Raw genomic sequence first — 288,358 nt, 5'->3', positions numbered from 1 at the left:
CCCTTCCCGTCCCCTCCCGTACTTTTCTTAATTTTGTAGGATATACATTAAGTCCTTGACTGCGTCCTCCTCCCTTCCCCACTTCATTCGTCTACATTTTGGTCATGGTCGCTGCACAGAATTCAAGGATAAAAGCAGAGGAATCACTGAAGTGCAATTTGTGAATCAGCTCTTAAGAGCCAATAAGAATGCCCGGGGACAGAGGAGGTTCTCCACGAGGCCCTCCTCCATCCCTGCCTCTCCATCTCCCAGAGGTGTGTCCTTTTAGGTCACAGATGTTTGTCCTCAGAGCCTGCGAATCCTCACTTGTAAAATGGGGAGCTGCCTGCCACAATGCAGAAAGAATCAATAATACAGTTAGAAACTTTCTGGCTTGGGAAAAGTAATCAATAGACATCCACCCTACTTAATTTCAACCTGTTTGTTTTCATTCAAGCTAGTCTTCCAACAAGGAATTTTCTTCACCACATCCAAGCAGTGGCCACTGTGTCTAGTAAGCGTGACCGTGGTGCTGTCATTTCTGGTCTGTAGTAAAGAACCAGACTTCCTTCGATAACTGGTAACGTGAAGGGGCGTGTGATCCTCTTACGACGGCATGGCTGAAAGTCACTCCGATCCTCGTGGCAAATGAGAGAAGGGGGTCTGAGAAACCCAAACTACATTCCTTTCAGAATAAGCAGGACCAGAGAGGCTATGTAGTTTCCAGTTATCATTCAGTCAGTTACAAGGACAACCCAGAACTGAAAGCTAATCCCTAGCCCCGGGACCTGTCTTCTTCCTACCTGTTTCTTTCCTAACCTCCCCTTGCCCATAGCACCCTTACAATGAAAAGTGGTTATCACACCATCTTCCTATAATTAAGTCATCAGTACAACTCATGAAAACAAGACTGGGCCTTTTTAATTAGTGTCATGAATGTGAATTAATAGTTCATTATTCTCTCCCATCTCCAGCTGAGATCATTATTAAAGTCTGAGGGAATAATAGCCAGACGTGGAAATTCAGAATGCCTCAGTGAGAGTCCTCCAGTTTGGATGCCCACTGCCCAGTAGTGACCTGAGAGGCCTCCTCTCTTCACCAAGCAGTCTGTGGACAGTGAGATACCCACCCCCCCCCAAAAAAAGCATCCACCATTTGGGTTGAATTACATCAAAGCAAAGAAGTGTCTCACTTATAAAATAGGAAACTTTCTGAAAAGAAAAAAAAACTTGCCTGGGTATCTTATTAAAATATAGATTTATGAACCAGGGTTTGCGGTTTTATTAGAGTTAGGTAAGTAGCTACCGCTACACAAATCCTCCTTGATTCTGAATTAGCTGAAGGCCTACTGTGTGCCAGTTCTGAACCCATTATTGGAGATCCAGGATCAGTCTTACAGAGGCAGTCCAACTTCAGATACAAGATGCAGACATTCACAAACTGACCAAGTTCCTTCTCCAAGGCTGATTTACTATTTGCCAATGTTTAGGGAGAGAAACGCTCAGCGGTAACAACTAGATCTCCAAAGTTGAGTGAGTCGCTGGGATTTTCCCTCTACTCGGTGTTAGAAAGCACATTGTTTCTAAGACCTAGCTAAATATCTCAGGACACGTACTTGAAAGAGCCTGCTATGTACCCAAATAAAAGCAGTAATTTTTTTTGTTTCATCAGTATTTACTGAGCAACTTCGTGGTGAGACTCAGTGGGAGTAATTAGGGATATAGCCCATGTCAGCCCATCATTGGTAGCCATTATTCTCCCTAGAAAGAGGTAGAATTGTAATGGCCCCAATAAGGAATTAAGCAAGAGCTGTTCTCTAACCAGCTGTAATACTAATTTGGGCAGATGACATTCCCTTCTACAGCCTTGTCTATAAAATAAAGAAGCTGGACACAGGCACTAAGCTTCTCACAGGATGAGTCTATGCTTATGTAATTTCTGTGAAGTAGATTTCTGCCTTTGAAACCTACCCACTGAATGATTCCACCCACCAGGACAGCACTGAGACCCAGCTAAATGCCAGGGTACCTGATGATAGAGTAGGAAAAAAGTTCATTCTCCCAGAACATTCGAGGAGAATTGAAAAATGTCACTAGGAAGTAGCCAGCAGTCTGGCTTGTAATCATAAGGAGAGATGGAGACAAGACCATGAGAGGGTGGGCCCAGGAAGGAGGGTTGTAAACGAGGGCCCATTTGCTGCATGGAATGCTTACCAGGAGCAGGGACCCATACATATTCCATAACACCCCACTGATTTCGCAAAATGAGTTCCATTTCTCCTTTGTAAATCCAGCCTATGAGCTTTTTAACTGTTCTTTAGCCTCTGCCATCCAGAATGCTCAGACAATGGCTGAATTTCTTCTGCTTCCATCAAGCAATCAAGCTCAATGTACTTTCCTTTAACGTTACTAAGCTTGCTGGAGCTTGCGAATATTTGGCTTATGTAATAGTCACACATAATATTTGGCTTCTAAAATAGTCACAAGACACTTGAGAAAACAAAAGCAGGAGGAAGAGGAAGAGGGGGAGAAAGAGGCAGAGGAGGAGGAGGAAGAAGAAGAAGAAGAGGAGGAGGAAGAAGAAGAGATCAGGAAGAGGAGGAGAAGGAGGAAATTACTGACATAATGAAAAAATGCGACAGGGCTCAGAATGGAGCTCAAACTCACTTCTCGTTGTGTTTATTTCTCAATGTTTTCAATCCACGGCTCATAGAAAAAGAGGTTCATATTTCTCCAACGCAATGGAATGAATCATTGAGACTACTTGAACCTGGATGTGATAGGCCCCCAAATTCTGCCTCCTGGGCAGCCAGCCGCTAGGAGGAAGGGAAGTGGCTAACACATCTGTTGCATTAGTCAGGGAATTGATGACGATAATGATGAAGAACTAATTCTCAGCAGATTAATTTGAGCACCCTCTGTTTCCTATTCAGCTGTTGTCTGACTAAGCATTCTAAGAAGTGAGTGGTGTTTCAGGATGACAGATCCATCTCTGTGGTTTTCCTGTCCTCAGGGTTCTCCTGGGATTCCGCCACCATGTTTGTGTACCGCTGCTGACAACAAAGAGAGAGCACTGGGAGAGAATCAAGTATCCATCCTCAGCTGAGGAGGGCTTGGCTCTCAGATCAGTGCTCTTGGCTATCAACAGAGAATGGGGTGGTAAGCTCTGCTACATTAGAGCTGGCGTTCTCAGTGTGGTCCATGATTCACAGCCCTGGCAAAACCTAGGGTCATTTTAGAAATAAGGTTGCTCAGGCCCTGGCATACGACTCTCCACTTTAATCAGATGCCCAAGTTGATCTGGTTTCGAGAAACAAAGCCAGACCATTCGTAACCCCCAACCCCCAACCAAAGTGCTGAAAGCTTCCCAACAGAAAATAATCTTCATCCGTGCATGTGTTCTATGACTAATAGCCCACTGCCAAATGATGTAATTTGAATGCATAAAGAAAAACACCTGTCATGCAGGAAAATTAGCATTTATTAAACACCTAGTTCATGTCAAGTACAAAACCAGACTCATCCCACTCATTATCTTGTGTAAAAAATTACCACAAATTTGAGAGAAGAGTCAAGAACTGATAAGGAAATGGGAGGAAAAAACTGGTGTGCAAAGAAAGACACCCCCCACCCCAAAAAAGAAAGACCAGCCCAGCTGGTTAGAAAAAGACTAAGATCAGGTAAACTAATACTTCTGATGTTGCAGCATGCAGTGCCTTAGCTATCTTTTAAGATTGTTCTTAAAAAGACCAGTAGATAATACCTTGAAAGGGACTATAGAATTATGTCATTGGAAGGAGAAGATAGAATATTCAATAGAGGCTTTACACATACAAATTTACATTTTTAAACTACTTGGTAAAAAGATATCCGCCCCCCCCCCAAGTTAGATTACAAAGAGACCTTACAGGCTGTTCCCATCTATTAGTGAAAAAAAATATAAATTTCCCAGGCATACATAATTAGGCATCCAAGAGAGTTAGGACACCCTGCCCCATGGCTGATTTCCATGAGAATTGTATAGTTTATGAAGACAATTATAAAGCTAAACTTCATCTCAATGTGAACAAGAGGAAGAAAATGAGTCAGTGATATTCCGGTGACTCAAGGATATGGCAGGGTCAAGATGCCAGCTGAGGTCTGAAATGCCCTTTCTTGTTTGAGCATTTCCCATTTAATAATGGCGCTGTAATCCTGACGTTATATTTTGCACACTGTTGGCTGTTAGAGTTTCTTCCCCGTGATGTGCACAAGCAGTTCTCAGTAAAAAAAGAGAATGCCAAGAATGACTTGAAAGTTCATGTCCTCAAGTCTCCCCTCCAGAACTTGTTATTTAGCACAGTGGGACAGGCACCAGACCACCTATATGCATAAAATGTGCCCTGGGTGATGTCTATGGGGGTCGCCCTGCATATCATGAGCAGTACTTTGAGAAATGGTAGTTAATACTTTCTTCCGCATAGAAATTATTCCAACACTTCAATTATTTCTTTAATGTCATTATCTTTCTTCTTAGGGCCTAACTCCTTATAGCCCTTGGACTATGATTGTTTTTAATTGGTTATTCTCAGAGAACATTTTTTTTTTTTTGGAAAATGCCAAAAAGAAGGAGTAGATAAAATAAAGCCAGATGAATGCATTGATGAACGGGTGAATTTCAGGTTCATTGGGCTTCACTCAAATATATCATAAAGTGCTGTCCGTTTGAACCTACTGAAGACTGAATCAATCCGTATACTTTCCTGTCCCTGTGCTGGACAATTCTGGAACAGAAAATATTTTCCTGTGTTAATGCTGAGCAATAACATCACACAAAAATTACACACTTGTTTCAAGAACTATCGGTACACACCAGTCAAAAGCGTTCATTATAAATCCTTCCCAAAACCGGGTGCTGGTGGCTCATGCCTGTAATCCTAGCTATGCAGGCAGGAGCCTGAGATCTGATGATAGCAGTTTGAAGACAGCCTGGGCAAGAAAGTTGTGAGACTCTCATTTCCAATAGACTACTCAGAAAGGGCAGAGTGGCGCTGTGACTCAAGTGGGAGGGCACTAGCCTTGAGACCAGAGAAGCTTAGGGACAGTGCTCAGGCCCTGAGCTCAAGCATTAGACCAGCGATAGATAGATAGATAGATAGATAGATAGATAGATAGATAGATAGATAGATAGATAGATAGATTCTTCCGAACTCCAACAAACTTCCTACATTACAACCATTTCTTTCCAATGAAAAGATTGTAACAGTTAGAACCACAATTTTAAAAAACGCATCTTAAAGCGCTACTGGTAACCTCTCATTTCTTGTTTTTGAGGTGGTATAAAATGTGTCAAAATATTGTTATATCATTAAAATAAACTTCAGAAGCTTAATTTTGCCTGATCAGAATGTTTTGAGGGGAGGCCACAGGCAGTACTACCAAGCCTCTAGCATAGAATCTTAGAAAATCCAGCACATCAGGAGCTTTGGTCATGTTCTAGTCAAGATCAAGAGCCCTCAAATGTGCCAGGTGTATATCATAGGATTTCCAATAATAAATTTTTAGTAACCACTTTCAATACATGAATTAGATATTATATGTATATTATTTATATCTTATATATATTCAAGTATTGTTGAATAACTATATTGGTCCATGAACATAAAAACTAGAGAGTCAAGGTTGTATGGGAAAGAAAAAGGTGGTCAAGTGTACAGTCCGTGTTATAATGTGTAGCAAGGGCTATGCTGAATTTCTACTGGAAATAATAATGACACCGAAAGTAGAATGTTCTGTCTGAGTAGAGACTGAGGGACTGTTGCATAATGGCCCTACGGGTTGATCTAAGACAAGTAAGATGATTAGATTATATTCACAACTCAAGCAACAAAAACAGGAGAAGCAAAGGCCAAGAGATATAAAGAGGTAGTTATAAATAACCAAATAATCAAATGATTTCTCATTACAGGTGTTTGAACTGAAAACAGCACTGAAAGGTGTTCAGAGAATAAAGAAAGGGCACTACTGGAGACAAGGACAGTCTGTTAGACACTGCATTGGCCCAGCAAGAGACAGTGAAGGCTACAGCTGGAATGTTTTGAGTTGAACTGCATCCCCCTCCACCCCCCTCCCCAAAAAACAACATAAGCTCAAGTCCAAGTGGAGTATGTGTTGTCACTTTGAAGTAAGGTATTTACAGATGTAATCAGGTTAAATTTCAGTCATAATCTATCATGCCAGCATTCAATTGAATGATTGGATGATCTTAGAAGAAGAGGAAAATCCTGACAGAGAACCACAAGTAGGAAAGGTCATGAGTCCATGGTAGCAGAGATGGGAATGATGCATCTTATAAGCTAAAGAATATCAGCCAAAAACCAGTGGCTCACACCTGCAATCCTAGTTATTGAGGAGGCTGAGATCTGTTGATCAGGGTTCAAAGCCAGCCTAGGCAGGAAGACTGTGAGACTCTTATCTATAATTAACAACCTAAAAGCAAGTAGAGCTCTGGCTCAAGTGGTAGAGCACTAAGCTTAAGAAATTTTAAAAAAAGAAAAAGAAAAAGCTCAAGGACAGCAGCCCCTGAGTTGAAGCCCCCAGACTGGCACATTTAAAAACAAAAAAACAACAAAACCCACAAGAATTTCTAGCCGCCACCAGAGATTATAAGAGAAAAGAGAGAAGCTGTGTACTGGTGGCTCATGCCTGTTAGACTAGCAGCTCAGGAGGCTGAGATCTGAGGATCCCAGTTCGAAGCCAGCCTGGGCAGCAAAGTCCGTGAGACTCTCATCTCCAACTAACCACCTAAAAAATGGAAGTGGAGCTGCAGCTCAAAGTGGTAGAGCCACTAGCCTTGAGCAAAAAAAAAGCTCAGGGACACCACCCAAGCCCTGAGTTCAAGCCCTATGACTGAATAAAAAAGGGAGGAGGGGGCTGGGGATATAGCCTAGCGGCAAGAGTGCCTGCCTCGGATACACGAGGCCCTAGGTTCGATTCCCCAGCACCACATATACAGAAAACGGCCAGAAGCGGCGCTGTGGCTCAAGTGGCAGAGTGCTAGCCTTGAGCGGGAAGAAGCCAGGGACAGTGCTCAGGCCCTGAGTCCAAGGCCCAGGACTGGCCAAAAAAAAAAAAAGGGAGGAGGATCTTTGGAGAGATCCAAATCTTGGATCCATCTTAATTTCAGACTTTTGATCTCACAGACCCAGAGGATAAACCACCCAGTGAATGAGGCTTTTGTTGTGGAAACCCAAGAAAACTAATAGGAGGAGAAGAACACCCTGAGGTTAGTAAATGAGAATTGTAAGATTCAGGAGCGACTACAAATGGGATTTAGGGAAAGGGCAGAGGTCAAGGCACACTGAAAGATCTGTATCCTCTCCCATGTTGGAAACAACAAGCACACATATCTAAGAGGCTCGGGAACCTGACCGAGGCCAGCACGGTGGCGAGCCGGCAGGAGGGAGCGGCAGATTGGAGGGCCTCCCGTCACCTCAGGAGAGGGGCCCGTCCAAGTACCACCTGTGATGCCTGCTGCGTGAATTTGAGCGGAGAGCTAGGTGTGCTCTCCGGCACCGTTTGCTGTGTAACCCAGGAAACAGATGTTTCTCCTATCTCTCCTTCAGATTGAGGGCTAATGGATTTCAATTAAACCTTGACAAATGCCATTTGATTCAATTCACTGTCTTGTCAGCTGGTGGCACGTGATCTGGGCCAATTCTATTTGCCTATTGTGCACCTCCTCGTCCTCCCTCAACGTCTCATGCACCAGTCTCTCCCACTTTGCTTCAATAGCCATCGCCCTAGTTTTCCTTCTCAGCACATGACTGGCCTTCTAATTGAGACTGTCTGCCTCGAATCCTCGGGTTTTTCCTTTGCTTTCTTTTCTCGCCGCCTGCAATCCATCTTCATTTGAACGACAGATATGTTCCTTTCCTAAATCCAAACCGGGTCACAGGGTAGTTCTCCAAGACCCCTCGGAGGGTCTGACTTCCTCCGCCTGTCCTTCCCAGCCAGGCTCTGGACGCTCTTCTCTGAGTGTGTCGCGGCTCCCGCGTGCTGCTCTTCTCCGAGTTCTCCAAACTGGTGATTCTCTTGCTCTGGCCGCTCCCTCGCCCCAGATTGGCTCACCACCTTTGCTGAAGTCCTAACCGTTGGCATGTTCCTGAAGAAGCCCGCACAATTCCTAGCCAGATGCCAGGACTTGCGCATTCTCCTCACTGTTCCCACTGTGGACATCTCTAGCTGCAATCCAGCACTCTGTCTCTCAAGATGCACTACAGTCGCTCCAGAGTGACTGCATCTCCTTTTGCATTGATAACGTCAGGGCCTACCACATAGTAGGCCCTCAGAGCCATGAGGAACAAAAAGAAAATCTATTTAAATGCTACTAGAAGGCTGTGGGCCGAGGGAGCTGCAATCAGCGTAGGCACCCCTGGGTTTTCCTCTCAGAGCCAGGTGATTTATGAGTTGTATGATTCATCAGGCTTTGTGTACCAGGTGTCACCTCTGCATTCAGCTTCACTGATCAAGAAAATGAATTCGATCCTGGCTCTCTGTCCTCCTGATAGCCGCTTGCCAGGAGAAGTCATTAATGCAGTAAATTATCTTCCCAGCTGTTAATATCATGTACCGTCTTGTTTCGCATCTTTTAGTTCAGCTGAGCGTCAATTTGTGCTGTGATATTTACATGAATATCTTCATTTCATCAGCACCATTGTCCATCTGTTTGGCTGAGGGTTGAATTACCGAGCTGTGGCCGGCGATGGAGGCGGGAGCCAGACGGCATGGCGAACTTCTTCCCCAGGGAGAATGGCAGCCACATTTCCAATTCTCCTGCTCCTGATCATACTAAATGCGGCCTGGCAGGCACCAGACAGGGATCAGAAATGCCATCCTTGGGCAGAAAGTTAGAAACAAGGGGAGGTTGGTCTTCTCTGAGAGTCTATGCCACAAAAGCCCACTGGAGAACCCAGAAGAACAACATTGTGGCTTCTGTAGCAGCGTCCCTCATCTATAACCCTACATCAAAGAAACACATTATTCATTCATTTGGAAAACAGCTCACATGAGCTTAATTGAGCCAAATACTGTCGACTCTGGATGCAAGATGGAGTGGTATCTGAATTCACATTCTTCTCTTCTACAAGAAATATCTCTTTCGTCCACAAATATCTCTAGGTACCTAGAATATACCAAACACAATTCGAAATCCTTGGGATTTAGAACTATCCGTGGATAAGACAGATAGAAAATTGAGCAAAGCACCCACACTGAAGTGCCAGGAAAGACGCCCAGGGTATAGAGGCTCCCAGGTGCACAGAGACAGAGCCACTCTGACAAGGCATGTAGAGAAGGCGCCAGATGTGGCCGAGCGGGGGAAGGGTAGAGGAAGGGGTGGCCAGCATCTGTGGGAACCAGGAAGGAATCAGGCAAGGGTGCAATTTGTGAACGCTATGTGTGCTGTGCAAAACACAAACACATCACCCCACGAAGCCCCCATGCCAGCACTTCGAGGTGGCCATTATTTGAATGGAATTCAACAAATAGGGACAATGACACTTGAAGAGCCGAGTCACAAGCTCAACACAATCGATGCCCAGCCACACCACAGGTACGTGTGGGCCCAGTGGACACTGCCTGACCTTGGAAAGGTACTAAGCAACCCCAACCCTGAAACTCGGTCTCCCCAGAAAGCCAGACCTACAGCAGGTATGTCACCTCTCCCCGAACGCCAGCCTGGTGGCCTCCGGTGTGGTTCCCTAGTGCTAATGAAGTGGAAGGCACTCCAGACTAAGTTTACTGCTTCCAGAACTTTCCCTAGCACTACCTGACAATGGGAGAGAAAAAAAAATAAAGTCAGTCTTTGTGCAATATCTTCAGATGGATCAGAACCAGACAAGACCAATTGAGGGTCAGGAGGTGAAATACTCTGAGAGTTGGTGAGAAACATTAAAAAAGAAATGACAGAAAAATTGAGGGATAAGTGCTCCTTGCGCAGAGGAACCCACGGAGGGAAGCGCCTTCCCAGGAACACAGCAATTTCATCTCAATTTGATACTCGACAGCTCGGGTCTGTTTAACAAATCCACCTTTCTGCCTCAGGAGATCACGGATTTCACTTGGAAATGGAGTCCAACATGGGCGCTGCAGACCCAGCCTCGCTCTTGCTGAAGAAGCGGAAGGCTGGCTGAGCTGGGGGGCGGGCAAGAATGACGGGGGGGGGGGGAACAGGACCAGCAGGCTCCCCAGAAATGAAGGGAAACTTGGATATGGTAGGTCACCGGGCAATACTCTCCTGAACAGAGGAATCATCATCTACATTGGGCAATGGCTTATTATATCCCTGGCGTGTTCTTGTTTTGCATTTTTGTTTCCTTATTGTTACTGTAAAGGTAATACACAGAGGAGTTACAGTTACACAAGTCAGGTAATGTGTACATCTCTCTGGACAGTGTCGCCCCTTCCCTCGCTCTCTCCCAGTTCTTCCCTCCCATTCCCCCCCTCCCCACAAGTTGTACAGTTCATTTTCAACATAGTGTCTAGTGAGTACCAGTACTGCATTTATTCACCATTTGTCCCTCCATTTTCTAGGCCCCCCCACTTACCCTCCCAAAGACAGATAAATGAACACATAAGACCAAAGGAAATGAAAATAGAAACAACAACAACAACGAAAAAGAACCTCTTGTTTATTCCTGGCCTTTCCTAAGCATGTTTGCACACCAGTAAAGGTGATGCTATTTTTCATTTTTATTTCTGTTCTCTTCATGAGGAAACTAAGACTGACACACCTGAGCCCCAGTCTCCTTCCTCACTGTCTCTTCATAACTGTCCTGAGCGAGTTCCGGAAGTCTCGCCCACCAGCAGGAACAAAGTAGAGGGGGAGGGGACGTCGGTTGTCAGAGGATGCCATGTCAGGCATTCCCTCTTAGAACATAAAACCATACTTCTCCCCAAATACAAATCCCACCGGGTGCTGGGGGCTCACACTTGTAATCCTAGCTACACCGGAGGCTGAGCTGAGGTCTGAGGATCAAGGTTCAAAGCCAATCCAGACAGAAGAGTCCATGAGACTCTTATCTGCAATTAACTGCCAGAAAACTGGAAGTGACACCGTAATTCAAAGTGATAGAATGGTTAGCCTTGACGGAAAAAGCTCAGGGACAGCACCCAGACCCTGAGTCCAAGTCCCAGGACCATATATATATATACACCACACAGACACACACACACACAGACACAGACACAGACACAGACACAGACAGACAGACAGACAGACACACACACACACACACACACACACACACACACACACACACACCTCAAGACATGTTGAGGACCGGGAGAGAAAAGAGTGAGCAGGTAGTCTAGTAATTCTACAGAGGCTTCTGGAAGCTATTCCTGTCCAAATATAAAGAGGTAGAACGGGCATCCTGCTGCATGAAATAAAGAGTAACCTAACCTTTTATCTTCAATTCCGTCTCCCAAAAATTGAGGTTAAAAATAGTGAGTGCTGTTGGAGGGATTAAATCAAGCAGTATATATTAAACACTTTTGACAGTACTAAGTACATCAGAATGCTCAGTACATATTTTAAAGACTTTTAGCTCATGAATTTTTCACTGTTACCGCTTTTGAAGTTCTTCCTAATAAACCCAATGTCTGTGCGCGCACGTGTGTGTGTGTGTGTGTGTGTGACATGCCACAGAAAATGGCTAATGGCAAGGCAAGGTGACAAGGTACTGCTTGCTAACCTTCTCCAGGAAGCCTTCCTGGAGGGGGTGGTGTTTGATTTACGCTTTCAAAACAGAGTGGGCATTGACAAGAGAAAGAAGGGGGAAGAACCGGCCGGACACTGGTGGCCCATGCCTAGAATCCTAGCTACTCAGGAGATCTGAGCATCATGGTTTGAAGCCAGCCCAAGCAGGAAAGTCTCCGAGACGCTTACCTCCACTGAAACTACCGAAAAAGCCAGAAGTGAAGCTGTCTGTGGCTCAAGTGGTGGAGTGCTAGCCTTGAGCAAAACAAAGATCAGAGACAGTGCCCAAGCCCTGAGTTCTAGCGCAAGGAACCCTAACAACAACAGGTGGTGGGGGTTACCGTCTACATAGAGACACCTGCCCTGACCAAAGGCACAGGTATTTGGGTCAATAGAGGAGCCTGACATCACTGTCGGGGAATTGCCCTGTCCCCTGGTGGCTTCCCGGGACCCTGTTTGACTTCCAAGCAAAGGTCTCCACAGAGGCTCACTGTCTTTATGTAAAACTCTGGTTCTCTCTGCTGAGCACAGTCGTTCAGACTGGATAACCACCCAGTACTCTCAGGTCTCAGCTGTCTTTCTGGAACCCAGATAGGTCACCAATGACAAGCCGAGACTTCTCAGAATTCTGCCCTTGAGGTCGAAGTCACCTCCAGAGGAACAAGCAATCTGAAGAGAAGACCCTGGACCGTGATCGGTAAACAACGCCTGGCTCCCCCGCAAATCAGTGAGGCAGGCACCTCGGCGTACTGCCCAATCTGGACATTGCTGACTATACCTTCAAGATTTAACTTCGGTGAGTTGGAGAGAGACAGAGAGAGACAGAGAGACAGAGAGAGAGACAGAGAAAGAGAGACAGAGAGAGAGACAGAGAAAGCAACAGAGAGAGGAGAGAGAATTGGGAGAATGCTGTTTGTAATCCCTGCACAGACTCACTAAAAGGCGGGAGGCATCTCCTCAGCTTCAGCACAGATCAAAGTGTGGCTTCCCGCAGAACCATCTACAGCTTGTTGAGTAAGACATCAGATTCTATCCTGCTAAAATAAAGAAATGCAAAAGCCCCCCCCCCAGCCCCTGCAGGGCCCGAGACAGCAAGCTAGGCAGGTTCCTGCTGCAGGGTGGAGGGAGAATGGCAACAACGGCGGCAGGCTCCAGAGATGCCCGTGAGAACCCCAGGGCCTCGTGCGGCACTGAGCTTGGCAGTCCCTACCCCCACCCACCACCCACCACCCCCAAAACCCCTACCCCCTGGAGAGACTAGCAAATTCCAAGTGCACAGAAGACTCCTCCAGGGTGTTCCTAATGGTCCTTGAAACAGGGGCACACAGGTAGGGGAGGGATGTGTGAGACTGAAAGCGGTGACATTGATCAAGATAGATCATATCCACAAACTGATTTATTCAGTGGCAACTCCCTTGTATAACTAACATAAAGATAATTTAAGAAAGAAAAAGAGAGCACAAAGAAAGAGAAATTTCAAAAACGATTTCTGATGTGAGCTGTAGCCAGGACATAAAGGATTATTGTTGTTTATGAATAACACTCTTTAATCAGGAGGAAAGCATCTTTCATTCACAGCCGCTCATTGAGCCTAGGTCATCGGCAGACCCCGCTGCATGCTGGGAACACACTGGTGAGTAGAACAGACATAGCCAAGCCCCGCCCACCCCATGTCTAGATCAGTGAGGGAGACAGACCCAACCCGCAAAGAAATAAGTAACTAACACAGTAAATGATGTCAAGTTAAGGAAAATGGCTATGTAGCAGAAATAAGAAGGGACATCTTTTTCTATCGAATAGAGATGATGTTCTGAAAGGTGAAATCTTAAACCATGAGGCCTTGCAAAGGCATCTGTCATGCAGACCCCAGAGGGTAGGGGATGCTAAATAGCATGAAAATGGGACATACCTGAGCATCTGAAGGTGGTCAAAAGACAGGAGGAGGGAAGTGACCATTTTATCTGCAGGCTGGTAGGGCCTGGAGAGAAAAAGGATTCAATGGAATATTAAGATTAATATCCCCCAAATAATAACATGAATAATGGTGATAACCCCAGCGAATACAACCCTTCCTCTTTCACACTGTATATCCTGTCCATTTCCATCTGCTTTCACAATGCAGATCTTCACCCCTTCCTCGTTTATTTCCCAGACTCCAGTCCCGAGGATGAGTGACCTGGAAAGTGAGTCCTTCCATGCAGTTTTCAGTTATGATTCCAGCCCTGGCCAACTTGACTAAATAATCTGAGAGAGAGGAGGCCGCAGCGAAGCTGTGTGCATGTTCCCACACAGGCTGTTAAATAATCAGCATTAATCCGTGTGCTAAATAAGCAGTGCATAGTGGAGAATCCTAGCAATGGACTTGGTCCCTGAAATCTCAGCCCCGTCTCTTCCGCACGGGTGAGCTGCTTTGACTCACTGGAACCATGCGTTCCCAGCCCAGGTCCCAGAGTGAAGCCTTCTTTCCCCCTGGTCATCGGGGCTCTGGCCCCTGGAAAAGAAGATGGATGCAAAACTCCTGCCTTCCACATTGCAACTTCCTACAAACAGGACTCCTTTTCATTATGACTCTAATAATCAAGAAAATAAATTAGATCCCAGCATCTCTTTTCCTCTAGATAATAGCTCGTTCCAGGAAGTCATTAATGCAGTTAATCAAACTCACAACTGTTGACACCATGAAAGCGTGTTGTTTACCTTCTTTTGATTCAGCTGAGTATCAATTAGCTCAGTGATATTTACATAAATATCTCGATTTGAAGGGTGGAATTGTCCATCTGCTTCTGGAAAGATTTAATTAGGTTTGTGTTGCTAGGGAAGAAGAAATTAATCTTTTTCAACATTAACCTTTTCAATTTATATATGTTGTGCAATGTATTGTATAACATGCCTTGTTAGGTAAATTGGACAAACTGGCACATTCCAGGCTAGGGAAATGATGTCTTTGGAACTGAAAATACATCTGTCTTTCTGAATCCTGAAAGCCAGTGTCACGCATTCCTCTGTGTATTTCTTCTTGGTGAGGGTGTGCCTTGGTCCTTCACAGGTTTGTCTTAAGTGGCGTGTTTCCTTCACCATGTAGGGGAGAGTTGCTTCAGCAACAACCCCGACCAGCTGGGACCATCAGCTTCCCTTAACTTCTTCATACTCGTACCCCCAAGTTAAATCAGGACTTGGCTTTTAAGCTCCTTATCTGAAATGTCTCTTTCATGTGTGTCTTACCCACTTTGTGGGTCTAAAGCTCATGGATTCCTATGTTCTGTGGTGCTTGCATATTTACGTGTGTGTATGGACATATGTTAATATACCTCTATAGGTGTATTGCTTTGGTAGGGAAGTGGAAAGGGTAGAGTGATAGAAGGGTATATTTGATTGGGGTACATTGTATGCATGTGTAGAAATGTCACAATAAAATTCCCTTTGTTTTTTTGAACTCTAAGTAAGTATATTTTGGATACTAGACCTTTGTCTGATATATAGCTGGTTAAAAGAAAATCTTTTCGTTCTTAGGCTTTCCTCTTGGCTTGTTAGCTAAGTCCTTTGCCGTGCAGAATCCTTTGTGCGTGATGCAATTCCGCTTATCAAGTCTGTCTTTGATATGTTGTGTTTCTGGATCTTTTTTTTAGAATGTTTCCACCTGTGCCTAGGAGCCCTGGGGTTTCCCCTACCTTTTTCTGTAATCGTTTTTTGGTTTCCAGCCTTCCATTGAGGTCTCTGACCCATTTTGAATTGATGTTGGTGCAAGGTGATATATGACGATCTACTGTCAGTTTTCTGCCCATAGGTTTCCAGTTTTGCCAGCGCCATTTGTTCAGAGACTCTCTTCCAGCCTATGTTTTTGGCTCCTTTGCCAAATATTAGATGGTTATGGCGCTGTGGGTTCATTTCTGAGTCTTCTATTCTGTTCTATGGGTCCTCAGATCTATTCTTGCTCCAGTAGCAAGTTGCCTTCATTACTATTGCTCTGTAGTAGAGTTGTAAGTTTGGTATTGTTATTTCTCCAACACTGACCTTCCTGCTAAGGATTTCTTTTGCTATTTGTGGTCTTTTGTTATTCCATATGAATTTTTGGATTGTTTTTGTCCATTTCCTTGAAGAATATTGTTGGGATTTTGATGGGTATTTTATTGAATTTGTAAATTGATTTAGGTAGTAATGTCATCCAAATGATGTTAATGTTTCCCACCCAGGAGTCTGGAAGGTCTTTTCCATTTCCTTAAATCTTTAATTTCCTTTTTCTGTTTTTCAAGTTTCCACCATAGAAGTCCTTTATATCTTTGGTTAAGTTAATCCCTAAGTATTTTATTTTTCATGAGACTATTGCAAATGGTGTTGCTTTTCTGGCTTCAGTCTCAGTCTTCTCTTCATTGCCATACAGAAAAGCTACTGATTTTTGTGGATTGATTTTTATACTCTACTACTCTACCAAATTTTGGATCCGTTCTCACAGCTTGGGGAATGAGTCTGTAGTGTCCTTTAAATACAGGAGCAGGTCACCTTGATGACAAAAGCAAATAGAGGGGAGAATTGGCCCACCATCATGTCTCAAGTAGTTCTGAGCCTGGATTTTTAAACTCAGATCTACCTGTCTCAAAAGCTCTTTTGTGTTTCCCCTAGATCATAGTACCACCAAGGTCTCTGCTGGAGCAAACACCAATGCTGAGTAAGTGTTCTTCAATCACAACACTGTTAAACCAACTGATCACAGTGAAAATAGCTCAGAATAATGTTTCAAAAGATGTGACTCTGTCAGCGTTGTTGCCTCTGTCAGAATGCAACCCTCTATAAACTGATCGACAAGGAAAGCAGAGATTGAACATAGAGAGCAGAGACTGGACAAGACTTTTTTGTGATGAGTCAGGCAGTAAGTATTTTTGGCTTTTCGGGGCATTCCATCTCTGCCACAACTTCTCAATTATAGAAACAAAGCAACTATAGACAGGAGGTAATAGTGTGTGGCTAGACTACAATAAGACTTTATTTACAATGGGGAAGGATGTGTTTGGCTCAGCAATGTGCTAACTTTGGAGATAGAAATGGAATGGATGTTTTATCACCCTTCATTAGACATATAATTGAATCCTCACATTATTCCTTTTAAATAGGTCTGAGGAGCACAATGTCTTCAGGTTCGCAAGCTGGGCTCTTGTTATTTGTTTTGCTTCCTTATTTCCTTTAAACCGAGAATATCTTTAAACTGAACTTGTGTCAAATTCCCTAGCCATTCAAGGTCTCTCAGCTCACCAATACACAGTCTCCATGTCTCCTTTCCCAAAAGGGCTTGGCAACCTGTTATCCAACAGTGCCACCAGCCAGTTCCCCTAAGTGAGCAGCAGGAAGTGACAGCTTGAGACAGAGGTATCATTCTGCCCTGAGGACAGCATGGCGTATAGCACGTTGCAAACATGTTGCCGTACTGCATGTTGCAAGCAGTAGAAAGGCTTGACATACGAATACCAGCTTGTTAATTGGGATTGAGAGGAAACTAGTAGTCAAGAATTGAGGCTTTGGGTCAGATTCATCTCCTCCAACTGCTTGGAAAAATTATTTAACATTGATGAATTTCAGTTTCATCTGTATCACTGCCAGTGATCCCAGCAGCACTTTAATTGGTCGTGGGATAATTAAATGAAATTATGCAAGTAAAGAACATAGCTTCCCGGTAACTCCACAAATAGGAGCAACTATGGTGACTGTTTACCACTATCATTGGCTCCTGTATTTCCCATCCCATCCTAGAGAGAACAGCTGGGCATACTGGCTAAAGGTGCAAAGTACTACCATATGATATATTGAATTGCTGGGTGTGTTCATATGATATAGATATATCTTTTGTCAAGCTTATCTGCAAAGGTCTGAAATATAAAAGGCTTTTAGTATAAAATTTTGTCCATTTTGGAATTACAAGAGTGCAAAAAATGACAGATATGTACCAATGTGTCTAAAAGGGCAACTGTAACAAACAAGACAGCTGAAATACAAGAGGATTTATGAAAAATGTTTTCATTTATGTTTTTGGGGTTTTTAGTATTCTATTAAGGTAGCCACAATGCTACTTATAAAAAATGAGAAAAAAGAAAACTTTCAATTAATGATATTTACTAGAGTAAAAAGATCTTCACCATGCTCTAAAAAGCACAAAATGACTTTTATTATCTTAAGCATTTGTGAGAGTACTACATTCCTATGTTGACTGAAAAGTTTTATTTGTTATGCTTTTAGAAATTTCTCACAAATTCCTGCTTTTCTGCCCATGGATTATACAACAGGATGATATCTTCTTCCTTTCTCATTTTCTCATATTTATTACTGACTTTCAGTTAACCGAGGAGCAGTGAAATAATTGGTCTATTCATAGAAAATCTGATGACTATTTTCATGAGTTATGTCTGTCCTATTAAACAGACTCTGCTGAAACTTCCCAGAGCAGTACAAGGTCATGCACTTTTTATTCCAAATAACCAGGCAACTCATTGACCAATTAAGCAGCAGACCTTGAGCTTTCCAAGAGTCCTCTTGCCTTACAAAATTTCTTATTCTCATAAAAATGATTTAGAGAAGTGCTGATATCAGCCCTAGTATTGATTCCCAAAGGACACTATAAATGGAGTCTGCAGTGTAGTAGTTAGGTCTGCATTCGGCTCCAACATTTATGTACCATGTCATCTTGGGGAAAGGCGCCTCATTCCTGTGAGTTTCAATTTTGTTAACTGCCCATAACCTGTACATAAAATAATCTTGACCTTAATTCTCTTCTTTTCACTGAACTACAAACTGAGCGCCTACTGGGTATGGGGCTCTCCAGTGATATGATTGAGATTCTAAAAAGAAAGACACAGAATCAGTTGTGGTAGGGAAGGACTTATATATGGACAGTCAGAATAGAGGGTAGTATAGTACCACAGTTGGTATGTCGTTGGAGCATTGACAACAAAAGGCATGAAAGATTTTCATAATATACAATGTTACCATTGATTCCTGGAAAAGAGAGAAGGAAGTAGGGAGGACTGTCATGGATAAAAATGTGCCCAAAGGTATTAGCACATCAATGAGCCCAGCACATTGGGGAAAAAATGTCTGGTAACTCATCAGGGCCCGAGTTTGAGTGAGCATATGGAAAGGAGTAGCATATGATTGGTGTGAGGCCAAGGTGAGAATTTGTAACATCGACTTTTGAGAGTCTGATGTGTGAAACTAATAAGAAGAATTGTTAACATCATTAGGCTCCTATTTTTTATGAGGTATTCCATAAATTTCCTCTTATCTTACTCTGTCCATGCTGTTGTGGCAAAATGCCTTAGACTGTGTATATTACTAAGAACAGACATTTACTTATCACAATCCTGGACACTGGGAAGTGAAAGCTCACTGCACCACCAGGTTAATGGTCTGGTGAAAAATGTCCCATTTGCCAGTTGAAATCTCTTACTGTGTCCTCGCACGCTAGAAAAAACAAGGGGAGACACTGCAGTGAACACTATGCTCGAATGACAGAAAAGACAGAAGGACCAAAATTGCCCCCATCATGCCCCCAACCTTTTGCCAGTACCAGGGATTGAACTCGGGACCTTGTCCTCTCACTTTGCTTGTTCACAGCTGGCACTCCATCACTCCAGCCACACCTCTTACCCGGCTTTTTGCTGGTTCATTGTCAGTGGAGTCTTGATGACTTTCCCACCTGGGCTGGCTTCAACACAGGATCCTCTCATCTCCATCTCCTGATTAGCTAGGATCACAAGGTGTGAGCCATTGGTATCTGGTTCCATCAAACCCTTTTGTAAGAGCCCTGATCCCGTCCGTGAGAACTCGGTCCTTGTGAGTACACTACCTCCTAACATCCCCATACTCTTCATACTGCCACATGGTCAACATGAAGCTTGAAGGATGAATTTAGGCCATAGTGCTCCTGGATGTGAGTCATTAACACAGCCTGACAAGGTTAGAGCCATCTCATCCCTATTTTACCGATGACAACACAGAGGCCTAGGCAGTTGAAGACCCGCCTAAAGTCACACAGGAAATCATCAAGCTAGCACACTGACTTGTTCTGTGTGATGATGCCACAGTCTTGGCTACACCTCTGAGCTCATCTGTCCTAGCCAGGAATTTCCAGCTTTATTGCCTGGAAAATGGACGGCCCTGTTGGACAGGTAGACTCCGGGGTCGCCATCACTTGGTATTATGTGGGTTATTGCTTTTCTTGAGTGCGGGCTGGCCTAATGCCCTTCTAACCAATAGACTGCAGCAGCAGTGGTTTTAAATGGTGACATCTCCTTTGCCAGTAGGCTGACTTTGATGAAGTAAGTGACCATGCTGGAAAGGCTTGCACAGAAAAGAACGGAAGGCAGTTTCCAGTAACAGCAAGAAACAAATCCTTCCGTCAAAGAGCTCCTCAAGGGCTGACTGCTGCCAACGATTTTCCATTGAGCCCCCAATCCTGACAAGGTCTTGAAGCAGAGGGTCTTCTCTGAGTTGCGCTCAGCCAAGAGGCTCGTATGCTTGGGCCACATAAATTGCAAGAAAGAAAGTAAGTGTGGACTTGAAGTTACTGAGTTTGTAGTAGCTAGTTACAAAGCCATAACTGAGTCTTTAAAGGGTTTGATGTATTGGAATGCTCAAAAACAACCTGTGTTTTATAAAGCCAGTTCTGGTAACCAAGCAGGGAATAGATTATAGGAAACTAAGACACAATTGACTAAGGAGCTATGTAAGGTGAGACATCATAATGATTTAGATTTGGGGAGCGGCAGAGGGGATGGAGGAAAAACAGAAGAAATTACATAAGCGATATTGGAGCTAGGTTCTGGCGAGCTGGTTCTGGCTAGATGTGGGAAGAAGGAGAACAAAGCACTGAATTTGAACACAGCAGAAGTCAACACTGGTCCCACCTATAGCTTTAGACCTTGGGCTCTCAGAGTTACCCAAGGCCTCCGTCTGACTTGATGCAATAGGGCCCGTGATAGCTCCCTCTCAGCCAGCAACGGAAGGTGCATTGATCATTGACTGGCACAGGGCATGGGGATTTCTTAGGCTCTTGGGGCCCCAACTTATAAACGCCTTCTCCAAGAGCTGTATGACAGTGGCAAGTTCCTAGGGCATGGGGATGCTGTCCAGCTCCTCCTGAACGCCCTGGTACCCACAGAAGTGCCCACACACAGAGTAGAAATCACTGCCCGTGTGTGGTTGGCTTATGAGACAGACTTTCAAAGCATTCAAAGGCCTTGGGAGTGCCTCGTGTCTCTCAAGTCTCATTTTCCTTAAAATGTCTTAGAGTTTCCACTGGACATATTGAAAATTCATGCTTCCGTTCACTTTTAATGAGCACTTTCTTTTTTCAAGGATAATATGCAGGCTTCCTTACAAGTCATTCCACAACCATCTGGAAGATGTGAGTTGCTACTTAGAAGTGCTAACCGTGATATATATGGAGATATTGAAGGAAAGCATGTTTTCACAACCCTCAAACCCCCTCCCTCCATCATGAGCACCAGAACTGGGCATAGATTGCATCATGCCTCCAACTCACACAAATGTTTTGGAGGTGAAAGCTTCTGATCATCCCACAAATATATTTTTGTTTTTATCAAGGACATTAGAACAAGGAATACATATTTTGAATGAATTCCTCAATAATGGAAGCATTTCAGGCATTGTGATTGCAGGCACTAAAGGTAGTGAAGAATAAAATAATCTGTGCAGAGCTCTAGAAGCTACCGAATAGTGGAGGACAACGTTGAATACATTGAAAAAAGAATACGCTATCAGCAGCTCTGGTAACCACTCATCTTTACAGCATGTTTGGTAGATGTCAGCTATGGTCCTTGGCACTAAAAACACAGAGCCGAGAAACCCACGGCCCGAAATGCAAAGAGCACGTGCCTGCAGACACAAGGAACAGATATCTGCTCTGCGGGCCAAAGAAGGCCTGTGAAATCATTCCAAACACGGCATAGATTGCTGTCCTCTCACTCGCCCGCTGCCATCGCCTGTAGTGAGGAGTTTGTGTGTCCTGTGATGATGTGATAGTTATCCAAATGGCCCTTCCTTGACAGAAAAACAAAGTGTTCCCACCCCTGTATCTTTGTCCAGATAAATCAGAGCGATGAGTACCGGGCAGCTTGCCCGGGACCACCAGCTACCAGTTAGTAGAACTGAGACTTGAACCTCTGACATGAAATCCAAAGCTGAACTTGCAGGTAGAATAACCACAAAGCTCTCGCCTGGTGAGTGAGCACTTTAGAAATAGCAGGATCCTTTTATGAATCTGCATACTTACGGTAGGCATGAAATAGACACAGATTTCAAAGCCTCGGTATAAAAACAAGGCCATAAAATATCTCAGCAATTTTTATATGGATATGAGTTGAATTGGTAATATTTTTGACTTACTGGGTTAAATAAATGCATTAGCGAAATTAATTTTATTGCTGCATCTTACTGTTTTTAATGTGACTATCAGGATGTGGAAAATTATACATGTGGTTTGCATTGTGTTCCCCTCGGGCAGCTGCTGATTGAGAAAACGACATCCGTTTGCTCTGACAACAGAAGCATTGGCTTTATTCTTTCTTCCCTCACCATGACATTGCATTGCGGGCCTGGCTCGGAAGGGAGGGTCACAGTGGAGATAAGGAGAAATGGAGATCAACATTGGAACAGGGCAATGATGTCCCAAAGAAGGGGTGCCCTGGTCTTCTTCTTACATATTTTTATTAGCATCTTCCCTCTCCCTTTCCCAAGACAATCTCAACCAGCTTTGTTGTTCCATTTTTCACACAGGCACATGAAGCGTTTGGGTCACCTCCACACACCCAGTGGTCTCACACTCCTGCCATTCATTGTTATTTAGTGTATGTTAATTGTTCAAAGAGGAGTCATAATATTACACACACACACACACACACACACACACACACACACACAGTGTTTTAATCAGACTGCTCCCCCCTCCCTAACTCTTACTTCCCCAGGTCCCTTCCTTCTGTTATTCAGCAGCTTCCAGTGGGTTTTATTATACGGATGCTCTCCTCTTCAGGCAGCTAATTCCTCAGAAGCCTGCTCTTTCTTGGAAAGTCCTGAGTGGATAGCTGCTGCTACTTAGAAAAAAAAAAAAACATAAGCGACCAAAAGATAGCCACTCCAAATCACTTCATTCTTACCACAGAAACCCCACAAGCACTCCTGTAACGCAGCCAAAAATAGACGGGATTACCCCTCCCGCTCTGCTCCTCCTCGGGAAGGAGAACTTATGTTCCTGATAGCAATAGCAAACTGCCTGAATGGGAAGGGAATGAGAGAGGAGGAAGACTACAATGAAGCCCTGGGGTCCAGGCCGTGCTGTGGTTATTTGCACACTTGAACTCCTGACTCCTTCAGCCCTTGAGGACAACATGGTTATCGCCCTTTGCACAGACCAGTAACCCCAGTACCACTAGGGGGAGCCACATTGTCAAGGGCTCCACCAATAGCTTGGAGGGGAAGTAGGACTTGAACTCAGGCACTCAGCTCTGGGAGGGCGGTGCCTAATCACCGAGGGGAAAGCAAGGGAAGACGGACTGAGGAGCAAACTTTTATGGGGTACCTACTGTCTACCTGGCAATCAGGTGCCAAAGCACCTGTCAGGTGTCGGTCAATCAACACGCTGTCATGAGCCCACTTCTCTGTGGGAGGACCTGGTGGACACGTCATGTATCCGAGGCCACCCAGCCTGGGAATTTGAATCCTTAAGCTCTGGGGTTGGACAGCAGAGCGGGGAGGAGAAAGTGGGGAAATGGCAACATCGCAGTGTAAGTCTTCTCTCCCCCAGTACACGGAAATTCCTTGAGTCCAAGGGAAACATTGTGTATTCCTAACGGGGCCCCTCCGCGCCTCCTACCATGAGCACATAGCAGGTCTTTAGATTTGTTTTTCTTTATTGGGGGGTAGGGGAAAAGAGGGGCACAGAGATGAAAGGAAGAAGGGTGAACAAATGTAGTCGTCGTATTCAACATACACTATGGGAGGGGAGGGGGAAATCGAGGAAAGAGAAGGAAGGGGTCACATTGCCCAAGAGGCATTGTACTCATCCCCTGACTTTGTCCAACTCCTTAAAAATAACCATTGAAAAAATTCTCCTCTCTACAGAAACCTGGCTTGTGCGCGTAAGCAGCCCTAAACACGCAGCTGATATTGGTTTGCTCCAAATAATATTCCAGCTCGCCTGTCAATGAACACTTCTCTCCTCCTCTGGATACTTTAGTGATTCTATCCCACCGGCTATTTTAAGACCTAGATTTATTATTTTTGTGCACACTCCTAAAAGGTTTGGAGAGCCCTCTCCTCCTCTTCTATTACCTGCACACCTCCTCCTGCCTCATTGACGGAAACAGCATAATTTGGGGTCACTTTCGGGTGCTGGCTTGGTCTAAAGATAGCCAGGCACACATTATAAAAAATGACAGACCATCAGACCGAGGTGGGCAGCTTCATGGTGACCGTGAGCCTGGGTGGGCAGATGTCCTGGGGGGGCTGGAGGGGCCGGGGAGGAAAAGGCTGTTCTGGTCTCTGTTTAAGGGAGTTGCACTTTGAAAGTGCCAGTTTTGAGCAACATCCTCCAATTGAGAAGTTGACATAAATTAGATGTGACAAAGTAAGCATGGCCTGATCGGGGGCCGGGTGGGGTGAACTTCTCGGATCTTTAATGCTTCCTGATGCGAATCCGCAATTAATGCTCTGCAAAAGAAAGGGCAAAAAAAAAATGTCATTTCATTATAAGGAACTGACATTGTAGCCACAGACTATTTGTTAGAAGTTAATAAGAAATCCTCTCTCTCTCTTCTCTCTCTCATTTAACTGCAGCTTAGAGAGCATCTTTTATCTAAATAGTATGATAAGCAGAAGCAATTGTAAAGAGATTCAGGGACACTGGAACTCAAGTTTTATTATGACACCCTTGTAATAAAAGGAGATGGTTAGTAGTCAAGATTTTCTTTCAGCAGCCACCAACATAATAACTGACTCACACCGAAGTCACAATGGATGTTGTTCAGCGATGATTGCTTTGTGGTAATTATCCCAGGCCTCTGGAGCATCTTATCCGGAGCATGATTCTGTGGATCAGGAATTCAAGACTTGCCTCTCTAGGCTCGCTCACGTGCTCGCTGCCGGGTGAGAGCAGAGCAGAGCTAGCACGCCGACGGTGAAGGCTATTGCCTGTGGGTCTCAGAGGCCACCTTGCATTGCTTCTCCCGTGGTCTAGTCACAGCCTCACTGGAGCACAAGGAAGAGAATACAGTCCCCTCCTTTCCGTGGGAGGAATCCTCAAGACTTGCTAGGCCAAAACGAGATCAAGTGTCCCACATGTTCATATCACTGGTAGCTTTCTGGGTACAAGGACATCCACATAGTCTCCAAGTATTTCTTTCATTTAAATTTTTTTTAGGAAAAAAAAAAAAGCACCATTGTCGGGGTCTTTAGCCCCCCCCCTCCCCCCGCCCCCATGCTTCCCCGACCCGTGGGAGAGACGGGGAAGGCACGCCCCGACCAGACGAGCCAAGAAAGGAGAAGGGTCGGCAGGCCGCCCGCACCCAGCCCTCCCTCACTGGAGGACAACCAGACGGCCTGGGAGTCAAGTCAGACCTCGTTTGTTGGGGAAGTACGTGCCACTAATATAAGGCACAGGAGCCAATCAGGTCTAAGATCGGCAGGAAGGGGAGGGGTGAGGAGCCGGGGCGTCACAGCCCACAGAACCACCTCTGGGTTATCGCCAAAGACACTTGCAGCAGCTGCGCGTTGTTGTGAGGCGCCGCCATCTTAGCCACACGTGGCCCCGAGACTGAGAAACAGGCGGGGCCAGCTAGGTGACTTCCAGGTGTGCCCCACACACCATCACAGTGGAAAAGTCAGACAGACAACCCCTTAACCAAAGAGCCACAGTTATAGCATACATAAGGTATCCGTGTGCCTTCTGGGAAGATACACTCAGAGGACTTTTGAATCTAAATAGGAGTAAACCATAGGGACAACCCTATTGTGGGGATGTTTAATAAAAATGCATGGCCTGGGTGCTTCCGAATTCTCACCCTCACTTGCTGCCTTTCACCCACCAGCTTTGGCACCCAGAACTCTCTGGGGAGCAAGTTGGGAGATTTGGGTGTGGAGGCTAAGGCCCCTGGGCCAGTCTCCATCCAACAGTAAAGGCATTAGTATAAGCACCTTGGTTTCATGTCCAAGGGGGTCAGGAGTGGACAACTGGAACATCCATTATTCTACCTTGCCTCCTGAAGCTCCATGTGGGAATCTGAGCCTTGGTTGCTCTTACTGGCTACTTGTTTGATCATGTGGTTCTATTGGAGTTTGCTCTTTCTCCATCCCATTTGCCCTGAGCCTGTTTCCTAGAATGGGTTTTCTACTGTCTACATGCATTCAATTCCTGTCTCAGTGACTGCTTCTAGGAAATGCCAACCTAACCCTATCGTGGACCACAGCCAAGGAGCAGAGAAAGCGTCCTCACTAAAGGGGAGCCGGGAGGCTCAGCCCGAGGTGCAAGTGCAGTGTGGATTTGACAAGAGGCTGGAAACAATGCTATAAATTGCAGTAGGGATAGTTAACAAAATTTGTATATGGGCTACCTAAAAGTTGATAGTATGCCTTATGATTACACACGTGGACATAGAAGATGTCCTGAGTCTTAGGAGATAAATGCTGAAGTATTCATTATAAAAGATCATGAGGTTTGTGTGCTTTATTCCAAAAGTGCTTTAATCATAACATGAAGATTTAGACTTTTTTTTTAAATCAGTCATGGGCTTGAACTCAGAGCCTGGGTGCTGTCCCTGAGCTTACGCTACCACTTTGAGCCATAGTACCACTTCCAGTTTTCTAGTAGTTAAATGGAGATGAGGGTATCACAGACACTCCTGCCTGGACTAGCTTTGAACTGCAATTCTCGTATCTCAGCCTCCTGAGCAGCTACGATGACAGGCATGAACCTCAGGAGCCTGGCAGCTTTAGACATTTTCAAAAACACAATAAACTCTTAATAATTAGTGGATACAGGTGAAATCATGTGGCCGATAATTGTTTTATTCTTGCAATTCTTCCAGTATTTTGAAGTTCTTCCTGAAAGTCTCAAAAAAGAGTAAGAATAAAAAGCATAGACACGGTCAATGTAACATAAATTAGAAGTCCATTTACATGTACCACAAAGAAGAGCATCAACAAGGAATAGATTTTTGTAAGTGAACTATGAACTTCCTGGTATGTAACAAACCCTATTAGAGGAGCTGTAACATGCCAAAGAGATGTCTAATTTTTTCCATTTGTAGATGAATGGGACACTATTAGACTTGCAGCGAGTGGCTAAGGCAAATCAGAAAGGAAATGAACGTTTCTTCATGATGTCAGCTGATGTACACACTCCCCCTTGGGGTCGTGTTCTGTCTAAAGCAGGCAGCTTTTGCACTAATGTGAGCTGCGATGAATTTCTCAGCATTCCCACTTTGAAGGTAATTTCTCTCTGGCCTCGAAAAGCCAAGTGGGCTTGCCCAAGATATCACAGCTGGACAGCGGCAGAGCCACAGTTCAAACCCTGGTCTCTCTCCCTCCAAACCTTTGCTCTTCCCCCTTCCCTCCCCCAAGGGCGGCATCCCAGTTCTCAATAAAGAGATGCAGATGTCGCAAGCGGGTGTCTAGTCCTCCAGAAGCCTCCCCTTTGGACATGGAGAGTAATCACAGCATCCTCAACAATGAACTGTGTATGAGTCAACTACGCAGACACCCTAGGCAAACTCTGTGCCTGCTGTGCGGGGAGAAGAGGCTGGGAGGCAATGTACGGGCCTGGCCTAACTCCACACTTCCCTCTTCTTAAGGGAAAGGAGCCCTCCGGTGAGTGAGTGCCTGCCCCTCTGCCTGGGTCACCCACGCGTCTCGGTGAGCTTCAGCATCGCCGTGTGTCAAACCACTACCAAGGAAAGCTCATCCGAGCAGAAACAAGCTCAAGGTGGAGGGAGGTGAGGGTCGGGAGGGGGGAAGTAACGGGGGAGAACGATGGAAGGAGGGGATGACACTGATCCACACGTAGTTTACCCATAACCTGACTTGTGGGATTGCAACTGCTTGGTACAGCTACATAGTAATATTTTCTTAAAGAACAAAAGGAAACAAGAATTTTTTTAAAAAAGCTAATCCAACTTCAAATTTGAAGGTGTGATCTATTTCATTGTTTTACAAAATCCAAAGAAACCTTAGCAGTCTAAGCTACTCATTTCAACAGACGAGGAAACTGAACCCCAGAAGGAAGGAGCCGCAAGCTAATTAGAAGAACAGGCAAGCACAGAGACTGCGGCAGCCCAGCCCTGGGCCCCTAGAGAAGGTGGTTGGCACGCCTAGACTCGATTTCTCTTTTGTCTTTAAAATCATGTTCTTCCCTTTTTATTGAAGTAGCAATGCTCTGACAAGCTTGGAAATGTTACTGGACCATCTGATGGAGCTGGCACCAAACGCGGCTGAAAATATAAAAGAGGATATTCAATGTTCTTTGCTTTTTCCCCTCTAGTGTGCTGGTGCGCTTCCAAGGTGCAGTCTTAGCAATAGGTTCATGCGAGTTACTAACGGAGGTGCGGCTCCTGGTGAATCCAGCCGGGCTGAAGGGCCAACGGACTGAGGGTGAGGATCAGGAGACCAAACAGGGCCCGGGACATAAATAAATCCCGCTGGGGCAGCCAGGAACATAGGAACCAGAAGTGTCGAGAATAGAGGGTATCTTCATGCACGGCCAATATCTCAGGGGGGGAGAAAGCAGGTCTCTGAGGGCTTAGAGAATAAAAATATAAAACATGGCAGAGGGTGGCAGGATATAAAATCTTACAAATGAAAAACATTCCCCAATTTTCCTATGAGTGGAGGAATGTGATGTGCTGCTGTGTGTTTGTGTGCATATGTATGTGTGCATATGTGCATTATATATATATGTGTCTGAATGTGTTTTGGGTTTATGTATGTGCTATACATATGATTACCCATGTATGCACACCTGTGTATTATATAAATGTTACTGTGCATATATGATGAGTTATATATGTGTATGTACTATGTGTGTTTACAATTTACGCATTTTATGTATGCTGGGCATATGCTGTATATATTGTGCTTATATATGGATATGTGTGTATACTATGTGTGAATGCATATATTAATGTACATGAATGTATGGTACATATGTATAGTTGAGTACATGTGTATATGCCAGGTCATGTGTTTGTGCCTGTGTGTGAACGTTCATGTGTATTACATTTATCTATGCATGTATGTATGAGTACAAACATGTATATGTATCTCTATACAGTATGCACTTGCACAAAAGGTTCTGGATATACTATATCCACAATGAAGTCATGAACCCACAGGCTGTCATGATGCTTTCAATAACACACACACACACACGCAACACAGACACAGACGTACATGTGTGCACACATGTGCAGTGGTGCACTACAGACTTAAATGTACTTGTGTGCACATATGTGGGCATGTGTATACATATATACATAATACTCTATTTCTCTTTCCCAGAAATTAGCTCGGGATTAGACACTGGATCTAAAGCCCTTGCAATTTGCAATTAAAATCCAGTCTTCTTTCTCTTTCCACCGTACTGAGAGTGAAATAAAAATATACATGTATATTTGAAAGGAGTCCAACCATCAACATAATCCCGTAATTGCCAACTATTTGGCCCAGAGTCATGCACACCTGGACACCCAAGCAATTCTGCGACTGATTTCTCAGTCATCACTCTCCAGCACCTTCTGGAGCAAGTGACCATTGTTCAGCGAGCTCAGAGTGTGGGCGATGGCACAAGAGATGGGCAGGTCCGAGAGCTAAGCCCATGGCGACCCTTCATATTGGCCCTCAGGCTGGTAGTGTGAGAATGTGTAACTGTGCTTAGAGGCATGATCAATTTTACGGAGCAACCATCAAATCAGTGTGCAATTTGGCTCCATCAGATATTCCAGCATGATTGATGTTCCCGCATCAGTGGAGTCAAGATTTGATCTGCCGGCCCAGCAGTAATCAGCACATTACCCAGGGTGAGTCCCAGGACCTGATGAGAAACTTAGTAGGGGGCTGTTTTTATTCTTGTAATTGTTATTATTCTCTCAAGGGGCCTCCGTGTCTATTGAATTATAACTGATTTCTCTCACAGTTTATTGCAATTTGCCACGTTGCTCCTCATGTCAAAAACCCAATATAATTTTCAGCCAAAAATATGTAGCACTACATTATAGTAATGGCACCTGCATTTCATCCATCAGCGGGGACGGGATGCATTACTTAGCACATTCCTAAGGACTTCGTGATGAATTGGAAAACTTGCCCTTCTAGAAAGGATGTGCTTCAATCTTCGGATTATCATCTAGGTTTAGCAGCCCCCTGGCAGCCTGGCAGCCTGAGCCGAGGAAGCTTCTGGTTTAAAAAAAAAAAAAAGTGGCCAGAACAGCCTCACACTCCATGATAGGCCAGGATAGAAATAATTAGAATCAGCTGGAAGGCAGTTTACTATCTGGGCAATGGCCGCTCCAAATCCCACCGTCACTGGCTTTGAAGAGCCATCTGTCTCAAATTGATTGGCTCATGGGGCTGGCACGTAGGGATGATGAATCTGGAGTCACGAGGTCAAGTTCATGTACATCTGGGCCAACAAGCTTGGGGAGGGTGGTAGGAAACGATGAGTCCATTGCTGCTGGATCTCCTCCAGCCCCACTGGCTTTGTGTGCATACATTCTGGTTGCCAAGAAAAAAACTGGCAGGAATGGGTGGGTAGCAGCTTCATTCAATTTCCAAGCTGTGATTGAGCTGCTGTCTGAAAACAGTATGCCTGTCCAACGATGAGGAGTGAGAAGGGATAGGGAGGCCTGATCCTGCCCTCAAGACACTGAGAGTCTGCTGGTTGAATTCCAAAAGCAAACAAACAGATCTTAGGTCTGTGTGGGCTGAAATGAAGGAAGAAATAGAATGACACAATAGCTGTGGCAGGGAAGAGCCTACGTTGTGGGGTAGAAAAGGCCTACGGGAGGCTGCAAAGATTGGATGGTATTTTCAAAGCACTCCTGAGAGTGATCATTTCACCAGAGATAAACAGGAAATGAGGTTAAGGTAAATATATTCTCAGGGTTCTCCTTGAACAGTGACCTCAAATACCTCCACTGCAGTTCACTGCTCCTCAAAAGGCAGTCTTCTCTAGAAAGCTCTACTCTTCTAAGTTCACTCAACTCCCTTCACCCATCGTGACCTACAAATGATGCTTTCATTTGAGTCCCCCGGATACACACTTGAAGCCAGAGTTGGAAAAAGCCAAATTGTACAGTGTCTATCGCATAGTCACATGATCATCCTTGTTCTGTGAATGCAGTCATCAACAACCATATACACACACATAAAATCATGTGGCTGTATTCCAACGCCTTATCACAAACACCAAAGCAGCAGGCTAAATTCACTCAAGGACTATAAGTTGGATGAGCTTCAGGCTACATTATGGATTGAAGAGCAATCGGTTTATTGTTGTAGGTAAAACACAGGTTGAATAGAAGGAGTGACCCAGGGAAGGAAAAGTAGTAGGGAAGGGTCATCTTTTTAATGCAGTTACTAAAGTGATCGTTTAATCAGTGTGGGGGGGGGAAGGGAAGGTGTTAATGTAAGACCTCTGAAATAATGGTTAAAAATATGTCAGAATCATATCAGCATATAGGCAAGCCAAGTATTTATGTTGCCACATATCATAAATAAATGCTGGGAAATACTTTCCAGCTCACCAGATTCTCGGGGAGCTGGGAGGCTCTTACCTGTGACCTGTGCAGTGATACTGACCTCTAAAGCCAGGCTGAGAGCACAGGGGATGACGTAAGGCTCCAAGGGTCCTGGGGGATGAGGGACCCCACCATGACTCTCTCACGTTACCATGCCTCTGTTAAGCAGACTCAAAACCAGCCCTAAAGAAGAAAACTGAGGGTCTGGAAATGCGGCTTAGAGTGCTTGCCTAGCATGCATGAGGCCCTGGGTTCGATTCCTCAGTGCCACATAACCAAAAAAATTTTTAAAAGAAAAACAATAATGTCTTAAAAGAAGAGAGTCTATGGGATGTTGGACAAGCCACAGTCTACTCCTACAGCTGAGGGGAAAACATAACTGCTGGTCGTGTTGCTGTGTGTGTTTTCTCTCACCCTTAGCCAGAGAGCCTGCAGATAGATCTAGGTCAGGGTAACCTAATCTTAACATTTCTTAAATCATGCCTGTGTTTTCCTTTGACGACAAAAATCTTTTTTATAAGAATAAGACAATGATGCTATAAATGACTCTCTTCATATGCAAGCGCTCCACGGAACTAACTCCCTACCTTTCATACGTACTCACGCGTGGAATAAACAAGGTGCTCACTTCCCAAGAAAATGCAACTCTTATTTTTTTTTCCTTTTCGTTTACTTTTTTTTTTTCAACTTTGAAGCACTTCTGCCTGATTTCACAAGTTAACTTGTTCTTGCCAAATCCAGCTGTCCGCTCATCAGAGACATTTGGTTAGTGCCAGCTCTTCTGGCACTTTTCTCGTGGGTACCGCGTGTGCCACTTGAATAAAGCAGCGGTACTGCTGGCGCACGGAGCCCAAAGCCACAGTGATGCTCTCGAGTCCAGAAGCAATTTCCTCTCCCTCCCATTAGCTGCGCTTCTCATCGGCTGCCCCGCAGAGCCCAACTCCATGGGAGAGAACAATTCTTGCCCGGGCCCTGCTGATGTTCCAGAACCCTGGGGTTCTTCCAAACAGCATATTTTCAGGCTCATTTCATTCCCTGCCTTTGATTCAACAGTCTGGAAACAAAGTCAGGAAAATGATGCCTCACCCCTTGTCCCAGAGGCTTCAGAGACGCCGTGCCAGCCAAGTGAATGCCAGTCTTGTCACGGATTCGCAAGGGAGGGAGGGACTTGGGGATCCACCCATGGCAAAAAGGCCCAGCTGCAGGTAGAGCCAGCTTTGGCTGGGTCCCCAACCTGGACAAGGAGCGATAATAGAACATCAGGAGGGAATCAGCAGGACCAGAAGGAGAGTCTGCAGAACAGGAGGGGGACGGCTGTCTGCCATCCTTCTTCCCATTCTGATAAGGGAGCTGTGGGGAAGCCCACAACCAGGCATGGCTCAGCAGTGCCCGGGTGAGTCGAACTCGGAAAGGGATTCGACAGTTCAGGGTGGACCTGGCACCGGTGGCTCACGCCCACAATCCTAGCTACTCATGAGGCTGAGATCTAAGGACCAAGGTTCAAAACCAGCCCAGGCAGGAGCATCCATGAGAATCTCGTCTCCAATTAATCACCAAAAAGCTGGAAGTGGAGCTGTGACACAAATGGTAGAGTGCTAGCTGTGAGCAAAAAAGCAAAGGGAGACCACCAGGGGCCCCTGAGTTCAGGCCTGAAGACCGGCATAAAAATCAAATAAAATTCAAGGGGCTGGGGATATGGCCTAGTGGCAAGAGTGCTTGCCTCGTATATATGAAGCCCTGGGTTCGATTCCCCAGCACCACATATATAGAAAACGGCCAGAAGTGGCGCTGTGGCTCAAGTGGCAGAGTGCTAGCCTTGAGCAAAAGGAAGCCAGGGACAGTGCTCAGGCCCTGAGTCCAAGGCCCAGGACTGGCAAAAAAAAAAAAAAAAATCAAATAAAATTCAAGAAGAAAAGAGAGCATTGTACAAAGACAGCAGGGTGGTGCAGAGTCCTGGTCTGTCTCCTGGCTCTACTGTCTACTGAGTTTGCACCTTGGGAAACTATTTCCCTGTGACCTCAGCATTCTCTTCTCTAGTAACTATGACATCATTGCACCAAGATTCTGAACCAAAGCTCAAAATCAAGATCACAATCAAAGCTGGGCACCAGTGGCTCACGCTTGCCTGTGATCCTAGCTACTCAGAAGGTTGAGATCTGAGGACTGGAGTTCAAAGCCAGTCCGGGCAAGAAAGTATGCGAGGCTCTTATCTCCAATTAACCATTGGAAAATAGGAAGTGGCGCTGTGGCCTACGTGGCTAGAGCCGAAGAGCTCAGGCTCAGAGTTCAAGTCCCATGACCCACAAACAGAAGCCTAACAGGCATCTTCAAGGAAAGGACACACACAGTGGAAACTCTCGGGTTTGAACCCTGGGTACAGTCAAAAGTGAACGCGGAAAGAAAGAAATGTTTCTTGTTGAATGGCTCAGCAATGGGACGCAGGGTAGCATACTGAAATATTGCCAGTGGTCACAGCGATGGCGCTAACGATACATTGCACTGTGGTATTCAGAACACATCCCGCGTATCCGCACATCTCACGGCTGTGGCCAGCACGGTGGTGACCCAGATTTCTCAGAGGAGGAACTCTGGTCTTGAAGAGGTTAAGTAATAAGCACAACGTCACCCAAGTAACCCGGCGGGGGCGGGGGGAGCCAAAATTCAAAATTCTCCACTTTGAGGACCATGGGTCGTGGGCAGACACGGCCACACACAGACCCACGCCCCCAGGGCGGCACGCAAAGCTCCCGTGGCCTCTACGGTAGCCGCTAATAATCCTTGTCTATGGATGAGGGTTTGATCTTGGTGCTACTGGTGACTTTATTTTAAAAATAAAGCAGATGGAAAGGGCTGGGAATATGGCCTCGTGGTAAAGTACTCGCCTCATATACATGAAGCCCTGGGTTCGATTCCTCAGCACCACATACACAGAAGAAAAAAGAAAGCCACAAGTGGCACTGTGGCTCCAGTGGCAGAGTGCTAGCCTTGAGCGAAAAGAAGCCAGGGACAGTGCTCAGGCCCTGAGTTCAAGCCCCAGGCCTGGCGGAAAACAAAGAAGAGCCTTGATGTTAAGTAGCATGTTACCATGCTAGAGCTGAGTGAGTGACGAAGTCAGGGCACCAGAGCTTGAGCGGCACACATAAGACTGGAACAAGAGAGGCACGTGCATGTGTGTGAGCATGCGCGTGTGTGCACAAACACACTCACACACACACACACTTCACATCCCTGCTGGCTTCCAGGGACATCGAGAGGCTCGGAGCCGCTGGCCGGGCGGGTTGGGCTCTGGCGTGGGCACCTGCCGGCTGGAAGCAGCCTGCGGCTCGTGCCTGGCGTCTGAGCTCCGGAGCTGCCTCGCGCCCTCCCGGCTCCCGGGACCACACGGGTTCCTGAGCCGTTCCCACGGCCCGGGGACCCTCTGTGTTCCTCACTGCAGGGTCGAGCCTCCCCCCCTCAGGAGCCCTCTCAATCTGAGGCCTTTGATGGCTTCAGTGAGGGAGAAGAAAGGCCTCCATCTCCTCAGAGACAACGGGAATTGTTGGAGGCAGAAAGAGAAGGAGCCCGGCTGGACTGCCCCCCCCCCCCTGCAGTCACCTGCCCCACTGGAACCCCCCCTCCCACAGCCCCCTGGCAGCCTTGCCCCAGCCCCTGGCCACTACAGGCCCATCACTGCACCCCCTAAGGAAAGGACTGGAAGGATCCATCCAGGCCTCAAGCCCTCCAGAGCACACCACCCTGCATATGATGCATACCAAATACCTCACGCCTCTGCACTATCCTAGTCTACTGCGTGCCAGAACAAAAGAGACGACAGATAGAGGACATTCACTAGGAGCAAATGAATGACATAAATAAAATGTGCCGCTTCGTTATGGCTTGACGAGAAAAAGAAGATTTTTTTGTTTTGTTTTGATAGTACTAGGGTTTGAACTCAGGGCCCCATGGTTGGTAGGCTGGTGCTCAACCATTTGACCCATGCTTCCAGTCTTGCTTTTTGCCGATGGTTACAGAGGTGGAGTCCGGTGAACTTGTACGCATAGGCTGGCGTTGAAACACAGTCCTCCGGATCTCAGCCTCCTAAGTGACGAGGATGACAACCATGCAACGCCAGTGCCTAGCTTTGAAAGGCATGGCTAACATACATCACATTAGAAATTTAAAAGGGCTATTTCTTGACTGCATTCTCCCTCTACTCCCCGACTCCTGCTGCCTTTCGTTTGTCTCTCCCATCTCCTTTGGCATACCTCCCTTGTAACTACTCAGAATTCATTGCATACACTACAGAATTATTAAAAATAAGGGAAGAGGTCAGCCAAGGGGGGGGGGAACAAGAATATTGAAAGGGGTGACACTGATCTGATGCATTGTATTCATAAATCGCTTTGTTAAATGGCAACTCCTTTGTACACCTACTTAAACACAAATTTTAAAATGTTAAAAAAAATAAAAATAAAACTTGGGAAAAAATATTGCATGTGACATGCAAATAGAGAAACGAACCCATTTGCATAGAGTCACCCTCTATCCAAATATTGAGAAAAGATTACTGTTTTGAACTCAATAATGTAAATTTTTTAAGGTTTTTGAATCTGCAGAAAAGGGCAACAAAAGGATAAAATATGTATTAAAATAACTTCCATTGCCATTAAGGAAGCTTTTTGGTAAACAACAAAAAAGCTGTTTCTTATCAACCTCCATAAGCAGGGTTTGCATTTTCTTATAAAGGAAATGTTTTTGATTCTTATTTTGTTAGAGTTTTAGGTGTAACTTTTCCTTCTATTTATTTTCCTATCTTACCCCAAAAATATTTTAAGGCAAGTTTTTTAAGGAGTTAACATTTTCTTTGTTTCCCAGCACCTCCAAACTTGCCAAAAAGGGTAAAAATATGCCTGAATTCTGGAATATTCACAAGTAAATCTGTCCAGGAGTTACTGACTGGGGTCCGCAGCATGGAGCAGTAGAAGCATGGGACATGGATGGGAAAATGCAGATTTTTCACTCTGGCCATCTTTCACCACGCTGAGACAATGGTAGACTTGGAGCAGTCAAATCCCTTTGGGAAAGGGGTGCTCGTGTCACCAGATGGAGGGGGGATTTAGTGAAGTTTTCCTTTAAAGGTTCCTAGGAACTCTTCAGTTAGGGTCCTAGACTTCAATCACAGAATAAAAATTTCTGGACAAGTCACAATGGTAAGAAAACTTGGCAGATCCAAAAAATATGGTACCTATACACAATGGAATACTACATAGCGATTAGAAATGGTGAAATATTGGTATTTGCAGGGAAATGGTCAGAACTTGGACACATAATGTTGAGCGAGACAAGCCTAGAACACAGAAAACAAAGGGGCATGATCTCCTTGATATATGACTGTTGAGGGGGGAGGGGGAGGCAGTAGACACCAGGTCTGCGAAACCAAAAACTTCTTGTCAAATGGTATTCCCCACAGGTTTGGGTCAGCGACCCTACATTATGTAACTAAAACCAAACAACTACTCAACATATAAAGGTCAACATATAAAGGACCTCTCAGTGGATCACAATAGCTCAACAGCTATGTAGGTACATTCATATAAGACAAGAATAAGCAAACTCTATTGTTGATGTTACATTTAAAGTCCTAGGTGAATTTTCTTTGGCGTAGGCCACGTGGCTACTATATGTTCTTGGTACATTGTGTAATGTATATATGTCTACCTGATCTAGGGAAGGGAAAGAAAAACAGGGTGTAAGATATCACAAGAAATGTACACACTGCCCTACTATGTAACTGTACGCCTTTTGCACAACACCTTGTCAAAAAAAATTTTAATTAATAAATAAAAGAAGAAAGAAAACTTGGCAGAGCTTTATGTAAGCAAGCAGGCAAGCAGACGAACAGACAAAAAAAGCAGACAAACAGAAGGGGCAGGGGCACATTCTAACAGAGTGTGGGTGCTCTCATAGGACGATAGAGAAAGGTACAGAGAGACAAACGTGCAGAGAGACAGGCACGAAGACACACAGACCCAGAGAGAGGCACCCCACTCCCTGGGCTGTTGGGGTACTTATAGGTTAAAGGCAGGGGGTCTGGCTTCAAAGGTATGCAAAGGTAAGTGTTTTGTCTCTGCTTTAATCACACCTGGTATTACTTTCTGGGTTTCCAGGTAAGAACGCATCCTGCCATAGAACAGACCCTTATCCTTGAGATAAGGAGGCATTTTGGGGGACTGGGAATATGGCCTAGGGGTCGAGTGCTCGCCTCACATACATAAAGCCCTGGGTTCCATTCCTCAGCACCACATATGTAGAAAAAGCTGGAAGTGGCGCTGTGGCTCAAGTGGCAGAGTGCTAGCCTTGAGCAAAAAGAAGCCAAGGACAGTGCTCAGGCCCTGAGTTCCAGGCCCAGGACTGGCAAAAAAAAAAAAAAGGAGGTGTTCTGCTATCTGTATTTTGTGGCTTAAGTTTAGGGAAGTATTTTTCTCAGGAAGACATACTTCCTGCCAGGCAAGTGTTAATTCTTGGGGTGAGGAATGCATCCTGTTGTCTCTCTTTAAGGCAGAGACGGCCCTTCTGTGCTGCCTTCACCAGGCCCCAGTTTCCTTAGGTTATCTGTTTCACTCAGAGCCGCTCAGACACTACAGTTCCTTTTATCAGAACTTGTACCCTGTATTGAACACTTGCCATGCGTCATCTTGTTCAGATCTCACCAGCGCAGAGTCCAATTAGAGCTGCTTTGTATTTGAGGGAACGGCTGCTCCCGGGATGGGTCAGCTTGCAGGCCTCCGGGCGGGGAGGCCGCCCCAACCTTCCGGTGCTCTCCACCCCTGGAGCTGTGCCACCACCGCTACCCACTGCTAAGGTGGAGGGAGGCCTTCTTCATCTGGGACAGCTGATGTGAGAGGTGAGCTGGGAGGAGGGCCTGTGCACACGCCAAGCCAGCCACCTACACCACAGGGAAAAGTGTGAAGACAAGCCGGGTGCCAGGGGCTCCCACCTGTAATCCTAGCTACACAGGAGATCTGACGACTTCGGGTAGAAGCCAGCCCAGGCAGGAAAGTCCATGAGACGTGTGTGTGTGTGTGTGTGTGTGTGTGTGTGTGTGTGTGTGTGTGTGTGTGTGATATGTATATGTGTCTGAGTCCAGGGTCGTGAATTCAGAGCCTAGGTGTTGTCCCCAAGCTTTTTTTGTTCAAGGATAGTAGTGCTCTACTACTTGAGCCACGGCTCCACTTCCAGCTTTCTTGGTGCTTAATTGGAGTCTCAGGGACTTTTCCTGCCCAGGTTATCTTGGACTCTCCATCCTCAGATTCCAGCCTCCTAAGTAGCTAGGATTACAGGCTTGAGCCACCAGTGCCCAGCCCCATGAAACTCCTATGTCCAAAAAAAAACACCAAAAAACCAGAAGTGGAGCTGCGGCTCAAGCAGTAGAACATTTGCCTCAAACACAACAGCTCAGGGACAGCATCTAGGCCTTGAGAAAACAAATGACAATAGAGGCAAGTTGATTATCTACAGCTAGCCAATAGGGACAACAGAATCTCGAGATCTGAGTCAGTCTTCTTCAAAGCCCGGAAATATTAGTACATGCTATTTTATTTCAGAAGAATTCTGTTCTTTGTAAACCTACTCACATTACCAAATGCAGAGAAACTAAGGAGCGTATAGCAATGTCCACCCTGAAAAGAATCACATACGGGTAAGAGAGATCCCAAAGGTGTCACGCAAAACATCACAATTCATGAAAGGACGCAGGTGCTCGACGGGGGGATAAATAATGAATGTTTTGTTTTGTTTTTCTGTCTGTGGTAATTTCCAACCACTAGAATCTTCTCCATAAACTCTTACCGATTATGGACCCGGGCACGTGTTTGTTTATGAAGTGTTTCTGTGGCCACCTGGGCCCCTCAGAGTGGGCGGTGCTGCTGTGATTCAGCGAGGTGAAGAGAGGTGAACCTGGAGGGAGACGTTGTGTAGGCACAGGGCGTCCCTGTGGCTCGCGTCACCGTGGAGGTGGTTCAACAGAAACACAGCAGGGAAATGAGGGGGTGGCAATGTATTAAGAAGAAAGTACCAGACTTGGCTTGTGCTGGGGGCAGGTCTACAGGGATTTCCCAAGAACCCCAGGCCCAAGCCATAGCAGTAGGAGTAGCATGAAAGACCTGCCCTTGCGCTCAGCAAGGTCTTTCCCCCACCATACTGAGCAGACACGCACTTTCCTTAACAGCTGATAGGAGAAGGCCCCTATCCGTCAGCAAAGCCTGCAGCGAGCGGCTGACTTAGGCAGGAGCCCTAAGCTCTCCGGAGAGCAGAGCAGAACCAGGCAAACGTCCTCATCGAACCAACACTTCATAGACAGGTGAACTTGAAAGGAACACAGGCTCCTGCAAGAAGAGAAGCAGAGGCCAGGCCCAGAACTAGGTTGAGGATTGGCCTCAGAGGCCTCAGAGGCCAGGAACTAGTAAAGGTATTGGAATTGCTTCAAGCCAGGCCTACCTAGGGGCAGAGCTAAGAGGGTCCAGCACTTAGAGAAAACTACACTTCCTAAGCTGTGTTTCCCACCATACCTGATCCTCATGGTGTCTGGACCCAGAATGAGCGCTCACCCGCTTGCTATACTAGAGCTGGAACCTCCACCTCAGTGTTGAGGGGGCTCCTTTCCTATTGGCAAGACACACCCATGTGGGTCAAGTTTCAGTTCACAGTGTACGCAGCAGGTGACACCTCCTCACACACATTCAGGAGCTTTGGGTGGGGACTTTGGGGTTTGGAATGCTCCCCGGGACAACGCCATCCACCTAGCGCCTCGGAGCACGACCAGGCTGAGCTGTGTCTTTTCTGTCAGATAAAGCTTCATCCCAACTCATGTTCCAGCACGGCTGGTCCTAGGTTCAATGCCAACAGATCCACAACCTACACTGCCAAAGGTGTCTTATTTAAACAGGAAGCGGTGTCATCAGAACACACAGGACAAGGGTACAAACTGATTGCTGCCCAGCATCATGACCAGAGAGGCCTGGAGAAAGTCAGTTTCGAGGTGCCCTAATGACCAGGGCTCCGCCGGAGCCCGGTGTTCACGGTGACTTCATACAGCATCACTGTCACGGATACATGAGCTACGGCTGCTTGCTCCCTGTGGCCTGGGCTGACCCTGTGAGCTACACAGACACTTATTACAGCATTTTTTTCCATTTTATTTTATTTAATATTTACTTTATTGTTGTTTTCGAGGTGCTGTAAAGCGGGGTTACATTTACATATGTCAGGTAATGAGTACATGTCCTTCGCGCGGTGTCAATCTGCGCCCTCGTCCATTCCCTCTCTCCCATCCCTCCACCCGGGCATCGCCGAGTTCACTGGCACCCATGTCCACTGTGCTCCATTCTTGCACTTTTTCGCCATCTTTCCTCAGATTCTGTGCCCTCTCCGCAAATGTGCATGTGACCACGCTGTATATAACATAAAGACTACGGAATCATCAGAAAAAGAAAGGCTGGGGATGTGGCCTAGTGGCAGGAGTGCTCGCCTCGTATACATGAAGCCCTGGGTTCGATTCCCCAGCACCACATATATGGAAAACAGCCAGAAGTGGCGCTGTGGCTCAAGTGGCAGAGTGCTAGCCTTGAGCAAGAAGAAGCCAGGGACAGTGCTCAGGACCTGAGTTCAAACCTCAGGACTGGCAAAAAAAAAAAAAAAAGGTTAAGAAACAATTCTTCCATTTCCATATCTTTGGAGTTTGTTTCAGTATGTATGCTCTTTTATATACATATGAAGAGGCTTGGGTCTCACTATATGTATCCTGTGTAAATCGTCATATCCCAGTGCATTTTAGACCTAACTTCCACATATCAGCAAGAAACATGCACCGTTGGTCTCTCCGATCGTGGCTTTTCTCACCTAGCATAATTTGTTCTCGTTTCATCCATTTGCCTGCACATGGCATTGCTTCATTCTTTCTAATGACTGTAAAATCCCGTTGTATATAGGTAGCCCATTTTTCGGGCTGTTTTCATCTATTGTGGTCATCTGGGTAGTCTCCATACCTCGGCTATTGGTGCCCCAATGAACATGGAGGTGCAGGCGTCCTTGTGATGTCCTGGCTCGTCATGCCCAGGGTGGATGTCTAGGAGTGGTATGGCTGGGTCTCCAGACTTATTTCCCGAGTGGTTGTTCTGGTTTAAATTCCCAACGGCAGTGCAGGAGGGCTCCTTCCCCCCCCCCCTCCGCCCCCCCACCACATCTTTGCTAGCAATTTTGTTGTTAGAATTCAAAATGTTGGCCAATCTAACTGGGGTAAGATGGTATCTCAGGGTCATTCTGATTTGCATTCCCTTTATGGCCAGGGTTGATGATCATTTCCTCAATGTGTTTGTTTGCCATTCTTAGCTCTTCTTCTCAGAAGGCTCTTCTTCGCTCCCATGCCCATTTACTAGTTGGTGTGTTACGTTTGGGAGGGGTTAGTTTCTTGAGCTCCTCGTACATATTGGATATTAGGCCTTTGATGTATTGCTAGTAAAGATCTTTTCCCAATTGGTTGCCTGTCTTTCTAGTTTAGTAGCTATGTTTTTGGCTGCGCAGAGACTTTTTATTTTAATACAGTCCCACTTGTCAAGTCTCTATCCAATCTGTTGTGCCCCTGGGACTCTATTCAAAAGATGCTGCCTGTACCTGTAAGTTCTAATGTCTCTCCTACTCTCTCTGGCAGAAGTTTCAGAGTTTCAGGTCTGATATTGAGGTCTTTGATCACTTTGCATTGATGTTAGTGCATTGTGACAAACAGGGATCCACTTTAGTTTTCCCAACACCAATTGTTGAAGAGGCGATGTTTTTTTCCACTGCATGTTTTTTGGATCCTTTATCAAATATCAGATGACTGTAAGTCTGTGGCTTTATTTCTGGGTCTTCTGATCTGTTCTATTGATCTTCAGGTCTATTTTTGTGCCAAATCCAAGCTGTTTTCGTTATTATGGCTCCATAGTAGAGTTTGAAATCTGATATTTTGATACCACCACGTTGCTTTTTTGCCTAGAATTGCTTTGGCTATTCTAGGTCTTTGTCATTCCATATGAATTTTTGGATTGTCCTGTCTATCGTCGTAAAGAATATCATTGGGATTTTGATAGGGATTGCATTGAATTTATATATAATTTTTGGCAGTATGGCCAATACATTACAATATTGATTCTATCTATCCATGAACATGGAAGGTCTTTCCATTTCCTGGTGTCTTCTTTGATTTCTTTGGATTTTTATAGTTGTCACTATAAAGATATTTTACATGGTTGGTTAGGTTAATTTATGGGTATTTTGTTTTTTAGGACTATTGCAAATGGAGTTGTTCTCATAATTTCCCTTTTTGCCTGTACATGTTTGGCATACAGAAAGGCTACTGATTTTTGTGGGTTAACTTTGCATCCTGCTACTTTGCTGAAGTGGTTGATCAGCTCTAGGAGTTTGGGGGTGGAATTTTGGTGTCCTTTAGGTATAGAATCACGTCATCTGAAAATAGGACTAGTTAATTTCTTCTTTCCTTTTTATGTTCATTTGCCTTACTGCTCTGGCTAAGAATCCTAAAACTATATGGAAAAGGAATGGAGAGAGTGGGCATCTTTGCCTTGTTCCTGATTTTAGGGGAAATGGTTTCAATTTTTACCAACTTAGTATGACGCTGGCTGTTGGTCTGTCATATATAGACTTTATTCTTTTAAAGAATGTTCCTTCTATTCCTAGTTTCTCCAAAGCTTTTAACATAAATGGATGTTGTATTTTGTGGAAGATTTTTCTTCATCCTGAGATGATCATGTGATTCCTGACCTTGGTTCTGTTGATGTGGTGAATTACATTTATTGATTTGCATATGTTAAACCAGCCTTGCATCTATGAGATGAAACCTACTTATAATGTACTTATAATGTATGGGTTGGTTTTTTTTTTTTGCTGGTTTCTGGATTCTGTTAGCTGATATCTTATTGAGGGGCTTTGCGTCTGTCTTCATCAGAGAAATTGGTCGGCAGTTCTCTTTTTGTTGTTGTTGGCTCCTTACCTGTTTGGGGGGTGAGTGTGACATTGGCTTCCTAGAATGAGTTTTGAATTATTCCCTCTGTTTCTACTTCATGAAAATGCTTGAGTAGGAAAAGTCTTCTAGAGGCTGAGAATATGGCCTAGTGGCAAGAGTGTTTGCCTCGTATACATGAAGCCCTGGGTTCGATTCCCCAGCACCACATATATAGAAAACGGCCAGAAGTGGCGCTGTGGCTCAAGTGGTAGAGTACTAGCCTTGAGCAAAAAGAAGCCAGGGACAGTGCTCAGGCCCTGAGTTCAAGGCCCAGGACTGGCAAAAAAAAAAAAAAGGCTTATAGAATTCAGTGGTTAATCTGGGCCTGGTCTTTTCCTTGTTGGAAGACTTCTGATTAGTTCCTCTATCTGGTTGGGTGTTATTGACTTGTTTAGCTAGTTTGAGTCTTCTTGGTTCCGTTGGGGCAGATTCTGTGCTTCTAAAAAATGCATACGTTTCTGCCAGGTTTGCCTTCTTTAGTGAGTACAGGTTTTGAAATTAATATCTCATATTCATTTGGCTTTCTTGGATGTTTCTTGTGTTTCCTGTGGCATGTCTGATCTTATTGATTTGAGTTTCCTCTCATCTTTTTTTCATTAATCTCACAAGTGGTCTGTCAATTTTATTAATTTTTTCCAAAAAAATCAGCCTTTTGTTTCACTGATTTTATGTACAGTTTTTTAGTTTATCGCGTTGATTTCTACCCTAATCATTGCTATCTCTCTCTGTCTAGTAGTTTTATGTTAGAGCTTTTTTCTTGTTCTTCTAGAAGTTTTAATTGCATCATGAAGTTTTTTCCTTGAGCTGCTTCTGTTTTCTTTATGTGTGTGCTTAGAGGTATAAACTTTCCCCTCGGCACTGCTTTTGCTATATCCCAGAGGTTCCATTGTGATATGTTTTCATTTTCATTGAATTGTAGGAACCTTCTAATTTCTTCCTTAATTTCTTCTGTGACCCAGGTGTTATTCAGTAGTGTGTTATTCAGCCTCTTTGTGTATCATACACTCATACACATGAGTGATTTTTGCAGTATGTTTTGCTGTTTAGAATTAGTTTGACTCCACTGTGGTCAGATAGGATGCAAGGAATTAAGCCAATCCTCTTGTATTCGCTTAGGTTCTTTGTGTGTACTATGATAGGATCTATTTTGGAGAATGTTCCATGGATGTAAAGCATTTCTTCACACAGCATTTCTTCCTGCCCCAGCCTCCCTGCCCCCTGACAGGGCAACTGTGGCCAAACACTGGCCACCAGGACATGGAGATGGAAGCTCAGGCAGTAAAGAACACCTCAAAGCTGACCAGGAAAAAGAGCAGCCAAGTTGGGTGCTGGTGGCTCACACCAACCATTCCAGGCAGGAAAAGTCCCTGACACTCTTATCTCCAAGTAACCACCAGAAAACCAGAAGTGACACTGTAGCTCAAAGTAGTAGAGTGCTGGCTTTGAGCGAAAAAACTCAGGGACAGTGCTCAGGCCCTGAGTTCAAGCCCTGTGACCAACGAAAAGCAACCCAAAAAAAAAAAGAGCAGGCATATATGTTAGAACAGAGGCCACGCCTCTACACACCCCAGTTACCCCCTTTGCCTCTTTGGAATTATTATAGCAATAGGAGGAATCTGTCTGACTGAAATCTGCAGAATCAGCCCGAAAGGAGCAAGGCAGCTTCTGTGACTGTGAAGGAAGCCACATCTTGTGTCAGTATCCAGAGGAGACACGGGATCACCGGGCAGATGGCAGTCACCCAGGCCTCCACAGTTTAGGGTGACTTTGGGCAATTTTACTTATATCCACCCAAACATTTCTATGCCTCTTATGGTTTTTGCTGAAGACAATTTAGTAACATCAGGCGTTGGATCTATCTTCTTTATGTTCTTGTAAATAACAATCATCCAGGGAGGGCCCCGGCTGTTGTTCTCACCAAATATTAAATTAGCTTCTGCAGGAGAAAGTAAATTTAAAAGACATACCCCTTATTGCTTCTATAAAAACGGGGAGCATGGACGGGGAGGTCTTCCCAACCTGGAATTTCAAAGGTGGAGAAGAGGGCAGGCCAGGTGGAGAGGGCACCTCCTCAGAATTCTTAGGCCAGCCAGTGGACCTGTGTTCCAACCCTCAGAGGGTTGCTTTTTATTATTTTCTCATTGGAAATGAGTCACCGTGACCGCTGGGTGTTTGTAAAGATGCCTTGAGAAATGCAGACTTGACATCTCACAGCCTTTGCCCTCAATTCTGCTACCTCTGAGTTATTCAGATGAGTTCAGCTGTTAGCAAGGCCAGCTCTTTTAGATGCAGTCAAAGGCCACCTCCAGCAAGAGCTCTTTCTGTACTTCAGAAAGGCCTAGGAGGAAACCTTGCGAGCCCTTGATGGAAAGCGGAAGGCCTGAAGCTCCCTGCTTCCATGCATGCATGCATTCACTCATTTGTTTGATAATTAAATATTGGAGCTAGGTATGGTAGCACATGCTTATAATCCCAGTTACTTAGGAGATGAAACTGGAAGATTTTGAGTTTGAAGCCAGTTTGAGAAAATAGAGACTCTGTCTCAAACAAACAAAAAAAAATACAGACAAAAGGGCTGGGACTTTGATATTATGTATCACAAGCATGAGGCCTTGAGTTCAAATCCTAGTGGAAAGACAGATGGACAGACAGGAAGGAAGGAAGGGAGAACGGGAGGAAGGAAGGAAGGAAGGAAGGGAGGACGGGAGGAAGGAAGGAAGGAAGGAAGGAAGGAAGGAAGGAAGGAAGGAAGGAAGGAAGGAAGGAAGGAAGGAAGGAGAATTAGAAGAAAAGGGATGGAAGGAGGGAAGGAGAGAGGGATGAAAGGAAAGGTGCAGGGAAGGAGGGAGGCACTAGGCTCTGTCTTTGGCACTGTGCTGGGTGATGAAGGTACATCGAGAAGCAAAGCCCGGCCTCTGCCCTCAGAGCGCTCAGAGCTGAGCCAGGACAAAGGCATTTGGTTTGGGAAGGTCACTGTCATGCAGAGACAAAAACCCCTGACCCCCAGATCCAGCAGTACATGTCTGAATTCCTCTGGTGGCCAGGTTACCTAACCTAACCCCTCTTCCAGGACCTGTTGGGGTGTCCTGTGGTCTACAGGTACACAGGACTGCGACACCCTTGGCAGCTGTTCAGAGCTGCTTCTCCCTTGTTCTTGGTATCCCCTTTTCCTGCTAGAGCTGAATCCTCCTGCCATTTTTGTGACAGGATTTCTGGAGCCACTTGGCTTTGATGTACTTAGACTTTGGTCCTCATCTCTGCCATCCTTCTCATACCCAAGTCCCAGCCCTAGTGGGGGGTCGGGAGGAATGTAGCCTGGGCCTTTGCAGAGCCAGCCCACACAGAGGCAATGGTTCCCCAGTCTCCCACATCTGCCTTCCCGGCAGCCTCTGCTCCTCAAATTGTCCTTACTCACATTCTCCGTGGGCTGTAGGTTGGGGCCCGGGGGATGGAAGGGATCCTCAGCCCTGCTGGGATCAGAGATTCTGGCACAGAACTGGAAGAGGCCATGTGTAGCATCACTAAGGTTTACGTCCCGTGTGGCAGCTACCCATCTTGGTGCCCCCCGATGGGCCAGGGAGAAAAGAATTATGGGACAGTGGAGGAATCCAGGTCCGGGGGGCGGGGCGGGGGGAGGAGGGCTTATGGCATGACCTCCAGAATCACACAGCCAGGCTCACGAAGTAATCCTTCAGTTCCTCACTGGGAGCTCATTCCACAGTCTAGCTTTGGTCATCATTAAATTTTCCTTTTAAAGAACGTTTACACTTGAGCAAAGACCTCTCCTTGTCAAATAGGTTTCATTCGCAGACTGGAAATTTGCAATTTCAGCTATGTCTCCGGGACTACAGAGAAAATAAAAAGCCCATGGTTCGCTTCTTTTTTGATGGTTTGTTTTATTTCTTAACCCAAGCCCTGCCTATGCTCTAGTCTTGGGCAGTGTTAGGAGTGTTGAAAGTGAGTGCTAGGGTATACTCCCCACATGAGACTCCATGTATGACCTCCTCATAACCCAGCGAGGTACTATAGATGCTTTACATCAAGGGACAACTTGTATCAAGGTCTTGAGGAAGGAGAGGGACACAGAGAAGCATGAGCTGCTCACATCAGGGACAGTTGTATTCCTGGCCACCTGCCTCTCCCTTGTGGAAGAGTCAGTGCCTGCACTAGAAGCAAGGGCTTAGGTATGGGACACCAGGAGTTGAAAAGGAGACCTCTCTCTGCTCTTCCCTGACTTGCCCCACAATATTAATCCTACCTGGACTGTCTTCTCCCTGCTTCGGCACTTGACTGACTCAGTCTCCTTGTCTGAGGCTCAGGACGAACTGTCCTCTCTATAGTCCCTGGCTCACACACTCTCTGGCAGGAGTGGGGGCTCCCTGACCTGGGCTCTCCCAGTATCTTGTCCTTACCACTAGCACAGCTCAACCCCAGGCAGGCTCCAGGAACCATCTGGTCTAGTCGGCTGTAGTTCTTAGTATGAACGAGTGCTTAATATGAAATGAATCAGAAAGCATCACTGGTTGAGTTTTTTCTTAATGAGACAAGTGGAATAATTTTCACTGGGAGTTATGAACGCTAATGAGTGGTATGTCTTAGGAATTGAATTTGCCCTCTCTAGATATCAGTTGCTTTGTTCCTATTAATTTATTCAAAGCTTCCGCGACAAAATATGCAGCATATTTAACACCTTCGTGATGAAAATAAAAAAAGAGAGACTTTGAATGAAGAAGAGGGGTGAGGGAAGGGGTTGGATAGGTGAAGGATGGATGAGAATGTTGAAAAGGGTGACATGGACCAGGATGCATTCATTGTATTCATACTGTCTTATTAAATGGCAACTCCTTTGTACAACGAATTAAAGATAATTTAAAAATAAAATGAGAAATGGAAACTTAGAAGTTGTAAGCAACTGAAGAAGACAGAACCAGACACAAACCCAGTTCCATAAAACATGTCCCATTTACTGCACTGACTTTCCTGATCCTAGCCACCCAGAAATCAAGATTTCCTATAGGTTAGCATCTCTATGGTTAAATACTGCCAACATTCTATCTGGAAAAGCCATGAGAAATGCTGGCTAGCTGAAATTTAAAAAGCAAGAGAGAATTTATGTTTGATATCTTGTTGTTGTGCATGGAAATGCCTAAATTGAGTCATTACATGTTGCTTCTTCCCAAGGAATTATAAGATAGCCATACTCCTTCGCCCTTTCCAGATTCCTAGGAGATGCTCTGCCTGCTGACTGAGGAAGAGGAACAAAAGGCCACCAGAGAAACCTGTGAGCTGAGAATGTTTCCTAGTAGTACTGTTTTCTTGCTGGAGGAGATCAGTGGGGAATTTCCTCAAGAACCCCAATTCAGCAAAATACTCAGCTATCTCTCTGAAAGAAGCTTCTGGAACCAATCATTTTCAATATTCAGATAGCATAGTTTTTCTTAAAATTATACCCTGCAAAGTTGGTAAAGTACAATTACTGGTTTTTTTTATATTTCATATTCCTTGGCCAAGTTGATATTTGTGAAAGATTGTACCAAATCTCATTTCAATAGATCAGCTATTGGAATTAGTAAATCTTTAAAGCTTGACATTTATGTTATTGAAAGCCCTAACATGTACATAATCACTTCTACATACACACACACACACACACACACACACACACACACACACACACGCACTCCACCAAGTAATAAACTCAAGTGGATGACAAGGAACAAGTCAGCCTGAATCAGTGGTGAAGCTGAGCACCTGAGGACCGATGACCAGGAGCACAGATGACCTTCCACGGACCCAGCTACATTGGCCTTGAAAGGACACGAGCCTAGCATGCCAGATCTTTGAGCCCCCATCAGTAACAGGGGGCCAGCATTTGGCTCCTGTCCTGTTCCTTCATGCCCCAAAACTCACCACATGATCCACAGGTCCACCAACGTTCTGCACCGAATTCTGTTGAGCTTCACACAACCCTGCACAGTCTGAGGTGACACCCGAAGACATGGAAATCCTGTTCTCTTGCTGCAGCTCTTACTCATTTGCAAACCAAGAGTGCTAAGCAGCTTCCTGATACTGTCACAAATCCCTGACCTACTGTGTCAGGAGTGATTCATCTTGGCTCACAATTTGGGAGGTTCCAGGTCCTGGCTAGTTGTTCTATTGTTTTGGGGCTTGTGCAGGATCACCACATCGTGGAAGGAGTGCGTGGTGAAGGAAGCCCATTCATGCTGTGTCCTAAAGGAGCCCAAGAGGGGCCTGAATGCCCACCATCTATTCAAGAGCATGTCCCCAGTGAGCTAAGCCAGATCTCCCTAGGGCCATCCATTAGCAATCCCACCACTTCCTGATAGTACCAAGATGCGAACCACCCTTCAGCCTGTGGGATTTGGGAAATATTCTAGATCCAAAGTAACCAATACAGAAGCGAAGAGAGAACATGCTGAATAACATGACCCAGCTTGACTTATAAACATCCATCTCCTCATTGAAAACTGGAAATCCACATTTCCTTTTTATAGACTGCGGGTCCCCTATTGTGGGATTCACATAGGAGGGGCGAAAGGATTTGCTAGGAGATTTTCGGGGACACAGGTGCAGCTCAATCATCTGTTTCCTGGCCCCTTGTAAATTCATCACAGGCCTGTACCTCCTTCTCTCAGATTGAACATTTCCCATGCAATTTGTATTATTGTTTTCATGTTCATGCTCAAGTGGCCTCCTCTTGGCTGCTAGCAACATTCTCTTTGTCTTGGGTACTGCCTGTAAAATCATAGTGGGTAATAATTTAGAGTAATTTGCCATAACTTTTCTTTCCTTGAATTTTCCTAGCTCTTGCTTTGCATTTATCCTCACCAATCTTCTAAGCTTCCTCCAGAAGGAATGGTAAGCCCTGAGCTCCAGCACCAGGACTTGGACATGTGATGGGGACTCTAGCCTTCCACTCAAATGTCACCACCCTAGTAAGCCTACCATTGCTTTTGTGACCTGTTTGGGTTTCCTTCTCCCCAAATGCCTTAGCAGACTGAAACACCTCTGATTTTAACTAGATTCATTGTTTCCTCTTCACCTCAACTTCTGCAATGGATTGGGCAGATACTGACAAGCATCCTTGCTCTGCCCCAATTCTCTAATGTTTTCCCCAGTGTTACATCCAAACAATTTACAAGCTCTTTCTTCTAGTTCCCTGCTTACAACACAATAACAAGCAGTGTCTCCCCTCCTTCATCCTCCCCTATTTCACTATCTTCTGAGCCTCCTTGAGCAGGCAGTGTAGATGCTGTCGGCCTGAACAAAGGATAATCCAGAAGTCCTGAGGGGTTGAAGCGTGGGTAGCTAGGATCATAGTGGGTGGAATAGAGCTATAGAAACCCTTGTTTCCTCACTCCTTGAGTCGGACATCTGTATGCCTAGTTCCCAGTCGGGACTGAGCCCTAGCTGCACACAGCAGTGACCTACCCATGAATGCCTTTTATTTTGGCTTTTTCCCCTTCTACTTCTTTCTCCCTCATCCTATGGAAACCTCTTTATACTTCCTACTCCACCAACTGGAGTCCAGATTCTTACAGGGACATGAAAAGGTCACCCTTGTTTACAAACTTGACCTGTAATAAATTGAATCCCAGTCTGGAAACAGCATCTGTCTGAAAAGCTCAATCCTGTGTGAGCAGTCGTAACAGTTTGTGCTGGTTTGTCCTGTTCGGCCTTGTGTCCCTTAGCAAGGGTCAGTTGAGCTCTATTACTAGGGTTTCCACATTAACCCTCTTATACATCTGCTCGCTGAACCAAGACATCGACACACTGTTCTGTTCACCTCCCCGTACCCTACAGAACATGGAAATCACTCCAAGGAGCAGGCAACCACAGTGACACCAGTACTCATCTAATTTTCAGAGGGCTCCAGGCAAGGAAGCTTCCAGACTTGCAAGAGCATGTTGCTTTCAGAAAGTACTGCTGTGGAATAGAATAGAAACAGCAACTTGGATATACAACTTATTATTACTTATTATCATCATTAGGTCAGAAACAAGCATCTAGAGCATCCAAAATTCTCTCTCCAATAGGTAAGTTCGAGTTCATGTCATTCACAATTCCCTTCTTGACTTCGTTCTTTTTTTATTATCTCTAAGGAGTTATACAAAGGAGTTGCCATTCACCACAGCAGTTTATGAATATGATGCATCTTGATCGATGTCACCCGTTTCAACATTCTTGCCCAACCCATCCCTTCCCTCACTTCTTAATTTTGTAGGATATACATTGGATGTGTGACTGCATTCTCTCTCACTTCTTCTCTTCGTTCATCTGACAGTGACATGCTGATAACCCTGCCCAGATGTTCTCTGAAGTGAAGCTAACCAGTCCTGTGCCTGGCTGGTGGTTATGCACAGCAATGTCATACTTGATTTCAGAATAACCAAGAGTGATGGTTAGACAGTGTCACTGTTGACTTAAGCCGGGGCTGTTTCCCTAGCAAACTTCCCTATTCCTAATCTGTACATGAGCCCTCACAATGCAAAGCAATCCAGATTACTCCTTACTTTTCTCTCCCTCCCTCCTTTGCTTCCCTCTGTCTTTTCTCTTCCTTCTTTCTTTTTTCTTCTTTTTTGTGTTGCTACTGGCACTTAAACTCAGAGCCTGGGTACTCATTGCCCCTCATGATTTTTACTCAAGGCCAGCACCCCACCACTTGAGCCACAGCTCTACTTCAAGCTTTCCAGTGGCTAACTGGAGATAACAGTCTCATGGACTTTCCTCCCCAGGTTAGCTTGGAAGCATGAGCTTCAGGTCTCAGCCTCCTGATCGGCTAGGATTACAGGCGCGAGCCACCAGCGCCCTGCTCACTATTTAAGAACTCGCTGCTTTAAGCAACTGTAGAAAATAACTTTTGTACTTTCTCGTCCTGTTACCAAATGAATTAACAACTAGACATTCCCTCTCTGATCACCAATACCATTCTTTCACCAGACCATTCATTTCTTTTAAAGAAATCTTAAAATCATATTTTTATATAAAACCTCCAGGCTTCTATAGGAGGACAGTACATTTAAATAAATAAATAAATAAATTTCTCATAAAGACGAAAAGAACAGAGCCAAATGAGTGAGAATGATGGAAAGGGTGATATTGGTCAAGGTGCACTGATGCACTATTCTTAACCTGACATGTGGAATGGTAACCTCTTTGTAAAACTACTTAATGTTACTTCTTTAAAACTGGAACCTTAAAAATGAAAATAACATCTACAGCTTGAATGAGAGCCGTGTTAGCCAGCTGTCACCTCTGACAACTGCTTATTTCACTCGCAGGTGTTCCTAAAACATCATGATACTTGAGGCTTCATTGCCTTCCTCCAGAGCGCTCCCTTAGCCTAAAAACCCTCCACTCCCTCTTCAAAGTGTCCTATCCCATCATAAACCTTACCTCACTGATGTGTTATCCATAAAAATGTCTCTTCTCTTCTTCTATCTCATCAATCAATCTGGAATTCTCCCTCCATAATCTGTACACACATATCTGTACACATTTTCAGCTGTATTCAACATGTCATATAGCTTTAAGGAAGTGCATTGTGGGTGTTTCTACAAGATAGTTCCTAGACATCAGGACTCTGCCCTATACAACTCCATATATCCACATTTCCAACACCTGGAGAAATGGTACCTCCAGGCACCAAGTACAGTGCCTGGGACATAAATGGTATGAGCTGATATCTACTGGATAAAGGCTAGGTAAAATGAATGAGTGGATATACTGACATCCTAAGTATACCAAAAGCTATAAAGGAACTTTATGAATTCCAGTCATTGAGTTCTCTGCATATCTGTTCTCAGAAATGCGATGTGAAATTTAGGGAATAGCAAAATATCATCTACAATGTCCATCTCAGCTCCTAAGTACTGTTATGAGCATTTATTACATGCTCATTTGCTGCTTCTAGCCCAGTGGTTCTGTTAAGAGGGAGTGTGCAACACACAGTATATGTGGCAGTGTCTGGAGACATTTTGGGATGTCACGATTAGGTGTGTTAGTGGTTTCTCGTGGGTCGAGGCCAGGGATTCTGCTAGACATACTACAATGCCCATGGCAACCCCATGATAAAAGATCACCCAGCTCAACATGACAACAGTACTAACGTTGACCTAAGAGATACTTGCTCTTGTCGCAGCATTAGTAGACATCCAAAGGATGTTTACTGAATGTAGATAATTACCAGTCTAGATGATTCTGTTTGGAGAATGAGGCTGAGTCTGTAGTAGATACCGGCTTAGGCCTCAGTGCCAAGGGAAACCATCACATCTGACCTGAGCGTGCTCCTTTGCAGCTCGTTCCATTTCTCCAAGACTTCACAATTGCTTTATATTATGTGTGACTGGTGGGTGACCTTTTCAGATGAATTCAGCTTGAACAGTGCAATTGATGTTAAAGAAACAAAGGGGCTGTGTTTTTCCCTGTAGTTCTAATGTAGGATTTCAGTGTTTTCCTCTGTAAAAGTTGACACTTTCTGCCTGGCCCATAGAGAAAATACTATCATTATGATAGCAGCAACTACCTTTTAGTGAGCAACAGCGCTGGGGGATAAAGTATGTCCTTCACAAAGATAAGTTGACCTACTAATAACTGGTTCCTATGACTGCGATCTCATTTGGAAGTGAGATCTTTCTTTTTAAGGTGAGTTGGTGGTTGTTTCTATGACCACACATTGGTTATACCAGGAGCGATTCATTTTGACACCTCCACACCTGTGTGGATGTCTTCCAATCTAACTCACCTCCTCCATCACTTTCCCTCACCCCACTTTCCTCTATTCTTAGAACAACTATATTACATAGGAGCCAAGTGAAGCTCAGGACACAGCAGCCAGGACAGCATTCTTACAAGGACAGAGAGCTCTCTGTCCACAGATACCCCGGGAAGGACGACACACAATGGCAGAGGTAAGGAAGCCCCCACAAATGAGGAGTTGCTAAACCCAAATAGTTCTACTTAGTATGAATAAGTGATGTGTATGCTTAATATAATGATAGATCCAGGTTCATCTTTGAGAACAGTAGGGTGCAAGAGGAAGAGCGAATTCTCCACCATACAATGCTTTGCCGGGCCAGATGCTAGCCACATACTTAACTCGTTCTCGCAACAACCCTGTAAACTGGAACCTACCCTTTGGCCCATTCTTCCTATGCCACAGAGTTGCAGTCATCTGACCCAAAATGGAATGGTTAGACCAAGTCAGAGTCAAGATTAGAATCCATCTGTGCTGGCCTGAGTCTCTGCTCCAATCGCCGCCCTGTCTACCACCTCTAAGCGGGAGCTGAATCGAGTGATGAGACCCAGAGCAGAGGAACGCAGAGGCAGAGTGGAGAGCTGGGGCTGGGAGCCAAGTAGGAAGTCTGAGCGTCACTTTCCTGTTCTGATCCGCTTTGAGCCTGAGTTTCTTTATATTCAAAATGGATAGTGTAAAAAAAAAAAAAAAAAGAGGGAGACCCTCGTAATTTGGGCTTTCACAGATGGGTAATAACGGAGCACACACTTTGATGTGAAGAAGCAGTCATTCAAAGTGACCTCAAATTGGCCTGGCCGTCCCAGCCTCATTACTGGGTCATCTCAGCATAGAAATATTACTGCCCTAAAAGTCCACTTCAACACTCGGGATCCATTCTCTCTCCTGCCACCGTGACCCCCACAGAATGTTCTCCGTCAGATTTCCTCCAGGACAGTGATGACAGCATACTCTCCTCCGGCCCAGAGCTATGTGTGAGGGGCTCGAGTGGCCTCAGAGAGAATCTCTACCGCGTCAAAGGATGGCTATGTGGTTCCGATTGCTGGGAGAATGTGAGGATTGAAGGCACCATCGTGTCTCAGCAGAGGGGCCAGGGCCTACCTGCAGCTACCAGTGCCGATTTTGGTTCTCTGTCTTCCTGGATACGGTGCTAGGACTTGAGGAATCTTAATCTCCACTGACACATGTTTTCTGAGAGAAAGGGAGAGGGAGAGAGAGGTAAAGAAAGAGGAGGGAGGGAGAAAGGGAGGGAGGGAGTACAATCAGATAGATGAATATTTTAAAAATATTTTTTATTATTGCTAAACGTTTGGACACTGTGGCATAAGTGTGGCCAAAAAAAATGCTAAAAACACAGATTAGATAAATCATTTGCTCTCAGCTGAAGGAGAAGAGAAGCTTAGCCACCAATTCCCCAAGTGAACTCCCCCCCCCCCAATCTAACTTTTAGGCAACTTACATTTTCTTATGTAGGGAAAGTAAGAGGCGAAGACCAGAGAAGTCTTTCATTAAAGTTGCTCCGTATTGAAAGACTGGGGATAAAGGTACTTGTCCTTTAATCTCTTGGTGTATCCTTTTTCTTGTCTTTAAGTAGGAATAAGAACAGTATCCATAGCACAGGGTTGGTGTGAAGGTAAGTATAGTAAGACACAGAAAGTAATTTAGCAGTTTCTGCCAGATAGTATGCACACAGTGTTAGTCATTTGTTATATTTGTTTTCATCGCTACGTACTATGAAGGACTTAATTATATTAGGTGAAAACAAAACTAGTATTTTTGGGAACATTCTATTTTTCAGATCCATATGTCCTATCCCATTCTCTACTCCAAACAAAACAATTGATGATTCTACATTTCTTGGTGTGCTGGTCAGTCCTTGCCTGGGCACTGTCTCTGAGCTTTCTTCATTCAAGGCCAGTGCGCTACCACTTGAGCAACAGCTCCACCCTTGGCTTTTTCAGTGTTTAATTGGAGATAAGAGTTTTAAAGGCTTTCCTGCCCGGGCTAGCTTCAAACTACTATCCTCAGATCCCAGCCTCTTGAGTAGCTAGCGTTACAGGCGTGAGCCACCCGGACCCAGCATGATTATGCTTGGTTTTTTTCACAGATAAGAAAACTGAAGTTCAAAGGAAACAAATGAGCAATAGATCTGGATGGTATTACACGCACCCTCTTCCCATCGCAGAAGTGAAGGGACCCAGAAGGGCACTGTGGCCCAGGAGAGGATGCGATGGGGTGAGAAGAGACACTCCAGGAGAGAGCAGTGGCTGAGAGGAATGCCGGGGGCTGAGAGCTACCGAAAGGACAAGGCAATGAGAAGAAGCCCAAGGTCCAAGTGCTGACAGCTCCTCCACACGGGCAGCGAAGTTAGCCTAGAATGAGGTACCAAGAAAAAGGCCAAGTAGAAAGATTCTCACACAAATTAGGCAAGAATCTAGATAAGGATGATTAGATTGAGAAGGGGATAGAATTGGTCTGTCCAGCAATTGAAGTCTTCACCTACCCATCCATCCATTCATCCATTCACCCACCCACCTACTCATCTAGCCCTACACCCATTCAACCATCTATCCATCCATACACACATTAAAGAAGCATTGCCTCATTGCTCATAGTCATCAGGTATGACGCTGGACATTAGAACAAGCGAACAAGCGCCCTGCTCACCACAGCAACCTTATCATCTACTGAGAAAGACAGATGTAAGCTAGAAATCACACTGAGTCAGAAGGCATTCTGGAAATAGTTACATCTCAGAATGATCAATGCTTTGTCAGAGCACATGACCGGCCAGCCTTCCCCATGCCATTACCACACAGCAATCTTCAGCATCTTGTAACCCTGTCTATGGGCCGACTTTTATAGACCTATAATGTAGCTCTGGCTTTGGCTGATTGGTTGACTTTGACTGAACCCAGTTAATTTCAGCCTTCAGTAGGGATTGTAGGATTATATTTTCTCCATATGTCCACATGCTGAACCCCAAGTAGATAGGCAGGTGCCTCCTAACGAGGGAGAAAGGTGCTACGCCACATAAACGCCCTGCCAGAGCAAATCACTCTATCACACCACATATTTAAGAGATCTTCGATGTTTTATCCTCCCATGAAGGTCAGTGGGAGGGATAAATATTTATGAAACAATCATCTAAGTCTCCTCCATAGACAATATATATATGATTCCTGACTTAGGAATTATTTATTTTTAAATGTAACAAAAGTGATATATATTCAGTAGAGATCAGACTTCAAAATGTTTGGTTTTGATCTTCTCTCAGGCTAGTGCCAGGCAGCGTGTTGCCTTCTGGAGCCACCGCGAAGTGACAATGAGCAGCTGTTACCAGTCAGCTCCATGGCCATGGATAAATATCCAAGGCTCTACAATGGGTTGTGGTGCTAAGAAAGGCAAACTGGGAGGCGGCAACACATTTTCAACTTGCAGTTGGGAGCTCGTCACAGGTTGAGGTGCGTTTGGGTGTAATGAACCTTGACAGCACCAAGAATGAAGTGCAAGTCCACCCCAGGAATCCCAGAGGCCAAGCAGTGGAAAGGGGCTTTGGGGATGGATCTTGAGAGATAGATAAAGGGGGCCAACTGGAAGATAAGATGAAATTCATTTACAGCAAAGAAAAGCATCATGTATAACACTGGCAATGCTACTGGCAAGAATAAACTTTTGAAAGCTCTCTAAACATCTATGGACAAGAGATTTATTTTCAAAAGAGAAAAACAACAACTATTAAAGCCAGATGCTGGTAGTTCATACCTGTATTCCTGGCCATGCCAGAAGCTGACATCCGAGGACCATGGTTCAAAGTCAGAACAGGCGGATAGACACATAACACTTTTATCGCCAATTAACCACCAAATAGCCAGAAGTGGTGCTATGGCTTGATTGGTAGATCACTTGCCTTGACCAAAAAAGCTCAGGGAGAGCACTCAGACCCTAAGTTCAAGCCTTAGGGCTGTCACAAAAAAGTAAAAAGCTTGGCTGGGAATATGGCCTAATGGCAAGAGTGCTTGCCTCGTACTCATGAAGCCCTGGGTTCGATTCCTCAGCACCACATATACACAAAAAAGGCCAGAAGTGGCGCTGTGTCTCAAGTTGGCAGAGTGCTAGCCTTGAGCAAAAAGAAGCCAGGGACAGTGCTCAGGCCCTGAGTACAAGCCTCAGGACTGGCAAAAAAAAAAAAAAAAAGTAAAAGGTTGTTAAACAATTAAACCACTGAATACCATGCATGAGTTAAAAAGAATTGATTTATATAAAATGATAAAGATATTTAACACATGTTATTACGTAAAGATAACTAGCTGCAAAGCGCACAGGAAGAACAATGCCATTTAAATCATCACTATGCATGCACACAATTAAACCACTCTATAGATGGGTACAAAGGCATAAAGGTAAATACATCAAGAAAAGCAGGGAGAGAAATGGATTTATGTATGCACAATCATACCTTCTCTGAGAATCAACCAAGAACACAGTCAAATGACAGCCCTCACAGGAGGTTTGAGACTGTACAGAACTCTCCAGAGGAGACTCTGTCTTCCTCTGCACAGCCTTCAATTTTATAAGAGCAAAGGCTTGTGTATAAACACTCGAGTGAACACGTCATTGTGGCAGGGCGCAAGCCACTGTCTTGATGCTGTTCTCCACCATCTGTGGCACTTCCGGTCACTTCCCTCCTTCCTCGCGTCCAGGTGTATCTCAGGCGGGTCCCCAGCCGGGACCTGCCACTGTGGTCCCCAGTAACACAGCAAAACAACTTTCACTCCCTCTCGACGCAAAATGTGTCCTGTTTCTCTCCATTTCATCTCATTCCGTGCCATCATCGGAACCTACTCTCTGCGCAGCAAGCCTCAGCCTGCGCTGGGAGAGGGCCAGCTTCAAGGGATATTCTTGTCTGTCCCTCGCTGTCACTCTTGAGATCTCCAGGGTGCAACCTCCCAGAGTTTCACCAAGCCTGCAAGGAACACTCGTGGGCCCAAGTTGAGGGGCAGCTCTCAGCTATCACAGCTATGCTGAGTGGGCAATAGGCTACCTTGTTACTCTATGAGGCTTCTTAGGTAAGATTCACACAGTTTGCACACTCCAGGGCACACTGGGCAGCCTTCTGAATTGTCTCAGCCTGAGGTACGGAGCGGAGGCAGAGGGACAGAGTTAGCATGGTTAGGGCCCACTAGCCCTCCCTGGAAGAATCCACCATGTGGGCCTCTCAAAGCTCTCCGCTTCACAGGGTGCAGTGGGCGGTTTCCAGCGGTGACCGTGCACTCTGCGTAAGTACCCAGACCCGCACTGGAGTGATGGTCTTGGTATCCATTTCATTAGGCTTTGCCGTCTCAGCCAAAAGTGAAACAAAACATCTCTTTTCAACACCCAGTCTTGACCATTAAATAATCAAAGACTAAATAATTTAGGAGAGAACAACCCACGAGAGAAAAAATCTAAATTTGCTTCTATCCCTGCCTGCCACTGTACTTGCGCTCTCTCTCTCTCTCTCTCTCTCTCACACACACACACACACACACACACACACACACACACACACAAGCACATAGATGCACATGCATAGACACACGCATGTCAGGAGATAGGGTAGTTCTTGGCACATTCCGAAATCTATGAAAAGTTGAAGCTTTTGAAAGATAAAGAACCATTAAGACAGATAAATGAGTTTTATGTATGAAATCCAAAGTTACTTCCAAATAGGAATCAAGACTATCCAGTGTCCAGTGAACTGGGAGCGTGAGTTCGGTTAGGTTTTATTTCACATATAAAATCCATGTCTTTGGCATATGCATCCCGATAGCCTCTTTTGCTGCCAGCGTTACCTGGGGCTACCGGAAGTGTAAATGAACGTGGCATCTTCACTGTGCCACTCATGACTGAGCCGAAAGAGACCCGCTTCTCCCTGAGTCCTGGGTTTCAGTTCCATCACAACCTCTTCTGAAGAGAAGCCTTGCTTCCGAAGAGCATGTTTACTCTTCATTTCAACATCTGGTGCCCCCTGAATACACCCGGCATGCCTTCGCTTTCCACCCGGGCTCCTGATTGGGTTCCCTCTGCGTTCTCAAGTCTGCAGCTAGGACAATAACTTAGCCTGTTAGGCCCACGCTGTGTTTTCCCTCCCGATGTCAAATGTGTATCATTTCCCCCCACTGGCAACTGATTGCCCAATTTTCCACCACAATTGGGTACCATCAGTGCAACTCCAATTTAACAATATATTACTAACTACCCAGGCAGTTAACCCCAGAGGTCAAAAGCTCAGCCCCACCTACGATGGACTTCCCACACCACCCACGTGCCTGCCTGCCTGGAGGACTGAGAACAAGGGATTTCTCACACCCTAGCTTCAGGTTTGATAATTCACTTTGAACTCAGGAAAATGCTTTACTTACAACTGATTTACTATAAAGGTTAGAATTCAGGAACAACCTAAGGGAAAGATTCACGGGGCAAGGTGACAAGAGTGTCAGAGTGGCACATCCCATCCAGTCCCGTCACCACCACCACCACCCCCAGCATAAACATGTGTTCGCCAGTGCACAAGCTCCCACAACCCTAGGCTGTAGGAATTTCTCATCACATGAGGACAATTGATTGAACTCAATTTCCACTCGCTCTCTCTTCCCTGTAAGTTGAATGCTCCAACCCCCCTATTCACAGAGTTTGTTTCTCTTCCAACTAGCCCCCATCCTGGAGATAGAAGAGGGCCTGAAACAGTCACTTCATCACCATAAACCCAGGTATGGTCCAAAGGGGATCATTAGGAGCAAAATTTCTTTTTTAAGTGGTTCAGGAAATTTCAAGAGATTTGATTGTTCCGTGCCAGCAATGTGGAACAGACTAACTGTACACTTTTATGGTGGCCTAGACAGCCAGCTCCCTCCAAAGAGTGGATTGTCCTAAAAGACTGTCACTTCTCTGAAGCCGCTATGGTTTTCTCTCCTGATGACTTTCACCATTGCCCACCGGCCATCTCCTCTTAGCAGTTTGCTTTGCCCATCAGACTCAGCCCTCTTGAGTTCTGCTTTCTGCTGAGATCGAGCCTGAGGTCACCGCACGCCTTTGGATTGGCGTCCCCCGGGGTGAGGAGCAGATCCGGGTTGGCCCAGGAGCCTGATCTTGTGGAGGTTTCCTTCCCCAGAATGGACGTGTGCTGAAGGTCCAAGGAGGACTTGCCAGGGAACTCGCCGTGGACAGAACACTCAGATCCTTGACCCTCAGCACCCATGACAAGGTTTGTCAAGATTTGGGCAAAGCGAGTACACACCAGGTCATTTCTGTGTATCCCCAAACCCGTTTCCCAAGGCTGACTTCATTCTCTGTTTTTCTTGGATGTTTAGATTTTTCTTTAGTGGTGAAAGTAATACATGTATAATATTTTTAAAAAGGTGATTAAGACAAACCCAGCCTGCCCTCATCCTCCTGAGAAGGAGCAGCTGGCTTAGGTTCAGTTGGCGTTCCTTTGCCGAGTATGCCATAATCCACCCCGACCAGCTCCTCCTTTGCACTGTCTCCTAGCCATAGTTCTTGATAACGAGGGCCCTTTCTATAATCACCAAAGACGCTTTCACCTAATGCCACTTATATCCGACCTTCCTATAAGAAAGCATTGTTTTATGGGCCATTAAAGGGCCCAACACTCTTGCTTTAAGAAGTAGAACTACTTACCGTTCACATTTTCTAAGTGGGGTCAAAGAAAAAGCAATATGGCATGACCTCTCATTGCTCTCCTGCTAATATTTATTCAACATCTTCCTCAACCTGATGCCCTGAGCATACTGTCCCACGTAGCTCATCCGGAAACCCTCCTTGGGAGGCATCGACGCCCTTTAGAAATAAGGAAATGGGTGAAGGGAGGTTAAGTTGCTTTGCGAGATGTCAAAGTCAGGAAACTGCAGTCATGATTCAACCCCAAGTGGGTCTGACACAAGAGTCCAAGGTCTTCCCACTGTGGCAAGCAGCCTCCAAGAAATCAACAAAGAAACTTAGCAACTGCAGCTGAGAGTACCCAGTGTCGAGCCAGGCTGTTAGGTTCAGTAGCTTCCTCCACCACAACATGAATACCGCCTTACTTTAGCCTAGGTCTCAGTCTCCCTAGCTGTCAAATGGTATGATAGGATTAACAAGGGTAACTCTACTGGCAGCTGTGAGAATAAGATCTTGGCTATAAATCTCTGTGACAGGTGCAGAGAATGCACAGCAAGCACTTAGCCCAGGGGCCCTTGTTAAGGTCACCAGCTCCTTAGCACTGAAGCCTTGACCACAGAACAAACCACACACGTCCCAGGACGTGGACATACCTATCCATATCACGCCTGTGTGCTTATGACAGCACATGATACGCACAGCCAAGTAGGAAAGGCAAGGAACAAAAGGGAAAGAAATCTAGAAGATGCCTGGTTGGAAAGAAAAGAGATGACATTTAGCAGTAGAAGAAAAGGCTGAGCAAATTCATTGAAAGGGGACACAAAAAAATGTCATCAAAGCCACAGCTATTGAGAGCCAGTCAGTGGGAAGAGCCAACATTCCCCCATGCTCCAGTAAGTCCCTGGGAATTGCCATATAAAAGTTAATTTTCTTAATGCCAGTGACTCATCCAGAAGATTAAATTATGTTTATTGTATTCTGCTCAAAAGATCAGCAAAGTGTGTAGCCCATTACAGGAAGACTTTGATCTAAAATGTTTAAAATAAAATACTTGGTGCTTAAAAGGCTAAATCCTCAGATACCTGTAGGAAAAAAATGGCAGCTCGGCAATTCTAGAAAGGTGTACTTTACTGAAACAGCATAAATTCACCTACATTCTGATGTGAAAGACACTTTCACATCCATTACCTCCTCTGATGCACAAAAAAGCCCTAAGAGATAGATAATTATCCTTAACTACATGGGTGTGAAACATTACAAGGCCAGAAATAGGAAGTCATCTGTCTGAAGTCACCCTGCAAAATGCATTAAGAGCCAGCACCAGTAAGAATTCCTAGCACTAGAAGAATTCCTACAGCAAGTTATTCTCATTGGCCATACCCGCCAAGCATGCGTGTGTTTAGAGAAAGTGCCCAGAAAAGTCAGAACCAGAACAGAAATCCAGTACTGCCATTAATACCCAAGTGACCTTTTATTAAGGGATAAGCAAACATGTTCATTTTCTTGTCGCATGTAGCTGCTCTGCAATGGCTTCCAGTCTGTGTTGAAGGATTCTATGAGTCAGACAGACCACATTGGGAACAGAGACGTGAGTTTGATTTGCAATGTCTGCTCAATGTGAGTTTGATTCACAATGTCTGCTCGGTGTGGGTTTGATTCGCAATGTCTGCCGTGAGCACAGATTAGGGAATAGAGAGGACACAATGCCACTGTCTGCCATCACTGGGTTATGTGACCTCCAAACTTTCTTCCAAATCTCATGTCAGATGACTGCATCTAAACAGAAATGTCTACATGCAGAAACAAAGGAGGAATGGAAAATCATGAGCCAAGAAGTCTATGCACAGACATTGCTAGAGACTTTTTGTATCCTACTAACATGCAAATATTTATTCTTCATATCCTCAAGATCTCCTAGCTCTGAGAAGCTCAAGGTCACACTCTTCCCTTACACTTTTGTATATTTTCCAATTTCCAATTATAAAACTTTGATCTTTGATCTTAAACTATCACCAACAGGACTTGGGCTCACATTTTCAGACTGTGTGTGGCCATTATCACTAGAATTGCTTTTTTTACATAACCAGTTATCCTATAAGCCCTACATTGTCGATGGCGTCTTTGCAGAGAAATAGAAAACAGAATCTAAAGGAAAGAAATACAAACTACATGGGGGGGGGTGGGGAAAGAAGGAAGGAAGGAAAGAGAAAGGGAAGGAGGGAAGGAGAGAAAGAAAGAGAGTAGGAGGAAGGGAGGGAGAGAAGAGAGAGAGAGGAAAAAGTTTCTGAAACCCAGATGAACTTTATATTAAGTAAAAGAATTATGACAATAAGTCAGTATATGACTTCAGTTCTATCAATGTCCAGCACTGGGAAGCCAGAACCATAAAACCAACCAGTGGCTCTCAAAAGGGAGGTGAAGGGAACCGGATAGCGCTGGTGATCAGAATGGGTTTGATTTGGGGGAGGATAAAAAATGCTTTAGAATTAGGCAGTCATAATATTCACATGACACCATCCTGTACATTTTTAAAGGACGGCTTTTGTAGTATATGCATTGTATCTCAACAAAGCATTATTTTAAGTCAATTAGCATTCTAGTGACTGAGCTGAAGAGCGAGCCGTAAGAAAGAGCACATAGATCAGTCCCTCGTGTATGTATCAGCACTAATATATTACAATGGAAGAGTGACAAATAGGGAGTGATAGATTATTCAAGACACAGTGTAAAACAGCTTTTGCTTAAAAAGTGAGCTATAGATGCTCATTGCCACAAAGCAAAATAAATTCTGTTTAGATAATGATTTATATAGAGAGAAAACCTAGGTGAAAACTTAGTATTTATTGCTCTGCAAAAGAAGATAGAATTTCCCAGCTTAAAAGCAACAGACACAGCCACAAATTAGGATGCTAAAGGATATCCTATTTTAAAATATAAATACGCATCTATAGAACAGAAATGCCTACAAAATTTAAGGGGTAGTCATAAAGCTGAACAAAGCATACTAATAAATCTTTCACACTAGTGTTCATTATTTTTATTTAAAGTGATCATTAAAATGGATGAATTCTTAATTGGAAAATGAATAAGTAATACTAACAGAGAAGAAAACCAAATAGCTAATAAATGCACAATTTTATAAATAATAGCAAGCCATGAGGCTTTTTTTTAAAAAAAAAACAAAAAAAAACAAAAAAACCTGTTCAACCTGAAAATATTTACAAGTCAGTGCTCATGAAAAGAAAGAAAAAGATGAGTTAGAAACTCTGGTAGATGCAAATTCAGTACAGAGGCACAGGTGCAGAATGGAACACATTTAAAATATCTAATGCCTAACTAAACATGGTTCACTATTTTATTGTCTGTCTAGAATACAGGGTGAAATCCAGGAATTTTTGTCTATTCATTTTCAACGGTTACCATTTGCTTGAACATAGCTTGTCACAGAGTAACTTTTAAGTGAATTTTAAAGAATAAATTCTATAAAGTGGGTGCCCATGGATCAGGCCTGTCATCCTAGCTACTCAGAAGGCGGAGATCTGAGGATCGCAGTTCAAAGCCAGCTCAGGCAGAAAAGTCCCTGTGAGACTGTTATCTCCAATTAACCGCTCAAAAACTGGAAGTCACACTGTGGCTCAAAGTGTGGAGCACTAGCCTTGAGCAAAAAGAGCTCAGGGACAGTGCCCTGCGTTCAAGCCCCATGACCAACTGTGGAGGAGGACGAGGAGGAAGGGGGGAGGAGGAGGAGGGAGGAGGGAGGAGAAAGGAGGAAGAAGGAAGGAAACCAGGAGGAGGAGGAAGAGGTAGAAGAAGAGGAAGAAGTTGTTTTGTGAATGCATTATACACATAAATTTGCATAATGAATTGAAACTCCTTTCAATAACTATTTAAAGATAATGACATTTAAAGTAAGTTTTATATTTCACTCCTTGTCTGGCACCTTATCTAAGACTCAAAAACAAGTTATCCCTATTGTAATTTTTGTTCAGATATTTATTGAGCATCCTTCGGTGAGAATGAAATGCTTAGCAGAGCAGATAAACACATGCCAGTCACACTACGGCTGACTGCTTTGTTTTTTCACTGCTACTATATGCTATACATTTTGGATATATTTCCTCTATCTATATCGTCCAGCCAAGGAATCATATGAGTTCCCCCATTTTCAAGATGAGAAAGTTGAGTCTGGAGAGGTACAAGTCTCTTTCAACTAGTAAACGGCAGAGCCAGCCTTCTCTGATGAACTTTCACCTCAGACCTCAGAGCTGCATCTGGTCTGAACTCTGTGTTTATTGCATGGCTGCCTAGTTGACATCTGTCCAGAAAACTTCCCTGAGTTATTGCAGTGAAGAGACGATGTTGATGGTGGTGATGATGATAATGCCAAAATAACATGTATGAAAGTGGGCTGTTGCTGATTATGCTGAACAAAATGTAAGGGAGTTGCTGGTGTTCTTTTGCAGGGGTTTTGTTGTTTTTGTTTTTCTTGTGACAGTTCTGGGGTTTGAACTCGGGACCTCATGCTCTTACTTTTCACTCAAGGCTGGTGCTCTAGCTCTTGAGCCACTGCTCCACTTCCGGCTTCTCACTGGCTAATTGGAGAGAAGAGTCTCACAGACTTCACTGCCCATCCCCTTCAGCTCCCTACAGCAAGTGGTTGGAATTATAGGAGTGAGCCACCAGCGCCGGCTGATGTTTTCATTTGTGGTACGGGCTGAGTTTCTCTTTTCTGAAATGCTTGGGGCCAGAAATTTTTTGGATATCATATTTTTATGCAAAGTTTGGAACTTTTGAATATACACATGGCGCAATAAATGTTTGTTGTACCTCTAACCCGAAGGTGATTATAGATAATATTTTATTCATGCTGTGTTTTGACCATTGCATCACTTGAGATAGGTGTGGAATTTTCCAACTGAGTCATCACGTCACTGCTCGGAAAGTTTCAGATTCGGGAGAGTTTACACCTTTGGATTGTGGATTAAGGATGCTCAGCCTGTACTTGCATTCTTTTGCCATTTACTTTTGTTTGTCACTATCACCATCACCATCAGTATCATCAGTATCATCATCATCATCATCATCATCATCATCATCATCATCATCATCATCTTAACTTAAAATTATAATAGGCCGAACAATCATTAGCAGGGAAAGCAATGAAACTCCGCCTGGTGCTTTATTTTATTTCCTTATTGGGACTACAAATTAAATGTCTGAGAAAGTAACATACTCCCAAGGGGGAATGATTTCATGTGGAATAACACCAACCCAGGTAGAAAACATTTCTGGAGAACTAGTCGTGAGTGTGCTTTGGTGCACGAGAGGGCCGGGGTAGAAGGAAATGACGGCCCCCGGCGATTCCTGTGGGTAGCGCGGCCTGTGGGCCTGACCCTCACTGAGCCAAGGTGAGAAAGGCACGGAAGATCTCTCGGGAGCCACGTGAGGTCAGTTTGTAATCAAAATGTGCACAGAGGGAGAGATGGGACACACGGCATCTGGCAGAGAAGAATTACCTTTCCAGATATTTATTCTCGTTTGACACTGAGCATCTGGTGAGCGGGTCGGACACATCTGTCCGAGGCTGTTTGTTGGGAGGGACGTGCTTGGGTGTGCGTGTTCACGTGTACGTCTCTGCGAGTGTGTGTTAGCAAGTCAGCATCCAGAAGGGATTGAATTACAGAAACATCTGCAGGAGAGTAGGACAACTGAGGCAGGAGCTGGGAGGTATATTTTAGTATATTCAATCCCAGCTCTTGAAATACTGTGTTTCTCAGAAATGTCCTCAAGCTTTCAAGGTTCCTTACGTGTCAGATGGGAACGACAATGGGTTATGTTGGCCTGAGGACAGTTGCAGCTAATGTGTGACAGGTGCAAAATAACTTATTAATAAACCGTGCCCGTTATTAGAACCATTGCTATTGTCACTAGTCTATTGTGAGAGCTCCACAGAAGGATGATAAAACAAAAACCAGATGGATCCAATTTTCCTCTTTTAAATGTGTACATCTCTAGTGAAAAGGCAGCTGGGATTCCAAACCATCAGCACAGTGAACGTAGCGGGTCACATTCCAACAACAACTTTTGGATGATCACGAAGCAAACCACCCACAACATGATAGGGACCTTGCTGCCGAATGCGTGCTTCGCAGCACCTAGGAACCTGCTGGAAATGCACCAGCCCAGCTCCCATTCCAGAGGCTTTGAAATCAGAGACTGCAATTTAACCAGAGCCCCAGTGTGGTTCCCACGAACAAGCACGCATGGACGAAGAGCACGGAGCCAGAACACTGGGTCTGCAGTTACCATCGAATGATGGCGGGGGTGGGGGGGAGCGGGGGGGCGGTGAATCATCTATTCAGTCCTATCTGATCAATGTGGGCCCAAGTAAGTACACAGCTGAGCTGACCAGCTCCAATGGAGCAATGCCCAATGCAGTCAACCCTAACGGGAAGCAGATGGTGTTTGTGAAGAGCCAGCCAAAAGTATTTTGGTGAGACAGTTCCTTTGGCCCCGGAAAGTTTGCAACCTGTGCAGGGCAACAGAGGAGTGAACAGTGAAGTCGGGTGGCTAGGTGAGCAACAGGCAGAGGTAATGGGTTCCCATGAAGAACTGTCAGAACAGGGTCCCAACCGCAGGGAAGGGAGAAGGGGCACATCAGGGTGACAGGACCCTCGAGGAGGGCTTGCAGCAGAGAGTGGTTGTTCCCAGGTAGGATGGGCGCCATGAGGCATTTGCAAGTCATGAAGGCTTCACCCGAGAGGCTTGGAACAGGAGGTGTTTTGTCTTCCACAGAACACTGGGTTGTCATGAGTGGACACTGTGGGTGAAGTTGAACCACTTCCTTTCCCAGCGACAGGGCACGAGCTCCCTGCGGCCCAGACAAGGTAATCCCATTCATCTGGACCTGACTTGCCGCGTTTGGCATGAGAGTCCTGCTGTTTCTCATTTTTTAAGAAATGAGGAAGTCGTTTGTCTACTTGGGGAACTCCAGCCTTATTCAGTTCTTTTAGAAAATACACTGAAACACGTTCACCCTGATGCAGCAGAGCCCTATAGCTGGAAAGTGGCTTCTCTCTCCTGCTCTGTGCTTTCCAACCTCTCCTACCAGCCCCATGGCTTTGCACCTAGGTGTAACCAGGAAGCTATTTCTCACCAAAGGGCGGAAGCAGAGCGATGTGCTCTTGTTCCCGGGGCAAGACTTTGAGGAAGGGGCTCACGTCAGACCCTGACAATATCATTCCTCAAGCTTGGTTCAGGCAATGGCAAGACCTTTGAAGATGGCAGAGCCAATCCTCCATCCATATCGAGTTAGATCATCACCAATACAAAGCATCTGCAGTACCCAGGCACACAAGGCAGAGATGCACTCCTACCGCCCTTGAGTGTTTGCTCTGAAGTCTCTATGTTACAGCAGCTCGCATTACGCTCATACAGACCCTACAGGAACGAAGTAGAAAGGGACAGAAATGTACTTTAATGGCCTGAAGGAGACGCCTGCTTGATTGGCTGTTCAGCAAGTGCATATGGGACAGCTAACCCTACCACCCCCCTCCAAGAATGCATTTGGTCCTGAGGAGTCAATGGTAATTGCACAGCTTAGAATCCAGCCACTCCCGAACAGCGCTGGACCACCTGGCCCTCGCAGAGGAAGTGCTGCCTCCTCTCTCACTTATAGACACCCACCCCATGGAATAAAACTTATTGGATTGCCTCTGCTGAGTTTCTATGCATATATTCCTAAACGCATAGTTTTCTGTGTTCCAGGCAAGATTTAAAACAGCTTTTTTTTTTTACAAGATGGCTTCATTTAGGAATAAGAATGAAAGAAGTCAATACAGGCTGAGAGTGGGAGATGGACTCAAGAGTAAAGCTAACCAGGCAATCACTAATGACGAACACGCTCGCCACAAATTTAGATCTGAGCTTCCTGGAAGCCAAATAAGCATGTGATGCCCTTTAGCTGACAGGTCTTAGATTCAGGCTGCAAGCTACACCCTCGCTCCCTGTTGGTTTTTAGCTTTTTTTTTTTTTTTAGTTTGGTTTTCAGATAGAATCTCACACTTTCACCCACATTCACCTCACACCACAATCCTCCTATCTCTACTTATTGAATAGCTGGGACTACAGACATGCACCACTACACCCAGCATATCTGTCTATGTTTATGGTTACTCGTTTAGTGTCTGTATTTTTGTGTCCTTTGTATACCAGATGATCCATGGAGGATAGACTATGTCTTTCACGGTACTTACTTCTCTACCCACATCACTTGGCATAATTCTTTGTCCATAGTAATTTCACTAAAAAGCAAATCAATTAGGTAAAAGGAGTTACAGCCTGGGTTCAGTCACACTTGGCACGAGACATGCGTCAGGAATAAGTGTCAGCCAAGTGAAGGGGGGGGGGTGAAGTCATAATGTTCAATGCATATCCTATGAAACTAGGAGAATTGAAGGAGGGGTTGGTGTGGGAGTGATGGAGGAGAAAGAGGTGATGCCAATCAAGATACACTGACATGTTTAGTTTAATCATCACCTGTGTGTACAACGACTTAAAGATAATGAGGATATCATTTAAACTTATAATAATAATGATAGAAGAGTCAGCATCCCCTCATATGCATACAATGGGCAACTACTTGTGACCCGTCCTCATTCTTAAAACCCAGGTGTTGAAAGCAGCCAACCAGACATAACCCAGGAAATGCAAATTCTGCAGGAACGTAGCGTCCCGTGGTCCTAACCCCCCATCTCCGCCAGTCCACTGTGACTGAAAGACAACTATGTACAGAGAACGGACGCACTTGCTCGCGGCCTGGGTGGCATCGTTGTCTCCCTTGTGGTATTTCAGGTCCTATCCCTGAGGTGACTTAGACATCATGCCTTTAGCTTCTCTCGCCCAGATCCAGAAGCACTTCCCTGACATTAGAGTCGGCATTTTCCCTCGAGGGAAACTGAAATGCACCGTCCACTCTGCCCCTCACAGAGCGTGACTGTGGCTGACGCAGCACTAAAGATGGAGGGGGATCCAGAAACCATGCTTTCTGTGGGGACAACACAGGATCTCCAAGTTGATCCCAAGAATACACTGTGATGAATAATCGGGGCCTCATTGCACAACTGTAGGGGAATATTCGCGCATATCCCAGCTTAAGGGAGTTCACCAACAGTGGTAACAACCAGCCTTTCTTTACCAAGCTGTTCTGCATGTGCCAGAGATCGTGTGAAGGGCTTAAATACTGGCTCACTTAATTCTCACAGTGGGCCAAATGGGAAAACTGAGCCCCGGGAAGGTTAAGTAACTCATTCCCAAATTATTCTGTTAGTAAGTGGTGAGGCCATCATTTGAGTACAGGTGGCCTGGTGCCATAGCTCATTCTCTTCAATAACTTTATGTATCAAGATGTTGTATATAACAACTCATCCCTTGCTGATTCATGTCCCACTGGCTAAATTCTCCCATCTGATGCAAGCAGGCTTCCCCCATTCTCCATAACCAGAGCTGTTTGACACATTCAAGGGCAGAGCACCGCCTGGGACTTGATTCTGAAGGCACAAAGCCCAGGAGTCCAGGATGAGACGGCTTATGACAGATTGCTCTGAGATGGAGCTGTCAGTGCAGAACACCCCCTGCCCCTTGGCAGCATCGGCCCTTCTATCCACGAGACACCTGTCTGCAGCATGAAGAGTTAACTGTCTTCACAGAGAGACATGTTTGCAACAACTCAACCAGGCGTCTCCAGCCCCTTGGTGCGCTCAGACCCATCAGTCAGCAAGGATGTGGCTCAATCCGTTTCACCTTGCGTTTCTCCTTCATCGGCTGCATTCCGGGTCACCTTGCTCTCTAAACTGACATTTCAATCTTCAAAATGTCAATTTAACTTTTCAATCTGTGAGGAGTCTGATTTGATTCTGTGGTATCCTCTCCTCTTTCCTCCCCCCCCATTCCTTCCCTTGCTCCCTCCTTCCTGCTCCTCCTGCCCCTCCGCCCCCTCCAGTCATTCTCATTTGCCAAACTCTCGCTTCACCTCCCCTTTTCCCCTCCCCCTCTTCGTTCTTCCTGTCTTTCTGCTGTCCCTTTCCTCCCCCCTCTTCCTCCTCTGTCTCCTCTTCCTCCCCCTTCCCCTCTTTTCCCCCTCCTTCTATCTCCTCCCTTCTCCTCTTCTTCCTTTCATTAATCATGTTTTCTCTTCCCCCCTCCCCCTCAAATATCAAGAGCCAGGCACACAGCATTTGGTTCAGGGGTGATCTGCTTTCACTTTACAAGCTATTCGTTCAAGTAGAAGCAGAGAAGCCAGCGATTGGATGGGGGTCAAACAATCTCCCTGCATCTTTCCACCAGGGCTCCTCCTGTCTCCAGGCCCCCGTGACTCTTCCTGGTCCTGACAGGCATGGGGTCCCAGGCTGGGCCTATCAGGCTGACTCCAGGGCCTGGGAGGAGCCCAGAGGGGCAGCAGGGGGGCCTGTGGCTGGATCTGAGACTCTTGCTCCCCTCCGAGGTTTACCAGCAGGATATGCACCCGGAAATCTCCTCCTTCATGTCTGAGGCCAAATGTGAAATTTTTACCAGAAAGAAAGGACGATGCTTCCTTTACCTAAGCTGGCGAATCAACATAGAATATGATTTCAAAATGTCATAGAGCCTATTGTAAAGTTTCTGTTGATTTATCTTTATTTGCTTACAATTTTGAGTTTTGTCCAGACAACTTCTAGGAGGGAATAAGGCACATTTTCTATGTTTAAGCCTTCTAGAAGATTTTTTTTTTGTAATCATGTATTCAAATCCTCTTTGGGTCTCTGCAATCCTGAGGTTTGAAGCATTTTTCCCATCTCAGAGATGACGAGTTAGGGAAAAACGGAAACAAATTCCAAAGTCAGGAATAGGAAGCATCTAACAAAATCTTGCACTGGGTAGGTTCTGTTTTCTGAGATTTATAAAAATCCCCAAATATGGGCTGGGGATATAGCCTAGTGGCAAGAGTGCCTGCCTCGGATACACAAGGCCCTAGGTTCGATTCCCCAGCACCACATATACAGAAAATGGCCAGAAGTGGCGCTGTGGCTCAAGTGGCAGAGTGCTAGCCTTGAGCAAAAAAGAAGCCAGGGACAGTGCTCAGGCCCTGAGTCCAAGGCCCACGACTGGCAAAAAAAAAAAAAAAAAAAAAAAATCCCCAAATATACTCCTTGTCTCCAGTCTTCCAACACAGCAGGTAAACGGACATAACGTATAGTGTACTTCTGATTTACTCAGAGGAGTCGGGTAGACACGGGGGTGGGAGGAGGGCATCTGGTTAATAAGTTCAGAGGAAAGAGGAGACAGAAAGGGAATGTAAGTGGATATGGTAACAAGCTTATGGGAAAAGAGAGGGAAAGAGAGAGAGGAGGAGGAGAGATTCATTAAAATAGAGAATTCATTTCCAGAAGTTTCTGTACCAAGTAGTTATTTTCAGCTTTTATTATAAAGACCTTAGGAGAGATTATTTGAGATTCAGTATTTCATTTTGAGGCCTTAGAGTATCAAGAAGAAAGCTAGCTAGGTATTTTAATTCACACCTCTAATCCCAGCTCTCAAGGAGCGGAGAAAGGAGCACAGAGAATTTCAGGCTAGCTGGGCTGAGCAGTGAGACTCTGTTGGCGAAGAGGGAATAAAAGAGAAAGAGAAGGGCAAAGAAGAGAGGAAAGAGAAGGGAGAGAAAAAAGGGGAGGTTGGAAGAAGAAAGGGGAGGAGAGAAGCAACTCGTTACATAGATGCAACTTTTCTTTTCTAGTTACCCTTATATGTACTGTACTTTAACATACTGAAAGTCTTCCACAACTTCCATTAAGCTCTAAAACATCCTGGGAAAATGTTGTTGTTGTTGTTTTACCAAGGTAGGATAAAAATTAAGATTGTATTAGAGAACATTTAGGAAGCAGATATCCTGCCAAGAGGCCTTTGATTTTGATAACATGTCAATAACAAACAGAAAGAAGATATTCTATTTGCTCAAAAGCCAGTGCCGGTGCATGGTGATTGTCAACTGAACGGTCCGTGAGACACCTGCACTTGATATGTGTGTGAGATTGCAGTCTGACCACATCAGAAGCATCTTCATGGAAGTTTCAGTGAGAAACTCAAGATAAATGTTGTCCAGTTGTTTCTACTCAAATAAATCACTGGCATGATGAACCTATAGCTGTGGTCTAGTTCTTAGTCGGCGGCGCCATCTTGTAGAGAGCATGAACTTCCACCGCTAACTCGTGGAGAATTCCTCGCCATGGGCAATGTAGGCAAAACACTCGAGCACAACATAAAACGTGAGGGCGAAGCAGATGTATCATAGGGAAAAATGAAAAGTCAATAAAGCAACAGAAGTTTAAGTACACTAGCAGCAAGAGTGTTAAACGGAAGCATTTCTTTCTCTCAAATAAATCCCTAGCCAGGCACTGGCTATGCTAGCCACCAAGGAGGCTGGCCGTAGGCGGCCTTGGATCTGAAGCCAGCCCTGCTCTAAAGTGTCAGATGCCATCTGAGAAGTAATTAAAGCAAAACAGCCTGGGCATAGGACTTAAGGAGAGCAACTCCCTGACTGCAAACCCTTATATTTCCAAAATAATTTTTTTTTAATTATCAAATAAAAGTATCAAAAGTGACTTCACAGGTGACTATCATCAGCCAACACTTCACTGATCCTGGAGAAAATGGAGCCCAGGGCTCTGCATCCCTGTATTCAGTGACTTCACAACTTCTCTGCCGGCTGGGAATGGGACCTAGTGTAGATTGCTTGCCTAGCAGGCATGAAGCCCCGGGTTCGGTTCTGAAACCAGCTGACAAGTTTGTATTGTGAGGTTGCATCTTAAGAAGTCAAAAGGTGGCGATCTGCATGGCGTGCGGAATCCTCCCCTTCCCCCGAGGAGCACGATCAGGGAATTCAAAATCCTTCCTTCTCTCAAATTTCAAAGATATCCAAGAAGAAATCAGATGCTGGTGGCTCACGCCTCTAATCCTAGGTACTCGGGGAGGCTGAGATCTGAGGGTTTCAGTTCTACGCCATCTTGGGCTTAATCACTAAAAAGCCAGAAAAGGGGCTGTGTCTCAAGCAGCAGAGCCCGAGTCGTGAGCAAGTATGCTCTAGTACTGTGTCTAGTCTCTGAGTTCAAGCCCCAGGTCAGTGTGTGTGTGATCTCTCTCTCTCCTCTCTCTCGCTCTCTCTCTCTCCCCTACTTTTTTTTTCAACAGCTACTATCTCAGAAATCGTATGAATGTGCTAACCCATCCTATTTCTACCCTTCCTGCCCAAAATTCTACTAGAAACTCAGAGGCCCAAGTGAATTAAATCAATTAAATCTTCTCATGGCTTTTCATCTCAACCTCAGTCCTTTCTACCTCTTTGCGTACTCCAGGAGGAGACCCCCACTTCTGCGTCCTCCTCTCCCCACTTCTATCCTCTGCCCTCCCCTGTCTCTTCTCCAGGATTTCTCACTATTTGTCAAACACACTGCACACGCTGCAGGTTTCCTCCATCAGTGTTCGGGAGAAGGTCCCATCCCTCCCTTCATACACTCAAATACAACCTAGCGGAAAGGCCACGACTGCTCACACGTCTGTGTCCTCTTGAGGGATCACAAAAGTTTGTTTCTGTCCCACACCCCACGCCTCTCACAAAGTGGCCTCAAAGTGCTCTAAGCAAGAGGGAAGGGACCACGGTTTCTCTAGTCCATGCAAGCCTTACTTGTGCAAAGGTTTCTGTTTTGTTTTTGCTCCACGTTCTTTATACGATAGGAAATACATTAGTAATACAAACATGGAAATGTAGGAAAAAGACTTCCGCAGACAGAGCTTAGACTCAGTCCCAGGTCTTCTGCCTGTGCTGTTCGCTGTCCAGAATACCATAAGGCATTTCAGGTAATTATTAATAGTAATAATAATCAGATTCAATTGCACATGAGTCTGATTTTGCCAACACAATATTTCTAAAGCTCATCCTCATAACATCCCCAGGAGGGAAGCAAGTCACGCAGGATATCAGTGGTACAAAGACAGTCAAGGAACAAAAGGCACAAACAGCCTCTCCCAGCTGGCACATGTGGAGTGACAGTAATAATGCATCACCACTGAAGACATCATGCCTCATTGCAGAACTACTTCAGTCATCTCTCCAGTGTTTCATAAATAGCCCAGGGCTCTTGGGAGCAGCGTTACCAAGTTCCTACCCTGTCAAGAGCTTCTAGAACCTCACCAGGACCAGGCATGATTGCATCCTTAGCTAAACTGGTCAGCTTTAAGAAATCTCGTGTAACACTTTGTGTTACAGCATAAAGCCATTATCGGGTTATTTGTTACCGATGTGTGATGGCTTATAATTGATGCCCTGAGAATATACCACTGTGTTAAATAGTATTTGTATTACTCAAGCCTAAATGTCAGGGATCTTGCAGCATATAAGTCGTAAATTCATAGGACTAAGTTGTTTTAACCAGAGTGAACTGAAGGATATGAAGAATATTATATCCCAAGTTCAAATGAGATTCCAAGACCCTCAGTTAACCGGAACTAGGAACTTTATTCGGCTGGTCCTCCTCTCACTATTGAGATAGTGCCAAACGGCCCCTTGCTTAGCATGGGGTTGGTTTTTGTGAGTGGGGAGTAAGTAGGCAGGCCACGCAAGACCTGTGTATCATAATTTCATTGGTGCTGAGTCAGTGTCCTTTGGATTCATTTGTTCTTTTACATAAACACCAGACGTGTGGCTCACAAAAGGCTGCCCGTAGAGGCACCGTACTGAGACTACTCCTTTTCAGTGGGCAATGGCGTCACTGGTACGTGTTGTTGGGGTAAGCAAGCAGATTTACAGGAGAGAACCTAGCCTTGAGTTACAGACACAAAACATAGGCCGGGTCAGCATGACCATTGCTCACTTTACAAAAACCAAAACATAGCCTAAAAGCAAAATATAGCCTTGAATAGGGGCAGTGTTTTCTTAGAGATGAACCTCACTAGCATTTTCTTTGAAACATAACAACTGTGTTAGCAGGGCTTTCTGGCTAATACAGCAATGCAGTACAGCCAGTGACGAACTTCAAGGTTGTCAGTGACCCTCTGCGAAGCCGTCAGCTCGGTGAACTTGAGTGAGGGAGAGATGCTGCTTTGGCTTTTAGCAAGGATGGGAAATTTTGCCTTTAATATTTGGCCGTATTGAAAAAAAATATTTGGCCGTATTTCTGATGTCTATTTATGATTTGTCATTAGTCAATTTTATAATAAACCAAAGCAAGCAAGCAGGGTACAGAAGCTAAAATGGCAGTTAGCACTTCCTTTAGAATGGGGTGTTCTACATGGAACTGGGTTCCACAAAGAAGAGGGCCAAGAGGTGAACGCTGAGTGATGGGAAACACCAAGGAAGATGGAGATGGAGCCAAAAGAAGAAAAAACACACGAGGAATGGCATGTGCTATCATCTAATGTTTCCCTCCAAATCCTAAGGAGATTGTATTAATTGCTAAGAGATAAATACACCCCAATAGAAGGGTCCTCGTGGACAGAATGAGAGCTCCTACTTAAAGAGATTCCCAGACATTGAATCTGCCGGTGTCGTTGGTCCTGGACAGGCTGCTGAACAGAGTTTCTCACTGTCATACACTGGTGTCTAATCCACCTGGTTTATACCATTTGGATGCCACCCAAACAAAAACACACCATGCTAGACCAACTGGGATATAAAAATTGTAAGTATACAATGTAGAGCAGATTCCGGCAGTGACAAGCTAGTTCATTGAAGATCAATTTTTCCCACCAAGAACAAAACAAATCAAAAGCAGAACCATGATACATTTAAAAGAAGCAATCATTGGAAAATGTCTCCATCAGTGAGAGTATAAGGTTGATGGGGAAATGGCTTCCATCAGGCCCTCTCCTTGGGCCTGCATTTCTGGGGGGGCTGAGGTTCACATTCATATAACCTGAAGTCCTCTGTGCATGTGCTACTTTAAAAGACTAAGCCTTACTAGGCCCTCAAGACTAGGTACACATGTGCGGTTTCAGGCAACCATCGTTGGTCTAAGGATAATTTTGTTTGGTGGGAAAGACATGCCGTACCACTGGACATTGCTGCTGGTTTTACTACCAATAATAAGACCGCCAGTGGAGATGTTTGAATAAATGATAACCAATATCTCTACTGTGCCCCATTATCTTCTTCCTCCTTTTTGGTTTTCATTTCAATCTATCAGGAGCTGAGAACCTGTACAGTAAGGCTCCAGTAAGGAGAAAGAAAGCCCAGAAATGTCGGCCCAATAGGCACCACTCTTTCCTTCATTTCTTTGGCCAACTGGAACACCAGGGCCGAGGCAGAGATGCCTCTTGAGCCTCGGAGAAGCTTTGGAGGTTGACAGAGCTAAAGCCAGACTCCAGAGCTGAGCAGGGAAATTTTCTCGCGGGCACACTCCTAAGGTTTTTAGTTGGAACCCTGAAGGACAGGATACTAAGAGTTAGGCAACACGTGAAATGGACCCGCTCCTACAATGTGGATAAGCTCTGCTTATCCAATTGTTCTTTCTACACCAAAGGGAATGTTCAAGGTGGTAACCACAAAACGTATGTGGCCACGGAATGCCTGAAATGTCCGCAGTACAACTGTAGGACTGAACTGATCATTTCATTTTAGTTAATTATTTGTTTTTAATTTCTGGGGAAGGGCATAGAGGTTTAACCACGGGAGCATCACGCTTGCTAGGCAAATGTGCCGCCACCTGAGCCATTCTTGCTTCAGTTACTTTTTGGAATAAGGTCTTGTGTTTTTTCCTAGGTCATCCTACACTGTGATCCTCAAAATTATGTCTCCCTCACAGAGGCCAGTGCGAGACAGCAAAGGGAACACGAGCTCTCGGTCAAAGATGCTGCATGGGAATCTTCACATGACAACTCCAAAGCTTTCTACCTTGGGAACGTTCCTCTCCCACCTGTTTTTTGTCTCTGTAAATTGAAAAGGTCCTAGTATTTATACAGGGCTTCCCTATTTCCGCATGTCCATGAGTCTCCTAGTATGGAGTTGCGGTTGTTCTGCGGCTGGAGGTTTGTGCCGTTTGCCTCATGGACCATTGTGTACCAATCATCTGAATGGGATGTGCCATCTGAACCATGCCATGACTGAAGTTGTCTTCGTTGCATGAGGCGAGGTAGCCAGTCTATACCACACAGACCGCCATCCAGGGAAGCAGAGTCAGGAGCCAAGGTGGCCTGCCCCCGCAGCATGTCCCTGGCTCCGTCCGGACCCTGCAAGAGCTTCAGGAAGAGAGCTGTCTACCTTCGATTCTTTCTCCAACCTAAGAAGAATGAAGCTTGTCCCGGGGAAACAGAACTTGGCTCTTTACTCTGGACTTTACCATTGTGCTCTCTTAGTCTGCCTATTTTGTGCTGTTGACTACGACAGTCTTCCTGTTGTAGCCCCTGCTGGCTTTGAACTTCATACGTATCCCAGGCTGGCCTTCAACTCACAGTCCTCCTGCTTCAGCCTCCACAGTGCTAGGGTTATGCCCAGCTCCCTTGACCTCTAATAATGCCATTCTTCAAGGTCTGTCCTGATTCAGCAGGGCTCAGATCCAACAAGAGTGGAGATTAAGTGGAGGCAGACTCCCAACACCCGGTGAGACCAGGCAGCCATGATGCCCGAGGGACAGACCTTATGAAACACATCCCAGGTAGTTGTGGACTTGGTGTGCTTATTATTATCCTTCTATCATTATTTAATATAGAAGAGAGCCTAAGGAGCGATATTTGAATTTGATGAACTAGCAGAGAGGAGAAAACCTTTTCCCCATTTATAACTGTCGCTTTATTAGTCATATCTGACAGAGAGCACAAGCTGTCTGCTATAGAATATAAAGTGCTCACTATGTGTCCGGCTCTGGCCCAAGGGCTTTACATGAATCAAATATTTTTACCTTTTAAAACGCTCCAGAGAGTTCTTAGCCCTATGTAACACATGGGGAAACTGAGACAAGGGGAAACCAGCCTCGAAAAGGTTACGCAACGAGGAGGCAAAGCAAGCCAACCAGACCAACCTCCAGATCCATACTCGGCAGCACAGGAGGAGAAAGTCCAGGAAAAGGCTCTGGAATCCTCACGGGCTGACTCTTGCCGCAGCACACGCGGGAGAAGTAGGTTATGGCTCTTCCCAGACTTAGCTCGTGTGCTTTGGGGCTGAAATGAAGCAGAACTGGAGGAAAGCCCCCGCTGAGCTATAGGCACTGCATCCAGGGCCGGGCTATAGAGCTGGGGAGCGCTTCACCCCCTTAAACACCACTGCATGCCTCCCTCAGCCCTGACTGTGTGCGCCATTTGAAGCCCCAGGAGCCAAGAAGAGCAGCTGCAGAATGGTGGGCCTTCGATGATAAGGGGATTTTGTTTTAATTAAAAGTGTGACCACTTGCACTTAAGCTCATTAACCAGCCCCCCCCTTCCCTTCCCCCCCCCCCCCACCCAGGCCAGACACACATTTCTCCTGGGCCCAGAGAGGAGCAAACCTGGAGCCAGTTACTGCAGAGCAGGGACAGAAAATTCACCACCAGACGCACAAGTCATGTGAGCTCCAGGCCTCTGTCTCAAAGCACTGCCTCTGGCGCTGGTACAATCCGCCCCTGGGCCCCTGTGGCTCTGTCCTCTCCCCAACACCCTACTCCACCTCCTCCCTCTCTCCGGCCTTCTCTGCCCACAGTCCACTTGTCCCCTTGCCCGCGGAAGTGCCATCTGCTTCTCTCCCGAGCTCTCTCCTGAAGGGACAGATATCCTTCCTCCCCACATTAACAGAGGAAAGGGGACAGGCCAGAGCAGAGCACCTGCTCGCGTGCCCTCCTTGGATGTCAGGCTCCAAACCCATTACAATGTACGAGGCCCTGAGCGATGTACTTCCTTCCGCCTTCGCTGGCCACGCTCCGGCCTTCTGCCCCTCTTCCCGCTACTCACCACTACACAACTCTTTTTCTCTTCATCTGGACAATGCAGGCCGCTCGTTTGCACCCTTGTCATGTGTCGGGCCTTCGTCTGCCTTTCTGCTGACTCCAAGAACCCTAGCTCACCCTGCTCCTCGTAGCCTGCTCCCCAGCCTTCCCGGAACAGCAAGCTGTGGCCTGGGATAGACAGGTGCGGCCCATCATGGCCCCGGAGCTCTTTCATGTGCTTAATGGCCTAAAGCATTCTTTGTGGGTGTATTTTATTTCTCTTAAAGTTGACTTGCTGTCTCTCCTCCACTACACTGGCTACATGTGTACGAGTTGAACGCTACCTCTTTTTGTCCTCCTGGAAGCTCCTGTGCTTAGCATTGCCTCTGCCAGCCATCTTGCTATCACCCTCTCCCTCCCTCTCTCTCTCTCTCTCTCTCTCTCTCTCTCTCTCTCTCTCTCTCTCACACACACACACACACACACACACACACACACACACAAAATAAAGAGGAAACAAGATAAAACAGTAGCCACTTAAATCCAGATAACCTTGAAAATCTCTTTTACTTTTAGAATTGAGTAAGATCATATTTTTTAAAAACAAGATTGGGGGAACTCAATGTAGATTCACTTACCAAACTTTCTCAGGGGGAAAAAAAAAATCAATGAGCTTTCCTTATCTCTGAGGTGAGGCAAGGAGCCCAGGCCTTGCAGCCTCGCTTGTCCATCTGTGGGCCCGAGAGGCCAGGAGGCAGCTATGAAGACGTTGACGGTGCTGGCTTCACTTGAATGAGAAGCAGACGGGCCGGAGAGGCCAGCGGCGCAGCCTTTGGAACGAGCCAAGAGCAAATGAGCTTCTAAATACCCCACAGCTGCAGAGGCGACCAGATGGGCCCTCTGCAGAGCGGAGCCCCAGCGCAGGAGGCTGCTTTCCCTGCCATTTGCTTAATTTGACCACAGCAGCAGAAAAGATGGCTTCCCAGCGTTGTTTGGATGCACCTGATTGAAAACAAATATTGGGCCCAGCTGTCTCTACTCTCAAACTTAAGAGCTGAAATGAGGAACAACAAAAAAAAAACAAGTATGTTTCTCACCTTAGCAGCCTCTCCTCCTATGTCAATATCCCACAGAGGGACAAATAGATTCCAGTTTATACACTGGCCCTTATGGGGCTGGGAATATGGCCTACCGGTAAAGTGCTCGCCCCGTATACATGAAGCCCTGGGTTCGATTCCTCAGTACCACACATGTAAAAAAAAAAAGCCGGAAGTGGCGCTGTGGCTCAAGAAGTAGGGTGTTAGCCTTGAGCAAAAAGAAGCCAGGGACAGTCCTCAGGCCCTGAGTTCAAGCCCCAGGAATGGGAACAAAAACAAAACAAATAAAACTGGCCCTTAAAAACTGAACTAAAATGAGATACATCCAACACTGTGCTGTGAACTAGCTCTGCTAGTAACTAGTTAAATTATCCTTGAAAGACATCTTGTCACTTTCCTAAATCCCGGCTGCTGAGCACACAAAGAAGATTAAAAGATTTTATATGATAAAATGATATTTATCAAAATGAATGCCACAAAATAGAGACAAGAGGTCTTTTCTTTGTTATTGTTCCTGTTTTCTTTTTTTAAACTTATTCATTTCTTTATTGTCAACGTGATGTACAGAGAGGTTACAGTTTCACATGTAAGGCAATGCATACCTGTTTTCTTTTCTTTTTGTCTTTTTTGTTCCTTGTGTCTTTGGGAGGGGAAGGGGGCACAGAAATGGAGGGACAAGGGGGTGAGCAAATGCAGCAATGGCACTACACTATTGTAATACACCAGGCACTGTGTTGGAAATGAACTATACAAAGCCCAGGTGACAGACTCCACTCATGTGCTGCGAACCTGTGCAATTAGGTTAGGTGTCTGCACCATCCTAGCCAAGGATGATGTGCTTTGCCACTGGGCACTGTCTGTGGAAGACAAGCAGCTCTACCCTGGCTCTGTTCCCCAATCAGCACAGGTTCCCCAGGCTGGGATTCACCATCAGACACAGGGAGAATAGATGGAGGTAGGAGACTCACAACACACACACACACTTCCTCATTGTATATACACATAGGATGAGCATCCCCAATACACATAGACACACACACACACATCTTCCCCATTGCACACACATATACACGTGAGCTTACTGCACATGCACACATTTCCTTGATGTTTACACACATGTGATGAGCGTCCCCACCACACACACGTACATAAGCTTCTCCATTGCATACACATGAACACAAGCTTCCTCACTTTGCACACACACACACACACACGGACTCTCTATTATGCACACACAGGCTTCCATGTCGCATACAGATCCCGGTCACAGTCCAATCAGCTGGCCAGGTCTGAAGCCTTCCTAGCTCAATTACTCAATTACTGAGCTCTAGAAGGCAGACTGTGGGCCAGCACTATTAATGGGCTGGATCTAACGATGGACCCGAAAGTGGGAAGGGCTCCACTGGGGAGAGAAGTGTTTGCCTAGAGGAGGCAAACCATCCATCTCAGCCACTGCTGTGAAGCCATTTGCTGGGCATATGCACATATTACCCCCTAGGGAGTATTTCCTCTTTCAACTCACAGAGAAGAAATCTTCAGGTGCTGAGTGACTTATTCTGTACCTTCTGAAAGGCTGGGTCCAGGGCTCAAAATGGTCCCCTTGGGACCAAAATTGCAGTTATACACACAAACCAGTGTGACAGAATGTTTTAAAAGATCTTGCAGAATTCAGTCAAAGTGCTATTTATCTCCTCTTTCAAGCTTCAGATACAGTTAGGTGAAATTTTTTCACCTTTTACCAGTTAGGAAGAATCTGAATGTGAGATGAGGCAAAAGTTTGTCTCTATCTAAAGGTCACTCCCCATGGAGGACCCTCTTCTCATGTCATGTGATCTGAACAAGATGTAGACACATTACTCATTCATTTTTTTAAAAAAATTGTATTATGCAGGATGCTGCAGTCATTGAATCACCAGTCAAAGACTGAATAAATCACAGTCTCTACACCAAAGGACACTTTCTTGTCTCTGATAGAGGTCAAAGAAATACAAATAATTATTTTTTTAAAAACATTTGGAAAAAATATTGAAATGGGTACATATGGGTTACATGACATGAGACTGTAAAAGGAAACCCTAAGGAGATGGTGAGCTTGGTAGGATGAGGAATTGTAAACAGGGAAAATGTATGCTAGAAACAATGAATTATCTCATTCAAACTCCTTTCCATCCCCTTTTGATGGGAGCCTGGAACCTAAAATCCACACTGCATGGACTCCCTTGCAGCTAATATCTGAAGACAAACTGGATTCCAACAATTAGTGAAACTTGAAGGGAAGAAGTAAACAAAACCAAATTATAGTCTCTCTGTAGGCTGCTTCAGCTGGTAAAGAAATGTCTTGGAACATGAAGATTTTTGGCTGTCACCTTTGAGGGTCTATTTTCTCAGCTTTGTATCTTTCCATTAGGCATTGGGAATGTCAGCAGTTGTCCTCAATTTGAGAACAGCTCGCCTAGTAGTCTCAGGAATAGAAGCTTCCCTGGTGAATCAATTTTATGCTGATCTAGGAGTGATTCAGTCCAATGATTTTGTTAGTAGTGAATTCCTTCCTTACTCTAAATGCCTTTCTGCTTAAAAATACTTAAATTGATTTCTATTTCCTGCACTCAACTTTCACTGGTATTGAATTTAGAATGAAATAAATCCTTGATGATGAGAACTTGAAACTTGTTTTCTGAGCTTACTGGGTCTGAAGGCAGAAACGATCGCATTACCATTTAGAAATGGGCTACATGGCCCACAATGCCAGACAGTTTACTCACATGATCACCTATGAACCTCCAGTTATGAAGATCCAATTGGCAATCAGATTTGCCTTCTAGTCATAAACAATCAAAACTGAGACTCGTACATAAGGCAGTTGTTCTCAGCCATGTGGCAAGAGGCTACAGAAGACTAACATTCCTGACAAAGATATCCACACATGAGCTTCACAGTAGCCCCTGATCTCCAGGAGGGAACAATTTCCTGTCTGTGAGCTGGAGTCCAAGCATAGCCATCACTCCACTGAGTAAACAGGCAGTGTGGCTGAAATCTGTAGGGCAGGGATCTGGAGGGAAGTGCGTCATGGAGATTGTGCAGCAGGAAGGTGTCCCTAGTCACTGACTGAGGGCTGGGCTGCTCAACAAAGGGTGAGACTACCAAGCTTACCATTGGGAGGAAAATGGCGACCAGAGTGGAGTAAGCCATGAGGATAAAATGTTAACCCAACAGGAAGAAGCAGCATTCCCTCACACCTTGACCCACAGCTCAGGAGACAATTGGAATAAGAAAAGAGCCCCAATTCAACTTCAGAGTACCCCCCCCCCCCGCTCCCAGCAGTAATGTCTACACTAGACATAGCCTCTCATATGCATATCTTGGCCTCAAGACCAGTTCTCCAATAGAGACAGAATTCAGGATTGGAACTCTCAAAATTATCCAACCCCTATGCCTTATGGTTTTTGCAGGTTACATTTTACAAAACATAAAACAAACATAAGTTCAAAATGTCACTTCCAAAGGCAAACATCAACTCACTTTACCCATTGGGTTCAGCAACACATTCAACAGTGTTAGACATACAAGGAAACAGAAAACATGATCTTTAGTCAACCACAATACATCTGTTCAGCTCAAACCTGAACTAGCATAGATGAATAATTTAGCAGACAAAAACTTTAAAGTAACTATTACGAATACATTTGTGGAACTGAAAGAAATGTAATCTAAATGAGTGAATACATTGGGAACGGTTGAGTTGGGAGGGATGGGTGAAAATGTTGGAAGAAATGACATGGATCAAGATGCACTATATGCCAAAACCACTTTGTTGAATGGCAACTTCTTTATACAACTACTTAAAGATAAGAAAACTATTCAAGAAAAAAGAAAAGAAAATTATAGAAAAGAATGGAAAGGAAATTTTAGAATCCAAAACCAAGATAAAGTAATTGAATGAGCTTAAAATATTGAAAATGACTTTTCAATGAATTTGAAAACAGACAAATATAAATTTTCTGATCTTATGAGCAGATATAAAGGAATTAGCATGGGGCTATGAGCAGAGACAGTGGAACAATGTACGATGAGAATGTACAGATGAGAATGGAGACAGAAAAAAAGTATAATAATGGGCCACAGAATATGGAAAAAAGGAGAAATTTTCAAAAGCCTCAATTAGCTATGCATGAAGAATTACAAAATATTCAAAAGTGACATAAGCAAATTCTTCCAAACATACTTCACCCTAGAGCCCGTGTATATGGAACATGGAACCACATTGTGTTCTGTTCAATTATCTTCGGGAAATACCCCATACATATTGGAAGTACAGCTTGGGTACTTCCTGGAGATATGGGGGTGACAGAATAGTAGGACAGAGTTACAGAAGTGACCAGCATACTCTCATATCTAACCCGGGTCCTGCTCTCTGACCCTGGGCCAGTCTCTACCTAAGCTATACTTAACATCTCAGTGTACCCAGAAACCCCACTGTGAGCAGCTCCAGCAACCCCAGGGAAATTTGGATGAAGGATTCAGAAAACTCATTTCTCACCAAAGGAAAGAGGAACCTGGGAGAGGCCCCAAGACCAAGTGGAGAGGATTGTTTTGTCTTCATTTCCTTTTCTTGAAAGTAGCAGAATTGTAGTGAAGGCCACCCAGTATAAGAGAAATAGCATGGAACCATAAATCACAGGTTCCTGGTTGCAGCTGAGTCTAACCAACACTCCCAGTGTGAAAAACAGGAGAACTCCAAGATGGTAAACACCACACACCACAAAATACAAAACAAAAACTCAAGTAATAACTGAAAGGCTGTGTCTTGTGATTGCCTGTGTTCAGTTTCCCATAGGGGGAGAGGCAATTGAGCCTGCTAAAACAAACTGGCTATAGATAGCACAACAAAAGAAAAGACAAACACAGTTATTAGTGTACAAAGGTGCCCAGGAGGCATACATACAAAATATTAAAATCAAAGAAAGGGTCATGTCGTTGAAGCTGAAATATCCTTTTTGTAGGGAACTGGGAAGTGGAGGAACTGAAGCAATTAAAAAAGCATAGTAAATGATTTTTTAGGAGAAACAAATAAACAGGAAAATAATGTCCTGGATAGAATAAAGCTCCCCTAGGCTCTGTGTGTTCTGTTTCCCAGTGAACAATATAATTTCGTCCTTCTTTAGGGCTGAGTAAAACTCATGAATATATCCCACATTTCCTTTATCCATTTGTATGTTGATGGGTGGTTAGGCTAGTTCCATGATTTGACTGTAGTGACTAGTGACGCAATAAACATGAAATACTGCACGGAGGTATTGCATATTGAGGTATCTCTGTCTTAAGCTGACTTTGGTTCTTTGGGGTGTGTGCCCAGAAGTGGTATGGCTAGGTCATATGGAGGTTCAAGCTTTAACATTTTGAGGAACCTCAGTAGAGCAATGTACACTTATACCAGTAGAGTTCCTTTCTCCCGCACCCTCGCCACCATTCATTACCATTTGTTTTCTTGATGACAGCCACGCTGGTTGGGGTGAGGTGGAAACTCAGTAAAGTTTTTGTTTCCATTTCCTTGATAACTAAGGAAGCTTAACATTTTTTTTCAAAAGTCTATTGGCTTTTGGTACATCCTCTCTGAAAAATGTATATTCCATTTCATTGCCCACTTGGTTAGCTTATTTCCTTCTACTTTTTCTATTTTTTGAGTTTTTAATAAATTGAATATTAATCTCCTGTTAGATGAGTATCTGGGAAAGATTTTTCTCCCATTAGGTAAATTATCTCTTCACTCTGCTAATCTTCCCTTTTACTTTATAAAAACTCTTTAATATGATGTAATCCCACTTGTCAATTCTTGCTCTTATTCTTGAACAGTTGAAATTCTATTCAGGAACTGGTCATCTATGCCTGTGTCTTAAAGAATTTTCCCTATGTATCCCTGTATTTGTTTCAAAGTTTTAGGTGGTATATTAAAGTCTGATCCATATTGACTTCATTTTTCTACTTTTTTTTTTTTTGGTCAGTCATGGGGCTTGAAGTCTGGGTTTGGGCACTGTCCCTGAGCTCTTCAGCTCAAGGCTAGTGCTCTAGCTCTTGGAGCCACAGTACCACTTCCTTGACTTCATTTTTATACAGTATGAGAGATAAGAATCTACAGTGGTTTTCTACATAAGAATACCCAGTTTTGCCACTTGCTAAAAGGCTCTTTTTCAATCCATGGTTTTAATTCCATTGTCAACAATCAACTGCAGCCCCGCTTGGGTTTATTTCTGGATCTTCTCTTCTGTTGAACTGCATGTTTTCACTGTGGCTCTGTAGCATAGTTTGAGGTCAGGCATGTCATACTTCCAGCATTTGCTCTTTTTGCATAGGATTGCTTTAGCTATGGAGTAGCTGCTCCGAACTCAGTCATAGTTGGACCATCGATTTCTAAATCTTATGGAAGTCACATGACAATCTCTTTCTTTGTACATGGTCTGCTTCCTCTTAGGGATGATAACTTCTAAATGGGAAGTGCTACAACTGTATTCTCCTCTAGCCCCATAACGAGAGGTAGAAGAAATGCTGTTCCTTGCCAAGAATGGGAGGTGGGAAAGAAGAAAGGGAGTCGGATCCTTATTGATTTCTTAATTAACCCAGTGCATGGATATAAATATACAAGGCAACGTGGACCAAGCGTTTGGTGATGGCCCACACATGGCCTCCAGTGACAGGTCAGGCGAGAGAGTTCAATGGTAGAAAGGCAGGTGATGTGGCCTGGATCTAGTCACCTGGACTGTCACATGGTGGTGAGCAGCCCTGCCAAACTGTTTCACAGAATCCCCCATTGTTGCTGAGTGCCACCCACTCCCTAAGGTGAGAGGTGGAAACCTAATCATTACTGTAACGATTTCGGGAGGTGGGGCTGTTGGGAGATGATGAAGTCATGAGACCTGGTGAGTGAGACTTCATGAATAAGATTAGTGCCATTGTAAAAGGGCTTCAGTGGCCCGTCTCTCTCCGCTATGTGAGGAAACAGGAAGAGGAGCCATCTATAAACTCTAAAGAAGCCCTCATATCACGTTGAATCTGCCAATACCTTGATGGCAGACCTCCAGAGTGATATGAAATAAATTTCTGTGGGGTACAAACCATCAGCTGGTGATGTTCCATTATAAGAGCCTGATGACCCATGAAATAGGTCATCTCCCTGCCTTCACATGAACACACAAGCCACAGATACAAACCACCAAATAGCTCAGGTGGGGGATCATGCTTGTTGATCTGCACTAGTGGCCATCATCTCAATTATCAGATGCCTCATGTGGCTCCCAGGATTGAGTTCAAGAACAACCCAGGAAGGCTTTGTAAAAGGTCTTCATGCAGCATCCCGTGGCCTGCACCTCGTCACTGGTGTTCACTGATGTCTGCCCAACAAGGAAGTGGATGGCTCCCCTCACAGTGGGACTGCCAGCTGGCTGTCCTCTTCCAATCCATTAAGCATGGCTAGGAGCCTTGTAACTTCGCACACGCCATGCTGTTCTGTAGAAACAGGGGCCCACCACCAGAAATGTCACAAACAGGAAGCCCATGAAGTTTCTACAACCAATTTATAATCAGGATCTGCTGTGAAATGCAGGGAGAAAATGAAAAACAACAGCAAACAGAACTAGAGCACGAACGCTCCCCGCTCTTTTTCCCTGCCATTCTGCAAAGGCAGCAAGCCGGAGGCATTCTTGCATATGAACATTTTTTTGGTGCTGAATTTATTACTGGTAGGCTTAAAAGTGTAAAATTCACTGATTTCTATTTAGACTAAAACCAAACTTAAGCAAGGGGACAGCAAAGCTGTGCTGCCAACTTGTCTCAACTTGGTCTCTGAAACTCGCCTGGAGTTCAATGGTGTAGCTTCATATGTAGAAGCATGGAGATTACCCTAAAGGCCAAAGAAGAGACATCCTGAGCACCCAAAAGCCAAGAAATGGACTCACACAAGCTAGGTGCTCTACAGAGTTCTATTCCTTTGGTGAACAGTGAGTTTGTCTTTTACTTTCCATTTATGAGGAAGCTGAGGAAAGAAAGCTAAATGTTCACAGGAGCCTCGTCAATATCATCGATGTCATAATCATCACTACCACCACTGTCTTCTCACTTATGTACTGTTTTGTGCCAGTTACAAGAATCATTTCACCCAGATGATTTGCCTCCTTTGTTAATGACAAAACCTAGTCTTCAAATAATGAAGTATCGATGAAGGCGCAGGCGCAGGACGCCAGCTCTATGTTTTGAAGTCCTGACTGTCAAGCAGGGTAGGCAACGGATTTCCTGGCTTGACCAGGGTTTTGCAAGTTCCTTGGATGAGCTTGTCATCCATTATTTTTCCTCTTGAGTCTCTAAGACAAAATCTCCTTTTCTCCGTTCATTCCTAAAATGAAGGATCTTGAGCCAAAACAAATCAAGATTTGTTAATGCAAGATAAATTGAAGGAAGTTCTGCCCAGCACAGAACACAGATAATAACAACCAACTTTGTTGAGTGCTAACTGCCTGCCAGACATGGTGTTAATTGTTTTAGGTGGAACATTTCACTCCTTTGTCCCACTGACCCTGTGAATTAGCTACCATGACAATCAACGTTTTGTAGATTAAAAAAAAGAAAGACAGAAAAACACAAAACTGTACATCTGCCCAAGGTACACATGCTTTGTAAGCTAGTGACTCTCCTCCACTGTGCCCTAAACTCCCACAGCCGTTCACCCCTCCCCTCAGCTGGTAAGGGACAGAGGACCGTCTCATGGCTCAGTCTCATGATTACAGTCCTCGGTCCACCCTTTTGATTTGGTCAGCTGGCCAGTGCTAGATGATCTGGTGTCTACACTGCTTGGTGGTGTGGCCTCTGAACTACAGTGTTGGGATCCAACATCACTTCATTGACACCGGACCTGTATACGTCAGATTATACACTAAGCCCTGCTCAGTCGCCTTTCTGTCCTCTATCTCTGAATGTTGAGTGCTTCAGACTCAGCACTTAGTCCTTTGGTTTCTCTCTGCTTCTGTACCACGCGATCTTTTTGGCATTCCACCCAGGCTCAGAGTTATTTGTTTTCTTATCTTGTACATTTTCAGTTTTTTTTTTACTATTGTTGGTTGTGCATATCAATGTGCGACAGCAACACCCATATGCCTGGCACACTGATATAATTTTACATATCCCCTACACCCTTTCCAATCTCTAGTAATCACTGAAGGCAATTTATTTTGCCTTATACGTACTTCTACATGAGATGGCTGTCTGTGTATCTGGGCTAGTTTGCTTAGCACAATGTTTTGTAGTTGCATCCCTTTGGCTACAAATAGCAGGATGTCATTCTTTGTTACTACTGAATAATACTCCACTGGGTATATGTGTCCCATTTTCGTTATCAAATAGGCATACACTAGGTTATTCATAGTTTTGTGGGACTTTTCCATGAACTGTAGGATATTTAATATCTTTGGCCATTAAATGTTCAACCACTAAATGACTTAACTTCCTTGTTTACTAAGAGTGGCCCACTAGGTTGGCAGAACTGCCCTGACTAGACAACCATGGGGCTAAGTTACTCAATCTGGAAAGCCTTCCTGCTTCACTCTAATACGGGTGGGTGTTTACTCATCCTACATGAGAGCCACTTAATCACAAAGTAACAAAATGGCTTGATGATCTCAACATACCAGCACCGACTGCAAATGCTCAACCAGTACCCATGACACAACGGATCCCTGAATACATTTTGCCCAGTTCATGTGGCTATCTCCTACCCGGCCCTTTTTAGATACTGTATCCTGCCCTCTCCTTTATTCAAACTCAATGGACCACCTGAAACCATTCCTCTATCCATATGGCTTTGCCCAAGCTTGAAGTAAATACACCCCCCAAATCTATTGCTGAGGTGAATGGACCATCCTCTTAAGAAAGTCATAATGTAGACAAACAAAGCAACAATGCCAAAATGTTACAGTGGTGGTGTGTTGGATATTGCAATGGCAGAAATATTTCCCCAGACTTTAAATTATAATTTTTTTATTGTTTTTAATTATAAAGTATTCAGAATAACTTTTAGGATAATTCTTTCCCAGCCCTCTTGGAGGTTAATCATTATTCTCCAGCTCCCTGCAGGTAGGTAATCTGATTCTCAAAGCGTCCCTCAATGGAACTGCATGCCTCCAAACACACAGGAAATGTAAGCTGCAGTGGTTGGTCACCAAAGATGAAAAGTCAATTTCACATCACAGCAAAAAAATCATTTTTCCAAGTTACACAAGTCAACAAACAACAACATTTAAACCTATGACATTGGCCTTGTCCAAGAAAATAACTCCTGAGTTAAAGGAAGGAAACAGCTCAAAGAGTTTGGTATGAAGTCACCTGTATAAGGAACTGACAAGATCAGTGACAAAATGCCAAAGCTATGTTCTCAGGCTTCACAAGATTAACAGAAATGTCTGTAAAAATTGCAGATGGCAGGCTATTGGATGCTGTAACTTCTCTAAAATGCTCAAAAATCCTGTCAATTATAAGCTAGTGAGCTTGACTGCCACCATAAAAAAAAAACCTGTCAGGTAAGAAATGAGAAACTTCTTTACAAGCCCAATATTAAATGTGACTTGTCAAATCATTAATGAACTGAGCTTGCCAATGGCAATGAATTCTCTGTAGTTTGTCATGTATATGTTCGGCGAGGCTGTAAGATTCAAATGCGGAAACCCACTGGAGAGAGCTGAGGTAGAACGTATCTGATGATTTTGCCTTCTTTGCTTCTTCCTGGTGAAAGAAGGCTTCCTGTACCTCAACCTGATTTGCTCAGTTGGGATCTACACCAGGCTCGGTGGACTGGCATGCTGCCTAGCCCAGCCATTCTATAAATGCCATCCCCTCTAGCAACAATGAATGCTTTGATTGGTTCTGATCATATGACAATCCATCCAATGAAAACAAGTCAGAGTTTTCTGAAACTGAGAACCCTCCCCTTTCTCTTTCTGTCTCCCTAGTATAGGTTATAACTTGATTCTCCTGAGCTCAGCAGGGAGAAGTTGCATCAAAGTAATGAGAGTGCCGAGAGAGAGAGCAAGGAGAACTGAGTAGAGCTTCATATTCTTGGATTCCACCCTCACTGAAGTTTGATCTACCTGCTTCCTCTTTGCCATAAACCAGTAAGTTCTCCCTTGTACCATAACTTGTCTTTATTGGCATCTTACCTACTGTCCTTGCCCTGCTCCAGTCCTCTGAATAGCATCTCTCCCCATTGACCCAAATCTTTAGATTCATGGTTAACCTTGGCCTAGGATCAAGCCTGTTTTTGCTCAGTCTAGAAGGAGAGTCGCACAATAATCCAAAACTTCAGATGACTTCATCCTATATATTTCAGAGCCCACTCTGTATCATCATTTTAATAACTGGAATTCTATCTTGTTGTGGGTAGAAGTCTGTTTGCAGGGCTTGGAATCATGTCTCACTCTCTAGTGTTTGAATACTTACATTCAAGAAAATTCTATGCAGACACAACTCACCCATCCATGATTACAGATTGCCTAGAATTATGCTTGGAATGTAATAAGGATACATTAGATATCCCATCAATGTAACAATTACCTCACTGATTACTTAAACAGATGTTGGTATTCTGCCCAGGGTCCCTTTACCCAGTTGGTGCATTCATCCCAGCTGCCTGTATTGGCTACCAATGGCTCAGGCCCTTCTCTAAAGGATTGCCCTTGGATGACCCACAAGAGCACATATCCTGGGAGATGTCTGGACACTGCACTTTCTCCCGCATCCAGGAGGCGATGGCTGATTGGGGGTGCCTTTACATTAGGCAAGATAAGGATACATGCAATTCACTTTCCTGAGTTTCCAGAGAAGTCAGGCCAAGGCCAGGCTTGCCAATCTCTATCCTTTTCTCCTACCTATCTTCCTTGATGCTCCCATCCTTCTTTCTCCCTTTTGAGAAATCTCTCAGCATATGGACTTCTCAGACTGCACTGCAAGACACAGGTCAAGCAATACTTGTTAATATAATCACAAAGAGCAAACACAGTGCAAGTCTCATTTCCCAGGATAAGTGGCCATTCCAGGTAGATGTTGAAGTCTGGGAAGGATTTCACCGGTGGAGATGAGGAGGTGAAACACTGCAAAGGTTCAAGAGGGGCCAGAGAGAGACCAGTGCAGTAAGAAAAGTGGACGAAAAGACAGGGATGCCAACAGAGAAATGCAACCAAACGTAAAGAGAAGAACCATCTTTACCAACTTCATTGTTTTTACCATGTGGCCTTCACAGAAAAATTTCTCCATTGTTGTAAAGCACACACTAGAGAAATCAATCCCAAATAACTCTTTACTGTACTTTTTTTCTTCTCACTGTCCACTACAATAAGGTGAACATTCAATAAATGCTTACTTCACGAAGCCAAATGCATCCCTTCCTAACTATTTAACCTTATAAGGCATCTAGGCTTCTGTTTTCTTTTTCTTTTTTTGTCAGTTGTGAGGCTTGAATTCAGGGCCCAGATGCTGTCCCTGAGGTTGGTTTTTTTGTTTGTTTGCTTGCTTGTTCTTTAATCAAGGCTAGTGTTCTATCACTTTGGAAACAGAAGTTCCACTTCTGGTTTCCTGGTGGCTAATTGGAGACAAAGAGTCTCATAGACTTTCCTGCCCAGGCTGTCTTCAAACCAAGATCCTCAGATCTCAGACTCCTGAATAGCTAAGATTAAAGGCATGAGTCACCGGCCATCTGGATTTTTTTTTTGTCTGTAAAATGGCTTTGATAATCGGCACTATGCCTTACTTCATAGGATTATGCTTGATGAGATAATTCATGTGAGTTGTCTTTGGTGTGGGAGGATGTTGGTTTGGGGGAGTTGGTGGGTTTTCTCTTTTAATAAACTTTCAGTCCTCTTGCAAATATATTCACCTTCCCTAGAAGTGAAAATAACAGGATGTTAATCATTTTTTATTGGTTAAAAATGAAAGGCAAGACAAAGTAATGAGATAATTATATTACTAAGAATACAAGAACTGGGTGGGGCAGGGGTATGTTTACCATAGGAAAAAAAATCATTAACCCATGGCAATCTCTTTTTATTGTGTGCTTTACATGCACTGCTCCAAACCTGGGAGAGTAAGTTTTCTGAGGAAGCAGATGGATATTGCTGAATATGTGACCTGCCCACAACTATTACACAGCTTTGTGGTGCTTTAAATCATCCCAAAGATACAAATCAAAACAAAGTTTTGGAGCTTGTGAAAAGTGAGTCTAATTAAAGCAGCAAATGTGCTAACTAGCTAATGTGCCTTTGTAGTGCGATAACTCAGGCACTGTGGGCTGCAAGGCATTCTGGGATCTTGTTGACATAGGCTGGTGAGAAGCAGAGTAAACCTAATGCTCAAAGATCAGGGATGAAGGGCTTTAGGTTCTCAGGGGAAAAGATTCCCATTTTACAAAACAAAGCATTCAGTGGAATCGCAGGCTAAGACTTAGATGGGCCTGTTTGGTTAGTGGGAGGTAGAAACCAGTGAGAGGGGTAAAGGAGAAGCATGAAAGCATGCATATGTAGGTTTAAAAATAGTGTAATAACCCAGTACAAGTTGGGGAAAAGGGAAGGGAGGGAAATAGAAAGGGTGAATGAACATGCTCAAAGTACATTATTGACTTGCATGGAAATGTCACAATGAAGCCTCTTGTAAAAGTAAGATTAGTAGTGAATAAGGGGGAAAGCAAAGGCTTGTGGGAAAATAGGGCCGGAAGTAACAAGTACTCATGTGAGAAGAAGACCCTCACCAATGATTCGGTTTCCACTGGTCAGAATTCCCCAAAGAGCTGTCCAGGGTGCTGAAGATGCAGCAATCCAAACAAACTCAAACTCAGTAGCCTAGAAATGAACAAGGGAAGACAAAACATGAACAAACAGGAGCTGGGCGCCAGTGGCTCATGCCTGCAATCCTAGCTACTTATAAGACTGGGAGCTGAGGATCACGGTTCAAAGCCAGCCTGGGCAGAAAAGTCCGTCAGACTCTTATCTGCAATAGACTACCCATTAAACTCCTGAAGTGGCTCAAGTGGTAGAGCACTAGCCTTGAGCATGAAGAGGTTCAGGGATAGTGCCCAGTCCCTGAGTTCAAGCCCCGGGATCAGAAAAAAAAAAATTACAAAATATGAAAGGGTTTTTTTTTTTTTTTTACACAATAGCTGAATGCATGGATTCTCTCCAGTGACAGGCACTGCTCTAGGCACTATTTAACACTGTGTCACATTTATCAATGGGCCTTCATTTACCCCTGCCCACATCACTAAGTTTTCTTAAATCAATACCTAGGGAACAATCAACACTTGCCAGGAATATTGTTAAGAATTTTATTAATTAGTTCTTAAGCCGCAGGAGCACAACGGTAGCTCTCAGAGCTTACTCAAGAGCTCTCCTGGTGACACATTATTGGAGTGAATATTGGACTCAAATTGCTCTAATAATAATGCTTTTACTTCAAATTTTGGTCAGAACCTGTTATTCAGACCTCATTCTGTTTCTTGAAGAGAGAAGATATAAATTAGAGAGTCATGTGTGGCTTTCAGGATCAAGTAGCAGGTGAATCTTCTTTCATTGAGAATTATTCAATAGCTATGCACTGAGAAACAGGAGACAAAGAGGGAAAAAAACCTTTCAGTCTTCTTTATACTTTACAAATCCTGATTTTGACTTTTTACCAGGGGCTAATCTATATCAGAACATTGGTTTGAAACCCTTCAATCACTGACCATGACCTCCAGTATGAAATCAAAATATATTCCTATCATATACAAGTTTTTCCTACTCTGCCCGAGTGCACCTTGTTCTTCTCATTTGGCGTCATTCACCTCCACTAGCAACATTCACATTTCCCTTTGAGTCCACCTTGCCAAACCGGATCCTACCTCAGGCCCATTGGACTGTTCTTGCTGTCACATGGAACAGTCAGCTCTCACATTTCCAGATCTGAGTATTATTTCAAATCACACCCGTCACAAAGTCTTCCCTGTCCCTTCAGTATGAGCTCTGCAATTGACTCCCTACCACCTGCTGCACCATTCCCCTCTTCTATCCACACCTGTCACCCTCTTGTCCTCTCACTGAATGTTCTGCAGTGACAGCTGGGGCTCCAAGAGTAGTACGCACACAGCTAATAAATTAATGTACATAAAACTTTTAACGGTATCCATGGCATTTTACTGATTGTTCCACAGATGTTAAGTGATGTTAATTTAAGTGAAGTTAGGGGCACATTGATAAAGGTAATGATCTTAATAATAATAGGTAGGGGTTGATTTGCATGTACTCTCTCAGTGTCTCTGTGTCTCTCTATGTCTCTCTCTGTGTCTCTGTCTCTGTCTGCTCTCTCTCTCTCTCTCTCTCTCTCTCTCTCTCTCTCTCTCTCTCTCTCTCTCTCTCTCCTCTCTAGGTCTCTCCTTTCCAGAAAGGAAACTGATGGCTGAAGTCTGTACAACATAGAATTTCTAACAACTATAATGCACTCTCAACAAATAAATATATGGGAAATCACTGGATAAATTAGTTTCACTGTTGCCTATCCTTTACTATCAGGATGACCTTGGGGAAACTCATTTAATTTGCTCTATCTCAGTTTCCTCACCCATAAAAATTAACAACCCTGCCAAACAATCTCATCTATGGCTTCATGATGGTGGCCCTTGGGTAGATATTAGAATGAGGAAAACTTGCCCTTGAATAGCTTTTAAAATGACAGGTCCTTAATGAAAACACTAAAGTTGCACATGTCTAGGATCAAGGTTGATCCACACAAGGCCAGTTGTGTGGCCAGTTATTCTGAGTAGAAATAAAACCCAGCCTTTTTACTGCATAATCATCTCAGAAACTTTCTAGATTATCCATCCTGTCCACTTTACAGCCTGAAAATTGCATCATAAAATTCATGTATCCGTATGATCTTCCCTTGAATTAATCTCTGCCTGCCAGCCTGTATGGAGAGGAGGCGATGGAGTTTATCAAATATTAATGATGGCCTCAGCTCCAGGTCTCATGGCCCTGGCTCAGTAGCTCTCAGAGGCAAAAGAAATTAAAGTTTGCACACGACTGGACTATCATTTATCCTCCACTCTACTTCCCAAGCGGTCATTTGGACTTTCAGGGCAAAGGCTGTCCACATCACACTTCTCCCCAGCATTCAGAAGAAGCAGTACTATAAAAGGTAGATAGGCACTGCCAAGACTGCAACACCCCTCACAAGCAATATACATTTGTGTGATTGACGTGAACTTTGTAATCCACTTTTACTAATTCTACATTACAAGTAATCTTTTTCTTGTAACATTTTGAAATTATTTCATAGCTGCCTCCCTGACCTCATGGCTACTGGGGGGGAGGGGAGGGGAATATCCAAATACAAGATGATTTGTATTCTTTAGTGGTGATCTCTCTCTCTCTCTCCTTCTCTCTCCTCAACTCTCCTTCTCAACTCTTTAAGAAAGAAACAAAAGAGTCTGATACTTCAGATTTCAGACTTCAGAGGAAGACACCACTACCACCAACGTCCAGTGTCTGCTCTTCCATATCCTGGTCAAAAGATCTTGAGTAAATTACCTAAAGTCCTGTACTGATGTATATAAAGCCATAAAAGACACTACATGTCAGAGATCAGCACCCAATAAATGTCAACATCATTCTTCAATGAGATAGAGAAAGCAATCCAAAAATGTATATGTAACAACAAAAGACCCCAAATAGCAAAAGCAATTATTAGCAGGCATAATAGTGTTGGGAGAATGACAAAAACAAACTGCAAACTCTATTGGAGAGTGAAAACAGCTTGGTACCAGCACACACACACACACACACACACACACACACACACACACACACACAAAACTGGGAAAAGAAGACTCAGAAACAAACCCACAGACCTGGAGCCATTTAATATTTGATAAGAAAGCCAAAAACATAGGCTGGAAGAGAGCCTCTTTAATAAATGGTGCTGGCAAAACTAGATATCCACATGTAGAAAACTGAAACTAGATCCTTATATATCACCTTGCATCAACAGCAGTTCAAAAATGGATGCAAGATATCAAATAAGACCTGAAACCATGCAACTATTATAAGAAAGAATAGGGGAGACATTAGGGCACAGGTAGTAACTTTCTTACTAAAGATCCAGAAGCACAGCCAATCAACGAAAGACTTACTAAATGACACTACATCAAACTAAAATGTTTCTTCATAGCAAAGGACATAGCCAACAAGCTAAAAAAAAGAAAAGACAGGATACAAGAAACAAATCCCAGGAAATGAAAACTGGAGGGTTTTTTTCCTTTGTTGTTGTTTTTGTTTTCTTTTCTTCTTGTCTTTTTGCTCATTGATCTGTCTTTGGGAGGGCAATGGGGCACAGAAATGGGAGGGCAAAGGATGAGAAAATGCAGCACTAGAACTCACTAGATACTATGTTTTAAAGAAGCTCTACAACTTGTGGGTGAGGACAGGAGGGAAAAATTGAGAGAAAGAGAAGAAGTGACATGGTTCAGAAAGAAATGTACTTATTACCTAACTTGTGTAACTGTAAACCCTCTGTAAACTATCTTTATAGGAAGAATTTTAAAAATTTTAAATTAAAACATTATTTTAAAAAACCTAACAAGTAAAAATGGCCAATAGACACATGAAGAAATGTTAAACACCTCTGGCCATAAAGGAAATGCAAACCAGACAACATTGAGATTCTATGATGATCTCTGGATGCATCTTCTCTTTGACAGAATTAAGTTTTGCTGTAACATGTAAAAATGTCTAGTTTCCTTGATCTACCCTACCTTGCCTTCAATGAACCCTTTCAGTCAATATTTTTTTTAATTTTTCTTTAGCTCCAGAAACTTCCAAGTTATTATTTCACCTGTTTTGGTCTACTTATTTTTGTCTTTCTTTTTGAAGCCTTAATATAAAATTGACATTTCATCAACTCTTATTCCTGCCTTATGTCTTCTAGGAGAGTTGCTCAAATTGATCCTCTAGTTAATTTGTTCTTAAACTATAGACATTCTGCCATGTAGCCTATCTATTGTGTCCTTTGTTTTAGCATCCTATTTATCCCACCACACAGTTCAACTTGATTCTGTTTTACTAAGTTCTTGATCCAGCCTCCTATTATCAACACCCTCTCTTTTCTCTGCAGGAAAATGTATTATTATGCTTTTTTCGAATTCATAATGTGTCTGGGCCATTAGTTTCTATTTTATACTATAGCTCAATCTCATATTCTTGTCTTTCTTTCAGAGCAACAGTGTCCCTCTGATGTGTGGTTAGTTTTTTCCTGAATCATTATGTTCCCCTGAAGAATATCAGAGACACATCACATCACACATAACAAGGTGTTTTAGACCAGGTAACACTACCTACTATGTGTGCTAACCACACAGTTTCTTTGGGGTGCACTTTTGAATTCTATTTCACAACACCATCTGTCTTGTTCGACCTTTTTGTGTCCTAGTGACATCATCCCTCTTCTTCAAGACTAAGATTTCCAGACCATGCTAAGTCTAAATTGTTGGAATGTAAAGCAAAATCTCTGCAAGTGCACTCTAAATACAGATGTGCCCTCTCAAGTCCACCCCTTCACTACCGTATCCATGTATACTCACTGTGGAAAAGATATGGGCATGGAATTGTCTCTGGTTTAAAATGTAAACTCCAAAACACACTGCACCCTATAATACACAGCACCAAAAATTTCAAGATGTTGTCTCCTTCCAGTAAATACATCTTCAGTAGGTCACTTCATGCTTAAGTTGTCAGAGACTTCTGGCCGATGGAAGATGTGACAATAGACAATCCACCCGTGAACAGGCTATTGATATCCATCCTCTGCTGTGAAATGTGTGACCTGATCAGACTAATGTAGGGCAGGATGGCATGAGCACAGGATGCCAACATCAACATTACAAAATAAGAAAAGTAAATCTATATACAGAATTTTTCTACTCAAGTGGGGGATAGATCTTTGTCTCCTTCATGATAGACAAAGTCCAACATAGCCAACTATTACCACAGGAATGGTGCTAATCCCCAGAAACAGCCTTGTCGCTGCTTCTAAGTTTGGAGCATTCATCATTGGGCAGAGTCAGTCAGGTCATTCTTGGTAATATCAGATCAGTGTCTATGCCCTCAGGTAGAGGTGAACAAGCCAATACCACAAGAGCTGGTGTGAATGGAGTCGGAGCCATCCAAAGCCTTCCGAAGCTTGACTTTTTTCACATCACTTCCACCAGGAACAAGTCGGTGGAGAGTGCCACTACAGCCCCACAGGCATGGGTGGGTCTTCTGCCCAAGACGGTGCAGTGAGACTGAATTGGATTCTGGTCCCTGCTTGGCTGCCATGTTAGTGTTTTAGCCAAGTAATACAGCTTCTGTATTCACTCCACATCAAAGCATGGTGGGAGTGCGAGAAACCCAGCCCTCACCATCAGCCAGTGGCTGTCCCAGAAAAGGTCCTCGTGGCCCCTCACCTTGAGTTCACAGTAGCCAAAACAAACACCAGACAGACGCGCTCAGTGAGATGACAAGCGGTGTGATTGGCGCAGATGGGTCTGCTTCGTGAGTCTGGGGCTCATGGATGGCTTCTCTTAATCCTGCCTTGCAATCTCTTTTCACATTGATCTCTCAGCCTGAAATCAATTGCTAACTCAAGCTTTCAATAATCACAGCACAATGCTATTTTAGCAGCTATTTTAGGAAGACAAGAGTCAAGGAGAATCTTGCTCCCATGCCGTTTCTTTTGTGCTTCCCATAGAGGGCTCTAGCCAGCAGGCAAAGGATTGGGCTCCCTTTTGCTCTGTGTACAGAAGAAACTCTTGCTTCTGCCACAGATTCTGCAGCAGCAGCGGGTTGGAGCGTGCGGCTCACTGGGTCCTTGCAGTTTGCATCTAGAGGCTGGAGAGACTGGGCAGGAACAGATCAGCGGCGGGGGGGGGGTCACAGGATGAAATGGTCACTGGAAATCTCTTCAGGGATGGAGTGAGGGATTATGGTCTTGGGACATCTTACCTGCTCAAACCTATTCTGTCCAGTGATCACGAACATAAGTTCTACTGTCATCTGGTCCTGCGGGGATTACCCACACCCTGCTCCCCCCCCCACAAACCACACCCCCCCACAAACACGGGAGCCCTTTAATACATGATACCCATTGACATCATCTAGAATGAATGCTTCAGGAAAAGGCTCAGAGGAATATGAGTTTGGGGCATGTCCCCACAATTGCGCACTTAACAAGCAAAAAACTGGTATTGATCGCTGATGACGTCAATCAATTGAGCATATATTAGTGAGAAACCATTTGAAATGAAAAAAAAAATGCATACCTCTCACATGAGCTATGCCTAGCTTATTTCCCTTAGGTTGTGGTCCCTTATCTACAAACTTCCTCCACAACTCTCTCTTCCCATTCCATTATCATCAAACCTATCCTACCCTCGAAGTTCACCCCAGATCTCCCATGAGAACATCTCAACTTCCTCGTCATTACACCCTTGCCTCTGGCTCCCCAAGTACTCTGAGGAAGCCCCAGGGAGCACTGGGCACTTGAGGTGGAAATAGTGACACCGTCGCTCTCTCAGTCCATTCTCCCTAGTGCAGTAATGGTTTAGTAGGATCACAATTAAAGCCTCTCTTTCTCAAATTACCTGCTACGCTAATAGATAAGGCTGCTCCCAATCTGTCCTCTCTCTCTATTCCCCAACAAGAGGGCTTTCTCTAAGCTGGGTACCAGTGGCTCACACCTGTAATCCTAATGACTCAGGAGACTGAGATCTAAAGATTGCAGTTCGAAGCCAGCTCAGGCAGGATCGTCTGTAAGACTCATCTCCAATTAACTACAAGAATCCAAAAGTAGAACTGTGTCTCAAGTGGTAAAGTATTAGACTTGAGCACAAAAAGCTCAGGGACAGTGCCCAGGCCCAGAGTTCAAGCCCCAGGACTGGTAAAAAAAAAAAAAATGGGGGGGGGGGGAGGAATAAGGCTTCATCTGAGTCAGAGCAAGGTACTTGCAATTCATTCCTGAATCTAGTATGTTCTGTCCAATATCCACATCCTCGCGTAGCCAGCCGAATCCACCTTCTCTCCCCTCAGTTCAGCTGACGTCGGCCGGGAAGCCTCCCGAGTCACAATCCACTGTTGTGTTCCTGTAGCCGCGTGCAGACTCCTGGCTCGGCTCCTCGAGCTCAGTCTCCTTCCGCAGGGCAGGGGGGACTCCGAAGGACACAGACCCATCCTGGGCATCTTCCCCATCCACACCCCAGCAATGGCCTGGCCCTTGTCAGTACTGGGCACTCAGTCACTGATGATGACTATGGAGTAAGTCATTAGTCACACTGCTTGTCTTTCTCCAAACTGAAGAATCACCAGAGCCCCTGCCCCTCTGACCCTTCCTTATTTGTAAGATAGAAATGATACCAAGTATCCTTTTCTAAGGGCTGCTGTGCAATGTGACAACTAAATAGACAATGCATTCAAAGCTAGTAACATGTTATCTGCCCTATCACTATCCCGGCAACGAATGCCAGATGCATGAGAGCTTGCCCGCCAAAACCAGGTAGACACAGCGAGCTTCTGAGATTGCCATGCCCCCCCCCAGGTATCTGGGAAGTTCCAGAACCTCACATCCATAGCAGAGAGGTCTCAGTATTTTCAGAGCATGGAAAGCGATAGACCGACACCAGCCTAGCCAGACCTGAGCAAGGTGAAGAAACCGTCCTCAGGAGCTCACAGAGAAACTGAAGTGTTTGTGTACACCAGGCGAGGAGTCACGAGCCCCTCGTACATGTGGGGGACTCGGCCCTTCCAGGAGCTGGGGAAACCCACACCCACTAGGCAAACAGAGCTCAAATGATGGCTGACAAGGTCTCCTGCAGCCGGCGAGAGGACAATGGGACCCTGTAAAGTCCCCGATGCAAGAGGAAGGCGGCTTCTCCACATCTAATCTCTGCTTTAAAAAAAAAAAACAACCCATAGGCCATGTATTGATTTTTGTTTTACGCAATATTAAGCAAACAAATACGGCCAGGATAGATCACAGGGCCCATAAAGGGTCTTTGAGTTGAAATTAAATACCGTATCATTTTACTACCTCCAGTAAGTCATTCACAAGGACTTTGGGAAGTGTGTGTGTGTGTGTGTGTGTGCGTGTGTGCGTGCACGCATGCGTGCGCGCACACACACACTTGCAATTTGCAAACATAACCAGGTATGTTTAGAAACCACAGCGCAGCGCTCCTGAAAATAGGCAGTGTGTTCTCAAATGCGCACTGCAAAAACAATTCCCCAACTCTGGTTTCCTCTGCTTACTGGGTCAGAAAATCAGGAATTACTAAGAAAACTATGCAGGAAGCATAAGCATATACAAGACTCACGTCCGCCGTGCTCAGCTGGAGAGGCACGCCTTCTTTCATGTTATGACAGAGACTCTGCCGTGGGCTCATCTAGGCCAGCTTGGGCGTGCTACCTGTCCTTGTGACCAGCGTATTCTTAACCCCACTTCTCGGAGGACTAAACTGGGCTTCAGAGAGGTAAACCACCCATCAAAGGCAGCAGACCTGGCAGTTAGTGCACATCTGGAACCCAATCCCACTGTCTCCCCTCTGAGGCAGACGCATGGAAGAGGGCATCTCAGGCCGATGCTAGTGGTTTTAGGCTGCACATTTAACCAAATGAACAGCTGGCTGCTTGAGGCCTTCTGCTCTCGGTCATCCTATCCAATCCTAACTCAAGGGAAACCTAGGAACCTGAGTCCCCAGAGGCCCGAGGTGTTGGGTGGGGTGAAGACGTTCGGCCTCCATGCTGGCAAATCACCTTCCCAGCATAAGAGCGAATTTAGTCCTTCTTTTGTTTGCTTGGCACTCAGAAAATTGAAACCTTTGCTGAAAAAAAAAAAAACCACTGCCTGGGGGAATAACTATAATGAATTTCTTGATTGAAATTATTAAATCAAGGGTCATCTGCAGTAAAACCATGATAGAATGGAAAACGCAGTGTAAATGGGAGCAGTCATCTCCTCATGCACCGTGGAGGGAACCATGGTAGGGGCGAAAGGCCAGACAAGGCCCGCGCCAGACAGGGCAGGAACCGGACAACAGCCACACAGCTGGGGCTGAGGGCCCGCTGCTGCTGACAAGAGGGAGCAAGAACTCCGGAGGCTGAGGAGCTAAGTCAAAGCCTCCCCCTCCACCCATTGCTGTGAGGTCAGCAAGCCATGTGTCCGTCCTCCCTCCTTCCCTCCCTCCCTCTCTCTTTCCCTTCCTTCTTTCCTGATTCCTCCTTCCCTTCCTCCCTTCCTCTTTCCCTCCCTCCCTCCCTCCCTCCCTCCCTCCCTCCCTCCCTTCCTTCCTCATTCCTCCTTCCCTCCCTCCCTTCCTCTCCTCCTCTGTCCATTCCTCCCTCCTCCCTCCCTCCCTCCCTCCCTCCCTCCCTCTTTCCTCCTTCCTTTTCACCATTGTTTCTTTTTCTTATGTATTTATTAACATACATGAGCCATACAAAGGGGATTTCATTGCCACGTTTCCACCCATGTATGCAGTGTGTTCTAATCAATCTGCCCCGCCTCTAATACTCTTCCTAACCCCATCTCCTCCTCTGAATGCAATTTCAACAGGTTTCATCCTTCTGTTTGCGTACTCGTCAACAATCTACTTCAACCACCTTCTTTCACCCCCGTTAGCCCAGCCTCCTTTGGCTAGCACCTTTTGAACTACCTCCACATAAACCCACATCTATTTCAACACACGTTCACTGAGCGCTAGGCGTGTGCCAATAGTGGGATAGTGATCAACAGTCTATACCACAGCAACAATCACAGATGAGTGCAACAATTCTATCTCTGGGAGGTTCAATGAAGAAAGAAGACACCATGGAAGTATCTCCGTGAGGAATCTAGTAAGGACAGTGATGTCAGAGGAAGTTTCTGGAAAGAAGCATAGCTAGCCTATGACACGAGGAGCAGCCTGCGTTAACCGACCCAGAGAAGAAGAAAGACCAGCATAAACAAAGGTCACAGCACGTGCAAAGGCCCTGGGCTGGGAGTGCGATGCTTCCTTGGCATATCAGAATGTGCAAAGTGCGGTGCGTAGGACACGTAGAACGCACGCATGGGAAGATGAGGCCCGAGGAAGCTCGAGATGCGGGGATGGATGAAGGCGGCAGGATGCTGCGGTGTGTTCAGAAGCCGCATGTGTGAAATGCTCTTTGTCTTAGAACTGCGATACAGCTAGAACTCTAGGATCCGGAATAATTAGGATTCCAAAGGCAGACCGAGAGACACCACACTTAAAATGTTCAAAAAAAAACAACAATGCTCATCGCAGCACAATTTGTCATAGCTAGAACTTGGAACCAACTGAGATGCCCCTCGTAGACGAATGGATCAGGAAAATGTGGTACATATACACAATGGAATTTTATGCCTCTATCAGAAAGAATGACATTGCCCCATTTGTAAGGAAATGGAAGGACTTGGAAAAAATTATGCTAAGTGAAGTGAGCCAGACCCAAAGAAACATGGACTCTATGGTCTCCCTTATTGGGAACAATTAGCACAGGTTTAGGCAAGTCACAGCAGAGGATCACAAGACCTCAAGTGCTATACCCTTATGAACACATAAGATGATGCTAAGTGAAATGAACTCCATGTTATGGAAACGATTGTTATATCACAGTTGTAATTACTTTCAACGTGCTATGTGTAACTGTAGCTTCAATTATTGATGATCTTCTTGTATCCCCTTCCTGTGGTTGTACCTACACTATCTCTGTATCTTATCTGAGTACATTGAAAACTGTGTATACTGGTATGAGAACTAGGAAAGTGAAAGGGAATACCAAAATCGAGAGACACAGGGTAAAATGACAAATGACTACAAAAGCAATACTTGCAAAATCATATGGTGTAAACCAACTGAACAACTCATGGGGGGGGAGGGAAAGGGGGAGGGGGAAAGGGGAATAAGGGAAGAGGTAACAAACAGTACAAGAAATGTATCCACTGCCTAACGTATGTAACTGTAACCTCTGTGTACATCACTTTGACAATAAATAAGAAAAAAAAATTTTAAATGTTCAAAAAAATCAAGAGCAGGGGCTGGGGATATAGCCTAGTGGCAAGAGTGCCTGCCTCGGATACACGAGGCCCTAGGTTCGATTCCCCAGCACCACATATACAGAAAACGGCCAGAAGAGGCGCTGTGGCTCAAGTGGCAGAGTGCTAGCCTTGAGCGGGAAGAAGCCAGGGACAGTGCTCAGGCCCTGAGTCCAAGGCCCAGGACTGGCCAAAAAAAATCAAGAGCAAAACCAAAAAAGCCAGCAAAACACAACTGCTAAACCTCAGAGCCACTTAGGGTGTAAACCCCAAAGCTCTTCCTGTCTAAACCACAGCCTTCTCCATGGCTTTGCTGTCTGCCGCTTCCCTGTCCAATCAGCCAGGCGGTAGGGGTAGGGGTAGCGGTGGACAGGGCTGGAGAAGGCAGGCGAGCAGGCAGCTACCTCCAGACTCCAGTGTGGCGTTCTACACCCCTCCAGTCACAAGTTGAGGCTGCATGGCCCGGGGGCCAGGCTTCCCAGGGGAGGGAAGAGCACCTGAACACAGCACAGGGACGGTGGGAGGCTCGGCCCCTCCAGGCCCTGGGCGCCCTCGACACCTGCTGCTGCTGGGTGGGGGCCTGGCAATCAGCAGCAGCCTCGACAGGAAGTAGGCACCCCTACCCCACCGCCCACCGCCCACCGCCCCGGGTCCACGGTGTGCACCCCCATCGGGAAACGAGGAGAGGATCAGACACAGGGCTCGGAGAACAACTCCAGCCCGTTCAGAACTCGTCAGTGTGAAAGCGATGCACCACCACCCTCTGCGTAAGGAAAGTGAACCTGGCCCAAGGGACATGCTCTGAAGTCAGAGACGTGGGGCGTGGCAGGAGCAGCCCAACACAGAGGCTGCCGCACGCCAAAGCTCTTGCTCCTGGGGCTGGGAATGTGGCCTAGGGGTAAGGTGCTCGCCTCATACACATGAAGCCCTGGGTTCGATTCCCCAGCACCACATATATAGAAAAAGCCAGAGGTGGCGCTGTGGCTCAAGTGGCAGAGTGCTAGCCTTGAGCAAAAAGAAGCCAGGGACAGTGCTCAGGCCCTGAGTCCAAGCCCCAGAACTGTCTCAAAAGTGGGGGGGCAGAGAGGTAATTATGATATCAATGCCCATCTCACAGGGATAACTTGGGATTTAAAGGTGATTCAAAGTTGGCTCTTAAGAGGTGAAAACCATTGATCCTACTATTATTTTAGCTCAGCCCTAACATTTTGTGCATGTATAGAATGATACTCCTTTGCACAATTAATATGCACTAAAAGAAAAAACTCAGCCTTACTCAACAAAAGTATACCTTTTCCTATTTAATTCCTTTCATTAGCAAGAAATGAAATTCAAATTTAATTTTTCTCTTTAAGGGTCCAATAACAAAATAAAGGTGAACAGGACCACAGTGAGCATTGTCCCTCAGTGTTCCGACCCCATCTCCCATCCCCCCGGGGAACCGCAGTTCTGGACAGCCCATGGTTCCCCGAGTCCTCCTCCCTGGAACCCCTCTCTCCAAGGCTTCTCTCCATGCGTGACCCTGGTGTCACCTTGTTTATCTTTCACATTTCAGCTCCAGTCTGTGAAACCCTTCCGTGTTCCCAGGAGGAAGCAATCTCATTCCAAAGCCCACTAATTAGTGCTTTTATTAGAGCCGTAATTCAATTTGTCTTGATGGAGTGAGTTGTTTACACGGATAAGAAGGAAAGGGGGGAAGATATGAAGCCGCCCCGCCGCCCTCCCTCCAAGGGGCACCCACTTCCTCTTCAGCGAGGGAGGGAGGGAGGCACCTAAGTTACGCAGACTCAGAGTGATGAGAGAAGAGAAGAAAGGGTAGGCAGTGGGCTCACTGGTTGATCATATTAAAAAGAGCCAAGTCCTAACCAGAGAAGCCTATAGAGACACCGATAGACAGAAGGCGGACTTGTGGTTGCCTGAGGCGGGGCGGATGCTCTAGGAAGGTAGGGGAGACCCTGACAAAAGGGGATGGGATGTGTAAGACGGTGAGAATCTCTGAAATGGACCGTGGACGTGTCTAGTTTACATGGGTGACATGTGAACTATCATTGTTCACACCCCCAAAAGAGCTGAGCCCAGAGAGGAAAGAAGAGGGGAAGAGAAGGAGACTCTATGCGTTGAGGAGGATCGAGCGTGTGGACGGAGGACAGAATACGTGGAGAATGGTTACACACGCCCGGGACTTCGAGCAAGAGACCTAGAAAAACTTCGAGGGTTGGTGCTGTCTCATTTCCCAGAATTGAGGGGACACCACTGCCGAGATTTAAGCTTCTCTTCCCATACTGGGGAGCCGGGCTTGCGTCTCCCCTCTTCTGCGATATCAACACGAGGCTGGGACTTTATCCCGAGGGAGCGGGCTCCCGGTGGCTGTCCCCGGCTTTCCCTTGGGAAGTTCAGGCTGGGTCTCACGCTCAGCTTTTCTCAGCCTCCTCCTCTGCAAGCAGCAGGGGTGGGAGATGACTCCCCCAAACTCCGTGAGGTCGGGGGTAGCCCTTCAGACAGAAAGAAGGAACACTCACCAGAGAAGGAGCGCGGAATCGACTGGAACGTTTGCTGCAATGCGTTCCTAGGTAGAACATGTGAAGACGACAATGACAAAATGTCGACATTGGGTCCTGGTGGAGGACAAGCCGATCCCGCCCCCCCCCCCCACGCACACACACTCGCAATCATATCATAAGCAAAGAGATTGCAACAAATAACATGACGGACTTTCAAAAGCCTTCCTTCCCTCCCACCTCTGACGCCATCACCCTATTGGTCTATCATATAGTTATTTTTCTTTAATATTTTGCCTGGGGTTTATAGTTGTTATTGGCAAGAGATCAGCCCAGGTAGAAATGACTTCATAGTTATTAGAAGCAGACATGTGGTATAATGAGTTACTAGAACCATCGTGTTTCCTCTTAGGGTAGCTTAAATTCAAATAAGCACAACCTCCCAACACTGAACATGCCTAATGTTTGCTTAAGTCAGATGCCTACTTGATGCTTGCTATATTGTACAGAATGACAAACGTGAGGCTCTCAGGCCTGATTGGTAGAGCTACAACATGGCTCTGATCGACGGTTTATTGATGGTTGTCTGGTTTGGTGCTGTGGGAATCCATGGAGGTTGATTAGGGTGGCCAGAGATCAAAAAATCTGGAAGAATTCCAAGTCTGTTGCTAAGAACCAGGATGAGGAACCAAGTCCCCACCCGATGCATTTATGAACTCTGGGGAAGTTCACAGAACCTATAGCCAGGGTGGCCAGACGAGGAAGGAAGGGAGGGAGGGAGGAAGGAAGGAAGGGAGGGAGGGAGGGAGGGAGGGAGGGAGGGAGGGAGAGAGGGAGGGAGGGAGGGAGAGAGGGAGGGAGGAAGGAAGGAAGGAAGGAGGGAAGGAAGGAAGGAAGGAAGGAAGGAAGGAAGGAAGGAAGGAAGGAAGGAAGGAAGGAAGGAAGGAAGGGACCCTACTGCACCAGCACAGTGTGTGGCTAATATTCAAACAAGCCACGTGGCTGGGGCTGAGGTCAGATGGAGGGGAAGTTCCTCTGCCATGCTCTCATGCAGGGAGGGGGTGGGAAGGAAGTAGGACCGAGGAGCCGACCTATCACATCCATCGCTATCATCCCAACCCCCCACACCACGAGGGAGGGCCACGCCACCCTCCCCGCAGAGCCAGGACGCTCAGACGCGGGGAAAGATCCAGCGCCCATCTCGTGGTTGGCGTGAGTCACGATGCCAGTAAGGGCTGGCTGGCCCTTTGTGTACTCGTTTCCAAAGACGAGGCCCTAAGGACACCACCACGCGCCCTCAGCGGGCCCCGGGCTCCCGGCGGAAGGGTGGGTGAGGCGGCTGGGCCGTGTCTGCCCCTCCTCTGACCGCATCTGAACCCTGGGACAGCAGGAAGTGGAAGCCAGGCCCCCAGCAGGACGTGGCAGGGTTTCCTCGCGACAAGAGCCTCTGACAACTGCCATGGGCAGAGCGCTGGGCAGCCCCGAGGATGGACTCCATCCTCCGTGGAGCCCGGGAGGGCAGGCCGGGGCGGGCTGGCACATGCAGGCAGCTGAGAGCTTTCCGCTCCCAGCTTCTGGCTTCAGGCCCGCGTGCGAGTTCTGCCTCCAGGCGCCCATGCGGGAAGCGAGAATGGTCATTTCCACCTCCTACAGCCACCAAGGCTTCGGCAGGGAGCAGAGGCTGCTAAGCCAGCCCATTCCCGTTCCCTGAGGAGTGGGTGCCTGTTGGACTCTCTCTACTTCCCTCCGTTTGGGGGGGAAGGGGCTTGTCCGCCCCTTTCTGGGTGGTCCTTTACCGCTCTCACGTGGGAGCGATGGCCACAGGTAGCCCTCGGTAGCGTGTGGTCGCAGGGCGCCCCAAACCCGCCAAGGAAGACACGGATGCGTGGGCCCCTGGAGAAAACCTCTAGGGCTTCTAACTTACTCAAATGAGGAGCCACAGATATACCCCGAAGGGCGGGCAGAAGAGAGGGAATACAGATTGGCCACGAGGGCTGTCCGTCAAGTGATGTCAGGGGACTTCCTTTGTTGGCGGAGGCCCAGCCCCCCAAGGATTGGGTTTCTGGGGTCCCGTCCATCAGACACGTGCTCGCCCCTGGAGGTGGGAGCTTCTCTTCCTGTGGAAGGCGGAAGAAGAGGGGATGGGCCAAAGCCAGCTGTGGCCTCTTAAAGGCACAGCTGTCCCCAACAGGTGCTGACCTCCCACTTCTGGGAACTCTGGGGATGGCCACCCAATAGGAGCCTCAAATCCTACCCTCAGGGGCCCAGTGACTGGCTGAGATAGGCATGCACAAGCCTGGCCCTGGTCTCATGAGGGCACAAGGCGATGGAGTGCCATTTGCCCCTGGGCTCAGGCCCCTGCTGGGTTTGCCCCTGCCTTTTGGTCATGGCAATTGCGTGCATCTTCCCACTGGGGGCTCAGCGTCAGGAATGGTATTTCTCAGACACACCCCAGGGGGCAGCCCAAAGAAGAGGCTAACTCCAAGAGGACAAGCCCAGGAAAGCATCCCGGACAGAGCAAGCGCATCTGAGCTGGGCCTTGATTGATGCGTTCAATACTGACCAGCTGACACAAAGGCTTTTGCTATTCGCCCTCAAAGCCAAAGGGGAAGCTGAGCCATAAAAGGACTCGAGTCGGGAGACGGTCGGAGTCCCTAGAGGCTGGCCACGAGCCCTTCCACCAGGGTCCGACCCAGCTCTTCACCATCCATCCCCAGAGGAAAAGCCAAGGCCCCGATCGAGCCAGTGTGAGTCAAGGCGAAGGCGGAGGGTGGATTTACAGCGACACACATTGATTTTGGCTCCCGCAAGGTGTCAGCTCACCCGTAAATTAGAAGACGTACCAGCAGGTTCTACAGAGATAAGGGGCTTTCCACGTAAATACCTTGCCTTTCTTTTTTCTTTTTGCAAGTGACGAGTGCTAAGGTACTGAGGACACTCAATGGGCGAGGTATTCGGGAACTGCTCCTCCAGACCGCCCCTTCCCCACCTCCCCACCCCCCCAGCATGAGGGGACAGCCCCCTCAACCGGGGCCCAGCCCCAGGGATTCTAGCAGTTGGAGCCGCCTGTCACCTCCTCCCCTCCCTCACAGTCATCTACAGAAGGGGCGAGCCACCCACTCTGTGTCTCTTGCTTGGTTCTAAAGCATTCGGACATTCACCGACTCCCTCCCTCCATCTCTCCCCGATGGGTCTGGACGGCAGGTCTGTGACGCCGGTCCCAGGCGCAGGACTGTGGGTAGAGGCAAAGGGGCCACTTGCAGAGCTCCGGCCTTGGCAGAGAGCGGATCACCCACAAATGGAGGGCGGTGCGTCCGGCATGACCCAAGCTAGGAAGACAGTGGAGCGATTGCCCACAGAGCTGGGAACGCTCCCAGCAAGAGTCCTCATGGTTCCATGTACCAAATGACCACTTTACCTGATTTCGCCCCCTAAGGGCTTCTTCCTTTTGTTTTTGGTCGTTTGGGTTTTTTTTTTTTTTTTGCCTATCTTATTGTTTTATCACCTTTTGTGTGTGGATATCAGATAGATAGATAGATAGATAGATAGATAGATAGATAGATAGATAGATAGATAGATAGATAGATGATAAATGGATGGCTGGATGGATGGATAGAGGGCTTACCAAGTGTTTTCTATAACATATCCTTATTTAGGGCTGGGAATGTGGCCTAGTGGCAAGAGTGTTTGCCTCATATGTGTGAAGCCCTGGGTTCGATTCCCCAGCACCACATATATACAAAACAGCCAGAGGTGTCACTATGGCTCAAGTGGCAGAGTGCTAACCTTGAGCAAAAAAGAAGCCAGGGACAGTGCTCAGACCCTGAGTCCAAGGCCCAGGACTGGAAAAAAAAAAAAAAAGAAGAAGCTGTTATAACATATCCTTATTTAAACGGTCAGTTTTGAGCCAGGCACTGGTGGCTGATGCCTGTATACTTAGGAGGCTGAGATCTGAGGATTGTGATTCCTAACCGGACCGGGCAGGAACGTCCCTGAGACTCTCCTCTCCCATGAACCACCCCAAACCCAGGAGTGGAGTTGTGGCTCAAAGCGGTAAGAGCAGTAGCCTTGAGCACAAGAGCTAAAGGACAGCACCCAGCCCCTGAAGTCAAGCCTACAGAAAACAAACAAACAAAAACCCATTCCTTTGTCTCGTATCCGTGAGGTTTGCCGGCTGATCATTTGGTAAAAAGGACTTCAAGCTCCTATGAGTTGTTTTGGGGGTGAACTGCCCTGATTTATGTCCTACGACAGCTCAGAGAGGAGGCCGGGTGGAGAGGTGGGGCACAGCCCGTCGGTGCCCAACCACGGGCCCCCACCCCCACCCCCCTGCCCACAAAGCCACCAGTCTCGGAAGATGGGATGGAAAGAGGACTGAGCCACAGCTCCACTTCTGGTCTTGGGAGAGAAGAGTGGAGCCCGGCGCCCAAGGCCGCCACCGCCGCCGCCGCCGTGCAGGCCCCGCTGCGAGGGTGAGAGGGGTTGTGTCCTCCGCTCCCGGGCTCAGTGATGGAGACCGGGGCTGCCCGGCCCGCACGCCGTCCTCCCCCCTGAAGACCCGCAAACCAGGAGCCCCGGACGGCAGCCGAGGTCATCTCCGCAGTCTCTCCTCGTTGATGAAAAGAAACGCCAGACGGAGCAGCGCGCGAGGCCCGGAGGTCTCGTTCTGTCAGCGCCGTTATGAGCTCGCGGATCCACGGGACGAGCGGAAATGCCGAGGACAAAGAGCAAGCGGCCTAATGGAGGACCCCGGCCCCCGTGTCGCCGGTGTGAGAAGGTGCTGTCCTTTTCTGTGTGATCGCTGGGGAGCTGAGGCCTTCGCAGCCTTGGAGCTTCCCTCATTAGCGGCCATTCCCCTCACCAGCCCAAGCCGACGGCTCAGTCCAGGGACCCGCCTGCCTGGCCGGCGGGGGGGGGAGCTTTGGAATGACATCCTCAAGGGTGGGGTGACCCCCGGCAGCGGTGGGAAAGGCGTGGTCTCCGCCCGGCCCCGGGACTGCAGTCTGGCGGATCCCCGCGCTTTCGTAAAGGGCTGAGAGGGCCGGAGGAGGAAGACGGTGGCCGAGAACGCACTGCACAGAACGCAGAACGGAAAACACGAAGGGAGGGAAGGGCTGGGTCGGGAGGGCTGGGAAAATGGTGGAAGGGACGACACAGATCAGTGTACTTTGGATACATCACCTTCTTTGGTGAATGGCAAGGAAATTGAATACATGTGGTAAAAATTAAGACAAACGAGGGCAGGGCAGGGCTGGGGGGGGATGGGAGTGTTGAAAGCGGTGACGTCGACCATGATGCCGCCTATTCATAAACCGCTTTGTCAAACGGCAACTCCTTTGCAGAACCACTTAGCGAGAACAAAAAAATAGCCGAAACCCTCGAGAGGGATCATCAGCAAAGGAGAAATGAAAATACGGTGGTAAGCGTGGAACACGTCCGTGGCGTGAGGAAGGCGAGATGGAAAGCCCCTCCCCCCCGCACCCCCCCATCCCGTCCCCCCCGGAGGCCGCACCCTGCTGCAGGAGGAACTCCAGGGCACAAGGTGGAGATGGGCTGAGGTCAGAGAACCAAGTCTCTCTCTTTGCCCTACGTGCGAGCGTGTGTGCGAACGTCCAGACAGGTGGCACGGTTACACTACGACTAATAACACCTCTCGGGTCAGACCCAGGGGCGCCATGGAGCCCAGGAAGCTGGCCGTCACGAAGACCCTGAGCCCCGGGGATGAGCCTGGGGAAGCAGCGGGCGAAGCGGGAAGCGCAGAACTGAGCAGGGTTGCATCCAGGAGGAAGAACGGGGACCTAACAGACTCCTTCCACCCGGAGAAAACAGAGCAAAGAAAGATACACCGTTAGCTGGCAAACGGTGGAGACCCATCTCCTGCCCCCGGCAGGGTAGAAGCTAGGGAGGAGTCTAGAAGGTGTGGACGGCCTATTTCCCTGCTTCCCTGAGGCTAGTCTCGTCTGGGCGCGGGTGCGATGGCATCTCTTGTCCTCTCTTAGCTTCTACTTGATTGACCTCAGGAAAGCCTGGCACCGGGATCCTTTGACCTACAAACTGACCTCGGGAGCTCAGTGAAAACCCATCCCTACAAGAAGACAGGCTCGCCTCCCAGAGAGAAGATTTAACAGAGAGCCTCATGGAAGGTGGGGGTTTAAAAAGAGATTGATTGCGGAGGGCGGGGGGGATGGAATCCCAAGTGGATAAGACCCAGGGGCCAGAAAGACTGGGGCAGCCTGTCCACGTTTCAGCGGGGTAGTAGTGGACTGAAGACAAGAGGAAAGTCCGTCGCTTTAGGAGATTAAGCCCTGGCACGGGAACGTCAGCTTCGGATCTCCCCTTCACAGGAATGGCTCCAATTGCTTGAGTACCTTCTAGAACATTTTCCTACAGAAGAGCCTGCGGGGGGAGGGGGGAGGGGGAGGAAGACGGGGGGGGGGGGCAAGGGATGCTCGAATTAAAAACAAAACAAAAACACTTCTCACTTCTCTCTTTCACCAAGAATGTATCAAAAGAGGCCGGGGCTGGGAATTTGCTCTCTGGTGCCGCTCAGAGATGCCGGGGCGATGTGATAATGAAGGGTGCGACGTGGGCTATGGGTGGAGGATGGGAAGTCCGCTATGGATGTCTTGCAGGATGCAATGTAGGACGCAGGATGAGGGTGTGCTATGTAGGATAGGGGAGGGAGCTGCCGGAGCCAGGCAAGGTAGAACAGGAGGTGGTAAGCCCCGGCACTGAGAACGGCTGGATGAGGACCCAGGCCAACTCTCCTCCCGTCGGAGCTAAGGATAGCCAAGAACCCCAAGCAGATCGTGCCCTGTCATCTCGGGAGGCTGTGAGTGGAAACGACAAGGCGCCTCCGTGCCGATCAAATGGCGCTTTCGTCATCACAGAGCCCGGCACTGCAGGATGACGAGACGGTGCTGGGCTCTGTGTGCGTTTTATAACCATTCATGAATAACGCATGCTGCGGTTCAACGACAAGAGTCCAGCTATGCTCAGCACCCTCCCCCGCCTCGAGCACCTGCTCTTGGCCTGGACCCCTTGGGGGCAGTGCCCGCTCGCTCGTCCCTCCCGCTGCCTGGGACCAAGAGCACCTGCCCTGCTGTGTCATAGGGCACCTGACAGGCTGGGGACAAAGGCCGACGTCCTCCGTCAAGCCTCTCCTTCCACACACCCCAAAACCAAACGGACGACAATGGGGCGATTTATCTTCTCTCCCATTGTCCTCCTCGGCCTCTCCGGCCCTGGGGGGGGGGGGAGGAGGGACAGCCCCAGGGACTAGCTTTGAGCGATGGCCCCATGCTGCCTGAAACCTGGGACAGGGTGCAGGGGAGCGCATTGATTGATGTGTTATTTTTCTCTCTGATTCTGCCACCTTATTTTTTTTTGGGGGGGGGGGCTGTTTGTCCCAGAAATCCTCTGGACAGACTGTCCCACGACGAGGTACATGGCATCCCTTCTCTGTACCCCATGGTTGGCATTGGCACTCCAGCATGGTGACTGCTGCCCACCTGCCCTACCGAGTAGAGGGCGGAGATCTCCACTTCAGGCCCCTCCTTCCTCCTTCCTCCTCCCTCCTTCCTCCTTCCTCCTTCCTCCTTCCTCCTTCCGGCTGGTGACACAGCTCAGCCTGAAGCGCTAACTTCACAGCGAGGCCCCGCAAGCCAGAGCCACTCCCAGTAAATAAAGCCAAGAACTTTATTTGGGAAGTGAATACATCACTGAACATGTCCCCAGGAACCAGAGGCGGTGGTTCATTTATATCACACACCAAGCCAGACCTCATCCAATTACTTATTTAAGCAATGCGACTCTTTCCCCATCCAGCTCGCTGTTCATTTGTTTCTCCCATCCAATCGATACGGATGGGACAAATGTCCTAGAAAGGAGCGGAATAAATCTCGCCGGGCGGCTGTGTTCTAATGAGGAGGCAATTAGGCTGCAGAGAGCCAGAGGTGGACGGAGGTGGACGGAGACAGAGCTATCAGTCACCGGAAGTGAGAGGAGATCGGGGAGCGGCTGGAAGGGCAGGGCCCGGGGCTGTGGGGCGAGGCATGCCCCCCCCCCCCCCGGGGACGGGCCCAGAGAGCTGGAGCTCCCCTGAGATGCAGGTGAACAAGGCGAGGTCAGGGAGACGCTCAGTGCAGGGGCGACCCGTGGCCGGTGGCTGTCTGCGGACTCTGTGTCCCCGAGGAAGCAGAGGAGCGCTGGGAGCGTGCAGAGATGCCATGGTTTCAGTTCACTGAGTCCCTGTTCACGGAGGGACCCCCCGGCCTGAAGGCTCCTCACCGCCTTGGGCTGGGGTGTGGCAGGACGCCGTGCTGCCCACGGGGGGGGGGGGCGTCCCCCATCGGGGCTCCTCCACAGAGAAATGCCTTAAAAACCTGCATGGCTTTCTTTGTCCTCTCCTGCATCTTTCAAGTTCTCGGCAAGCCTGCAGCATGTCCGTGCGGGCCCGGATACTGGGCGATCTAGGTTCACCTTGGGTCCCCCACTTTCTCTGCCCCGGGAGCACGCTTGGTCTCCCAGGGACTCGCGTCCCGCTTGAGTCAAATGGGAGGGGGGGGGGTAGGAATGACCGCCTCGGTGGCTGTCACTCGGGGACTCTCTACAAGGTGCTCGGGGGGGGGGGGGGGGGGACGCTGACCCATGTCGAACGGCAGCTCCCAGACAGCCTCTGTGGTTCTCAGGAGCAGCCCGGAGTAGAGCATTCTGGGAGGAAAAATTAAAACATAATCCGAAAGCCGGGGTGGGGAGGGGAATTAAAACCCATTCTAATCTCCAAAGCGAGCGGAGCCGAGGCTCCTGCATTTGGAACATTTCTAAGCTCCCAGAATCTGTCTTCATTTGGTGCCCAGGCACTGAAGAAAGATGATAAACAGGCTCGCAGCCAGACAGCCAATTAATAAGCCAGGAGCCGCGCCAGCAGCAGGTCTCTCCTCCTCCCGAGGTGTGGCGTGCTGTGGGCGGGCTGGGCACGCACGCGTGCGGCAGGGCTCTGCGCCCGTGGTGCGCGCAGAGTCTATACTGGGTGCGGCGTGTGTTTCGTGTGCGGTACGGGGGAAGTGTCTGGGGGAGTTGTGCAGTGTGTAGTGTGTAGAGGGAAATCTCCTGGGACTCCATGTGCAATGTCTTTCTATAGATCAAGAAGTAGCAGAGAGGGCTGGGAATATGGCCTAGTGGCAAGAGTTCTTGCCTCCTACACATGAAGCTCTCGGTTCGATTCCCCAGCACCACATATATGGAAAATGGCCAGAAGGGGCGCTGTGGCTCAGGTGGCAGAGTGCTAGCCTTGAGCGGGAAGAAGCCAGGGATGGTGCTTAGGCCAGGAGTCCAAGGCCCAGGACTGGCCAAAAAAAAAAAAAAAGAAGTAGCAGAGAGGTGGCCCCAAATACAGTCAGAGAGCCCGAGTCTTAGCTCCTTCCTGTCCTTCATCTCAAACTGTCACCTAATCCCCGCCCGCCCCCCCCACCCCATTTCTTCTTTCTTGATGTGCTCTATCTACCTGGTCTGACTTCTTCCTTATCTCCGTAGGCCTCTGCCCTGAGCCGCGCTCCAGCTGTCCTTCACCTGGATCAATCCTGGGAAACATCAAGGACTTGGTTTTATAGTGTCTAGCACCCCAAGGAAGCCATCCCCGGCCCTCCAGAACAGGCTGGGGACTCCCTCTCCAGCGCCCCCTACAGCCCTGGGTGCGACACTCAGTGGTGGTGGTGTTCTTTCCTGATGATCTGCCTGCCCTGCCAGGAAGGCCGGGGAGACAGGCCAGGGCGTGGATGGAGTCATAGTCACTCTGCAATTCCCGGGGTCAGGGCAGAAGCAAGCTCGGGAAACCCTCGGGCTGGGCGGCATGCGCTAGACTCAGCTGGGAATCCAGCCCCGGGGAACGCTCCACCCGCAAGCGTGGCCGAGAGTGTCACCCGCAGAAGCGCTTACAGCCAGCAAAGCACAAGGTCAAGGTCCTGGGTACAGAGCTGGTGATGGCAGAGATGGGTGAGACGGTCTCCCCCGCCCCCCACCCCCGGGGAGACTGGGTCAGGAAAGGCTTCCAGAAAAATGTCCTCCGAGGGTGGGAAGGTCGCCAGGCGTGGCAGACTCTGCGTTCACAGAATCACAGTTCACGTTCCACTCTGCCAGGCGCTGGGGGTCGGGTGGGACTGTGCGGGGAAACGGGATGGGGCCGAGCTCAGCATCAATACCAAAAAGCCTGCGTTTGGGGATGGTATTCTCCCAGCTTCTCCAGGATGGACGGATGAACCAGACCCCCACCCCACCACCACCCCAACCACTGGCTGGGGTGCAAAGCGCTTCTTTTGCAAGCTCAAGAAAAATCAGCAACTTCATGAAGATCGGCTCCTCCTGGGAGCACCGGTCGGTCGCTGGCACGGCAGGAAGGGGAGGCTACTTGGAGCAGAGGAGAGGAAGGAGGAGGGAGCCGCATGGGGCAGAACCCCCCATAGAGAGGGTTCCCCGAGGACCCGGCCCTGGGTGCAGGGAGCAGAGCGGCATCTTCATGAACGCAGAGCCTTCCACTCACCCTCTTTCCACCGTGCAATCCTAACTCCCCAGCCACTTAACGAAAGGCTCCCCCTTATAATGATGTCTCCTTTCCTCTCAGAGCACCACTAAAAGAATTGGATGCCACCGAGCTCTTCCTCTGGGACTCTAGCCTGGGACCTCAGGACGGGAGGAAGTCGTCAGGTTAACTCTGTGCCCCGCTTTCCTGTTGCCAGGGCGGCGAGTTAAGGCCCAGGGAGAAGCAGGGTCCCCGGGCCCACCCCAGGGACTGGGGACAGAATCCTATCACAGCCAGCTCCAACTCCTGCTTCCTTCCCTCCATACCAGAGAGGGATGCCACCTCCAATCGGCAACCTCCGTTTATGCCTCTCGAAAATGGGACTACTTGGGAAAAGTAAATTAGGAGTGTAAAAGTGCTCTGTTGCTGAAAATCAGGATAAAAACACGAGGCCTTCTGCAGGATCTATGCATTGGGCCCTGCAGACCCAACCCCGAACACAGGGAATCAGCAAACTGTGGTCTGTGAGCGAGCCACATCTGGCCCCTCATTAGTTTGCGAATAAAGCTTTATTGGAGCATCACAAAACGTATTGCTTTTCGAGAGATCTATGTCTGCGGTCAGCGGAAGTGAACGGTCGCAACAAAGACTGCGTGACATCCGCAGCTGAAAGCTCCTCACGGAAAATCACAAGGCCGGGACTCCATCAGGAATCGCCCAGGGCGGGAAGACCCCAGACAGCATCTCTCAGCACACAGCGGAGGAAGAGCTGCCAAGCGGCAAGCGTGCGCAGGGTTTGGGGGTGCACCCGCAGGTGTGGAGACGGCCCGTGGCGGCTGTGCTCTCTCCTCGCCGTCCGTCCGGGGGACCAGGCCCCCTCCACCGCCTCACCTCGGAGACGATGGGAGGAAGGACAGGAACGGGGTGCGGAAGGGGAGCAGACGGCTCTGGGTTTGCAGAGACTCCAACAAAAGCTCTGCTCCCTCCACAGACAAGGCACTGTGGGTGGCTTTTCAAGGTCCCGAGGGAGGCAGATGTTTCAGGTGAAACAGATGTTTCAGGTCCTGGGAGAGGGGGGTGGGGGGCAGGAACATGTGTCCATCCTGAGAACACAACATGGGACACCACGTGGAGCCCCACCACGGTGTGGGCGGGGGACTGTTCTAGATGTGGAGTGCTTCGCAATGCCCCCCCCCTTTCTGGGTTGTCTTCATGTCCCCATTGGGAAAAAAAAAAAACACAAAACGTGGGTCCTGAGGTTATCAGCAGCAAGGGGTGAGGATCGGCATGACGGGGGGGGGGGGGGGGGGGGGAAGAATCGCCCTGAACTGCAGCGGAAGCTCAAGTGCTGGGGAGACACAGCTCACTCACGGAGCCATGCCGGAACGTTCCACCGGCTCCCTTGCTCCTGCCGTGGGGGTATCTCTTTCCCTTCGGTCCCCCATTACACCCCTCTTGCTTCGCACGTGCTCTGTAGTCATGTCGCTCCCGTGCTGCTCATCCTGATGTCTTTGCCCACTGGCCACTGGCAGGCTACCCCCATTAGTAACTACAGGATGCTGCGGCCCACGAGGCCTCAAGGGGAGGGGGGCACTCCCCGACCGCCTGTAGAACCACTCCTGCGAGGCACCTGCGTGTTCTGTGTGTGGCCTGGTCATCACTGACCTCCTCCCAAGTCCTGGTCCCGAGCAGGCTCCCGCGGGCCGGCCTGCAGTCTGTGACCCACAGGTCAGCTTGTGGGACGAGATAACCAAGTTCCAGCAAAGAGGAAGTAACAAGTGCCCCCCCCCCCCCGCCCGCCCGGTCCCCCAGGACATCGGGCCCGGCTCCTCCACACAGACCTTCCTTCACCCCTTTGTCTACTTTGCGATAGTTAATACACCGAGCCGTCATTGCCGCCTTAGCCCGCAGGAAGTGGAACAACTGTTATCTACCACAAACCACCGAAGCCTTAAATTACGGCAGGAACGCTGACAGTGATAGATTAGGATTTTTTGAAATCAAACCCAAGCGTGTCCCTGTCATGGCTAAGAAAAGGGCTGAGTTGACTTGAGGATAATTTACTTAGAAAATTTTGTGGTGCACGGTAAATTAAGTCCCCCCCGCATCTCCCTTAGCTAGACTTTTCTCTCTTCTCTAGCGAAGTATTACTTAATTGATTTCCAAAGACGCCCTGCTTATGACTTAACACTAGCACTACCAGGGAGAGATGGACGGCACCCTGGGGCTGTTCCAGGGGCCTTCGCTGGGAAATGTGTTGAAGAGTGGAGATTCAGAATCAAAGGGTCTCTCTCTCTCTCTCTCTCTCTCTCTCTCTCTCTCTCTCTCTCTCTCTCTCTCCCCAGACTTGAACAAGGGGAAAATCATCAGTGACAACAGTCAACGCATTTTAAATACTTACTACAAGAAAAATGAATTTGTTCAGTGAATCCTGTAGATTCAGGCTGAAAAGAGGAGCCATGAACCGCTGCGGGCCGGGGGCGGGTCAGGTCCTCCCTGGGCGTGGCCGGCGTCGGGACTCGGCAGCCTCCACTCGGGGGTCACTGTATGAGGCTTCACCCGCGCACGCCTGAGACCAGGACACAGACGCGAGGCTGCGAGTCCGTTCCGGGGCAGAGGGGCGGCTCAGCGGAGCGGGGCGAGGGGCGGGGGGACCTTCGGGGCCCGTGGTAGCTGGACACCGCCCTGAGCGCCCTCGAGGCCCCAAGTGTTACAACACTCTCGGCTGTCCTGACTCGTCTCTGGCCTTGGGTCCCGCCCGTGTTCTTCCCCTGGCTCACGCTCGCCCCTGTTCTCCCCTTCGGGACAGGCCCTGCCCGGAGCCCTGGTCCGGTTCCCCGGCAGCTGACCTTGGCCGCCTGCGCTCGGGCCGCTCTGCTGCCCGGTGTCGGGAACGACAGACAGAGGCGGCAGCAATCTCCAGGGAGGGAGAAAGCATCCGTGCGCACTTTACGGATGCATGGTGTTCCAGCCTCAGACACCCCCCCCCTCCCGCAGGCTACGCCCCGCCCCCAGCCACCGTGTCCTCCGCCGGAAACGGGAGAGGGAAGAGCTGGCGGGGGGCACACACTGGCGAGCAAGAGTCCCTTGGGTTCCAGGCCCAGTTCCGCCACTTCCTGTGCGACCTGGAGCTGGTGGCTTGACCTCTCTATACTAACACTCCACGTCACGCATTACTGCCGGCGCCTGCCTAGCCCTCGGTGGGCGGAGGGGCATTGCAGGCCAAAGCCAGGAGGACAAGGCGCCTGGCGCAGGAGCCCGGCGTGGGGCCCGACCCCGGGGAGCGCTTCGCAGGCGCCCGGCAGCTTCTGAGGAGGCAACGGCAGCCGTACGGAGGACAGAGAAGGCGGGCAACGCTTTTATTCCACCCCCTCACCGCCTCGGAACAGGGGGCGGAGCGCAATAGTGCAATTTCCTTTAAAAGCAAGAGGATTCCGACGTGGTGGGCCGAGACCCCGGGATGGAGGGGGGGAGGGGCGGGCATCCCTTGGCCCCCGCACACACCGAGAGCGGGGACTCTGGAGCGCCCCAGGACCATCCCGCCCAGAAGCCGTAAGGTCACTTGCTGTGATGGCTGTCTCCCTTTCACGGGGCCGAGGAGGGGCACCTCGGCGGGTTTCCCTGGCTGGGAAAGATGCTGATTGGCGGGGCGGGGGGAAGGGGGCGGGAGACTTTGGATCTTGAGGCCACAGGGGCAGGAGAGGAGCGGCAGAGGTCGTTCTAGAAGCTGAGGACGCTGGGAAGGAGGCTGTGTCTGTGTTGGGGTTTGGGGCCGTGTATTGCTGGTGATACGATTGCCCGGACCACCCCAAGGAGGTGGGGGGGCTGGGGGTGGACGACGGGGAGTCTCGCCAGGGCCACCGGGCAGGCACGCGGGGCCAGCTGCCCTAGGGCTCCTGGGCCGGCTGCTCCTCCACCTGCTCCTGGGCCGGCTGCACGGCCTCCTGCACGTAGACGATGAACTCCGAGGCCTCCCCGCCCTGCGTGTACACGGTGACCGTCTCGATGCCCTCCACGTCGTCCGAGGACACCACCAGGTGGTGCTGCTCCGCCAGCTCCACCGCGGCCTGCTGCAGCGTCTCCTGGATCATCACCGTGTGGTTGGCGCTGGGCTCCTCGTCCGTGACCTGAGAGGGGGAGAGGAGGAGGGTCAGGGGCTCGTCAACGCCCCGCGCGAGACCGCGGGGGTGGGGTGGGGGGAGGGGAGCGCGCGGGGCCGATCCACGCCGACCCTGCTGTGCTCGCTCTCACGTCCGTGTCACCCCCTCCACGGTGACGAAGGGCGAGTCCGGGTTCAAATCCAGAATCCGGGCGCCTGGCTGCCTCCCGGGGTCGGAGGGCAGCCTGGGGTCACTCTGCGCGTTCAGGCCCAGGAAGAGGGCTCCTAGGCCCCCTGGGTCTCTGAGGATCGTGGTTTGAAGCCAGCCTGGGCAGACAACCCCTCCGACTCCTCTCTCCAAATAACCAGCAAAATGTTGGATAAGAGGCATGGCTCGAGGGGCAGAGTGACTGCTTTGAGTCCAAAAGCCAAGTGAGAACGTGAGGTCCTCAGTGTAAGTCTGGTACTCACCCCCCCACACCCCCACGAGTGAAAGTTAGCAAACAGGCTCAGGAGGAAGGTACGGGCCTGGGAATGACTGGCCGGGGGAAGAGTCCTCAGACCTACCTCCTCCTTTAGGGGGCGGCGTGAAGGGGGCAGTGCCCGTGGGAACGTCAGGCCCCCGCTTCCCAGCTCACCACGAGGCCGGGGCGCAACCCCTCCCTACAATCCTCGATTTGCTCAAACGCTTTCTTCAGAAAAGCACCCCGGAGACGAAAGGAGAGCCTTCCTACGAGGCTCTGGCCTGGTGCTTCATCCGCTCACTCTCATTCATTCAGCCTGACTTTGGCAAACCCGTTTCGCTAGAACGTCCCGGGGCATTGTCCATGCGTCTCGTTCTGCTGCTCTCCCAGCTACCTAGATTCGAAGCTCCACGCGGGCAGGGGCCGCGTCTGCCTGGGGACAGCCGTTTCCCCAGAGCTAAGGTCAATGCCGGGCGCACAGCGAGAGCCTGTTATTTCTGCAGTCTCTTGAGTGGCTGGGATTATTATCATGCGCCACTGGCGTCCAGATCTCCCCACTGCTTTTACTGCTCCTCCCAACCCTGTCTAACTAGGAAAATGTGGCATGAACCAGGGCTTTAGAGGTAAATGCTGACCTTTTTCTCTTTGAAAGAGAGCTCCTGACAGCAGGCTCTTTCCTTTTAACTGACAGTGAAGTCGGCACAGATGGAGAGCCAAAGTCCTCAGAACATCCCGAATGCAAACGAGCCCACCCCACCCCACCCCCAACTCCACTCCAGGAAAGCGTGATGCCACGTAACGAACACAGGATGAGAAACGAGATGAGATCAGATGGCACGCCAGCCCGAAACACACTTTGGGACACGGAGCCATGATCTGAACATAGTAACTGTCATGGATGTTGAAGCCCCGCAACGGGGGCTGACAGAAACTTTCCGCTGCCTTAAGAGCTCCTCTTTTTATTTTTGGTGGTACCGGAGTCTGAACTCAGAGCCTCTCTTTTGCTGAGGGAGTGCTTTACCCCTTGAGCCATACCCCTAGTCCTCTCAGACCCCTCAGATCTTTTGAGTAGCTAGAGTGACAGACAAGCCACTAGCAGTCAGCGACACCCACCTTGTTTATTAAGAAGTCTAACGCTGTGCTGCCCAGGGACGGATAGGCAGACACCCTAAAGCCCTGGCCAGGCCTCTTAGGTGAAGACGCTGTGGTCCTAGTCGCGTGCAGAACACTGGGCACACAGTCAGCTCTCAGGCCCAGTGCCAGGAGGACTGGGAGGTCCAGCGGTGACCAAGGCACGGCCGCTGCCCGCAGATGTGGAGAACGAGACAAGGCGGAAGCCATTTAAACACAGCCCTGTCTCCATTTTCTTTTCGTTTGTTTCTTCGATCTGGAGCTCCAGGACTTGACCACCAAATGACCCTTGAATTTATTTATCTGCTGCTAATTGTCAGAGTACAATGAAGTTTAAACCCTCGTTGGGCTCGAGTCACCAGAAACCACGAGGGAGAGGGGGGCACGTCTCCTGCGAGCACTTCTCGGTGAGCCCGGGTGGAACCCACAGTGTGCCGCGGCTCTCTGGTTTTCCCCGAGCCTTCCTAGCACGCCTGACACCGATCCGGAAGTCCGGGATCTTGCCTGGGCCTGCTTCGGACGCGCAGGAGCCGGGTACACGGCGCTGACCGCAGGCTCGCCTGGTGTAAGCGTGGGGGACTGATGGGCGGTCACGCATCTGCCCACAGAGCACGCCCTTCCTCGTGCCAACTGTCACGTGACCATGCCATTGTCAGGACACTTCTGCAAGCCCCGCGCTTCCTCCCCAGCCCCAGGGAAGCCCACACACTCGAGCCCTCCCAGTCCACGGAGAGCCTGCTCCGGTTCCCTCTTTACAAATGAGGAGACTGAAGTCCTGGGGGTCTGGCAGCTGGCATGGCTCGCTCCGGATGACCGCGAGCCCAGGGGTCATCCTCCCCGGGGGCACGGGACCGACGGCAGCTGAGGTTCTGACGGGTCACACACGGACAGGCCGTGCTATTGTTCTCTCGCGAGCCCGGCAGCCAGGGGCTGCTCTAATCATTCTCTTTGTTCAAAACGATCACTAGTAGCTTAATCTATTAGCACCGGCTTAGAATTGTTCTCCGCAGCAGAAATAACGCAGCTTCCTCGGCGGCATTCATTACCCCCGAGACGGATGTTTCATTCTCTACAGAACACGTCTATTAGCTGCACAGATAGCTTAATCGGAAACCTTAGCCCACGGAACGGCGCAAACCGCTCACTAGTCCTGGGCCTGCGTCCTGCACTCCTGCCCGTCTCGAGGGTTCTTCTGGAATCTGGGCTAGCCTCTGGAAACCCGGCAGCCCCCGCGCCCGATCCCGCCCCGGCCTGACGGAGGCCTGCGGGAGGCGGGCGGGCCGCAGGACGCCACTGTCCGGCTCCACACCTGCCTGCTGCCATCTCCGCCTCCTCCCTCAGCTCCCGCTCCACTCGCCATGTAAAATGTACTCCTAACGAGTTCATCTGCCTCCCTCCCAACATTCAAGAACGTTCCAGACAACCCTTTGCTCAGGAAGATGGGTCCTTGTCAAGCTACGTGGGTGCCCGCAATGGGCTCTGTGATCCCCGGCTGAACTAGCAAAGCCTCGGGAGCAAAGCCAGTGCCGAGGTCCCGGCCCCGGGACCGAGTCGGGGACAGAGGACGGGGCACCATGTACAACAGCCGCACAAGCCAGGGCGGGGGGCTGCCCGTCCCGAGTTGGGGCTCTGGAGACAGGGGCAGCCTGGGCGTGAGTCGTGAGTCCCCCCAAGGGCCCCATCTTACAGGAGAGGCACAGTGCGGGACACAGAGTCCGGACGTCCTGATGTGTGGTCTGTACTCCAGCCAGCCCTCAACCCAGCCACCTGACACTGCCACGGGGCAGAGGCCTGCCCGGGGGAGCCCTGCCCAGAGGGGACACGTGCATTGTTAAACACAGAGAGCGGACCGCAGGTGACAGCGCTGAAGCCACGGCTCTGGGTCCTCTCGGCGAGGAGCCGCGCAGCCGGCGTGTGGGAACGGCAACGAGGGCCGCTGCATGCAGACACTGAGCCAACGCTTCCCGCGGGCCGGGGTGCCCCGCCCCCGCCCCCCCATCCCCCCCCCCCCCCGGGAGCCCACGCTCTCCTCCGGTGCAAAGACCAGCACGCCGGTGCCTCCCCTCCCCCAGGCCTCTGCGCCTCCCCTGGACACGATTCCCAGGTCGCGCCCACAGTTCAGCACGGGTCCACAGACGAGGGACGCACCCCCCCCACCCGGCGGGGGGTGGGGGGGAGCGGGGTGCTGAGGGGCTCCTCTGTCCAAGTGCCCATACCTCAGGAACGTGCTTGCACGTCTGCCCGATGGCCCTCCTCCCACGGCACCCCTGCGCAGGGCTGTCCCCCGCGTGCGGACAAGCCTGCGGGGCCACCTCTCCCTCGGGGAAGCGCCTCGCCTCTCGTCCTCCTGCGGCGCGATCGTGCTGACGAGCCCCCCCCCCCCCCCGAAGTCAGCGCGGCCCCGAGACACAGCCAAGGACACCGAGATACGACAAAGACTAATTAAGGGGAGAACACTGCACACAAACCCTGTCGCCCCGCTGAATCCCGTGGAGGCGGAGACGGGAAAGGGGGCAACCGTGTTCCCTCCCATCGGGGACTGAAAGGAGAATGCTTCCTTAAAACCGCCGGCGGAATACGATCAACAACACTCACTCGCATGGCACCTTTCCCCTAAAGCTCTCAAAACACCGCGCAAACAGCTCACCGGAGCCGGGAGGCCGCGCGCGCCCGCCCGCGCCACGGGGCCCCCGGCCTGGCTCTCGGCGCCGTCGGGTGCACAGGCAAGTTCTGAGTTCTGTGCTGGTGGGGAGCTTGGGACGGACCCGGCTCGCTATGTGAACTTAGCGCGGGGCCCGTGAAGGAAGAACGAAGAGAGGCGAAATCCCGCCGCTGGCCTCACACGTCGAGGAACCAGATGGAGCGTGCGTCGGCTCAACTTGGATTTTATATCCAATCCCTGGCCTACGTACGACCGCCATCCGGGCAGCCGCACCGAGACGCCGCTCACGGCCGCAGCGCCTTCCCACGGGCCGACGGCACCTTCGCCTCGGGACCCCGTGTGGAGGCTCCCGAGGGGACCGGGGTCCCCCCGTGCTCGTCAGGGAGCAGAAACCCCGGCGGCATCCCTGCCGCGGGGATGGCCACGCCACGAGGTGGTTCCGCGTCAGGCGTCCCTCATCGTGCCAATCCATTTCTAATGAAGTTGAACCAGGCTCCTATGTATCAGACCGTGTCTTTGGAACTCTCTAGCATGTTGCTAACGCCACGGAGTGGGAAGCACTGGGGGCTGCAGCCCAGGATGGGACGGGCTCCTCCCTCCGCTGGGCCCAGAAACGGGGGGGGGGGGGGGGATGCGGGGGGGGGGGGAAGGCCTCCGCCGTGGACACGCCAACTCACGTCCGAGAACACAGAGCCTTGAAGTCTTCCCGCACTCTTAGGACACACGCTCCTCCCCCGGACGGCTTGCGAGGGACGGACGTTCGCCTCTCACCGAGCGGAGGGCCGGGAGGCGGGAATGGCTGGGTCCGCCGAGCTTGCTCCCGGCGGTGGACTGCTGACCGCGCCGAGCGCGTCCGCGCGGCGGGAAGCGTGTGCGCGAGCCCGCGGGTCCCCCGGGCTCGAGGCCCAGTCACCATGCCGAGGCTGCACTTCCCAGACCACCACCATGCTCGAGTCCAACAGCAGCTGGAGGTTGGCAGGGGTCGGGTTATTTCGAGCCACGGACGCGTGAATGTATGTAATGTAATCAGGCACGTGCATAATGTCACTGAGTGTGTACCCATTCGGACAACTCTACAAGCCCTTCTAAGAAAGAGGTGGAGTCTCATTAACCAGCAGCCTCTGGCGCTGGCTGCTGGCTGCTCGCTGGACAGAAGACACCGAGGAAGAAGGAGCAGCCATGGCTGAACTCTGTACCCGCAGCCAGGGCGAAGGAGCCATGTTGCGTTACAGTGGGGGGGGGGGGGGTGTCTTCCTGCTTAGGGACAATTAAGGTTTCTGGTTTCTTCTTTGCCAGTCCTGGGCCTTGGACTCAGGGCCTGAGCACTGTCCCTGGCTTCTTTTTGCTCAAGGCTAGCACTCTGCCACTTGAGCCACAGCGCCACTTCTGGCCATTTTCTATATATGTGGTACTGGGGAATCGAACCCAGGGCTTCACGTATGTGAGGCGAGCATTCTACCACTAGGACACATTCCCAGCCTGACAATTAAGTTTTATAACATCATTCACTGTGCCCTACAACATTATCAATACGGGTAGTCTGTTGGGCACCAGGGGTTCACATCTGTAATCTTAGCTACTCAGGAGGCTGAGATCTGAGGACTGAGAGACTACTTGAAGGCAAGAAAGGTCTTAAGACTCTCATGTCTAATTAACTGCCAAAAGTGGAGCTCTGGCTCAAGTGGTATAGCACTAGTCTTGGGCCAAGTTCAAACCCCAGTACTGGTACACACAAAAACAGTACAAGCAGCTGACTGGAAGCATACAAGGACACGTGGCCATCTTGTCATGCACAGCAGATTCCATGGGTCTTACACAGCCCACAGGCTGGACCTTCCCTTCTTCTTTTTTTTTTTTTTTTCTTTGCCAGTCCTGGGGCTTGAACTCAGGGCCTGAGCACCGTCCCTGGCTTCTTTTTGCTCAAGGCTAGCACTCTGCCAACTTGAGCCACAGCGCCACTTCTGGCCATTTTCTATATATGTGGTGCTGGGGAATCGAACCCAGGGCTTCATGTATACGAGGCGAGCACTCTTGCCACTAGGTCACATTCCCAGCCCTCTTCCCCTCGTCTGGAATGACAAAAGCTAAGATTTTTATTGACGGCTCAGCATGTACCACACCGGGCCCAACTGCTTCATTTGCACAATCCATACAACAGCCTCATGGGGGGGAGAGTCTATCCTTTTTACATTATACCAAGGAAGGAAACTGTTCAAGTACAAATGCTTCTTTCAAGGTTATATGCTTTGTGCCAAGGTCACACACTATTAGGTGATAGACTCGGGGTTCAAACAGAGGCAGGGCCGTTTCCTTCTGGCCACTTGGCACACCACCGGCCCTGTCCTGCCCTGGGTGACATCCAGGAGTGGGCCTCCTGGGAGACGGCCCTGGGCATGGGGCTCAAGGCCCTTGGCAGCGCAGGTCACGCTGAAGGCCCCTCGCCCCTCAGCCCGGCCCCCGAGGACGTGCTCTCCCGGTGATGGTTCCGAACTCGGAAAAAGCCTCCAACGTGTTGTAGGCCCAGCGCCAAGTGCTGGAGATCCTAGGATCTCCACTCACTCCCATGGAGCCTCAATGTGAAGAGGAGAAAAGGCACATGGGAAACCACCCCAGGTCCCCGGGAACCGCAATGCGGACGCGTCCAGCCTCCCGACTCTCCCGACCCTGAGTGGGGGCAGAGCCGCGGCCTCCGGCTTAGACCTCCATCTGTGCGGGGGGGGGGGGGGGGGAACCACACCTCGATAGCAAACGCTCCCACCCAGGCGGGGCGCCTTCCTCCAGACCCCGCTTCCGTGTGGAAATGGGGTCACCAGAAACTTCCCCCCGGCATGCGCGGGGGAGGCCTCCTTGTAAGGAGACGCCAGGAGGCATTTCCTAGTCGGGAGGCCCAGCTCTCCCCTGCTCTCTGGCTGTCCGCGGCGGCGGCAGGGGAAGGAGAGCGTGGAGGGATCCCCAGGCCTGCGCCCTGCTCCCCGTGAACCAGGAAGCCCCACAAGGCCCACAGACTTTTTGCCCTGCCGGGTATTTCGGAAACGCAATGAGAGTTTCGTTTCTCACTGGACTGTTTGGTGACAAGCCATCTTCCACTTACTGTTGCCTGATAAAGGAACACAAAGACAGTGGTTTCACCGCGCCCAGCCCTCCTCTCGTTTCTAACTGCTGACACCAGCCCCTGGGCGGGAGCCCATCTCTGCTTCAGGGGATCTGGGATTCGGCGAGGCCTCCCTCGCTAAGTTCCTGACTCCAGGACCCCCTGGGCTCATCGCAGTCCCCGGGTCTGAGAGAACTGGATTCCCACGGTCCCCAAAGGTCGAAACCAGGCTTGCTACGGACAAGAGGCCAGCCAAGCAAGAGCAGCAGTCCGCGTTTGACCAAGGCTGCAGCCAGCGCACAGGCCCAAGTGAGCACGGGCTCAGCACACAGAGGGAGGGAGGGAGGGAGGGAGCGAGGGAGGGAGGGAGGGGACGAGGATGGCATGGCCCGGCTCTTGTCCGAGCTTACTGACCCCTCCCCGGTCGCCGCAGGGCCTCCGAGGTGAGGACCGGTGGGGATAGGATGGCCTTGTTAGAGCCCCTTTGGGCTCTCTGGGGAAGCTGGGTGTCAGAGCAGCAGGTCAGACAGCAGCAGAGGGGAGCAGACACGATAAGCCAGGGTCAGGGCAGCACGTCTCAGGCTCTGGTGTAGACCCGAAGCACCAGGGTGCGGGAAGGGGAGGTGCGCGGGCCGGCTCGGGAGGCCTGAGGCAGGGCCGGGGACTCCGCACGGCTAGCTAGCTCCCTGACAGCCCCGCTGCTGCCGGCCTGGGGAGCACAGAGTGAGAAGGGAGGCCGAGATGAGGGCGGCGGCCATGGAGACGGAGGGACTGCTGGCGAGTGAGTGCCATGGAAGATGGCCGAGGGAGGGGGGAGGAGGGGGTGGGAAGGGGAGAGGTCTAGTTGGGGGACCACTCTGGGGCCAGGAAGGAGGCCACTGCCCCAGTGCTAACACGGGGCAAGGGTCCACAGAAAAGTGGGGGCTTAGGAGAGGAAAGAGAGGAGCAAACTGCAACGGGGCTCCATCCTCCCGCTGGCTAAGAATGGGTTCCGGGGGAGCAAGGACCACGATGGACTAGAGAAAAGCCTTTCTTCTCTATTGTTTCTCAAGCCATCCCTCATACGGTCACAGAGACATCATGGGACTTATTTTTTACTTTTAAGATTTCACAAAGAAGTGAAATTTTCAGGGACTGCCAAGGCATAAGAAGACTCCGCAAGTAATGAAAGAGCTTTGAAAGAGGAAGCAATTTGGAACATCAGCCATCAGAAATCACACCAGAAGCAGACATCTCCGAAAGAAGTTTTACTTAAGAAGAAGAAAAAGGATGATTCAAATGGCCGAGGCAGAAAAAAAAAGAAGGCTACAAAGCTACGAGGTAGCATGAGGTGACAAGGGAAGAGAAGCCGCTGCCGAATGCCTGCGTGCACCTTCTGTCTCTGCGTGTCCAGGCCGAACGCGCAGAACGCGAGGGAGGAAATGCTGCTAGAACTGCCCCATTTGTAAGGAAATGGAAAGACTCGGGGAGAAAAAATTATATTAAGTGAAGTGAGCCAGAGCTAAAGAAACATAGCTTGCATGGTTTCCCTCATTTCTAGTAATTAGAATGTGCCTCTAAATCCACAAGTAAACACAATGGATGGTAAAAGAAAAAAAAAATATACTAGGGATGATAGATTAAACAGGACTCTACATATTCACATAGTGAGACCAAAGGAGGGTATTTCTTAGAGAGGATCATAAAAGCTCAACAGCTACGTGCACATGATCATAAAAAAATGGCATTATCAAAATGAACCCCAAGAAATGGAAATGAGGGCTTTAATTTTACTTTTTGTGGGGTTCCCCCCCACCCTTGTCACTGTTTTTGATTTCTGTACTTTTTGTCTTATATGTAAGTTTAGCCGTTTGGGGCAAGGTAGAGAGAAATGGAAGGACAAAGGCAAAAGTAATTCAGCAGTGATACTCACCAGACACTATGTTAAAAATGAACTAGACAACTTGTGGGCATGGGAGGGCAGGAAGGACAAACTGGGAGAAAGGGAGGGAAGAGGTGACATTGTTCAAAAAGAAATGTACTCATTACCTGACCTATGTAACTGTAAACCCTCTGTATATCATCTTTACAATTAAAAAAAAAATGTCAGACACTCCTTGCGTGAGTAATTAGGTGTGTGGTGTAATTAAAGTTGGCAGAGCTCCAACGTGAAGTAAATTATATCATACAGTTCTTAAGGAAAAAGTCAAATAAAGCTCATCCACTAACCAAAATGTGCAGGTAGAAAGTGTTCATCCGCCAGGCATTAGGGGCTCACGCCTGTAACCCCCACGGAGGCTGAAATCCGGAGGACTGTAGTTCAAAGTCAGTTGGGACAGAAAAGTCTATCAGGCTATTATCTCCAAACCCCAAACCAGCAAATATCTGGAAGTAAAGGTATGGCTCAAGTGGTAGAGTGCCAGCCTTTAGGAAAAGAGCCAAGCCCTGAGGCAGGCCCTGAGTTCTAGCCGCAGTGCTGGAGCGTGTGTGCACACGCAGGCGTGCATGCACACGCACGCGCACGCACACACACACACACACACACACACAGAGGTTAACTGCCACAGTAAGGGCTAGGACGAGAGGAGAACGCAGTCACCAGTGAGACTTGGGTACTTTACAAAGATCAAGGAATTGGGTAAACGGTAAGAATAGTAAACTTAGGTTGAGGGTATCTGATAGGTCCCCTGGTGGCACGCCTGAGTGTGTAGCATTCAGTTACACAAGGCCTAGCAAGCATCACTTCCGGTGTCTGAGGCACACAATGGGTCTGAACGCCTACCAGGATAGATGGGATCCAATACACACACACACACTCTCTCTCTCACACACACACATGCACACATACACAAACACACACAGATCGGATTCCCTTGCTACTCTAATGAGTCAGTCAGTAAGCGTGGAAGGAAAGAGTGTGAGGTCTCACGACACAGGGAGAATAACAAAGTGATTGTAGTAGACAGAAACGGTATTCATATGAACAATTTTTGAATCATCTATCTATCTATTTGTCTATCTTCTCCCCCCACCCCACTCCAAGGGAAGATTTCCTCAGATGAACCACAGTAGAGGAAACTGTAAACGGGAAAGCTGGGTAAATGAGACAGTGAAGTCTCTCAGGCTTCTCCTTGGTGCAAGACGACGAGGCTGTAGCTGTTCTTAGGATAAACACCAGGCAACGTGAAACACGGACAGCAAAGGAGGCTCTGACCTGGAGACCATCTCCCCAATGCCGCCTCTTCGTCTCGATGCTCTTGAAGCCAGGGAGACTGCTTACAGTGTACCCTAAGAACTCCGTGAACTCACCCGCTGCCTGGGCTTAGAGAGGCAGGAGAGGGGCCAGGCGCCTCTCAGGCCTTCTGCGGGCAGAGTAGAGGACAAGGTCTCACGTGGATCACCCCCACGGTGACGCCATCTCTCCCATTCAGGGTCTTTCAAAGGGTTCTTCCGCTAGGCCTCTTCAAATACAGTTACAATCAATTAGAACGTCCCGGTTGTTCTTTAAAAAAAAAATGGAAAATGAAAATACATGTTGAAGCCTCCCAAAAATCCCCTTCCAGAGTCATCTGCCAGTATCCAGCCCTAAGTCTCAGGGGAGGCCGGATCAGCCCCTCTGCAGGCACCGTCCAGGGAGCAGGCTGGAGGCTGCGGCTCTGGCCAATGGCTAGTCTAGATGGGCGGCAAGCAGAGACCTTCAAGGCCTCTGTGATGCCCGGCACTTCCTCCACTGTTGACTCCTGAAGCTTGAATCAAAATACCAACTCTGACAAAAATACGACTCTACCGGCACGTGTGCTCCCGAAGCTATAGGGTGGCCCCCAAATCCACACATCAGCCAGGGCACCGGGGAACTTGGGCCCCGGAGTGAGCGCTAACTGTGCACTGACAGCAAGACGCTCCCACTCTGAAGTACGCTCCGTGCGTTTGACGATTCATTCACATGACTGGGCCGGGGGCACCCAGATTCTGTCTCAAGTTATTCTATATGTGGCCACCCGGGTATTCCTGGATGAGAATTGACGTTTCAATTGGAAGACTAACTTAAAACACTGCCTTCTCTCGCATGAGCCGGCCTCATCCCGTCAGCTGAAGATCCGTATAGAATTAAAAGGCTGACCTCTGCTCTAGTTTAGGCACTGCGGTCAGCAGGGTGGTTCTACTGGGAAATGGTGCACCCCTCGGAAAGGAGGACCCACTGGGGAGATCCCTGAGATAATGGGGGAGGCATGTCCTGGACAGGGCTATCTCTGCTCCAGGTAAAGACAGGACTATCAGCTCCTACACTTGCTCTCTTCTGATATGCCCCTACCTGCCCCCTTCGCCTGACGCGCCCCACCCTCCTCTGAACCCAGAAATGGAGGCATGGCTCAAGTGGCGGAGCGGTGGCCTCTTGGAGTAAAAATACCAAATCAGCTTAGACGGCAAGCCCCTGGGTTCAGGACTCAGTACTGGCACAAAATGGAATAACAAAAAAAAAAAATAACTTATGTACATCTAGAATACATTTTGGCCCTCTGTGAGACTCATCTAAAACATGTCAAAATACAGTATACACTGTCATTTTAAACGCTGGTTCTGCGGCATTCCACCGGGTGTCTTTTGATGAGATTTCCTCGCGCTTTTTCTGGATGTAACCAGGGAATCAAAACGCGAAACCCACAGAGTTGTCGGGTCTAAGTCAGAATTATTTACCGGGAAGCCACTCTGATGTCTCTGTTTTGAGCAAGCAGCGGAAGTCGCTAACACCGAGCCGGCGTGCACCTTGCACAATGGAGAGAGCACTGCTGCTTTCCCGCAGGCCGCCGGGACTTGCACGCCAGTACTTAGCACGCACACTAGCACACAGAACTTCCTACACCAGAGTTTAAGTGGAGCAAAGACAATTAAACAAACATACCCAACACAAACAGCCATGTTCAACATAAATGATGGGGCAACTGAGTCAGGGCATTCCTCTACCTGGCGGAGGTGGAAAGGCTCCCGTCTCTTTGCTACAGGTGTGGACACTGAATGCCCCCCTGCCCATCCGCCCAGCCCTCCGATCTCCTCTCCACCTCGTTCGTACCCCCAGCCAGGCGCTGCGAGCGCTATAGGTGCCGGCCAGGCAGATAGGACGCTGACAAGCACATGCGCCTTCCTGGGAGACCTTTCCAGATGCAATTCCTCACTACCGTGGCCAGCAGCACCATGTGCAACCCCGTGTTTGCCATGAGGAGATCCCCTCAGAGGCTACACTGTTCCCTCCTCTGGGAAGCTTATTTAAATTGTTTCCCCCCCCCCCCCAGGATGCTTATTAGCCTCTCCCTTTGTTGAGCTGTCAGTCCAATGCCTGGAAGCATATCTAAGCTGTATCTTAACATGCCAGAACCTCAGATATCACTGCATCGCCTGTGATGCGCAATAAATCACATCCCGGAGTAGCAGCAGATCTGTCCCTTTACTAGAAAGAAGCCACGCATCACAGCCGGCGGCACCTTCCGCCCTCGCGCAAGCATCTGCACGTATGACACCTCCGAAGTCCTCCCGACGCTGCCCGAACGAACCCTTCCCGGGGAGCCAGGTCTGGCTCAAGGCTCTACACCGCAGGGCACACGGGAAACGTCCCAGGAGAGGTTCAGAGCGTACGGTCAAGACCACAGCCTAGCCAACACCTCGCAGAGCCAAGAAGCCTGGATGTAATAAACAAGTGTGTCCTCAAGCGGTACAGAGCAGCAGGTAACTGCAGACTGAGCCACCCCCCCCCCGCCTGCCGTCTGACTTCTGTCCACACCTCCTAGAGAGAAACCACACTAAAGACAGAAGGCGTGTCTGAAGACGTGTAATCAGAACATTCCTCCACGCATGGCAAGTCTTCTCTGTGAATCTGGAAATCTGAAGTTCATCCAGATGCTCTATAATTTCCTTGCAAGAAACCCTTGGCCTGGCTTTCTTGCTGTGTGCGGTGCCCCTGCGCACACGTGAGGGACGGGTAGAGAGACCGGCGGGACATCCGCTCCTGACTCACCGGAGCCAGGTGGCCAGGAAGCGACCCCTAGGAGTCAGTACACGGCGGGCATGTCAGGAAATACCTTCATTCTAGTGCCAGGAAAAGCTTATGCTTTTCTTAAGTACTGCCTGGTTCACATTTCTTTATTTCACTCACAAAATATAGCATCCAAACTGTACAGTCGAATTTGTATGATTTTTAACTGTGCATCCCTTCTAGGTCTCTCCTCCATTTCAGATAGATTGTGCTCCAACAAAGCATTAGATCACAGCCCCAACCCACACCCGTAGGCCACAAGCCCTCCCGCGCCCCCCCCCCCACCCGCCCCTCCCCGACACCCTCGGTGTCATCCTGACTGTCCCCACCTGAGAGCAACCATTCCACGGCAGACAACGGATCCCCGGGGAACCCCAGCCGCCGCCACCCAATGAACACCCAGCGAGCGACTCCAGAAAAGAACAGATAAGCCACATAAAACGCGATCGCCTACATGTCAACGTTCTCCGCACGTTTGGATTCCAAACGGTACATTTCCCTGGTTTTGGTGGGTGTTGTGCTTGTGTCCTCTATCCTTAAAGTGCCCGTCTAAGCCAGCCTAACTCTTTCGTGAGATAAGGAGGCAGGAGCCGGAAGATGAAGCGCGGGACGCTCCGATTGTCAAACGTGCCCACAGGCGTGCACACCATGCTCATTCTCACTCGCGAATCCTCCGGAAGGAAGTGAGTGAGGCGTCTCTGGGGAACTCTCGAGATGGACGACGTCTCTCCGCAAACAAAGTCCCGCACACGGTCACAACGACGCCACCAATTCCTTTCCAAGTCTGACTCCGTGCAAGTGAGAGCCCTGGAACCGCAGCAGGGAGGCCCTCAGGGAGATGGGTGTCTCCGAGGGCGGGGTTCTTACCTGTTTCACCACAGTCACGGTCCCGGGAGCCATGGCAACCACAGAGGCCACGGCCGTGGCATCGTGGGTCTCCCCACCCAGCCCGATGATCTGCTGCAGGATGTTCACCGCCGTGGGGTCAAGCCGGTCACCTTAGGAGGAAGCACACGGAGACCGTGAGGGCCACTGGGCTGAAGGGCGCCCACTGCCGAGCCAGCGCCCTATCCCGGGGCGAGGCCTCTTCCCGAGGCGCGGACTCTCAGTATTCCTGCACCGTGTCACGAGAAATGAGCTGCACGGTACTTCATAGATAACCAAGCGTTTTCTACAAGAAGGTCTCGAAATCCCCCGGCCCAGTGAGAAGATGGCATAGTGATAGGATCCCCATCTTGCCCATTGGTCACTGGATCACAGAAAAAGCAAAGAGACTTGCTTCAGGCCACCGGTCCAATTTACAGCACTAAATCAAGGCAAAGGCCTAGCAGTTCAAGTTCTGAAGCTCACCCTGGGGGCACAGGCCTGCCCCTCACCGTGTCCCTCCTAGGCACCTGCTGACGCTTCCTCTCGAGCGCCTGGAAGGTGGTCAGGCCCCCAGATGAGCGGCAAACCATCCACGGATACCCCACCTATCCTGCCTGTGGGGTTTCCAGCTCAAGCCCAGGCTTTTGCCAGGACTCAGGGAAACAACAAAGCATACCCGTCTGCTCTCACCTTCTGGGAGCCTCTCTGTAATCCTGATCATATCCTCATCCTGATCAACGCACCAAGAGAAAAACAGCCAGCTGCTTTATTTACATGCTTCACAACAGCAAAACGGCTTTGCCAGGGTTTGCATCCTTACGGGCAGCTTTTCAAGGCCATGTTGCCATGTGACTCAGCAAGCGATCAGAGAAAAGAAGAGGAGCTAGACGTGTCCCGTGAAGGAGGTAGGACACAGCGTATGACTGAGGTGATGACATAAGATAGACAGAGATAGATAGGTGATAGATAGACAGACAGACAGACAAAACAGTCACCACCCAGAGTCCCCCACCCACGCCCTCGGAGGAGACAATGCAGATGTGCCTTCCAGCCAACCATACTGAACGTCCAAAGATGGAAACATGTACCTGAAAACTCACCGAGGCTGGGTGTCAATCCCTCATCCGTGTACCGCTACCCCCACCCCCCCACCCATCTATCCAGCCCTATAATCTGCCAGGAACTGTGGTTCCTGCTGGGAGAACAGGCAAAGACTCACATGGCTTCCCCACGCATTCACGGGCTCTTGGGACCCACTGCTGGGGAACTGGAGTAGCTCCAGCCGGCCCCAGGCAGGACGGGCAGGAAGGAGGCGGGTGGACCCTCACCGGATGCTGTACAGTCTAAGTACTGAAGACCGGAATGAGCTTCCAGAAGGAATGCGCTGAAGGGGAAGTGCCCCGCCCACACGCCGGGCAGCCGTGGAGCACGCGGTGAGCGCCGCGGACCCCGGCAGGGGCGGCACAAATGAGGGGCAGCCACCGGCAGGGCCGTGCGGGCAGCCAGGCTACGACAGACAGGCCTAACTTACACAGCTGCCAAGTCTGGAAATTGTTCTTCCAAGAGTTCAGGAAAGACACTGGAGGGCCTTCAGCACCTCTGTGGGGGGGGGTGTATGTGCACACCCCCACACAGACACACACACATGCACATGTGTTTGAGAGAGACACACCATACATAGAGAGACACAAAGGCTGCATTCTGAGGGCCCTGTGACATCACTAAACAGCAAGGAAGGAAACCACATTGAGAGGGGCCAACTCAGCGGAGAATGGCCTCGAGCAGCCCCGGCTCTGGTTCTTCCGTCTGCAGGAGTGGTGGCGGGGGGGGGGGGGGGGGGGGCCGTCTCCCCCCCCCCCTGTTCCCTCCCACCAACGGCTCTCCTAAGCTGACTCACAGGAGTTCCAGTGCAGCTTCTCACAGCCTGGGGCTGCGGGGCCTAAGGACTGCTCGAAGAGCTTTCTCCTCGTTCTTACTTCTACTGACTTCACTTAAATGCTTTCTTTTTCATTGTGCTTGCTTCATCTCCAGGCCCAAATACAGGGCAGCGCTATACACATTAGACCTGTGTAGATATTCCGCACAAAAGCGGCTTGGGGGTTTTGCGTTTAACATTGACATAAATGTGAGGACGCCGCTCGCGGGCACAGCGCTTGCCGGGGCGGGTGAGGCCCTGGGCTTGATCCCCATCGCTGCCAAAGATAAAATCAACACTGACCTTCGGTCCCGAGTGGACCTTTGGGAAAGAGCAGGAATTGGGGGTGACAGGTTGACAACCCCAGGCATATGGATATGGATTGAAAGCCTTGGGCTCACCGGCGGTCTGCAAGGTAACCCGCTGGCGTGCCAGTCCTGGCTACCCACCCCCCCCCCCCCGCCGCCGCCCGGTCCCCCCGGCCCCTGGGATGAGGCCCAGGACAGCCATGAAGCATGGAATAAGACAATTCCCCCCTGAGGAGCCAAGAGCTGGGGGCTCCAGGAACGGCTCCCCCATCTCTGCCCACCATTCATAATAGAAAGCCTCCTCCGCGCTTGCAAAGTAAGAGCGGTGAGATCTGCTCCCCCCGCTCCCCCCCCCACCCCCACCCCGGCTGGGACGGAGGTCGGTGCTGGAGAAAGCCGGTCATGCCTCACCGTTCTCCGAGGTGAATCTCAGATCCTGCAGCGCAGCGACTGCGGCCTGCGTCCCCTGGACATCTTCTTCCGCCTCTGCGATGTGCAGATACTGGGTGGACAGCTCCTCACCAGTCTCTGTGGCTGGCTACAGATGAAAAGACAAAATATTAGCGTCTTTAGACTGCTACCTAGAAAAGCCGGAATCGTGGATTAAGGCCAAACAAACAAATGCAAAGCAAGGCTTTAGAACATCTTCTTTGCTAACATTCCCGAGCAACCAGTCATTGCAATAAATGTACCTCCCAGGGAGAAACGGGGCGTTTCTGAGCACTAAGACGTTTTAAAATCAGCTTTGGTGAAGGCTCCGTGCTCCACATTCTTGCAGTAGTGAGTGGAACAGGTTGTTCAAACCCAGAGATTGATCACTTTAATCTCCCCTTAGGCTGGAGCCTCAGGCCATGCATTTAACAGAGGCCAAGGAGCAGCCATGGAATGAACAGGACCGAGGAGGATGGGTAACTGCATTACGAGTGCGGCCCAGTCCTGGCATGTCAACATGCACAAAAGCAGGGAGATGAGGACAGTCAACTCCCAGGCATCCATCTCCCGGCTGAACAACGACCAACTCACAGCCAGTCATTATTTGACTGGAGCCCTGGGTCCCACGCTTCTCACTCTCTACCCTCGAAGCAAATACTTCCTCGGTGACTATTTCAGAATCTATCTCAAAAGCTGAAAACACGCTGGGTGCCAGTGGCTCACCCCTGTAATCCTAGCTTCCTAGCTTCTTGGGAAGCTGAGATTGGAAGGACGGTTAATGCCAGCCCGAACAGGAACGTTCATGAGGCTTCTTTCTCAATGGAATGCTGGCATGCACCGGTTATGCAACTAAACAGCAAGCCTCACCTAGGCATACTGTGCCTAGGTGCAAGAAGCAAGACTCTTATCTCCAAAATAATCAGGGCTGAAGGCCTGGGTCAGCAGTAAGAGCGCCTGCCTGGTAAGCGTGTGGACCCAAATTCAAGACGCCAGTACCACCAGACAATGCCAAACCCTTTCAAGACATAACTCCAATACCACTGTCACACTCAAGAACTTAATAAGTCCACAACATCACCAAATATCTAGGCATGCCCAAATTTCCCCAATGAGCTCATTTTTCTAAACAGTTTGATCAAATCAAATGTAAATGAGGTTCACGCATTAGAAATGATTGATATGTCTCATAAGACTTTGAAAATGCATCCAATCTTCCTCCACCTCTGGCTCCCCGCCCCCTGCAGTTTATTACTTGAGGAGAGCAGGCATCTTGCCTGTCAGAGCTCCCAACCATCCGAGTTCTGAGATCAGACGCTGTGGAACACAGCGATATGCTGCCCCGATCCCGGTGTTTCCAATAAACTGGAAGTTAGAGGTGAATCGAAATGCATGGTTAGGTTTGAGTTCCTTTATGGCAAGAATGCCTCCTGGGCTGTCCTGTGTGCTTTCTTCAGGAGACGCCCGTGTGCTTGCTTCTTTTCTGCAGTGTCAGCACTGACGGCGGACGGTTACCAGATCTATGACATCACGAGAGGGTTACACAACTGTGATATCCTACAGGATATCATCGGATGTGTGGTTGCGCTGACACTGGGTCATTGTGAAGGTGGATGAGTGCTTGGTCCTTGGCCTTTATTACTGGTGCTCTAGAGATAGAGGTGAATCCCTTGATTCCTACAAGGTGACTGAGATTTTCCCCACAACGTTTTATGGGATCTCGCGGAATGAAGCGTGTTTTATGAGTCCAGTCATAGTCACATAGTACTAACAGTAGACTCAGCCTCACAGTACAGCCTCCACCAATGACAGCGTAACCGAAAACAGTGACGTGCTGAAGGTCTTCTTGCACTTAGGTTACGCGTAACTACAGCACCATACCAAAGCCATGACAGTGTAGAACTGTCAACGATCAGCTATACTACAGACGCCACCAGGGAGGGCTCTGCCAGGCAACCTCTTTCTGTCCCAGGAAAAGGAAGTGCAGCCTTCAGTACAAGGAGCACGTCTGGAATCGGGAAATGGGGACTTACCAGTTCTCAGTGAGGATAGCAAGGAAGCCCTTGCCTTCCGATCCTTTGTCAAATGCAACACCTGAAGGTGGATTAGTGACTAGGAGAAGAAACACTGTCAATGGGGTCAATGCAAACACTCTGAGAGGGGTCTAAATTCCCTGCATCTCTTGAAAAGGTTGCATTACGTTTCTTCCCAACCACAAATCCAGCACTACACCCGTTTGCTGTCAGGCTCAGTACTTGCGCTCCCTGGGTTTACGTGTGTATGTAGGAATGTCAATCAATATCAAACTCTAGCGTTACCTCCCACTTGGAGTCTCCATCAATTTCCACCACCTTCAAGCCATGTTTGTTCTTCAAGTGCCGGTTGAACTCCCACTTGGTGCCATATACAAAGCTGCAAACAGGACATTTCAAACCACCTGTGGAGACAGGTAAGAGGCATAGACTACTCAGAGAGACGCCACATTCCCCCCTTCTACCCAAATGGCTCAAAGATGAGACAGACGCTGGGTCTCCAACACTCTGTAGCCAAGCTTATCTTAGTACTGCAACACAATAGCAACTGGGTATATGATAGTTAGCAGAGATTTTACAACCTCATAGTTTTCTTACTTATTCAATATGTCTTTGCAGACTCTCATACCTGTTTGATTTTTTTTTTTTTGTCAGTGTCAGGGCTTGAACTCAGGGCCTGGGCACTGTCCTTGAGCCTCTTTGTGCTCTAGGCTAGTACTCTACCACTTGAGCCGCAGCACCACTTCTGGTTTCCGAGTGGTTAACTGGAGATAAGAGTTTCATGGAAACTTTTCTGCCTGGGCTGGCTTTGAACTACCATCCTCGGATCTCAGCCTCCTGAACTGCTAGGATTGCAGGCGTGAGCCACACGCTAGCGTCTGGCCCTGTTTGATACTTGAAATATAAGAAAGAAATAAAGTGACTAACACCACTCCCTCTGCGGAGAGGATAAATAGCTAAATCATTCTTTCATGCTTTCACTTGGAAATCCATAAATAACTTAGAAAAAAAAAATAAGAGCGTCGGTTACTTCTCTAAAACCCCCTTTGTTCTACAACACTCGGGAGCCAGATTCTGAGGGTTTTTTTCACATCAGAAGCTAAGTCACCGGTACGACCTCCCCGGTGAATTTCCCAGTGAAGAACAAATTAAAAACCTGGCCGAACCCTGAAGTGTCACTAGTTATTGAACTGATTAAATTTCGTACATGTTCCTGGAGGTTTTAATTAGGGAGAATACAAAACCAGAGGTAAAAAAAAAAAAATCAAAGAAAAAAGTAAAAGAAAACCACAGAAAAGATCATCTTTCTAAATTTCTGTCAGACACAGTGAGTAAACTGAAGGTGAGACAACAGTACTCCTGCGTGCAAGTTGCACACTCAGGCCCGGGAAGGCCAGCTGCGGGTCGGGTCAGGTCTGCTGTCCACCCGGAAGGCCAGCTGCGGGTCGGGTCGGGTCTGCTGTCCAGCCGGAAGGCCAGCTGCGGGTCGGGTCGGGTCTGCTGTCCAGCCGGAAGGCCAGCTGCAGGTCCGGTTGGGTCTGCTGTCCAGCCGGAAGGCCAGCTGCGGGTCGGGTCGGGTCTGCTGTCCAGCCGGAAGGCCAGCTGTAGGTCCGGTTGGGTCTGCTGTCCACCCGGAAGGCCAGCTGCGGGTCCGGTTGGGTCTGCTGTCCAGCCGGAAGGCCAGCTGCGGGTCAGGTTGGATCGGGTCTGCTGTCCAGGCCGCAGGCCTCCGCTTGGGGCGGGCTCACCCCACTCCCCCCCCACCCGGCCCCCAGAGCCTCTGTGTGTCATCCTGTGCTCAGAGACTGGTTCCAGCAGCGCCTCCCTCCCCTGGCGAGCTGTGGGCTGCGTCCTCCCTGCCCGCACCGACTCCACCTGACAGTTGCCTCTCCCCAGACCCAGGCGCTTCTTTCTGTTCCCATCGGGAGGGCCGTATTCTGGGATCTCTGCAGCGTGGACAGGAAGAACTCCTATCATTCACCTCTCAGGGCGGGCTTGCTCTGGCCCCTCCCTCGTGAACTGTGATCTCTGTACCTGGATTCTGTTTTCTTTGCAATTCTGGCATATCATCTCCGTATCACCTAGCTAGCTACTTGTTTAGATCTTTTCGGATTTTTTTTTTAATGATTTCCTGAGGATTAGTCCATATAATCCAGGCCCCCTTCGGTCGCTGCTGTAATGATTTCCTCTCTGAGTAGCTCCATGTGCATTTCCTCAGAATCACGAGCTTCTTGCACAGAACTGAGTTTGGTTTACAGACGTCGGGTTACTTCACACTTACACACCATCGCCACTGCCTAGTTCACATCCTGCCGGTTGTTCTGCTAATTCTCTTGCTTGCACGCTCGTCTTCTCCGCCTTCCACAGGATCGCCAGCCTCTGCACCTCTTCCATTCCCGGCCACCCCGCCCGCCTCTCTTGGTTCCAGGGAGCCAACACTCTAGAGCCCAAGCTTTCGGTGTGTCTTTCTATAAAACCTGCCTGGCAAATCCACAGCACAGAATCAACCCAACCGCCCACCTTCCCTGCCTGCATGCCAGCGCGCAGAGGCAAACCACACAGCCAAACTGACTTTCCGCATTCTGTTCTCACCTTGGAGGACTTCCCAAGTGCACTCCTTCCAGCCGTCCACAGAGTGACTGCAGCTGCCCCCTCGTCCCCATCCTCACCAACCGAGTTCCTCCTCCGCCGCCACGATGAGACCCTGAGATCAGAACTCCCTCTTCTTTTCCCGCACAACCCCCCTCCCCCACCGTTCCCATGCGTCCATTAGGTGGGCAGACCCCATGGGGACGGGGATCTCCTTCCTTCAGGGACCAACATTCCACCCTCGCAGCGATGACGCATGGCTGGATCCTCCTTTATCATTCGGAAATGAGATCAGCAGGCCGTGGAACCCCTGAGACCCCAGGATCAGAGGCCCCGATGATGGCACCATCCAGAACTCATCGTTGCATTTCCTTACAGACGGACATCACCGCAGCTAACAGCCACGAGCTGTTTCCATTCTCCTTCCTATACATCTTTATTCCTTCTTCTAAGACGTCACCTCCACCAGGGCAGGGGGCTCCCAGGCCTTCAGAAGGGGTATTGACTGCTCAGGTCACAGCTCCCAACATCTGATCGGCCCTCAATCCACAGGTCTCTGCAAATCTTCTTCTTGCTTTGGGTCCGTCTCCCTCCACCCCCTTCCTCAGTGCCCTTTCCCCCTATACTCAACCTTCCCCTCAGCCAGTAAGTTCACGGAATGTTATCCAACAGCAACTGAAGGGCCAGATGAAGCCCCGTCTTTCCTCTTCCTAAGAAGTAGAGCCAAGGTGCTCTGAAGAGCCCTGCTTCCAAGAGTCCATGAAATGTGCATCACCGCTGCTCTGGAGGTGGGCAGCAGGGAACCCAGGCAGGAGGAGAGCTGTGTTCACTAAGCCTCTTCTGACTCCCCCAAGTTTACTCCATGGAACTCTAATTCTTATTTTTAAAAAACGATCGATTCTATGTCTAAACCAAGAAAGTAACACGAGGTCCCCATTTCCTTGCCTCTCTTCATCACTTAGGCCATTTACATTCGAGTGTCCCATCTCTCCAATACCTTCGCGACCTGCAGAAACCACCGAGATGCTTTTAGGTATGCAGCAAAAGGAGCTAAGCTGAGCACTGAGGGTGTCTCAGGCTGTCGTCGTTATTTATTGCTCCCTGGACTCCCAAAGAAGAAGCAGAGGAATTCTGCCCTGATCTAGAGGTTGTCTGAACAAATTATCTTAAAAAGAAAGAAAGACCATCTCCTGGGGATGCACTGTGTAATGAATCATCTCCCAGATGCAGCCATGACTACTGGCCCAGGTCCCCGTCGATGGAATCGACACATCTGTACAAGGCACTGTCCCATCATTGGAATTCTCGTCCATCAGCCGAAGGGCTGGCTGCATCTCCAAACAGTCATTAGCAGAACTGGAAGCCAGTCCAAAGAAAGGCCAACTGTACATCCCTCACCCCACAGGTTCATCACGCTGCATTCCCCTGACCCTAGGGGCATGGAAGAGCGCACAGCAGCCCCAAGACAGAGGACACGCAGAGGCAGAAAGACTGGCGATGGACAACAACTTCTTACATTCCAGAACAGTCTACAGAAATGAGATCTGTGCTTTGTTTAAACAAGATAAAATAGGCTTGTTTTCTCAGCCAGAGGATAGCTGAACTTAGATTTTAATATCCTTTGTTATCGCTCATTGATCACCTAACATATGGCCTCTCGAGCGGCCATCTTTGAGAAGGCTGCTAGGCGTGAGGGCTCCCTTTGCCTCTGCCTACACTGGCCCTGCTTCTCAATGAAATAGTGCACATGGAGCAATGGAGCAGACCAAGAGGTGTAAGGTCAAGCGAGGCTTCAAAATAAAACTGAACATCCCTTCCGATGTACTCTTTAATGAAAACTGGGGAGGAAAAAAAAACACCACCCTTATATCATGTTTAAATTAAACTTAATATGCTAATACTCTCCCACTAATTAAAAACTCCAACCTTTACCATAGTGACTTTAATTAAAGAACAACAAATAGAAATTTGTAATCCAGACTGAATGTCTAACTAAGCTAGTTAATTGACATCAGAGCGGAGAGAAATTAATTTCTCTTTGGATTTATTAAATTCTTAGCAATGCACAGTAAAGGTCAATGGAAGACTTGGTATATTTACTCACAGTGCTGGTATAAAGTACATATCCTAAAAACTCAACCTCCATATCACGATTTCTTCACACAGAATGAATGCTTACACAGACACAAGCAGAGAATGTCAGGAGCCATTGGTAGACAAGTTTCGGGCAGTGAAGTATTCGCACTTCTCCGTGGTGCCTGACGTTGTGGAAAGTTCAAGTTCATGGTTAATGATCAAAGTCTAGGCGCGGCACGCCACGGGCTGAGGCAGTCAGAGGTCAGGATGTACCCTGTGCTCGTGTAACCTAAAGTAACAGCCTTAACATCTTGGTCTAGGTTTCTCCTCTGCTAAGGCAAAAGTGCTAACACTCACTCATATCCTGAAGGAAGGTAGAATACCGGGACCTCTGGAGAGCTGGACCTCCTATTACCTGAAACACGTGAATGTGTGATCCAACATGGGACAGAGACCTCACTGATGTTAGTTCACGTTAGCTCAGGAATGTATAGGGGGAGATCATTCTGGATCAAGTTTGTCGGCTATAATCCTAAGGGTTCTTATAAAAGGAATCAAGGACAAACCGACATAGTGGTATGAAGGAAGACTCCATTGGCCATTACCCCTTTGAAAACAGAGGACAAGGCCATAAGCCAAGGAGTGTAGGGCCCTCTAGAAGCTGGAAAAGTCAAGAAAACAGATGCTCTTCTAGAGTCTCCAGAAAGAAAACACAGATTTGTCAACACTGCGGTTTTAGCTTGGTGAGAGTCACTTTGGATTTCTGACCTTCAGAACTGGTAAGCTAAGGGAATGTATGCTGTTTTAAGCCATGTTATGGAGTCATTGGAAAAGAATCCAAGCACCCCAGGGAAAGCTGGAACAAGAGCAGTTGCATTATCCAAGGAAAGTGGACACCGAACGATTGTGTTTTATAAGATTAACAAGTGAAGCAAAGGTACCAATGACTACCACCTGTAATCCTAGCTATGTGGAGCCTGAGACCCAAAGGTTTGTGGTTCAAGACCAGCCTAAGGAGAAACATTTATGAGACCCTTTCTCAATTGATAGCTGGACATGGTGGTACGTGTCTTTCACCCTACTTTGGTAAGAGGCCAAGATCGGGAGGACTGAGGTTTCAGAATAGCCCGGCCAGCAAAGGCCATGAGATTCTATCTCAACAGGGAAAGCTGGGTGTGGTGGTGTCATCCCAGTACAACAGGAAGCCTAAAATAAGTGAACTGCAGTCTGGGAATGTGCGTGCCCAGACATGTGCAAAATTAACAAGTGCAAAAGAGGCCTGGAGGCATGGGTCAGCCATCGAGTGCCCGCAGTTTCAGCCACGCCATCAGACCAAGCAGCCCTGGCCAAAGCTGCCTACTTCTTGACCTCAGACTAGACAGAAATAGCAATAAATGCCTCCATAAAATTTCCATTTGACACTGAAGTCCAGTGGCTAGCACAGTGCCAGCCATATTGTAGGAGCTGAATAAATGCATGCTTAAAGAAGAAATATGCAAATAAGCAAACTAAATGTGAACTACTTATCAAGTATTTACTACAAGTTAACTCTATTGTTAATTTGTTTTGTTTTTCAGAGCTGAGGATTGAACTCAGGGCCTTGCCCTTGCTAGGCAAATATTCTTCCACTGAGCTAAATCCCCCACCAGGATAACTCTATTGTTGATGTCATATTTAAAGTTCTAGGTGAATTTCCTTTGGCGTATGCCACGTGGCTACTGTATATGATTTTGGTACAATGGGTATTGTATATATGCCTACCTGATCTAGGGAAGGGAAAGAAAAACGAGGGTGTAAGATATCACAAGGAATGTACTCACTGCCCTATTATGTAACTGTATCCCTTTTGCACAACACCTTGTCAACAAAATTTAATTAATAAAAATAAATAATAAATAAAATATTGGATAGGGCTGGGAAGGTGGCTTAGTGGTAGAGTGCTTGCCTAGCAGGCATAAAACCCTGGGTTCGATTCCTCCGTGTCACATACACAGAAAAAGCCAGAAGTGGCCCCGCGTTCAAGCCCCAAGACTGGCAAAACAAAAAAAAATGGAGAATAAGGTCTACTGTTGGCAAACTATTGTTGAGGTGGATACTGGCTTTCTTCTGCAGAGACCCCACGTGAGGCTGGAGTCTTCTTCCTGTGTACACTTCAGCGACACAGAGAGGTGCTTTGTGGCCACTGGGAAGTGGCCAGCGCGCTAAGCACCATTTTTACCCCTCCACACTCCCCAAGAGATCCTAAAAGCGTGGCACCAAAATACCTGACACATCTCACCTCCTGGGATTTCCTGAGCCAGTCCCTGAGGTAGCTAGCTTCCCCGGGCATATTTTTAGGGAAAGGGAGGGAGAGCCCACTGAAACAATCCAACTACGTCTTCCTTAAACAGCACGAATGTGCACTTGTGCGGGACCATACTTCAAATCCATACTAATGAACAAACAGGGCGGAGAGGAATCAGCCCTCCAAATACCAGATGCACGTTAAAATACAAACCAGTGATAAGAACACTGTGTAGCGTTCAGACAAGTCTAATTATCCAAAAGTATGAGAGTTCTTAGTAAACCAGTGTTTCCTGGAAGGACCCAGCTGACGGAGATCTGACTGTGTCACCCTGTGCAGAGCTAGCTCGTGCCAGTGCCCAGGCCAAATGCACACTCGGCTCCGCAGCCATGGAGCAGGTTACAGCGCATATTGACACCACAATGGCTGCCAAAGGCTCCACGTCGGGCTCTCCCACCGGACCTGGGAGAGTGGTCTCTAAATGCTTCCCGGAACACGACTGGGAGATGCTCAAGCCACCACTATTCCCAGAATGAAAACAACCCCATGATAAAGAACATGACCTTGTTCCTCAGAAACCTAAAGAGAACAGAAATGGCTTCTCCGGGGAAATTTCAGGTCCCTTTCAGCCTCCACCCTATCTATCTCCATGCATTTGCATTCCCAGAATCCCTGTGGTGGGAGTTGGTGGGGAGGGGAGGGGAATGAGAGTCTTTCCCAGCAAAGAATGATCTTGTGCAAGTCACAGTGTGACACTTCTAATCATGGCTGACAAGACAAGAAATCCTCTACCTGGTATAAGGGGTCTGCAACGTAATTTTGAAAGAATTGTATTTTGTGTGGCTTTTTAACTGTGTTATTTTAATATATCTTCCTCCACAGCTATATTTTTAAAAGAGATGATAAAGTCTCATGAAGAAATCTTGAGGGAGCAAGCAGAAGAAAATAAAAGCAAGTGGACATGGGAAGAATTACCTGAAATTACTCAAAAGAAGCGGGATTTTTTTCCTCCTCTTTGTCGTTCCAAACATTCAAACTAATCCAAACTAATCTAGCTTCCCACTCTTCCCTCCAGTCTTCTTCCCTCTCCCAGACATGACAAGTAGAGTTTTGTGCTCTGAGATGGCTCATCTGCATTCATACTCAACCAGCTATTTCATTTCAGACTGTTTGCACACCAAAGCACAATGGTGCAGTGTCTATCGTCCTTCTTCAGCTCGTCCCTGGAAGGGGCTGGGGAGGGTGGACACAACAGGAAAGAAGACCCAACTCCTCAAAGATTCAATGTAAAACCCAGATCCTGTCAGGAAGTGTTAAATGATCACAGAGTCTTAGAAAGCTACCAGAAAACTTGGGGCATGAAACATTTCCACCTCAGCACATTTTTTTTTTTTTTTTTGCGAGGCAGTGATGAAAGTCTAGAAGCACCGAGCGATGATAGTATCATCAATCAGCTCCCCAGGCCGGGCCCACTAGCCACAGGAAATGTCTATTTCCTGCCAGTCCCGTCTATGCGGTGAAGGATATGGAAACAAGGCTCAGCCTCCCCCTCTAGTTATTTATGGTGACTCTGATTCAACCCATTCTGCCCACAGTGCTTCCTCGACATAGGGCTGTCAAAAAATAACGCAACAGGGGACTACAGCTCAGGGTAACATGATTGCCTAGCACAGGCGAGTCCCCCTGGGTTAGATGCCCAGCAGAGGGGGAGACAGAGAGGCAATGACCCTAGAAATCCTACGTATTTTCAGAAAAGCTAGGAACGGAACCGTCTCCCGTGCCACATGCACGAGGCTATCCTCTCTTACCACCATGGCAGAAGGCTGCTCGGAGCTCCCTCCTGCAGGTGAAGGGCCTAAGGACAGACAGCTTAGGTTACCAGCCCCAGACGGCACAGCTCAAGAGGAACGCCGCCTCCTCCCTGCTCGTGCTCCCCAGCTCCGTACTGGCCACTGAAGGGAGCAGAGGCCACGGGCTCTCCGTCAGGACTGCTAAGCCGCCATGTCTTCAGCCCTGTCACTGGACGTGCTGAGATGAAGCCTATTCATTTGTGTTCCGTGACGCTGCGTCTCGGGGCTGTGACAGCAAGGGAAGCTTCACGCCTGCTGGGAAAACTGAACTCCCACCCCCCAGCTGCACGGAATGTGCCCCACGTCTGGGCACGGGCTGCTGAAACCGTCTTCAGCCTCACCCAGTCACGGGGCTGGGGGAGGAGCGGCGGCGGATGCACACCGTGACCATTTCAGCTGAATCACCGGCGCGTGGACTTCAGCATGGCAGCCTCGTATGCGAACAGCGCATGCGTGAGCTGCACCCTCTCGAGCAGAAAAATGGGATTATTTACTTTAAAAAGTGAGGAACCAAAGCAGAAAAAAAAACAACAACACTCAAACTTTGCATGACTATTCGGGGTTTTTTTTAGCAACTCTCGTTCCTTTAAATGTTATAAAACGTATTTCCTTCTCGGGATGAATAAGTAATCTGTGCATAACAAATATCTTTAAGTAACCCCAAAAATGCCCGTCTGCAAACATGGCTTTTAATTATTTTCCTTAAGTAGTTGTATAAGGGGGTCTCAATTAAACGTGTCAGTTTTTGAGTATAATGTGCCTTGACCAATGTCATCCCTTTCATCTTTCTTCCCCCATCTCCCAAACTCACGCATCCCCTCAGTTTACCCGCTTCTGTTTTCACATCAGCACACCGGTGGTATCCGCCCTCCCTTCCTCTCTCCATCGTCCGCTCCCCCTCCTCTTGACCTCACCCCCACAGACAACACAGTTCCCAGCTTCCGGGCATTCATGTTGTGAGTCTGTAAGTTAGTTGTTCAAAGGAGCTACTCTGTTGACATACTCCCCTCAAATAAGTTTCCAACAGCATTGCTGTAATTGAAATAAATGTTTGCAATAGCAAAATCTAACTGAAGAAAAATGAAGATAAAAATCTAAAAACTCTAAAATGCTCTAGGTAAAAGTGTTATATAAAGAACTTGTAGTTGATATTGTGTTACGGAAAGCCTATAAGAGTTAGACCGGGCGGTGGTGGCTAGCTTACTCATGAGGCTGAAATCTGAGGATCGTAGTTCAAAACCAGCATGGGTAGGAAAGTCTGTGAGACTCTTATCTCTAATTAACTACCAAAGGGGGAAAAAAAAAAGTAGAGCTGGACAGCATCTAAGCGCTGATTTCAAGTCTCAGGACTGATACAAAAAGAAAACAAAAAGTGAGTTAGAAAGACACTATAGAAAAGGAAAAGGAAAATGTCTCTGTCAATGAGTAAACAACTTCAGTGAAACTCTCGCAAAGGCTGTGTGCGCACGTGCGCACGTAATACCGAAAGGACACGGTGCCGGGCGGCCGGGGACTCTGTGAGTGGCTCTGTACTGCGGCGCGGTTAGACTCCCGTGAAGGCCGTGGTGACGTTAACCCGGCCACCCGCGGTGCTGACACACAGTAGCGAGGGGGAGGCTGGGGACGAGGCTAAGGTACAAGGCTCTGCTCAGCGGGCTGGGAACGCAGCAGCGCCCCGCCGGCCCCCCACCTACCTTGCTGGATGAGCGCCTCGGCTACCAGCTCCCCGCTGCCCACGTTGACGTACTCCTCGTTGGGGTGCTTCCTGTTGTAGTGCCGCTTCAGCGAGCCGGAGATGTTGCACGAGTAATGGCAATGAGCACAGCGGAAAGGCTGGGGGGGGGGGGAAGGAGACAAAAAGGTAGGCCTCAGGGAAATGGGGGGGGGGAGGAGGCAGCACCCCTTCAAGGGGCCCCTCCACAGATCAGCACCATTTCAGAGTCACGTCTCTCTGCCAATTGCTCAGAGACAGAAAGCTGGCCATCACCCTGGGCTTTTTCTTCTCCTGTACCACTGGAGCACTGAACCCTCCTCCCTAGAAGCTGCCCTAAGGACCCCGCTCCGTCTCAGGCATACAGAGGAAGATCCTATAAGGAGGAAGGTCCACAGGAACGCTGTCCTGGGAGGGAAAGAAACAGGGAAGGTGGCCATGTGACCCAACCTTTGCAGCATCCCAGGACAACACCCACATAAAGACCACACTTGAGGCACGAGATGCTCTGGGCTGGCGGCTCTGCCAGATGCGACACTCCTACCTGGATTCCTTCACGCAGAGCCCTGGCGGTCTGCCTCACAAGGGTTCATTTAAAAAAAAAAAAAAAGGACCCAGACCAAAGGCAAATTCGTAACGTTTTTGCATATATATATCAACCAAGCAGAGAACAAAATGTCTAAAATCCCAACACAGGATGACTGTGTAGTTAAAGCAAAAGCGAAACCATTCTGAAGTGCTCTTGTCTCCACATAAGCAAATATCATGACGTTCTTATTTTTGGAATGTTAGCATTTACAGAGAAATCAAAAAGGGAAATCAGGAAATGTTAGACAGCCCACTTGGAGCAAGCAGAGGGCACTGGGGGGCAGGAAGACCAAGGGCAAATGACATAAGAATGGTCCTGCAAACCTAACTTCAGATTCACTCGAGCATTGACTCCATCCTTCTCGTGTGGCCAAGGAGACAAAGTGCCTCGTGAGTTTCAGCACCTTATTATTCCCATGTCTCCTCGTAGGCAGAATCACTAATGAGGAGAAAAATGGCCAGGATGTGTGCATGTAGGCAAGAGCAGGTACAGATGAGGCCATGGGAGAAATCTGTCTCCGAGCTACCCACTTCCACCAAAATCCTATGGATAGCCCTGGAGAACATTCTGTTACGCGAAGTAAGCCGAGGGAGACAAAGGATGCATGCTTTCTCTCAAACGTGGAAGATCTGAAATAAACATGCACATATGATACGTAAAGACATACAGGGCCATATGGACACGTACAAATCCATGTTAACTAAGGCCTAGGAAGATCCAGTTAAATGACAGTTTAACAAAATGACTACTAGGAAGCTGGAATGTGGTGTTGGGGAGGACAAGGTCCAGGAGGAGTGCAGCCCAATGGAGAAAGGAAGGGTGCGCAAGGAAGTCATAACACTCAGTGTGCACATGTGAAACTAGAACCAGGTGGTGGCGGAAGGGGAAGGGGTGGCGTTGATCAAGATGCACCTTGCTCGCACAGGATGCGCTGAAACTCCTTGGTTCAGCCGCTCGAGGATAATTTAAGATGTCTTCAAAGCCCCCAGCTCCAAAAAGCCGAAGGGCTGCTCGGCGTGGCGCTGCCTTCCCACCACGGAGGACTTGTGCAGCACCCCAACTTCCCCGGCACCGGCTCAGGAGGTTGGGGTGAAAATGTTGAAGGGCGACACAGATCAAGACGCATCATATTCACAAACTGGTTTGTTAAACGGCAAAAAAAAAGTGGTCACACGTATCCTAAAAACATACGCAACGTGAGGGAAGGGGTGGGTGGGTGAGAACGTTGGAAGGGGTGACACTGATCGTGGACTGCTTTGATAGACCGCAACTCCTTTGTACGATGTTAAAGATAACAGCTGCTCCCTTTTTGTCCCTAACCCAGCAGGCCCCGTCCCTCTGCGCTCATTGACTGAGCTCTGCAGAAGGAAGTGGCTTGATCAGCAGGATGCAACTAAAATTCAACGAGCGTTTAACAGGATGTGTTCCCTAAAGAACAGCAGGCAAACAGATGCAACTATGAGGTAATCAACGCAACTGACAGAGAGAGAGCAAGCCATCTAGAAAGGTCACCCTGATCACGCCAGGCAGTCTGAGCTCCGCTGGGGCGGCTGGGGTGCGGGGAGGTGGGGACGGGCCTCAGGGTCCCTCTCCCTGCAGAGCAGCGCTGGGATGCGGACGATGACCTTCCCTTCCTTTCCTTCCGGGTCTTGCTCCTGCTCCTCACACGCCTGCCCTCTCCATGAAATCAACCCTCACCTAACTTCTCTGGGGTCCTCTCTCCTGCACTGTCACCGCCGAGCCACGCCGGTATTTATGACCATGGCACCGCCACAGTCCACCAGGAAGACGGCAGGCGCTGGAGACGGCCAGGCATCCCTAAGCCAATGGCAGCTGCAGCCCCGCCTACATGGCCCGCCCCCAGAGTCCTGAGATTTCACCTCCAGAGCATCCGTCCGCTGACCTTCCGCTGCCACTCAGACGCTGTTCTCTGACCCCCAACATCTGATGACAAAAAGCAGGTCTGTGACTTCCTAAATGTATGTGAGTTTGGGGACTTACACGTCAACTCCAAAGATTAAATGCTATCTAGGCAAACTAAATCATAAAACCTGGTTTCTAAATCCGACACTTGCCAACGACAAACGACGTCAGACCTCAAAGGGGGGGTTATTTATTCAGAGATTTCAGGCCAGCATCTAGCCAAGGGTTACGAGAGGGGAGCCTTTCCCAGAAGCGTGTGTGTCCACTATCTTGTTCCAGAAATAAGAAGCCAGGTGAGACCTCGGCTTGGTTCCAAATGAACAGCTCCAGCTTCTAAACAGTTCCTCGGTCCAGCCCTCCTCTCAGCTGCAACCTGGGGGGGGGCGACCATTATTTCCTCATCTGGTTAATAAACAGCAATCAGCTCCGTGCACCGGCCGCTGTCCCCGCCCTCCGTGTTCGGTGCTGCAGCCTCGGGGTCTTCCTAGGACACCCCGTAAAGTCCACACTCCTTGGGCCTCGCTCCCTTCTCCAGCTGCCAGCCTTGCCTTCATCCTGAGCCTTTTCATAATTTCCCCTGCGTGCCCTGCTTGGCAGCTTTGTCACGTACAACTGGCTCACTCAGGTATCATATGCAGACCTCAGTGCTGGGCTTGCTCTGCAAAGCTTTTCTCATTCCTGGGGACTGAGCTCCTCTAGGCTCCGATGTTGCTCCCGTACTGCTGCTATGGGTAGCCTCCCCTCCGCTGTAGCAACACAACCCCTACCGGGTCATGAACTGAGTCCCCGATGAAGCCGCACTTGGAAGCCTTGAGGACGGCAGGACTCACCCCTGCGCAGGTATCAGTACATACAGGATACACAACAGGTGCTTCCTATGCAAGATTTCTCCGCCTGACAACCTCTTCCAAGACCTGAGATACTTTTTTCTCATTCCAGACAGGAGAGCTGAATTTAAAGACATTATATAACCTTCCCGAGGTCAGAAAAGTTGAAATAAGTGCAAAAGCAAATGCTGATGTTTCGACACATGTGGAGGTGACTCTAAAGTGTTTGAGCAGGTTGGAGAATAGCGATGAATTCAGAGCCCATATTATCCCACACAAAGGCAAGAAGATGGACTTCGTGCTGGATGAGAGCAAGAGTTTAAAGATACACCACTTAAGAAAAATGATGTTGGGTTGGGGATATGGCCTAGTGGCAAGAGTGCCTGCCTCATATACATGAGGCCCTGGGTTCAATTCCCCAGCACCACATATACAGAAAATGGCCAGAAGGGGCGCTGTGGCTCAAGTGGCAGAGTGCTAGCCTTGAGCAAAAAAGAAGCCAGGGACAGTGCTCAGGCCCTGAGTCCAAGCCCCAGGACTGGCCAAAAAAAAGAAAAAAGAAAAAAGAAAAAAAGAAAAATGATGTTGTAGTAGAAAAGCCAAGGAGGTTCTGAAGCCAATGCAAGGTTAAGTTCCAGCCGCACCTCTAAATCGTGGTGCCATGCGAAAGCCTCTGAGCACGTCCTACACCTCAGTTTTTTCATCTGTAAAATGAATATAAAACCCTGCAATAAAGATGCCACATGTAAAGCAGCTGGTACACAATATGCAGTTTTAACTGTCATTGCGACCACTGTCATTCTCAGAGAAGACTTGTTAGAGTGAAAAGGCAGGCAGGAAACAGATTAACCACAGAAAGCAAACTGCAGCAATAAGAAGAATAACAATCTCCATAGACGTTACAAAATACAGAAAACCAAGTTTCAGGGCTTGGGATTTTTTTCGGCAGTGGGGGGTGGGGGGGGGGATGTCTAAGACCAGGACTCAAACTTGGTATCTCATGCTTTCATTTATTTGCTGGTGCTCGAGCAGCTGAATCATGCCTCTCACCTCGAAGATTCAGTTTTCTCAGGCAAAAATGAAATGCAGGGGAGATGTCTACCTGTTTAGCCGTTCAATAAGAGAGCACAGGGCACACAGTAACACAGAAGCGGCTAACTTCAACCAGAATAACGAATGGAAATGAAACCACACCGGCCACAGAACGCAGGCCCACCAGACAGACGCTAAGAATGTTCACACCAACATCTGGGCCCACAGAGGCTCCTGCGCCGCCGCCGCAGACAGCTGCAAGCACTCTGGAAAGCAGCAGGCACCGTCTGGGGAAGCTGTCCCGGAGTATACATCCTCTGGGGGTGTGTCTCCCCCAGAGAAGCTGGGGCTCAAGCACCCTAAGACACGTGTGCAGACGACCCATAGCTGCGCAGCTCCAGAGAGCAGCGAAGAGAAAGAGCCCGGCATCCAGCAGCCACAGAATGGAGTGGGACAAATGCATTCTGTCTCGCTAGGTCCACGCAGTGGAACGTAGTAAGGCAAAGACAGAAATGAGCTGCAGCCCCGTGGAAAAGCCGTGTCCGGTCTTACCAGCACAAGACCGAGTAATCAGGCAAAGTTCAATGAATATACAAAGCACAATATAATCCACGTATGTGATTAAGTTGTTCAAAAAACACGCAACGCTGAATGACTTTATACACACAAGCAGGGTTGACAAACCATCAAGAACACACGAAAGCACTTCTCGGTGAAGTCAGGATAGGGGGGAGAAAGGTACCTGCAGAGGGAGTCTGATGACTGGCAGTAGGTGACCATTTTGCTTAATAATCATTATTCCATGCATTCATATTACATAAAATGTTCTGATACCATTCTATTTCACAACAGTAAGAAAGGAAGAGGAAAAAAAGAGGATGGCTACTAAGTGGAGCCGTGGGTGAAACAGACCCCCTCCCCAGAAGGTGTTAATAAGGAGTCCAGACAGCCACCATGAATAAGGCCGGCAACGGTAACATCTCTCTACCTAGCCAGCCTAAGGGAAATTAGGGTTGTTTCCTTTCATCTGGGCAATGAAAACTGCTGATTCCATGCGTGAGGTCTAACATTTCTACCAGAATCCAAAATGTCCAAAAAGGAAGATGCAGCTGTCGCGACAGGCGTGGAGAGATAGTCACTGTAACCCCAGCACTGCCCGCTGTGAATCAAGTGCCCGGCTGGAGGATGGTCTCGGATTAGACAAGAGCTCCCCCGGGGCTTTGATGGTGAGACACCTCCAAGATTTGTGGCAGTGCTTCTGCAGCTGAGCAAGCGCGGCAGGAAGATGGAGTCTCTTTCATTAGCGTCTGAGGTAGGCATCAATCCCCCTAAAGCGTGAGGTACTGCCGAGTCACGCCCCGAGAAGGCTGCGGAGGGGTGGGGGACCCCACATTTCTGAGAACTCTAAATTCAAGATTCGTCTCCCTCCCAGACTTAACTCAGCGGTTACTGACACCCTGGAGGGAATTTCATCTGATCAGAGCTTAGAAAGTGAGCGCTCCATCAAGCTGAGGTCTCACCTGGGCCTTCTTTCTGAGACAAGGCAGTCGACACAGTTGCTTCTGGGATGTGCTGCCCCGGGCATTTTTCACAGCCCATCGCTGGCAGGTGTTTCCGGTGTCAGATAAACTTAGACTCGACCTAGGTTCCGCCATGTGAAAGGCTGTGCGGCTACGGGCAGGTCTCCCCATTTTATTGCGGGGGTCAGGGAGAAGGCAAACAGAAGCCTGTGCAAGAGGCTCATTAAACTATTGTCAGTAAGAGCTCAGACACAGGGCTTCCGTGCAAAAGGAACGGAACGTAGTGCGTGCCTTGTATTTGCAGCGTGAGCACGTCCGTGCGCGTCTGCAGGCATGAGAGTGGCCGCTGAGGTAAGAGGCGTGCTGAAGGGCCTCCGGGGCTCGAGCTGACCTTGAAAGACCCTCACGCGCACATCCCACTCTCCTGCCACTGGTGCACTGATCTCCAAGAAAACAGTCTCTCCTGCGGATGGACTAGCCGGGTGACTTCTGCAACTTTCCCTCTCCTTCTGTGTTTTCTGCTTTTTCAGATGACTTTGGGTCGGAGCATCAACCACATGCTACTATTTGCACAGCAGTACTTCTGGCACCTGTTGTTTGATAATGAGCCATTTCTTCCCCTGCTTCCCTGTTCCCACTCGGGGCATCTGCTCGGTACAGCCCACCTCGACTACCCACAAACCATCTGTTTCCTTCTACCACCTCCAAATCCTACAGGCCAGACAGGGTTATTAACAGGACTGCAAAAGCCAAGATCGATTATGGCTACATTTCCACTGCTTCCAAAAGAAAGCACCAATAACAGACTACATACAAGTCCTTTTACCAGAATCTCCACGGAGATTCCGTAAACGTACCGCAATAATGAAGCAGGGCTCACGGAGCCTGGCATAGCAAAATGATACAATTGCGGAATTAAAGCCTGCTCTTTGCCGACAGTCGGGTCCTGCGGGCCGCATGGGCCTCTTCTGGGATCTTTGGCACCAGCCAGAGCCCATCCCACAGCATCTGATGAATCTAAAGACTCCTAGGAGCCCAGGAAGCTGAGCGGTCACACCGGGACACGGCCTTTCACACCTAAATCTCTACGTGTGTCCCAACTCATGTTAACCACACTACGCTATACTCTCCGTAATTACTGAGGGGGAACCAGGGACTCAAGACCCCCCCCCCCACCGCCATGATCTGAGAATGCACAAAGAACCCAGCAGGACCCCTACCGGAAGATGCGTAGAATCCCTGGGGCTCCAAGGCCTTGAAGCACCTCAGAGCTGCACCCCCATCTAGAAGTCGGCGGTGAGAGCTCTTTGGCCCTGAAGTTGTGTAGACCACACCTTTACTCCTTCCTTCCCTGTGAAGTGCTGACAGCGTACCCTAAACAAAGCACTACAGCTCACAGAGGTCACAGACAACCAGGAGGTGGTGAACAAAGGCCTGAAGGGGATGAGAGAGGATGGACGCGGTGTGTGGGAACAGAGCAGAGAGAGGAGGGTGACCAGGGACAAGGCAAGGCGGATGCTGCCCCCCCCCCCGGGGTGGGGCAATGCAGGGCGCCATCTGTGGGATCTACCCGTCACCTCCGCACGGAACCGGGGCCCCCGCAGCGACGTGAGCGCACCTTCCTTACGCTGCATCCTCTCTGCTTCTGAATTCTCTTCTGACAGTATTTGCCGAAGTCTGTTTCTAAGTGAAGTTCTGGAGCACACGGGGTTGGTTCCCTGCACACCGGGGCTCCTCGCATCCCGTGGAGCTGGCGTTCTGGGGGACACATCCTCCGCCAGGAGCTCCCTGGGGCATACACGGAGTCGCGTCCCAGGCGTCTGCTGGAGACTCGCAGAGCAAAGCACGCGAAAACCAAACCCTTGACGGGTGGACTGCTACATTAACCTTCCATTCGGTGGTAAGGTCACCAGGAGGAACATGACTGGGAGATACTTCATCACACTGAATGAACATCTGAGCTCCAGGTCTCGCATGACCAGTGATCTAGAATGTTCTGGATGATGAGGCTCCATGAGGTTGAAAAGACCCATCAATCCACGATGGGCATCCACAGGCTGCTGTTACCTGAGAGTCACTTCGGGGGAGGCACGTGCAGGCCCCTGCCCGCCCCCCCCCCCCCCGCTCCCGACAGCAAGAGAAACACCAGGCGTCAGGCAAAGACCACACCCGAAACCTCGGACGGAGGAGCGAGCCACCCAGAAGACAAACGCGTGCACGCGTGTGCGGGAAAAGAGCCAAGATGCAAAATCCGAAGACACGCACGGAGCGCGTGCCGCTGGAACACTCCTTTCCCCCCCTCCTCTGCGGGGGTGAGGGGTGAAGTGGGGGGGAGGGCCATAGAGCAACCTCAAGCACAAGGAGCTGCCCTGCAGGGAGCGGTACCCCCTGCCCACCTCAAATCACACACAAGCACAGAGTCAAGGGATGCCCAGCCCGTCGCAGAGATGGGCAAGAACAGAAGCAGAAGCAGGCCCGAGAAGACGGGCCCCGGAGAGACGCCCGGGAGGGGCAGCCGTGTCCCTGTGCTCCCGACGGCTAGCCTTCGAAGACGCCTAGCGATGCTGACAACGGCAGGGTGTCCATGCCAGGGGGGACTAAGCGCTCTTGGCCTTCTCCTTGTACCAAGGGCCAAGAACGAGGAAGGCAGATTTTTTTTCTTTTTGCATGCTTGAGTGTTGCCTGCGGTGCAAGCCCTCCTAAAAGCCAGGCAGCTCAAGGTCAAGGGCAAGGGCACCCAGCCAGGGGAGAAAAGCTATGTGATTATACATCTTGAAGCACAAAGTTGGGAAGGAACACCAGGGCTGACCACAATGAGAACAAAACCAAGCCCGAGGTAAAGACCCAGAGAGGAAGAAAAAGCTGGTCTTCACGCCATTTAACAGGCACAAAGCTATAAGGCCAGAGGCAAATTAAACGATTTGAAAGAATGAATGTTTTAAAACCATGGGGCACCGCAAGTTCAAAACTGGCTTGCGTCGAGGCAATTATCTTAACACAATAAATAACAGTAAATCAATCCCCACTAATTGCTTTCTATGCAAGAGCTTAGAAGACTCTTCAGTGTGCTCTGATTATTGATTTTTTTTTCATCGTTAGTGCTGTCAAAAATGTAATATTTTCAAAGACTATGCCTCATCTTCTCAGATGGACAGAATTTCAGTTTAACATGAAAAGCTATGCTTTCCATTCTTGCCCACAGATACACTGAAAATATAAAGCAAAAAGGAAGATGGCACAGCAAAGGTTTTTACAGGAGACTATTCAGTTGAAAGCAACTTAATCAAAGGCCCCTTGTGGCCACACACACACACACACACACACACACACACCTGTTATCACCCTTCCCCCTGCACCCACATCCACCCACATTTGCACGCTCAGAGGAAACCAGACAGGTGTGCAAACTCAGGTTCTCCACTGCCCCGGCAAATTCAGGACTGAAAAGCAAAAGCAGTAACACCAGCACAAACCCCACACTCCTCTCATCTCCCTCTGCCCCTGGGTTCAGTGATTTCTACTGAACTTGGCAAGCGTCTGCCTGCCATCATTACTCTGAGTCAGCATTAGGGTGCAAGGTTTTGCTTGAGTTTTAATAGCTATACACACAACTGTAGGCTTATATAATCGAGGCAGTAGAAGGGAAGAAAAGGACGAGAAAATCAAACTGTCCCTGGGATAGGGAGTAACCGTTAGCAAAGACATGAAGCAAAGTCCCCGTACTGTCACTTGAAAACTGCATTACTCCTAAACATGCTACCTAACTACATCCTGGGCCTCAGTTTCCTCCTCTGTAAAACGGGGGTGCCGGGGCCAACCTGGTAGGGCTCTGCAGGACAAACTGAAGTCATGCATATACACCGCTCGCAGTGCCATCAAGCACGGGGCTCTTCTCAAAGGGACAGGCTCACCTGGTCATCGTGCCAGTGCCCCAGCCCCACTGGGGGATGTAGAAACAATCCTGCGGTAGACCGTTCCGCACCAGCAGGCAAAACCACCCCGCAGCCAACGGGGAGGCCGTGATGGAACCGCGACCACGATGCCGTCGGCGGGGGCAGATGTCTGCACGTGCTCAAGCTGCTGGCCTGCACCATCTCAGCACTCCGCTTCCGTGAGATCACCTTCTGTCTTCCCCTCCCCGGATCAGGTTTAGATTGGAAACTACGAGTCCATGCTTTCCCCGCCACATCCTTGAGTGGCCTCATCCCAAATACCTCCCAGCTCGGCTCGGGTGAGCATGCAGGTATCTGGAGGCTGGCTATCTCAGATATCCAGATTTTTCTACATATAATGTGTTTCCCCTACACACACACACACACACACACACACACACACACACACACACACACATTATGAAGGCTTTCAGGACCTATTTCATTATCAGGGATCCAATAAGACACCACAATAACTCCCTTCTATTTGTGGGTATCACTCGATACAGAACTCCCAAGCTAGGGGTTTATACAACAGGCTATTACATTAACTCGATTAAAACAAAATTTAAAAGCCTGTGGAAAGGCTGGGAATGTGGCTTAGCGGTAGGGTGTTTGCCTCGCATGCACGAAGCCCTGGGTTCCATTCCTCAGAACCACATAAACAGAAAAGGCTGGAAGCTGCGCTGTGGCTCAAGAGGTAGAGTGCTAGCCTTGAGCAAAAAGAAGCCAGGGACAGTGCTCGGGCCCAACAACCCAGTTCCTATCCTCACATGCCCCATACTTGTGACTTATCATTTTTGCAGGTACTCTTATAGAAGACTTGAAACAAACACAGTAATGTAGACATAGTGTTGGCCTCTTATAACCTTCCTTTTGCACACCATTCCATCTTCAGTGCAAGGAACAGAGACTCTCATAGCTACAGCAGACTTGGTGCTTGGATACTCCATAGTCTATTCAATCCTTGCCCTATGTGCAGACATTTCAGGAGTAACAACAAGATTCTGTTGTTACCTTGCAGAGTTATGGCTTTTCCAGTCTGCAGGTTTATCTGCAGGAGGTCAATTCCTGCCAGTAGCAGTGCTGAGTCTGAGCATCTGCACTTGCAGTTTGGGCAGATTCTGCAAGCTGACCACTGGGGTCGGGCGACTCTCACTCCCGTCCGCAATGCATCAGCGCTGCTGTCTCTTATGACCTCTGGTGGAGCAACAGGGCGCTCAGACTTTGGGCCGTTTAACAGCCTAAGTGAAAAATCAGACTCTGGTGTGATTTTTCTGATTCTTTTGTCAGTGAGGTGGGGCATTTTGTCATCTACCAAAGAGCTATTTTCTTCTTTATAATCTAGTCCTTTTATACTCTTGCCTTTATGAAATAAGCATTCATTTAAAAAAAAACAAGACAAGTATCAAAAGGCCAGTAGAGGAAAATAAGAATTATTCTAGCTGTTTAAATTGTTTTTGAATTTCAAAGGCATCTTAAAATATCCTATCTAGGCTTTGATAGCTAACAAATACACTAAGAGCATAGTTTCCTGGAATGAATGAGATAATCAATCAAGCTTGCAAGTGATCCAAGGAGGAAAAGTAGAATGGTAAGTCGGAAGAACCACTTTTGTATGGCTGTGACTCAAGCCCAGTGTTACTTTCCTCTAACATTCATCCATTGCTTCTCTCTCCCCTTCATCTCTTCTTCCCACCACACCCCTCTTGTACCTTCTCCTTCACTTTCTCTTCTCCGTCTTCTCCCTCTCCCTTTCTCTTGTCCTCTCTTGCTCTCACTCTCTCTCATTCTCTCTCTGTATCACCCTCCCCAACAAGAATACTGCACAACCACTTTGTGCAGAGTAGGTAATTAAAATCCAACTTTGCAGGTGATGACTCCAGAGAACCAAACATCTACCTCTAAGACAGTGTGCAAGGATACATACAATGCCAGTGAAAAGAAGCATCCTCTTCAAATGAAAAGATAAACTTCATTTTAAAATAGTCATTCACGATACAGGTGCAAGGGGACTGCTAACTAAACTGGCCAGTCCCATCACTGAGAATAGTTCTGTAATACGGGTGCAGGGCCGTGGGACACTCAGAGAGAAAGAAAGAGAAATCCACAAGGTGAATCCTGCCTACTGGCCACATTGTCTTACACAACAATGCTTGGGCTTCATTATCAGCAAGGCAGCAAGTAGCTGGGGCACTAATGGGAAGGAACACATCCACTTACTTAGAGATGCTTGGCTTAGCCAGTGGTCCATCGGGCACATCACGTGCACAAGTATATGCATTATTTTTCTTAGGTCAAGAGTGCTACTTGTGCTAGACAGGCTCGCATCTGTAATCCTAGCTACCTACTCAGGAGGCTGAGATTTGAGAATCAAGGTTTGAGGGCAACCGGGCCGGAAACGTCTGTGAGACGCTTCATCTCCAATGAACCAGCAAAAACCCGGAAGTGAAACTGTGGCTCAAGTGGTAGAGCAGCAGCCCTGAGCATAAAAGCTAAGGGACAGCACCCAGACTCTGAGTTCAAGCCTGGGTAGTCACACACACACACACACACACACACACACACACACACACACACACACACACACAATCTCCATTTACTATAAGACTTAAGCGACACTAAAAAATAAAAGAAAAAGAACATGCACTAAAAACTTTCTGCAAGGAAAGGGTTCTGCAAGCATTTCCAGAATATTACTTGATGAACACTAAATAAATATGTAAGTAGAAAACATGCTGTTTTTGCTAAAGTCTAGGAATTGGTCTATTTCCATGTTTCCTGCCATATACTATACGATACAGATCTACCTCTCGAAAAGCAAACTGGCCTCATCTTTCAAGCTTACTGTAATAGCTTAGTAGTACTACCCAAAGTTTCTGAAGCCAAAAATAAGTTTGGTTTAAAAATAAAAGATAAACTTAATTTCTCTACAATGTGTGCCATTGGTATAAAATATATATGCACATTATGAACTGTCTGTTATCAGTGAAAATGTTCTACTATAGGGAAAGGTGAAAGCAAAAACAAAACAAAAAAGCAGTGAGATCTACTAGCAAAATAATTCCTCCCCAGAGATGTGCATCTCCTGAGCCGCAGGAACCTATATCCATACCATTCTAGGCGACAAAAAGGGATTAAGACTGCAGGGGGGATGAATCACAGGTGAGGGCATCCTTGGGTTATCCAAGTGGATGTAGTGTTGTCGCAAGAGTCCCCACAAGTAGAAGAATGGAAGACGTGATGAAACACGGGATGGTGTGACTTTGAAAGAGAGGAAGTAGCCACACACCAAGGACTGCAAACGGCCTTTAGGAACAAGCAAAGGTGAGGACATGAATTTCTCCTGGAACCTCCGAAAGGAAACATAACCCAGACACACCTTGATTTTATCCTGGCAAAACGCACGCTGGGCTTATGAATTAGGGAACTGAAGGTAATAAAGACAATTTATATTAAACGTGGTGACAGTTATTACAACAAGAGGAAGCCAATACAGGGGTGACAAGGAAAGTATAACTGCTACCGTCAAGATGGAAAATTTTCATGTGGCTTCCAGACCCAGTTAGCTGAGAAACGATGCCTAAGTCGCCGGCACAGGAGAGAATGATGAGCGAGGCCAACGCCGGCTTCAGTACTCCTCGCTGTGGCCTCTCATTCCTAGCTGGGGCACCAGGCAGAGACGAAGCCCAAACCCCCTGGGGCCATGATGTGGGGCCAGGTCAGGGCAGTGGCTCGATTCAGCAGAGGATGATGGCCAAGTTCATGATGGCAGGAAAAAGAAGGTAAGTACGCATCGACGATACTTAACTAAATCATCTCCCCATCTGTCTCCTCTGCTCCGAAACCAGAGTCTACGCTCTTAAAAATAATGGAGGATTTCTGGGCCAAAGACCACTTCAACCGTGCCTGACTGGGAACAGGAACGTGCCGCACTGCAAACAACGCATGAATGCAAAGCCCACGTAATCCGGAGTTGCCGGAAAAATAACTCTTCCAGTAGGCCTAAGTGTGTCATCTGTAAAGCAATAGTTGCCTCTGTTTTCTGCTCTCAAGCATGATAACTGCACTAATCCAAGCAAGTGTGATCTCCCAAAGCAACACATCCGTGTCCTGTGAACGTCAAGTAAAGCTCTTCAGTTTAATTGCGCGCAAAGACCTCTGGATTCGGGCTGCAGTCCTTCTGGGGTGGGGCGTGGGGAGACTGGGGTCCAAGGCTGTGTGGCTCAGGGTACAATGCCAGCAACCTCCAGAAGCACCATAGAGCCATTCCCTCCTTTACGCATAAGCAGCGGCAGCAATGTTAGGGTCAGAGTGTCCCCCCAGTGAGCAAAAAGATTGTAGTGACGATCTGCTGGTCCAATGTCCTTGTGCTCCGTAACTGCACCACAGGCAGTGCTAGGCAACACTCATCATCTACCTTAAAGAAATACGATTTAACAGTTATTAAGAAGAGACAGCCTCCGGCTCCTGAGCTCCTGCCACATGCCAGGCGCCGGGCCGGTCACTCCTGGAAACCACTTCCTGCCCTCACGGCAGGTGCCAGGCAGGCTCTGTCGCATCGCCCGCCCGCAGTGATCTGAAGGCACAAGTGCACGTCCCGGAGCCCGCCGTCCTTCCTTCATCCCTCATTACCCTTGTGGGTAACGGCATGCCTTGCCCTCTGTCTGCGTCCGCTTCCCCACTGTTCCTGGACTTGCTTTCCAAAGAACAGAGAAAAGCTGTGCTTCTGAAAAGAGCGAGAGAGCGAGCGAGAGGCAGAGAGACAGAGAGAGACACAGAGACAGAGACAGAGAGAGAGAGACAGAGAGAGAGAGAATGCACTCGGAAACTCCACGCGTACCAGCGGGGAGCCTGAAAGTGAAGGCACCATCCCCAGGCAAGGCATTTCCAGCCAGCCTCGCCCGGCCCGGCCCGGCCTCGGCCTCCGCGGTGCCTACCTTGAAGGAGGCGTGCTGCTCCATGTGCCGCAGCAGCTGTGGCTTCTGGGCCGCTGTGTAGTCGCACACTGTGCACTTGAACTGCTTCCCTGGAAAGAAGCGGAGGACAGGGTTAGCATCCCAGGCTGGCAGCTCCCGAATGGGAAGCCGGAGACGCACGGGTGTCCCCAGCCAGGCGGGCGACGGGATCCCAGGAGGGGCCCCGGCGGGCAGGGCCTGAGCCGGCCGGGGCAGAACGTGAAAGGCTCCGCAAGCGGCTCAGACGCGACCCTGAGCGTAGAGGCCCTGCAGAGCAAGGTCAGCTCCGCAGCAATCCCGATGCCGGTGGGAGCGCGCGCAGCGTTTCGAGGGAAAGCTAAGAAAGAAAACCACAGAGCAAACACCAAACACTGCTCTCCTAGGAAGCCGAACGTGTTGTGTTAGTGATATCCACACGGTCAACAGAAGACGAACAGGCTCCATGCGAATGGACACCAAGCACACTCCTCGGTTCGTTCCTGGTGCGTGTGAATAAAGCCTCTACTTTCAATAACATGAGCACGTGTGACCAAAGAGAGAGGCGCCCCGTGTCTCCGTGCCGCTCCTAACGCAGCCCGGCCCGGTGGCTCTCCTCGGCCACGTCCCCATGCCCCTCCTCTCAGACCAGCTGCAGCCTCCGCACTCCCGGGTCACACTCCTGAATCCCAAACCGGCTGACGGCACCAGGTAGCCACAAGACACACTGGCACCACAGTCACCAGTGGCCGCCTGAGACCCAGCCGGCGGAAGGCACCATTCCTGACTTTGCTGGATGACTCTGCTGCAGGTAACTCTGCTGACTGCCCAAGACCTGGAAAACGTCAGCCCCAGACACAAGACGATTCTGCCTCTGGGCCTGGGACCACTGGCTGTGATTATCCTGACGGAGGCCGTTCTGCCGACCACTTTCGCCTAGTGATGTCCCGCTGTGCTCTAACTCCTACGCCCCGCTCTTCTCGGGTGGCAAGCGTCCTTGCACGTAACTGTCCTCCAGTCCACAAACACCTAACGCTCAATCTGTACCTTCTCCTCGAATCTCTTCCCTGAACCTGAGACTTGATCGCCTGACTGGCCACATGATGGACGGGCCACTGACGTGTGTAACTGTCCCAAGCTGGGCCTGTTATCTCCCTCACCACTGGGATCCACGGCCAGCCCTCCTAAGTCCGTCACCCATCTGATCTCCCCACGTCTCACAGCTTTCTTCCCCATGCTGTCCCACTTACCTTCCACTCACCTCCTGCTCTCAGCACCTGATTCCATCTCCTGTTTAACATGTCGGTATAGTTCTAACTCCTCCACACTGGTCTAAATACTTTTTTTGTTGCCATTCCTGGGGCTTGAACTCAGGGCCTGAGCACTGTCCCTGGCTTCTTTTTGCTCAAGGCTAGCACTCTGCCACTTCAGCGACAGTGTTACTTCCGGCTTTTTCTGTGTATGTGGTGCTGAGGAATGAAACCCAGGGCTTCGTGCATGCTGGGCAAGTACTCTCCCAGTAAGGCACATTCCTAGCCCCTAAATACTTCTTACTTCTTTCTGAGACAACTGCAAAAGCCTCTACACTAATTTGATTGTTTTGCTTTCATGAGATTTCCCATCCATCCCCTTACCTACCCGTCCATCCACTTATCAACCCATCCACCCACCATCCAACCATCCACGCCTACTTCTTTCCAAGAGCTGAGCACGGATGTCCCTCTAGAAACAGAGTTAACCTTCTCTGACTCTTGTGGGCCACTCCGTATGTGGGCTCTATCGCCTCACATTTGCAAGATACCTTCACTGACTCCCTCACTTTCACTACATCTGTATACACTGCCTGTCAGCATCTGATCTTTTTCAATTTAACTCAAAACTCAGATGGAACAACTCCCAGCCCACAGGCCCGGGGCTGTGACGAACTGCCTGCGGTCAGGAGCCATGACTTGCTTGCTCATCGCGGTCCCATCAGCATTGAGTACATGCACGCAATAATGTATTCCATGCATTTTCTTAAGCTAAAATAGCAAGGGGGGGAAAAAACACAGCAAAGGCTCCACATCTTACAGGAATAACACCCTTGATAAGAGCAGGAAAAAAATACCCAGATGGTATAAAAATGTCAGTACTATAGCCATGCCAATCTCTTCAGGTAGAACGAACACGGAATTCTAGATTTTACTAATTCTTCAATTCCAAAAGTGTGGAATTTTTTTTCACTTGTAGGGCACACTGTCATCAGTAGAGAGCAATTAAAATATTTTCCTAAACACCACATCGTGTTTTTCTCGGGCCTAAGGCTACATCTTTCCACCCATCATCAGAGTAATCTGAACTGTGCGTCTCAGCCGGTACCTGGCTCACATGAATACACCATCTCTGTGTCAGGGAGCCTGGGAAAGCGGTGCTTGGGCTCTTTACCCCAAACTGGGGCAAGGGAGGAAAACCAATTACACCATTCTCTGCTGTGATAAGTAATTTGTCACTCATTATCCAACAGTTGGATCAAAGAGTAGTAGATTACATTCCAAAGAGAAGTGTGGAAATGAATAAATGGGATTGCCTCACTTAAGAGCAGGGGTCAGCCTTGCTATTCAGACAAGCTATTCTCAGGGCCGTGCACGGCAAGGGAAGAACGCAGCTCCCATAGAGCGCTGGTGATAAATACCACCCATGTTTTCATGTCGGCACCACTGACAGCCCCAATCAAAAAGGCCCGGACAAACACTTGACAGAATCCTTTGCTGCCTAATTAAAATCGTGGCGTACAGACGCGAGCCACCACAAAGGAGCAGCGGTCACCGGCATCAGGTAGAGAGGACAGGACAGCCCGGCATGCATGCGCGCAGGTTAGCCTGACCTCACGGGGCTGGAAGATGAGCCTCAAAACAGCTGTGTGGGGACGCGCAGCACACACACAGCACCTCACAAAGAGAAAAGTGATTACAAAGGAAAGAAAGGCTGATTTCTAAAAAAAAAAAAAATTCACTTTTTCCACTACATACCAGGCTAGTTCTACCTACTAAACTGTTGGGCACCGTGGCAGTGCCAGGTCCTGAGGTGTCCCATCCCGGCATGCACCCAGACCTGGATACAGGGGCAGGGCTCGGTACCCACGGGGAAATGAGGACCACAGACTCAGGTACCCACTCTTGCCCTCGCCTCCCTCCGCTCCTGCCCCTCGCGGTCTCTTGCCCTCGTCTCCTGCCCCTCGTGGTCTCTTGCCCTCGCCTCCCTCCGCTCCTACCCCTCGCGGTCTCTAGCCCTTGTCTCCAGCCAGGACAAACACAAAGCTGGCAGTGGAGGCAGGCCCTGGAGGGCGAGGAGGCGTCCTGTCCTCTGGGAGCCCAAGAGCACCTTGTCTCGGCCCTCCTCGGCTGTTCCCAGTTCCTGGTGCCTCCTCGTTCCTGGTCCTGAGTCCCAGGACTCTGCCAGCTCAGCTCAAGTCTTCATGAGAATGTCACCTTCTTACTAAATCCTTCGACAATCGTGCTATGTAAATGACAACCCCTCCCCTTTTACTGATTTGCTTCTAGCACTCCGAAGCTTAGGCTATTTTTATATGGAAACATCATTTCAGAATCATATTTCCATGTTCAGATCCCAATTTTTTAATATCTGAGATGCTTCCGTAAGTTCCACTGTAACGTAGCATATTTTATTGATTTACATCAATACACCTGTCTTGCTCACTCCAAAGTTTAGCCTTGTGACACCAACTTTGCTTTCTGCTTGCTGTGATCACTGTTGTCCACCACTGTAGCTACGTTGTCTGAAGGCCAACGCGGTGCCCGGGTGCATCCCTGCTGGTCTGTGTGGTACCTCGTGGGTTGTGGGCACTATGAGGCGGGCACTGTCCGCTTTTCACCCCATAGTCTCCGTGGTGAGAAGTGAGGGAATCTGGGAATTAGGCCAACCAGAACTTAGGCAAGTGCCCCAAGCAACAAGTACGAGTGCAAAACAGCAAGACCCCAGAAAGCAGAGGACAAAGAGGGGCGGGAGTAAACACTGAGCTCAAGAGGGAACCAATCGGGGCTGGGGATATAGCCTAGTGGCAAGAGTGCCTGCCTCGGATACACGAGGCCCTAGGTTCGATTCCCCAGCACCACATATACAGAAAACAGCCAGAAGCGGCGCTGTGGCTCAAGTGGCGGAGTGCTAGCCTTGAGCGGGAAGAAGCCAGGGACAGTACTCAGGCCCTGAGTCCAAGGCCCAGGACTGGCCAAAAAAAAAGAGGGAACCAATCCAGAGTTAATCCACAGAAAGAACTTCCAAGGACAGAAAACACACCGAGGGCACTATGAGCTAGTACCGTGCATGCTTTGTGAACAGGAGCTTGTTTCCTCCGTGCAAAATCTGAGTTACCGAGTAAATGCAAACTGCGATCTGGAGGGTTTGTTTGGGAACATGAAGTATTAACAATGGAAGAGTTCACATGGGTCTCTTCCATGTCTCTGGAATAATGTTTTGTAACATAGCCTGACAGTCAACGCAAAACTATAGCCATCAAAGCCCAAGGGCCATCCTGCTTCTGGAACTGTGTGAGAAGGAAGAACTCAAGAGAAGGGGAGGTTTTCATGGAAGAGAAAAGTCCCCTGCCACCTAAGTGCTAAGGAACAAAGGAACAAATAAAATCATGGATTGTCCAAAATAAGGGAATGAATCACCACCTGAATATAATCACATTACACAACTCCTACACTGGACTGTGCAGCAACAAGGAATAATAATTATGAGTTTCCAGGTAACGACCATGATCTCTATACTGTCATCGCAGCTACATCATCACTCCATGAACCAACAGGAGGGAAGGTTTAGAAGAGTCCTTCACACCTTAGGTGACAGACCTGGGAGCACCCTGGTAAGATGGGGTTGGGTTCTGTGGTGGTGATGTAATGTTGCATTTCAGACCACTGGCAGCACGTTTGACAGGCTGAGACAGCTCACTGTCTACTGCACGGAGGCCACAGATCTGGTCCCACCGAACTACGGCGTGGTACCCAAGGCTTGAAGGTACCTGTCCAGCCTGCACCGGCGGCACCCTGGCCTGCAGGACTGTGTCAGGCCAGACATCTTGGGCCCCCTCTCTTTACAAGGAAGAAAGAGACAGGGGCCTCCAATGTGAATCTTAGGGCTAGCTGGTTCTTGTCTTCTGAAGCAGGATGGAGCCTTTGTAAGTCATTTTGAGTCAAGTTTTGCTCGAGAGAAGAAGATCTTGAGTCACCTGCCTCTTCCCGGGGATGCCCCGCATTGCAAAAAAAAAAAAAAAAAGTTAAGAAATCCACAACCTCGGTTCCTTAGGGAATTCTTATTTGACCTAGAAGCCCAGATGCTAAAAGCCAAAATTACAACCGCCTCGATGAGTCTCACGAATGTCATGTTAGAAATGAAGGCAACCTCGAAGAATACATATGGTCTCGATCGACTTCCATCAAGTTCACAGGCAGACAAACGTCAGACATGATGCTGGAAGTCAGCATCGTGGATGCCACCCAGAGCAGCACCACATTCACCGAGGAGAGGTGAGAGGAGTCACGCCGTTCAAAGAGAAAGCGTGAGTCTCGCGTGGCAGTTTGTAGCGTAGGCGGGCTCTGCTGTGGGAGGAGAAGGCACAGGCCCACTCAGCAGGTGCGCTGTGGGGCTCGGCCGGGGTCCTCTGGGTGCCAGGCCACCCAAGGGACCCACCGCAGATACCGTGGCTCCCGCCGCAGATACAGCATTCCACCACCGGCTCCATTTCCCTCAAAAACGGGTGTCCCCTTCAAAGACGGAGGGCGGAGCGTCCTCATAGATTCTGCTCGACCTTCGAAAGGGTGACGTCTTTATAGAATTAAGTATCCTCTTAGAAGGAGTCTGTTTCTTTGTCTAAAGGGAGCTCCTGGCCTCCTCCCAGGGAGAAGGAACTGATCACCACAGCTGGCCTCCGACCTCTGAGCCCAGCCTGAGCCTGGCAGTGGGCTACTGGCTGAATTCCAGCATCTCCAGATAGTCAAAGCAAGCAGTCTCCCACCTGCCCTGTGCTCCAGCCTTACCTGAGGGCGGGTTACAGAGCCAGGGCTGGGGGTGGGGGTGGATTCAGAGGTAGGGAAGAGGAAGAAGAGAGGCATAGCAAACCTGCAGCTGCCCTGCCCACGGCAGGAAGGAAGGAAAGGGGAGTCAGCAGAGCACCTGCCTTGTAGAGGCCCAGGTGGGCACAGAAGTACAAAAGGGCCTAAGAGCCCTGGACCTCATCCCCGAGTGTCCACTGGAGGCCCCCACTTTGTGAAAGCCCTGGCCATGCAGGGCACCGGTCCTTTCCCCTATTTCTCATCCCTGGAAGGTTTGATGATTCCATCCGGCAGCAGTTACCTCAAGGAGAGCTCTAGACAGAACTAAAGAGGAGCGCAACGCGGGAGAATCTCCGCCATCACCTATGGCTTCGGGCATCTGGGTTCCATCGGATTCGAGGGAGATGACGATGGTGGGAAATTCCTCTAGATTTAAGGCAACTTGTTTTGAACCGTCTGCTGCCTTAAGAACCTCTGCCAAATCAGACTGCGTGCATACCTCAAACGTAAAGGGGCCTGAACGCACTCAGAGAAGAAATTTCCATAAATCTAGACTGTTATTTGGTAAAAGTATCTACAGGCACAACAGTGAGAATGTCGCCTGATGACTGTTTATCCAGGCTTACCGGGAAAGGTGATATTTTACATAAGTAAATTTTCAGCCGTTTTTGGAACACTGACTTTATACTTCTTTTCTATCCTTTTTTCAAAAGTATTGCCCTGGCTATTTTCTGCGGCACTGTGCCATCCTACTGACAGACTATCTAGAAGAGGAGAAATGCTCTTCCCTTGATGGTGCAGATTAACCACTGCAACTATCCATCCTCACCGTGCGTAGCTGAGAGCTGCTGAGAACATAAGAACCCCCGCCCCTAGAGAAGCGCTTCCCGGACCCTCACATGCAGTGTGAGCCCCCCACCTCCACCCCAGGCCGCCCCCACCAGCCACCAAAATACCCCAGTCCCACTCCTCGAATCCTACACGTGCAACTCTATACAGAGAACAGAGGATTCTGTAGGTGCCATCGAGTTAAAAAGCATCTTGCTCTGGGAGACGGTCCTGGACTATCCACGTGGACCCAGTGAAATCACAAGAGAGGATGCCACGGACGAAGCAGGGTCGGAAGAGTTGGAGGATGGGACTGCTGGCTGTCTGGGAGAAAGAAGCGGCTCACAAGCCACGGGAGGCTGGCAGCCCCGGGACGCAGAAGCCCCCAAGTCTCCAGAGAGAATGCAGCCTGACTTGACAGCCGGATGGGAGACTGCTGACCCCCCCACAGCTGGGACGCAAGAAACCTGCGCTGTTCTAAGCCACTAGACTCTGTTACTAAAGTCACAAGGAACCAACACTTCTCTGCGTCAAGTAGGGATGAGGAAGCGCCTGCTCCGGGCCTCCCGGGCAGGACGTGTCCTATCCAGGCTGCACTCTACCCGCCCGGCCTAGCGCGGAGGCGGCCTGCGTGCCGAGAGCAATCCCGCAGGAGGCCCCGCGGGCACGCTGCTGCCAGCACTTTGCTAAGCCGTTTGCCTCGTGGTTCTAGTACTCTGCGCAATGGCAAATCAGAACCAAAATAGCTGCAGCAATTAAAAAAAAAAAAAGTACAGTGCAAGAAGTCTCTGTACTTTACACGCCAAACCTCATGGTTCTCTGTAATTAGTACGTCAGTTTTTATGCCAGGAGAAACGGATCAGGAGGGGACCGAGAGCATCCAGTAAGAGAACAAAGGCACCAAGCTGGTTTATTAAACTGACAGACGCTGCATCTTTGAGACCCCTCCACCAAGGAGAGGCTTTAGGTAAGTGAGATTTACTGCAGAGTTTAATATACTCATCAGTGCAGGCTCCCTATTCAGTCATCTTGCAAGGCTCAGTGTCCAGGGTGGTGGCTTTGGTCTTGTGGTGCAGAAAACATAACAAGAAGAGCTTCGTGTGGAGCCAGAGTGCAGCTCTATTATGGTACTCCTGGGCCTTCAAATCCGATCCGCCCTCCCCAGGCACCAGGAACACACACAACAGGCACAGAGCGGGCCAAGTCCGCCCAGCTGGCCCGTCCCACCCCGCCCCTCCGCCCTCTCCTTCCCGAGCCAAGGAGCCCATCCCAATTCAGGCTGCTGGCTCAGGCTCTGTGATGGTTTCTTCTTAACCACGGCGTAAGTGAGGCTCCTTTACACTAGAATGATTTCGCTTTTAGAGAATAAAAAAGGGAGCTAAATATAACACGGACAAACCAACAAAACCTTCACAGTCCCTTCTTCTAGACTGTCTCAAGATGTGGTCACGGGATCGCTTCACCGAAGAAGGGAGGGCGGCCATTTCCTCTACTCAGACCTGATTCCCATATTCTCCACTTGTCTAATTACTACACATTACAAGAGTGCCAGAAAGCTGGTTACTCCCCTCCAAAGACGTCACCAGAACAGGGCTTCTGCATCTGAGTGGATGGAAGATTGGACTGGGGGAAAAGGGACAGCCAAAAGAATCAGCACGGAACTTCAAGGAGCCCGTTTTGTGATTAGAGAGCCCTCGCTTGATTGCATAACGCACACAAGCACTGCACAATCGACGCGCTCCCTTGCAGCTCTGGACACAGCCTCAACGTGGGAACCACCACACCACACCACATGTCTAGGCCCCTCTTAACGTCCAAGCAGGGGTTGCTACACTGGCTTCCCCACTAATTCTGGCACACTGCTGACATCCATGCAGTATTTGATGAGGTCCTTTACAGGTCAATTCCTCTTGGTGCACACACTATCCGCTAAAGCCGTTTAAGTGGAACCTTCACCTACAACAGCCCATCCTTGCTAGGACACAATAATGAGCTCCTTTGGGAAACGGGAATGCAATAAACATGGGTATATCACTGTGAATAGGCCAATAAATCTGAAAAAATTAGCCTTGCAAGCAGGTAAGGGAAAGGATAATTACTCAATAGCTTTTAATTTCATTAAAAGATCCCCAAGAAGATTCATTTAATAGTGAGCTCCTCAGCCATATTTTAAAAGATATCTAATTCACAGCGTTTGATTTTACACAATTATCTGAGATATAAAATGTGAGGAAATAATTGGTACTTTTAAGTACTACTATACCCCAACCACTTTATGAAAAACAGTTTACATTTTTTCACCTATTTACTCCCAAAAAATTTAATGAGAACCTATTATACACCAGACGGTATTCTAAACACCAAGGATACAAAACAAGCATAGTCAGTCAAAAATGCCTGTTTGATTTCGCTGAGCACTGGTAGTAGCTCACACCTGTAATCCTAGCTACTTGGGAGGCTGAGATCTGAAGATCTCAGTTCAAAGCCAGGCCAGGAAGGAAAGTCTGTGAGATTCTTATGTCCAAGTGAGCCACCAGAAAACTGGAAGTGGAACTGTGTTTTAAAGTGGTAGAGCACTAGGCTTGAGCAACAGAGCTCAGGAACACTGCCTACGCCCTGAGTTCAAGCCCCAAGATCAATACACACACACACACACACACACACACACACACACACACACACACACGCCACACTAGTGGAAGGTGGAAAGATTATACACAAGTAAATGATGCAGTATCCTGGAAAAAGACAGGTGTAAAGAGAGATAGAAAACAACATGACTGAGTAACAAACAGGTGGAGAGTTCTCCCAGCAGTGGAAACCAAAAGCATGATAAGTAAGGAAAGTTGTCAGAACTCCTGAGACAGGTAACACAGGGACAAGGGAACCCAAGTGGGGCTCACTCAGAGGATATTTTTTTCAGTCCTGATCTGAACGCATGGGCAAAAGGATGACCCCGCCAGGGCCCAAATGGCTCAGCCAGAAGCAGAGAAAGTCCCCCAGCCCTCAGGAAGGACACAAGATGTCAACGCAAAGGCATGTGTGGGCAGCCGGATCCCACTCTCCTCAGAGGATCAGAGAGGTCAGCAACAAAGCCAGCAGAGCGGGTACCCCGGCTGGGGGAACCGCCGGAGACAGTGCTGGGAAATCGCCAGGGTCGAAGGGGACCAGCCACGACCTCAGACACTGGCGGCCGGGCCAGCGGCCGTCAGGAACGTTGAGCCCCAAAGGAAACACATTTTCATAAGGATCACCAAATTGCTTCCTTCTTTTTCTTTTATGTACAATTAAGAAAGATATGAAAAAAAAAACCAAGCCTGTGTCAAGTTTTTGAAAAAGGAACAGAGAGGCGGGAGATGACCGCGTTGGACAGGGATAGGATGCCGGGCGGTGCCCAGCAGAGGGTGGACGCTGAGGCTCGCTGGAGGAAGCGCGTGCGGGGCTCGTCAACGGGCCCTTTGTGGCTGACAGCAGACGGGGGAGACTGACCCAGCCCCGTGACCCGAGCGTGGACCGGGGAGTCCCCAGGACTGCACTGGGCGGGGTACAGAAGGGAGTCAGCAGACTCTGGCCGAGTCTGGCTGGGAGCTGAGAGGAAGAGCGACGTTTACATGTTTCCAGTACTTTTTTTTTACAAGCCAAAAACAAAGGGAAGACGGGGGCAGCCACTACGCAGCACGGAAGCCCAAAGGGGTTGTCGTGTCATAATAAGGTCTGGCTCCCCTGGGCCCTGGGAGACCAGGCGGAGGGAAGAAGGCCAGGAGCTTGTGATGAGCACACAAAGCTCGAGCGGTCCTTTGGGCATCCGCAGTGGAGGCTCCAGAGCTGAGGCTCGGGAGAAGGCAGGGCAGGGGATGCCGGTCTGCGGCCCTCCGCGTCAGTGGAACTCAAAATCGAGGAAGAGAACTCAACTGGGGTGCACACATGGAAGGAAGGAAAAGCACCCACAGATTGTGCCCGGTGGCCTTCCAGGTGACCGGGGAGGGGCAGCTAGGAAAGCAGGAGAAAACAGCACCCTGTCTACCTCATGGGGGAGGGGGGGTGTCTCAGAAATCACTCAGAAAGGGGGCGCAGCTATCCTCATTCCACTGATAAGAAAACCGAGGTTCAGAGAGGTAATCTCCCCAGTCACCCCGCGAGGAGGGGCGCACGGGACTCGAGACAGGCCTCCCCCACCCCGCTCAGCTATGGCTTCTCTACAAAAGAACCCCAAGTCTCTGAGGACGTGACACCTACGCTGGAGGCCAAGGCGTCTCGGGCAGGACCCAGGCTCACCGCAAAGTGCCCTCAGGGGCGAGGCTGAGGCCCCCCCATCACCAAGGCAGACAAGCCACCTTACGTGCAAGCAAGCGCACGGCCTGCTGAGTTCAGAGCTCGCGGCCGGCATCGGCAGAGGGCACTCAAGGTCATCCCACGGGCAGAAGTAAAGATGCTTTCCTTCATCTGACTGGACAACTTCAAATTTGCCCCCAAAGGAATAATACTTAAGTGAGGAATCAAAGAAGTATCGTCGAAAAAGAAAACGGAATGAAATAGTATGCGTGTGTGTGTAATAATAAAATTCTAAGTGTTTTAAAACAGTGTCTTCTAAAACAATGCACTAGAGCAAAAATCACGGAGGCAAGGCCAGAGTCTCGGATGAGAGCTGACGTCCTGGGAACTCTAGGCACAGCACAATCAGACCGAAAGGATGGACTTCTACATTAACATGGAGAGGGGTGGACAACTGTGTGGAAACGAAGGTTCCGCTCAGCACACACTGAAGGAAGCTTCAAGAATAGGAAAGCTTGGGGCTGGGGATATAGCCTAGTGGCAAGAGTGCCTGCCTCGGATACACGAGGCCCTAGGTTCGATTCCCCAGCACCACATATACAGAAAACGGCCAGAAGCGGCGCTGTGGCTCAAGTGGCGGAGTGCTGCTAGCCTTGAGCGGGAAGAAGCCAGGGACAGTGCTCAGGCCCTGAGTCCAAGGCCCAGGACTGGCCAAAAAAAAAAAAAAAAAGAATAGGAAAGCTCATAGATCATATTACGAAACCGGAAATAACACTTCCCAAGAAGGAAGGGAACTTCCCCAAGATGAGGAAGGTTTCTTTCATCACAGTGACTTCATGGAGGATAAAAACATAAAGGAAAATACAGAAATATGTAAAGGAGCAAAGTGATCCAACTTCTCTCCATAAAAAAGTACCCTAAGGGCTGGGGAGATGGCCTAGTGGTAGAGTGCTCGCCTCGTATACTTGAAACCCTGGGTTCGATTCCTCAGCACCACATGTATAGAAAAAAGCCAGAAGTGGCATCGTGGCTCAAATGGTAGAGTGCTAGCCTTGAACAAAAGGAAGTCAGGGACAGTGCTCAGACCCCGAGTTCAGGCCCCAGGACTGGCAAAAACAAAAACAAAAGAAAGAAAAAGCAGCCTAAGTCAGATATGAAAGCAAATGATATCTTGGGAGAAATGCTTGCAAAATGCGATTATTAACATATAAAGAATTCTATTAAACCAATAAGATAAAATAGGATCTACACTGTGCATGTTAGTAAGTTCATAAATAAGCTGGTTTCAAAGTGTGTCTGTTAACCATGTTACTGGGGGTAAAAGTGAAAGGGTTTTTACAAGATGAAAAGAGGAAAAAGTAACCTGTAGGGTGCTGAGCGCTGGGTCACTGGCCGTCAGTGGCGCTAGGTCAGACGCCGGGGCCTCGAAACTCAGCACCCCAGCGCCCTTCAAGAAGACAAATGTCCACGGGGACACACCAATAACGAGCCGCGGCCGTGGGGAAAGCAGTCATCTCCCGTCCACACGGGATCCAACCGCAGCAGCCCTCACCCCTCCGGCCCATCGGCCTCCTTACCCGTGTGTCCCCCGCAGCACAAGGGCTGAACTCTTCAAGTCTCACCTCTTCACTGTGGAGCACCACAAAGCTCTCCACGACGTCAGAAAGATGCCACAAGACAAAGAGACCCGACGCACATTCCCGCCGTCCGGTTCGATGCATCCTGACGCGGACCCCCACCCCCCCTCCGCCCGTGACGGCCGTCTCCCAGGGCCCCTCTGGTGCACAGGCTCCCGGGAGCTCAGCTCGGATCGCAGAGGCAGACCCGAGACCCCAGGGAACGCCCTCCTACCGGGGACAGTGCCTCGCAACCCAGGGCGGCTAGGGGAAACCGACAACCGGGGTTCTAGCTGGAAGGCGCGGGGGGCACAGAATCCATCAATAAGCCCACGACTTTCCTGCTGGCGTTCCTCACACGGGAGCGCTTTCCTGTCATTGGAGATTTCATTTCCATTATGGGTTTTCTTACTTAGACAGCACTAAATTTGAGCAGGCATGACTCTGCTTCTTTTTCAACCTCCAGCCGGTCCTTCAGTCCACAATTCTGATGACTCTCGGCCCAGCCCCCAGCCTCTCTAGAGCGCATCAGGCTCAAGCCCATCCTCGCCCGGGACCTTTCCAGCTCACGCACAAGATGATTCCCAGAACGTGCGACAGTCAAGGGAGGGAACAATGGTCACAACTCCCCTAAGATCTGCAACTGAAAATGAATGCATCAATGGTTAAGTATAATAAGAGAAATGTGTCAATAACGTCTCACGGTTTCATTACAGTGTTCACAAGTCCTTCGCAGGAAACCCAACACCGCTTAACATCTCGTATAGTCAGAGTTCACAGCGGGAGGACTTTCTTAGCTCTGAGTCCACCATTCACAAAGACGTAGGCCCTCGTCCCCATGTCTCCTGGGTTTGCTGCCGTCTTGCAACTCATCTTCAGATACCTACCTGCTTATCTGGTCCTCCATTCTAGATCAAAACCTCTCGAATGGAGAAATTGGCGCTTTCTGACCTAGAGTCCCCAGAACGTACCTCATGCCGTCACAAGCAAGGATTCAGTCATCTCTGAGGACTGCTGTTCAAAGCCAGCCCAGGCAGAAAAGTCCCGTGAGACTATTATCTCCAATAAACCACTCAAAAAACTAGAAGTGGCTCTGTGGCTCAAGTGGTAGAGCGCTAGCCTTGAACACAAAGAGGCTCAGGGACAGCAGCCAGGCCCTGAGTTCAAACCCCACAACTGACAAAAAAAAAAAAAAAAAAAAGCAAAAAAACACCGAATCCAATCATCATTTTCTGAAGCAATATGAAATTAGAAACCCATTGAACTATATACCTGATCGAGGTCAAAACTACACAGACCTTGAGTCCCGTTTTGGACTGCACAGAGGAACTCCGAGGGCATCCTCAAGAACTTCAGACCGCAGGTGGGATGCAGGGTGGAAGCAGACAGAAACTTCCAGAACCAAATCTCAAGGCCTCCCGAGGATGCCCCCCTCCCTGCAGCGGTCTCCTCCTCCATGCCCCCCACCACCCCACCTCAATCTCGCACACCCAGAGAGTTTGTGCAGTAGATGCCGGAGTCGGGGCCGGCGGTGACTGGGCACGGAGTGGAGGGAGACGGGCCAGGGCCGGCCACCCTGTCAGAACCCCCGCCCCCCCCCCCCCCCAGAGGGGCTCTCCTCCCGTGGGCCTGGAATGCCAGCTGCCGACGCGCATGCGCGTCCATAGCCGATCCCCGGGGCCAGGGACTCACCATCAGCCGTGTGAAGGAGCTTGTGACTCTTCAGGGTCCCCTTGGATTTGAACTTCTTGCCGCACATGTCACACAGGTGCGTCTTCTCGGTGCTGTGGCGATTCATGTGAGCCTTGAGGTTGCTCTTGCTGCGCGTCGCATACTCACACAAAGAACACTTAAAAGGCTTCACACCTGCCAGGGGAGGACAAAAAGCACAGAGCCCCATGTACAGTCGCGCACGTGTGTGCACGTACGGGGACGCAAGGCCAAAGGGACACGTCGTGCCCGCGTGAAACGCGCACTGAAGAAAGCAGGGCACGCGCGTGTTCCGCACGAGCCCCGTGGTCCCCGTATCAAGACTCCGCGAGCACCGCTCCATCCTCGGGGGCACCAGTGACCTCCAGCCCACAGCTCCCTGACCTTCCCACACAGCCGGCCCTAGCGGCCCATCCATCCTCCCCCGTCCCGGAACTCGCTGCTCCTGGAAGGCTTGTGGTGGGTCACAGTGAGCTGCTCTCCTCTGCCTCTCCCCAGACTCTGGGAATCCCTGGAGGGCAGAGAAGTTTGCAGAGCAGACAGTCACTCAAGTCAACGGAACTAATTAACCTAAATAAAATTAAAGGCTCCAAGGGCCTTGGCAAAAACCAGTGGGATCAAGCATTCAGCACCACATGTGGAAATATATTATTTCATAAAACAGTGTTAGACAGCATGGGTGGTTGTCAGGGGAGCCAGTGGCTCACACTGGGCGCTGGAACTAACGCTTCCTTCAACAAATATCCGAGGGCCTTCCCTGCACAGCAAGGCCCTAAGGCACCGTCTACTCTGAGTTCTCCTTTCTGTCCACCTGCCAAGAGCCAGTGTTTAAAACAGCAGTAGTGAACCAGTCCCTACTCTGATCTGTCCATTATAAAACCCTGAACAAAGTTACAGGTCCTCTGAGCAGCAAACACCAGGTGCATGAATAAACTCCTATATAGTGAATCAACTACAAGACTATACCATTACCCATGATTAGTTTGTTTTCTCCTTTCTCCATGTTTTCTCTTTTGTTCATCTATTATTTTCATTTCTGTTTTTCTTGTCCTTTGTTCTATTTTGTTGTTGGTTTTTTGTCAGTTGTGGGACTTCAACTGTGGGCCTGGGTGTTGTTCCTGAGCTCTTCAGGTTAAGGCTAGCACTCTACCACTAGAGCCACAGTGCCACTTCCAGTTTTCTGGTGGCTAATTGGAGATAACAGTCTCACGGGGTGGGAAGATGGCCTAGTGGCAAGAGTGCTTGACTTGTATACATAAATCCCTGGATTCAATTCCCCAGCACCACATATATAGAAAGTGGCCAGAAGTGGCACTCAAGTGGCAGAGTGCTAGCTTTGAGCAAAAAGAAGCCAGAGACAACAGTGCTCAGGCCCTGAGCCCAAGCCAGGACTGGCAAAACAAAAACAAAAACAAAACAAAAGTCTCACGGACTTTCCTGCCCAGGCTTTGAACCACAAGCCTCAGGCCTTAGCCTCCTGAATAGCTAGCTAGGATTTCAGGTGTGAGCCACTGGCGCTCAGCCTTTGTTCTGTTTTGAGAGCAAATAGGGAAGGGAAATAAATGGTGCAGGGATTAAATCAAAAGAATCCAAATACTGAGAAGTATACAGATGAAGAGTACACGGCTGGAGAGAATATGGGTGGAGAGTGTGCGTATGGAGAGTATACGGTAGAGATTATACAGGTGGAGAGTACATGGGTGGAGAGTATACGCATGGAGGGTGCATGGTAGAGAGTACACAGCTGGTGAGTATATGGGTGGAGAGTATACAATGGAGAATATACAGGTGGAGAGCAAACACTGGAGAGTATACAGTAGGGAGTATTCGGGTGGAGAGTATGTGTATGGAGAGTATGCATATGGAGATATACGGTAGAGAGTATACGGTAGAGCGTATACAAGTGGGGAGTATATGGGTAGAGAGTATATGTATGGAGAGTATAGAGAATAAATGGGTGGAGAGTATACAGATGCAGAGTATAGGGAGAGTACACCCTGGCATTTCTTTTATCACAGAAAAATCCCTCGACTATGAAAGCACAGTACCAGGACATGTCAACAAAATGCAGCATCCTCTGGCTTTCTGAACCTCTATCTCACAATTCTGAACTCTTTAAATACTGAGTTTCTTCTAAATGATAAGTACGCAATACTAATGTACCGCTTACACTCATAAGCGTAATAGTATCAACCATGTATTCGGCCCTACTACGTGTTAAGCCTTCCATTGAGGATTTTCTACAAATTAGCTCCCTGATCCCTGGAATAAATTCCCTTTTACAGGGAAGTATGCTGAAGGTGAGAAGAATGGGATGTTTCTTTCATCCCACAGCTCGTGAATGGCAGATCTGAACCACGCTCGCCGGCTCCAGCCCCGGGCTCTCTCGTGTGAGTTCATCCATCGCTGGATGCCTCAGGACTCCGGGGGCTCCGGCTTTTCTGGGCTCCCCTTGGGGGTCAGCCCCTTGGTCTCTGATCCCAGCAAGTGCTTTCCAAACCACCCTCCAGAGGAGGCCTCTCCCTCCTTCTGTGCTGAGGGAAACGAGACCCATAGCTAGGAAAGCCTTCGACTCTGTGACCAAGAAGCCTCCTGTACATCTCACCCGGCGCCGCCCTCAAGCCCTCCACCCCCGTGTCAGCCCGGGAAGTGTCTCCTTGAGATACAGCAGAGGAGAGGTGAGAAGTAAGGGCTTCAGACGCAGACGGCTCGGGCCAGTCCCACCGCCTGCGAGCTGTGTGACCACAGGCAAATACCTGAAGCTCCACGAGCTCACTACCCACACTGGAAAGTGGAGACGAGCATCGACTCTAAGGTCTAGACAGTACGGGCAGGGCGCTGAGCACGCCGCCTGGTGGCCAGCGCACGCCCAGCCAGTGCTGGTGCTTGAACTCAGGGCCTAGGCACTGTCCCTGAGCCTCTCTTACTTAAGGCTAGAGCTCTTGAGCCACACCTCCATTTTTGGCTTTGTGGTGGTTAAGCGGAGATCGGAGTCTCATGGCTATTCCGGTCCGAGCTGGCTTTGAACTGCAGTCCTCAGAGCTCAGCCTCGGGAATAGCTAAGGTTGCAGGTGTGAGGCATGGGCACCCAGGCTCATCTCCATTCTAACACCAACAGCCCCTCGATGCCTGCTGCACGCAAGGTACCACGTGGTGCACAGAGCCATCGCTGCTCCGAATGCAGCACGGGCGTTCCTCTTCTTCCTCCTTGCTGCCAAGAGCCGTGTAGTGATTTATCTCACCACAACTGCAGCCAGAGCTCGGAGGAAGTGTTCGTTTCCACTCCCTGCAAATGTGGCGGATCAGGTAGCGATTTCACTCCCTGCTCTTTGCTGGCTGATGGATACAGATCTATGTGCTGAAGAAGTGGAACGGCAGAGCACAAGACGACAGGGCTCTCGACGTGAAGCAGCCAAGCGCAAACAGGAAGCCACGCTCCCCGCGGACGGACCGCTACCCACCTTCGTGAGCCCAAATGTGACGCTGAAGGTCCGAGCCGTTCTTCATGAAGTAGAAATCGCAGTACGGGCACTTCATGGCTCTCTTCCCAATCAGCCCCTTCAGCTGCACCCTCCTCCCAAGCACCTCAGAAATGGTGCTCATGGAAACCTCTGGAAGAAAAGGAGCGTAGTAATCAGAGGAACCAATGTCCCAGTTCCGTCACTTATGGGGAAAAGGCACGGTGTGTCTCAAGGTGTCCCGGAGCAGCAATTCTGCCTGCCAGGTAAACTAGAGCCTGACATGCCTCGTAGCTACTCAGCTATTGCAAAGCAGCAGTCGGAGTTAGGATATGAAACTGCCTATAGGAAAAGCACCTCGTTTCTCCCAGAAATCAGTGCCTTAGAAAATAGGTAGAGGGGCTAAGGGGGAACTTACAGAATACAAGAAATGTAAGTGACATAATCACTAAACAAAAATCCTTCCATCTCAACTTAAAAAACAAAAACAAACTGTAACTGGATACTGGTGGCTCACACCTGTTATCCAAGCTACTAAAGGGGCTGAGATCTGAGGATCATGGCTCAAAGCCAGTCTTGGCAGGAAAGTCCATGACAATCTTACCTCCAATTAACTGCCAAAAAAAAAAAAAAAAGCCAGAAGTGAAGCTGTGGCTCAAGTAGTAAAGTATTACCCTTCAGCAATAAAACTCAAGGGCAGAGATAGTGTAGGTACAACCACAGGAAGGTGATACAAGAACATCATTAATAATAGAAGCTACAGATACAGAGGGGACGTTGAAAGTAGTTACAATTGTGATAAAACAATCGTTTCCATAACATGGAGTTCATTTCACTTAGCATCATCTTATGTGTTCATAAGGGTATAGCTATTGGGCTCTTGTGATCCTCTGCTGTGACTTGCCTAAACCTGTACTAATTGTTCCCAGTAAGGGAGACCATAGAGTCCATGTTTCTTTGGGTCTGACTCACTTCACTTAGTATAATTTTTTCCAAGTCCTTCCATTTCCTTACAAATGGGGCAATGTCATTCTTTCTGATAGAGGCATAAAATTCCATTGTGTATATGTACCACATTTTCCTGATCCATTCGTCTACTGAGGGGCATCTGGGTTGGTTCCAGATTCTAGCTATGACAAATTACGCTGCGATGAACATTGTTGTGCTGGTCTTATCTGAGTATATTGGAAACCGTGTATACTGGTATTAGAACTAGGAAATTGAAAGGGAATACCAAAATTGAGAGACACAGGGTAAAAAAAGACAAACAACTACAAAAGCAATACTTGCAAATCTGTTTGGTGTAAGTGAACTAAACACCTCATAGGGGGAAAGGGAAAGGGGGAGGAGAGAGGGGGGAATGAGGGACAAGGTAACAAACAGTACAAGAAATGTATCCAATGCCTAACGTATGAAACTGTAACCTCAGTTTGATGATAAAAATTTGAAGAAAAAAAAAAGAAATTAATTCACATGAGATAAAGTATCAGCCTTCCTGTGAAACCACTGAACCTCACATCAGTGATAGTCTGTGCTCCAATTCAGAATGTTTAAGTGATAACACAGTATAGCTCAATATAGTGGGACTTTAATGTATAAGCATTTCTTGTGTTTAGTGTTACTGAAAAAGTAGGAAGAATCATAAATATCAGAATTCTGGATATTTGCTTCTATTTTCTTCCTAGACCAGCAATAAAAACTATTCAAAAAAAAAACAAAAAAACTCAAGGGCAACACCCAGGCCCTGAGATTAAATTCTAGGACCAGCACAAACAAAAAACTGTAACACAGTCTTGGATCAAACCAGGAAATTTTAAATGGACAAACACTAGGTAGTAATAGGAACCACTATGAATTCTGTATTTGTAACATGATGGCAATGCTGAGAAAATCCATATTTGTGGCAGATGCTTTGCTTTGTTTCTGTGGCTGTTGTTTCGGAAGGGCAAGACTGAAGTCTGAACTCGGGGCCTCAAGTTTGCTAGTTAGGTGCTCTACACTTGATCCAGGCTCCAAGCTCTTTTCACTTTAGTTATTCTCAAGGTAAGAGTTCACGTTTTTGCCTAGAGCTGGCCACAGAACGCAGTCCTCCTATCTCTGGCTTCCTACCATAAACCATCACTAGAATCATAGGATGAACCACCACACACAGTCCCTGCTTGTTTTTGCTTTCCTCTTCCTTTTCATATAGTGAAAATGACATCTGATGCTGTGTTTTAAACTAAACATTAGCAATTTTATTGACATGTATTAAACTACATGCAATTTCATCATGAGCGACCACCATGCATATGCTGTACTTTGATCATATACATGAGCAGATTAAGATTAATATACTAAAATCCAAAAACCTTACCAGGATGGTTGGTCTTGATATGTGACTTTATCAATCGATCTTCTGAAAAAGACTTTTCACACACAGGGCAAGAATAACTCCTTTTGTCCTTAATGGAAAGAGAATATAATCAGTTGACTGTACTGCTTAAGTCTAGGCTCTATAGAAGAGCAACTAGTACTACTATCATCACAACCACCATCATCATCGCAACCATCACCATCATCACCATCATCACCATTGCCACCATGATCACTACCTCATCATCATCACCAACAACGGTAATCACCACCATGACTACCACGACCATCATCGTCATCACGACGAGGACTCTTATCATCACCACCACCACCACATCATCTCATCACCACCATCATTACAGCTACCCCGTCATTAATACCGCCATCATCACCGCGACACATCTTTTCATTACCACCATCATCCCTATCATCACCACCACTGACACCAGCACAACCACCATCAACAGCTCATCAAAACCAAAGGCACACACAATGCACCTGACAGCCGACCTCCTCAGTCCCTGCCCAGTCCCCTGGAGAGCTGAACCGCAGGAGAATAGCTCCAGTTCAGCCGGGGAGGTGACAGTCTTGGGATAAGGGGTAAAAGGTTAGCGGCTCAACCTCAAGGCCACATTTCCCTCACACAGATGGGGGTGGCCGCCAAACCCAACAATACCCGACATCCTCAGCACCGAATGTGTGGTTCGCGTGGGATTTTACTTCATTATAAAGAGACTAACGAGCACTGAAAAAAAATCAAGACGTGCCCGTTCCAGATTAAGAAGCTGAGGCCCGAGGTGACGAGCCCCAGGTCTGAGGGGAGGGGCCCATGTGGGAACTGGAGTTCCCGACGTGCGCTCGGGACGTCTCCTGCCCTCTCCCGCTAACCGCGAGCCCACGGCCGTGGCGAGGGAGGAAGCTCTGCGTCTGCTGGCGGGGTCGCTCCACTCGGGAGCAGCTCCGCAGATCAACCAAGCCCTGGCTTTTGCTCTCCTGCCAGAGCTCAATCTACTGCACACTCGTCCTCCCCTTAGAAATGAAGGGGAAATCTGTGCACGCACGCACGTGCATACATGTACACATACACACACGTGCACACATTCACAGACAGAGCAGGAGTTTCAGGACAACACGAAGACCCAAGTTGGGATGTCATTACCTCTACAAGCTAAGAAACACCGAAGAGTCCCAGAAACGAGGAGAGGCCCAGCTCCCCGCCCTCAGAGGAGAGCCGGCCCGACGACACCTGAGCGCGCACTTCCAGTCTCCAAAACCGAGCGAGGACCAACGTCTCTTATGTGCCCTGTGCGTGGCCCTGGGATGCACTTCTCAAACCCACCTTGCAGAACGCCCAACTCTGTTGGGAAGGATCTGGGCACCCAGGTGAACGGACCCCAGAGGCAAAGCTGCGGGAGCCATGAGGCTGGAAAATGCTAGATGGGAGGTTTGGCGGGGGGGGGGGGGGGGGAAGGGGGGGAGGGGAGGCTGACCCATGGTCACAGACTTGGAGGAGGAAGAGTTAATTCCCACTGGAAACTTTTCACAGCAAGAGTCTTCTATTCCTCGGATAACACCTGCCCCCAAACCTCTAAATAGCAACCAAACAGTGCCAGCCACATGGCCAGAAGCTTCCCGAGGGCAGCAGGTGCCTCGGTTCCGCCTCGCTCAGGAACTCGCTCGGGCCCGGGCCATCGCACAGAGCTGGATGTCCACGCCCGGCCGGGCACGCGGGGAGGCCTCGCGTAGCAGGGCACAGCCGGGCCTCAAAGCCGCAGCGTGGACTCCAGGCTTCACTACTTCACTGCTGTGATGTCACCTCTCGGTCCCCCGCCTTTCTCACCTGTTCAGTGGCAATAAGAAACACCCACGGCTTCTCTGGGTCACAAAGGCGAAGGAAGAAGAGCGAGCACACTGACTGCTGGGAACGGAGCCTGGCCTGCAGCCTGGAGCGAGCGAGGGCTTTCCCCTGGGTCACTGCACAACTCAGCCTGTGCTGCGTACCTTCTCACGGGCTCACGCACCCCAGGGTTCTCTGAGGAGACCCCTAAGAGCCACCCCAAACTCCTCTGTGGAAAACACCTGAGGCTGGTGCTCCCCGCATGCACACACCTAGGAAAGGGTACTCTTATGCTGACAAACCAAAGTCCCCGGGAGCAAGCCAACAGCCTGGGTGGCTCTCCACCCAACTCCCGGAACGCCTAGGAAGTCCGGCCAGCTCTCAATCAAGCACTCTGGCCGGCCAGTGCCGCACACGTCCTCTAGGTGGCATCCCAGGCTTGGGGTTTCTCCTGGGCTCCCGTCCCTGCCCTCCATTTCCCTGACCTCATACTCAGCTCTATTTTGGAAAGACAGGCAGGGCCACCCCCCCCCACCCCCACCCCCCACCCACCCCCAGCCTCCCGGAGGAGGCCGCCTTGTCATCAGAGTTGATGGAGACGTTCGGAAAGGCTTTGAAGGAGTTTACACTGATCTCCCCTGAGCCCTAGCTATTTGATTTTTCTCCTTTTAATCCCTGATAGTCTGAAAGCAATTTATCTTAGAGCTTATCAGGGACCTGATTCTCGATGCCTTTGAAGACAGTCCGAAGGACACAGACCGTGGTAAAGGAGGCTGGGAGAAGAGCAGACTCTTAAGGCTCATTTACTTCTTTTCAAAGCCTCCGTGCCTTGCCAGACATGAAACCCAAACACACTTAAAAAGACCCTTGGTTATGAGAGCTCCCGGGAATGGGGCGGGGCACCAGAGACCTAGCTGTAAGGATAGGAAGAGCTCGGCCCTCTCGGTCTGTTAGTGGATAAAGATGCCCTCAAAGCCACAAAGGGCGCTTGACAGGAGGTGGGGAGGGGTATTGGGAGCAGCCTCTTCCTGAGTGACCTGCCTCAGGTTAGTAGCAGGCACTGGATATTTCTCAACTCTGAGACCAGCCCTGAGTGAAGAAGATCGGGTGAAGCCATCCATTCCCCCACTCTGTGAAGTACATAGAACAGGTTCTCCTCTGAACGGCCGGGCACTGAGTCGCAACCACAAAGCTGGCCATCCCTCTCTGCATGACTTCTCAGGAATGAAGGCTGGCCACGGTGCCTGCTTCCCTCCCTGACTTTCACCCACTCGTTCCTCCAATGTGACACACCGCTCTGTGCGGTGCCGACACTGGGCGGAGGGCGGAGGGTGGAGACCCTTGACCCTCAAGAGCTCATCAAGAGGAGCTGGGCCATGCACCGCCGAGCACGAACACACATGCACACACACACACACACACGCAGGGCAGGGAGGGGGCGATGGGTGTGGCAGGCACAAGGAAGGGGAAGCTAAACCTCACCTCTTCTAGGAAGAGTCTGCTCTGTACCAAGAAAGTTCCGGGAGCCAGAGGGCCGGCCACACAGTGGATAAGATACCCAAATGGCCACACGAAAAACAGACAAGAAATATACCTGCTTAGTTCTTGGAAAGTCAAACGTTAGGCCCATGGAATGGACCGTGTGAAGCTCGATTTTCCTGTACTTACAAAAAATGCACACTAAGCCAGGCACTGGCGGGTCACACCTGCAAGCCTCTCTATTCAAAAAGAGACCTGAGGTTTGTAGTTCAGAGCCGGCCCAGGCAAGAAAGTCCGTGGAACTCTTCATTTCCAATTAACCACCAAAAAAAAAAAAAAAACTGGAAATGAAGCTGTAGCTCAAGTGCTACCCTTGAGCACAAAAGCTAAGAAATAGCATCCAGGCCCTGAGTTTACGAAAAAGAAAGAAAAAGGCATACTGAACAGGTGTAGCACTTATTTTCAGAATGCTACAGAAGGGAGCTTCCTCTACTCTCTCCGTGCTTTGTTGGCAATGTATTACTTTAGCTTATTTCTAGCAAGCATACATAAGTGTTCTTTTTTTTAGCCTGGTACCTATATGGCCAGAAAAAAACTATGTGTTTCTCAAAGATGAAAGGCGAGTTCTGTAAACAGTGAGGAACATGAGACCGTCTGGGAGCACCGGCACGATCATCAGCACTAAGCCTTCTCCTCCAAGGAGCAGAGGTGGAGGGAGGAGGAGGAGTCACAGCAGCTACTGTGGTCAGGCCCCTCCCGGTGTCCCGGGGTCCCGGGGTCCCTCACAGCAACCTGGACGGGTGTCCCCGCTTCCAGGAGAAGGGACCAGGCTGGGAGCCACCTTGCTAAGTCTTCAAGTGGCTTTCAGGCTTACGTACCCAGACATCCAGGAAGTGACCTCCCTGACAATGCCCGCCCCTCCGGTGCACACGGACCTACCCTGACCCACGCTGAAGCAAAGGGGAAAGGCCTCGGAAACCAAGACTTCCCTTCGGTGTGGATGACCGCTGCCAACACGCTCTACTTCACCCTAGCTCGTGGCTCATGACGCCGGCCTCTCAGCCTCTGATGCATCACCGTAGGGAGAAAGCCGACCCGGTGCTCCGTACCCACCTCCTAATTTAACCCTCCCCACCCCTGAGGGGCAGGCTCAAGGAGGCTGAGCACTTTGCTCCAAATCACCAAGGCGGGTCTCCTACCAGAGGTCAAGCACAATCAGAACCCAGGGCTCACTCTAATCCTACTAGAGTCAAGTTTTCCCAAATCTACTCCTCACAAAGCTTGCACAAAGAACTTGCTCTGAAAATGCCGCCAGCCGCCTCCTCAACGAAGCCCCAAGTCTCCGGGGTGCCAATACTGCCAGCCTCTGTATCCACGGTTTCAAGACTGAGGAGTCAACCAAACTGCTCGAAGAAGAAGAAAGCTACCAGTACTCAAAGTACAGACTTTGGGCACCATTATCCCCTCAACGATACAGCACACCAGCTACTCCCATTCTGACCCCATTACTCCTCATCCTTAACTTCCCCGCCGTAAGCAGAGACGATTTAAAATATTCGGGAGGATGCTGATGTTACATGTACAAATACCGCATCATTTTATGCATGGCTCCTTCCAATCACGACAGCACCCTTAGCTAAGAGACAGGCATCAGAGGCACAGACATGGGCAGGGCCAGATTCTCCCAGCATGCTGACACAGCCGGACGGACCTGGATAACAGGACGGGATGCTGGAGCAGGAGCCCCGCCCTTCACTCCATCCCCCAGCTTCACCTACGCCGTGACAGCGACGACGGAGCCGCATGAGGAACAGCGGGCAGCCAAGCGGGTACCGCCACCACGGAGGAAGGGAAGAGAACGGCAGAGAAGAAGAACTCCCGCCGTTTCCTCTCAGCCGCTTCCCAATCGCAAACGCTCTTTTAGGAAAAGGTTAACCTTCTACCTCAAGGGTAACCCTGTGGGTGTTGCTTCAATGACTTCACAAAGCATTAGCTCCAATCCTGTGGGTTGAGGGCCCTCGGTAGTTGGGAGTTCCACCTTAGCGACTCTGCCGCTGAAAACGCACCTTGACACACCGACCAAGGTACTCATGGGCTGGAGAAGTGAAAGTTCTGGATCTGTCCGGTGGAATCGTCCCCACTTCTAAAAAGGAATTAGGTTTTACTACGTGATACGCCACGGATGAACTAAATAACCAAGTCACAAAAGACTGTACTACGTGTGTTGTTTATGCTTCCTTCCATATGAAATGTCCAAAATAGGTAAGTCCAGAGACAGTGGGTTAGTGGTTGTCCTGGAAATGGGGAGGGAGAGGTGAGGGATGATAACAGTGGAAATGGATTCTTTTAGGAAATAAAGGTTCTAAGTTAGTTGCATGATAGTGCATGATACTATTATTACTCAAAATCACACCGTGTTTTTACAGTTCAAATGAACAAATTGTATAGTACATGAGTTGTACCTCAGTAAAGCTTCTACCAAATTTCCCAGTAACTTTCCTTGCACAGAATTCGATGTAAAATACTTGGAGAAAATCCCTGAATCTGACCCGAAGTATCTATACTCAGGGGCAGCAGAAGGCTTTTGTCGCCGCCAACCATTCCCACGGCACCCTGGCCTTCATTACAGAAACAGGCTGTAGGCACAAAAAGCAGACATCATCTAAGCTCTGAGTACCACGACCGTAACAGCAATGCAATTCTTCTGTTTGCTGAGAAATGCTTATTACTGCAACATCCTGACATAAAATCAAAGGCTTCACATCGGGTTTGGCGTGGATTCTGCGGGACGTTTCCTCCGCCCTCCTTCCTAGCCCAGACCTCGCTCATCAGCCTCAGCAGACCGCCTGCCCAGCCCCGCCACAAGGCCATCACCACAACTTATGTATTCCTTACAAGGCGGAAAAGCCCTCGGCAGGCCATGGCCGAGCCAACTGGCGTCTGAAAGCCCTTTAGCTCCAGAAACAACCGCAGCTCCTTCTTTCACCTTTACAAGTATCTCAATTACACGAATTGCAAATAGCGGTGAGGGAAAGATGGGAACTGAACTTTAACAACTTCTGACTAAGCAAGCCCAAGGGCTAAGGAGAAATAAGGACAGCATCTCTCGGTCCAGGGCTAACTGCATCCCGCTCCTGCACTTAGCAAGCTGTGCCTGTCCCGTAGACAGGCACTAAGGAAGTATCCATTCAGGGCCCCCATCCGTGCAGGACATGGGGTAGCATGGGGGACAGTCCTTCAGACAGTGTGCAAGGGCAAAAGAATGCGAATGCACAGTCAAAGATCTGAGTTCATTTCCCTGGCACTGTCCTTGTGACTGAGAGACCTTCAGAGGTCACACATTCTGGATTGAGCCCAAAATCCCAGAAACACACACAAGCAAGCAAGTGCTGGCTGTGAGGCAAAATAGGTGTCTCGGGGAGCAGAGTCTACTGGCAATGACCTTGTTCCTGTCCTTCATCTAGCCTAGATTCGAAACCTCTAAAGCTGGGGATGCAGGTTTCAAGACAGTAAGCATCAGGGCTCACTCCCTACCAGGCTAATTGGACAATGGACAAACTCCTTATTGCCCATCTGAGCATGGGTAAACTGAGGCACAAATAGGCCACATGATTCACCTCAAGGTTAAGAAGAGCAACAGACAAGAATGGAGAGAAATGTGACTAGCGAGTACCAAGGGATGAGCTATAGCTGGGACGCAAGTATGTGATAGGCGCCGTGCCAAGCCCTTTTATCTAGAGCATTCTACTTTCCCTCCCAACAACTACAAGAGATATATAGATGTATACGAGTGTGTATAAATACCACCGGTGTATGTGTGTGTAAACACACATGCACGCACATATCCACGTGTGTATGTGTGGACACGCACGTGTATATGTGTGTGTGTGCTGGGTTTCAAGTATCTATTTGACAAGAAGGCTGTCAGCCCTCCTAAGTGACACGTGTCTTGTCCTGGTCTGCAGAGCCTGTGACAGCGTGGAGACAGCGTTGTGACTGGGACTCCAACCTCAACGCTCACGCTGACCTCCTCCCTCGCCACCACGCCCAGACACCCCGGCTGCGCCTCAGCAGCGAACCGCCAAAGCGTTCAGAGATTTCTGTTCCAGAAGGCGTGGTGGCACATCCAACCGGTAAAGCCCCATTTGGGGGCTGCCCGTGCCTGACACGGCGCGGAGTCACCACAGAGCCACAGCTGAAAGCCAGGTGTGCTCTTCACGACTCTGAGGCGCCTCCAAGCACTCCCGGGGGTCAGCCACTTGAACCGGGGTAGAACGTGCAGAAACAAACACGCACTCATTATATTACAGGACCTCCCGCCAAAGACTGGACAGACACGGCCATGGCGAATATCCTTACCACCCGACGAACATGTCACTTTTTAAAATCAAGGTGCTACACGCGATGCTCCCCGTCAGTGTTTGCAACAGCTGTCCTCCACATCCGCCGTACTCCTACCACATACCAAGTGCTGTCTGACCGCGGTCATCTAAACTCATCTCACATAACCTGCCAACACTTAGTGGGAGCTCTCACGGTCCCTGTTTCTAGCAATTCTTTCGTCTGTGTACCAGGACTAAGGCCTGAACTCAGGGTCTTGGCGCAGTCCCTGAGCTTTGCGCTCCAGTGCTCTTTTCGTGTTTTACCACTTGCGCCCAGTTCGCCGGAGACGAGTCTCGTGGACTGGGTTCAAACCACAATCCTCAGATCTCAGCCTCCCAAGTTGCCAGGACTGCAGATGGGAGCCACCGGTGCCCAGCATGTTAATAACCATTCTTTAAAATGCCATTTACAACATCCGTGCTTCACTTCTATTCTGTAACTCTCTCTTCTATGGACTCTGTGAGATGGTGACAAACTGGCACAGAAGACAGTTTGTCTAATCTCTTCTCTCGGTGTATGGGAGCCTCTTGCCATGAAGTAAAGCCCAGGAAAGCGAAGAGCCCGCCGCGAGAAGCCCCTCTCTGGGTTTTCAGGATGGGAGGCTCACACCCGGGTGGCCTGCAGTGGGGACACATCACAGGCTCCACCGAGAAAGCCACGGGCACGCAGGGAGACAGGGCCCCCACTCGGGCTTGCTACTTACCAGCTCTGTGTGACCTTTAAGGTGTGCCTGCAGCTTATATTTATCTGGAGTCGAGTAGTCACAGCCGTCAGTGGGGCACTTCAGCAAGATGTTACTGTGTTTCTGAATGACATGGCGTTTAAGGCAGTTTTTGGTGATGGAGGAGTAATGGCACTGGGAGCAATAATACAGATGTTCCCGGGTGTGGGTGCGGACATGCATGTCAAAATGCACTTGGTACCAAAAAAGTTTGCCTAAAAAAATATTGTCACATGAGAACAAGGAATTTTCTTTCAGACCGAATTTGAATTTTCCTCTAATTATCAATCACTCTTGAAGTACTCAGTTATATCCTCCTCATGCTGGTCTGGGCGGCCCTCCACTCCCTACCGGCTTTCTGTCTGGACAGGACTCTTCCAGGGCAGCAGGTCACACACGTGGAGCGTGACCCCACGTTTGCTAGGGGAGGAAGGAGCACACGTCGCCTGAGGGCCAGGTACGGGGTCCAAGACGACACCACGCCTGCACAGGGAAAGCGGCTCGGGGCCCTACCCACTCCTGGGACCCGGGTTGGGAGCAGCCTTCCCGCGGCCTGCACCACTGCCCCCCCGTCCCGTCCCGGGAGATGGAGAGGCGGAGGTCTCACTCCCGGGAGATGGAGAGGCGGAGGTCTCACTCCCGGGAGATGGAGAGGCGGAGGTCTCACTCCCGGGAGATGGAGAGGCGGAGGTCTCACTCCGAGCCACAGGAGCCGCTGGAGGGAGGGGTCCTCCCTGCAGAGAGCTGCGGCCGGCTGCCGGCCCTCTCCGCTCCCCTACGCCGCGCTCAGGGCTGAAGTGCAACCGGCCGCTGCTTACATGCCAGGAGAAAGATTCTTCTCGGGTCAGGACGCGGGGGAGGTCGTGGGCAACCCTCTGCCGGCACAGACGGCCGTGCCCCTGTGGACGACCGTGTGGCACCCCGGACGTCCCCACAGACCCCGCCTACCACCTGCAGCGCGGGGCACGGCCCCTATCTGCCAGGGAGGAGGCCGGTGGCTATTCGGGCTCCAGTAGAAACACCCCCCCCCCCCCCGTGAGTCCAGCACAGCAGGAATGGACGGAGCTGGGGGGAGGGACGCCCTCCCCCCCACCCCCCGCGAACACCGCCCCTCCTTACCACAGTATTCACACTCCAGGTCTCCATAGACCTTCCGGATCCGCTCGCACAGGCCAGTGTCCATCTGCTTCTTCTGCAGGCTGTCCAGAACCTTCATGAAGGCCGTGCCGCCGGACCGCTGCTCAGAGGCGGGTTTGCCAGAGTCGGGCTGGCACGCACCATTGTCCTCACCCCCCGCCGCCGCCGTGGCGGCGGGAGCGGGGAGGTCCGAGGCCTGGGCCGGGTCAGGCAGGAGACAGCGGCTCAGGTCGGGCTCGCCGGCCGGCGGAGGGCTGGGGGCGCTCGCGGCCTCGGGGTCCGGAGCAGTGCTCTTGGCCGTGGACAGCAACAGCGTGACGTCTCCACCCTGAGGCTGGGCCGAGTGCTCCCGCTGGGCGTCCGGGACCCTGCCGGCGGCGGTGGCGGCGGCGGCGGCGGCAGCATCGGGAGCCTCGGCGGGGGCGGGGGCGTCGTCCTTCAACAGGAAGTCGTCGGAGACCACGGACAGGGCCGGCAGGTCGGAGGGCGCCACGCCGGTTTCCAGCTTGCAGGGCGGCAGGGCAGCGACCGCGGCCTGGGACGGGGCCGAGGGCGCCGCGGGGACGGGTGTTTCCGCGGGGGGGTTCTCCAGCTGCTCCCGGCCCTCCTCCGGCTGAGCCTCCCCCTTGAGCCCGTCGACGCCCTGGCGCCCCGGGCCCCCGCCGGCCCCCAGCGGCAGCTGCTCCCCCAAGGCTTCCTGCTGGATGTCCCCGCCAGGCTCCAGGAGGCAGAAGCTCTGGTTGATGGAGCTGGCGAAGACCGAGGCCTCCGGGGCGGCCTCGTGCGCGTCCCTGATGTGGGCCCGCAGCCGGATGGAGCTGACGAACTTCTTGAGGCACAGGGCGCACACGTACACGAAGGGGTGCTTCCTGACGTGCAGCTCCAGCGCCTGGTACTTGGTGGCCCCGTGGCCGCAGAGCTCGCACGCGAAGGGCCACTTGTCCCCGTGGACCAGCATGTGGCGGTCGCGGTCCAGCTCGTTCTTGAACTTGCGCTCGCAGATGTGGCAGTCGTAGAGCAGCTGGCGCTTGCCTTCCCGGGTCATCAGGCGGAGCTCGTCCAGGGCCTCCTCGACCTTCTTGTCCTGGGGGTCGTGGGAGTCCCGGATGTGCCTGATGAGGTTCTTCACGTCCGAGTACTTCTTCTTGCAGAAGCGGCAGTGCTGCTTGATCTTCTTGTGCACGCGCTCGACGTGCACCTTGAGGTGGCCCTTGCTCAGGCAGGTGAAGGGGCAGCAGTCGCAGGCGAACTTCTCCCCGGTGTGCTTGCGCAGGTGCACGTTGAGGTTGGCCTTGATGGCGCTGGCGTAGCTGCACTGGGGGCACTTGTAGGGCTTCTCGTTGGTGTGGATCCTCAAGTGGGCCTGGAGCGAGTGCTTGAACTTGAAGACCTTGTTGCAGTATTCGCAGGTGAAGATTTTCAGCTGGGTGGGGCCTAGCCTGGAGACAGACAACAGCATCATGAACCTGCGGAGGTCGGGGAGCTTCCCGGGGAACCGGACGCCACCGAGGCTCTGTAGGAGACAAAAGGGAGCGGAGGAAGGAAGGAAACACGCATTCACACCACACACGGGCCTGGAAGAACAGGACGGCCAGGCACAGAGACAGGAGAAGGGGTCCCCAGCCCTTCAGCTCATGGGTAGGCCCCCGACACTCGGGGAAGAGAAGACAGGCTGGCAATCACTGCCTGACTGCGCGGTGGGCACTGAAAGACGTGGGCGGAGGGTGAAAGGCCCACTCTCGCCTGAGTGAAGGTAAGCTGGGGGAAACTTGGAAATGTCCGGGTGGAGGCTTGCTGAACGGGAAAGAAGCAAGCGAGGGAAGGTGGAGGAAAGTGGCAGGTGCCGTCCTACACACAGCAAGCAGGTACGTGCCTCTGTGTGTTCTGGAATATGTCCACTGTGTGTGCCAGTACTGGGGGGACTTGAACTTGCGCCCTGGGAGCTGTCCTTTGGATTTTCGCTCAAGGGTAGTGCTCTACCACTCGAGCCACAGCTTCACTTCCAGTCTTTGGTGCTGAACCGGAGGTAAGACAGTTGCTATTCACTCAACCAACTGCCGAGGTGCCCTCTTCTCTTTGTGCAAGTCCCCCCCCCCCGTGGATAGCCACCCGCTAGCAAAGACCCTGGCCCTTCTCCGCAGGCTCCCTGCCTCCCAGGGGAAGGGACGAGGGACGTCCGGCGCGTGTGGGAGAAGACCAGGAATCTTCCAGCAATGAGGATGTGCCTTCCCGTGACGGCCAGGAGTTGAGCGTGGTGGGAATGGGAGTGGGGGGGTGGGGAGGGCCTCCCCCGCAGCGGCGCAGGCGGGCGCGGGTGAGAGACAGGCCGCCTGGCACGTCAGCCGCTCGGGAGCCTCTGCCGGCTCGCGCCGCCTGCCTCTCTCCCGCGGCTCTGTCTGCAATGGAGCCGATGAGTGGCTCTCCCCCCTCCCTCCCCAGCAGGGTGAAGCTACGGCACTGCCATCTATTAACCAACCTCCCTCGCAGTTAAATAAACCGCTGCCATCGCTTCACGCCTGCCAGTGCACTGCAGACAGGTGACACTATGCAGACACGGTGGAGAAGAAGAACACGGCCTGTCTCGGAGAATCTCCTACTTGCAAGGCGAGAAGGTGCATGCATAATAAGACAGTCTCAATAAGATGCTGTCTTCTGAGAATAAGAGAGGGGTAATAACAGAAAGAAACTAACAGGTATTGGTGCCCGGTGCCAACTAAAATCCCAACCTATTATCTATCCATCTTCACATACCAAAAGTGAGGATCTCCACAACATTAAATTGGTAAGTGATTTACCCCTAAGTCGACTCCCCTCTCCTGTTCATCCATCTTCATCCTCTGAATGCCCCCCCGGCATAACCGTGCGCGGAGAAGGTTCCCTGGATAAAGGAGCTCCCACTGCTGTTGAAGTGGCATCTTGCTTCTGAAATCAACAAATGACTGCCACCTAAGTATAGGAGCACACCCCTGGGACAGGAATCGGCAGAGGAGACCAAAGACGCAGGGGACACTGGCCAGAGCTGTGCTCTCTCTGGACAGTGTGTCCAGATTAAGGACCTGTGGCATGCTGATCATAACGGAGTGCTAATAATTAGACACCACTCAGGTGCACCGACCACAGCTGTGCCGTCTACAGTTATGAGGCCAGCCATACAACTAGCTCTTTAAATTAAAAAATTTTAATGGCTTGCAGTCCATAAATACCAGAGGGTGCAACTCACATGATGTAATTAAAATATTCAAATTTGAGAATCAGTAGTATGACTGCATGCTAAGCCCAAGGCTTACTTAAGGAAAGCAATTTGGATCTTTCCCAAGTGACAAAGATATCCAGAAGGTGACAGATTTTATTGGTACAAAGAACATGGAGAAAGAAGCCCTGGATTCATAACATTAATTAAATAAACAAATCACACTATGTCCTCCTCAACTGCAAGAGCCAAGCAGTCCGGAGAGAACCCTCGGCTCTGTGTTTTTGGATTATTAGACAAATATCTTGTGGCGTCCTGGGTGCCCCGCCTCCGGCAGAGGGTAATGAATCTGCTCCCGGCGTTAAGCCGTCTACATCTGCTGACGCTACCCACGGGCCACCGTTGACGACCACAAACCCGGGCCCAGAACAGCAACGTCCACACCATCTCTTCTGCGTTGCTCTCCTCCACGTTCCTTCCTCAGTGAGAGAGCCCCGCTCATCACCACACTCTAGAAAAATCTTTACAAGGGCACACACTGTACTGCAGTTATCTCCCCTCTGGGAATCGATGGGAAAGAAGGGATGGGAAGTTTAAATGAAGGTGCTCGCTGCTCGGCGTTCATCACAGTTTGAAGTACAGCAAGCTGCTTCAAGTTCCCAACATAAGCAGTACCCTGTTTACACATCTGTTTTCTCATTCATTCATTCATTCATTCATTCATTTGCTCACTCATTCACTTCATTCATCCAGAAAAGGGTTCTAGCCGCTGGGGATACAAAAGAGATCAGAAACAAATTCAACCCTTGCTCTCTCAAGTTCACGGAAGTCAGAGGACGAAGAGCTTGAGGTCCCCGATGGGAAGGAAAAGGCAGGATTCTCTAAGAGACTAGCTGAGGGAAGAAACACCTGATCTAAGGGAGCACGTAGACCTCCCAGTGGACAGGATATGAAGAACAAGCAGGAGTTAGCTATCCAAGGCGGGGGGGGGGGGGGCGGAATGGGGGAGGGAAGGCGTCCAGGAGAAATCAGAGAGGTGAAAGGGCCCAGCCAGCTGCTGCAGGTGGTGGAGGGAGAGAATCGGGGAGCACAAGGGCTCAAGCTCTGAGGAGCAGGGCCAGCCTATCAGAGAGGTCTTCAAAGCTATCACTTAGGACTATTTTTAAAGGATGGCTTCTAGTCCAAGAGCTGAGTGCATTACACTGCCTCCTAGAGGTGATAGCTTGCAAAGGGTATGGAAATGTTTCGTGACTTAAGTTTTCAAAATGAGATTTAAAAAAAAAAATCACTGACGAAATACAAACTCAAGTTTATAAAATAAATGTAGTGCTAAAAAAAAAGATCAGAAGGAAACATGTTGCAAAATATTAGCAGTCTCTGAATCATGGGATTGTAGATTATTTTTTCCTTAGCTTTGTGAACTTCCAAAACATTTTATGCATGTCTGTATGGTACTTAATATAAGAGAAAAATATATATATAACCTAAAAGCCCCAATGTGAATTTTATAAGGCAAAATCTTCATGCAAAAAGTCGTTGTATAATTTAATAAATACTAACAGAATGCATGACAACAGGAATACTGTCTAGATTCATTGATTGGATTTTGAGTATTTGTACCTGTAGCTAAATTAGCATTTAGCTGAATCCCTCCCCAGCAGACTCGAAATATCATGAAGGTAATTAGCAAAGGTCTACAAATCAACCTGAGCTTCCACAGAGAATGATCATGAGGTTTAATTCTATTATACCTGCATGAAAGGAATAAGTGTATTTATGACTTCATTGATAAATTCACTTGTTCACGTTTTCAAGAGCAAAAGACCGAGACGGCGAGTCAATGAGGCACACCTCGAGGCGCAATCGCAGAACTGAACGTGTGCATAGAGTTCGTTCGTGGTTTGTTCTCACTACCGAGCTACAGACCAGTTAGGCGATCTTACGCCCGTGTAATGGACGGTCAGAGGATTAAAGACCTAGTGTGGGTGCAGTAGTGTGCGGGTCACCAGGGCACGGGCTGGGTCAGTGCCCAGAATCTTAAGCCAAATTACAGGACTACAGTGTAGGGCCAGCCCATTGGACAGCCTACTCGGAACACCTCATGTCCCCTCTCCCAGCTGATCCAGCTGGGAGAGATGCTCTCAGACCCCTGCTGATAACTGGCTGACAGACTTCCCCAGGGACACAGCCCAGCTAGGAAGGGCACCCTTCCTAGAACGCTTCCTAGAATGCTACTCCGCCACAGGGTCAGCTCATCCGAGTGCAGGGAGGGGGGCCGCTAATGTTGACCGAAGCTGTCTTTAAGACACAAGTTCATTTCTAGCGATTTTCCCCTCAGGAAGTCTTGAAGAATGGGAAGATGCATGTTCAAAAGCATTAACCACTGCAGTCCCACTCATGTATTAGCTATTAGGGCTGGATACCGTGAATGATGCCAGCGATCCGACCTACACTAGAGGCAGAGGTCAAGAGGACTGCAGTTCAAAGCTAAGCAAAAATAAAAATTCCTGGGGCTGGGAACATGGCCTAGTGGCAAGAGTGCTCGCCTCGTATACATGAAGCCCTGGGTTCAATTCCCCAGTACCACATATATAGGAAAAGGCCAGAAGTGGCGCTGTGGCTCAAGTGGCAGAGTGCTAGCCTTGAGCAAAAAGAAGCCAGGGACAGTGCTCAGGCCCTGAGTCCAAGAACCAGGACTGGCAAAAAAAAAAAAAAAAAAAAAAATTCCTGAAATCCCATGTCAACCAACAAGGCGGGTATACCGCGTGTACCTATTACCCCAGCTCTGCAGGAAGCATAAACAGGAGGATCACAGCACAATTACAGTCCCGACAATCACAAGACCCTATCTGAAAAACAACAAAGGAAAATGAAAACAACTAGTCATTTAAACTACTATAAACTCATGCAATAATTATACAGATATCTAACATACCCTAAAAATGAAAAGTTTTCGTGGTGCTAAATTGCAATAGTATATTTGGTAATTAGTGTTTAAAAAACTAACGAGAGTGATGTTTGTTAGCATATAATGAAAATGTCTAGAGGTATACAACCCAAACTATCAGCAGTAGTTAAATCTAGACAAAGAAGGTATGGGTTACAGTAATTCTCACCATATGGGAAGGCTGAGCTTCCTATAACAAGCTTGTATTACTTCTGAAAGGAAAGAATAGAGATTTTTCTTTTTAATTGTAATACGTACAACACAGAAATCAGGCCATGTTTACACCTTTTGTTGTTTGCTTAAATCACAAGGCTCCATTTAGAAAGACAAGGGGGGTCACATGCTTGTTTTCTCCACACGTGGATTAACACATACCACAACAAACACATACGTGATCACACATGCCCAGATAGAGAGAGAATATGCATACCCTCGCGGGACAGGGTGAGGGGATTATAGGATGAGATAGCGGAGAGGGGGGTAGAGCGAGCAGTATCCAATCACATTCCATCTGCGTAGGAAGATGGCGAGTAACACTCTCTGAAGGCTGCTGAATAGCAGAGGGAGAATGGGAAAGGTAAGTAAAGACATCGGTCTGATGAAAGAACAAAACCTGCAGGTGCGCATCCATTGGAAAACGCCTCTGAGCCATTTACTATGTACGTTTAACAATGAATGACAGGTCCCATTCAGGGGTGGGTACCAGCGGAAGGAGGGAAACGGAACAGAGAGGGTGAAGCATTTTCCCCATTCATGTGTGAAAACAGAACAATAAAACGGGGCGATGAATCGCGAGCGATCCTATAAAATGATGTCTATCAAAACAAACTCCAAGAAATGGAAACAAGAGGATTTTAATTTGACTTTTTTGTGGGGGATTTTCATTGTTTCATTCCCCCCCCCTTTTGTTGCTGTTTTTGATTTCTGTGCCATTTGTCTTGTAGGCAAGTTTCTCTGTTTGGGGGAGGGTAAGGAGAAGCACAGAAGTGGCGGCACAAAAGGAGAACGAATTCAGCAGAGATACTCGCTAGACACGATGTTGAAAATGAACTATACAACCTGTGGGGAAGGAGGGTCAGAGGAGAAAAAACGGGGAGAAAATGAGGGACAGGGTGATAGGGTTCAAAAAGGAATGTACTCATTACCTGATTTATCTAACTAATCCCTCTGTACACCACCTTTATAATAACAAATACATAAATAAATATTAGGGGCTGAAGGAGAAACGAGGGGCTGAATTTAACCAAGACATATGACAAGCATATGTTGAAATGTCACATACACATTTTCTAATACAACTAATACAGCCTATTAAAAGGTTTTTTAATTCTACGGCTCTTATAGTCTAATAACTACAAGTCTGTAATATGTGCATAGATAGTCTACAGTAAAGTATAATCAAAAGCAAAATTCATGTTTTAGTACCTCTATAATAGTACTTAATTCTAAATGTAATATTACTCAAAAATATTGTTAATTTATATTTTTAACTGACATTCCTTTCCATTTGTCAAAGAATTTGTTGTCTGTAAAAAGACGTAAGCTGGGCCCCAATGGTTCATCGCCTTTAATCTGGGTGGGCTACCCAGGAAACCGAAACCTGAGGATTGTGTTTCAAAGCCAGCTCAGGAAGAAAAAGTCTGTGAAACTCTTACCACCAATTAACTAACAAAAAGCCACAGTGGAGCTGCGATTCAACTGGTGGAGCACTAGCTTTGAGTTAAAAAAAAAAAAAAGTCAAGGATAGTGCCCTGGCCCTGCGTTCAAGTCCCAGTATATTCACAACAACCAACCCCAAAAGTGAATAAATAAAAAAGCACAACGCTCTCGCTCACTTTCAAAAGCCCCTCTGCCTCCCCGGCGTGGAGCCGCCCGAAGGCACAAGGGGCGGGGTTGAGTCTTCATTCCACGGAGCTGGCGCCCTTCACAAACGAGCCGGCCAGTCCTCGGCGGGCAGGCTCTGGGGGGGTCACCCACACCCTCAGCCCTGGCCGGAGCCTCCCCCACAGGACAACTCACCGGCTCGACTTCATCGGCTGCTCATACGGGGTCTGCTGAATGGCGTACTCCTGGTACCCTCTTCGCGGCAGCACCAGGTCGGCCGTGCTGGTCTCGGGATTTGCTGCCCCAGCGTCGGGAGGCCCGGCCTCCACCGGAATGATCTTGGTAGCACCTGAGATCGAGGACACACAGTGGCGCTGCTGACAGAGAGGCCCCGGCCCCATCCCAACAGAGGCGGCAGGGGCCCGTGGAGCGTTTCACTGTACGATTCCTGTGTAGCCCGCACGTGTAATATGTGCGCGCGTGCATGGGAATGCACGTGCCCAGGGGGCAAGCTTTCTAATGATCTGTGCAAATATTCCTGGAGGTGAGTTTCACTTGAATTTAGGAAACATACATACACAGGCGTGTATTACGTACAAGGCTTTACGTGCAACCACCCACACATGTTAACATGTTAAACATGTTAAACACATGTTAAAATACCCAGCTGCACCAAAAGCGGCCTAGAGAAGAAGAACACACCATGAAAAAGACTGGTGAGGCACCTGAGTCCAGGCCCAAATGTGCCCTGGCTCTGACACTTCCGGGTCGCTATCTCCACCCTAGCAAAATACTTCCCAGGTCAGTGTTACTTCTGTCGTCCCATGGTGTGACATGATTCACGACCTTTTACAGCAGCGAGCATCCCCCCCCAGAGCGCGTGCACACGTGTGTGTGTGTGTGTGTGTGTGTGTGCGTGCATGCATGCATGCGTGCATACCAATGTTTTATAGTGGAAGTTGCAATCTACCCTTGTTTCTGGAATAGCAGAGGAAAGTAATTGTACTTTCACTCACAGAGAAATCTCAAAACGCCACTACTAATTTTTGGAGAAAAATAGTGGAAATTTTCTCTAGCAATCACTAAGAACAGGGAAACTCTTTTGGGATTTTCAGCTTCCAGAATACTACTTACTTCTCTAAAGTAGAATGGAGCCGAAACAGTGACTTTCCAGAAAATTCTTTTCCCTAATCTTATACAGTCCCTTGTCTACTGATCACTCTGTTGTACAGTGAAATGTGAAAGAGGAAACGTATCCAGAGGTTTCACTTTAAATACCACTGGCATCGAAACTGAATGCTTGAAAGTTAGTTTGGGTTTGGGTTGTTCTGACCGTATTAGAGCTTGAACTCAAGACTTCGTGTTTACGCTACTTGCTAACCTGACTGGCACTCCACCACTTTAGCCGTGCTTTTAGCCCAGTCTTTTGCTAGTTATTCTGGAGATAATTCTTAATAAGTTTTCTGCCCAACCTGCTCTAGAACCACGATCTTTCAGATCTCGGCCTCCTGAGTAGTTAGGGTTATCGGTGTAAGAAGCGTTCAGATAAGGGACTTGCGGTGCCTGTTCTTAAACACTAAACTTGATCTTTTTATTAGGACAAACACAATTCTAAATAAATAGAAAGAAAATACTATACTTTGAAATCTACTCCTACAAGCTGCTTTTCATCTAGCCTGTTCCAGCCAAGAGATAATTTTTTTTTTTGTAAGTAGAATACATCTGCCGGTTATCTGATGGAAAAGTGAAGAGAGGCTGAAATTTCTAGAATTGTAAGCCGTTCAGCGAACCCCAATAAAAGTATAAAGAGAGGTCAGGAGGTGCTTTGGGGGGGGGGGCTGTGTGTGAGCGGGCGGATCTCCTGGGCACGGAGGAGCAGCAGTGCGGGCTGAGGTCCCCGCGGCCCCGCCACCTGCCCCGGGCCCCGTCACCCACCGCAGCTCACGGGGGGAAGGTCCGCCTGTCGTCACCCCAAACCCACGGGTGACTAAGGGAGCCGCCGAGGCCCTCGGCTCCAAGCCACCACCGGGACGCGAGCCTGGCCGGCCCTCCCCGTGGCGCTCACCTGGAATGGCTTCGTGGGCAGTCAGGACCACGCTGACGATGGGCTTCTTGGCTCCCGAGAGCTGCGCCGCCTCCTTCCCCGGGGTCGTCTTCGGCATCTTCTCGGTTTTCTGGGCCCGAGGTCTTTTCGGGGCTTTTTCTCGGTCATCTTCCTTACCCTTCTTTTCTAGCTCAAGGTCTGACTCATTGCCTGGGGGCGGGGGGGGGGGGAAATGCGGAGATGCAGGAACCGAGGTGTGGAGTTAGAAGGCAGTGCCACTGCCGGCCTTTACTCCGCCCAGTGCACGCTCCCCGTCCAGACACCACGGGCACTGGGACACGCCACTGGGCAGCTCAGACACAGCCCCTCGTCTGGCTGCCACGAAGCCCGGTAGACTAGACCGTCATGACCAGCAACACAGCAGGGACGAGGCAAGGAGTCCAAGAAAGACAGCACTCACTGCACTCACGCGTCTGGGTCCTGTCCCTCTCCCCGGCAGGGAAAAGGACAGCGCGGGCCCTCCAGGGCCCCGCAGCCCAGCTGGAGATAAAAAAAAAACGCTAAGAGGCAGGTGCCGTCCATCTGACCACAACGCGGCGTGTGTATGTGCAAGACACCACGGTGAAACTCCCAACAGTTCACATTGCTCCTAACAGGAAGAGTACGAGGAAGTCCGTGTGAGTATGAAATAATGGACACACCAACATGAGCCCCAAGATACGGAAGCAAGAGACCTGACTTTTTTACTATTGGCTTTTAGGTTTCTCTTATGATTCTGTCTTCTTTTCCTTACGTACGGTGTATTCAAGTGTACACCGTCGGAAGGATCGGTGGGAGGGTGCAGAAGTCGAGGGGAAACGGGTGGAGAAATGCAGCAGTGGGGTTCACTGGAGACTGACGGAAGGGAACTGTACAAGTCAAGGGTGGAGAGGCGGGAGGGACTGGGTGAGAACGGGGGAGCAGAAGACACTGTGCCAAAGGAAACGTACCCATCACCTGACTCATGCAATTGTACTCCCCCACACATCACCTCTATAATAACAATAAAGTAAATTAGGTTGGTTTTGGGGGGGGGGGGTTTTGGCCAGTCCTGGGGCTTGAACTCAGGGCCAGAGCATTGTCCCTAGCTTCTTTTTGCTCCAGCCTAGCACTCTGCCACTTTGAGCCACAGCGCCACTTCCTGTTTTTTGTTTTTTTTTGTCTATGTGGTACTGAAGAATCGAACCCAAGGCTTCATGCATGCTAGGCCAGTACTCCACCACTAAGCCACATTCCCAGCCCAGTAAATTAACTTAAAAAAAAAAAAAAGAATACTCAGGGTAAAACAAAACAAAACAAAAAAAGTACTAGGAAGCTGAGCCTGTTTTTTGTACCCGTTCTGGGTCTTGAACTTGGGCCTGGGCACTATCCCTGAGCTTCTGTGCTTAAGGCTAGTGATCTACCAGTTTGAGCCACAGCTCTGTTTTAGGCTCTCTGTTGATTAACTGGAGATAAGAGTCTCATGGGCTTTTCTGTCCAGGCTGGGTTTGAACCACAATCCTGAGGTCTCATCCTTTCGGGCAGCTAGGATTTACGGGCATGCGCCAGCAGTACCCAGCTAGGAAGTTGAAGCATTTCTTGTCTGGTTGGGGGGTAGGTGTGAGTGGGAAGAGGTAGACAAATCGGAGCCGGGGAGGAACGGAGAATAGGGTCAAAACACTTGACACACGTGTGTGAAAGGGGGACAGCAAAGGCAACGAGAGGGCCTGGCAAGCAAGTGGGAGGGGGGAGGGGGAAGGAATCCGATTGTGCAAGGCTGATCTAAAATAGTAGGGAAACCAAGCCAAAGACACAGAGGGAGGGCACCACGAGGCCCGCGAGTGAACCCCCGAGGAAGCCTCGGACCAGCGTCGCGCTTCCCGTGTGTGTCGCTGCGCTGCTAGGGGACAGAAACAGAACGGGCTCAAAAGGCGCTCAAACGCGCCCCCGCGCACCTCAGCACAAAACCCGCCCACGACAGCGTCGACACCGCCGCTCAACTCGTCCTGCCATGGGCCATCAAGAATAAACGCTACGAAATTTCCCAAGAGGGAAGCAAACAGCTGGAAGGGGGGGAAGGGGGGCGGGGGGGTCTTTCTTAGGATCACCAAGTCTGAAATGACCCTGCTAAGAATCACTTCTTCCCAACCCATGGCAGGAGCGCAGGGAGCATTTTCCTCGTAGCCCTTTATCGGACCCAGGGGGAGTCAGGAAAAGAGGGCTAGAGAACAGGAGGGCAGAAGAAGGGGGATGGGGAAGCCCTGGAATGCGGGGTTATCGGGGGAGTTAGCTGGGAACCAGGCTGGGGGCGGGGCGGGGGGGCAGAAACCAGAGGAATGCAAGACATCAGAGACAGATAGGCCTAAAACTCAAGCCAGCCAAACACATAAACACTCCAGTCAGTGTGCAAAAGGCAACCCCGAAGAGGGCGAGGCCTTCAGAAGGTTTGCTGGCCGAAGGAAAGCTCTCTCCAGACGAAGCAGGGAAAACGCCTGGCAACTGAGGCAGAGTCAAGAAGACAAGCGCTCGCCATTTCTTAGGTTTTACAAACGAGCGTGGTTCGCGTCACCCTGTCATCCAGGTGCCTGGATACACTTGCCAGGCAAGAACTCTACCACTTGAGCCAGGCTCAGCTAGAAGTTCTTAACTGACCGGAAAAGGTCTTCAGTCACATAATTAGTACCAACACGTGTTAAGATGGAAATTAAAGAAAAATGAATAAGACCACGAATCACTCAGAACTGGACCTGCTTGGGGCCCCAAGGCCTCAAATGGGGGGGGGGGGCGGCGATATTTCCTTGTAGCATATGACCCCCAGAAAGCCACAGAACGGGGCACGCAGAGCAGTCTCCGAGGTTGCCTGCCAGCAGAGTCTACATTTTGGGAGCTTGATACAATCCTGCCGCACAGCAGTTTTTGCTTTATTATTTTTTTTTTTTAGTGGCTATAACAAAAAACATTTCCAAAGGTCTACAAATTGCCTGAGTTGTAGAAATCTTTTTGTAGCCTAGATATTGGGTGATACACACATAAATAACTACAGCAGGATATATTGGATGCTATAAAAAAGGTAGAACAGCATCTCGCAAAATTTTTTTTTTTTTTTTGCTTTTAAAATGATGTCTCGCCGTGGGATGCAATTCAAATGAATTCAGCATGGGATGCAATTCAATATGTGGGTGATGTGCCAGGAATAGACATGCTCACATAAAAAAGGACCTGAGAATTCGCGTTTACCAAAAGCTTAACCTGGCTAACCACCGGGATCAACAGAAGACAAGCTCACGTCCAGCCACTGGACGGGGGTTAATTAGAAGTGCCTGGAGAAGTGCTACACACTGCCCCGGAGGACTGGCGTCCGGCTCTGAGCACCACGCGTGAGCAGCAAGGCAGAACTGGGCACAGAACACGAGAGTAGTGGATGGGAGCAGGGGAAGGTCCGGAAGCAATGCTGGATCACAGAGCGGCAAAGAGAACTGAGGTGGCCTGGGTAGAGAAGACTGGATAAGCATGGTCTCGGACTCCATTACAGCAGCTTCTACCTGCACCTCCTTCCCTGCTGCTCTGGGGTACGCCCTGCTGGGATCCCAACTCCCGTTCCTGCTCCAAGGGATCCCGAGAGCATCTCTCTTCCCCAGTAAACAAAGGACAGACCGTGGACATTGCTGGGCCACTGTCTGCCAGGCACAACGAGTGGCTAGTAAAAGCCCAAGCCGATCCCCGGAGGGTCACCAGGAAAGACGGGTCCTGGCATCTTAATGCCACAGCTCTGCGGCCGTGCCCACCCTGGACCACTGACACCAGACAGACCGTTTCGTTCTCTGAGGGGGAGGACGCTCTCCTGTTTAAACGCACTCTTAACGCTTACCAACAGGATCCCCACTAACGCAGCCTCCAACTTGACTCCGCAGTGAACTACTTTAAAATCCAAACCGAACCCTGTCGCTCCTGCTCAAGACCTTTCAGCGGCCGCCCTCCCGTCCCTTGAGGGAAAGGTGAGGTTTGTGATAAACCCCCGCCCCCTCCACTCCGGCACGACGGAGGCCGCGACCGCGCACGCACGCAGCCTGGTGCGGGGACCACCCGCTGACTGAACGTCCTCGCCACGCTCGACCCCCGAGCCCGCGTGCCCGCCTGCCCCACCGCCACGGCCCGGAGGTGGCTGAGCCCCACAGGCTCACTGCCGGAGGCCTGCTCCCCCATGGAAGAGCGCCGAGAAGAGGCAGAGGAAGAAGAAGCGACTGCGACCGTGCGAGGGAATAAAGGAAAAGGCTGGCAACGTGCAAGGGGGGCTGGAGAGCCACACGTACCTCTAGGCCCCCTGACGCCACCGGCCTCGGGCCGTGCTCTGTGGGGGTCCCGGCCACCGGTAGCGGACGGCAGCGGGCTCGCACTGCGTCCCTGTGGCACGTGACCCGCGTGCGCAGTTGTTACGGGAGAACCGGCACAAGCGCTCCGGGCTTCATGCTGGGAGCTGCTGGGGCGGTGCTTTGGGCATCCGGCTCCACGGCTTCTCTCCACCCTCACTCTTGCTTCCTGGGATCACACTGAACTCAAATGCTGCAGCCATGGCCGGTGCCAGGACAACACACGCCAAGGCGCCTCCAGGACTGCCCCCGTGCAACCCCAAGCCCCGCCCGGCCGTCAGTTCTCTGCGGCCTCAAGAAATGAAGATCCACAGCGCGGGAGAGCGACGTTCTTTCCCAAGTTTCAGAAGCCTCCGCGCTAGGTTTCCCCACAAACTCGGGCACCGTGGCCGGGCGCTAGGCTAAGCTGCCTTGGAACTTGGCTGCCTTGGTTCGTGGAGATGATCTTCACGGGCCCATCAAGAACCAGACCAGTTATGGAAGAAGAGGACCTGCAGAGAAGAGAAAGCATACTCTCTCCAAGAGAAGCCACCTGGTGCCTTTAGAGAGCAATGGATAATCCAGAATAAGAGGCACACTACGTGAAGTCCTGGATGCCACCCAGAGCCAGCTCCCAAGTGCAAGTGTTTTGAGTACAGCAATGCCCACCCTCTCAGCCAGGTGGACACCCATCTCCATCCTTGCACCTGGGTCGGCCCATAGGGTGCTCAGTGTATCCCTGAGGAAGCAGGAGGGCGAGGGGAATACAGAAAGATGTCACTCACAGTCTTACCGGCATTGCAGGCACACGCTTCCTCTTGAACGCGGAAGCCCCTGCTCCCCCGCGTCCTAGCTCTGCGTCCATGTCCCAGCCTCCTCATTCGACCACCTCTGGACTTCTCAAAGTGGACTTTTCCCCTCCGAAACACATCCTGGGCTCAGGCTGGCATCAGCCTGGCAGGGGGTTTTCTTCTACGCACAGGGCACTTCTCCGGCTCACGTGTACCAAGGCCTTTCGATAGGATGTTTTTCTATTTCTCTTGGTTACTGGCTTTTTAAACTCTTCCACTTTTTCCTTGGCTAACACGTACCTCTCCCCCTACCTGCTCCCGGCTGCCTTTGCTTCTGAACATCCCACCGCTCTGTGATGGGTTTCCTCCTCCCTCCTGAGCAGCAGTCACTTGGTTGCGGGAGCTAGCCCGGCCGCGGGCGCACCGCAAACGGACCAGGCCCAGCACCAGGCTTGCTGGTGGGAGGGAAGAAAGGGGCCATGGGCAAACACCACCCTGCTGTCAGGCGGAGACGCTACCAGGTGGGGGTGATGACACCACTTAACCACGGACAAGGGGACTCTAGGCAACTGACTAATCCCCAGGAAACACAAATAGTGAAACAGACCTCAAAGGTTTTGCTGTAAGAAGGGCAGGACTTCTCTGAAAGCCTTTGGCATACAGCTCATCAGTGCTATCTTCTCTACCTTCTGGAAACTCCCAGAGCTACATCCCCGCAGGCTCTTCAAGCCACACCATAGCTCCCACGGCCATTGCTCCTCCACATTGCGAAAATCGTAAGGCACAGATGAAATCAGGCCCGCCGTCAAGAGTCATTCCTCTGCTCCTCTCGGGGTCCCTACGGGAAGGACATCGTGGGCCTGTACTCGGTGCTCTCAGGACAATTCCGTTCAGAGAAGGGCCCCCGCTCTCCACAAAGAGAAAAGCCAGAAACCTCCATCTCCACATTCTCACAATGAATGAAACTTCCTCCCGCAGAGGAAATCTGTCACTTATTTCCATCTAAAATAACTTGCTTGGCTGGGTTTTTGAAGGTTTCCAAATCCCTCGTGTCAAAATTAAGTAAATATGTATTCTCAGGTACTACCTAGCATTATTTACTGTGAACATGAGCAGTAACAGAGAAACATGCTAACAAATGGTCTGGGCTGTAAGCTAGATTTAGGGACCCCAAGGTGCTGGAGGAAAAGGGGGTGTTGGGGAGCTAGTCAAGTATGGGTTTCTAACTGCTGGCTCCAGGCAGTCACTGCCAAACCATCTCAGAGGAAAGCTGTCTGCACTAATGTAAACTACTCCCAAGACAGGAACCCAAGACTACACACAGCCCGCATGGTAACAAGGTCGGACACAAGGGGCCCAGGCCAGCACAACCCGAGGGTGCACACGAGCCTGGGCACCGCCGCAGCCAGGGCCGGATGAGCTGCACAGCACGGACACGGAGGAGTGCCTGGCAGACACTCGTGCTCCTAAGTGCCTAGACCCGACCCCGCGCGGTGTGCCAAGGTGGCTGCAAGGGACTGACCCAGTCCCGGGGGAGGAGGGGGGAGGCCTGGTCTCCCTGCTTCCCACCTCCCGGCTGTCTGTTCCCAGTCTCTCCAACCTCTCTCCCCAGGGCTGGCCAACGCACTGTGGCATTCCCTGCAGAATGGGGCGGGGTACACCCTGCGCCTCTGCAGGTGGCCGACTGAATGGGCCAGGGCCTCCGTGCCAGCCTTCCAGATCCCTCTGGTGCTGGGAGAGAAGGATCCAAGAACCGAGAGGGAGCCGTGTAGCCCACACTCCCCGCTACGTCATCCCAGGATGTGTCTGCATTTGGGGCCCAGATGGGAGCCCTCACTCCACCTCTGCAGCCTGGTCCTCCCTACTCAACCCTTCTGGAACCCACGGCAAACGAAACTGCCGGCCCCATGGCCCTGCGCACTTCCGGCTCCATGCGACTGGAAGGGACCGGGTGAACTGCAAGTCTGAGCTCACATCCACCTCTTCCGGCTCGAAGCCAGTCTTCTAAAAGCAGCAGCACTTCCATCTCCAGAATCAACCCCCACCCCGACTCTCCCCCAAGCGATCTTCCTCACGTGCTGCGTATTTCCGAGCTTTCTGACACGACCCCCTTCCCACAAAGCCTCACGTCTCCCAGGAGCGAGGCCCGCGTCCCCGGAAGCCGCGTCAGCACCGCAGACGCTCTGATCCCGTCCAGGCCGGCTCGTTCCTGACTCGGTGGGACGCCCAGCGCTGGCCTCACGTCTGTGATTTGCAGCGCACAGACCAGTGCATCCCTGCCGGGCGCGTACATGCCGGGCGGGGCCGACCGCGGATGCAGCGCGCACCCAGAACGGGAGCCGCGCGGTGTGAGGTTCGGAGGAGCGGGAAGGAGGCAGAGGAAGGAGGCAGAGGAAGGGCGGCGGAGCTGGTCATCCCATCACTGCAAACTCAGTGAGGCCGGCGGGATTCACGCGTCGCTGGCTATGGAGCCCACACTGATCGTGCCCCGGCCACACAACACGCAGCCTGCCGCCCCTGCCGTCGTCTCCTCCATCCTCGCCGCACTTGTAAAGGGGCCCATCCCTGCCGAGAGGCAGGAGAACCAAGGCACGGGGAAGGGAGGAGGGAGCGCAGCCTGGTATTCTCCCATGCTTGGCGGATCCAGCCTGACACGCAAAAGCAACTGCGTTCCCACTGTCCTCTGTACAGGGCAGACATCCAGGCCAAGTGCCTGGAGAAGAGGAAGCGGCCGCACAGGGGCCCCAGGGCGGGACAAGGTGGCGGTCACACGCCGAGCGTACCACCCTCTGAAGGCAGTAGAGAGGGCAGGTGGCCTGGCTGGACTGGAAGCGATGACTGCGTGACCTATTAGCGCTTTCTCTGTGGAGAAATTGCTTGGTTACGGGCGGTCTGTGCTCTGCGGCCCTGAACACCATCACGGAGCAGTGCCTACCTCACTCTGACAGGGCCAGGGGCATCGGTGCTAATGGCTGGGCAGAATGAAGCTGGCATTTGCCCTCTGTGCCCTCGGCAGAGTCCCCACGAACAGCAAGAGGCCATTTGCCCCTAACCACTCTATATGCAGATGAATGGCCCCGCTTGAGCCTCTGGCCGGCCAGGCACTCAATTGCCCAGCTGCGCCTGGCGCGGCAGACTACACCTCCAGCCCAGCCACCAGGGCCAGGCGTTTACAATCCCATCAGCGCCGCCCGGGGGTCCCAGGCCCCTCGGCGCTGCAGAGATGCTCCTTGCTAGGAAGAGACCATTCTTGGGACGTGAAGGAGCTAGCGCTCTGTTCAGCAAAGGCCTATCTTCCTAAGGATGAGAAAGACTCAATGTCTAGCAACACACGTGCAGCTAAAGGGCGCCCTCCCCAGACGCAGCACCCAGAGAGAGGACTACAATCCGGCTGAAATCCAGGCCCCCCAGCTATTGCCAGCAGGGACTTTGGGTGATTTGTTTACACAGTCACATAGAATACCTGGTAAATCCCAGGGCACAGTGTACCTGAGGAATAACTGGTAAGATAGTGTCTCCTTAAGAAACACATCTAAGCTGGGTACCTGTGTCTCAGGCCTATAAGCGTAGCTACTTAAAAAGCTGAGACCTGAGGATCCCAGTTCAAAGTCAGCCCAGGCAGGAAAGTCTGAGCGACACTTATTTCCAGTTAACCCGTAAAAAGCCAAAAGCGGAGCTCAAGAGATAGAGTGCCAGCCTTTAGCAAACAAGCTAAGAGATGGCTACTGACAACAACAACAACAAAAAAGACATCCAAGTTTGGAAATAAGGATATCACAGTGAAAGGCAAGGGCGACCCTAGTCAAACTCTTCTAGTGCTGCTATCTGAGATGTCATTTTCCAAATGTTCTGCTGCAAGTACATGCTTAGTTACTAACATTACTGTTTAGATCTGGAACGTTCCCAAGGCCCTATATGCTCAGGCTTGGTCCCCAGCCCATGGTGTTATTTGAAGGTTTTGGAGTTTAGGAGATGGTCCTAGTAGAGGAAAATTAGGACATTGGAGAGGGATGCCCTGTTAAGGGGATATTTGATTCACACCACTTCCTGTTTCTCTGCTTCCCATCTACCTCGAGGTGAGCAGGTTTGCTCTATCACACATTCTTCACCAGTGTGCTGCCTTGCCACAGGCCCAAACCACGGAGCCTACAAGACCAGGGACTGAAACCAAAACAACCCTTTCCTCCTTTTAAGTTGATTACCTCAGCTATTATGCCACGATGGCGGAAAGATGATGAACATGCACCATTAAATCCAAGGTGCTATTCTGTTTCCCGTTATTAAATGTTCAAAAAAATACCTTCACTGAACTCTAAAAGAAAACCAGAGGTAACTGTAGCGAGATCAATCGCTGAAATCTGTCCATGATGTTTAAGAGCAGGAAGAACAGATTAGGTGGTGGTGTCACACCCCTACAAACTCTTTCTGGCCCTAATCCTGATGAGCTCCTGAAGGGAAGGGAGGCAGTACCAACCCCACCCTCAGTGGGAGAGGTACATGGGAACTGTGTGGTCTCTGCCATCTGGTGGTCTTCCTCCGGCCAACACCACAGAAGGGACATCAACTACAGTACTCTAATGATGCCTTATATAATCACCCTGTTCCCTGACAGGTTCCCTGATGGTTTGCAAGCAATTTCCCCAGCATTCACTAGCGCCCATATCTCCAGTTCCATTCATACACTTTCCGGCCGATCTTTTCATGTTCTACTCTTTGCCCCCAAGGCTTTTAGCAATGCGTTCTTTCAGAAGACGAAGCTCTCGGCGAAAGCCCTTGGTCCTTCAAAGCTCACATCGTGCTTCATCGCTGGCTGCCTCCCGCCGTGGCTTGTCAGGGCTGGATGGCGGCTCCAACTCTTGTCACAGCAGGTCAAGTGACCTCTCAGAGAATTTCGGTATCCTCAATGGATAGGACATGACTTCTCTAATCATAGAGAGGAGGATCCCTTAGAGCCGCACACATCCAACACGGGCATCCCCGTAGCCCCATCCCCGGAGTGAGCACCTTGGCAGAACCTGGCTAGATCAGGATGGATGAGGTGTGCTTTGCCAGACCCTCTTTTTGAGTCAGTCATGGTTTTGAGAAGGCATGATGGAGAACACCGGATTTAGAGTCTAGGGCATCTGAGCTGAGACCCAGCTCTGCCTTCCCGCTGGATGAATTTAGAACTGCCTGCACTCACGACTGCATCTGCAGAATGAGTCACTGTCAGGTTTCCACGGGCGAGCAGATGCCGAGCCCTCTCACAGACGCGAGTTTGCAAATGTAGCCACCCCACCATCCAGGACTCCAGTCAGGCTCAGTCCCAAACCTCCAAAAACCAGCAATGCAGAGCATTAAGTAGCTACTATTCTGGTATATGTTATAATTATTCTATCTCATTAGTAGTTATCGCTGATCTCTTATTGGGTCTGATTTATCAATTTTAAGGGACGTACTTCCCTACGATGTAGGGAGCCTATATATGCTATAGGAATAAACGTAGTATATACAGGTTTGGTGCCATCTAGTTTCAGGAACCTGCTGCAGCCTCAGAAAAATACCCCCTGGGATAAGGAAGGATCAGAGTCACTTCTTTATGGTTTCATTTTGTTTATAATAATAAAGGAGAGTGGCAACAGACTGCCTGCCCCCCCCCTCCACCTAGCCCGTGTTTTCCCCAAGTTACTGGCACTCTGGCAACACTACCTTTTGATTTCTTGACATCTGTGCAATATTGTTCTTCAACTCTAGCACATTAACATAATTCTTTATATTTCCTTTCCTTTGGAAATGAAGGCATTTAAGAAAGCGATAACACTGCACAAGGAATACGAACCTTAGAGGGAGCAGATGTTCACAGATGGGTGTGCACATTTCTGTGGAAGCCCCTCCCCCAGCCCCAGGGCAGGGCACTGGGCACTGGGCACTGGGAGGGCTTCTGGCTGTCCCTCTGGAGAGAAAATAATGAGCCAAGGACCGTGTCCCCTGGACTGGCACTCCCAGTCACACGCCACCCAGCTCTCATAGCCGACCTGCAGGGACCCACAATCAGGCTCAGAGTCCCCTGACTTCCACGTGGGTCTCGCCATTAAAAGCACCAGAAAAGATGAAAGGGGAACAGGAGATGAAAGGGAAAGGGAAGGAAAGAATAGGAAGGTGGGCTCTCTCCCTCGCTGCCAGCTCACCCCCGGGGCCCCATGGAGTTCTGTGACCCTTCCTCCACTAAGCCCTTCAGCTGGGCCAGTAACAGCTCCCTGCTGCTCCAGCTCCTCCTCCTTGCTCCAACTCCCCCTCTTTGCTCCAGCTCCCCAGTGCTCCAGCTCCTCCTCCTTGCTCCAGCTCCTCCTCCTTGCTCCAGTTCCTCCTCCTTGCTCCAGCTCCTCCCCACTGCTCTGGCTCCTCCTCCTCCTTGGTCCAGCTCCTCCTCCTTGCTCCAGCTCCTCCACACTGCTCCACTCCTCCTCCTTGCTCCAGCTCCTCCTCCTTGCTCCAGCTCCCCAGTGCTCCAGCTCCTCCTCCTTGCTCCAGCTCCTCCTTGCTCCAGCTCCTCCTCCTTGCTCCAGCTCCTCCTCCTTGCTCCAGCTCCCCAGTGCTCCAGCTCCTCCTCCTTGCTCCAGCTCCTCCTCCTTGCTCCAGCTCCTCCTTGCTCCAGCTCCCCCTCCTTGCTCCAGCTCTTCCTCTTTGCTCCAGCTCCTCCTCCTTGCTCCAGCTCTCCCTCTTTGCTCCAGCTCCTCCTCCTTGCTCCAGCTCTCCCTCTTTGCTCCAGCTCCCCCTCCTTGCTCCAGCTCCCCAGTGCTCCAGCTCCTCCTCCTTGCTCCAGCTCTCCCTCTTTGCTCCAGCTCCTCCTCCTTGCTCCAGCTCTCCCTCTTTGCTCCAGCTCCTCCTCCTTGCTCCAGCTCTCCCTCTTTGCTCCAGCTCCCCAGTGCTCCAGCTCCTCCTCCTTGCTCCAGCTCCTCCTCCTTGCTCCAGCTCCTCCACACTGCTCCACTCCTCCTCCTTGCTCCAGCTCCTCCTCCTTGCTCCAGTTCCTCCTCCTTGCTCCAGCTCCTCCCCACTGCTCCGGCTCCTCCTCCTTGGTCCAGCTCCTCCTCCTTGCTCCAGCTCCTCCACACTGCTCCACTCCTCCTCCTTGCTCCAGCTCCCCAGTACTCCAGCTCCTCCTCCTTGCTCCAGCTCTCCCTCTTTGCTCCAGCTCCCCCTCCTTGCTCCAGCTCCCCAGTGCTCCAGCTCCTCCTCCTTGCTCCAGCTCCTCCTCCTTGCTCCAGCTCCTCCTCCTTGCTCCAGCTCCCCAGTGCTCCAGCTCCTCCTCCTTGCTCAGCTCCTCCACACTGCTCCACTCCTCCTTCTTGCTCCAGCTCTTCCTCTTTGCTGCAGCTCCTCCGCCGCTCCAGCTGCCCACTACTTCAGCACCATCTGGCTGACGCTGGACCTGAGCCTGCTCACCTCTTCCCAACAGTGTCCGCTGAACTGTCAGGTCACCAGGGTGACCGCTGCATCTTCTCCCCTGCGGTCTTCTTGCTCCGCTCCGTCTCCGGTGCCGGCTCACCTCCCTCCCACGGCAGCACCTCCCCCTCACCTCTCCTACCACCCGTCCCGGCTCAGGTCAGCCAGCAGGCCTAGCAGAGGCCGACGGGCCCTCTAGCGCAGCCTCGGCCCCCAGGGGCTCCTGGCAGCGCTGTTCGCCGCTCACCCATTCCTCCCCCCTCATAGGGGAGCCTGCTGCTTGCTGCCCAGGACCTCCGGGCACACCTGGAGGAGGCCGTCCTCGATGCCAGGCTCCTCTGCTCCCCCCCCGGCCCCTCCTCCTCTGAGGACACACGGCCACAGCCCTGGCCTAGCTCCACGCTCAGGTGACGGGCATCCTCTCATACGTCCTGCAGCCCCCCAACTCAACACGCAGCCCCAGCTAACTCAGCCTCTCCCCAAGCCCAGCCAGCGCCGGCCAAAGCCATCCACCATGCTTGCCCCGGCGTGCCAGCCATTTCCACCGCCAGTGCCTCGGAGCCACTGTCACACAGAGACCTCGCCTCACCGCACGTCACGTGGTAGAGACCCAAACGGCAGGCACGCTGAGGCCCGGGGCCGCGGCAGAGACAGGCAAGCACGCGTGCCCACGGGCTGCCTCCAACCCTGCTGAGCGACCCCCTCCCCGAGAGGAAGCCGGGGGGATGTAAGACACCTCAAGAACCCGCTCCCCAGGGTGCTTCTAGAAGCCGGCCCTGCCTGGTCTCCCCCCACCCCCCCCGGCACACAAAGGGTGGGCTTGGCGTCACCCCCGAACTCCTCACAGAACCCTGAGGGTAACGCATCCTTCAGACAGGCGGGTTGAGTTCACAGCAGGCAGGGGAAGAGTTAAATGTAAATGCAATCAGTTTGTAGAAATTAGTTCATATGCCTTCATATATAATTAACGCTGCACTAATATTCAAAAGTACCTATTCTAAATTGCCCCTGAACTAATTAAATCTCAGAAAGCCCCGCAGAGTAAAGTGTTATCAGCCATATGAATAAAAGGCCCAGAAGAGCTGTCAGAACAGCAGACTGATAAGGGATTATGTTCTGGGACTCTGCCACCAATGCATTCATTCTCCACTGCTAAGACAGCAGTTTAGAAAACTTCCCGGACCCAAGATAACTGCGCCTGACGCTGACGAGGAACCGCTCTGCCGTTCCCGCCCCCGGGCTTTCTCGTGTCTTCGCTCCTGCCTTGAGGCAAGGACCGGAGCACCTGCCACCAGCAGAGGTCCCACGGAGACTGCCGCAAAAGGAGCCCTCGAGGGGCACGAGGCCCTCGCCTCGCCCGTCACCCCACCACCCACATACTCCCCGGGTGCCCCTCTCAGACCTGCTCACCTCAGTGTCTCCACTCCCTCTCTACCCCTCCGCCAAGCATGTCAGAGCTGGAGCCCGGGCCTGGAGGCTGAAGATGAGCACAAGGGAGGGGTGACACTGAGGTCTGGGGGTGTGCATGAAACGGCAGGCGCGGGAAAGGGTGCGGGTGTTCCAAAGAGAGGGCGAGATGACGTGACGGAGGGTCTACCCGGTTCAGGGCCTGCCGGAGCTACAGGACTGCTTCAGGACAGCCGGAGTCATACGCAGGGGGAAGGGGGTGGGGGGACTTCCGGAGCACAGAGGACAACGCGCACAGGGCGGGGGACCCCAGGGCCTTCAGGAAACCCCGCGGAGCCGTGGAGGCGAGGTGGAAGTCAGGCGGCAGAGCGCAGCAGCAACCAGGTCTTAAGTGAGCTGGAAGCTTCTAGAGGGGAGTAGGCTGCACACTGTGGTGGGCACCACGGAGGGCCATCTTTAGAGCAGGGACGAGGTCTCTTTGCCCTCAGGCGTCTACCCTGAAACAGGCAAGCAGAACGCCAGCACACAGCTGGCACTGGGATCACCAAGAAGGACAGAAACCGAGCGGTAGTCACGAGCGACGGCCACCAAGCATTTCCAGTTCACCCCGCGGGGCGTGCTACAGAACCGCACCTCCTGCCCCCCTCTGAGGTCAGATGAGGCCGGGGGACTCCTCCTCGCCAATGAACTGGGGGCAGAAGTGCAGATGTCAGTGAGTCCTCCCTGGCACCAGAACGAAGGTCAACTCAGTCACTGCTCACTTAAGGGGGGTGCTGAGCAAGCAGAGCTATGCGCGTGGACACGCACACCCAACAGGAAAGGGAACATGGGGAGGGGGAGGGTCAGATCCCTGCAGTCCAAGGAGCACTGCTCTAGGGCCTGGCCCTGTATCACCCTGACTGGCAGAACCAGCCACAGATCCATGATGGTGCAGAAGACGAACAGGACAGGGCCAGCTGGGAGGAGGAGGAGTATAGAGGCAGGAAGAATTGGAGAGAACAGGTGACAAGGGACTGTGAGCCAGGCCACATGCCCACACCCCGTGGCATTCAGAGAATGACCCTTGGCCGGCCACCTTGTCCGCGGCCAGTGCCCAGGCACAGCTCAAAACCACTGTCCTGTGCACAAGCTGGCTGTGTAACTAACCCAGCTTCCGCAGGAAGCAGACTGCAGAAGGACCAGAGAAAAGGGTGCATCTTAGCTACCGCCACGAAGCTGACGCCTCCTGGCCTGCTGGAAAAGGGACTTAGCAGTAATAACAGGAGGACATTTTACAATGTTCCTTGCATAAAACAGCCCGAAATAACAAGCTTAGGAGGTTGAGAAGCCACTTTTACAAACTTGACATATTGATTTCTGTAGGCTGCAAAATGTTTTTCAAAAACACCAGCTGTTCCGCAGAAAGAAAGGGAGGGGAAAAAAATCTCATCTCCAAGTTTCCCTTACTATTTAAATGCAGAATAAAATAAATAAATGTTGAATACATATCAAAAGTATTATTTTAACTTGCCAAGGTTCAGAGAAGAGGGGGGAAATGTTTGCTTCCTTCTAATTGTTTTAACAAGCTACAGTCAAGGTCAATTGTTGGAAACGTCACTAAACCGCTCTTTGCCGAGCAGGTATTGAAAGAATGTATGAATTGGTGCTTGGTGAAGAGGGAACAGAAAGTGGGCCTCAGCCACCGGCAACGGGGGTGCAAGGTCATTCTGCATATCTGTCTGATAGATTTCTGTCTGGGTGGGGCAGAGCACTCCAAAACTCCCACCTTCCTTCCCATCCAGTGCTGGAGAAATTAAAGTGCATTTAAGTCACTGAAACCAGTGGCCATTTTCTGCAGGGCATACTACTAGAAGAAGCTATGATCACGTCGGGAGACAGTACCCGTCTACCAACACTGCCGCCGCGGCCTAATTATTCCAGACGAGACAACCCACCGCTCGGCACACGCAGGGGGACGTTCCTTTCTTATCAGGATAGAGACAATCCTGACAGCAGCCCCGTCTCCCTCCGGTGGGAAGGAGGCTGCCCGCGAGATGGAGGTGCCCTGATGCTAATGAGTGAAAGGCTGGATAATCATCACTTCTCCACTTCAGATTCCTCAAGGATCGAGTTAGAAAACGGTCTCGACGCGGGGTCTGCAGCCATTCTCAAACGATCACACGCTGTGTGGTTCCGTTTACATGGCATTCTGGAAATGACAAACCCGTGGACTTGGAGACCTGATCTGGGGCACCGGGAGGCGACCTTTGGGGAGATGGGGCGGCCCTGCCTCCCACCCGCAGAGGGGCTGACACTGTCTACAGGAGCACAGGGCACAGGGACCAAGCTCCATCCTGGGCTGCTGTGTAAGACGAGGAGAGGAGGGGAGGGGGTGGGGAACTGTTCTGCACGACCAGTGCAATGTCCTACAGCCCACAGTTAACTCCAAAATACAAAGGGGTTTTTATTTTCCTTAAGGATTAAGAGTTTTAGCTTCCACACCCTTATTTTTACTGAGAATCCTGTTTTAAACTATTTCACCTAAATTATACTTAACATAATTCCTTTGTCTATATTTACGCTTATTGATACAAATATCTCATTTCCCAACTTAGACAAATATACTTTGCACATGGATCAATAATTTAAGTATAGTGAAAGCAGGCAAGTATTATGTATGGAGCTGGGAACAGATTTCTAAGCCATGATCAAAGGAGCAAGAAATTGGAACAGATAGCAAAATGTGAGGGGAAAAAAAAAAACATGTCACAAATGAAAGTACAGGGTACACGGCAGTTACTCGGGAGGTAGGGATAGCAAGGATCATGGGTCAAGGCCAGCCAGAGCAAAACATCTGGGAGACCCTCTCAACCATGAGAAAGCTTGACCTGGTGGCATATGGAATAGCATCCATAGGAAGACGAGGCCCAGATGGGCATCCGCATAAATGCAAGACCCTATTGGAAAAACAACAACAGCAAACAGGGCCGGGGACATGTCTCAAGTGGAACGGCATCAGCCTGGCCTCCAACCTCAATATTTTATAAGTATCAGTTGATGACCCGTTCAATAATTCATCCCTTCTGTGCTGGACTTTGCTCCCCCAAGGGTCTTGCTTTACCATAAGGAGACACTTAGAGTAAGGAATTTAAGAACAGAAGTTCAGAGGCGGATGGCCTGGGTCCAAAAGCCAGGTCAGGCCAGGTTCCCTTTCTAGCTAATGGACCCAAGATAAATTACTTCTCTCCGTGTCTGAGTGCTCCTTTCCGCAGAGCAGGGAGAATGGCAAAAGTGGGGCATCCACCCACGAAGGCATCTCTACCGGGACAACTAGGGGCTTCTGATACGCCGGGGACGATCCTAAGCCCTGCACAGGTCCCGTGCTTCTCAGAGCTATCCCCAGACAGCATGTTCATCCCCAGGGTACAGATGAGGAAACGGAAGTGAGAGGCCGCTAGCGAAAGCTGGAGTGGATTCACACGCTGACAGCAGCGCTACACGGTCCGTGCTCACACACACACACACACACACACACACCACACCCAGCACGGCACGGAGCGCTTCCTGAGCGCAGGGCACAGACTGAAGATGCGGACAATGATCCAAGCCCCCCTCCCACCCACCCAACAGTCACGGGACCACAGCGGAGGTGCCCAAGCCCCCAAGCGCAGCCTGCTGCCCCGCTCCTCCTCCCGAGAAGCTCATCCGCAGATGTGCTCCGCAGAAGCCAACTGACTCCCGGCACAGGGCCCCCCCCCCCACCCGCCCTCAAATCCTTTCCGCAGATGCTCCTTCGCTTAAGGCTGGCCAGGGACTTGTCGGCACAATGCACGCGATCAGCTCCATGTTCCGCAGGGACACCTGCTACAGTCAAGTCTTCCGGCCCTAGCGGCCAGTGAGGGTGCTCCCCCGGGGGGACCCCGGGTATGGTTATCTCGGAGCACCGCGGACACGGGCGGCCCCGGCTGCACTCACCTGCCTCTCCTTCGTCCTCGCCCAAGTTCAGCACGATAATGCAGATGTGCTTCCGCAGCTGGCGCGTGTTGGAGAACCTGCGGCTGCACTTGCTGCACTCCAGGCTGCCGGGGGCAAGGCCGCTCGCTCCCCCGGCCGCCGCCAGCGGCCCGTCCTCGCTTGGGGGCGCCATGTTCTCTGCCTGCTCCTCCTCGGCGCTGGGCTTCTTTGTGGACCCCTTCGGCCTGCCTCGCTTCCTCTTCATGACCAAGAACTCTGTAAAGAAGCAAGACCGCACAATGGAGTCACGCGAAGAACTTCCGAGTATAAGCAGCAGCTCAGCTTCTCGTTCTACTACAAGTGAAGAATCGGGAACAGTTTCAGAAATCACCCAGTGCAAACATTTTCAGCGCTACTATCACCGTGTCTATATTCTAATGGGTACCTGATTCTATGCTACTGATTCTGCTTCAGGACTATCAGCTGATGGGAACCTTTGCACACGCTCGCTCTTACTGTACAGCTAGAGGGTGTGAGTTGGGGTACTGTCCCCCAGTCCTCAAATGCTGCCCTTTAGTAGCCGGCATCTCCACTGACCCAGTCCTCAGAAATTGCTTCAGGACTTCTTCTGCAAAACGACGAACTGCTGTTTCGCTCGTAGCGTCCCTAATGAGTTACACAGCTACTTAGATGATTCAAAAAGTCAAGCTGTCCCAATGGAAAAAAAAAAAAAAACAAAAAAGTAATTACAACCTAAAGCCACAAATGGCAGAGCAAAAGACAGTAACAATCCTTTCCGAGTTTCCTGGAAACCTAGTGATTTCAACCAGCCTGCTCAGAGCTGCGAGAGAGCTAGTGTCAAGCCGCCACCTGCAGAGGGGTTCCGGCGGCGGTCCTCTTCCCGGGCATCTCCAGAACGAAGGTGGAGCGGAAGAGGGGCGCAGGTCTGGGAGCAGAGCCTCAGGCGCAGCTGTGCGAGGGACGGGGGGGTGTGACCTGCCTAAGAGGGCCGTCCGGCATGGCCTCAGGAGTCCTGGGACAGGCAGCGTCCCGGATGTCCACTCGGCTGTAGAGCGCAGGTGCTTCCGGGGCCCTTCCCGCTCTCTCTCAAGCTGTGACTGCACAGTAAAGCGCCAGCGACTTCATCCGCTGCATCACCAAGTAGGCCCCTTAATTCAGGGGGTCACGTGTGCGTCCAAGTCACGGCGGCAGAGAAGAGAAACCTGACCCTGAGCACTTTGGACGAGGAATCCAACTGGGCACAGGGTCCCCAAGAACTCAGGGAGACCAGGCCATCAGAATAGGGCAGAAACAGGAACATCTCTAGGGGTGCAGGGCCTCCACACCTGTGTCAGTCCTAGCAGAGAATCCGAGCCTGAACCTTCCCCGGCCAGGGCAGCAGCGTAAACCTCAGCCATCTCTCCACCTCCGCAGGCACGCTGGGGAGGTAAGGTGAAGGTCCAGAAGAGACGCCAGATAAAACCAGCAGCACCACAGGCCCTCGGAGCCCCTGCCGGCACCGAGCTCTGCCAAGGACAGACGCTGCATTTCCCAGAGAACCAGCCGTGTGCATGGGCACGCCGACGGGGAAGAGTACAATTGCAGAGTGAGGACCAGGCCTGTTCCTCAACGTCATGAAAACTCCTGTTCTTCTTCACAACAACGCACACAAGCTTCGAAGGCAGCAATGAACAGCAGAGGAGTAGCAGAGTCTATAAACACCCACCTCGGGTCACCGCAGCCAGGCTGCAGACCCAGGGAGCCACTGAGGCCCCACGGCACAGACAGAGGCCGTGGCTCTGGGGTGCTCCCCAAGCATCGCACCTCAGCCCACGGGGAGGCCCGGCCTTTGCGTGGATGACCAGGAGGAGGCCCCTCCACTGAGAACCTTCCTGACCTTAGACTATAACCATAAGTGTAGTCCTGTGAACTCTGTGCCACTGGAGTTGGAACTCCGGGCCTGGTGCTTGCTAGGCACGAGATTGACCACTGAGCCAAGCCTGCAGCTAGTTCTTTGAGATTTTTCTAGAAAATTATGGAGCTTGAAGGAGAGTACAGTTTATACCTAAGCTGGCCAGAGAGGGTGCCTTGGGGACCTCCCAAAGTCATGGCAGTCTAGCGGGGAACTGAGCCCAGCCTAACCTAGGGAATCGGAACACCCAGCACGCCAGTACCCCACGTTTTCTCCAGAGACATGGCAGCGAATGCTCTTGGGGATGTGGAAGGGGAGGGGGGAATGGGACAGGGATGTGCTGGCTGTCCAACAGGAACAGTACCACGTGCCCCCAGGTGACGTCAGCTCACAGATTCCTTAAAGGCACAGTGCTCCTCCTCACCCAAGCCAATGCTCCAAAGTAACACAGCCACGCAGCACGAAATCTGCTGGTCAAGGAAGAGCATCCAATTGGCCCTGAAAGCTTCAGAAGGTCCCAAGCACAAGGGTGACAAAACTAATCTTCCATCCTCCACATCCATAATGCAGAACCCTCCAGACCAATTAGTTAGCTAAAAATAAAATATTCATAAATGAACTCAGAAGAGTTTAAGTACTGAAAGCAACTTACTGTCGACTTCCCTCATCTTACAAAAAAAAAGTTGACACTCCTGGTACTGCACCAAGGAAACTATAATCTCTTATGTCACAATGTTTGAATGGACTGCCAGCAACCCTTCTTCCTGAATCCCCTGATTCCGTCTGGCGCCGAGCTTTGGGGGATTTGCTCCTGCAATCGTGTGCACTAACCCCAGTCCCTGCTCAGGACAACTGGGCAGCTCACACCTGCACAGGGGCTCCAGAGGCGGGCAGCTTCTGCTCCAAGTTCTCTCTGCCTTCAGCCTTTGTCTCACTATCATTTACTGGCTCTAGAACGTTCCAATACTCTGGATAAGTTTACCAGGCTTTCCAGGTCCTTTAGCATGTGATCCCTCTCTCTCTCTCTCTCTCTCTCTCTCTCTCTCTCTCTCTCTCTCTCACACACACACACACACACACACACACACACACGCACGCTCCTTTGCTCTTTCCTCTAACTCCTCCTCCATGGGTCAGTGCAATTTAAGACCTGCACAGGTGATGTATTTCTTTTTTGCTACTCCCCCTGCCTGTGATCATCTCTCTCACTTGAAATCAGATCCCTGCCCCCAATTCACATCCTTGTACTCAGTTCAAGTCTCGGTTCCTCTTCCAAGCTCCTGATACAGGGAAAGCCATTTCTTATCATTGCTTGCCTTGGACCACAGCATGGTGTGTGGTATATACCCCTAGCTTCCTGAGGGTATCCCTTTTTCCTCTCTTTCTACCACAAATCCTGAAGCTAGATCTGGGCTTTTAATTCCAGATCCCACAGGATCTGAAACAGATCTGGGTATGGAGTAATGGATATCACTAGGGAACAAACATGATCAGTCGCACCATTTCTGGTGTTCCAAGTTTCCAACCAGAGGAAAGGGCAGAGCCATGGCGGATGCTGACCGGGATCCAAAGCTGCAGCTCGAGAGAGCTCCTCTTACAGAACCGTCCTTGACATCCAACGCCCACAGCTAGCAAGGGGGACAGAAGGGATGCGGCAAAGGTTTCAGAGATCGCCCAAAAGATGAGCATTAAGGAAAAAATAACCCCACAAAACAAAAAAATTTAATAAAGTAATGATGTATCTGTGCATCGCTCAAATTGGCAACACACTTTCCCAGCGATTATCTCATTTCATCCTCATGAAAACCTTACCAGATGAGTGCAGCCAACGTAATTTCTCCAGTGGGAAGAGAAAAAGGAGAGCAAACAGTTCAAGAATCTTGGTGCCCTTTCCAGAACCTGCTGCTGAGCACGCAGAACTGGCATTGGGGCTTCCTGATCCTCAATTAACAGTCTTAACTACTGGACCGTACCCCTCAGGTCTGGGCAAGGAAACTCAATGCTACCCACTGTACGGAGGACAAGGAAGGTCAGCGCGATGCACGCTGTGGAAATCAGCCTGCGCGGGGAGCACAGAGAACGCTGGCGAGCAGGTAGACAGCCCTGAACCAGCCCCACGCACACATCCAGGGTCAGTTTCCAACGGGACATAAACACAGCAGAGATTCTCTTTTAGCATCTCCGTTAAGAAAAGTGATCCACTGTAAAATACGGAGCTTTACACTTCAGAGGTGGCTGATCAAGTAGTAATTGCTTATTATTCTGGCCACAGTCCTTAACATTCCGATTGAGACTATCTCTTCTAAGAAACGGTTCCTTTGCCAGCCAGGCCGCCGCTAGAAGCAGGGCGGATGGGACGAGGGGTAGGCTGGGGGTGACCAGCCTGCTGGGGCTCTAGCTTCACAGCGCAACCTCTAGTCTTACCAGCTTAGGATTTCAGAAAACCCTGAACAACTCACACATTAGGGCCCTGACAGTCAATCTTCCTGACATTTATTTCCAAGGCCCAGAAAGCAATAGAGGAGACTATGAATTATTTATCAGAATGGAGAGAACGCAAGCCTTTCAGGTTTCTGAAGAAAGCGACAGCCCGTCTGCGGGGACAGACCGAATCCTGCTCCACGGCACGAAGCCGGGAGGCAGGCGCTTCCCCGGGCTCGCTGGGCCCTCTCCCTTCCAACAGCCACGACCAACGGTGACCAGGTGCAGCTACCTCAGACAACACACCGCAGCCTTCACCCACCCGTCCTCATTTTACCCCTCACCCCCCCCCCACATCAGCACCAACCCCATTACACAAGCCAGTAACACCGGGGCTGAAGATGACTAGTTAATTTGCCCCCAAGGGCTCAGAACTAGACAGTGGCAGAGCCAGGATGTGAAGTCGGGCCTGTCTGCCTCAATTCAGTGAACCTCACACAGTGTTAAAGGGTATCGCAGTCCTCTGCTGGCATTGATTTTATCTGTGACGGCTGTCCAGAACAGACAGCACAACAGGGCGTAAGATATCACAAGAAATGTACACACTGCCCTACTATGTAACTGTACCCTTTTTGCACAACACCTTGTCAAAAAAGTTGTGTTCAATTAATAAATAAAATTTAAAAAAAAAGAAGAGACAGCACGATAAGTTAAGTTTAGACATAACCTTCCCTAGGAAGCCTCCTCTTGCCCTCAAACGAGAGTATGTGAACCCCACATGAGCAGCCCAGACTCGGCCCCAGGGAATCCCCAACCACCGGACCACAGTACTTACTATCTATCAGGCAGAGGATACTAAGCACCCATAGCATAGCACCCAGGTGTAGAGGGAAACAATAAACAGACAGTGAACAGGAAAGTGGATGGGAAAAGGGAAGTAAGGGAAAGATAAAAGATGGGAGAAAAGTTCCTACTGATGGTCTGGAAAAAGGATGTGATAAATAGCCAAAAGAAGCTTAGGAGCCTCATCTGTGCTCCTCCCTAAGTAAGCACAACTGCTCTGGCCTCTGTACACACACATGCGTGTACACACATGCCCAAGTCTCAGTCCCACAAACCCAACCACGTAAACACAATTATACACATGCAGACACAATCACACACATATACAATGCACGCACACCACACACACACACACACACACACACACACACACACACACACAGAGAACAAGCTCAGCCCATTAGGCAATTTCTTCCTGGACCACAGCTAGAGATTTGATTAGGGAAAGGGGAAACATGAAAGGTCATCTTACAGGAGCAAAAAAAAAAAGATTAACAGGCTATAAAATAAACCAGAGGATTTAGGAACCTTTATGTTATAGAGGGAGACCAAAATAATAAATCAATTACTGCTCAGTTAAATGCTTAATTAAACCATTTCAAGTATCTCTCAAGTTAAAACGAGTTGTGAAGGTTAAACCTGAATGGAAATCATTAGAGAGAAACTAAGCCTCTTACAAGCCTCAGATTTTATGGACTTACACAAAAAGGAAAGGAAAGAGTTGGACTTCTTAATAAAGACTTTTGAAGAAATCTTCTCATCTTAAGAGGCTGAATTTAAAGTCTTAGAGACTCTTTTAAGATTAAACTACAGAAGCAATTACTCTTTAATTGTATAAACAAAAAATGGAATGTATTCAAGAAAAATTTAACTCAAAAGCAAATTGCTAAATAAAGAAAAATAACATAAATGTGGCTCCATGGTAAGAATCTGATTATTAGAATTTTCACTCTTTTTACAAGCTTCTGCTTTCTGCTGTTGAAGCTGCCCATGGTCACTTGCCATCTATTAGGAGGTATATCTAAAATATACCAGAGGCTGGGAATGTGGGTTAGTGGTAGAGTGCTTGCCTAGCATGCACGAAGCCCTGGGTTCGATTCCTCAGTACCACATAAACAGAAAAGGCCAGAAATGGCTCAAGAGGTAGAGTGCTAGCTTTGAGAAAAAACAAGCCAGGGACAGTGCTCAGGCCTTGAGTCCGAGCCCCAGAACCTAAGTAGACATTGCTACAAAAAGTCATAGAAATGGCCAGCAGGTACATAAACAGGTATGCAACATCACCAATCATCAGAAATATGCAAACATTAAAACCACAATGAAATATCTGCTCACAAGAATTCTATTATCAGAAAGACAGGAGATAACAAATGTAGTCAGGAATTAGATTAAAGAGAATCATGCATATCGTTGGTGGATCCAAACATCCATTATGGAAAACAGTATGGAACTTCCTCAAAAATAAAAAGCAGAAGTAGCATACAATTTAGTAACTGACTATATATTAAAAAGAAACTGAATCAATGGCTTGTCAAGATAACTATACTCCTATGTTTATTGCGGCATCCTTCACAATAACCAGGACATGGAAACAGCCTAAGTGTCCACTGATGGATGAAGGGACTGAAAAGATAAAACATTCATTCATATTCATTCATTCTCCCTCTCCCTCTCCCTCTCTCTCTCTCACACACACATTCATTTTTTCTCTCTCTATCTTCTGTCTCTATCTCTCTCTCTTTCTCTCTCTCTCACACACACACACATTCATTTTTCTCTCTCTTGTCTATCTTCTGTCTCTGTCTCTGTCTCTCTGTCTCTCTCTCTCTCTCTCTCTCTCTCTCACACACACACACACACACACACACACACACACACTTTAAGAAATCCTGCCTGGGCTGGGATATAGCGCAGTGGCAAAGTGCTCGCCCAGCAAGTGCAACATCCTAGGCTCAATCCCCAGTAGCAAAAAAAGAAAAGACCAAAAACAAAAGTTAAAACAAAAAAAGAAATCCTGCCAATTAGGCCACCATGGACAAACCTTGAGGGCAGTATACTAAGTGCAATGAGTTAAGAGAACTGCCTTTATGATCCTACATGCAGAATCTTAAAAAGTTCAACTCATAGCAACATAAAGAGTGTGATTCTGTTTCCTGGGGCTGGAGGAGGATGGAGAGATTCGTGGAATCTAGCCAGGAAAGATGTCCATATATATAGATATGCACGTACATGTACACACACACACACACGCACGCACGCACACCTCTGTCACTGTGTATGGGAGAGAAGACGAGAGACTGCTGGAGGACGAATGGTGAGGGATACAGGGCACCTATGTGTGCATGTGCGGGAGGAACCCCACTGAACGCCGCTACAGAACCCGGGGAGGGGTTACGGAGAAAAACGAGAGCAACAGAGGAGGTCAATCTGACTAAATTATAATACACACCCATGAGGAACACCATGGCTGAAACCTCTGTACAATTAACAAGCACTAAAAAAAGGAATATCAAGAAAGTAAAACAGGTTCTGTTGGGGGACGGGTATCCGTGGGAAAGGGAAGGTACAATGGAGAGGAGGCGTGACGGTGAACTTGTGGGGTACTTGATTGGCAGGCATGAAAACAGAACAATGAAACCTGTTGAAGTTGTGGGGGAGGAAGGAATGAGGGAGGATGATAGAGGTGGGTGAGTTTGATGGAGCACTTTGTAAGAATGTGGGAATATCACCTTCTACACACACGAGTGCTAATAAAAAAAATCTATTAAAAATTGTCTCCCTTCCAAAGATCTTCACCAGCAATGCAAGACAAAGGCCCCACTACAGACGAATGGACCCAAAAAGATGTGATATATACATTGGAATTCTACACAGCCATTAGAAATGATAAAAAAATAATGGCATTTGCAGGGAAATGGACAGGACTAGAACAAAAAAAGAAAATACAGTAGAGAGAGGGGGCCCAACAGCTGCAATGGTCATTGATGAAAGCAAACTAAGCAATTCAAAGGCGGGGGGGGGGGGGGTGGAGAGAATTAAGAGAAAAAGAGGGAACTGAATGTACTAAGCAAAAGGGAAGAAATGTACATATCGCCTGGCCTGGAAGAAATTGTTTTATTGTTAATGTTCATAGAGTTCATAAGCAATGTAGACCAAAATGACAATGTCCATCATTGGGAAGGTTAAATAAAAGGATGGGATCAGAGGGGGCTGGGGGAGGGAAAGTGGGAGAAAAATGAGGAAGGGGGTAACAAGGATGACAAGGAGTGCACTTACTACCTTAAGTATGTAACTGTAACCCCTCTGTACATCATCTTGACAATAAAAAGAAATGAATCTGACCGAAGAAACGGCTCATGTGTCGTGAGTTCGTGTGCGTCTAAGCCCAAGGTTTCAGGTGCCGGGTTTTCTAATGGCACAAACACTAACCATTAGAACTTCCTAACTCCCCAACAACTTAATCCTCTGTCAGGTGTATTTCTCCGGCACCCGGGAATGGGCCAGAGGGACTTATTAACCAAGCGTTTTCTGTCTGGAGCCTCGTCTTGTTAACAGCGTCCAACAGACGATGAATAAGCCATCCTCTTCAGAAATGCCAGTCTGAATATTCCCAGGAAAGACCGACTGGATTATTACCGTGGCTAATGAATCCTGCCGTGAGACACTTACAGCCGCCACACATGGGACCTCGGCGCCGGAGCCTGGCTGTCGTTCCTCATCACGTGAAAACAGCGAGGAGGGCGACGACTCTGAGTCCTACGTGCGGCTCCTCCTCCTGGGGTAAATGCCTTCTTTGACATCTGTGGGGACCTAATGACAGGGCCTGCACGGCCCCTCTAATCCACACACCTGCTGTACCCTGTGTCTCAGTCTGCACACTGACTGCGAGCGAGCCTCGGGATTCCGCATGAAGCAGGGCTTTACGGCGTGAGTCCCTGCGGGAGGCGTCCACTATCACTGTGGAAATGCTGTGCCTGAGATGAGACATGCTAAGTTATTGATTACGTCCGAGGGCTTTCCTTTATCATCCTCTCTGTGTCATCCTGGGGACTGCACAGCTCTCTGTTCACTGTTCAGATAATGGACGGCGATCAGCTGCTCCAAGTTCCTCAGTACCGGAGCCGGGTTCACGTCACACTTCCCTGACAGCGAGCTCCTGGTGTCGCGCGTGAACACCGCCACCTCCTTTCATTCATCCATCCACCACCGGCCGGCACTGGAGGCGTGCCTGCAGGAGCTAGGAGCTCAAAGTCCCGTTCTCACTTGAGAAGAGCTACAACTGGACAATCGGGGAATTTCTGGGCGGGACTTGTAGGCTTCTGCCATGCCCGTGAACCAGATGGTGGGCCTTACAGCCCCTCCCCCGCCCCCCCCCAGCAGGCCAACTGCCCTTACCTTCTCCAGTCTTGCTTGGGTTGGGGGGCTCAGGAGTACTCAGAGGCCTAAGGGGAATGATGATGTCATCCACATTAACCCCTAACTCCCCATGCTTCTCGGAAACGTGGGACAGAAGTTCCGACTGGTTTGGTGAGAAAAGGTTACAACATTTACACATGAAGATGGCCGCGTTTTCTGTAAGAAAAAGGAAAAGGGAAATGTTTTTATTTCATGTTCACATAAACAATGTTTACTCTCAAAAGTCAAGAAAACACCAAAAGCTGCCATTTTGTACCAAAACCAGACTCCAGCAGACTGTCCCTCCGAGAGACACCTCAGGTGGCCAAAATGTGCCAGAACATTCTTTCTTCAGTACTTCAAGCCCCTCCTAGAGAGAGTCTCCTATGAACCTCTCCCTGAGAGGTAGTCAAGAGCCCAGACCTCGGAAAGACCCAGCACACCGGGGTGGAGCATGGAGCCCAAAAGATTAACCCCTCTCTCAAACAAAAGAGCTGCCAGTGGCAGTGTGTTCGAGCCAGACTTCAATCAGGTGCAAGGAGAGAGTGCCCCAAACAATGCTTCTCAGGAGCCAAGGCACCATTCAGTGACCAGCACAAGAGCTAAACAATACAACGAAGATAGGAACCCTCGCTTTTCATTAAGCCACTGAACTCCTATTTCAAACATCATCACGGTTCACAGAAATTTGGTAACGGTCCACTATATTCCTCCTATGACACTAAGCAAGGAGACATAATGAGAGAGAAAACAAAAGTACTCGTCCTCACTTGGATAAAATAATTACAGGCACACGATATTAAATTCGGGAGCTACAATGGATTTTTTGCAGTGATTTTTACACTTAGCCGAGAAAAGCACATGCTCTGAAGGAAAGGTCTACAGCTGGGTGACCCCTCAAGAAGCACCCGGAACTCCACGCTAGGGCCCGCCCACTCTCCTGCCACGTGCCCTCGTCCATGCAGCCCAGCCACAGGAACTGTCCCCGCGCAGTCTGCACCGCGGCGAGTGTCAGGGTCCACCCAAGCAGTGTGGCACCCACAAGGTGGGCACAGAGCCAGTGGTCGCCGGGAGTAGCACTCGGTCCTCCGCCTCAGACAGGGTGCAGAACTGCTGGTTGGGCATCTAACTGTGGCGACCGTTGCCTCTGAGGGCCCCCAGTCACCCCCTCCTAGCCTGCATCCGGGACACCAGGCTGCCGCACAGTGAGCGGGTTGGTGTGCAGAAGCAATGCCCTGGGCCGCAGTTCCCAATTCGCCCTTTTTCTTGGAATTCCCCACACCCCATCTCCCCATCCTAGAACGAAAGGCCTCTCTGGATTCTCCTTCCCACTCTTCTCCTCCTCTTAGAGCAAAACTGCCCCTTCCAGAAAAGACAAGAATGAAGGGCAGCTGGCCACCTGGCTGTGACGAGGAGAAGACAAAACCCCTGCAGGATGCAGGGCTCCTGAGAGACTGGCAGAGGGTGCTCTCCCAGGAAGCAGCAGGGACCAGGATGACCTCAGGGACTCCCGCCCACTCGACAACGCGTGAAACCGAAATTTGACAAAGCAGAACAACGCTCCGTCGATGAAACTCTCTCAAGAACACTGCCAATCAATATTTCATTTTTCCCAAGAAATGTTTTATTCCTAAGGAACTTTAAATGCTGCCCAAATAAGAAGAGGTGACAGCGGTGCTTTTTTTTCCTTTTCTTCACTTTCCCTTCATGTCATTTTCAACATGCTTTTTTCTGCCCATCCTGCATCAATCCCATGAGTTCAACAGAATGGGGTTTGTAATCCCCCGCCTACAGGGGTAGAAATTGAGGCCAGAAGGGATCAAGTCAATGGCCCCAGTGCAGAGAGCAGGAAACTAGATCCACAGGTCCTGCTACCTGGATTTGACCCAGATGTATCTAGCTACAGACCATGAGCTAAGCTCCTCCAAGTTAAAGGCTAAAATGCTAAAGATTCACGGGACTACTTGGTCTATTCCCAGTAACGTCTGGTGGGAAACTCTTGTGTCGGTGTTGTTACTGCTTTACTGGCACTAGGATTTGAACTTGGGGCATTCTGCTTGCTCAGTTTACCCAGCTCGGCACTCAATTACTTGAGCTATGCCTCCAGCTCTGTGTGTGTGTGTATGTGTGTGTTATTGTTATTGTAAAGGTGATGTACAGAGAGGTTAGTTACCTAAGTCAGGTAAAGAGTACATTTCTTTCAGAACAATGTCATCTCTTCCCTCTTCTTCCTGTTTCCCTCCTGACCCCTCCCCTTCCCTCAAGTTGTACAGTTCATTTGCAACATAATATCTAGTGAATATCACTGCTAAATTTGTTCACCCTTTGTCCCACCATTTCTGTGCTCCCCTTACCACCCCCCCAAAAAAAACAGACAAACTTACATACAAGGTTTTGCTTCGTTGTTGCTTTTATTTTCTTTCTTTAGCTATTTTCGGTCATGTTTGTTCATTTATCTCTTTGGGAGGGTAGCAGGGAGCATAGCAATGGAGGGACAAAAGGTGAACAAAGGTAGCAGTGGTACTCAGTAGACACCATGTTGAAAGTGAGCTATGCAACTTGTGGGTGGAAATGAGAGGTGGAAAACTGGGAGAGAGCGAGGGAAGAAGTGACACTGTATACAGAAAGAAATGTACTCATTACATGATTCATGTAGCCGTAACCTCTCTGTCCATCCTCATTATAACAACAGTAAAAAATTATTTAATTGTGATGTGGTTCACACTGCAAGTAGAACAAATATTCACAACATCTACATTATGAATGACTGAGCATGGAGGGATGCAAAGAAATACAAGTTTCACCTGACTTACAGAACTACAGCCCCTCAGGACATTATCTTTATAATAACAATTTGTTTTTAAATGGGGCTGGGAATGTGGCTTAGCGGTACAGTGCTTGCCTCCTTCGTATACATGAAGCCCTGGGTTCGATTCCTCAGCACCACATACACAGAAAAAGCCGGAAGTGGGCGCTGTGGCTCAGGTGGCAGAGTGTTAGCCTTGAGCAAAAAGAAGCCAGGGGCAGTGCTCAGGCCCTGAGTTCAAGCCCCAGGACTGGCAACAACAACAACAAAAAATTAAGAACTATTAAGTTTCTCCCTGGCACTTACTATGAGCCAACGTGAGCAACGTTCAAATGACAAGAATGGGTCTGAGCTAGGCGTATCTGTCGGCACAGCTCTTGTCCGTGATGCTGGTCACAGCTACATACCACGCATGTATGGGGCAGGATGCGGGCCGGCTGGGACCATGAAGAAGCCTGCGGGGGGGGGGGGGGGGTAGCGATGTCGGAGAACCGAACGCTGCCCAACGCAGCGCTCAAAACTGTGCCCGTTAGTTACGTGTACGTGCTCCAGGACCTTTACCAAAAAAACAACGTTGAAAGGGTAACCCTCGGTGTGCTGGGGGCAGATGGAGACGACGTCTCGGTATTATCTCCGCAGTTCCCCCGGGAAGTACTTCTGTTTCGTAGAGAACGCTGCGCTGGCAACCTCTGGAGAGAACGATCCCCGGGAAGAGTCCAGCCGCAGGAGCCCCCCCCACCCGTGGGCCCATCTCTAAGAAGTGAGGCGCAGGTCGGAGTCTCGGGGGCTGTCCGCGCACCCTTTCTTCACCCACGACGTACGCGCTGCCTCTGCTACCCAAGGACTGTACGTAGCCAGAGATCCCTGGCCCTGCGCCACTCTTGTTTTAGAAATGATGCCCGCAGAGATTCCGTTAGCACCGCATGACTATTGAATGAACTGATGATTACAAAACGCCTAAGTATTTATCAATAACCACAAGAAGACAAAATTCTATATTGCTCGACTACTAAATTACTCCGTGTAAAGGCTGAACTTTGGAGATCGTACCTCTTCTCTACAATTACGATAAATCATCCTCTCCGCGTTCTCTATCTTTCATTCAGATTTATTAACTTTAAGGAGAGTTCAGCCGCCAAAGCTAAGACCCTATTAAATTGTCGATCTTCTGCGAAGAGATGTAGGGTGGCAAATGCTTCCTGAGTTATATTTTTGTTTTCCTGTTTTTCACTTATCGTTAAGTTATTAAATTCATACGAGCCAGCAGCTTCCCAACAGGAGTGGAAATATTTTAACAACATAAACCCGATTGCTGTCATATCCAACATAATGAATAAAGTCTCATACTGTGCAGCTTTATACAACTTAAAATATCTTCTTTTATCTTCAGGAGAAGAGAATCGTGTTGGGACAACCCATTTTCCTCCGGCTTGCTTCAAAGGACCTTTTGCCGGCTGCGAACACATCACGTCATCATTGTCATAATCACCGCTGCCGTTATCACAATCACCGCCATCAAAATCAATGCCAGCAGGAACACCCACCATCACCATCTCGTCGTCCCCATCATCTCTGACATACCTTTGTAGTCCAGATTACCACCGTCATCATCACCGTCACTGTCACCACCATCACCACCACCATTAACCACAATCATCACCACAGTCATCCTATCACTACCACCACAAGCAGTATCACACCCTCCAAAAACCTGCTGAGACCAAAACAATACGACGAAAATGGAAACGCGGGTGTGCCGGAAACTTCAGATCGCGCGAGCCGGCGTCACACCAAGCTCACGCCACTGGGCACGCACAATTAATCCTCACAACATCCCCATGAGTAGGTTTCGTCCTTGTATTTCCTCAACAGGAAGACAACATCTATTTTAAGGAGTGTTGACATTTTACATGTCATGAAAAAGACAAAATACTGTCAAATAGGCTTCTCATCTCACCAACTGGAAGACGTTTCCTGGTTTAAAAGGCATTAACACATGGGTCAGAATCAAAGAATTTCAGTAATGATTCAACGAGCCCAACCCAGGCTACACGCTAGGCAGGCTCCCCACCGGGTCTCCCCTGCAAGGTTCCACTTCCCGGCCCACCCCGCACACACACTGGGGGGAGGGGGAGCATCGGGGCCTCGCTGAGCTCCGGCCCTGGAACCCTCTGCTTCTCCTGAGCACCAGGCCCTTCCCAGAGCCTTGTCGGGAGTGTGAACACGCACCCCTTGCTAGGATACTCTTGCCCTGGTCAGAGAGTGCTCGTAAGACAGTGGGGTTTGTTGGAACGAGGCACTTTCCTACCATTGGTAGGAGACTTTGCCCAAAAACATGAACACACAAATCCGTTATGGAACTAGACCGCTTAGATATGGCACCCTTGCTCGGTGTCACTGTGGGTGGGAATGGCCCCGTGGGAACAGGAGAGAGCCAGCTGATCCAGGAACAGGGCAGCAGAAGCAGCAGCTAGAGAGCAGAGACCCTCTGACCTCTGAAGGCAGACCCGGCACAGTCGGCAGGAGCACGAGGGGCCTCCAGGCCAGGCAGACAGCAGTCCAGGGAGCCAAGTCCTCGGAGCTGTCCACAAGGGATGACAGCAGGCCAGCAAAGGCCAGCGCAAGCTCGGCTCGGCAAAAGGCCTCAGACGGACCCCGGGCAGGGCCTGGGGAAGCCTGACGGCAGTGGCCTCCCACATCTGGCCCAGTGGACTGCCAAGAGCTCTGCCTGTGTTTGGAATCTCCTACAGGCAACTTAGTGAGATTTTTTTTTTTTCCTGATGAAAAGAAACCATGCTGACTGAAGTAGGCCAGTCCCCAGGACCAAATGGTCCAAGAACCGCCAGAATGCAACTTCTGATCAAAGCTCCTCCACCTGGCCGGCTAGGAAAGCACTAGGTACTGGCAGGGCAAAGCCGGAGGAAGTATCTGAGGAAGCAGACTCCAGGAGGAGAGGCTGGTGCTCCCAACACCCAGGGCAATGATGAACGGAGAGACTTCCCAGTTGGAGACTTTCTCAACCTGTCTCTTTTGCACAATGAGGGCCAGAAATTTAATTTTTAAAAAAGTGCAATCTGAAAACCACCTATGCTGATGTTAGAAATAAACGTCCTCCTTTGGGGAAGGAATGCTCGGTGATCCCAGACCACTCTGGCCTTGAACAAGCTGCTGGGCTCTGGGGCGCGCAGACAAGGGCCACTACCAGCTGGGGACAGGGGACCAAACCGTCCTCACCGCGGTGGATCGCACTGCATTCCGAGGGCGAGAAGACGTTCACCGCCCGGGAGAGGGGAGGGGATGCCTCGGGTCCCCCTCCCTGCCCTTCCCTCACAGTGACAAGCCACACTGGTAAAATGACCCACCCGCCCGCCACACGAAATGGACGTAACCAGTCGCAGATGGACGTAGGCGGGGATTTCAGAAGAAAGAGATATTCTTCACACGGAAGTCACATTCACTGCAGCGAGACGCCCCGTAGGCAAGGGGGGTGTGCACAGCCCAGGCTCCCATCCTCCAGACTCCAGAGCCGCAGGGAGTGGCCGGGGGGAGGGGGAGGGTGCCACTGAGCGGGGCGGGGGGGGGGGGGGCCACCCAGGGCCAGAGAAGGCCACACAGGGAAGGGGCCCAGAGCTCCCAGCCCTCCGTGTTCTCGAAGCCTTTCCACCTGTCAAATGGCACCACCAATGGCAGCTGTTCATTGAGTGCTCAGAAGAGTCAGATCATTATTTTCTCACACTTTGACGGGGGGGGGGGGGGGGGGGGGGACACCCTTGAGTAATAACACGCCATGCGTTCCTCCTGCGGCTCCCTCCCTCACCAGCAGAGCCGCTCCAGGCCCCGGCTTCGCCCGCCGCCAGTCATCCTTTCTTACACCCAGGCTCTGCTCTACCGTCCCCAGCACCCGAGCAGCTCTCACGCCCGCCCGCCCGTCTCACTTTCCTCTCGGTCCGTCAGGCGGTGCCAGGCGATTCAATTACGAACCCACACTCCCTGCCTCTCACGGAGCCCAGACAAGCAGGCGACTGGCGCCCAGCATAAAGAGAGCTAGGACAATGACACCGGAAAACACGGCAGGAAGGGCCCGGGAGGAAGAGGAAGAGGAAGGGGTGTGGGCTAAGCTCTGGAGAACGAGCTACATCTTCCCCACTGTGAAGAAACTTCACCCGGAAAATACTGAGTTGTCATAAAGCATTGGAAATGGCTGTGGTGTAAAGCACTCCTTCCTGTGCACACGCGCGCGTGCGCTTTCTCTCTCTCTCTCCCCCTCTCTCTCTCTTTTTCCATCCCTCTGTTTTTTTTATCTGTCTCTGATTTTATGTCCCCCCCCCCCCCCACAAATGAAAGCCCAACCTCGTCTATGAGCCCACTGCAGAATAAGGTGCACACCGCCCTTGGAATTAACAATGCTGACAAAGCCCTTGCATTTGTGGCCACCTTGGATCAAACGGATGATGCCATCCCCATCACTACCAACGTCACCATATCACCAACACTGTTATCACAACCGCCATCGCTACCATCCCCATTCCAAGGACCAACACCATCGTGACGACGCTCATGGTCGCCACCACTACCTCCATCACTACTCTCATGGTTAACATCACCACAACCATCATTTTACCGCCATTATCGCGACCGTCCTCACGGACAGAGGAGACACCTAGGGCATGGAGAAGTTAATGAATCACCAAGAAGTACTTGCCTCAGCGATTCCTTTTGAGGAGCAATAAACTGGGAAAATGAAAGGATGCCAAATGCGGGTGATTCAACTCACCCAGACCACACACTTACTAATAAGCACATCCACCGCACAGTTTGACAACAGGTCCAGAACTAGGCAACAGTGAACCACCAAGTTCCGGGCAGACAGCCTTTCAGACCAGCATTGGGAGTTAACCCACAAGGCGGGAGCCATACGCATGCTGACAGTACCCTCTGGTGGCCACTCGTGGCATTACAGCATGATAAAAGTTTGCCTTTACTGATTGCTAACTCTCAGACACCTCTGGCACCCCCACTTAAACCAGCAGAGGGGGACCTGCTGCCCCTCTTGGAGATGCGCAGACTGGGATGGAAGGAAGTTACAGGCTACACAGGACGTGGTCACACAACAGGAGCACAGCCCGGTGTCCCCACTTGACCACAGGGAGGCAGGTTTGTCCTGGTAGCCCACAGGCACCTGGCCAATCTTGGCAGGTCAGAACCCAAAGCCGACCACATGTTGTCTTTGTCATTCTCAGCGGGACTAAAAGTTATTTTGGAATCTCGTGAGGCTCTCCCCTTTCCACCCACAGGCGTGGAACGCCTGGGAAGATTCACGGAGCTATGCATCTATGCCACGCACATAGCTGGTTCATCGGCATGCATGCTACACCGCAATCTAAGAAATCAAGTGGCAGATGTTCAAGGAAGAGATAGGATTCACACACGAGCCTGGTGATACCTGAGGTGTGACCACAACTCTGCTCCCAGTAACTGGTCACCCTGGGTACACACACACACACACACATACAACTTGGCCTCTGGGAGCTCTGGCTTGGCCTCTGTGCAGGGCTGTGGGGAGGGGACCAGGAACTCACCTGCCTGGCACAGTGCCCAGCTCCTATGTGATCCAACAGGAAGCACCAACTAAGGCCGGAGCCCAGGCTGCCCAAGTGACTCTCAACCTCCAGGGTCTCAACAGCTTCACAAGCCTCCATTTCCTCCTCTGAAGAAGAGGAAATTTCCAAGCGGCCCGGGGAGGTGTGAAAACAGACCCTCATCTAGCCGTACCCAGAGGCTAAAGGGTAGAGACAGGAAGAACAGAGACACTTGAGCAAAGCAATGGTGTAGAGATGGGGCCGACCGCCGCAGCCTCCAAGCTGGGGGCCCGGGAGCCAGTGTCCCAGCCCGGGAACCACCCCCAAGGGCCTTACCCATGCACTGAGGCTCGGCGGGTCGAATCCCATCAACAAGCACCCTCGATTTGTGGAATTATTGTTATGCATCTGATAACATGCTGACAAACATGCCAACTTCCACAGTTCACAAAGTTAACGTAGTTATTAAATGCAAGGGAGAAATCCCATGGGTGTTTCTTTGCTAAAGCTGAATTAACAAAATAAAATGAGAAATGCTCAGTATTCGCTATAATTAAGGCTAGGCGAACAGTTGTATTATAATTTTATGCATACACGTTTCTTCCATGTTGAAACTTGGCATCATTTGTTAAAGTTATTTTTAAGCACTCTCAAAGAGCAAGGTCGGGGCAATGAAGTAGAGGCACATAATCTGCCCAGCATCGTGGCTGAAGAACGAGGCCTGCAACTTTGCAGAGGAAAGCACACAGACCGTCTCACCCCCACCCCCCAGGCCTGGGGGGGGCACTGGGAGGAGGGACCTCAAAGAAGACCCCAAGAGCACAGCTCCATCTGCGAATGGCTAAGGTGACCTCACGTAGTCACCTACCTGAAATGACACGATGTGTCTACAGTAACCATGTCTGACCATGATCGTGTCAGATCAAACAAGGCAAACCCTCTCCATTCCTTGGGCGGGAGGGTGGAGGGGGGCAGAAGCAGAGCTTGGCACAGAGTGGGCTCCTGATGTCTGCGGGCGATGGACACACCACCTCTCAGGAAAGAACTCCAAGCAGAGCGAGGCAAAGCTCTCAGAAATGCTGGCTCCACTCCACCCCACCTTCGGCAACATTTCTGAGTATTTAAGGTCCTACAAGGGGTAAACTGAGTCAGAGGAGCCACCAAGGAGTAGGGCTTCCTGCTCGGCTAGCAAGCCAGACAACCCACGAGGTAAACAGGCTTGCAAATATCCACCTAGGCCAGGAGGAGTGACGGGAGGATGCCTTCCTTCCTGTCACACCGCGGGTCCCGACGGGTCAGGCAGAGGCGTGAGATGGAGACCCACCCAACACCAAGCACCAGACGAAGGCCAGACACCAAGTCTAGGCCACTACCGTCCAATGGAAACACGAAACAACCACGGAGAGCATCTAAAATGTTTCATAGCCACAATGAAGTAAAATGAAAAAAAATGTAAAAAATCGTTACAGCTATATGTAAATAAATCTAGTTACACATGCACGTACATACACATATGTATCCAAAATAGCATCATTTAACCCGCAAGCCCGTCTGACAGCGTGGCGTGCCTTTCTGCTTTGTTTCTGCACTGTCTTCACTGTCTTTCACTGTCCTCAAAGCCTCCGGCTTCCTGAAGCCACTGCGCGTGAGGAAGCAGCTCCTGTGTCTCACTCGCGGATCTCCAGTGGGCCGGCCAGGGCCCCCCCCCACCACCCCAAACTTTCTGGGCCCCCCCCCCACCCAGCTAGGGAAATCAGGAGCAAGAACTGGCAACCTTACGAGCGGCCTCGCGCTGGACTCTCGCGGGAGAGGCACGTGACGGAGGCGCGCGTGCATTTACTCCTGGACTCTCGCGGACAGGTACGTGACAGAGGCGCGCGTGCATTTACTCCTGGACTCTCGCGGACAGGTACGTGACAGAGGCGCGCGTGCATTTACTCCTGAACTCTAGCGGGACAGGTATGTGACGGAGGCGCGTGTGCATTTACTCCTGGACTCTAGCGGGACAGGTATGTGACGGAGGCGCGCGTGCATTTACTCCGGGCGGGGCTTACAGGACAACTGGGCTCAGGCCTCCCCGGGTTAGGGTGGAGAGACAGGATAAAATGACAGCTGGGGCAGAGGCGGAGGCCCACGTGGGAAACGAGCGGTCGCCCTCCTCATCCGAGGTGTCTCCTCCGTGCTGGAGAGAAGCCGGAGGTGGGTCTCCGTAGTAAACACATTCCATAAGGAAGACCGCCCGACGCCCAAAGGCTTTGCCCACGCCAGGCAGAGCTGTGCTTCGGAGCATCGTCTCACAGAAGCACCGCGCGCCTCAAGATCCCGTGTAGCCTGCCACTGCCGGGGATGGAGAATGCCCGAAGCCAGCTTCCCGGACGGTGTCCAGGTAAGTCGAGGCAGCCCCGCCTCGGCCCTCCCAAGGGCACGCGGGCCTCACTGCGCAGGGCGGCAGCCAGCTGTGTTTACCTTAGTGGGAACCTCAGAGTCAGGCCTGCCCTGCCCGCCCCCTACACCCAGCCTCCAAGGTGACCCCGGCCAGTCCAGCTCCGCCCGCCGCAACACTGCAGACCCCTAGCAGGTCAGCTCGCTCCCACAGGCACGCATGGAGGCCATGTCCCCTCGGGGCAATAAAGGGCCAAACGGGGCAGCGGGGCGGGGTGGGGAGAGCCGGCAAGCACCTGCTCTGTCATCGAATTTACCTGCTGACTCAGGACCATCTTCCTTCCAGCTGAGGTTCCGCTTTGCTTTGTCCGAGGGGGAAAAAAATATTAAACCCCTTCGATATAAGTTAAGTTTCCAGTGTACCCCCAACACACACCTCACTGACGATTTGAAATCACGCATTTAACAGCGTTTATCTAATTGACCTCCATCTGAGTCGCCTATAAGCATCAAAACTATTAGTATGATTTAATTAAAACGTAGTCAAATGCTTAAGAAGATCAACGGTAAGCATTTTAGGAGGTACTTCCCTCTGTTCGGAGCAGTGCCGCGTTGCTTTTGTGGTGAGGACTGGGGTATTTCCAGGGGTTCACCGAGAGTCCTCAAGAAGGCTGTGAGAGAGACAGTCACTAAGAACACAACACCCAGCCTGCTGAGACAGCTCAGGCACCCAAGCCCAGCCGGGGGAAAGCTTCAAACTCTCCGACCTTTCATCAGAAAATGGGCATACATACAGTGTCGCCATGGAGTTTCTGTGGACTTCCAACCTGGCCAAGACATCAAGATACAAAGCCTAAAAGAAAGCCGGCAGAGGCCCAGAACACAGGTAGCAGGAGGGACCTGTAGCCCACCTGGAAACTTAACTCCCCTGGCTCTGCTCTGGAGGGAGGGAGGGCTGGAGGGAGGGAAAGAAGAAAAGAAAATGAGAGAACATTTTGGTCATTTTGTTGCCCTCAAAATTCATACATCCAAAGAAAGAAAATAAGCAAGATAAACAAACATGAAGAGACAACGCAGTGACTCCCAGCAGAAATAGGCACATGTCCTTATTTAAAGGGATAACCACATGCACTGAATGGGACAAGGGCAAAGCGACCCCCAAGCGACTCTGGGGAAGGTGTCTGCACCAAGGGCTTCAAGCGAAAGCCTTTGAAGAAGCCTCCAATGGAAAACTGAAGTCTAGTAGCAGGTTTCTCTTTCTGAGACAGAGGTTCATGATTCAGAACCTGTTGTTAGTGTATTCCAGCAAAATACACTAAAAAAGCAGATAAGTAACCATACTGTGCAAACAGAGAGCGATTTTTCTCCTAGTCGGCAAAGGGACTTCAGAATGTGAAGAGAAGGAAAACCTAGGTGCTATTTACTTAGAATCAGGAATGTCTACATAAGCTTTACAGTCCTTGTTCATGTGTGGGTGAGGGTACTCAAACTTGAACTCGGGGCTTCGTACCCCTGTGTGGCTCTTTTGCTCAAGGCTGGCACTCTACCAGTGTAGCTTTTTGCTGGTTAATTGGAGGTAAGAGTCCTAATGGTCTTTCCTGCCCGGCTGGCTTTGACATGTGATCCTCAGGTCTCACCCTCCTGAGTAGCTAGAATCGCTAGAATCGCTTCGAGGATCTTTGAGACAGAAATAGAAACGCAGATGTGCGAGGAGTGGGTGTGTTAACCTCTGGGGAAGCACATCTGGTTTCTCGCCACGCTCACTGCAAGGGCTGTCTTCTGGTGGCACGCCGATGAGAACGAGCCCCCTGCTTCCCACACCTTGGCTTCTAACCCCCATTCTTCACTGTGAGGCACCAGCTCCCCAGGAACAAGCAGGAAGCGGGCGGAACGAGCCTCCGAGGAAAAGACGCGCTCGCTCCAGAAGGGTCACGCCGGGACACGGGGGCTGCCTTCAGGGCTTCCGTCAGAGGCGACCGTGAGGAAGAAGTTAAATCAAGAGAAAGGAGTAAACCACTAAGAATTCACAAGTCCATACCAGCAAAATAGGAGGAGGAAAAGAGGAAGTTCCCGCCCGCAGAAGATGACCAGTTTGACAAAATGGTTCAGGTGCGCGCACGGTGCTGGGTGCGGCCCGGTCGCTGCGGGACACACACACGTGCACATCGAAACGCCGGGATGCGCCCTCAGTCACAGCCACAGTTTATCAGCCGTGCCTCCGTCAAGCAAAGGCTGGATCCAGGGCAGAAGGAATCACCCAGCAAGCAGCGTAAGGATGGCTGGCTGTGGCAAGAACCATCCAGGGAGGACAGAGGCAGCCAGTGAAGAAAGTCTGAGGCATAACGGGAGAAACGCAAAGTCCCAAAAACACCTGCCCAGGAGACATTTAATTACAAAGGAATAAGCAATAGCTTTGCGGAGAGGGAAGCCAACCTCCCCAAATGAAGCACCACCGGTAAAAAGGACGCTTCAAGCTCACGCGCCCCACAGCACACGGCACTGAGAATTCAGCATCACTTCTGCGGCGATTCTGCCAAAAAGCACAGAATCTAAGAAAACATGACACAAAGTCGAGAAACAGCCTGGTCCTCTAATATAACAAGGTCATGCCAGGCACCACGGGCTCACTCCTATAATCCCAGCTACTCAGGAAGCTGAGATCTAAGGATCACAGTTCAAAGCCACCCTGGGCAGGAAAGTCTGGGAGACTCTTACCTACCCAAAAAGGCAGAAATGGAGCTAGGGCTCAAGTGATAGAGTAGCAGCCAGGAGTGAAAAGGCTAAAGGACAGTGGCCAGACCCTGAGTTCAAGCCCTAGTACTGGCACAAATAAATAAATAAACATTGGTGTCATAAAACATGAAGACAGGGGCTGGGAATATGGCCTAGTGGTAGAGTGCTCGTCTCGTATACATGAAGCCCTGGGTTCGATTCCTCAGTACCACACATATAGAAAAAAGCCGGAAGTGGCACTGTGGCTCAAGAGGTAGAGTGCTAGCCTTGAGCCAAAAAAAAAAAGGCAAGGACAGTGCTCAGGCTCTGAGTCCAAGCCCCAGGACTGGCAACAAAAACAAAGCAAATAAACAAAACATGAAGACTAAGGAGCAGGTCTAGACTAAGGTGTGAGCCACGTGGTAACTGAAGGTGGTACACTTCTCAGCCCTTGCCCACAGCGGGGCAATTGGTGGAGTCTGAGTTATCCTGATGCTATTTTCTCACTACGTAAACACAATGTATTGGTGCAGGAGAATGCCCTTGTTTTTAGGAAACAAACTCTGACAATAATTGGGGTAAGTAACCGGATACTATATCTGCAACTTTATCTCAAATGAGACAGAGACGGATCAGTGAAGAAGAATAAAGCTCTACAGTAAAACACTGACGCCCGCAGATTCGGCTGGAAAGGCATACAGAAATACTTTTTACTATCTCAAGGGATGAAGTGTGTTAAAGTTAATGGTACTGGGAGAAGGCAAGGGAAGGGGTGACACTGTCCACATTATCTGACATGTAACTCACGGAACCCCTTTGTACATCACCTTTATAATAACGTGTTTTTTTTTTTAATAATAGTTAAAAGGGAACATTTTCTGTGGGCCTAAAGATGTCAACAGCTGGCCTCCCGGGGCGGACCCTCCCTCTTGACATCACCCCCCACCAGCCCTCGAATCCCCGAATCCCCGCAGCAACCCGCTGCTCAGAGCTCCCCAACAGCCAAGCCTGCCCCCGCCCTGACATTGGGGCCATTACATAGGGAAAAGGTAAAAAGCCTACTGTCGTTATTATGTGTTTAACCAAAATGCTGTAAAGTGTCCCTATATCTAAAGTACTTGTCAAGTTGAATAAAAAGTTCTCAAAATACTTCTCAATGCTGGGGGGGGGGGGGGGGCGCGAAGCAGGAAGGGCAACTCTCCAGCCAACAGCTAGGAGTGGATGGGCTACGAATTGACAACACTTCCGGGTTCCGAGCAGGAGCCAGGAGAGGAGGCATGGAAGGCCCTGCTGGAAGGGGCCAGAGCCTCCCAGCAGAAGCGGGGCCCGGGCTGGCAGGCAGGTGTGGGAGGTCATCCCGCCAGTCGCTGGGTTGCAGTCCCCAGCTAGCGTCACCCAGCACCGAGGCCTTCCCACTGATATTCCAGACAGGGAGACCCGCTTCTGCTTCTGTTTCCATCCACGCGTGTGCTCCATGGTCTCCAGATTCCCAGTCTGCACACCCATGCTCTTCTGAGTCCCAAAGGCTCCTAGGGGCCCGGCGTCGTCAGCTGGGGGCATGGTTCAAGCGGCAGCAGGCCTGCCTAGCAAGCACGAGGCCCTGGCGCAAACCCCGGCACGGGGACACGCATGGCTAAGGCGGCACAGGATCCCGGAGGGCCTGCCTCTCTAATCACCGACTCGGTCTTGCAACCATCCCCGCTCCTGCCCAGGGAGAGCCAAACTCACACCCGGGTCAGTGGAGCCGCGTGCAGCTCCTGGCTTGTCCACCTGAACCCAACCTCTCTGAGCCTCAGGTTGGAAATCGAAGGCAAGATCCCAACATCAGAGAAATGCGGTTATTCTGACGGACCCCAGTGGCTAGGGGGCGCGTCTCACTGCCCGGGACGTGGGGGCAGGACTTGCTGTAAATAACATTTCTAACGTGGACGGATGTGAGCTGGGCCCCTGCCCGCTGGCAGGCCGTGAGCGGGCAGGCCGCTCACCTGTCTTCACCCTCGATGCCCTCTTATCCTGTCGCTCTGCTCCAGCAGTACCCCAGAGGCTTGCCTGAGCCCCTCTCTACCCAGCTGGCAGTGATCGCACGGTACGGTCCACACTACGGCCGGCACACACTCCAGATACAGGGAGGTGTCCGTCATTCTACACGGTCCCCTCTCCTGACGGCTCCTGCAAACCACGGGTTGCTTCTGTCTCTATGATTCTGCCTTTTCTGGAAGATCTTTCTAATGTAATCACATAGTACAGTCTTTTTCTTTTAACGGTGCTAAAATACACCTAAAGGGTACTACTTTAATTTTCAGAGTACTGCTCTGCATCACTGGGTAGATTCATGGTGACGGGCGGCTACCACCACCAGCCACCCATAACTGTGTCACCTTCCCAAGCAACAGTTCTGTGGCCAGCAGACCCCAGCTCCTCACTGCCCCTCCCCCAGGCCCTGGCAACCACCTCCTGTTCCCATCAATGAATCAGATACTGCTTCTCTTCTCTTTTTTAAATTCTTTATTCGTATCAAGGAGATGCACAAAGCGGTTTCAGTTACCTAAGTCAGGTAAAGAGTACATTTCTTTCTGGACAATGTTACCCCTTTCCTGGCCTCCCCCACCTACCCACCCATCCTCCCCTCTGGCCCAGTTTTTCCCTCCCATCCCCATCCACAAGTTGCGTAGTTCCTTTTCAATACAGTGTCTAGTGAGTCACACGGCCGCATTTGTTCACCCTTTGTCCCTCCACGTCTGTGCCCCCCCCTTCATCCTCCCAAAGACGAAGGAACAAATAAGACAAAAAGAGAACAGCAACCAAGAAAAATCGTCTTGTTTCCATTTCCTGGAGTTCATTTCCATGACGATTAGATGATCAGAAGCACAAAGGCATCCCAACGTTGGGCTCCTCTCCTGAGAGAGTGCGCCTTTGGTCTCACTGTGTGTTTGTCCTCTTGTCACTTTATACAGTGTCCTCCAGGATCACCCCTGCTGAACATACAGACGAGTGCAGAGAGCGCACTCAGCTTCTCCTCTCACACGCTGTCCCCACCTTTGGCAACTGGGAAGAATGCTAAAAGCAAAGCACAGGGTGCGCACCGTCTCCCGGAGACCCTCCTTCCGATCACTGCAGGTGTACGCCAAAAGAAAAAGTATGCGTTCCATATGGCGGCTCTTCAAGAGGAAATTCTACTTCTAATCCTTAAAGAATTAGACTTATGCGCAGAGCTGCTGCACCTTCTTACATCCTTTTTACATTTATATCTGCCTTGAGTGAAAAAAAAAAAAATAGGGCTGGGAATATGGCCTAGTGGCAAGAGCGCTTGCCTCCTACACATGAAGCTCTCGGTTCGATTCCCCAGCACCACATATATGGAAAACGGCCAGAAGGGGCGCTGTGGCTCAGTTGGTAGAGTGCTAGCCTTGAGCGGGTAGAAGCCAGGGAAGGTGCTCAGGCCCTGAGTCCAAGGCCCAGGACTGGCCAAAAACAAAAAAAAAACAATCAAGGTCCTGATCAAGCCCTAGTACAGACATCACAGTAAATAACAACAAAAGATAGAGCACAGCTTCTCCACAGCCAGTCACTCCGTTGATGGTCTTGGTTTCAGGACTACTGCAAGTGGTTGCTGTGGTGGCTAATGGTGATTGTTAAAGTAACTGGATGAAGCAACGTAGAGGTGTCTAGACTAGTGGAGCACACTTCGGGGTGTGCCTGTGACTTTCCCGAGAGGATTAAGTGAGAGGACCAGTTCAAGGCACCATGCTATAGGCTGGGAACCTGGGTAGAACAAAAGGGGCACAAGGAGGAGGCCACTAATACAGACGTGTGTACTCTCCCCCACCCTATACCTCTCCCTCCACCCCTACCTGGCCCAGGCGTCCGCTGCTTCAACTACAGAGACAAGATGCCCACCGTGCACAGTAGTTACAGAAAGAGGGTCACTCCATCTTAGTGCTGTTTCAGTCTCCATTTTGTTCCCCTACAACTGCATGATTTCACTCAGGATTGGGGCCACTGTATCACACATTATTATTTATAGTTACAAGTCACTCTCATTATGCACTGAATTTTTTCCACAGATACTATATAAAACTCCAAGATGTTCAGAGAAGAAGTGAGAGGCTTGGGCTGGGAATATGGCCTAGTGGCAAGAGTGCCTGCCTCGTATACATGCAGCCCTGGGTTCGATTCCCCAGCACCACATATACAGAAAATGGCCAGAAGTGGCGCTGTGGCTCAAGAAGTAGAGTGCTAGCCTTGAGCAAAAAGAAGCCAGGGACAGTGCTCAGACCCTGAGTCCAAGCCCCAGGACGGAAAAAAAAAAAAAAAAACAGAAGGTGAGAGGCTTGATGGAGAGAAGGGCAGTGGATGACGGCAAAGAGGAAAGTCGGCGCGTGGCCAGATGTGTGCAGATCCTCCGCTCTGGAACCTTCACAACCATATTGCTGCCCGAGGCCCGTTGCCACATGAGGAGGCGGTGGCTTCGCAGGCGTGCCAAGGTCCTCCGAGCTGTGAAACAGCAAGACCAGGACTTCCATCTCAATGTGCCCCCTGCTCTCTGTAATACCTGAGCCTGATTCCTGGCAGGGCTCATACCTGGCTGGGTCTGGGTCCCAGCAAGCCTGTATGTGCCCCCCACCAAGCTGCACACGACCTTCTGTCCCAGGGGTTTCCTCGTGGGGAGCGAGCCCACAGTCCCTAGGAAATGTCTCTCTACGATGTTTGTAAGAACTTGGCAAATCCTGCACCAGCCTCCTGGCCCAACTCTGAAGTGAAAATGGAGAGCAGACCTCAAGAGACAATGCTCTCTGCCACCAAGGAACAGAACTGAGTAGGGGGGGGGCTGGGAATATGGCCTAGTAGCAAGAGCACTTGCCTCATATACATAAAGCCCTGGGTTCGATTCCTCAGCACCGCATATACAGAAAATGGCCAGAAGTGGCGCTGTGGCTCAAGTGGCAGAGTGCTAGCCTTGAGCAAAAAGAAGCCAGGAACAGTGCTCAGGCCCTGAGTCCACGGCCCAGGACTGGCCAAAAAAAAAAAAAAAAAAGAACTGAGTAGGGTTGTATGTGCCCAGCCTGCGAAGACTTCCCCGACCCGGGGCCTCTCTGGTTCATGTTTCCTCTCTCCCTGAAGGACAGAAGGAAGCTTTCTTGTCCTTTAGTATAATCCAATCAGTCGTCTCCTCCTGAGTTTCTTCTCCGAACTGTGTCTGATGATCTGTCTTCTCTCTGTACCCCCAACCATGAGCCTGGGGTGAGCGCCAGCTCCCTGGCCTTCACCGTGACAGAAACGCACGAAGGCCTCCTGCCTACATTTTTACCCCTCCAAAAGCCATCCTAAATGACCGCCTATTCTCCCAAGATTTCACAAAGCACCACAAAGCTGTAGTAACCAAAGCAGAAACCAAGACAAACAAGTAGATCAAGAAACAGCCTCACCCAAGATTATCAGCACAGAGCTGAAGTAACTGAACAAAGAAAGGAAGAGCTCCTCAACAAAATGAGGCAGGAAAACCCAATATCCAAGTAAAAACCCCATTCCTACTTCACACCATCTCTAAGCTAATCCGAGATGAGTGGCATAAGCATAAAAACAAGAAGCATTAAGCTTTAAAGCTAGAACACCTCTCTCTGACCTTGAAGTAGGAATACCCCTCCCAAAAAAAGGTCTACAAAAGCAAAAATAATGGTAATTCAAACACCATTGAAATTATAAACTCCTACTACTCAAAAGGCAATATTAAGGAGATAAATTGCTAGAGATGTGGCTCAAATGATAGAGCACTAGCTTAGCAAGTACAAAGCTGAGTTCAACACCTTCCCCCAAAATAAACAGATGAGTTTAGACTAAGAGGAATTATCTGCAATGTACATACATACATACATACATACATACATACACACAGGCACGCATGCGCACATGTATAATCTATGCATAGATAGATACATCTATGCATATGTAGATGTATATACACATACAATGGAATTTTTTCACCCATCAAGAAGAGTAACATTACGTCATATGCAGGGAAATAGACTGGAAATTTTATATCAAGAGTGAAGTCAGGCTCAGAGAGACAAAGTGCATGTTTTCTGTCAGATGTGGAAGTTACATCTGAATGATAAAAACATACATGAAAATGTAGACTGGTCATACGCATGTATACACAAATCCACTCAAGGATGGTGTATGTCCAGGGGTAGATTCCAATGGTGTAATTCCTTTGAGCAACCAACTTAACAAAATGAGTACCAAGAAGTTGGAGTGTGTTTTGTCAGAGGGGAAGAGGTTTAAAACAAGGTGAGAAGACCAACAAAGAGAGGAATGGCGGGTCTATACAATCACAATATTCAATGTGCATAATTAAAAATGGAGCCTGAATTTGAGGTGATGGGTGGAACTGGGAGGAATAAGGAGAAATGTGGAAGGGGTACCACCGATCAAGATGCATTGCACTCATAAATTCACATGTTGAAATCCCTTTACAACTACTTAAATTTAAAAAAAGAGTAGATATTTCTCCAGACATGAGATACACACAAAAACCTATACAGTATTCTGAAATTTGCCTTTAAGATATCTCAGCCTGGTACCAGTGGCTAATGCCTGCAATCCTAGCTACTGGAGAGATTGTAACCTGCTAAGTGCAGGGCCGTAAATGTCCAAGAGCGTCCATTTCCAATTAACCCTCAAAATGTCAGCCTGAGGGTGCACTTGGATGGTAGAGCACCAACTATGAGAAAGCGGCCATGTTCACTGTGGGACCACCTCCCTCCCTCCACAAATTAAGTTACAGGACTCCCAATTTTACTTTCTGCACTTTTAAAGAAGATAATCAAAATCTACTGTATCCCACCTTTCCATACACAAATGCCTTCTAGAAGCAAGTAGAGCTGGGCATAGTGGAGCATGTCTATAATCCCAGCACCCAAGGGGCTAAGACAGCAGCATGGAAAATTCCAGCCCAGCCTGGGCTACAGAGTGATACCCTGTCACAAAGACAAACGAACAAGAAAAAATGAACAACCAAGAAGCAAGTGGAGGGCAGTGTACCGAGCTGTGTAATGAACAGGCAGGGTCTTGCTACGGTGGAGACAAAGGGACAAATACCACCGGGAGCACCACGGCTTGGGGGAGGGGGGGGGCTGGACTTTGTCTCCTTTGGCACTATGGGAATCTGGGGCAGAGATTTCTGGGTCCAGAACTACAGTTCTTCCCACCATCCAAACTTCCTTCCCCTCTCAGAGGCCTGCCCTTGGGAAATTTGAGACAGTGAACACTTAACCGGATAAATCTGAGAAGAGGAAAAGTTAACTGCAGGCTAAATCTTTCTCTGCAATTAAATGGGCCCATGTTGGTGCAGAGATTCTCGGAGGCAGCAGGCACTAACAATCTATAAAAGGAAATGCAATTAAGGAGAGTCTTTTTAATATACCTAATTCTGACTTCCCTTGCCCTGGGCATCAACATAATTCTCCTTAAGGATAGCTATCTTTGAAAAAGCTGTTATGTAAATCATAAGGCTAGGAGAAAGAAATAAGAACCTTTTCACCGGAAGCAATGCTAAACCTTGGAGAAAGGAACAAGGCAGGCCACACAGCTCCAAGTGACAGAGATGGCCAGCCCAAAACCTGCTCCTCCCTCTCTTTGCTGTCTACTGCACGAGCCTCTCTGAAAACAGCCAGCAGCAAACTCTTCAGAAACTGTTAACTTAGAAACTCCTTTTACCGGGGCTGGGAATATGGCCTAGTGGCAAGAGTGTTTGCCTCGTATACATGAGGCCCTGGGTTCGATTCCTTAGCACCACACATACAGAAAATGGCCAGAAGTGGCGCTGTGGCTCAAGTGGCAGAGTGCTAGCCTTGAGCACAAAGAAGCCAGGGATAGTGCTCAGGCCCCAGGACTGGCCAAAGAAAAGAAAGAAACTCCTTTTACCCAAAAGCACTAACAAGCAGAAAACGGGAGCAAAGCTTGGCACATGACTCCATGTTGTATGTCATCGCTCTTGGCTGTTAGCCTTACAGCCATCTAGGAATTCAGGTACAGGACGGGTCAATGACATCTTCACAAACAAGGAAGGAGGGCCGCGTGCTTCCTACGCCCATGCCCTCCGCATGTCATGCTTCCTAATGAGTCCTTCCCTGCCCTTCACCACCGCCAGCCTCTTCAGAGTGAGCGGCTCTGGACATCTGTCCATCGCCGTTACACAAGCAAATGGAAGAAACGGACAAGACCTGCCCAGGGTCCTCCTTGAAGTCACTGTATTTAGGGAAGCACGCCTGCAAGGTGGCGCACAAGCCTTTAATGCTAGCAACTCTGGAGGCAGAGGTCAGGGGAAGGCAAGGTTTGGGGCCAGCCAAGGGGGCAAAGGTAGGAGAACTCCAGCTGTGTCTGAGAACACCCTGCCACCTGAGTTAGAGGTGACTATGAGGGAAAACTGAAGGCCAGTGGGAAAACAAGGGAAGCAAAGAGGGCTGGGGGGGGGGGAGGGGGGCATGGCTTGGGTGGTGGCATTTGACCTCAATGACCTTTGATTGCTCATCAATCAATGGCCTCTTAGATTAGGAGCTGCCCCAAGGGCGGAGCAGCCCCCCAGTGGTGTCAGGGCCCCACCCAGGTGGAAGCCAGTGGGGATCACAGGTGAAGGTGGAGGGGGGAGGGTGGGGAGGAGGGGGGAGGGGGGAGGGGGGGAGTGGGGGGGGGGCAGGCCTGCCTGGCAGTCTCTGGGATCCAGCGGGGAAGCTGCTTCTAGCCAGCCAGGCGTGTGCAGGCAGGCGTGGGCAAGCCAACTTACACTGAAAGGATGGACGGGCAACCCGGCCCAAACTGGCTGCCCCGTTACCCATAGCAACGCTAATCCCGCCCCCCCCCCGCCCCTCAGCACGCAGGGCGACTCTTCCCGGGCGAGGAACTCCGGGCCAAGCAAGGAACAGACAAAGCACAGCCAAGGTCCACCCGGAGCGGGAGTAGAGCGGGCCGGGACTCGAACACCCGTGCCAGCTCGTCCGCGCTCGGTCACTCGGCGGGCGCGGCGACAGCGCCGCGCTACCCGGAAGCGAGCTCCGCGCACGCGCAGTCTGCTCGCTCCGCCCCCCCTCCCTGTACCGACTCTCCAACCAGCACTCGTTTTTTCCTCCTCGGGGGGGAGGGATACGGCCAGTGGCCGAACGTGAGCCGTACGACGTAGGACGTAGTAGTAGGACGTCGTAGGACGTAGCGACGTCCGCTCTCCGTCCCGGGCTGCGGATCCCTCCGCCCAGCCGCGCGGCCTGCGCGCCGCCGCCCGACTCCACGCCGCTAAGCCGCTTCCCGCGCCGCGCCGCGCCCCACCCCCACCCCCGCCCCGGCCCCAACCCCCAGCCCGGCTCACCTGCCGCCCGCGTCTCCATGGCAACGCCCCCACCGCGGAGGAAAAAAAAAAAAAAAAGGCCCCGGGTTCTCCCGGGCCTCCTTCCGTGTCGACCGAGAAGGCGAGGCCCTCGGCGGGCGCTTGGCTTCTTATTTTTATTTTTTTAAGGAACGAGCCCGCGAGGTTATGGCGAATCTGCGGCATCCAACATGGCGGATGGAGTCTCCGCTCTCCTCCCCCCACAGGGCTACGGCGCCTGCGTAGCGACGTCCGCCGCGTGGGCCCTCCCCATACACACACCCCCTCCCGTTCCCGGCGCCGAGGTCGGCCACGCGCATGCGCGCCGTCGGCGTCGCGTCCGGGCGTCCGGGCCTGCGCTCCGCGTCCCGCGCTCCGCCTTGTCGGGGAGCCGTCGGGGAGCCCGGGAGCCCGGGACCGGCAGCCATCCGCTTCCTCCTCGTCGGCCACCGCAGCGCGGAGCCGCTGGCGAGACGGGGAGCGCAGATCGGGGTTCGGGGTGCCCGGGTTCCGCGCGGCCGCAGCCCGCACGCCGCTCCCGCTCCCGGCCCGGGTCGAGCCGGGGCGCCCGCAGGGTTCCCTCCGGGGGCCGCCGTGTCGGCTTAGGCCCCGAACGCAGCGACCCCCACCTCCCCACCCGGCTTCCCCTGCAACCCCCTACCCTGCCCGGAGTGACACCACCCCCCCCATGGCCTGCCCCCGGGGTGGGGAGTGGGGGGGGACCCCGGCCCCAGGGTCCCTGCACCTGCGCCTGCCCCCGGTGAGTTCTGTGAGCAGAGACAGACCTGTGGGCTTTTCTGCCCCTCACACTCTCCTGGTGTGGATTGTGTCCTGCTACTACCAAGAACCAGCACCCTCTGCTCCTTCCTACCAATGCCCTCTGGGCAGGATGGACTCTTCCCTCCCCCCCCCACCCCGCCCCCCAGTCCTTTTCTTCCTGGTGTCTCTTGCCGCTGGCTCTTAGGAGATGAGGGGTTATGCCCAGACCTCAGATTCTCCAGGTTGTTAAATGCATTCAGAGATAACTCTCCCCCACCCCACCCTCGGGTGGGGTGCATCCGCCCAACTCCTGAGGGTCGAGAAAAAGAATGGGCAGGGCATCACGGCAAGCCTTCAGAGAAGACTGGAATCTGCCTCTTCCTGCCCAGTGTTTTTCCTTCTTTGCAGCCGGACATTCCCGAGTGCCCAGCCTACCCCTAACAATCCAGGCCCCCCGGAACATCCAACTCCCAAGACCGGAAGAGTTTCTGACCCAGCTCCACTGTTTTCTGCGTCCAGAGAAAGATAGCAAGGTGCGGCCCGGCAGAGATTTATTTGGAAGTGAACTGCTCAAAAAGCTGCCTTGATGAGCTTTTCTTTTCAGAGCCATAAATAATTACAATAATCACTATTTTGCCGGGGATCGATTTCTGTCAGGAAATGCGTGCCGTGCTGGGTTGCTGACAGTAGTGTTTTTGTGCTGGGTTGCCTTTCTCGCAGCAGCGGCAGTGAAATGTTAACGTATTGATCAGCGGATGGATTGATTGCTCCTGGACGTTGTGACCAAAATGAGTTTTGGAAATGAAGCCATTTAAAATTTGTCTCGAAACCCAATTACTTAGAAGGGGTGAGATTGATTGGGATCTATTATACATGTGAAGGAATATAGCAATGAAAATTACACACACACACACACACACACCATGTGTAGCTAAGAAAAACCCCATTACTTAAGAATATTAAGGTCAAGTTAGAAGAAAAGACTGGACTGTGGATGATAGTACTGGGTTAACTATTTGGGTAGCTGTCGTTTTTCTCCATTATTTCTGTGGCCTCCTTCCTTCACGGGGGTGCACGTCTGTTATGACTGGAAACAGTCCCAGCCAGGGTAGATGGAGGTGAGTAAAGGAAGTTGGGCAGTCCAGGCCTGAACGTGGGGACAGCTGTAAGGTGTGATTTGCAAGCTTCCCATCGACAAACATCCATTCTTTACGTTGGCCATTTGTATTTCGCAGTACCGTCACTGGATGAAGCAGCATTAGTGAGATGAAGTGTAAATCACTCGCAGTTGTATAATTGATGGCACCTGGAATTCAGCTTCCTGGCCCAGCCCCTGGCCATCAGCCTTGCAAAGCTCCTCGGGAGAGGAATTAGGTCCCATTCATGGGGATGATAATGGCGTTTTGTCACGGGAAGTTGTAGGTAGCTTGCATAATTGAATATATTTGTATCCGTTTTATAATTGTACCGGTAGCTGTGCGACAAAGGCGTTCGCATGAAATCAGTAAAAATGTATGCCCCTAATTTCATAAGCTGGTATCTCCAAAGCAGGTTTTAATAAAGGATGCATATAAATGACCTTAAAATAATGGGCCTTGAGGAACACAGTAATATTAAAAGCAGAAATGAGGGTAAAAGCTTGATTTAGGTGTTGGACGTATAAATGGGCATGTGGTAGAGAATAATTCACTTGAAATGGTATAGAAGGGCCAGGAGGCCTCACTCAGTGGTAGAGCACTTGCCTAATATAACTGGGCTCCGGTTTGACCACCAGCAACACAAAAGGAAAATTATATAAAATGACATAGCAATATTAGAACGTTATGAGCTTACTGTAAACATGATTGTAGCCTTAAGAAGCAACAAAGGTCAGTTCTGTTTGTGGGGATTGTAGAGTGGCCCCTTGTCACTTCTGTCCTCATGGTACCCAACTGTGCACCCGCAGCTTCCAAGTAGTGATGCCAGCACTTTTCATTAGCAGACCCAGGGCCTCTTTAAATAAGCTGATTCTAGTGTCGGCAATTAAGGGACCGTCACAGTGGCCCAAAATTTCTGTTACCGCAAGATGCTTTAATAAAGGAGCTGAAGGAACAAAGGAACCAACCAGCTGAAGAAAGGGGTCCCTGGCCAGGTTGAGACAAATGTGCCCATCATAGTGACATCTTCAATCTATACTTCAGTCTCCAAATACAAGTCTGAAAAGCCATGAGTCCTTGGGGATTTTTGAAAATATGACTATTAAGGCTAGGGCTGTAGCTTAACAATGAGCTACTTGGCATGCATAACGCCCTGGGCTTGATCCTCAACACCACAAAGAAATGGGAGAGAGAAGGAAAGGAGGGAGGGAGGGAAAGGAAAACAATTTAGGGGCTGGGAATATGGCCTAGTGGCAAGAGTGCTTGCCTCGTATACATGAAGCCCTGGGTTTGATTCCTCAGCACCACATGATATATAGAAAAGGCCAGAAGTGGTGCTGTGGCTCAAGTTGGCAGAGTGCTAGCCTTGAGCAGAAAGAAGCCAGGGACAGTGCTCAGGCCCTGAGTCCAAGCCCCATGACTGGCAAGAAGAAATAGAATTTAATGTTATGTATTTTTTTAAAAACTGCACAAATAACTAATTATGAAGCTAGTTATAATTCAAAGAGGGGATAGTAGGTACGTTTGGTAAACATGAAGCTCATTTCTTAATTGAAGTACTGTGTATGTTTGTGCAAAATAGTACATCTGTGTAAGGAGAGTAGGGTGGATGTTCACTATGGATAGTCACAGATTTCCTGGACAAGTAGGAACTACGCCCAAACCAGAAAGGTAGGTTAGGACCTGGAATCTCACAAATAACCAGGTAGAAAGAGTTCACTGATTTGTCTTGCAAGATAATGGATGGGGAGAAGAGCTGGTGGAGTAAACTACTACTAAGACGTGTCTTTCCTGGAAGAGTTTAGGACGCGTAGGTGCGTGAAGGGAAGACCCTGTGAGGACTCAAGACGAGGAGCCGGCTACACGCTAGCTACAGAAACAGGCCTCGGGATAACATTAACCCTGCTGACCTCTTCACCTGGGGCCTCTAGAACACTCCAGAGCTGTGAGGCAATAAGGGTCTGTGTTATGCCACCTAGACTGCGGTGTTTGTCGTGTGAATCCTAGAAGACTAATGCACAAATCTTGAGAACAGATGTGACCACTACTCACTAGAGACTCCCTACTAACTAGGGCTCCAGGTGTGCTTCCGCAGGCACCGTAGCGTTCATTCCCCCACAGAACCTGTGTGCTCACTTCCCCTCTCCCTGATGCTCAGCTCCTGGGCAGCCACAACCCCAGCAGGATAGAGATGGCACCTCAAACTGGGTGACTTGGGGAGAGATCACATCTGTCCTGAGCCTTGAACTCGGGGCCTGGGTGCTGCCCTTCATCTTTTTCTCAAGGCTAGTAGTGCTCTACCACTGGAGCTCGGCTAGCTTTGAACCAGATCAAAGCCTCCTGAATAGCTAGGATTGTAAGCACGGTTAAAAGAAGCAGAAAATAGCCAGGCACCCGTGTCTCATGCCTGTAATCCTAGCTACTCGGGAGGCTGAGATCTGAGGATGGAGGTTCAAAGCCAGTCCGGGCAGGAAAGTCTGTGAGACTCTCATCTCCCAATTATCCACCAGAAAATCGGAAATAACGCTGTGGCTCAAGTAAGAGAGCACCTGCCAAGGCACATTCAAGAGCCGTGCCCCTGCCTCTACCCATAACAGAGAAGGAACCTGGGAAATGAGCACCCACAAATCTTGCCAGCCTCCTGATATCCTGCAGGTCTTCTCTGAACTCACCCTGGAGAAGACTGTGGTCTGCCCCTTCTGTATGCTGGGAGGGTCCCCGGCCAACAGGCTGGACCTGTGAGATGAGCCACTTCCTTCCCTCGCAGGCAAAGCAAAACAACCAATGCATGTCTCAGCCTGGAATCGAGGTGGACAGTCAGAGTCATCACATTCATGACATTCCCGCAAGACCTGGCTCAGAGATAAATGTAACTGCTAAGGGAAAACATGGAGCCTCGAGGAGGAAGGGGCTGTGCAAATCTTAATTATAGCCAGCTGCTTAAAAAGTCTCGTGAAAAAGAGGGGGCCAACTCACCCTCCCCTGTAAACACGGGGCTGTGTGAGGAGAGGAGACCCCACAGCACTGCCTTTAACTTAGGTACGGCCTGACTTGCTTCGCGTCTGGCCCTAGGAGTCAGAAGGTAAGCTTTGGTGGGAATCGCTTGCTGCAGAGTCTTCTGCACGTTTCCATAAATAGAGCCACCATCTGCAAAAAGAGCTGAGGAGAAAGCAAGCGAAGAAATCACTGTGTGTTCACCATCGTTGACTACCACCCCTTGCCCCTGCAGTTTCTCGGGGTGCATCTGGACAGGTGGGCTGCTGCAGAAGGTTCCTACCCCACCCCCACAGGACAGCCCTAGGAGGACACGTAGGTCACAAAAAAAGGGGGAGTTCATCAGAAAGAAGGCCACTACGGGACCAGGTGCCGTCCTTTTCAGTTCTAGATCTGAGGAAGGAGGTTCTGGGGGCCTGGGCTGGGTGGCATCTGTGTAAAGACACAGGCTCAGGGAAGCTGTTCATTAAACCACTCACTGTGGAACTAGCTCGCTGGTGTAAGAACCACATGACTGCACCAGTCTGCTTGGCTCAACCCGCAGCCATGCTGGCTGACCTTGTTGGGTAACCAGCCGGTCCTGACCGGCCTAGGACTTTCTAGTGCTAGCACTGACTGTCTCGAGTCCCCAGGCCAGGTCTGTGGGCACAGGCCAGGGCCTTGCAAGGGTGCTATCTACACAGAGGCACCAGTGAGAATCTTCCTCCCCTCGCCATGCAGGGCTACCGGGTCCTGGGCTCCCTGGCTCTCCTCATAGAGCTCTATGCCCTCAAGTGCTGCCGCAGTTACATCTCTACAGCTCTTCAGGGGACCGCCAGGTCCTCTCACTGAAGGGAGGGGCCGCCCCTTTGTCACACCTCCTGCATGGACTTGAAGGTCACCTACCCCTGCCAGATGGTACAGGCTGGGGTTCTTACCCCCCCCCCCCCCCCGTTTCCTGAGTACTCCCTGCTCCCAGTCCCAAAGGCTGTCAGCACTGGCTTAATGACTTTCCCCCTGAGAACTGTAAACTCTGTCAGGGGACAAACTCAAGTATCTGGCACAGAAGAGACATTCCATAAATATCCAAAGAATCAAAAGACTAGGCAGGAAGCAGAACGGGATGGGCACACCGGCCCTTCTGAGAGGCTAAGTACCTGTCGCCTTGGTCTGTGTGCCTGTGCCCCGTGTCACTAGAAGTCTTTGCCTTCTGCTGTCCCTGTGAGGCCAGGATCCATGTGGAGAGGCGAGGCCTGGGATTCAGCAGTGACAGTGGGATCGCTGATTATATGCGTTTGCCCATTGCATTCCTTAGTCAGTTGATGGCATGGATTAATTATTGGATGTCATTTAACTCATTATTTAGTTCATTTCATGCATCCACCATTTTTCTTGGGGGCTCACGGTGTGCTAGGCGCGCTGCTTGGTCAGTGGGTTGCAGTAACACGACGAGACGTGTCCTTGTGGTTCTGGCATCTGAGATGATTGATGTTAAAGATAAGCACAATATAATTTCAGATGTGTGATGGAAAAAGCTGGGGGTGGGGAATGCCAAAGAGAGAAAGGTTATCTGGCATCTGTGTGGGGGAAAGGAAATGATTTTTTTGGAGTGAGTGGACTAGAAAGATACCTCCAAAGAAGTGCCATCTTAGCTGAAAGCTGAGGGGTGAGAAGGAACCAGTCTGGTGAATACCTGAAGGAATAATGACCCAGGAAGAGGAAAGAATTGCTACAAAGGTTCTGTGTCCCGAAGAGAGCTATTGTGTTTGCGGAGAAGAAGAAAATGTGTGTACCATCGCGTCTCTCTGTATTTCTCAAAGAGAAACACCCTTGCTGGGGTCCTGAGCCCTTCTACCAGTGGAAAGCTAACCCAAGACTGAATAAAAGACCTCACAGCTTACAACAGCACCTTAAAATTTGCATTCCTGAACAGACTTCCAAATGTTGTTTTTTTAAGCTTGAAAGTGTATAGTTAATACAAAGTGACATGAATTATATTCGTATCAAATTACAAATGCTAATTTTCCCTTTTCTTCTACTGGCTCAAGAAACCAGGGTCTCCGCCTTGCTAGGCAGGTGCCCAGCCACGTGAATCACATTCGCAGTTCTTTCATGTCCAGTGTTTCCTCCGAGGTGGCGTGGAGATTTTTGCCTAAACAGGTCTCAGTTTGTGATCTTTCCATGAATGGCGGAATGGTGATTCTACCTCCTGTGGGGGCAGCAAAGTGGCTTCAGCAAACTTCCCCCAGCAATGGCCACACGGAGACACTCAGAGCTCCTGAAATCCCTCCTCCTGTCCCATTGGCCAAAGCAGATTATATGGCTACATTCAAAATCAAGGGATAAGGAGTGCACTCTGCCTGGAGGGTGTCCCTATAAGTAAAGTGAATGCTGGGGACCACTGATGCGGTCAGTCACATCATCCCTTGATTTCACTACAGCTGGCTCACCTGTACTTGGCTCAACAGACAGAGAAGGTGACCTCACTCAAGGTGTGATACGTTATGGTGGATACACAAATATCCAATAAACAACAGTGGTAAGACTGACTTTGACCTTCCACATGTTGTAAGGCTTAGAGGAATTAATATGTAAGGCCTGTGTTTTCTTTGAAAATATTCAAAGTCATGTTCTTACCAGACTGTGGAATTTGACACCTCACAGACCAATACTAATTAGTATATATATATATATATATATATATATATATATATATATATATTTTTTTTTTTTTTGGCCAGTCCTGGGCCTTGGACTCAGGGCCTGAGCACTGTCCCTGGCTTCTTCCCGCTCAAGGCTAGCACTCTGCCACTTGAGCCACAGCGCCGCTTCTGGCCGTTTTCTGTATATGTGGTGCTGGGGAATCGAACCTAGGGCCTCGTGTATCCGAGGCAGGCACTCTTGCCACTAGGCTATATCCCCAGCCCCACTAATTAGTATATTTTTATTTCCTCCAGTTTGGCCAGGTTTGGGTCAGGTAAATTAGGCCTGTTTCTATCAAACTCGAACAGCAAAAGGGCTGTTCTCTGGGCTTGCTGAATTGTCCTCTAGTCTTTACACACTACTTCCACTTCTATCAGGGAGGAAGCAGAAAGTATGATCTGGAAATTGTATGCTGTACAAGAAGTATGTCCTCAGGATATTATGGGTGAAGCCTATCATCTCCAAAAGGAGCAATGCCCAAGGGCCAAAGCTCTGCAGGGATAGGACAAAGGCTAAGCCAGCCCCCCTCCACTTAGCCAGCTACCCTTCAGCCCGTGGTGATGTTCATCAGCCTGGACACTTCCCGTGACTCTTGCCTTTTTAAGATGCATTTGGCACAGCTACACCCTCCCGTGGATGCTACCGGGTCCCCCAGGCACACAGCACACTCCCCTCCCAACCCCTGCCCAGAGCTGTGTTTGTCAACTCTCCTGAAGGCCAAGTGCCACTGCCTAAACAGCCTCAGTATTCAAGAACAGGTCCCCAGACAATGCAGAAGGCGAGCGAGTGTCTCCATTCTCCATGATCAGCAGATGGCTCAGAGAGTTAATGGGAACCTGTGAGAGCCAGGTGCTCCTCTGCTCGGAGATAAATGTGAACCTCTCTTTACGAATCCCCACATGAATGTCTGACAGAGAGTGTTGAAGTCAAAGATCTGGTGGGACTGGGGTTTGAACTCACAGCCTGGTATTTGATAAGTTAAGTCATACCTCCAGATTCCAAAGATCTTGTCATTGAACTTCCTTATTTGAAAAACAGGAGGTCAAAAGCTCATAGTTTAAACACATCCATTAGGCTGCTAGGATGATGAAGGCATGAAAATCTATGTCTTCTGAGCAAAGTTAAAGAAGCTGGAATTTTTTTTCTGAAGAGATGGTATTCGGTGGGGGGCGGGGAGGAGGGGCGGTATAGACAATGCTTCTTTTAAATATCTGAGGAGCTATTCTAGAGAGAAGAGCTTCCTAAGAGGTCAGAAGTACCCGAAGATGAAATGGTTAGCCCCAGAAATTTGAATGCCTAAACAGAAATGACTTACAGAAGGAAAGGAGGCATCCAAATGAAGGCAGGGGAAATGGCCACAATGACCAACAATGACAATGCCAAGTGTTGAAAGGACAGGGAGCGGGTGGACAGGACAGACAGCTGTGGGTGGGAGGAGAGAGCTGGTGAATGAGGTTGAACTTACATCTTCCCATGTTCTAACCATTCCACCTCTAGGAACAGACTCGGAAATGTGTGTGCACATTTTACAAAAGACACACAGGAGATGTTAGTCATAGACTGCTCTGAACAGCCCCAGAGCGGGAACTACCCAACGGCTCCATAGCAGAATGGATAGACACAAAAATAACAGGAGTGTGTTCCCACAATGGAGCTCCCCACAGGAGTCAGAGGACAGTAAGGGCCCAGCTTGTATTTTCAGCCTTGGCAACCATATGGTCTTCATCTCAGCTGCTCAGTTTTGTCATTAGAGTGTAGGAGCAGACACCAGCACAGACAAACTCAGAAATAAATGGGCACGGCTGCATTAGGAAAACTTTACAAAGACAGATGGAACGCAGTGTATTTAGCTTTTGAAGATGCATTAAGTTACATGTTACTGTGCTACAGTTACATGTACTTGCTAATATATTATATGTATACACACATATACATATATATACATATATTTATTTATCCAATAAGAACTTTAAAACTAATGAAGGGTGGAGGAGCCATTGGCCTGTGAGCTCATGATTTAATGGCTAGTCTCAGATTAAAGATAACTGCAAAACCAGGCCTGGATCCCAGGAAGGAAAAGGATTTCCTAACTAGTGAGCGTCTCCTGTGTGAGAAATACTCGCCCTCAATCTTTGTTGAAACTTCCAGAGAAGGAAGTTTTAAACACAGTTTTGTAGGTGACAGACTGAGGCTCAGAGAGGGTGCATAACCCCAGTAACCCCAGGAGTCTGTCAGCCGGGGCGGCGACTCCAGCACCCCTCCATGCGGGACCAGGTTTGTTGGATTCCATTCCTAAGCGTTCTCTGCAAGCTTTAAATGCAAACATGGTGTCTTTTCCATGCGGACGGCGGCGTGTGTGTATATAAAAATAAACTGTGATCCCCATGCTAAGAAATACCATTCCGTTATCCTGGCTTCTGCTGCTAGTAGCCAGGGCTTCTAAATCAAGCGCTGGCCGCATATGGCTGGGACACAGGCCACTCCGTAGGCGGTTCACAGTGCCTTCTATCTCTGCAGCAAGCCTGGGTGGGAACTGGGGAGAGGTCAGCAGAGAAAGAACAGTGGAGCAGTTTCTACAGCTTAGGGAGGCGGGTGGGCAGGCAAAGCAAAGGCTCGAGGCAAGGGCCCGCGCAGAGGGCCCCAACGCAGACTGGACTGCTTGGACTGCCCCCATGTCCGATGCTACCTCAGATGCTGCCACCCTCACCCCTGTGTGCCAAATAACGAAACATAGCAAAGGGCGGAGAAAGACTTATTACATGGCAGGCACAGAAGACAGCACTGTAGTAAATAGCCATTTTCGGGGGTACAGACATTTGCTTAACTTTAATCAGGGAGAATTGGGGGCCAGGGCTGAGAAGGTGTGCATAGTTTAAACAACCCCAATTCTTGACCACCCTCTCAGTCACTGTTTCTGGCTGGCTATGGAGAAGATGTTTCCACGTCGTCCCTTGAGGGGAGCAGGAGCCGGTTGCCTCTCAGGTCGTCTCCTGAGTGTCTGGCCATTCTCTTTCTTTAAGGTAGTTTCCTTTTTGGAATTTTCTTCACCAGTACTGGGACATGAACTCGGGGACCGAGTGCTCTCCTTAGCTTTTTTGCTCAATTCTGGTTACTCTACCACTTGAGCCACAGGTCCAGTTTGGCTGTCTGTGTGTGTGTGTGTGTGTGTGTGTGTGTGTGTGTGTGTGTGTGTGTTTAATTAGAACTAAGAGTCTCATAGACTTTGCTGCCTGGACTGGGTTCAAATCAGCATCCTCAGCTCTCAGCTTCCTGAGGAGCTAGAATAACAGGCGTGATCCAGCAGCCGCTGGCTGGCGTGGGGTTTTGTTGCGAGAAGATAAGATGGCACTGCCTATGCGAGAGGCAGTTCGCCTTTCGTCACAAGATGCTTATTGGTGGTCAATCTTGTTCTTCCTGGGGGTGATTACAAAGTCACTGCTAGAGGGAACGGGGAGACTAGGTGACCAGTGTGTATCCTGCTCGAATTCGTGGGCCCAGCAAAAACAGCATTTGAGTCGATTTGTACAGGGTAAATTAGGAAAAATCCATTCCTCGTGGTTAAAAATCAGGAAAGTTACATAAGAAAATACATGTTACTAAGTCAATGAAGCCAGCCTGGAAAGTCTATGTTTCCAATTACACCTGGCCCCAGACTTAAGGATTTTTCCACTTGATGGTACAAAAGCACATGTGTCTGTCCTGCCAGGTACCACATGATTTCACAGGCATTAGGTGGCCCACTGTCTAGGTTCAGGAAGGCAGTGACTAGATTAAGGTGGTTGTGCAGAGGTAGAGACAGTGCCGTGTGTTTCTGCGCTATGTCTGGGGTTCTGTTACATGCTCCGATCTTCCGTTTGTGTCTCTCCTCTGGGACCATTCACCATGGCATTGCCCGTTCCCACTGCCAGCCGACCCAGTGAGAGGCACGGGGAAAAGGCCTTCTGGTGTTGTCCAGCACTGGGTGGTTTCCTGAAGAAACCCAGTCCTACCTACCACTCCTGTTCCTGCAGGCCCCCTCAACTCATGATAAGTCATGAGGTTTAATAAAAAAAACAATAATAAATTTAAACAATCCAAGTATAGAGACCTTACATTAGGTCCTGTACGGATGTCTTAAACTTTCAGAGCTGCTCCCCTTCCATCCAGCTGATCTCACCGGCTCAGTTTGCTTCTCCTGCCTTAGGCCGCTCCTCAACTCCTGTGACACAGCCCTTTATTTCAGGAAAGATGCCTCCCCAGAGTCAGCCAACCTCTTCGCCTTCAGCCAGGTGAACGTGTATCGCTAAGCCCCGAGTACGTCTTACAAAGGCTGACAATCAATCCCATGCTAAGCACTTCAGAGTGCTGACTCCTTGTCATCTGGGTGGGGAAGAGGACAAGGGACCCCCCAACACTTGCAGAACAGTGTGGCAAGTACAGTAAGACGGGGGTGGTCGTGGGTGCAGGGCCTCCCTCAGGAGGGAGCAGAAAGATCTACCTGGGGAACTAGGCTGACAGCTCAGAGAAGCTGGAACCTGAGCCTCGTCCTGCACATCAGCTAGGTCCCTGACGGGAGGGGCCGGCTGTTCCAAACAGAGGGTGCTGCGTGGCCCAGGCAAAAGTGTGAAAGAGCACTGTGTGTTCAGGAGCAGGCCCGGCGTGTTGGCATGCGGCTACTGCTGGACTGAGGGACGTTTTCTCACTGAGCAAGTGTGAGCCTCCGCAGCTGCTCCCCTCCGGGCGGCCTTGGGGCTGGGGAAGGCAGCTGGGTAACCCAATCCTCTTATCAGATCAGCCAGCTTTCTGCTCCGTCCTCCGCTCGCTCACCTGCCATTTGCTCCATGCTTGTTGTGTGCTGGCAGAAGTGAGGTCACGTGGGCTCGAGCGTCTGCTTGTCACCTGCTCCTACCCGATGATTGATTAGGGCAGGCTCTGCTCTGGGTCCGACTTCTACTCCATACAGCATTATCAGGTTGGCATGATATCAACTTGGCATACATTACGAGGTGGGCTTTTATCATAGTTCCGTGTCAGGACTGGAACCGCTTTAGAACCTTTAAAAAAAAACTACGTGAGTCCATGACTTTGGGGGGGAGATTATGACTATCCCCAAAGTATATTCGGACTTTTGTTGCGATGGGTGTATTCCCTAAAGAAAAGCCCCCTAGTTTTCCTCAGAGCCTGAAAGGATTGTGGAATCGTTTACACCAGAGTGAGTGATCACCAAAGAAACCCTCAACATCCAGGCCAGCTTTCCACCAAGGGCAGCAAAGCGCCAGCGGCACTGCAGACCCAGGGCTAACCCTGGAGCTGGGCAACCGCAGTCCTATCACATCAAGCAATGACAGACAAAAAGCAATGACACCTTTACCCCAAATTGTGCTCTCTGACAGAAGGTGACTGTTCTGCTTATCTACGTTAATACCAAACCTAATTGGCCTTCTGAAGCATCTGTGTTTTCGATTTCATCTCCCCCTCTGTGTCGCGGCTGCCGTGAGAGGTGCGTCTTCGTTTCTACAGATTTCCTCTGATGCTGGAATCTGGCCTGAGAAATTCGTGGGCTTCCTGTGTGTGCTTGTTGTGCAGCAAAATTGCTCACTCACTCACGAGGTCTCTGGTAGAGATGAAACGTAGGTAAAGAGCCTTTTACTACACATTCCTATTAAGATCGCCTCAGGATCTCAAGAGGTTAAAATGTGTTCTTCGCCGAACCTAGGAGGACTCTTTGGAAATGTACAAGTCAGAATCTTAAAAAAAAAAAAATACACAACACTCAACCATGCCTAACACTATCGAATGTTCCACCTGCAGAGTTATCACGGAGAAGTATACTTGACAACAGGAGGCAACACATCAGCACCGAAGGGGCACGCAGGCCAGGTAGTCCTCAGAGGACCATGTGGAGGGGCAATTAAGGTGCCATGGTCCCAGCTATCAGAACTGATGTTGATTAACAGGATGCTGGAGGGCGTGGCTGAGTCATTAAAAGGGGAGCATTGTAGGGAGGTGTAGAAGAAATAGGGCAGGGACAGGGAAGAAATAAAAATCACCACATCCCATTACTCCTTCTCCTCCCTCATTTTCTTCCCCAGCCCCTTACTAAGTCTTCTCAGGATTAGTTCCCAGTAAACCCCAAGCACCCAAGTCCTCCTTTGTCTTGGGAAGATGTAAGAGGGCAGCCCCCCCCCCCCAACTTCTGGGGGTGAGAGAAGTTAGAGGCAGACTCTCTGGGAGGTGTGGCAGGCCGACTTGTAGGAGCCTGGAGGCGGACACGCCCGACCCATCCCCAGCAGTAGGAATGAGCACCTTCACCAAAAGGGGAAATGGCCGCGCGTGACTCAAAGCCACGCCCGGGGAATGGGCGTGGGACCCTAAACAATTAGTTGCTGGTTAAGGACAGGGTGCCGGTAAGTCTCAGCTTACAACTGATTAGAACTTAAACAAAAACAAACAAAGCTGTAAGTCCACGTGACTGGGAAACGCGGCTTTAGAACACCTCCTTCCCTGTGTGGTCTCTGTTTGTCATGTCCCGGAAAGCTCAATAAGCCATGCTTCATTCTCAGCCTTTTCCAGGGTAGGTCAACCTGGCGGGAAAACAAAGCTCCGAGGTCCCCCACGCGCGGTTCCCACCTTCACATGCCAGGCCCGGAGAATGACTTTGCAAGGACTCTTGGCCACAGCTTTCCAAGGGCTCAGAGCTCGTGCGCTGTCTCTCTGGATGGCAGAGCTAGAAGCACAACAGCATGCACAGTAATTACCCCGGTGCAGGCAACCAACCAGCCCCAGAAAGCTAATTAGTAAAATAGTGTCAAGTACCAACTGCCAATGGGTGAAAGGGGCTATGATATTCCATCCACCAGATCAGACTTGTTAACACAGCCCAGGGTGAATTTCTAAGAATAGACTCTAAAGTTGTTAAATTTGGGGTGTCGTGTGCAACCTTTCCCTTTCTCTTCTCCCTCTATAAATGCCTGCGTAAGCTGGGCCCTGGTAGCTCATGTCTGTAATCCTAGCCACTCAGGAGGCCGAGATCCGAAAACCGTGGTTCGAAGCCAGCACAGGCAGGAAAATCTGTGACAGTCTTATCTCCAGTTATTCATCCCAAACCCCTAAGAGGAGGTATGTCTGAAGCGGTAGAGTGCCAACTATGAGTAAAAATGCTAAGCAAGAGAGGCCCTTGCTTCAAGCCCCAGGACTGGCACAAAACGAAAACCTAGTTCACCCTGGACCTTACGAAGGGTTAGTGACCAAGAAGGTAAGTAGATAGATGAAGAATACAGGATGTTTGGGACTCAAAGCCTGTCCAGGGATCCTGACTCCTTTCCATCCGAATTTCAATAAGCCAAAGTTCTGGTCCCCAAAACATAAACCCTCCCTGCTCTCCTCCTGTAGCTGCTGCCTCGCCTCGCAAAGTTCTTGATGATCCGCCTTGTACTTCATCAAGTATTTGTCCCCTCCACTCCCCCTGGTCTCGCTTCTGCACGCACACTTTCCTGGGAGTACTCTGCCATGTTCTTCTAGCCCCTTCTTGTCACCAGATCGAATGAGTCCTCTCATCTACATCGTACAGTACCGCTCCGCATCTCCTCCCTCCTCCATGGCTCTCAGGACACGCGACTGCTCACGTCTCCTTTCTACCCCGGGCTTCGCCTTCCTTCTCCGTTGGCTTCTCCAGGTGGTTCTCTCCTGGCCGATTCTGAAATGTCACTGTTCGCCAGCGTACGCTCCCTCGTCCGCATTCTCTCTGCCTCCTTCCTGAGGGGGCCGTGGATTCACTTAGGATCTGTATTACCTGGATTCTCCAGAGGAGAACACGTATCATTACAAAGGGGGGACATGTGAGATTGGCTCACACCACAGAGGTGGGAGAGTCCTGCAAGGTCACCTGAAGGGCGGACAGCTAGAGAGACTGGCCACCGATCTGAAAAGCTTCAGAACAAGAAGGGCCAAGGGTGCAGCCCTAGTCTGAGTCTGAAGGCCTGGAAGCCCCTCGGAAAGCTAGGGGTGGAAGACCCTGTAAAAGGCTGGAGAATCTGAAGTCAACATCCACAGGGGACATCCAGCAAAAGCACTCACTCACGAAGGGAGGGCTCTGTCTCCGCCCGTTGGATGGTGCCACCCATGTTCACAGCAGGTCCCACACACCTATTTGCTCACCCAAGTGCCAATCATCCCTGGAGATGCCCTCAACGAAGATGTGCTTTGCCAATTTTCGAGGCACTGCTCAATCCAGTCAAGTTGAAAACGAAGCCATTACCTATATACCAATGCATCCTCCCCCACTCCGCGCCCAGACACATACTCTCTTGAGTTGGTCTCACAGACACCCAGGATGAATAGCATCTGCCCTCGTCGTGCCGCTCCTGCTTTGGCTACAAAGCCAGTGGGATCTCAACACCACTGCACCTGCACCACTCACCCATTGCTTCCTATCCCTCCTTTCACCTGCAGTCACTAAGTCCTTCAGACCCGCTTCTTAAACACCTCTCCAGCCACCGCCTCGCTCTCCACTGGAGCCATCTCCCACCAGGGGACCCCCACTTTTGCCTTTTCACTTCAGGGAACAGATAAGAACCCTTTATAATCAGCCTGTGTGGTGTCTGTGAAACAAAGCTTTACATCGCTTCACAGAGCCTGTCCCATGAAGGGCACTTGAAGGTTGCCTGGTCACATGTAGGCCCTGTCTTCCTTCCTGAGCCATCCTGCCCACAGGTGGAGGGAGAACACAATTCACTAAATCCACTTCTCTCTATTGACAGCGGAAAGCGATTTCCATCCAGGACCTGCTGAAACTCACGTTGCCTTTCCTTTCCAGGAAGAGGCTACGCTGCATTGGTGTTGCAATTGCAATGAGATAGAAAATGCCGGCTATGTATGGTGACAGGCCCAGCAGGTTCCTCAGTACTCTACTGGATTCTCCAGTCAGCGTCTGACCAGCCTGGGCTCTGGATGCTGGCCGGGCTCTGCTCCCAGCGCGGCGATCAGCAGAACTGATTTCGTGTGAATGCCTGCCTGAGGTCTCACTGCCTTGCTGGTTGTTGTGGGGCCACTCTCAACTCTGAGAGGACTGGAATTCGTTGCCATGCTGTTCCTTCCACAACAAAGTAGCTTACTTCTTCAAAGCCTGCAGGAAAATCCCTCCAGGGAGGACTCAGTCCCCAGCACAAGGACTTACCTGGTTTGCTCATGCCTACCCAGAATAATCTCCCCTTTGATGAACTCAGAGGCAACGGATACTATGAGCCAAAACCACTCACCCTTTGACCTAATTGTGGGGATGTAATCCACACTCTTCCCTCTCTTAGGGAAGAGAATGACACACGGCTAGCACACCAGGGGTTGAAAATCCCTGTGATCCGCACTGCTACCCAGTATCCAGGGGCGACCTGCCCTGCTTCTGCCAGCGGCTGGGCAGCCCTGCCCCAGTTAAGAGAGTCCAATACACTGAAACTCCAAATGCAGAAGAGTTCTGCCCTGAGTCCCAGCTAGGTGAAAGTTCCAGGAAGGAGAAGGGACCAGGGAAAGGTGGGGAGTTGGGTGTGGACCTTATTACTTCCTTCCGGATAGAAAAGGGGGAAGTGGCTAACAATGACATTGAAATCACAACCTTCTGCCATTGTGTCTCATCTGCCCCAATTGTCAAAGAAACACTCAGCAAAGGTCAAAATGATTTCTAGGCAGCGTGTGAATTGGGGACCTGAGGTCCCACTGAAGGGATTCCCACCAAAGGAAGGCCTTACTTTATTTGGTTGTCACTGAAAGAAGCTGTCCCAGCCATCCCAGGGGACCATGAGATAGGAACCTACGGGAGAAGAAGGTTCATAAGGAGGCTTATTAGTGGGGCCATATCTCCCGCGGGAGAGGAGCAATATGGCGTCCGCACCTTAATCCAGGTGGTCGCCTATATAACTCTGGGGCTAAAGCTAAAGGAGAAGTAGGTAGGTCTGGATGGTGAGTGGGAGTGGCCCATTATAGCTCTAGGGCTGGGAGTTCAGGTGAGGGTAGAGCTGGGGGCTAATGGGAGGGGCAGAGGACCTGAGGTGGGGGAAACTCGAACAGTCAGGAGTCCTGTGAGTGTATTGTCACTATCCTTCCTATTTAATTAATTAATCCAGCCATCCCTGGGGAGGAACCTAGGCCCTGGTGCTTGTTAGGCAAGCACCCCATCACTGCAACCGGGTCTCCGGTCCTTTTGTTTTTACAATAGGGTCTCACTAACTCTGTCTGAGTAGCTTGGATCCCATTGTGAGTCATCACACCCAGGCTTTTCTTCCCAGTTTGTGCGCAGGGCAGGTGCAGCTCTGGGAGGTTGGGTGACGGGCTTCCTCGCCGAGAGCCGGGAAGGGATGGGAGCACAGGCTGCCCATCTGTCTGCCTCTGCGGCCTCTGCTGGCTCCCTGTGTGAGGCCTCGTCTTCCTTCCTCTCCCCAGCCCCTCTTCTTAGGCTCCGAGTGACCTCTGGGGCTTTTGCTCAACTATTCCTTCATGAGGAAGCTCCTTCCAGGTTTCAATGGCACTGATGACAGAAATCTGTCTTGATTTGAAATCAACCATTTGATCTTGATTCGTCTTAATTCTGCTCTTCGCAATACACTGAAAAGGCAACTGCTACCATCAAACATGTAGCAACGGCTCCAAGACACCTCCCCCACCATGTTTTCATCCCCCACACCCCCCCCCATGGAATTTTCCAGGTCCTTCACTTCCTTCTTGTCTGTGGCTAGTCTGTATAGGTTTTCCTCTCGGCATTAGTTGAAGAGTTCTGGTGTGTAACGGGCGCATAGCCCTGTAGAACACAGGCCTCTCAACTGGGACTCTATGCTGATGTCAGATGCCCTAAAATCTTATTCGTTTTTCAAATGGATGCATCACATGGTTGCTTCGCTTGGCTATAACCGTAGGTCTTTCTCAACTGAATTGATGTTAGTTCAGGGCCTGGGCATTTCTACCTAGTTTCAGCCTTTTCTAGAATGTCCCCACAAGCCAGAGTCCACATGCGATGTATCAGCTCTGGTGGTCTGTGTGGTCTTCATCCACACATCAGTCCAGGCTTCTAATGGGCAGGGTGAAACATGGAGTTCTTTGAAGTTGACTTAACAAATTCAGTAACCTGGGGGGAGGGAGGAATGAGGGAGGAGGTAACAAACAGTACAAGAAATGTGTCCAGTGCCTAACGTATGAAACTGTAACCTCTCTGTACATCAGTTTGACAATAAAAATTAAAAAAAAAAACAAATTCAGTAACCTGACAAAAATGATTACTCCCTCAATTGAATCAGTATCCAGATTTTGTGCAAATTAAGACATGGTAATATGTGACATTCCCTTTATTAATAAGCCTAGTGATTCCCTTAAAATAGAAGTGAAAAAGTCATAATAACTTTTTGGGGGGTTGAGCTCAATCGTCATACGTGTTAGGCTGGAACTCTGCCACTTGAGCTATGCCTCCAGCTCTGCCTTTTGCTTTTTAATTAATTCGTTTATTTAGAGATTGGTCTAGGGAACTATTCTGCTTGGGCTGGTCTAGAATCGTGACCCTCCAGATCTCAGGCTCCTGAGTAACTAGGAGCTAAGCCATGATAATTATTAATCATTACCAAATCACAAACCATCTGTTAAAAAAAATCATAGGATAATGTTTCAGCAGGGATTAATGTTTGTTTGTCTGTCTTGGGTTGCTATTACCAAATGCCCCCAAACTGGGTCCTTTACAACCAAAAGAGGTTTCCTTAGTTGTGAAAGCAGATTGGGAAAGTCGAAGAGCAAGTCACTATCATGAGTCTCTGGTGAGGAGCTCACAGCAGTTGGTACTTTCAGGAGTACTTGCATGACAGAAGTCACTTGATGAGAGAGGAAGAAAGAGACGGAGATGACAAGGCTGAATTTGCCTTATAGCAAGCTACTTGTACAATAACCAATCCTGCCCCCAAGAGATCTAACACACTCGAAAAACGTGGACAGTGAATGACCCCTTCCAGTGGCAGTGCCCATAATGACCTGGTCACCTTCCATTAAGCCCCATCTCTTAACTAAAAGTTCTGTCATCTATGGACCTTACATTACCAAGGCTGGGGAAGTGGCTGGAACTATGCTATTATAACTCCGCTTCTGGAATATAAAGTGCCTTCCTTCTATCGAGCTTGAGAGTCGTGAGGAGCCTGGTTTGTGTAGCATTTCTAAGGGCCTGTCTGTTAAAGGTTTGGTTCCCAGGGGCAATGGGTTGGTGGTGAAACCGTTATGAAGTGGGGCCTGATAGGGACTTCAGGTCAGATTCCTTCCCCCCACCCCCCCACTGTCAGATTCTCTCTGCTCTCTGGCCAACCAATCAAGGGCTGGAACTTCCAAAAAGGTGAACTCAATAAAATAAACCTTTTCTTCTTTTATCTTAAACTGATTTATTTATTGTCAAAGTGATGTACAGAGGGGTTGCAATTTCATACGTAAGGCCATGAGTGCAGAGCTCAATAGGCTATGCACATATGAACACTAAGATGATGCCAAGCCACAAAGTTTATCTAAAACAATAGAGAGAACACAGATGAAAAAGTTCAGTCCTGTGGGATCGTGATTTTATTTTCCCTTCCTCCCTTCTTCCCTTCCTCCCTTCCTCCCTTCCTCCCTTCCTCCCTTCCTCCCTCCCTCCCTCCCTTCCTTTCTTCCTTCCCTCCTCCTGTCTCCATCTTTTATTATTCATTTTTGTGGTGCTGAGGATGGACCCTGGATTTTGTGCGTACCAGGCAGGTACTCTAACAGTGACCTAAATTCTCGACCCTATTGTATTTTCTGTAAAATAAATAAATGTATTATTCTATAGTATTCATCTAGTTAAGTGAGAGTATTATGACTCTTAATATAATCATGGAACACGAATTAAGCTGTCAGGTTGTGCACACAAGAGTTACAGTTGGCCGACCTGCTCCTTGAGTTTCTATTCTGATGACAAATTAGCCAACAGAAATCAGATGACCCCTGGAGTGCCCAGAAAGCTAGGCAGGACAAATGGAGGGAGCACCAGTCTGTGGCTTAGAATTTCCTCTTCCTCAGCTTTGGGCCACCAATAAGAAGCATCTCAACCTTTGTGAGCTCCATGTATCTGCTCTGTAGCATCGTTGCCTGGGTGTAATTAATTTGCAACCACTCATCTCCCTTAATAAAGCATAACCAGAGTACACGTCTCTAGCACACCAGTGCGTTTATCCCTACTGCTCAGAGAGAGGCTGGCTCGCAGGAGACTCAATGAACGCTTGTTGAATGCGATCTTGAATAGGCTGGGATACCTTGGAAAAGTCTCTTGGTTCCTTGGTTTCTTAATCTTCACAATGAGACTTCCAGGGTTTCCTCTAACTTCATCATCCCTCGTGCACTTTTACACTTCTGGCTGCCTTTGCCACACTTGTGCAACTCTGCTCGCGGTGGTGGCAGCCCTCACGCTGCTGGGAGAGCTGGCTCCGCTGGTCCTTTGCTGAAACTTTGCAAACACAAGCCTCAGTGGGCCAAAGGCCAAGCCTCGGAACCCAGCACAGAAGGCCCTTCCTGCCGCGTGCCACCGAGTCCCCTCATCTGCCCAGTGACCTGAACCCTCTTGAACTACTTATAGTACTCTAAATGTCCCCGTGGAACTTCACTAGTTTAGGTAACGGACATAACTGTCAGGCTGTCATGAAAGGGAAATACAGTAAGTATGAAAATAGCATAAATGATCTCCTCAGATACACATTTAATTATCCATTAACATGCAGATAGATGGTGATTGGTGGATCCAGATTGTATGAGTCAGCTTAGGCTTCTAGAACAAAGTCTCCTAGGCTGGGTGAGGTAAACCATTGAGCTCCTACTTCTGGAGGCCCGGAAGTCAGTCTAGGAAATTCAGTGTCCGGTAAGGGTTTGTTTCCAGGCTGTAGATGGCATCTTCTTGCCGTATGTTCATAGGGAGGAGGGAGGAAAGAAGGGAAGAAGAAAGAAAGAGAGGGGGAGAGGGAGGGAGAGAGGGACAAGTTCTACGGCAAGCGAGCATGGCTTTTTTCAGCATCGGTCATGATCTCAACTGAACCTAATAGCTTCCTGTGGCCCAATGGCGTTTGTCCATGTATGTAGTATTCTAATCCAGGATGGTCTCAGGAGTTGGTGTTTAAAAAAAAAAATCTAGATGCATTGCATGTGAAAATATATTTTGTTTGGGGGCAAATAAAAGAAATGGAGGGTTGAGAAGTGTTGGGAAATGACGAAGGAAAGACAGACAAAAGCTGATTCACGGAAGGGACATGTATTCACCAAAGCTATTGTTAATTCAATCACATGATAAGACAGGTTGAATGGTAGAGTGCCACAGGATTGGCTGTTTACCTTATGAGCTACAAAAATGCTCATCTATAAAATGTGTATCCCACAGAGCTCACTGTGGGTCTTCCAAAAGGTGAGGAGATGTATAGATATAAAGACACTTGTCATATTGCTAATGGTGGCCATATTACCAAGTATATTATGTTTGCATAATTTATTGTGTTATTTTAATAGTTATCCTATTTTAATATGGGAATTATATTATTTGTGATAAATCTGGAATCAACTCACAAAGGAATAGTAGTTCAGTAGATGGTAAAGACTTCATGAATATACTGAGAAGTGCTTTCTAACTATAAAGCGGTCATTAAAATAGGGATGTCCATGTTCACAGAACAGAAAATAGAAAAGTATAACTACATTTTCATACAACTACATAAGCACAGTAACAAAAGACAGATAACACATCAGGCAGAAGCAAACATCAAAATGACAACAGGTTATTTATGGAGGTGGTGTGATTGTGTGCCACCAAGGTATTATGTTTCAAAGACACTGCCATCATAAAAATAAAAACAAAGCAGTCTGGTGAAAGATAATCCTGCTGGCTTATCTACAGCCAGAGTCTCACAAAGTAGCCTTTGTTTGCAGTGATCCTGACTAAATACTTGGCTTTCAGTGACAAAAGTGAACTGATGAGAAATTTGGCGTGGATAGAGTGGAAAGAAGTATCTGTTTTAGAATGAAACACAGAACAATGGTAATTGGGAAATCAGGGTACAGAAGGAAGTGGATGTGAACTGCGAAATGAATTAGGTGTTCCATGCCAGGACAGCCACTCTGTCTCCCATGTGGAGAAGGAAAGCCCCGGTGTATACACAAGCCCAAAGGAACCTCAAGAGGAAGACGGTGGCTGAGCAGATCCCGGCTTTCACACTTGTACCACACAGGGAAAAGCAAGAGAGTCAGGTACTTGACAACAATTAGGTCAGTACTGGCTTTTGCTTATATCCCTCATCTTGTAATCAGTTTTGCTGTAAGCAGGCTGAGCTGTGGAATCTAAAAGCTAGAAGAAGAGACAAAGGTGTGTTTCGAGGGCCGGGGGTAGAGGTGAGCAGGCCAAGGCCTTGCGATGGGTACTCCGCTCGTGAACACACTCCACAGAGCCACACGGACCACAGCCAGCATTCCAGAGCAGCCACTTCCCCGCGCTGCTCCCTCGTGCCTTCCTCCCGACAGCCACGGGGCGAGGCTGTGTCCACTCGCGAATCTTGGCCTGCCCCGGTTTCTCGCTTCTCAAAGGACCCAAGGTACCTGGTGGCCGCCCGTGGTTCAGGCCGCCCAGGGTCCACTCCCCGTGCCATTCTTCAGAACGCAGCCCGGGAGACCCCCCAGTTCTCCACTCCCCGGTGCACGCGCCCCGTGCAGGCCCTGTGCCGTACCCTTGGGTGCTGAGTCTCCCGAGGAGGGAAGCCCAGAGCAAAGCCAGGGCCACGGGAAGGAGAGCCAAGAGAAAGGTGGACAGGGAGCTCAGGCCTTGGGAGACGAAGCCATCCAGTTATGCTGGAAGCCAGTCCCACCCTGCGGCTGTCGAGTCAGTAAGATGCCTTTTCGTGTTGGTGAGTATTTGGCTTATGCACTCTGAGTGCTTTTTAGTTTTTATTTTCTGGCTGGTAGTTGACTTTCCTTTCCTAAGTGTCCTCCTGGATGCTGAGCGCAGCTTCATTCTCTTCTTTTTCCTCTCCACGTCCCTGTCTTCTCTTCCCATTCTTTCTTCTTTCCACCACCGTTCCTCCTTCCTCTGAGGCCTTCTCTCTCTGGCAGCCATTCTCCTCCAGGCACCAGGGGAAGGGATATTCTCTTGCTCTCTGTCATTCTGCCAAGCACAGCTGTGGCCCAAGCCTGGGTGACCTGTGCCCGAGGCCTCCCGCGCCCCGGCCCACTGCTGAGACACCAGGCCGCGGCCCCGCGAACCCCTGGGGTCGCTCGGCTCCTGACCGAGGGCTTCCGGCCACACTCGCAGCGGCTTCAGCCGAGCGCAGGGGCCGGGGAAGACGCTCTGCACGGCGGCCATCTCTCCCATAAGGAATCCCACGTCCGGGAGGGAGCCCCGCAGGGGCGGCTGTTTCTCCCCCAGCACCCAGGGGCTGGGCGCACGGCGCTGGCTCTCGGGGTGTTTGCAGAGCCTCGCCTCTCGGTCACATCGCGCGCTCTGAACAAATCCACCTCTTTCGCCGCACCCCATGCTTTCTCCTCTTCGCACAGCGCTCTGATTCGCTGTGGGCCTCGTGTGCGCGCGCGCCCGTGTGTGTGCATTTGCGTGCATATGTGTACGTACGTCTGTCTGCCAAATACACATGTATGCGATGTCCTTTGACCCTCCTTGTCCCTCCGTATCCCCCCCTCCAGCCGCACACACCCCCTAGCCAGCCCTCCTCCACGCGTGTGGCCCGTGCCCTGGCCTTGAGTCAGTGCGTCCTCGGTGAGTGAGGGCGTGGCGATCTCCATCACGGAGCTCCCCTTCGCGCGCGACTCACCCACACCACCGTCCGAGCGGGACGCCCGGCGGTGGCCCACCCGGGGGAAGTGCGGGAGCCCGCAGCCGCGGCCGCCGGCGGGAAGGCGTGGCCACCCCGGCAGAGCCACACAGTCCACACCAGACCGTCCACCGCGGGTTGTGGAGGTCGCGACACTGCTACACTTTGCCATTCAAAACCCAAGCTCACAACTGTCTAGACATGTGAGACTTCGGACATGTGACAAAAAAGTCCGGGGTAAAGAACTTCAGAGGAGGGCTGGGGATGTGGCCTAGTGGTAGAGTGCTTGTTTCGTATTCATGAGGCCCTGGGTTCGATTCCCTAGCACCACATATATAGAAAACGGCCAGAAGTGGCGCTGTGGCTCAAGTGGCAGAGTGCTAGCCTTGAGCGGGAAGAAGCCAGGGACTGTGCTCAGGCCCTGAGTTCAAGCCCCAGGACTGGGGGGAGGGGGAGGGGGGAAGGGGAGGGGAGGAGGAGGGGGACTGGGAGGGGGAGAGGGAGAGAACTTCAGAGGAGGAAATGCTTCTCGTGGCTCTCCTTGCGGGGTTTCAGGCCGCGGCCCCTGGGTGCTCTGTTCCCGGCCTGCGGCGGGCAGGGCCCCATGGTGAGCAGCGCTGAGTGGCACACTGTCCTCCTGGCATCCAAGAAGCAGGGAGGGACGGGAGGGGAGGAGCTGAGCTCGGCCATGCCCACCCATCGGGTTCCTCCGACCGGAGTTCACCTCCTGCAGTTCCCACGGCCTCCCGGGAAGCCGTGGCGGTATGAGTTCACCCATGCTTCCATCCATGCACGAGGTCCGCGCTCGAGGACCTCACCGACGAAGTCAGAGCCCAGTCTGACCAAAGACCCCACCAGAACCAGACTTCAGCGCAGCCTCGGATGAGTACATTGCGGATCCCAGCCGTGAGAGCAAAAAATGTTACAGTTCCAAGCACCAAGCACTTGGCACTTGGAGTCAATCAAATTTTCTATTATCTTGGCCATCTATTACCTGGGGTCATCTCTCTGATAGAAATTTTATGCTGTTGTGCTGCTACTGCTGCCTATTATACACACACACACACACACACTCTCTCTCTCTGATAGAAATTTTATGCTGTTGTGCTGCTACTGCTGCCTATTATACACACACACACACACACACACACACACACACACACACACCCCACAGTCCTGGGTTTCAAGAAGCCATGGTGGGAATAATTGCAGCATGAAAGTCAGTGAACTCTACAAATCAGACCTAACCCCGAGCTAATTGTTGAACATTTACCAGGTCCCTGGAGACTGGTTCTAACCTTCCTTTAAAACTGGGGAAAGGCGGAACAGACAGTTTAAGACACTTGTCAAGAATCATACAACTCGTGAACTAGAAGAAATTGGATTCAGACTCAGGTCTGTCTCAGAAAATTTGTACTTTACTTGAACACAAATTACAAGTGAGCTATAATATTTAAATTACAAAATTCTCCCTGCCTTACCATCAACATTGATTATATTTACATTTTCCATTAAAACAATCTGTTGGGAGAAATAAGGGGAAGAACCAATGGAAGGGGTGACATTGATCGAGATACATTGTACTCAGAACCTGACTTATAGAATTGAAACCCCTTTGTGCACTTAATAAAAACAGAAACGAAAAGAAACATCAAAAATCTCAATTGGTTTCAGTGCCTAAGCACTGTATGAAATCAAGAAATGGTATAGTTTTTTTAGAAACATGTGCTTACCCATTGGTTTCCATTCACTCACATAAACACAAATGCTGCTACTCTCTCTCTCTCTGTGTGTGTGTGTGTGTTTGAAGTAAATGAGGACAGCTTTCAGGTGAGTGTCATGAGGTTATGTAGAGTAATCATTACACATGACAGCTAGGAGGTTTTAGCTACTGTGTAGCTCAGAAAGGTTAATGAATAATGCCATTTGCAGACTCTGTGTCACAATCTTAACATCAGTTTATATATAAGTTACTGCTAAAACGTGACTTGAGATCCAGTCATATTTTCCAGTTGTCAAATGTCTATTTTCTCACTTAGTTAGTCACCAATCAACATGTATAAGGAAGAGCACAAGTTGAGACTAGAAGAGCTAGCAAAAATAATTTCTAATGTGACGTAGTTTAAATATTTTACCAACCAAATGTTTTCTAAAATATGAATAAAAGGGGAAAATAGCTTTGTATATTGTCACAGCCTTTTAGAATTCTACATGGCATAGTGAAAGGGTGGAACAAACCAAGGGCAAAGATATGGAACTAGTGAATTTCCGAGACCAAAAGTTTTCAAAAATTAATTTTAAATAAGAAAAACCTTGAATGTTTGCAAAGGTGGTGAAAACAATATAAAAAATTCTATGGTACAATGGCTACAAAGCTTCAAATACCATGACCTCATGGCTGATCGTGATTCATGCATGCGCCCATATGAACTTGCTTGCCTTTCCAATTCCCCAGATCATGAATCATTTAGCTAATGATTTATGTCCTAAGAGAACACTCTAATTCATCTCCCGAGTTTTATGAGACCAAGAAGACACTCAGAGCCCTATATAACCCATTGGTTCTTGACACAATACATTTTATAAATCAAACCATTTACAATTCTATGGGAAAGCAAAAGCAACAGAGAGGGCAAGAAAAAAAAAATAAAGCTTCCTTATTGAGATGTTCGCTAATGGGAAAGTTTCATTGACACAGGTGAAGGAAAAGCAGTTGGTAGGAGAAAGCACATCAGACTTAATGGGCGGCTTCAGGAATGTAGCTGGGAGCCGGCATCGTGGTGGATTCAAGAATGCAGGGGCAGAGTGCACGCCGCTCACACAGGTTCGGTGACTCCTCTCACCCCTGCACAAGGCAGAGCCGCTCTGCTGGCAGAACCCCCGGGCTCAGGAAGCTCTGTCCGTGCCGTGTGCTGAGCGGCCGTAGTGAGATGTTGTAAGAAACGCCACCTGCTTTATGTGCTGCATTAGAGTTCACAACATACTGAGACAGATCCGTGTAAACCCATTTTATTGAGAAGAAATTAAGTGTTAAAACAATTTAAACATCTACTTCTAAAGAAAATATATGTGTAGATGGGGGGGATAGGGGAGACTGACTGTGGAGAATGTACCCACACAATCACACAGTTGTGGGGACTGTTAAGTCTGGGATCCATCCCGCAGGGCAGCCAGCAAGACTTGAGGTCAGTTTGGAGTCCAAAACCCAGAGCCCAGGCGGGCAGGCCAGGCTGGAAACTCAGCCAGGATTGCTGCTAATTTTGAAGTAATAGTATTTCTTCTCCGGAAAATAATCTGATGTTTTGTTGTTGTTGATATTCTTAATAAGGCCTTAACTGATTGGATGAGACCACTCGCAGTCACACCTTAGTTACACCTGTGCTAGTTTGAACAGCTAAGAACCAAAGCCTGGTCCAGCTAGCACATTCAATTAACGCATCATGGTGAAGAAAGGAAACATTTGAAAACATTACAATTTCAATAATTACTTTAAAAAACACAAGAGACTTTTGATTTTTATTTCTACACAAGAGCAATTTTAGAACACTAAGAAAGGCAGTAAGTTTTCTCAGTCTAATAGAGATTAAAATAGCAAATAGCAAACACTGAATATCAACTAGGTGCCAGGCATTATGCTCATCTAAATTTCACATCAATCCCATAAAGTACTAATAAAAAATAGCTAAATAAAATAGCTAGTAAGAGAATCGGGATATAAACCCAGCTCTGATGTTTATTATATAGACACACCACAGATAGAGAAAACAAGCAGCTGTCGGTTCCTGAAGGATGGATGGCTGTCCTCTCCACGTATACAGACGGTCTGGTGAAATCAACCTGCCAATCGGGTGGCTTGATTGTCTCCTTCAGGGATGGAGTCCCAGGAATGGCTCGAACCCTGGTCTTTGCCGTGAACGGGCTGGGATTTTTGAGCAACAGGACCCGGATCAGCTGTGTGAGCAGCAGCTCAGGCGTAGCTGTCTTTCTTGTCATCAGGATCCCGCGGCTGACTTCACCAGGGTGGCCAAGGCAAGAAGAGGCTGATAGGCCCAAAAGCCACTCCACCTTCTTGGTCATCTCTTTCAGGCTTGTCTTTTGTCAGCCTTGCTCCAACCGACTCTCTGCCGTTGCCTGTGTGACTCTGCGGGTCTACACCTTGTGTCATGTGCCTCCTGACAGAAGACAGATTGACACCGGGGCAGATGTGCCTTGGCCACTGCCCTTGTATGTACAGACGCCACGGGATGACAGTTCACTGAGTCAACTCACCTGCTTTTCCTCCTCAGTTGGATGGTTGAGGGGAGGTAGAAGTTCCTGGGACAAGTTTCACCCCACGAAGGTCTCCTCTCTAGTGGAGTCTGAGATCTGCAGACCAGAAACACTGATGTCCAGGTAGTGTTCTAGCGTTCGTAGGAATTCAGCGTTCTCATGTTCGTCTGTTCAAACAACCTATCCCATGTCTCAGAGTCTACCGTCCCTTTACCCGTACCCTGACCTTGACATCAGAGACCTGTTGAGGCAACTATCCTGTCTTCACAGTTAACCCCTGGGACTGAGTTAGCACAGCCTCCTTGTTGCAGAGGGAAGGAGGGACGCTGTGTGGATCTGAGGAAGCCTTCAGCAGCCCTTGAGGTCAGCGCTTGGCAAATCCAAGCTGGCCTCTTTCTTTTCCATCTATGAGACTTCTAACAATCACCCACCAAAGCCAGCTGGCTTTACATTCCTTAAAATTGCCATTGACCATGTATCTTTTGAGTGCATTACTACTAGCAAACAAATCAATGCCTCATGTTACACCTTATTTCAATTCACCACTAGTGAAAAATCGTAGTCATTGTAGTGGTGCTGAGTATTAGCAAGAATTACTACCATCTCACTTACCAATAGTACTGAGGTCCTTCTCACTGTCTGAGTGTTCAGTTATCTAGTACCAGAATCCATCTGAAAGTCTTGTTTAATACTCAACTCTGCTTTCATTTATCAATTACTATATCATCATCATAATTATTACTATTATCGTTTGCTAGTCCCAGGGCTTAAACTCAACTCAGGGCCTGGGCACTCTCTCTGAGGTTTTTTTGTTTTGTTTTGTTTTGGTTCAGGTTTTTTTTTTGCCAGTCCTGGGCCTTAGACTCAGGGCCTGAGCACTGTCCCTGGCTTCTTTTTGCTCAAGGCTAGCACTCTGCCACTTGAGCCACAGCGCCACTTCTGGCCGTTTTCTATATATGTGGTGCTGGGGAATCAAACCCAGGGCTTCATGTATACGAGGCAAGCACTCTTGCCACTAGGCCATATCCCCAGCCCTCTTCTTTTGTTCAAGGCTACCACTTGAGCCACAGAACCACTCTGAGCTTTTTCTGTTTATGTGGTATAAGTCTATTCAGAAGTTTCTTGGGCCATATAACATCTGGGTGAATACACTGAGCCAGGCTATA

At 49.5% G+C, this 288,358-nt stretch overlaps 1 protein-coding gene across 1 annotated transcript; it reads right to left on the bottom strand.

Moving 5' to 3' along the window:
- Positions 1 to 123,969: 123,969 nt before the first annotated feature.
- Positions 123,970 to 258,822, bottom strand: Zfat (zinc finger and AT-hook domain containing). The gene is made up of 16 exons (XM_048358468.1): positions 258,560 to 258,822; positions 235,723 to 235,899; positions 226,176 to 226,430; positions 208,256 to 208,444; positions 206,386 to 206,539; positions 198,212 to 199,668; positions 197,075 to 197,307; positions 188,674 to 188,761; positions 186,321 to 186,470; positions 182,842 to 183,015; positions 168,390 to 168,478; positions 153,610 to 153,748; positions 143,402 to 143,520; positions 141,066 to 141,192; positions 138,432 to 138,562; positions 123,970 to 124,240 (listed from the first exon to the last, which is right to left on the bottom strand). The coding sequence occupies exons 1-16, from the start codon at positions 258,576 to 258,578 to the stop codon at positions 124,001 to 124,003; spliced, it is 3,741 nt and encodes a 1,246-aa protein (XP_048214425.1). The 5' UTR covers positions 258,579 to 258,822; the 3' UTR covers positions 123,970 to 124,000.
- Positions 258,823 to 288,358: the final 29,536 nt, after the last annotated feature.

This window comes from Perognathus longimembris, chromosome 12 (genome assembly GCF_023159225.1).
Source record: "Perognathus longimembris pacificus isolate PPM17 chromosome 12, ASM2315922v1, whole genome shotgun sequence".
In the NCBI taxonomy this organism is placed as follows: domain Eukaryota; kingdom Metazoa; phylum Chordata; class Mammalia; order Rodentia; family Heteromyidae; genus Perognathus; species Perognathus longimembris.
The sequence above is the reverse complement of the archived record's forward strand: the minus strand, read 5'-3'. Positions and strand labels throughout refer to the sequence as shown.

Bases quoted from the DNA above. Each gene is read 5' to 3' on its own strand.
- Zfat (XM_048358468.1), bottom strand. The intron at 186,471-188,673 runs GTAAGGTTTTTG...CTTTTCTTCCAG, and splicing joins TATCAAGACCAACCATCCTG to AGGTTTCCATGAGCACCATT. The intron at 124,241-138,431 runs GTAAGAACCCCG...TCCCCCTCTCAG, and splicing joins CCGTGACTGTGGTGAAACAG to GTCACGGACGAGGAGCCCAG.